This window comes from Engystomops pustulosus, chromosome 5 (genome assembly GCF_040894005.1).
Source record: "Engystomops pustulosus chromosome 5, aEngPut4.maternal, whole genome shotgun sequence".
Lineage (NCBI taxonomy): Eukaryota > Metazoa > Chordata > Amphibia > Anura > Leptodactylidae > Engystomops > Engystomops pustulosus.
This window is the reverse complement of record NC_092415.1, coordinates 211,666,973-211,955,330: the sequence shown is the minus strand read 5'-3', so window position 1 is coordinate 211,955,330 and position 288,358 is coordinate 211,666,973. Positions and strand designations below refer to the sequence as shown.

Sequence of the window (288,358 nt, the reverse complement as noted above, 5' to 3'; positions counted from 1 at the left end):
GCTGTGTAGTATATAGAGGCAGTGCACTGTGCAGCAGATAATACAGGGTGTTTAGTATATAGAGGCAGTGCACTGTACAGCAGATAATACAGGGTGTGTAGTATATAGAGGCAGTGCGCTGTACAGCAGATAATACAGGGCTGTGTAGTATATAGAGGCAGTGCACTGTACAGCAGATAATACAGGGTGTGTAGTATATAGAGGCAGTGCGCTGTACAGCAGATAATACAGGGCTGTGTAGTATATAGAGGCAGTGCACTGTGCAGCAGATAATACAGGGTGTTTAGTATATAGAGGCAGTGCACTGCACAGCAGATAATACAGGGCTGTGTAGTATATAAAGGCAGTGCACTGTGCAGCAGATAATACAGGGCTGTGTAGTATATAGAGGCAGTGCACTGTACAGCAGATAATACAGGGCTGTGTAGTATATAGAGGCAGTGCACTGTACAGCAGATAATACAGGGTGTGTAGTATATAGAGGCAGTGCGCTGTACAGCAGATAATACAGGGCTGTGTAGTATATAGAGGCAGTGCACTGTACAGCAGATAATACAGGGTGTGTAGTATATAGAGGCAGTGCACTGTACAGCAGATATTACAGGGTGTGTAGTATATAGAGGCAGTGCACTGTACAGCAGATAATACAGGGCTGTGTAGTATATAGAGGCAGTGCACTGTACAGCAGATAATACAGGGTGTGTAGTATATAGAGGCAGTGCACTGTGCAGCAGATAATACAGGGCTGTGTAGTATATAGAGGCAGTACACTGTACAGCAGATAATACAGGGTGTGTAGTATATAGAGGCAGTGCACTGTACAGCAGATAATACAGGGTGTGTAGTATATAGAGGCAGTGCACTGTACAGCAGATAATACAGGGTGTGTAGTATATAGAGGCAGTGCACTGTACAGCAGATAATACAGGGTGTGTAGTATATAGAGGCAGTGCACTGTACAGCAGATAATACAGGGCTGTGTAGTATATAGAGGCAGTGCACTGTACAGCAGATAATACAGGGCTGTGTAGTATATAGAGGCAGTGCACTGTACAGCAGATAATACAGGGTGTGTAGTATATAGAGGCAGTGCACTGTACAGCAGATAATACAGGGTGTGTAGTATATAGAGGCAGTGCACTGTACAGCAGATAATACAGGGCTGTGTAGTATATAGAGGCAGTGCACTGTACAGCAGATAATACAGGGTGTGTAGTATATAGAGGCAGTGCACTGTACAGCAGATAATACAGGGTGTGCAGTATATAGAGGCAGTGCACTGTACAGCAGATAATACAGGGTGTGTAGTATATAGAGGCAGTGCACTGTACAGCAGATATTACAGGGTGTGTAGTATATAGAGGCAGTGCACTGTACAGCAGATAATACAGGGTGTGTAGTATATAGAGGCAGTGCACTGTACAGCAGATATTACAGGGTGTGTAGTATATAGGGGCAGTGCACTGTACAGCAGATAATACAGGGTGTGTAGTATATAGAGGCAGTGCACTGTACTGTGCAGGTCAGAATACACAGCAGCCCTGGCAGGGAGAGGGTTAATAATTATACATGTCCTGGTGAGACATCGGCCATGTCCTGTATGGAGGAAGAGGAAGAACATTGATGTAATGAGCCGCACGATGTGGATGAGTCTCGTGTTCCAGTAAATCACAAGTTTATGAGCCACTGGAGATTCCGAACATCTATAGACCGAGATCATCATCACCGCATAAAGGAACCGCCCTTAATGTACAGAACAAGTGGTAACTGCCCCTAATATCTCCCCCCTCCATATAGATTGTATACTCACCTCGTGTCTCCATCTACCCTCCATATAGATTGTGTCCTCACCTCGTGTCTCCATCTACCCTCCATATACATTGTGTCCTCACCTGGTGTCTCCATCTCCCCTCCATATAGATTGTGTCCTCACCTCGTGTCTCCATCTCCCCTCCATATAGATTGTGTCCTCACCTCGTGTCTCCATCTACCCTCCATATAGATTGTATCCTCACCTCGTGTCTCCATCTCCCCTCCATATAGATTGTGTCCTCACCTCGTGTCTCCATCTCCCCTCCATATAGATTGTGTCCTCACCTCGTGTCTCCATCTACCCTCCATATAGATTGTGTCCTCACCTCGTGTCTCCATCTCCCCTCCATATAGATTGTGTCCTCACCTCGTGTCTCCATCTACCCCCCATATAGATTGGGTCCTCACCTCGTGTCTCCATCTACCCTCCATATAGATTGTGTCCTCACCTCCTGTCTCCATCTACCCTCCATATAGATTGTGTCCTCACCTCGTGTCTCCATCTACCCTCCATATAGATTGTGTCCTCACCTAGTGTATCCATCTACCCTTCATATAGATTGTGTCCTAACCTCGTGTCTCCATCTCCCCTCCACATAGATTGTGTCCTCACCTCGTGTCTCCATCTCCCCTCCATATAGATTGTGTCCTCACCTTGTGTCTCCATCTCCCCTCCACATAGATTGTGTCCTCACCTCGTGTCTCCTTCTACCCTTCATATAGATTGTGACCTCACCTCGTGTCTCCATCTACCCTCCATATAGATTGTGTCCTCACCTCGTGTCTCCATCTCCCCTCCATATAGATTGTGTCCTCACCTCGTGTCTCCATCTCCCCTCCATATAGATTGTGTCCTCACCTCGTGTCTCCATCTCCCCTCCATATAGATTGTGTCCTCACCTCGTGTCTCCATCTATCCTCCATATAGATTGTGTCCTCACCTCGTGTCTCCATCTACCCTCCATATAGATTGTGTCCTCAGCTCGTGTCTCCATCTACACTCCATATAGATTGTGTCCTCACCTCGTGTCTCCATCTCCCCTCCGTATAGTTTGTGTCCTCACCTCGTGTCTCCATCTACCCTCCGTATAGTTTGTGTCCTCACCTCGTGTCTCCATCTACCCTCCATATAGATTGTGTCCTCACCTCGTGTCTCCATCTACCCTCCATATAGATTGTGTCCTCACCTCGTGTCTCCATCTACACTCCATATAGATGGTGTCCTCACCTCGTGTCTCCATCTACCCCCCATATAGACTGTGTCCTCACCTCGTGTCTCCATCTCCCCTCCATATAGATTGTGTCCTCACCTCGTGTCTCCATCTCCCCTCCATATAGATTGTGTCCTCAGCTCGTGTCTCCATCTACCCTCCATATAGATTGTGTCCTCACCTCGTGTCTCCATCTACCCTCCATATAGATGATGTCCTCACCTCGTGTCTCCATCTACCCTCCATATAGATTATGTCCTCACCTCGTGTCTCCATCTACCCTCCATATAGATTGGGGCACATTTACTTACCCGGCCCATTCGCGATCCAGCGGCGCGTTCTCTGCACAGGATTCGGGTCCGGCTGGGATTTAAGATGGTAGTTCCTCCGCCGTCCACCAGGTGGCGCTGCAGCGCCGAAAATAATCTTAACGCCCCGGAATGCACCATCCCATAGAAGGTGAAGGTGAGCGCTCCCCAAGCGACACATTTTCGGTTTTTAAATGCGGCGGTTTTTCCGAATACGTCAGGTTTTCGTTCGGCCACGCCCCCCCCGATTTCTGTCGCGCGCATGCCGGCCCCGATGCGCCACAATCCGATCGCGTGCGCCAAAAACCCGGGGCAATTCATGTACAAGCGGCGCAAATCGGAAATATTCGGGTAACACGTCGGGAAAACGCGAATCGGGCCCTTAGTAAATGACCCCCACTGTGTCCTCACATCGTGTCTCCATCTACCCTCCATATAGATTGTGTCCTCACCTCCTGTCTCCATCTACCCTCCATATAGATTGTGTCCTCACCTCCTGTCTCCATCTACCCTCCATATAGATTGTGTCCTCACCTCGTGTCTCCATCTACCCTCCATATAGATGATGTCCTCACCTCCTGTCTCCATCTACCCTCCATATACATTGTTTCCTAACCTCATGTCTCCATCACCCCTCCATATACATTGTCTCTTCACCTCGTGTCTCCATCTACCCTCCATATACTTTGTGTCCTCACCTCATGTCCCCATCTCCTCTCCATATAGATTGTCTCTTCACCTCATGTCTCCATCTCCCCTCCATATAGATTGTGTCCTCACCTCGTGTCTCCATCTACCCTCCATATAGATTGTGTCCTCACCTAGTGTCTCCATCTACCCTCCATATAGATTGTGTCCTCACCTCGTGTCTCCATCTACCCTCCATATAGATTGTGTCCTCACCTCGTGTCTCCATCTACCCTCCATATAGATTGTGCCCTCACCTCGTGTCTCCATCTCCCCTCCATATAGATTGTGTCCTCATCTCGTATCTCCTTCTATCCTCCATATAGATTGTGACCTCTCCTCGTGTCCCCATCTCCCCTCCATATAGATTGTGTCCTCACCTCGTGTCTCCATCTACCCTCCATATAGATTGTGTCCTCACCTCGTGTCCCCATCTCCCCTCCATATAGATTGTGTCCTCACCTCGTGTCTCCATCTATCCTCCATATAGATTGTGTCCTCACCTCGTGTCTCCATCTACTCTCCATATAGATTGTGTCCTCACCTAGTGTCTCCATCTACCCTCCATATAGATTGTATCCTCACCTCGTGTCTCCATCTACCCTCCATATAGATTGTGTCCTCACCTCGTGTCTCCATCTACCCTCCATATAGATTGTGTCCTCACCTCGTGTCTCCATCTACCCTCCATATAGATTGTGTCCTCACCTCGTGTCTCCATCTACCCTCCATATAGATTGTGTCCTCACCTCGTGTCTCCATTTACCCCCCTCCATATAGATTGCGTCCTCACCTCGTGTCTCCATCTCCCCTCCATATAGATTGTCTCTTCACCTCGTGTCTCCATCTACCCTCCATATAGATTGTGTCCTCACCTCGTGTCTCCATCTCCCCTCCATATAGATTGTGTCCTCACCTCATGTTTCCATCTACCCTCCATATAGATTGTGTCCTCACCGCGTGTCTCCATCTACCCTCCATATAGATTGTGTCCTCACCTCCTGTCTCCATCTACCCTCCATATAGATTGTGTCCTCACCTCCTGTCTCCATCTACCCTCCATATAGATTGTGTCCTCACCTCGTGTCTCCATATACCCTCCATATAGATTGTGTCCTCATCTCCCCTCCACATAGATTGTGTCCTCACCTCGTGTCCCCATCTCCCCTCCATATAGATTGTGTCCTCACCTCGTGTCTCCATCTACCCTCCATATAGATTGTGTCCTCACCTAGTGTCTCCATCTACCCTCCATATAGATTGTGTCCTCACCTAGTGTCTCAATCTACCCTCCATATAGATTGTATCCTCACCTCGTGTCTCCATCTATCCTCCATATAGATTGTGTCCTCACCTCCTGTCTCCATCTACTCTCCATATAGATTGTGTCCTCACCTCGTGTCTCCATCTACCCTCCATATAGATTGTGTCCTCACCTCGTGTCTCCATCTATCCTCCATATAGATTGTGTCCTCACCTCGTGTCTCCATCTACTCTCCATATAGATTGTGTCCTCACCTAGTGTCTCCATCTACCCTCCATATAGATTGTGTCCTCACCTCGTGTCTCCATCTACCCCCATATAGATTGTGTACTCACCTCGTGTCTCCATCTACCCTCCATATAGATTGTGTCCTCACCTCGTGTCTCCATCTACCCTCCATATAGATTGTGTCCTCACCTCGTGTCTCCATCTACCCCCATATAGATTGTGTACTCACCTCGTGTCTCCATCTACCCTCCATATAGATTGTATCCTCACCTTGTGTCTCCATCTACCCTCCATATAGATTGTGTCCTCACCTAGTGTCTCCATCTACCCTCCATATAGATTGTGTCCTCACCTCGTGTCTCCATCTCCCCTCCATATAGATTGTGTCCTAACCTCGTGTCTCCATCTACCCTCCATATAGATTGTGTCCTCACCTCGTGTCTCCATCTACCCTCCATATAGATGATGTCCTCACCTCGTGTCTCCATCTACCCTCCATATAGATTATGTCCTCACCTCGTGTCTCCATCTACCCTCCATATAGATTGTGTCCTCACATCGTGTCTCCATCTACCCTCCATATAGATTGTGTCCTCACCTCCTGTCTCCATCTACCCTCCATATAGATTGTGTCCTCACCTCCTGTCTCCATCTACCCTCCATATAGATTGTGTCCTCACCTCCTGTCTCCATCTACCCTCCATATAGATTGTGTCCTCACCTCGTGTCTCCATCTACCCTCCATATAGATGATGTCCTCACCTCCTGTCTCCATCTACCCTCCATATACATTGTGTCCTAACCTCATGTCTCCATCTACCCTACATATAGATTGTCTCTTCACCTCGTGTCTCCATCTACCCTCCATATACTTTGTGTCCTCACCTCATGTCCCCATCTCCTCTCCATATAGATTGTCTCTTCACCTTGTGTCTCCATCTCCCCTTCATATAGATTGTGTCCTCACCTCGTGTCTCATTATACCCTCCATATAGATTGTGTCCTCACCTAGTGTCTCCATCTACCCTCCATATAGATTGTGTCCTCACCTCGTGTCTCCATCTCCCCTCCATATAGATTGTGTCCTTACCTCGTGTCTCCATCTACCCTCCATATAGATTGTGCCCTCACCTCGTGTCTCCATCTCCCCTCCATATAGATTGTGTCCTCATCTCGTATCTCCTTCTATCCTCCATATAGATTGTGACCTCTCCTCGTGTCCCCATCTCCCCTCCATATAGATTGTGTCCTCACCTCGTGTCTCCATCTACCCTCCATATAGATTGTGTCCTCACCTCGTGTCCCCATCTCCCCTCCATATAGATTGTGTCCTCACCTCGTGTCCCCATCTCCCCTCCATATAGATTGTATCCTCACCTCGTGTCTCCATCTCCCCTCCATATAGATTGTGTCCTCACCTCGTGTCTCCATCTACCCTCCATATAGATTGTGTCCTCACCTAGTGTCTCCATCTACCCTCCATATAGATTGTGTCCTCACCTAGTGTCTCAATCTACCCTCCATATAGATTGTATCCTCACCTCGTGTCTCCATCTACCCTCCATATAGATTGTGTCCTCACCTCGTGTCTCCATCTACCCTCCATATAGATTGTGTCCTCACCTAGTGTCTCCATCTACCCTCCATATAGATTGTGTCCTCACCTAGTGTCTCCATCTACCCTCCATATAGATTGTGTCCTCACCTAGTGTCTCAATCTACCCTCCATATAGATTGTATCCTCACCTCGTGTCTCCATCTATCCTCCATATAGATTGTGTCCTCACCTCCTGTCTCCATCTATCCTCCATATGGATTGTGTCCTCACCTCTTGTCTCCATCTATCCTCCATATAGATTGTGTCCTCACCTCGTGTCTCCATCTACTCTCCATATAGATTGTGTCCTCACCTAGTGTCTCCATCTACCCTCCATATAGATTGTATCCTCACCTCGTGTCTCCATCTACCCTCCATATAGATTGTGTCCTCACCTAGTGTCTCCATCTACCCTCCATATAGATTGTGTCCTCACCTCGTGGTTCCATCTCCCCTCCATATAGATTATGTCCTCACCTCGTGTCTCCATCTACCCTGCATATAGATTGTGTCCTCACATCGTGTCTCCATCTACCCTCCATATAGATTGTGTCCTCACCTCCTGTCTCCATCTACCCTCCATATAGATTGTGTCTTCACCTCCTGTCTCCATCTACCCTCCATATAGATTGTGTCCTCACCTCGTGTCTCCATCTACCCTCCATATAGATGATGTCCTCACCTCCTGTCTCCATCTACCCTCCATATACATTGTGTCCTAACCTCATGTCTCCATCTCCCCTCCATATAGATTGTCTCTTCACCTCGTGTCTCCATCTACCCTCCATATACTTTGTGTCCTCACCTCATGTCCCCATCTCCTCTCCATATAGATTGTCTCTTCACCTCGTGTCTCCATCTCCCCTCCATATAGATTGTGTCCTCACCTCGTGTCTCCATCTACCCTCCATATAGATTGTGTCCTCACCTAGTGTCTCCATCTACCCTCCATATAGGTTGTGTCCTCACCTCGTGTCTCCATCTCCCCTCCATATAGATTGTGTCCTCACCTCGTGTCTCCATCTACCCTCCATATAGATTGTGCCCTCACCTCGTGTCTCCATCTCCCCTCCATATAGATTGTGTCCTCATCTCGTATCTCCTTCTATCCTCCATATAGATTGTGACCTCTCCTCGTGTCCCCATCTCCCCTCCATATAGATTGTGTCCTCACCTCGTGTCTCCATCTACCCTCCATATAGATTGTGTCCTCACCTCGTGTCCCCATCTCCCCTCCATATAGATTGTGTCCTCACCTCGTGTCCCCATCTCCCCTCCATATAGATTGTATCCTCACCTCGTGTCTCCATCTCCCCTCCATATAGATTGTGTCCTCACCTCGTGTCTCCATCTCCCCTCCATATAGATTGTGTCCTCACCTCGTGTCTCCATCTACCCTCCATATAGATTGTGTCCTCACCTAGTGTCTCCATCTACCCTCCATATAGATTGTGTCCTCACCTAGTGTCTCAATCTACCCTCCATATAGATTGTATCCTCACCTCGTGTCTCCATCTACCCTCCATATAGATTGTGTCCTCACCTCCTGTCTCCATCTACCCTCCATATAGATTGTATCCTCACCTCGTGTCTCCATCTATCCTCCATATAGATTGTGTCCTTACCTCGTGTCTCCATCTACTCTCCATATAGATTGTGTCCTCACCTCGTGTCTCCATCTATCCTCCATATAGATTGTGTCCTCACCTCGTGTCTCCATCTACTCTCCATATAGATTGTGTCCTCACCTAGTGTCTCCATCTACCCTCCATATAGATTGTATCCTCACCTCGTGTCTCCATCTACCCTCCATATAGATTGTGTCCTCACCTAGTGTCTCCATCTACCCTCCATATAGATTGTGTCCTCACCTCGTGGTTCCATCTCCCCTCCATATAGATTGTGTCCTAACCTCGTGTCTCCATCTACCCCCCTCCATATAGATTGCGTCCTCACCTCGTGTCTCCATCTCCCCTCCATATAGATTGTCTCTTCACCTCGTGTCTCCATCTACCCTCCATATAGATTGTGTCCTCACCTCGTGTCTCCATCTACCCTCCATATAGATTGTGTCCTCACCTCATGTTTCCATCTACCCTCCATATAGATTGCGTCCTCACCTCGTGTCTCCATCTCCCCTCCATATAGATTGTCTCTTCACCTCGTGTCTCCATCTACCCTCCATATAGATTGTATCCTCACCTCGTGTCTCCATCTATCCTCCATATAGATTGTGTCTTCACCTCATGTTTCCATCTACCCTCCATATAGATTGCGTCCTCACCTCGTGTCTCCATCTACCCTCCATATAGATTGTGTCCTCACCTCGTGTCTCCATCTATCCTCCATATAGATTGTGTCCTCACCTCGTGTCTCCATCTACCCTCCATATAGATTGTGTCCTCACCTCGTGTCTCCATCTACCCTCCATATAGATTGTGTCCTCACCTCGTGTCTCCATCTACCCTCCATATAGATTGTGTCCTCACCTCGTGTCTCCATCTACCCTCCATACGGATTGTGTCCTCACCCTGAGTCTCCATCTACCCTCCATATAGATTGTGTCCTCACCTCGTGTCTCCATCTCCCCTCCATATAGATTGTGTCCTCACCTCGTGTCTCCATCTCCCCTCCGTATAGATTGTGTCCTCACCTCGTGTCTCCATCTACCCCCCTCCATATAGATTGTGTCCTCACCTCGTGTCTCCATCTACCCTCCATATAGATTGTCTCTTCACCTTGTGTCTCCATCTCCCCTCCATATAGATTGTGTCCTCACCGCGTGTCTCCATCTACCCTCCATATAGATTGTGTCCTCACCTCCTGTCTCCATCTACCCTCCATATAGATTGTGTCCTCACCTCCTGTCTCCATCTACCCTCCATATAGATTGTGTCCTCACCTCGTGTCTCCATCTACCCTCCATATAGATTGTGTCCTCACCTGTCGGCCAGGGCCCTGATCACTGTATTTGTTCTTTTCTTAATGTAATGTGCTGTATATGAATTACCGTTGATCTATAAATAATTAATAAGAATATAAGGTTTCTTGTTCTACCTCCTTTTCTCCCTCAACAACTGGCTGAGGCTGCCCCCTAATGGCCAGTTCAGAATAAACTGTCTCCCGGCCACTTATAAAGTCAGTCTTCTCAACTTTACACGTCACGGTCCTCCGTGGGCGCTACAGTGCTTCTTGGGGCATCAGGGGCATCCAACCTCTCCGTTCTGGCTAGCAGTGTGTCCCATTAGGTCCCATCCCCGGGATATCCTCCAGAACTCTCGGGCTAGGAGGTTGTCACTGCTCTTCAGGACTTGCAGTCATCATGGATCTGTAGGGTTGGTGATACTTTTCTATAGTGGAATGTAGGTAAATGGGAATTAAATTAAATTCCCCAGGTTTTTGGCGCACGCGATTGTATTGTGGCGCATCGGCGTCGGCTTGCATACAACAGAAATCAGGGGGCGTGGCCGACGGACAACCCGACGGATTCGGACAAACCGCAGAATTTTTTTTAAAAAATTGTGTCGCAAAATAAGCACTTGCATGCACTGGGAAGAAGAAGGTCAACCCCGGCGGACCTCGGCGCAGCAGCGACACATGCAAGAACTCGAATGCACGACCTTAGTGAACCCGAATCCTCATCGGACAACGCACCGCTGGATCGCAACGGGACCGGGTAAGTAAATCTGCCCCGATGTGTAATTAGGGAATAACACAATGTAATATCTCTTGATACTTTCTATGGTAATGATGAGATGAAATTAGTAGAATTATCTATTGTGGAGACATCTCCTGTCCTCCATGACCAAACCTAGAAATCTGTGACACAGCATCGTCTGCTCCAGCCAAGGCAAAGGCTAGAGACGTGACACAGCCCTGAGATGGGGAGGACATACAGTAAGTACATGGGGGAGGACATACAGTATGTATACGGGGGAGGACATATAGGTGAAATCCCGCCCCTTTTCCCAGCAGCAGAATAGTGAGTGCAGCTCTGGTGTGTCTCGTCAGCTCGTTAGCGGTCTGTTGCTGTGTGAGGCTGTGTGCTGCTGCTGCTGCTCCTGAGCTCCAGGGAAAACCACCTCCACCTGGGGCCTGCTCTCTCCTCTCCCAGGGAGGAAGTGGGTTTCCAGGCATGAGCCAGGGCAGCAAGTCCCAGGCTCCTGCTTCCCGGTCTGGGCTGGCGGGAGGCAGGGGTAGCCAGATACCAGCCAGCGCTGCGGAAGCCTTGGGGGTAAGAAGATCTGCAAGGAACAGCAGCAATGCTGCTCCAACTCCCCCCAGGCCAGCTAAGGCTTCAAAAAGCACCAAAACCCCAGGAAAACTGGATACCTCGGGAAAGCTGGGTACCTCGGAAAAGCTGGATACCGCGGGAAAGCTGAGTGCTCAGAGAGGTGAGGCTGACCTCAGTGAAGAGGGCTGGAGAATGCTGAGGACCCGGGAGTCTATTTCCACCTATGCCTCCCGGGCTCTGGGCCACCTCTCTGAGTACGAAAAAGTCAGTAAGACAGTGAGGAGGCTGCGGGAGGAGCTGAGGTGCGCCCATGCCAGGGCAAGCTCTGTCCCAAAGAGAAAGAAGGAACGGATTCTGGCAGAGATATCCAGGATAAAGACTGACATCCAGGCCTTTAAGGAGAGGAAAGCTGGAGAGGAGCGGTCCATTCAAGGAAAAGATCCTTAATGATGATAGATTCCGGGAGATTGAGGAGGAGAAGCAGAGGCGGCTGATGGGGCTTCAGCCAGAGAGTCAGACGGAGGAGGAAAGCCCGGTGCCGTGCAGTGGGCCCCCTGCAGGACAAGCGGCCATGTCATCTAGCTGCGGTTCTGCCGGCCCAGGTGAGGATAGTGACAGCGACCAGGGAGGGGCGCTGATGGAGGAGATCCGACGGCTCGAGTCCCCTGTGCACCTCCAGGATTTTACTTTTGGAGATGATCTGCCGGAGGATGCACTGGGGGGCAGCAAACCATGAAGGAAAAAGACCAAATCCGTGAAAGTGGTGAGTCTAGTTTACAGCCCCCTCCCCGTAAAACCACGGGGTCAGCACACTGTGCGAGCCCCGTTACCCAGCCCAGTGCGGGTCCTGCAGTGGACTCAGTGCCAGGGAGCGGGGAGATTACAGGTGTGACATCTGATGTAGCGGTGGGCTCCGTCTCTGTTTGTGGTAACAGTGGGGGAGCAGGGGAGGCATCGGCCGCAAGGCCGGACAGTAAGGGCGGCTCGGCTGTTGCGATACCATCCAAATCCAGTGCTGTGGTGTGTCCCCCAGTGGGAGGGGGGACAGCCCGGCACTGGTGGCAGCTACCGGTGCCCCGGCGCCTCTTCATGCTGTTGCCGCTGATCACTTGGTGGTGGGGCGGCGGCAGCGTGGAGGGGTCGCTGAGACTGAGGGCTCTGGACCTCCCAAGCCTAAAGTAATGTTTTGTGTTGGCGTTGGAGATAGTCTGCAGAGGAGTGCTGAGGAAGGTGGGGATCAGCGGCGCTACATACCAGCCAAAGATCAGCGGCGACTCTTACCTTCCCCTAAGAAAAGTAAAATAACATCTGCTACCGATGATGCGGAGGGCACAAGTGTGACACAAGTTGGGGTCCCCTCTGGGCGCTGCGCTGCGGGGGGACCCCCGTCCCTTGTGCCTGAAGATGCGGAGGTGGTCTTGTCTGCTAATATTGCTGCTGGTCCAGCCAGTGTGAGTGGAGTCAGTAATGTTGTGGTGGATAATGTGAGTGGTGCAGAATCTTTGCCAGCTTTGGGGGTGGGTGATGGGGTGACTGGTGGTGTGAGTGGCGCGGCTGAGTGTAACATGCAGGTGGGTAGTGTTAATGTGGTGGGTGCAGGGGTTGGTCCGGTTGCTCCCCCAGTGGCGGCCCCTGTTAAGAGCTATGCCAGTGTCGCTGCTGGGGGAAGTAGGGTTCCATCATCGTCGTCTCTGGGCTCTGGGGACGGCTTTTTGCAACGGCGCCTCCTGCAGTCCTTACAGAAGGGAGAAAGGACGATCAATGTAGCGGGGCAGGAGGTTGATTTGTCGTTTTGGATAGAGAGGCACGGCCTGTCTGCCTTCCGAGAGCAAAGAGGCAGGGAGACATCATGGTCGCTCCCGACAACCGGGCCGGGTGCTAACCGTAGGAATGTGGTCCGTCTTCAGTGGCGTGGCAGTGATGTGTGTCCCCCTCGGGCACGGGTAGTTGAGCTGCTGCTGAAAATGGACTTCAAGGCGGCTGACATCTTTGCCTTGATCCAACCCTATGGTACATCTGACTTTGATATCAGCTTTGTTCGGCCGGAGGGGCTTGAGCTCTTCTGGTCCAACTATGAGCTCTGATACAACGAGCCCGAGTGGCGGGACTTTGCTGTGCAAGCAGTGTCCCGCCAGAGCGAACTCAAGAAAGTGACCGTTCTTACCCGTAACGAATCACTATCTTGCTTTGACATCATGACCTGGATGAATCGTTATGGAGAGGTAATGGGAGTACCCGAGAAAAATCGTGATGAGTATGGTATCTGGTCAGGGGCCTGGACCTTCATGGTGAAGTTGAGGCGTTCAGGTAACTCAGTCGCCCACATCCCTTCATCAGCCTTCCTGGGGAGGGATCGGATCCTGATCTTCTACCGGGGGCAGCCTAAGCTGTGTCACAGGTGCGGTGACCCCACACATTTCAGCGTTGTGTGGGGGTGTCGGCCATCTCGCTGCATCCTGTACAGGGCAGATTAGGTGTAACCTGTGTGGTGATCTCGGTCACCCGTACAGTCGTTGTCCTCTTTCCTTCGCTAATGCAGGCTCAACCTCAGCGGATGAAAGCCATGAGGCTGAATCTACTGGGGAGGAGACTAGCAAAGGCGGAGGAATGGAGGGGCCAGGGAAGAAAGACAGGAAAAAGACGCCTGCCCAGCTAAGGCGTCTAGAGAAGCGTCAACAGGAGAGAGAGCGGGGGGAGTCTTGGGCTGCTGGGACAACCTCTGGCGCTATCCTGGAGACCACACCTGTCGCTGAGGCCCCAGGGGATAATGTACTGGATGAGGAGGTCGGGAGGATCGAGAGAGAGGAAGGTGCCACGTCCTCAGACTCCTCCCATTATGAGAGTATGGACGAGGATAATAGGGTGTGGCTAGAGGAAAAGCGTAAGCGTGGCGCCAAAAAGAAGAAAAAGGGTAAAAAGAAGGGAGGTGTAAGATCTTCTCCCTCCCTGACTAAGGTACCCAAGGAAGGTGCAACTGACCCCCCGCTGGTCGAACTTTCAAATCGATTCCTGGCCCTGGATGGAGCATCTCCTGCCGATGGAGGGGCTGAGGGTGAAGGGCCAGAGGTGGCGGAGCCTGCAGGAGGTGCCGAGTCTCCCCCTGGGGAGTCAGGTTCCTCAGGAGGGGAGACTGGCCCAGAGTCTGGAGACGAGGATGAGGGGGAAGGTCCTGGATCTGCCCCTGAAGCATCAGAGGTGCGGGAGATGGACACCACAATATGTCTAAAAAGGGGGTGTTCATTTCCCGAGGGTGGTGGTAAGATGGGTAAAAAGAAAGCCGTCTAACTCAATCACTCATGATGGCGGCACCCACTCCGTTGACGCTGGCGTCCATTAATGTCGCCAGCATTAAGTCTGATGCGGCTAGATTTGCGGCCTTTGATTTTCTCGGCCGTGTTGAAGCCGACATTTTATTTTTGCAGGAGACCAGGCTGCCAGATATGGCGGCCGTGTTTAAAGCTAAGAGGGAATGGAGACACGGGCCTTCCTACTGGTCTCTTGCGGCCGAGCCGTATAGCGGAGTGGCGGTCCTTTTTACCGCACCGGTAGAATGCCGACGAGTTATTGAGCTAGAAATGGGGAGGTGCCTGATCCTGGATGTCCTCATGAAGGGACAAGAACTTCGCCTAATTAACATCTATGGTCCCCAGTCCAAGTGGGACAGGAAGTGTCTCTTTATGAGGATCAAGCCCTACCTTTTTACAAGTCGGCAGGTGGTCTTTGGAGGGGACTTCAATGCTGTCACGAGGTCCCAGGATAGGGGAGGTTCCAGAGACAAGCTGACTTATGATAGCGTCGCTCTTAATAGCATAGCTAGTGAGGCTCGCCTGGTGGATGTCCACATCCGGCACACCCCAGGCCATGCGGGGTTCACCTATTATAGGGGTAGCTGCAGGTCTAGAATAGACAGGTTTTATTTAAAGGAGGAAGCCATTTCTTCGCCAGTTTCTGTTGTTGAGGTGGAATTCTCCGATCACTGTTTAATTTTGTTTTCTCTGAATGTTATAGAGACCCCCCGGACGGGAAGAGGCTATTGGAAGCTCAATTCGTCTCTCCTGGAAGAAGCGGAGATCAGACAATCCTTTGAGGACTTTTTTCAGAGCCAGGTACCTTTGCTGGGCCTTTGTAGGAGTAAGTCAGAGTGGTGGGAGATGCTCAAGAAAAGGGTGGCGAGATTCTTCGGCCAGCTCTCGAGCCTCTGGAGCCTGGACAGGTACCGCCTGTATCAGGGCCTGAGGAGGAAACTCGAGCATCTCGTCTCCACTGGAGGTAGTCGTGAGGACATCTCCAAAGTGAAATCCTTGCTGAAGAGGTGTCAGTACGATAGACACGCATCTTTGGTTTTTGAGAGGGATTACGGGAAATACCGCTCGCCCGACCCTTACAGAAACTGCAAGATGTCAGTGAATGGTAAAGTTGTCACAGGACTGGTTGACAGTACGGGGTCCCTGAAAAGGTCCAGATCAGGGATCCTGGAGGTCGTCAGATCCTTCTACTCACACCTCTTGGGCAGGAGGGATCTAGATCGGGATGTGATGTCGGCTTTCCTGGCTGAAACTGTCCCTGAGCCAGGAGTAGACCCCTCTCTCGAAGTTTTGACAGAGATGATCAGTGAAGAGGAAGTCAGCCTGGCGATTGAAGGGCTCGCCCTCAAGAAATCGCCAGGTCCGGATGGCTTAACATCCGAGTTTTATAAGACCTTTAAGGACGCCTTGGTTCCCCTCTTGACTGAGGTATTCAATGAGTGTCTTTCCTCGGGCGCTCTGCCGAAGTCAATGAGGAGGTCAGCCCTGATCATCCTGTCAAAGGGTAAGGACCGATCTTGTGTTGAGAACTGGCGTCCCATAGCGCTTCTCAATACGGACAGAAAGGTTTTGGCAAAGGTGCTGTTTAATCGGCTGGTGCAGTTTGCACCCCGGCTCCTTTCAGGGACCCAGCACTGCTCTGTTCCAGGCCGCAGTACATTTAGTGCTGTGCTTTGTGTCCGGGAGGCAGTGGAGCAGGGCACGGCTGGTAACTGGAAGGGGTACTTGCTGTCCTTGGATCAGGCAAAAGCGTTTGATCGGGTTAACCACGAGTACCTCTGGTCTGTCCTTCTGAGGTATGGCCTGCCGGGTGGGTTTGTCAATTGGCTAAAAGTTTTGTACGCAGGGGCAGAGAGTTTCCCGCTTGTGAACGGTTGGATTGGCCGCTCTTTTGAGGTCGGGTCTGGTGTTCGCCAGGGTTGTCCTCTGAGCCCACTACTGTACGTGTTCGCGATTGACCCATTCCTTAGGAGGGTTGATCGTGGCCCGTTGGTGGGAGTCGGGATGGATCGGGCAGCACCGGAAGCCACTCTTAGGGTGGTAGCGTATGCCGATGATGTCACCGTTTTCGTATCCTCGGGAGGGGAAGTGCAATGGGTGATGTCAGAGGTTGACCGCTACTCAGAGGCTTCTGGGTCCAAGATCAACCGGGATAAGTGTGAGAGTCGCTGGCTGGGAGAGGGGGATCCAGGCTTTGATCTCCCGGACACTCTTCCAGGGCCCCAGGACTCTGCCAAAGTTCTCGGCATCGAATTTGGCCAGGGGGATTACCCCATGCAAAACTGGGACGGCAGGCTTAAGATCGCCGCTCAGAAGGTGGACCAGTGGAAGGGTTGGTCTTTGACCCTCAGAGAAAGGGTTAGCCTGATTAAAACTTACCTGCTCCCGTTGCTGATTTACCTGGGCAGTGTGTGCATGTTGCCAGAACCCCTCTGGACTCGGGTGTACAGTCTGTTCTTCCAGCTGTTATGGGGGAATAGGCTGAACCTAATCAAGAGGGAGGTTACTTACCGCACGAGGAGACAAGGAGGGTTGTGTATGGTCAACCCTGTGGTGTTCCTAGTGAATACCTTTCTTAAGATCAATGTAGCAAACCTCTGGAAAGAGAGGGCTCCTCCGTGGGTATACTCCTGCAGGGGATGGTTTCGCCCTTTCTTCCAGGAATGGGAGACAGGAGGGCAAGTGAAGGATCTTTGTACACCGCATAGGCATCTTCCGGCTTACGCTACCCCGGTTCTGAAGGTGATTCGCCGGTGGGGTCTGGGAATGTGGGAGATCAGGACCATGTCGAGGAAACTCCTTGACAAGAGGGTTCTGTTTGCCCATTTCCAGAAGCCTCTGGCCCTCAGGGATTGCGCAAGTTGGTATCTGGGGGTGGGTTTGAGTTTATTGAATTCCATCAGGATCCCCTTGAAGTTTTGGGATGTGACTTGGCGCTGCTTCCATGGAGAGCTGTGTGTGAGGGACAATCTGAAGTGTAGGAGCGCTGAGGAAAGGGGTTGTCCCCGCGAGGAGTGCGGTGGCCTGCTGGAGAGCATGGACCACTTCCTGCTTCAGTGCCCCTTTAACACAGAGGTGTACAACCGGGTGGGCGCTTCCATCCATTGGCCCGGGTTGGCTGGTCTCTCCTATGCAGAGTGGGCCTATGGAGCATTCAGAGGCCTGGGTGGCCGGGACCGCTGCACGTTATTCCTAGTCAGTCTAGTGGTCAGGTACCACACGTGGAACGCACAGTGCTTAGTTTCGACGCAGCGTAAAATCCTCCCGGTGGATGAGGTGGTTAGGAACATTGTGGGTGACCTGGTGAAGGTGCGCTCTCTGGAGTATGAGAGGCTGGGCACGGGGAGGGCCTCTCTCCTTTGGAGGGGGTTCTCCTTTAGTGTCCCTTAGTCTGTCATCTCCTCTCCTGGTGTTGGGCTGAAGCTGCACAGTAGATTTTTGTTTTGTGTTCTGGGCATGTAGTGATGTTGGGCTTGCAGTCGCCGAACCTGGGCTTTATGTGGTTTTGATTGATGCTGTTCAGATTTTATTTGTATTCTGTTTTTCTTTATGTTATGTTGTTAATACTGTATATATTGTATATATTGCATATAGTGGGGTATGGGACATAGTGTTAGGTTGGGAGGGGGGTGATGGTGGTGGGATTTACGAACTGACCTTGGACTCTATGACCCTGGGCACTGGTCTGGACTACTTAACGCAAACTTTGGACGTTAGACCAGTGTCTGGGGGGAAGGGGAGGGTACGGGCGAGGGATTTAGTTTAGTTTAGTGTAGTGTTGTGTGTATTTGTTATTCTATAAAAAAAAAAAAAAAGGGTGTGGGGTGGTTTGTTATTAGAGGGTGTGGGGTGGGTTTATGTATATTTATGATCATTTATGTTTATTTGTGGGTGTGGCTTGTCTTTGTTTTTTGGTTTGGTTTAGGTTGTGATAATCGGTTGGGTGGGGGTTGTGGTAATTGGTGTTCATTTCGGTGTATTTTAAGTTATTATTTTTACTAGGTGTGAATGTGGCTGGACCAGCAGGTAAGATATTGTATATTGTATATTATGTTTTGTTTGTATTGTTATGTTTTTTTTACTTTTATATAAAATAAAAGATCTACAGGTGTGACATCTGATGTGGCGTTGGGCTCCGTCTCTGTGTGTGGTAACAGTGGGGGAGCAGGGGAGGCATCGGCCGGACAGTGAGGACGGTTCGGCGGTGGCGATACCATCGAAATCCAATGCTCTGGTGCGTCCCCCAGTGGGAGGGTGGGATAGCCTGGCACTGGTGGCAGATTCCGGTGCCTCGGCGCCTCTTCACGCTCTTGCCGCTGATCACTAGCTTGTGGGGGCGGCGGCATCGTGGAGGGGTCGCTGAGGCAGAGGGCTCCAAACCTCCCAAGCCTAAAGTCCGTTTTGTGTCGGTTTCGGAGACAGTTTGCAGAGGAGTGCTGAGGAAGGTGGGGATCAGCAGCGCCACATACCAGCCAAAGATCAGCGGCTACTCCCATAAGAAAAGTAAAATAACATATGCTACTGATGATGCGGAGGGCACAAGTGTGACATAAGTTGGGGTCCCCTCTGGGCGATGCTCTGCGGGGGGACCCCCGTTCCCTGTGCCTGAAGATGCGGAGGTGGTCATGTCTGCTAATGTTGTTGCTGGTTCAGCCAGTGTGAGTGGTGTCAGTAATGTTGTGGTGGCTAATGTGAGCGGTGCAGAATCTTTTCCAGCTTTGGGGGTGAGTGATGGGGTGACTGGTGGTGCGGGTGGTGCGGCTGAATGTAACATGCAGGTGGGTAGTGTTAATATGGTGGGTGCAGGGGTTGGTCTGGTTGCTCCCCCAGTGGCGGCCCCTGTTAAGAGCTATGCCAGTGTCGCTGCTGGGGGAAGTAGGGTTCCATCATCCTCATCTCTGGGCTCTGGGGAAGGCTTTTTTGCAATGGCGCCTCCTGCAGGCCTTACAGAAGGGAGAAAGGACGATCAATGTAGCGGGGCAGGAGGTTGATTTGTCGTTTTGGATAGAGAAGCACGGCCTGTCTGCCTTCCGAGAGCAAAGAGGTAGGGAGACACCATGGTCGCTCCCAACAACCGGGCCAGGTGCTAACCGTAGGAATGTGGTCCGTCTTAGGTGGCGTGGCAGTGATGTGTGTCCCCCTTGGGCACGGGTAGTTGAGCTGCTGCTGAATATGGACTTCAAGGCGGCTGACATCTTTGCCTTGATCCAACCCTATGGTACATCTGACTTTGATATCAGCTTTGTTCGGCCGGAGGGGCTTGAGCTCTTCTGGCCCAACTATGAGCTGAGATACAACGAGACCGAGTGGCGGGACTTTGCTTTGCAAGCAGTGTCCCGCCAGAGCGAACGCAAGAAAGTGACCGTTCTTACCCATAACTAATCTTGCTTTGACATCATGACCTGGATGAATCGTCATGGAGAGGTACTGGGAGTACCAGAAAAAAATCGTGACGAGTATGGTATCTGGTCAGGGGCCTGGACCTTCATGGTGAAGTTGAGGCGTTCAGGTAACTCAGTCGCCCACATCCCTTCATCAGCCTTCCTGGGGAGGGATCGGATCCTGATCTTCTACCAGGGGCCGCCTAAGCTGTGTCACAGGTGCGGTGACCCCACACATTTCAGCGCAAACTGCACCGTGCAGAAGTGTGCGTTGTGTGGGGGTGTCGGCCATCTTGCTGCATCTGGTACAGGGCAGATTAGGTGTCAGGACTTGAACCGGTGGACTCCGCTGTCCCAGGCTGCAGCTCTACCAACTGAGCTAAGCAACAAGCTGGACAGCTCCAGTGCTGATCCTTGGCCTAGTTTGTGACTTCCAGTTCCTAGTTCCTGTGTCCCTGGCCTTGCTCCACCCCTTCCTAGATTGGACTTCCTATTTAAACCCAGCCTTGCCTATACATCCTTGCAAGATTATTGTGCTTCCAGCCTGTAGTCTAGCTTGTCTCCTACTCTCCTGCAATTGACTCCTCTATTGTGCAACGACCACTGGCTTCCACCTGACTACGATACCTGCTTGCTCCCTCAATACTGACGCTCATCTCCTGTGCTCCGACCTCCGGCTTCCACCTGACTACGATACCTGCCTGCTCCTCTGTACTGCTAAGCCTCTCCTGTGTTCCGACCTCTGGCCTTACTGACTACGATTCCTGCCTGCAATAATTCAAGTAAGTCACAACACTTAGACTCCAAAACCAGACCCAGATCGTTACAGAATAATCTTGCCTACCATGGAGTGTGTTGTGACCACTCTGAGACAACAGGTGGCTGAGTTACAAGATTTTGGTGCTACTTATCAGGAAAAATTCTCTAAGTTGCAAACTGTGGTAATGGATCAACAAAAAGAAATAATTGAATTACAAAGGCAAATTCTGGCTATGCACAACCAAGGCGCAGATTCATGCCACATGCCCCTGCCATCAAAGTTTAATGGAGAACGTCGCCATTACAGAGGTTTCTTAAATCAATGCCGCATATTTTTTCAAATGCAACCTGCACCTTTCATCACAGATAAGAAAAAAGTATTGTTTATAATCAATCTCCTGACAGATGAAGCTCTTGCATGGGCCTCGCCTTATGTGGAAAAGAACAGTGACCTCCTCAATGACTTGGAAACTTTTACCAAAGCTATGGATCAAGTTTTTGATGACCCTAATCGTTGTGCCACGGCTGAAAACAAATTACATAATCTGCGTCAAGGACGACGTTCTGTTGCTGAATATATGGCAGAATTTCGTCGCTGGGTAGCTGACACCAAATGGGATTTACCAGCCCAGAAGAGTCAATTTCGACGAGGTTTATCAGAACAAGTGAAAGATGAGCTTGCCAGAGTGGAGGCCCCTGATAGTTTTGAGGACTTTGTTAAACTGTGTATCCGAATTGATCAGAGACTTGCAGAACGTAGGAATGAAAAGTTGAGAATCTTTGGAAACAATCCGACCTACTCTTTCAGCCAATCTACACAACAAAAGACTGAAACAACACCTGAACCTATGCAGATTGATGTCATCCGCAAACCTCTTACTGCGGTTGAGAAAGAAAGGCGCCGTACTGAAAATCTTTGTCTTTATTGTGGAGAATCGGGACATTATGCCATCCACTGTCCAAATAAGTTCCAAAGGACTGTAGTCTGCATAAGTGGGAAGTCAGTAAACAATGTTGAACTTTCTACACTACCAGATTCTGCTTCTCAGTCCATCTCCTCTGTAACTCAAGACATAGTTAATTCATCTCATTTTGTCATTCCTATACAAATCACCATTGGGAGCCGTACGTTACAATGTTCTGCTATGTTGGATTCTGGTGCAGGGGGTAATTTTATGGACTTACAGTTTGCACTTGACCATAACATTGCACATAGGCCGAAATCCATTCCAATCGAAATGGAAACAGTTGATGGATCACCTTTATCATCTGGGCCTGTTACTGAGGAGACAATTGATCTTGGAATTTGTATTGAACCTGATCATCATGAAACTATGACTTTTCATCTGATTTCTTCTCCCAAGTTTCCAGTCATTCTAGGAATTCCATGGTTTGCTATACATAATCCTTTTATCAACTGGGAATCAAGGTCGGTTACCTTTCCATCTAAATACTGCAAGGACAATTGTCATATGAATCTAATTATCCAAAAGCAAATGCAAGTCTCTGAGATTTCTCTTCAAAAGGACATGTTGCCACCTCAGTACCAACAATTCAATGATGTCTGCAGCAAGAAAAAAGCTGATCAGCTACCTCCTCATCGCCCATATGATTGTCCTATTGAGTTGCTTCCTGGAGCGGCTATTCCTTTTGGGCGAATTTACAGTCTCTCTGAACCAGAATTAAAAGTACTCAGATAATACATTGATGAAAATGTAAAGAAAGGCTTTATTCGTCCATCTTCCTCCCCAGCTGGTGCACCCTTGTTCTTTGTAGAAAAGAAAGACTCATCCTTGCGGCCATGTATCGACTACAGAGAACTAAATAAGATTACTATTAAAAATCGTTACCCTCTCCCCCTGAGTCCTGAGTTACTGGAAAGACTGCGCTGTGCCAAGATATTTACCAAACTTGATTTAAGAGGGGCATACAATCTCATACGTGTTCGTCCAGGGGATGAGTGGAAGACGACCTGCAGAACAAGATATGGACATTTTGAATACCTGGTTATGCCATTTGGCTTATGCAATGCCCCAGCACCTCCCAGCATTTTATAAATGATGTGTATCGAGACTTCTTGGATCAATTTGTAGTGATATATCTTGATGACATTCTAATATTTTCAGACACCTTGCTGGAACACCGCAGACATGTTATGTTAGTCTTGGAACGTTTACGGGAGAATCATCTTTATATTAAATTAGAGAAGTGTGAATTTGAACAAACCAGAATCCAATTTCTGGGACATATCATATCTCCAGGAGGCCTATGTATGGATCCTGGTAAAATCAAAGCCGTTGTGGATTGGCCTGTCCCCAAAAATGTTAAAGATATTCAGAGGTTTGTTGGCTTTGCAAATTTTTACAGGAGATTCATTAAGGACTTTTCTAAGGTAATTTTTCCAATCACTTCCCTCACAAAGAGAACCCAAGCATTTTTGTGGTCCCCAGAGGCACAGGAGGCTTTTGATAAATTAAAAACTCTTTTTACTTCTGCACCCATACTGGTTCATCCAAATCCTGAATTGCCATTTGTTGTGGAGGTAGATGCCTCAGACGCTGCTGTGGGAGCTGTTCTGTCTCAACGAGTTGGTGACAAGATGCAACTTCATCCATGTGCCTTTCTTTCCCATACCATGTCAGCTGCAGAAAGGAATTATGACATCGGAAATAAAGAACTGTTGGCCATTAAAATTGCCTTCTCTGAATGGAGACATCTTTTGGAAGGCGCAAATCATCCTGTAACTGTCCTAACAGATCACAGGAATTTAGAATTTATCCGTACTGCCAGGAGATTATCTGTAAGACAAGCACGGTGGGCCTTATTTTTCTCTAGATTTAATTTCATTATTTCTTATCGACCAGGCTCAAGGAATGGCTGATGCCTTATCCAGGATTCTTGATGAACCTAAGGAGGGGTCTAAGACAGAGTCAACCATCTTACCTTCCAAAAATTTTGTAGGAATACTTGATTCCAAAGAACTTTTAACCATGATCAAAAATGGATATCAGAATGACTCATTTCTCAATCACCCTTCTCAGGATGTAAATCTTTCCTTAAAAGAGGGGTTCTGGAAGCAGGACAACAGACTATATATCCCTGAATCTGCTCGCCTTGAAGTCTTAAAGCTGATCCATGATTCAAAACTTGCAGGGCATCTAGGAGTTATGAAAACTTATGAACTGTTGCTTCGCTCATTTTGGTGGCCCAATTGTAAAAATGACGTTAAGAAGTATGTTTCATCTTGTTTAACCCCTTAACGCCGAAGCCACTTTTCGCCTTCCTGACACGGCCCATTTTTTCAAATCTGCCCTCTGACACTATAAATGGTTATAACTTTGGAACGCTTTAACATATCCAAGTGATTTTGAAATTGTTTTCTCGTGACACTTTGTACTTCATGTTAGTTAAAAAATTTTGGTGGTATGTTTTGCATTTATTTATGAGAAAATCAGATATTTGGTGAAAATTTGGAAAAATTAGCAATTTTCGAAATTCAAAATTCATAACACCAAAAAACGTAATAACTAACATTCACCGAATGTCTACTTTATACCTCCGTGGTTTTTTATGCATACTCTTATTTTTGTAAGATGTTATGGGGCAATTTTTCACATTTTCATAAAAAAAAGCTAAATCCTGCTATTGAGGGACCTGCTCAGGTTTCAAGTCACTTTGAGAGGCCTAAATAAAGTAAAACCCCATAAATTACCCCATTATAGAAACTATACCCCTCAACGTACGTAAAACAACTTTTATGAAGTTTGTTAACCCTTTAATTGGTTTACAGGGGTTAAAACAAAATCGGATGCAATTTCGAAATTACATTTTATTTGACTAAATTAATGTGTTTTTTCCTAAAATGTACAAATTCTCAGTGGATAAAATTCCAAAACGCTCCTCAAAATTTGATCCCCCATCTCTCCCGCATATAACAATACCCCATATGTGGTGGTGACTGCTGTATGGGCACACGCCAGGGCATGGAGGGGGAGCTGCGCCATTCAGAGCAGATTATGCATTGTCACTTTTTATTGGCTATACAATCTTAATTTTTTTGGCAATTTGGACATATAAGGGCTTATTTTTTGCGACATGAGATGCACTTTACAAATACTTCATTTAAGTGGGTCTATAGCTTTTCGATGAGATTTTATTAACTCTTTAATGTATGGAGGAAAAGAAAATTGTCAATTTGGGGTTTCTTTTTTTTTGTATATTTTGGGGGTCGTACACCATACACTAAAAATACTATAATATTTTCATTCTATAGATCACTACGATTACGGTGATACCTCATTTATATAGTTTTTCATTTATTTTTACAATTTTACTGGAGAAAAACTAATACAGAGGAAATCTTATTTGTTTCTGCATCGCCATCTTTTCGGGAACTTAACCTTAATATTTTTTGGTTGACAGAGCTAATTTAGGGCTTATTTTTTACGTGTTGAGTTGTTCTTTCAATTGGTACCATTTTGGGGCACATAACTTTTTTTGATCACTTTTTAGAACATTTTTGTGAAGGGATTTTATGAAAATTTATATTTTTGGCGTGTTTTTCGGGTTTTGTTTTTACGGCGTTCACCGTACGGGTCCAATAATGTTTCTGACTTATTGTACATATTGTTACGGACGCGGTGATACCAAATATGTGGGGGGTTTTGGTGATTTTCAGGTATTTTTACTTTATTAGATGTGTATAGGGAATGTTTGTGTTTAGGGGACTTTAACTCTATTTAATTATTTTTATTAAAAATTGTGTTTATTCAGTGTTTTTAACTTTTTTTTTTAACTTTTAACTTTTACAGGTTAGCTTGAACAAGTGATCCACTGATCACTTGTTCAAGCTATTCTTCACCTAATACAGTGTAATACAGATGTATTACACTGTATTATGTGAAACACTGAGCATGCTGCGCATGCTCAGTGTGTCACAGCCGGGTCCTGCCAGGAGGCACGGACCCGGCACCCGGAAGAAGATCGCGCAGCCCCGGGCACCGGCAGTCCCGGCGCTGCGATCAGAGCAGCGGGACCCCCCCGGTAAGCGCCGCGGGGGGGTCCGAATCCAGTTAAATGCCCCTAGCACGCCGCGGTCAGCGCGACCGCGGCGTGTTAGGGGTTAACACCCGCGATTGGATAATATAATATATAATATATAATATATAGCCGACACCCGCAGCTTCAGGCCCCGGCTCCATTCAGGAGCCGGGGCCAGAAGTTTGACGTACTATTACCGCATATTGCGGGAACGCACCTCCCGCCATGCAGTAATAGTACGTCAAATGTCGGGAAGGGGTTAACATGTGCACGAAACAAGACTCCACATTCTCCCCCTCTAGGTCTTCTTCAAACACTGCAAGTTCCATCCAGGCCTTGGGGATCAATTTCCATGGATTTTATTGTGGATCTTCCTCCTTCTAAAGAAATGACCCCCATCCTTGTTGTTGTGGACCGACTCACAAAAATGGCCCATTTTATACCAACCAAACGAATCCCTACTGCTGAACAAACTGCAGAATTAATGATAAAGGAGATTTTTAGGCTGCACGGTGCACCAGACAATGTCATCTCAGATAGAGGTGCGCAATTCACATCAAGATTTTGGAAGAATTTTTGTACAGCCTTGGGAATCAAAGTTAATTTATCTTCTGCTTTTCATCCTCAGTCAAACGGCCAGACTGAAAGGACTAACCAAACTCTGGAGAATATCTCGGCTGCTTTATTTCTTATCTTCAAGATGATTGGGTGGACTATTTACCAACAGCAGAATTTGCTTACAACAATTCCAAACATAGTTCTACATCTGAAAGCCCATTTTATACAAACTTTGGCTTCCATCCTGTGTTTATGCCTAACCTTCCATCTTCTACACCTTCTCCTGCAGTTACTGACAGACTAACAGCATTACATGAAACTCAGAAAAAACTAATTGAAATGTTACAAGAAGCCCAAGAAAACTACAAAAAGGCGGCAGATGAACATCGCAAGACTCCTCCTACCCTAAATGTTGGTGATAAGGTTTGGTTATCTACTAAAAATCTGAAAACACATGTTCCTTCTCCCAAATTGGGCCAAAAATTCATTGGACCTTTCCAGGTTTCTGCTCAAATTAACCAAGTTGCCTTCCGTTTGAAACTTCCCAACAGTTTGAAAATATATCCTGTGTTCCATGTATCATTGCTTAAACCATTCATTGAAAACCCATTTCCAGGACGAAATCAACCACCTCCTGCACCAGTAAAGATCCAAGGGGAAGAGGAATATGTTGTGGATAAAATCCTGGACTCTAAAATTTCAAGAGGTCTTTAGTGCAATGGAAGGGGTACGGACCAGAAGAAAATTCTTGGGAGCCATAAAATAATGTTCATGCCCCTAGACTAACAAAAGCTTTTCATCAGAGACATCCAGAAAAACCAGCCCCTAGGATGTCCAGAGGCCATCCTGAAAGGAAGGGAATACTGTCAGGACTTGAACCGGCGGACTCCGCTGTCCCAGGCTGCAGCTCTACCAACTGAGCTAAGCAACAAGCTGGACAGCTCCAGTGCTGATCCTTGGCCTAGTTTGTGACTTCCAGTTCCTAGTTCCTGTGTCCCTGGCCTTGCTCCACCCCTTCCTAGATTGGACTTCCTATTTAAACCCAGCCTTGCCTATACATCCTTGCAAGATTATTGTGCTTCCAGCCTGTAGTCTAGCTTGTCTCCTACTCTCCTGCAATTGACTCCTCTATTGTGCAACGACCACTGGCTTCCACCTGACTACGATACCTGCTTGCTCCCTCAATACTGACGCTCATCTCCTGTGCTCCGACCTCCGGCTTCCATCTGACTACGATACCTGCCTGCTCCTCTGTACTGCTAAGCCTCTCCTGTGTTCCGACCTCTGGCCTTACTGACTACGATTCCTGCCTGCAATAACTCAAGTAAGTCACAACACTTAGACTCCAAAACCAGACCCAGATCGTTACATTAGGTGTAACCTGTGTGGTGATCTCGGTCACCCGTACAGTCGTTGTCCTCTTTCCTTCGCTAATGCGGGCTCAGCCTCGGCAGATGAAAGCCATGAGGCTGAATCTGCTGGGGAGGGGACTAGCAGAGGCATGGAGGGGCCAGGGAAGAAAGGCAGGAAAAAGACGCCTGCCCACCTAAGGCGTCTAGAGAAATGTCAACAGGAGAAAGAGCGAGGGGAGTCTCGGGCTGCTGGGACAACCTCTGGCACTATCCTGGAGACCACACCTGTCGCTGAGGCCCCAGGGGATGATGTACTGGGTGAGGAGGTCAGGAAGATCGAGAGAGAGGAAGGTGCCACGTCCTCAGACTCCTCCCATTATGAGAGTATGGACGAGGATAATAGGGCGTGGCTACCCCAGGAAGGTACCAATCCCCCGCTGGTCAAACTTTCAAATCGATTCCTGGCCCTGGATGGAGCCTCACCTGCCGATGGAGGGGCTGAGGGTGAAGGGCCAGAGGTGGTGGAGGGGCCTGCAGGGGGTGCCGAGTCTCCCCCTGGGGAGTCAGGGTCCTCAGAAAGGGAGACTGGCCCAGAGTCTGGAGGCAAAGATGAGGAGGCAGGTCCTGGATCTGCCCCTGAAGCATCAGAGGTGAGGGAGATGAACACTACAATATGTCTAAAAAGGGGGTGTTCATTTCCCGAGGGTGGTGGTAAGATGGGTAAAAAGAAAGCCGTCTAACTCAATCACTCATGATGGCGGCACCCACTCCGTTGACGCTGGCGTCCATTAATGTCGCCAGCATTAAGTCTGATGCGGCTAATTGTGCGGCCTTATTTTCTCAGCCGCGTTGAAGCCGACATTTTATTTTTGCAGGAGACCAGGCTGCCAGATTTGGCGGCCTGTTTAAAGCTAAGAGGGAATGGAGACACGGGCCTTCCTACTGGTCTCCTGCGGCTGAGCTGTATAGCGGTACAGCGGTATTTTTTTTACCGCACCGATAGAATGCTGACGAGTTATTGAGTTAGAAATGAGGAGGTGCCTGATCCTGGATGTCCTCATGAAGGGACAAGAACTTCATCTTATTAACATCTATGGTCCCCAGTCCAAGTGGGACAGGAAGTGTCTCTTTATGAGGATCAAACCCTACCTTTTTACAAGTCGGCAGATGGTCTTTGGAGGGGACTTCAATGATGTCACGAGGTCCCAAGATAGAGGAGGTTCCAGAGACAAGCTGACTTATGACAGCGTCGCTCTTAATAGCATAGCTAGTGAGGCTCGCCTGGTGGATGTCCACATCCGGCACACCCCAGGCCACGCGGGGTTCACCTATTAAAGTGGCTGCAGGTCTAGAATAGACAGGTTTTATTTAAAGGAGGAAGCCATTTCTTCAGCAGTGTCCGTTGTTGAGGTGGAGTTCTCCGACCACTGTTTAATTTTGTTTTCTCTGAATGTTACAGAGACCCCCCGGATGGGAAGAGGCTACTGGAAGCTCAATTTGTCTCTCCTGGAAGAAGCGGAGATCAGACAATCCTTTGAGGACTTTCTTCAGAGCCAGGTACCATTGCTGGGCCTTTGTAGCAGTAAGTCAGAGTGGTGGGAGATGCTCAAGAAAAGGGTGGCGAACCTCAGGAGCCTGGACAGGTACCGCCTGTATCAGGGCCTGAGGAGGAAACTTGAGCATCTCGTCTCGACTGGAGGTAGTCGTGAGGACATCTCCAGAGTGAAATCCTTGCTGAAGAGGTGTCAGTACGATAGACACACATCTTTGGTTTTTGAGAGGGATTGCGGGAAATACCGCTCACCCGACCCTTACAGAAACTGCAAGATGTCAGTGAGTAGTAAAGTTGTCACAGGACTGGTTGACAGTACGGGATCCCTGAAAAGGTCCAGATCAGGGATTCTGGAGGTTGTCAGATCCTTCTACTCACACCTCTTGGGCAGGAAGGATCTAGATCGGGATGTGATGTCGGCTTTCCTGGCTGAAACTGTCCCTGAGCCAGGAGTAGACCCCTCTCTTGATGTTTTGACAGAGATGATTAGGGAAGAGGAAGTCAGCCTGGCGATTGAAGGGCTCGCCCTCAAGAAATCGCCGGGTCTGGATGGCTTAACATCCGAGTTTTATAAGACCTTTAAGGACGCCTTGGTTCCCCTCTTGACTGAGGTATTCAAAGAGTATCTTTCCTCGGCGCTCTGCCGAAGTCAATGAGGAGGTCTGCCCTGATCATCCTGTCAAAGGGTAAGGGCCGACGTCCCATAGAGCTTCTCAATACAGACAGAAAGGTTTTGGCAAAGGTGCTGTTTAATCGGCAGGTGCAGTTTGCGCCCCGGGTCCTTTCGGGGACCCAGCACTGCTCTGTTCCAGGCCGCAGCACATTTACTACTGCTCATCTTTCCCTTCTTTGCACTGAACTATCGCTAGCGCACCAGTGTTTCCCTCCGGAAGGATATCATTTCTATTCCGAAACCGCAGCATAATTTGTCCGAGACCCTTACCGTGCAGCTGCTCACGGCTTAAGGGCTGACCTTCAAGCTCCCCGATCACCAGTTATACAGACTGAGCTCACTGCGTGTCAGTTAGAGGTTTATCAGAAGGTCTGACCTTCAAGCTCACCGATCACGAGAAACAGAGACTTAGCTCACCGCGTGTCAGTTACAGAGGTTTATCAGAAGGTCCCCGCTTAACGATCTCCCTTTTTCTCCTAAATCCTGACAAAATACCCAGACACCCGTTCTTTACCCGTTCTCCTATTCTGGTGGCCTATGTTTGGCGGGCAAACATCCGTCCTCGTTCTCCTTATTCTGGCGGCCTATGTCTGATGTGCAGACATCCGTCCTTTTTCTCCTAATTCTAATGGCCCATATGTCTGATCTTTACTGCGGCTTCGCTATACTCCTCTCTATATGAACTTCGAACGTCCTCCCCCATCCCTTTCTGTTCTGGCTCAGCAAAGCGCGTACACACAGCAGCCAAGGCACTTCTCATACAGAGCTATATAACAATTCAGACCCCGATGCAGGACACCAGGTTGCTATACATATTTACCCTCCACAGGTATACCTGTCTACAGCCACAGGTATCACCATTCCCCGAGTCTCAGGCAAGTAGCAGAATATATGTAATCTGAAACTTACCATGATCGTGGGGTGACCAGACCCAGTCGAAAAACGGTGACCCCAAAACTGCAAACGTTGCTGGAACGAGGGGGCGTCCTGGTCATCCTGATTGCGAAATCTCAGCAGTGCCTCCAATGTTAGGGTAGGAATTAAGACATCCTCTTTTAGTGTGCGTTGGCTGAGTGTTTCTAATTAATTAGCATGCATGCACATTGTAAGAAATTAATTCAGACACATTTGCTGATTTAAATCTCACTCATGCGATCATGGCCATGGCAAATCTGCACTGCGAGAACTTTATTTGGTTTCACAAAACTATATAGAAATTATGAAGGAAGCAGAAGGGGCGGAGAATTCCCAGCTCATGTGGTCTCTTGATTGGAGAACTCCCTTTGACGTCAGGATTGAAGTCCTTTAGCTTCAATTGTTTTCGTTAGGATCACGATGCCGGCGCCAACTTATAATGAAATCTCTGTTACAATGCTTTTAGGAAAATAGATCAAATCCTGTCATTTCTACTTGTTCTATCAGCTAGGTTTACATCAACACTTTGTGTCCGGGAGGCAGTGGAGCAGGGCTGGTAACTGGAAGGGGTACTTGCTGTCCTTGGATCAGGCAAAAGCGTTTGATCGGGTTAACCACGAGTACCTCTGGTCTGTCTTTCTGAGGAATGGCCTGCCAGGTGGGTTTGTCAATTGGCTGAAAGTTTTGTATGCAGGGGCAGAGAGTTTCCCGCTTGTGAACGGTTGGATTGGCCGCTCTTTTGAGGTCGGGTCTGGTGTTCGCCAGGGTTGTTCTCTGAGCCCACTACTGCACGTGTTCTCAATCGACCCATTCCTTAGGAGGGTTGATCGTGGGCCGTTGGTGGGAGTCGGGATGGACCAGGAGGCACCAGAAGCCACTCTAAGGGTGGTAGCGTATGCCAATGATTGTCACAGTTTTCGTGCCCTCGGGAGGGGAGGCGCAATGGGTGATGTCAGAGGTTGACCGCTACTCAGAGGCTTCTGGATCCAAGATCAACCGAGATAAGTGTGAGAGTCTCTGGCAGGGAGAGGGGGATCCAGGCTTTGATCTCCCGGACACTCTTCCAGGGCCCCAGGAACCTGCCAAAGTTCTCGGCATCGAATTTGGCCAGGGGGATTACCCCATGCAAAACTGGGACAGCAGGCTTAAGATCGCCGCTCAGAAGGTGGACCAGTGGAAGGGTTGGTCTTTGACCCTCAGGGAAAGGGTGAACCTGGTGAAAACCTTCCTGCTCTAGTTGCTGATTTATCTGGGCAGTGTGTGCATGTTGCCAGAGCCCCTCTGGACTCGGGTCTACAGTCTGTTCTTCCAGCTGTTATGGGGGAATAGGCTGAACTTAATCAAGAGGGAGGTTACTTACCGCACGAGGAGACAAGGAGGGTTGTGTATGGTCAACCCTGTGGTGTTCTTAGTGAATACCTTTCTTAAGATCAATATCCCAAACCTCGGCCTTTCTTCCAGGAATGGGAGACAGGAGGACAAGTGAAGGATCTTCGCACACCGCATGGGCATCTTCCGGCTTACGCTACCCCGGTTCTGAAGGTGATTCGCCGGTGGGGTCTGGGAATGTGGGAGATCAGGACCATGTCGAGGAAGTCCTTGACAAAAGGGTTCTGTTGACCCATTTCCAGAAGCCTCTGGCCCTCAGGAATTGCCCAAGTCAGGATCTGAGGGTGGGTTTGAGTTTGTTGAATTCCGTCAGGATCCCCTTGAAGTTTTGGTACGTGACTTGGCGCTGCTTCCATGGAAAGCTGTGTGTGAGAGACAATCTGAAGTGTAGGAGCTCTGAGGAAAGAGGTTGTCCCCGGGAGGAGTGCGGTGGTCTGCTGGAGAGCATGGACCACTTCCTGCTTCAGTGCCCCTTTAACACAGAGGTGTACAACCGGGTGGGCGCTTCCATCCATTGGCCCAGGTTGGCCGGTCTCTCCTATGCGGAGTGGGCCTATGGAGCATTCAGAGGCCTGGATGGCCGGGACCGCTGCACGTTATTCCTAGTTGGTCTAGTGGTCAGGTACCACACGTGGAACGCACAGTGCTTAGTATCGACGAAGCGTAAAATCCTCCCGGTAGATGAGGTGGTTAGGAAAATTCTGGGTGACCTGGTGAAGGTGCGCTCTCTGGAGTATGAGAGGCTGGGCACGGGGAGGGCCTCTCTCCTTAGTGTCCCTTAGTCTGTCCTCTCCCCTCCTGGTGAAGGTGCGCTCTCTGGAGTATGAGAGGCTGGGCACGGGGAGGACCTCTCTCCTTAGTGCTACTTAGTCTGTCCTCTCCCCTCCTGGTGAAGGTGCGCTCTCTGGAGTATGAGAGGCTGGGCACGGGGAGGACCTCTCTCCTTAGTGCTACTTAGTCTGTCCTCTCCCCTCCTGGTGAAGGTGCGCTCTCTGGAGTATGAGAGGCTGGGCACGGGGAGGGCCTCTCTCCTTAGTGTCCCTTAGTCTGTCCTCTCCCCTCCTGGTGAAGGTGCGCTCTCTGGAGTATGAGAGGCTGGGCACGGGGAGGGCCTCTCTCCTTAGTGTCCCTTAGTCCGTCCTCTCCCCCCTGGTGAAGGTGCGCTCTCTGGAGTATGAGAGGCTGGGCACTGGGGGGGGGGGCCTCTCTCCTTAGTGTCCCATAGTCTGTCCTCTCCCACCTGGTGAAGGTGCGCTCTCTGGAGTATGAGAGGCTGGGCACGGGGAGGGCCTCTCTCCTTAGTGTCCCTTAGTCTGTCCTCTCCCCTCCTGGTGAAGGTGCGCTCTCTGGAGTATGAGAAGCTGGGCACGGGGAGGACCTCTCTCCTTAGTGTCCCTTAGTCTGTCCTCTCCCCTCCTGGTGAAGGAGCGCTCTCTGGAGTATGAGAGGCTGGGCACGGGGAGGGCCTCTCTCCTTAGTGTCCCTTAGTCTGTCCTCTCCTCTCCTGGTGAAGGTGCGCTCTCTGGAGTATGAGAGGCTGGGCACGGGGAGGGCCTCTCTCCTTAGTGTCCCTTAGTCTGTCCTCTCCCCTCCTGGTGAAGGTGCGCTCTCTGGAGTATGAGAGGCTGGGCACGGGGAGGGCCTCTCTCCTTTGGAGGGGGTTCTCCTTTAGTGTCCCTTAGTCTGTCATCTCCTCTCCTGGTGTTGGGCTGAAGCTGACACAGTAGATTTTTGTTTTGTGGTCTGGGCATGTAGTGATGTTGGGCTTGCAGGTGCCGAACCTGGGCTTTATGTGGTTTGTATTGATGTTGTTCAGATTTTATTTGTATTCTGTTTTCTTTATTATGTTGTAAATACTGTATATACTGTATATATTGTATATAGTGGGGTTTGGGTTCTAGTGTTCTAGGTTGGGAGGGGGGTGATGGTGGTGGGATTTTGGGATTTATGAACTGACCTTGGACACTGGTCTGGACTTAACGCAAACTTTGGACGTTAGACCAGTGTCTGGGGGGAAGGGGAGGGTGCGGGCGAGGGATCTAGTGCAGTGTAGTGTTATGTGTTTGTTACTATATACCGTATATGCCGGCGTATAAGACGACCCCCAACTTCTGCCCTAAAAATATAGAATTTGGTATATACTCACTGTATAAGACTACCCCTCTCCCAAATGAAAAAAAGTCTGCTTAAAACTTTGCAAAACAAACAAGAGAGCAAGTGCCTGGTGATCATAACTGTAAGCTGCGATATTAATGAAGATCCGACATGCTTCTGTAAGTGCCGCCTGTGACCCCCAGCTCTGTCACAGGCGCGTACTAAGCCTCTTCTAATGACTGTGAGAGGCGGACATGCGTGGCGGTCCCAGGAAGCGGCTCTCTGCGCGCTGACAGGGAAAAAAAACACCTCACACAGTGCGGCCCCCGTATATCCGGCGTATAAGACGACCCCCCACTGTAGCCATTATTTTAAGGGGTTAAAAAGTAGTCTTATACGCCAGTATATACGGGGTGGTTTGTTATTAGAGGGTGTGGGGTGGGTTTATGTATATTTATGGTCATTTATGTTTATTTGTGGGTGTGGCTTGTCTTATTGTTTATTGGTTTGGTTTAGGTTGTGATAATCGGTTGGGTGGGGGTTGTGGTATTTGGTGTTTATTCATTTCGGTGTATTTTAAGCTATTGGTTTTGTTATGTGTGAATGTGGCTGGACCAGCAGGTAAGATATTGTATATATTTTGTATATATTGTATATTATGTTTGGTTTGTGTTATGTATTGTTATGTTTTTTACTTTTATATAAAATAAAAGATCTACAGCAAGTACACGGGGGAGGGCACACAGCAAGTACACGGGGGAGTGCACACAGCAAGTACACGGGGGAGTGCACACAGCAAGTACACGGGGGAGGGCACACAGCAAGTACACGGGGGAGTGCACACAGCAAGTACACGGGGGAGGGCACACAGCAAGTACACGGGGGAGGGCACACAGCAAGTACACGGGGGAGGGCACACAGCAAGTACACGGGGGAGGGCACACAGCAAGTACACGGGGGAGGGCACACAGCAAGTACACGGGGGAGTGCACACAGCAAGTACACGGGGGAGTGCACACAGCAAGTACACGGGGGAGGGCACACAGCAAGTACACGGGGGAGGGCACACAGCAAGTACACGGGGGAGGGCCCACAGCAAGTACACGGGGGAGGGCCCACAGCAAGTACACGGGGGAGGGCCCACAGCAAGTACACGGGGGAGGGCCCACAGCAAGTACACGGGGGAGGGCCCACAGCAAGTACACGGGGGAGGGCCCACAGCAAGTACACGGGGGAGGGCCCACAGCAAGTACACGGGGGAGGGCCCACAGCAAGTACACGGGGGAGGGCCCACAGCAAGTACACGGGGGAGGGCCCACAGCAAGTACACGGGGGAGGGCCCACAGCAAGTACACGGGGGAGGGCCCACAGCAAGTACACGGGGGAGGGCCCACAGCAAGTACACGGGGGAGGGCCCACAGCAAGTACACGGGGGAGGGCCCACATCAAGTACACGGGGGAGGGCCCACATCAAGTACACGGGGGAGGGCCCACATCAAGTACACGGGGGAGGGCCCACATCAAGTACACGGGGGAGGGCCCACATCAAGTACACGGGGGAGGGCCCACAGCAAGTACACGGGGGAGGGCCCACAGCAAGTACACGGGGGAGGGCCCACAGCAAGTACACGGGGGAGGGCCCACAGCAAGTACACGGGGGAGGGCCCACAGCAAGTACACGGGGGTGGGCATACAGGTGAAATCCCGCCCCTTTTCCCAGGATCACATATAAACAGTAAGAATCAGAGACCTGTTCGTTATCATCGCGTCCAATCAGAATATAATAAGAAATATTCCGATGTTTAACCCCGTAACGGAAAATGGCGCCCGAAGTCAAAGTGACACTTTTTAGTCATTTTGAAAAATATATAAAATTCTATAAAAAGTGATCAGAAGGTCGCACAGTCCTCAACATGAGAGCATTAAAAACGTCCCAAAAATGACTCCGCCCCCGGGCAACAAAGTATGAAAACGTTACTGGCGCCAGAACGCGGCAAAATGAAGAAGTTTTTTTTTGTATAGAAGGTTTAAATTTTTGGAAATGTATGAAACCCTTATAAAACCTTTATAAAGTGTTACCCCCGCGATCGCACCGCCCCAAAGAATAAAGCAGAGGCATCACATGGGGGGCGCGGTGACAGCCGTAACATCCAGACCCCAAGAATACAATGAAAATGCGTTTTTTCATCATTTTCAATGCATTCAGAATTTTTTTCTCACTTCCGAGTACACAGCAGGAATATTACATACCGTCACTATGAAGTGCAATGTGTTACACAAAAAACAAGCCCCCGCGCAGCTCTGTACACGGAAAACAAGCCCCCGCGCAGCTCTGTACACGGAAAACAAGCCCCCGCGCAGCTCTGTACACGGAAAACAAGCCCCCGCGCAGCTCTGTACACGGAAAACAAGCCCCCGCGCAGCTCTGTACACGGAAAACAAGCCCCCGCGCAGCTCTGTACACGGAAAACAAGCCCCCGCGCAGCTCTGTACACGGAAAACAAGCCCCCGCGCAGCTCTGTACACGGAAAACAAGCCCCCGCGCAGCTCTGTACACGGAAAACAAGCCCCCGCGCAGCTCTGTACACGGAAAACAAGCCCCCGCGCAGCTCTGTACACGGAAAACAAGCCCCCGCGCAGCTCTGTACACGGAAAACAAGCCCCCGCGCAGCTCTGTACACGGAAAACAAGCCCCCGCGCAGCTCTGTACACGGAAAACAAGCCCCCGCGCAGCTCTGTACACGGAAAACAAGCCCCCGCACAGCTCTGTACACAGAAAACAAGCCCCCGCGCAGCTCTGTACACGGAAAACAAGCCCCCGCGCAGCTCTGTACACGGAAAACAAGCCCCCGCGCAGCTCTGTACACGGAAAACAAGCCCCCGCGCAGCTCTGTACACGGAAAACAAGCCCCCGCGCAGCTCTGTACACGGAAAACAAGCCCCCGCGCAGCTCTGTACACGGAAAACAAGCCCCCGCGCAGCTCTGTACACGGAAAACAAGCCCCCGCGCAGCTCTGTACACGGAAAACAAGCCCCCGCGCAGCTCTGTACACGGAAAACAAGCCCCCGCGCAGCTCTGTACACGGAAAACAAGCCCCCGCGCAGCTCTGTACACGGAAAACAAGCCCCCGCGCAGCTCTGTACACGGAAAACAAGCCCCCGCGCAGCTCTGTACACGGAAAACAAGCCCTCTTTTGCCCGTGTCATGTGGTTGTCAGCATTGAGCGACTCCTGGGATTATGTCCTAGGCCGCAATCTCCTTCTTATCCTTTTCCTGGTTCTTAAAATCTTTAATAAACTTTAATGTGAAGAAAGAAGAATCTCGTCCTCGGGGACGTCCGGATACAACGTCACATGACAGCTCCGACTCAGAGAGGCTGAATCTCCGGGAGGGGAGATCCTGGCCCAAAAGCAGAAGGACCTGCAAAGGTAAATGCACCCTCGGCCTCTGGGCTGACTCATATTTATTACATATTCTGAGATTTTTACTTATATGAAAAAGCAGTTTTTCATATTTTTAGTTATTTTTATGTTTATTCTATTAATGTAAAGGAAACCTGTTGTCACCTAAGTTCTGCCGCTGAGGCCCGGTACCTTACTACAGCCATTTTTATGATATGCAAATGAGAATAGATGAGTCAACCTCTGAATAGAAGAGTCCCGTTTGCTCCTGGCCGCCTCCTTCTTTTGACAGACAGATGGGTGTGTCTTTATATCAGACAGGAAGTCCTCTCCATGTCCATTTCCTGTCCCTCTCACTGTATGGTGGATATAGCAGCGAGCACTTTGGGATCATTTCATACAACTGTGAAGGGCGGGGCCAAACAGTGATGGGCAGAGCCACGTACCAGTGGGTGGAGCCAGCATAGACAAAGGCAGAAAAAGTTTTGGGAACAATTTTAATGGGGGGGGGGGGGGGTTCTGACTCAGGCCCCGGGGGAGGAGTACTTGTTTTTGATGACAGGTTCCCATAAAACAAATGATAAATTAGACTGACCTGGACACAGACAGCACTGACCCCGCGTCACCGTGTAGACATGACGTCCTCGGAGGAAGGTCCCGGACCCCACACAGATGCCCCGGGGACGCCCCCGCCTGGTGACAACCTGAAGAGAGAATGGATAAGACGGAGGGATCAATGTCCGGTAATAGACGCCAATGTCCGGTAATAGACGCCATCGCCCTCCATAGGAAATCGTGTCTCCTCCTGGAGCGTCTGATGAGGAGTCGGAGAGAAATCTTTATTTAGCGCCATTTCCCGTGCCTTCTGTTTAACCCCTTCCCGCCAATGCCCTTTATAATGTTTCCTTGTTTTCTGTGAAACACATTGGGGCGGAATTATTTACCCGGTCCAGTCGCGATCCCGCAGTGCGTTGTCCGACGAGAATTCGGGTCCGGAGCAATTCGAGTGGCTCGTGCGTCCCATATCCAGCAGGTGTCGCTGCTGCGCCGAGGTCCTCCGGAGTTCACCTGCTTCTTCCTGGTGCGCGATCTTGCGACACAAAACCTTTTTTAAGTTATGCGGGTTATCGTGTGTGCCAAAATCATAGGGCAATTCGGCACAAAACGAATATATTTGGGGAAACCCGTAGAAAGTGCGGCGTTCGGACCCTTCGTGAATGAGCCCCATAGTGTCAGTATTATATTTTCTAGGCCGGAAGCAGGAAAAAAATTCAAAAATGCATTTGCGCCATTTTGGTTTGGGCTCGGTTCTGTGCGTGCGGGACAAGTTTATCATTTTATATGTTTTTTTTACTTCTATATCACTTCCAGGTAAAGGGGAAATGGGAACCTGTCAGCAGCGAGCTGCTTTTCCCTAATGACGGGGTAGATAAGCCCATTACAGCTGCAGTGCATCTACCTCTGATTTCTCTAACAATATTACAATATAATTGTGTGTTATAACTTACCTTGCACCCTTACAGAATCCTCTGTGTAGTCCCAGGGGTTGGGCTTTGGTTTGGGTGCATTTCAAAAAACAACATGTGACTTGTCTGTGGTGCAGACTCCACAGCTCTCAGCCCCCACCTTTGCGCTCCTGTACAGCTCCTCCCTCTTGCTCCTTCCCAGAGCTCAAAGCCGCAGGGGCACAAAGGTGGGGGCTGAGAGCTAAAGAGTCTGCAGCACAGACAAGTCACATGTTGTTTATTGAAATGCACCCAAACCAATGCCCAACCCCTGGGACTCTACAGAGGATTCTGTCAGGATGGAAGGTAAATAAACTTTACAGCTATGGATTTGTCACAGTGTATTGCCAGCACACTGCAACAGATCTGCAGCAATGACTCTGGGCTGTCATAGTAACGGTTCATCTCTCCTGAATGACCTCACAGTGCGTGGAGATCCTTGCCATGATAGCAGCCAGCACTACACCCTACAGAGATTGGCAGCAAAGGGTTAAACACATGACTGATGCATTGATTTCAATGGAATTGTTATGGAGTCCGAGAGCGTCCGTGTTTACACCTGCCGTTAGGTGAGACGACATCCGGACAAACTGCTGCGTAAATGTTTCATCAGAACGGAAAGTGATAATATTAGTGTCAGGAATCTGAGTGTTTTATCTGTTAGTTCCATCAGTTTTCCATCGATATTATATTCCAGAGATATAACGCGACCGACGAGCGTCCAACGCGACTAAAGCGACTAATGCGACCTCTAGTGGCCGAAACTGAGAAATAAAAGAACTAAAACTAACAACAACAGAAAGGAAAGAATCGGATATAAACCCAAACCCCTCTGTATAATAATGTTCTCTCCTCTCCTGTGTATAATACAGGGTGTTCTCTCCTCTCCTGTGTATAATACAGGGTGATCTCTCCTCTCCCGTGTATAATACAGGGTGTTCTCTCCTCTCCCGTGTATAATACAGGGTGTTCTCTCCTCTCCCGTGTATAATACAGGGTGTTCTCTCCTCTCCTGTGTATAATACAGGGTGTTCTCTCCTCTCCTGTGTATAATACAGGGTGTCCTCTCCTCTCCTGTGTATAATACAGGGTGTCCTCTCCTCTCCCGTGTATAATACAGGGTGTTCTATCCTCTCCTGTGTATAATACAGGGTGTCCTCTCCTCTCCCGTGTATAATACAGGGTGTTCTCTCCTCTCCTGTGTATAATACAGGGTGTTCTCTCCTCTCCTGTGTATAATACAGGGTGTTTTCTCCTCTCCTGTGTATAATACAGGGTGTTCTCTCCTCTCCCGTGTATAATACAGGGTGTTCTCTCCTCTCCTGTGTATAATACAGGGTGTCCTCTCCTCTCCCGTGTATAATACAGGGTGTTCTCTCCTCTCCTGTGTATAATACAGGGTGTTCTCTCCTCTCCTGTGTATAATACAGGGTGTTCTCTCCTCTCCTGTGTATAATACAGGGTGTTCTCTCCTCTCCCGTGTATAATACAGGGTGTTCTCTCCTCTCCTGTGTATAATACAGGGTGTTCTCTCCTCTCCTGTGTATAATACAGGGTGCTCTCTCCTCTCCTGTGTATAATACAGGGTGTTCTCTCCTCTCCTGTGTATAATACAGGGTGTTCTCTCCTCTCCTGTGTATAATACAGGGTGTTCTCTCCTCTCCTGTATATAATACAGGGTGTTCTCTCCTCTCTGTGTATAATACAGGGTGTTCTCTCCTCTCCTGTGTATAATACAGGGTGTTCTCTCCTCTCCTGTGTATAATACAGGGTGTTCTCTCCTCTCCTGTGTATAATACAGGGTGTTCTCTCCTCTCCTGTGTATAATACAGGGTGTTCTCTCCTCTCCTGTGTATAATACAGGGTGTTCTCTCCTCTCCTGTGTATAATACAGGGTGTCCTCTCCTCTCCTGTGTATAATACAGGGTGTTCTCTCCTCTCCTGTGTATAATACAGGGTGTTCTCTCCTCTCCTGTGTATAATACAGGGTGTTCTCTCCTCTCCTCTCCTGTGTATAATACAGGGTGTTCTCTCCTCTCCTGTGTATAATACAGGGTGTTCTCTCCTCTCCTCTCCTGTGTATAATACAGGGGGTTCTATCCTCTCCTGTGTATAATACAGGGTGTTCTCTCCTCTCCTGTGTATAATACAGGGTGTCCTCTCCTCTCCTGTGTATAATACAGGGTGTTCTCTCCTCTCCTGTGTATAATACAGGGTGTTCTCTCCTCTCCTGTGTATAATACAGGGTGTTCTCTCCTCTCCTCTCCTGTGTATAATACAGGGTGTTCTCTCCTCTCCTGTGTATAATACAGGGTGTTCTCTCCTCTCCTGTGTATAATACAGGGTGTTCTCTCCTCTCCTGTGTATAATACAGGGTTTTCTCTCCTCTCCTGTGTATAATACAGGGTGTTCTCTCCTCTCCTGTGTATAATACAGGGGGTTCTCTCCTCTCCTGTGTATAATACAGGGGGTTCTCTCCTCTCCTGTGTATAATACAGGGGGTTCTCTCCTCTCCTGTGTATAATACAGGGTGTTCTCTCCTCTCCTGTGTATAATACAGGGTGTTCTCTCCTCTCCTGTGTATAATACAGGGTGTTCTCTCCTCTCCTGTGTATAATACAGGGGGTTCTATCCTCTCCTGTGTATAATACAGGGTGTTCTCTCCTCTCTGTGTATAATACAGGGTGTTCTCTCCTCTCTGTGTATAATACAGGGTGTTCTCTCCTCTCCTGTGTATAATACAGGGTGTTCTCTCCTCTCCTCTCCTCTCCTCTCCTGTGTATAATACAGGGTGTTCTCTCCTCTCCTGTGTATAATACAGGGTGTTCTCTCCTCTCCTGTGTATAATACAGGGTGTTCTCTCCTCTCCTGTGTATAATACAGGGTGTTATCTCCTCTCCTGTGTATAATACAGGGTGTTCTCTCCTCTCCTGTGTATAATACAGGGTGTTCTCTCCTCTCCTGTGTATAATACAGGGTGTTCTCTCCTCTCCTGTGTATAATACAGGGTGTTCTCTCCTCTCCTGTGTATAATACAGGGTGTTCTCTCCTCTCCTGTGTATAATACAGGGTGTTCTCTCCTCTCCTGTGTATAATACAGGGTGTTCTCTCCTGTGTATAATACAGGGTGTTCTCTCCTCTCCCGTGTATAATACAGGGTGTTCTCTCCTCTCCTGTGTATAATACAGGGTGTTCTCTCCTGTGTATAATACAGGGTGTTCTCTCCTCTCCTGTGTATAATACAGGGTGTTCTCTCCTCTCCTGTGTATAATACAGGGTGTTCTCTCCTCTCCTGTGTATAATACAGGGTGTTCTCTCCTCTCCTGTGTATAATACAGGGTGTCCTCTCCTCTCCCGTGTATAATACAGGGTGTTCTCTCCTCTCCTGTGTATAATACAGGGTGTTCTCTCCTCTCCTGTGTATAATACAGGGTGTCCTCTCCTCTCCCGTGTATAATACAGGGTGTTCTCTCCTCTCCTGTGTATAATACAGGGTGTTCTCTCCTCTCCTGTGTATAATACAGGGGGTTCTCTCCTCTCCCGTGTATAATACAGGGTGTTCTCTCCTCTCCTGTGTATAATACAGGGTGTTCTCTCCTCTCCTGTGTATAATACAGGGTGTTCTCTCCTCTCCTGTGTATAATACAGGGTGTTCTCTCCTCTCTGTGTATAATACAGGGTGTTCTCTCCTCTCCCGTGTATAATACAGGGTGTTCTCTCCTCTCCTGTGTATAATACAGGGTGTTCTCTCCTCTCCTGTGTATAATACAGGGTGTTCTCTCCTCTCCTGTGTATAATACAGGGTGTTCTCTCCTCTCTGTGTATAATACAGGGTGTTCTCTCCTCTCCCGTGTATAATACAGGGGGTTCTCTCCTCTCCTGTGTATAATACAGGGTGTTCTCTCCTCTCCTGTGTATAATACAGGGTGTTCTCTCCTCTCCTGTGTATAATACAGGGTGTTCTCTCCTCTCCCGTGTATAATACAGGGGGTTCTCTCCTCTCCCGTGTATAATACAGGGTGTTCTCTCCTCTCCCGTGTATAATACAGGGTGTTCTCTCCTCTCCCGTGTATAATACAGGGGGTTCTCTCCTCTCCTGTGTATAATACAGGGGGTTCTCTCCTCTCCTGTGTATAATACAGGGTGTTCTCTCCTCTCCTGTGTATAATACAGGGTGTCCTCTCCTCTCCCGTGTATAATACAGGGTGTTCTCTCCTCTCCTGTGTATTACCAGGCGTCTTCTCCGCTACACGACGCGACATTGTGCGCATGCGCAGGTTTCCCGACCTCCAGGTGCAGTCACGTTGACGTAGCGCCGCTCGTCACATGACGCTCTCAGTCATGTGATCAATCACATGGCAGCGCCTCTGAGAATTCGATTGGTTGCTCACACTGTCAGTCATTTTCAGTCCGCGCCTCTGTCACTCCCCCTCTGACGTCATCGTCTCAGCCGCCCCGCACCCCCTGACGACGCCGCTCACAGGTCGGATGGATCAGAGTATAGGAGGAAAGACGTCATCACGTCACGGAGCCGCGGCTTATAGTGTGAATAACCTGATCCGTATGGAGCCATTATCACCCACTATGTGCTATACAAGCGTCATCTGTAGTCAGAGGCCCCAGCAGAGGTCTCAGGTCCAGGGAGGAGAGGGCTCTGTGGTCCTGGGAGGAGAGGACTCTGTGGTCCTGGGAGGAGAGGGCTCTGTGGTCCTGGGAGGAGAGGACTCTGTGGTCCTGGGAGGAGAGGACTCTGTGGTCCTGGGAGGAGAGGACTCTGTGGTCCTGGGAGGAGAGGACTCTGTGGTCCTGGGAGGAGAGGACTCTGTGGTCCTGGGAGGAGAGGACTCTGTGGTCCTGGGAGGAGAGGACTCTGTGGTCCTGGGAGGAGAGGACTCTGTGGTCCTGGGAGGAGAGGACTCTGTGGTCCTGGGAGGAGAGGACTCTGTGGTCCTGGGAGGAGAGAACTCTGTGGTCCTGGGAGGAGGGGACTCTGTGGTCCTGGGAGGAGGGGACTCTGTGGTCGTGGCTGGAGAGGACTCTGTGTTCCTGGCTGGAGAGGACTCTGTGGTCCTGGCTGGAGAGGACTCTGTGGTCCTGGCTGGAGAGGACTCTGTGGTCCTGGCTGGAGAGGACTCTGTGGTCCTGGCTGGAGAGGACTCTGTGGTCCTGGCTGGAGAGGACTCTGTGGTCCTGGCTGGAGAGGACTCTGTGGTCCTGGCTGGAGAGGACTCTGTGGTCCTGGGAGGAGAGGACTCTGTGGTCCTGGGAGGAGAGGGCTCTGTGGTCCTGGGAGGAGGGGACTCTGTGGTCCTGGGAGGAGGGGACTCTGTGGTCCTGGGAGGAGGGGACTCTGTGGTCCTGGGAGGAGGGGACTCTGTGGTCCTGGGAGGAGGGGACTCTGTGGTCCTGGGAGGAGGGGACTCTGTGGTCCTGGGAGGAGGGGACTCTGTGGTCCTGGGAGGAGAGGACTCTGTGGTCCTGGGAGGAGAGGACTCTGTGGTCCTGGGAGGAGAGGACTCTGTGGTCCTGGGAGGAGGGGACTCTGTGGTCCTGGGAGGAGGGGACTCTGTGGTCCTGGGAGGAGGGGACTCTGTGGTCCTGGGAGGAGGGGACTCTGTGGTCCTGGGAGGAGGGGACCTTGTGGTCCTGGGAGGAGGGGACCTTGTGGTCCTGGGAGGAGGGGACCCTGTGGTCCTGGGAGGAGGGGACCTTGTGGTCCTGGCTGGAGGGGACTCTGTGGTCCTGGGAGGAGAGGACTCTGTGGTCCTGGGAGGAGAGGACTCTGTGGTCCTGGGAGGAGAGCACTCTTTGGTCCTGAGAGGAGAGCACTCTTTGGTCCTGAGAGGAGAGGACTCTTTGGTCCTGGGAGGAGAGGACTCTTTGGTCCTGGGAGGAGAGGACTCTGTTGTCCTGGGAGGAGAGGACTCTGTGAGAGGACTCTGTGGTCCTGGGAGGAGAGGACTCTTTTGTCCTGGGAGGAGAGGACTCTGTGAGAGGACTCTGTGGTCCTGGGAGGAGGGGACTCTGTGGTCCTGGGAGGAGGGGACTCTGTGGTCCTGGGAGGAGGGGACTCTGTGGTCCTGGGAGGAGGGGACCTTGTGGTCCTGGGAGGAGGGGACCTTGTGGTCCTGGGAGGAGGGGACCCTGTGGTCCTGGGAGGAGAGGACTCTGTGGTCCTGGCTGGAGGGGACTCTGTGATTCTGGGAGGAGGGGACCCTGTGGTTGTGGCCAGAGGTGACTCTGTGTTCCTGGCTGGAGAGGACTCTGTGGTCCTGGCTGGAGAGGACTCTGTGGTCCTGGCTGGAGAGGACTCTGTGGTCCTGGCTGGAGAGGACTCTGTGGTCCTGGCTGGAGAGGACTCTGTGGTCCTGGCTGGAGAGGACTCTGTGGTCCTGGGAGGAGAGGACTCTGTGGTCCTGGGAGGAGAGGGCTCTGTGGTCCTGGGAGGAGGGGACTCTGTGGTCCTGGGAGGAGGGGACTCTGTGGTCCTGGGAGGAGGGGACTCTGTGGTCCTGGGAGGAGAGGACTCTGTTGTCCTGGGAGGAGAGGACTCTGTGAGAGGACTCTGTGGTCCTGGGAGGAGAGGACTCTTTTGTCCTGGGAGGAGAGGACTCTGTGAGAGGACTCTGTGGTCCTGGGAGGAGGGGACTCTGTGGTCCTGGGAGGAGGGGACTCTGTGGTCCTGGGAGGAGGGGACTCTGTGGTCCTGGGAGGAGGGGACCTTGTGGTCCTGGGAGGAGGGGACCTTGTGGTCCTTGGAGGAGGGGACCTTGTGGTCCTGGGAGGAGGGGACCCTGTGGTCCTGGGAGGAGAGGACTCTGTGGTCCTGGCTGGAGGGGACTCTGTGATTCTGGGAGGAGGGGACCCTGTGGTTGTGGCCAGAGGTGACCCTGTGGTCCTGGGAGGAGAGGACTCTGTGGTCCTGGGAGGAGAGGACTCTGTGGTCCTGGGAGGAGAGCACTCTATGGTCCTGGGAGGAGAGGACTCTGTGGTCCTGGGAGGAGAGCACTCTATGGTCCTGGGAGGAGAGGACTCTGTGGTCCTGGGAGGAGAGCACTCTTTGGTCCTGAGAGAAGAGGACTCTTTGGTCCTGGGAGGAGAGGACTCTTTGGTCCTGGGAGGAGAGGACTCTGTTGTCCTGGGAGGAGAGGACTCTGTGAGAGGACTCTGTGGTCCTGGGAGGAGAGGACTCTGTGGTCCTGGGAGGAGAGGACTCTGTGGTCCTGGGAGGAGAGGACTCTGTGGTCCTGGGAGGAGAGAACTCTGTGGTCCTGGGAGGAGGGGACTCTGTGGTCGTGGCTGGAGAGGACTCTGTGGTCGTGGCTGGAGAGGACTCTGTGGTCCTGGGAGGAGAGGACTCTGTGGTCCTGGGAGGAGAGGACTCTGTGGTCCTGGGAGGAGAGGACTCTGTGGTCCTGGGAGGAGAGGACTCTGTGGTCCTGGGAGGAGAGGACTCTGTGGTCCTGGGAGGAGAGAACTCTGTGGTCCTGGGAGGAGAGGACTCTGTGGTCCTGGGAGGAGAGGACTCTGTGGTCCTGGGAGGAGAGGACTCTGTGGTCCTGGGAGGAGAGGACTCTGTGGTCCTGGGAGGAGAGAACTCTGTGGTCCTGGGAGGAGGGGACTCTGTGGTCGTGGCTGGAGAGGACTCTGTGGTCGTGGCTGGAGAGGACTCTGTGGTCGTGGCTGGAGAGGACTCTGTGGTCCTGGCTGGAGAGGACTCTGTGGTCCTGGCTGGAGAGGACTCTGTGGTCCTGGCTGGAGAGGACTCTGTGGTCCTGGCTGGAGAGGACTCTGTGGTCCTGGGAGGAGAGGGCTCTGTGGTCCTGGGAGGAGAGGGCTCTGTGGTCCTGGGAGGAGGGGACTCTGTGGTCCTGGGAGGAGAGGACTCTGTGGTCCTGGGAGGAGGGGACTCTGTGGTCCTGGGAGGAGGGGACTCTGTGGTCCTGGGAGGAGGGGACTCTGTGGTCCTGGGAGGAGGGGACTCTGTGGTCCTGGGAGGAGGGGACTCTGTGGTCCTGGGAGGAGGGGACTCTGTGGTCCTGGGAGGAGGGGACCTTGTGGTCCTGGGAGGAGAGGACTCTGTGGTCCTGGCTGGAGGGGACTCTGTGATTCTGGGAGGAGGGGACCCTGTGGTTGTGGCCAGAGGTGACCCTGTGGTCCTGGGAGGAGAGGACTCTGTGGTCCTGGGAGGAGAGGACTCTGTGGTCCTGGGAGGAGAGCACTCTATGGTCCTGGGAGGAGAGGACTCTGTGGTCCTGGGAGGAGAGCACTCTTTGGTCCTGAGAGGAGAGCACTCTTTGGTCCTGAGAGGAGAGGACTCTTTGGTCCTGGGAGGAGAGGACTCTTTGGTCCTGGGAGGAGAGGACTCTTTGGTCCTGGGAGGAGAGGACTCTTTGGTCCTGGGAGGAGAGGACTCTGTTGTCCTGGGAGGAGAGGACTCTGTGAGAGGACTCTGTGGTCCTGGGAGGAGAGGACTCTGTGGTCCTGGGAGGAGGGGACCTGGTGGTCCTGGGAGGAGGGGACCCTGTGATTCTGGGAGGAGGGGACCCTGTGGTCGTGGGAGGAGGGGACCCTGTGGTCGCGGCCGGAGGGGACCCTGTGGTCGTGGCCGGAGGGGACCCTGTGGTCCTGGGAGGAGGGGACCCTGTGGTCATGGCAGGAGAGGACTCTGTGGTCTTGGCTGGAGAGGACTCTGTGGTCTTGGCTGGAGAGGACTCTGTGGTCTTGGCTGGAGAGGACTCTGTGTTCGTGGCAGGAGAGGACTCTGTGTTCGTGGCAGGAGAGGACTCTGTGGTCTTGGCTGGAGAGGACTCTGTGGTCTTGGCTGGAGAGGACTCTGTGGTCTTGGCTGGAGAGGACTCAGTGGTCTTGGCTGGAGAGGACTCTGTGGTCTTGGCTGGAGAGGACTCTGTGGTCGTGGCTGGAGAGGACTCTGTGGTCGTGGCTGGAGAGGACTCTGTGGTCGTGGCTGGAGAGGACTCTGTGGTCGTGGCTGGAGAGGACTCTGTGGTCGTGGCTGGAGAGGACTCTGTGGTCGTGGCTGGAGAGGACTCTGTGGTCCTGGGAGGAGAGGACTCTGTGGTCCTGGGAGGAGCGGACCCTGTGGTCCTGGCCGGAGGAGACCCTGTGGTCCTGGGAGGAGAGGACTCTGTGGTCCTGGCTGGAGATGTCTCTATCTTGTGGAGATGTGGGGGAGGGGATCACAGTCTGGTCACGTGTGTTTCCTGTTTGTGACAATGATTCTTCCCGTGTTTCCCTGTCCAGTGGTCTCTGATGTTTGATGACGTGGCCATATACTTCACTCAGGAGGAATGGTGGAGCCTAGAAGAATGGCAGAAAGATCTGTACAAGGAAGTGATGGTGGACAATTACAACATGATACAGTCCCTGGGTGAGTCCCTGTGTCCCCGGGGTGAGCAGCTGCCATAGAGACGGGCCCAGACATCAGACTTCACGTCTACAAATGGCAACCAAGGGTCTAAATTCTCCTGAACCCTCTCCCCTCTCAGTAGTCACAGCTGTAGTCTCCCCAGCCCTCTCCCCTCTCAGTAGTCACAGCTGCAGTGTCCCCCCTCTCCCCTCTCAGTAGTCACAGCTGCAGTCTCCCCTCCCTCTCCTCTCTAAGTAGTCACAGCTGCAGTCTCCCCTCCCTCTCCCCTCTCAGAAGTCACAGCTGCAGTCTCCCCTCCCTCTCCCCTCTCAGTAGTCACAGCTGCAGTCTCCCCTCCCTCTCCCCTCTCAGTAGTCACAGCTGCAGTCTCCCCTCCCTCTCCCCTCTCAGTAGTCACAGCTGTAGTCTCCCCAGCCCTCTCCCCTCTCAGTAGTCACAGCTGCAGTCTCCCCTCCCTCTCCCCTCTCAGTAGTCACAGCTGCAGTCTCCCCTCCCTCTCCCCTCTCAGTAGTCACAGCTGTAGTCTCCCCAGCCATCCCCCCTCTCAGTAGTCACAGCTGTAGTCTTCCCAGCCCTCTCCCCTCTCAGTAGTCACAGCTGTAGTCTCCCCTCCCTCTCCCCTCTCAGTAGTCACAGCTGCAGTCTCCCCTCCCTCTCCCCTCTCAGTAGTCACAGCTGCAGTCTCCCCTCCCTCTCCCCTCTCAGTAGTCACAGCTGCAGTCTCCCCTCTCAGTAGTCACAGCTGCAGTCTCCCCTCTCAGTAGTCACAGCTGCAGTCTCCCCAGCCCTCTCCCCTCTCAGTAGTCACAACTGCAGTCTCCCCTCCCTCTCCCCTCTCAGTAGTCACAGCTGTAGTCTCCCCTCCCTCTCCCCTCTCAGTAGTCACAGCTGCAGTCTCCCCTCCCTCTCCCCTCTCAGTAGTCACAGTCGCAGTCTCCCCTCCCTCTCCCCTCTCAGTAGTCACAGCTGCAGTCTCCCCAGCCCTCTCCCCTCTCAGTAGTCACAGCTGCAGTCTCCCCTCCCTCTCCCCTCTCAGTAGTCACAGCTGTAGTCTCCCCTCCCTCTCCCCTCTCAGTAGTCACAGCTGCAGTCTCCCCTCTCAGTAGTCACAGCTGCAGTCTCCCCTTTCTCTCCCCTCTCAGTAGTCACAGCTGTAGTCTCCCTTCTCAGTAGTCACAGCTGCAGTCTCCCCTCCCTCTCCCCTCTCAGTAGTCACAGCTGCAGTCTCCCCTCCCTCTCCCCCTCCCCTCTCAGTAGTCACAGCTGTAGTCTCCCCTCCCTCTCCTCTCTCAGTAGTCACAGCTGCAGTCTCCCCTCCCTCTCCCTTCTCAGTAGTCACAGCTGTAGTATCCCCTCCCTCTCCCTTCTCAGTAGTCACAGCTGTAGTCTCCCCTCCCTCTCCCTTCTCAGTAGTCACAGCTGTAGTCTCCCCTCCCTCTCCCCTCTCAGTAGTCACCGCTGCAGTCTCCCCTCCCTCTCCCCTCTCAGTAGTCACAGCTGCAGTCTCCCCTCCCTCTCCCCTCTAAAAGGTCACAGCTGTAGTCTCCCCAGCCCTCTCCCCTCTCAGTAGTCACAGCTGCAGTCTCCCCAGCCCTCTCCCCTCTCAGTAGTCACAGCTGCAGTCTCCCCTCCCTCTCCCCTCTCAGTAGTCACAGCTGTAGTCTCCCCAGCCATCCCCCCTCTCAGTAGTCACAGCTGTAGTCTTCCCAGCCCTCTCCCCTCTCAGTAGTCACAGCTGTAGTCTCCCCTCCCTCTCCCCTCTCAGTAGTCACAGCTGCAGTCTCCCCTACCTCTCCCCTCTCAGTAGTCACAGCTGCAGTCTCCCCTTTCTCTCCCCTCTCAGTAGTCACAGCTGTAGTCTCCCTTCTCAGTAGTCACAGCTGCAGTCTCCCCTCCCTCTCCCCTCTCAGTAGTCACAGCTGCAGTCTCCCCTCCCTCTCCCCCTCCCCTCTCAGTAGTCACAGCTGTAGTCTCCCCTCCCTCTCCTCTCTCAGTAGTCACAGCTGCAGTCTCCCCTCCCTCTCCCTTCTCAGTAGTCACAGCTGTAGTCTCCCCTCCCTCTCCCTTCTCAGTAGTCACAGCTGTAGTCTCCCCTCCCTCTCCCTTCTCAGTAGTCACAGCTGTAGTCTCCCCTCCCTCTCCCCTCTCAGTAGTCACCGCTGCAGTCTCCCCTCCCTCTCCCCTCTCAGTAGTCACAGCTGCAGTCTCCCCTCCCTCTCCCCTCTAAAAGGTCACAGCTGTAGTCTCCCCAGCCCTCTCCCCTCTCAGTAGTCACAGCTGCAGTCTCCCCAGCCCTCTCCCCTCTCAGTAGTCACAGCTGCAGTCTCCCCTCTCAGTAGTCACAGCTGCAGTCTCCCCTCCCTCTCCCCTCTCAGTAGTCACAGCTGTAGTCTCCCCAGCCATCCCCCCTCTCAGTAGTCACAGCTGTAGTCTTCCCAGCCCTCTCCCCTCTCAGTAGTCACAGCTGTAGTCTCCCCTCCCTCTCCCCTCTCAGTAGTCACAGCTGCAGTCTCCCCTCCCTCTCCCCTCTCAGTAGTCACAGCTGCAGTCTCCCCTCCCTCTCCCCTCTCAGTAGTCACAGTTGCAGTCTCCCCAGCCCTCTCCCCTCTCAGTAGTCACAGCTGCAGTCTCCCCAGCCCTCTCCCCTCTCAGTAGTCACAGCTGCAGTCTCCCCTCCCTCTCCCCTCTCAGTAGTCACAGCTGTAGTCTCCCCTCCCTCTCCCCTCTCAGTAGTCACAGCTGCAGTCTCCCCTCTCAGTAGTCACAGCTGCAGTCTCCCCTTTCTCTCCCCTCTCAGTAGTCACAGCTGTAGTCTCCCTTCTCAGTAGTCACAGCTGCAGTCTCCCCTCCCTCTCCCCTCTCAGTAGTCACAGCTGCAGTCTCCCCTCCCTCTCCCCCTCCCCTCTCAGTAGTCACAGCTGTAGTCTCCCCTCCCTCTCCCCTCTCAGTAGTCACAGCTGCAGTCTCCCCTCCCTCTCCCTTCTCAGTAGTCACAGCTGTAGTCTCCCCTCCCTCTCCCCTCTCAGTAGTCACAGCTGCAGTCTCCCCTCCCTCTCCCCTCTCAGTAGTCACAGCTGCAGTCTCCCCTCCCTCTCCCCTCTCAGTAGTCACAGCTGCAGTCTCCCCTCCCTCTCCCCTCTCAGTAGTCACAGCTGCAGTCTCCCCTCCCTCTCCCCTCTCAGTAGTCACAGCTGCAGTCTCCCCTCCCTCTCCCCTCTCAGTAGTCACAGCTGTAGTCTCCCTTCTCAGTAGTCACAGCTGCAGTCTCCCCTCCCTCTCCCCTCTCAGTAGTCACAGCTGCAGTCTCCCCTCCCTCTCCCTTCTCAGTAGTCACAGCTGTAGTCTCCCCTCCCTCTCCCCTCTCAGTAGTCACAGCTGCAGTCTCCCCTTCCTCTCCCCTCTAAGAGGTCACAGCTGCAGTCTCCCCTCCCTCTCCCCTCTCAGTAGTCACAGCTGCAGTCTCCCCTCCCTCTCCCCTCTCAGTAGTCACAGCTGCAGTCTCCCCTCCCTCTCCCTTCTCAGTAGTCACAGCTGTAGTCTCCCCTCCCTCTCCCCTCTCAGTAGTCACAGCTGCAGTCTCCCCTCCCTCTCCCTTCTCAGTAGTCACAGCTGTAGTCTCCCCTCCCTCTCCTCTCTCAGTAGTCACAGCTGCAGTCTCCCCTCCCTCTCCCCTCTCAGTAGTCACAGCTGCAGTCTCCCCTCCCTCTCCCCTCTCAGTAGTCACAGCTGCAGTCTCCCCTCCCTCTCCCCTCTCAGTAGTCACAGCTGTAGTCTCCCTTCTCAGTAGTCACAGCTGCAGTCTCCCCTCCCTCTCCCCTCTCAGTAGTCACAGCTGCAGTCTCCCCTCCCTCTCCCCTCTAAGAGGTCACAGCTGCAGTCTCCCCAGCCCTCTCCCCTCTCAGTAGTCAAAGCTGCAGTCTCCCCTCCCTCTCCCCTCTCAGTGGTCACAGCTGCAGTATCCACTCCCTCTCCCCTCTCAGTAGTCACAGCTGCAGTCTCCCCTCCCTCTCCCTTCTCAGTAGTCACAGCTGCAGTCTCCCCTCCCTCTCCCTTCTCAGTAGTCACAGCTGTAGTCTCCCCTCCCTCTCCCCTCTCAGTAGTCACAGCTGCAGTCTCCCCTCCCTCTCCCCTCTAAGAGGTCACAGCTGCAGTCTCCCCTCCCTCTCCCCTCTCAGTAGTCACAGCTGCAGTCTCCCCTCCCTCTCCCCTCTCAGTAGTCACAGCTGCAGTCTCCCCTCCCTCTCCCCTCTCAGTAGTCACAGCTGTAGTCTCCCCTCCCTCTCCCCTCTCAGTAGTCACAGCTGCAGTCTCCCCTCCCTCTCCCTTCTCAGTAGTCACAGCTGTAGTCTCCCCTCCCTCTCCTCTCTCAGTAGTCACAGCTGCAGTCTCCCCTCCCTCTCCCCTCTCAGTAGTCACAGCTGCAGTCTCCCCTCCCTCTCCCCTCTCAGTAGTCACAGCTGCAGTCTCCCCTCCCTATCCCTTCTCAGTAGTCACAGCTGTAGTCTCCCCTCCCTCTCCTCTCTCAGTAGTCACAGCTGCAGTCTCCCCTCCCTCTCCCCTCTCAGTAGTCACAGCTGCAGTCTCCCCTCCCTCTCCCCTCTCAGTAGTCACAGCTGCAGTCTCCCCTCCCTCTCCCTTCTCAGTAGTCACAGCTGTAGTCTCCCCTCCCTCTCCCCTCTCAGTAGTCACAGCTGCAGTCTCCCCTCCCTCTCCCTTCTCAGTAGTCACAGCTGCAGTCTCCCCTCCCTCTCCCCTCTCAGTAGTCACAGCTGCAGTCTCCCCTCCCTCTCCCCTCTCAGTAGTCACAGCTGCAGTCTCCCCTCTCAGTAGTCACAGCTGCAGTCTCCCCTCCCTCTCCCCTCTCAGTAGTCACAGCTGCAGTCTCCCCTCCCTCTCCCCTCTCAGTAGACACAGCTGTAGTCTCCCCAGCCCTCTCCCCTCTCAGTAGTCACAGCTGCAGTCTCCCCTCCCTCTCCCCTCTCAGTAGTCACAGCTGTAGTCTCCCCTCCCTCTCCCCTCTCAGTAGTCACAGCTGCAGTCTCCCCTCTCAGTAGTCACAGCTGCAGTCTCCCCTCCCTCTCCCCTCTCAGTAGTCACAGCTGCAGTCTCCCCTCCCTCTCCCCTCTCAGTAGACACAGCTGTAGTCTCTCCAGCCCTCTCCCCTCTCAGTAGTCACAGCTGCAGTCTCCCCTCCCTCTCCCCTCTCAGTAGTCACAGCTGTAGTCTCCCCTCCCTCTCCTCTCTCAGTAGTCACAGCTGCAGTCTCCCCTCCCTCTCCCCTCTCAGTAGTCACAGCTGCAGTCTCCCCTCCCTCTCCCCTCTCAGTAGTCACAGCTGCAGTCTCCCCTCCCTCTCCCTTCTCAGTAGTCACAGCTGTAGTCTCCCCTCCCTCTCCCCTCTCAGTAGTCACAGCTGCAGTCTCCCCTCCCTCTCCCCTCTCAGTAGTCACAGCTGCAGTCTCCCCTCCCTCTCCCCTCTCAGTAGTCACAGCTGCAGTCTCCCCTCCCTCTCCCTTCTCAGTAGTCACAGCTGTAGTCTCCCCTCCCTCTCCCCTCTCAGTAGTCACAGCTGCAGTCTCCCCTCCCTCTCCCTTCTCAGTAGTCACAGCTGCAGTCTCCCCTCCCTCTCCCCTCTCAGTAGTCACAGCTGCAGTCTCCCCTCCCTCTCCCCTCTCAGTAGTCACAGCTGCAGTCTCCCCTCTCAGTAGTCACAGCTGCAGTCTCCCCTCCCTCTCCCCTCTCAGTAATCACAGCTGCAGTCTCCCCTCCCTCTCCCCTCTCAGTAGACACAGCTGTAGTCTCCCCAGCCCTCTCCCCTCTCAGTAGTCACAGCTGCAGTCTCCCCTCCCTCTCCCCTCTCAGTAGTCACAGCTGCAGTCTCCCCTCTCAGTAGTCACAGCTGCAGTCTCCCCTCCCTCTCCCCTCTCAGTAATCACAGCTGCAGTCTCCCCTCCCTCTCCCCTCTCAGTAGACACAGCTGTAGTCTCCCCAGCCCTCTCCCCTCTCAGTAGTCACAGCTGCAGTCTCCCCTCCCTCTCCCCTCTCAGTAGTCACAGCTGTAGTCTCCCCTCCCTCTCCCCTCTCAGTAGTCACAGCTGCAGTCTCCCCAGCCCTCTCCCCTCTCAGTAGTCACAGCTGTAGTCTTCCCAGCCCTCTCTCCTCTCAGTAGTCACAGCTGCAGTCTACCCTCCCTCTCCCCTCTCAGTAGTCACAGCTGCAGTCTACCCTCCCTCTCCCCTCTCAGTAGTCACAGCTGTAGTCTTCCCTCCCTCTCCCCTCTCAGTAGTCACAGCTGCAGTCTCCTCTCCCTCTCCCATCTCAGTAGTCACAGCTGCAGTCTCCACTCCCTCTCCCCTCTCAGTAGTCACAGCTGCAGTCTCCCCAGCCCTCTCCCCTCTCAGTAGTCACAGCTGCAGTCTCCCCTCCCTCTCCCCTCTCAGTAGTCACAGCTGCAGTCTCCCCTCCCTCTCCCCTCTCAGTAGTCACAGCTGCAGTCTCCCCTCCCTCTCCCCTCTCAGTAGTCACAGCTGCAGTCTTCCCTCCCTCTCCCCTCTCAGTAGTCACAGCTGCAGTCTCCCCTCTCAGTAGTCACAGCTGCAGTCTCCCCTCCCTCACCCTTCTCAGTAGTCACAGCTGTAGTCTCCCCAGCCCTCTCCCCTCTCAGTAGTCACAGCTGCAGTCTCCCCTCCCTCTCCCCTCTCAGTAGTAACAGCTGGAGTCTCCCCTGCCCTCTCCCCTTTCAGTAGTCACAGCTGCAGTCTCCCCTCCCTCTCCCCTCTCAGTAGTCACAGCTGTAGTCTCCCCTCCCTCTCCCCTCTCAGTAGTCACAGCTGCAGTCTCCCCTCCCTCTCCCCTCTCAGTAGTCACAGCTGCAGTCTCCCCTCCCTCTCCCCTCTCAGTAGACACAGCTGTAGTCTCCCCAGCCCTCTCCCCTCTCAGTAGTCACAGCTGCAGTCTCCCCTCCCTCTCCCCTCTCAGTAGTCACAGCTGTAGTCTCCCCTCCCTCTCCTCTCTCAGTAGTCACAGCTGCAGTCTCCCCTCCCTCTCCCCTCTCAGTAGTCACAGCTGCAGTCTCCCCTCCCTCTCCCCTCTCAGTAGTCACAGCTGCAGTCTCCCCTCCCTCTCCCTTCTCAGTAGTCACAGCTGTAGTCTCCCCTCCCTCTCCCCTCTCAGTAGTCACAGCTGCAGTCTCCCCTCCCTCTCCCCTCTCAGTAGTCACAGCTGCAGTCTCCCCTCCCTCTCCCCTCTCAGTAGTCACAGCTGCAGTCTCCCCTCCCTCTCCCTTCTCAGTAGTCACAGCTGTAGTCTCCCCTCCCTCTCCCCTCTCAGTAGTCACAGCTGCAGTCTCCCCTCCCTCTCCCTTCTCAGTAGTCACAGCTGCAGTCTCCCCTCCCTCTCCCCTCTCAGTAGTCACAGCTGCAGTCTCCCCTCCCTCTCCCCTCTCAGTAGTCACAGCTGCAGTCTCCCCTCTCAGTAGTCACAGCTGCAGTCTCCCCTCCCTCTCCCCTCTCAGTAATCACAGCTGCAGTCTCCCCTCCCTCTCCCCTCTCAGTAGACACAGCTGTAGTCTCCCCAGCCCTCTCCCCTCTCAGTAGTCACAGCTGCAGTCTCCCCTCCCTCTCCCCTCTCAGTAGTCACAGCTGCAGTCTCCCCTCTCAGTAGTCACAGCTGCAGTCTCCCCTCCCTCTCCCCTCTCAGTAATCACAGCTGCAGTCTCCCCTCCCTCTCCCCTCTCAGTAGACACAGCTGTAGTCTCCCCAGCCCTCTCCCCTCTCAGTAGTCACAGCTGCAGTCTCCCCTCCCTCTCCCCTCTCAGTAGTCACAGCTGTAGTCTCCCCTCCCTCTCCCCTCTCAGTAGTCACAGCTGCAGTCTCCCCAGCCCTCTCCCCTCTCAGTAGTCACAGCTGTAGTCTTCCCAGCCCTCTCTCCTCTCAGTAGTCACAGCTGCAGTCTACCCTCCCTCTCCCCTCTCAGTAGTCACAGCTGCAGTCTACCCTCCCTCTCCCCTCTCAGTAGTCACAGCTGTAGTCTTCCCTCCCTCTCCCCTCTCAGTAGTCACAGCTGCAGTCTCCTCTCCCTCTCCCATCTCAGTAGTCACAGCTGCAGTCTCCACTCCCTCTCCCCTCTCAGTAGTCACAGCTGCAGTCTCCCCAGCCCTCTCCCCTCTCAGTAGTCACAGCTGCAGTCTCCCCTCCCTCTCCCCTCTCAGTAGTCACAGCTGCAGTCTCCCCTCCCTCTCCCCTCTCAGTAGTCACAGCTGCAGTCTCCCCTCCCTCTCCCCTCTCAGTAGTCACAGCTGCAGTCTTCCCTCCCTCTCCCCTCTCAGTAGTCACAGCTGCAGTCTCCCCTCTCAGTAGTCACAGCTGCAGTCTCCCCTCCCTCACCCTTCTCAGTAGTCACAGCTGTAGTCTCCCCAGCCCTCTCCCCTCTCAGTAGTCACAGCTGCAGTCTCCCCTCCCTCTCCCCTCTCAGTAGTAACAGCTGGAGTCTCCCCTGCCCTCTCCCCTTTCAGTAGTCACAGCTGCAGTCTCCCCTCCCTCTCCCCTCTCAGTAGTCACAGCTGTAGTCTCCCCTCCCTCTCCCCTCTCAGTAGTCACAGCTGCAGTCTCCCCTCCCTCTCCCCTCTCAGTAGTCACAGGTGCATTCTCCCCTCCCTCTCCCCTCTCAGTAGTCACAGCTGCAGTCTCCCCTCTCAGTCGTCACAGCTGTAGTCTCCCCTCCCTCTCCCCTCTCAGTAGTCACAGCTGCAGTCTTCCCTCCCTCTCCCCTCTCAGTAGTCACAGCTGCAGTCTCCCCTCTCAGTAGTCACAGCTGCAGTCTCCCCTTCCTCTCCCCTCTCAGTAGTCACAGCTGCAGTCTCCCCTCTCAGAAGTCACAGCTGCAGTCTCCCCTCCCTCTCCCCTCTCAGTAGTCACAGCTGCAGTCTCCCCTCCCTCTCCCCTCTCAGTAGTCACAGCTGCAGTCTCCCCTCCCTCTCCCCTCTCAGTAGTCACAGCTGCAGTCTCCCCTCTCAGTAGTCACAGCTGCAGTCTCCCCTCCCTCTCCCCTCTCAGTAGTCACAGCTGCAGTCTCCCCTCCCTCTCCCCTCTCAGTAGTGACAGCTGCAGTCTCCCCTCCCTCTCCCCTCTCAGAAGTCACAGCTGCAGTCTCCCCAGCCCTCTCCCCTCTCAGTAGTCACAGCTGCAGTCTCCCCTCCCTCTCCCCTCTCAGTAGTCACAGCTGGAGTCTCCCCTCCCTCTCCCCTCTCAGTAGTCACAGCTGTAGTCTCCCCAGCCATCCCCCCTCTCAGTAGTCACAGCTGTAGTCTTCCCAGCCCTCTCCCCTCTCAGTAGTCACAGCTGTAGTCTCCCCTCCCTCTCCCCTCTCAGTAGTCACAGCTGTAGTCTCCCCTCCCTCTCCCCTCTCAGTAGTCACAGCTGCAGTCTCCCCTCCCTCTCCCCCTCAGTAGTCACAGCTGCAGTCTCCCCTCCCTCTCCCCTCTCAGTAGTCACAGCTGCAGTCTCCCCAGCCCTCTCCCCTCTCAGTAGTCACAGCTGCAGTCTCCCCAGCCCTCTCCCCTCTCAGTAGTCACAGCTGCAGTCTCCCCTCCCTCTCCCCCTCAGTAGTCACAGCTGCAGTCTCCCCTCCCTCTCCCCTCTCAGTAGTCACAGCTGCAGTCTCCCCTCCCTCTCCCCTCTCAGTAGTCACAGCTGCAGTCTCCCCTTTCTCTCCCCTCTCAGTAGTCACAGCTGTAGTCTCCCTTCTCAGTAGTCACAGCTGCAGTCTCCCCTCCCTCTCCCCTCTCAGTAGTCACAGCTGTATTCTCACCTCCCTCTCCCCTCTCAGTAGTCACAGCTGCAGTCTCCCCTCCCTCTCCCTTCTCAGTAGTCACAGCTGTAGTCTCCCCTCCCTCTCCCTTCTCAGTAGTCACAGCTGTAGTTTTCCCTCCCTCTCCCCTCTCAGTAGTCACAGCTGCAGTCTCCCCTCCCTCTCCCCTCTCAGTAGTCACAGCTGCAGTCTCCCCTCCCTCTCCCCTCTCAGTAGTCACAGCTGCAGTCTCCCCTCCCTCTCCCCTCTCAGTAGTCACAGCTGCAGTCTCCCCTGCCCTCTCCCCTCTCAGTAGTCACAGCTGCAGTCTCCCCTCCCTCTCCCCTCTCAGTAGTCACAGCTGCAGTCTCCCCTCCCTCTTCCCTCTCAGTAGTCACAGCTGTAGTCTCCCCTCCCTCTCCCCTCTCAGTAGTCACAGCTGCAGTCTCCCCTCCCTCTCCCCTCTCAGTAGTCACAGCTGCAGTCTCCCTCCCCTTTCTCTCCCCTCTCAGTAGTCACAGCTGTAGTCTCCCTTCTCAGTAGTCACAGCTGCAGTCTCCCCTCCCTCTCCCCTCTCAGTAGTCACAGCTGCAGTCTCCCCTCCCTCTCCCCTCTCAGTAGTCACAGCTGTAGTCTCACCTCCCTCTCCCCTCTCAGTAGTCACAGCTGTAGTCTCACCTCCCTCTCCCCTCTCAGTAGTCACAGCTGTAGTCTCACCTCCCTCTCCCCTCTCAGTAGACACAGCTGTAGTCTCCCCAGCCCTCTCCCCTCTCAGTAGTCACAGCTGCAGTCTCCCCTCCCTCTCCCCTCTCAGTAGTCAAAGCTGCAGACTCCCCTCCCTCTCCCCTCTCAGTGGTCACAGCTGCAGTATCTACTCCCTCTCCCCTCTCAGTAGTCACAGCTGTAGTCTCCCCAGCCCTCTCCCCTCTCAGTAGTCACAGCTGTAGTCTCCCGAGCCCTCTCCCCTCTCAGTAGTCACAGCTGCAGTCTCCCCAGCCCTCTCCCCTCTCTGTAGTCACAGCTGCAGTCTCCCCTCCCTCTCCCCTCTCAGTAGTCACAGCTGCAGTCTCCCCAGCCCTCTCCCCTCTCAGTAGTCACAGCTGCAGTCTCCCTTCCCTCTCCCCTCTCAGTAGTCACAGCTGCAGTCTCCCCTCCCTCTCCCCTCTCAGTAGTCACAGCTGCAGTCTCCCCTCCCTCTCCCTTCTCAGTAGTCACAGCTGTAGTCTCCCCTCCCTCTCCTCTCTCAGTAGTCACAGCTGCAGTCTCCCCTCCCTCTCCCCTCTCAGTAGTCACAGCTGCAGTCTCCCCAGCCCTCTCCCCTCTCAGTAGTCACAGCTGCAGTCTCCCTTCCCTCTCCCCTCTCAGTAGTCACAGCTGCAGTCTCCCCTCCCTCTCCCCTCTCAGTAGTCACAGCTGCAGTCTCCCCTCCCTCTCCCTTCTCAGTAGTCACAGCTGTAGTCTCCCCTCCCTCTCCCCTCTCAGTAGTCACAGCTGCAGTCTCCCCTCCCTCTCCCCTCTCAGTAGTCACAGCTGCAGTCTCCCCAGCCCTCTCCCCTCTCAGTAGTCACAGCTGCAGTCTCCCTTCCCTCTCCCCTCTCAGTAGTCACAGCTGCAGTCTCCCCTCCCTCTCCCCTCTCAGTAGTCACAGCTGCAGTCGCCCCTCCCTCTCCCTTCTCAGTAGTCACAGTTGTAGTCTCCCCTCCCTCTCCCCTCTCAGTAGTCACAGCTGCAGTCTCCGCTCCCTCTCCCTTCTCAGTAGTCACAGCTGTAGTCTCCCCTCCCTCTCCTCTCTCAGTAGTCACAGCTGCAGTCTCCCCTCCCTCTCCCCTCTCAGTAGTCACAGCTGCAGTCTCCCCTCCCTCTCCCCTCTCAGTAGTCACAGCTGCAGTCTTCCCTCCCTCTCCCCTCTCAGTAGTCACAGCTGTAGTCTCCCTTCTCAGTAGTCACAGCTGCAGTCTCCCCTCCCTCTCCCCTCTCAGTAGTCACAGCTGCAGTCTCCCCTCCCTCTCCCCTCTCAGTAGTCACAGCTGCAGTCTCCCCTTCCTCTCAGTAGTCACAGCTGCAGTCTCCCCAGCCCTCTCTCCTCTCAGTAGTCAAAGCTGCAGTCTCCCCTCCCTCTCCCCTCTCAGTGGTCACAGCTGCAGTATCCACTCCCTCTCCCCTCTCAGTAGTCACAGCTGTAGTCTCCCCAGCCCTCTCCCCTCTCAGTAGTCACAGCTGTAGTCTCCCCAGCCCTCTCCCCTCTCAGTAGTCACAGCTGCAGTCTCCCCAGCCCTCTCCCCTCTCAGTAGTCACAGCTGTAGTCTCCCCTCCCTCTCAGTAGTCACAGCTGCAGTCTCCCCTCCCTCTCCCCTCTCAGTAGTCACAGCTGCAGTCTCCCCTCCCTCTCCCCTCTCAGTAGTCATAGCTGCAGTCTCCCCTCTCAGTAGTCACAGCTGCAGTCTCCCCTCCCTCTCCCCTCTCAGTAGTCACAGCTGTAGTCTCCCCAGCCCTCTCCCCTCTCAGTAGTCACAGCTGCAGTCTCCCCTCCCTCTCCCCTCTCAGTAGTCACAGCTGCAGTCTCCCCTCCCTCTACCCTCTCAGTAGTAACAGCTGCAGTCTCCCCAGCCCTCTCCCCTCTCAGTAGTCACAGCTGCAGTCTCCCCTCCCTCTCCCCTCTCAGTGGTCACAGCTGTAGTCTCCCCTCCCTCTCCCCTCTCAGTAGTCACAGCTGCAGTCTCCCCTCCCTCTCCCCTCTCAGTAGTCACAGCTGCAGTCTCCCCTCCCTCTCCCCTCTCAGTAGTCACAGCTGCAGTCTCCCCTCTCAGTAGTCACAGCTGTAGTCTCCCCTCCCTCTCCCCTCTCAGTAGTCACAGCTGCAGTCTTCCCTCCCTCTCCCCTCTCAGTAGTCACAGCTGCAGTCTCCCCTTCCTCTCCCCTCTCAGTAGTCACAGCTGCAGTCTCCCCTCTCAGTAGTCACAGCTGCAGTCTCCCCGCCCTCTCCCCTCTCAGTAGTCACAGCTGCAGTCTCCCCTCCCTCTCCCCTCTCAGTAGTCACAGCTGCAGTCTCCCCTCCCTCTCCCCTCTCAGTAGTCACAGCTGCAGTCTCCCCTCCCTCTCCCCTCTCAGTAGTCACAGCTGCAGTCTCCCCTCCCTCTCCCCTCTCAGTAGTCACAGCTGCAGTCTCCCCTCTCAGTAGTCACAGCTGCAGTCTCCCCTCCCTCTCCCCTCTCAGTAGTCACAGCTGCAGTCTCCCCTCCCTCTCCCCTCTCAGTAGTGACAGCTGCAGTCTCCCCAGCCCTCTCCCCTCTCAGTACTCACAGCTGTAGTCTCCCCTCCCTCTCCCCTCTCAGTAGTCACAGCTGCAGTCTCCCCTCCCTCTCCCCTCTCAGTAGTCACAGCTGTAGTCTCCCCTCCCTCTCCCCTCTCAGTAGTCACAGCTGTAGTCTCCCCTCCCTCTCCCCTCTCAGTAGTCACAGCTGTAGTCTCCCCTCCCTCTCCCCTCTCAGTAGTCACAGCTGCAGTCTCCCCAGCCCTCTCCCCTCTCAGTAGTCACAGCTGTATTCTCCCCTCCCTCTCCCCTCTCAGTAGTCACAGCTGTAGTCTCCCCTCCCTCTCCCCTCTCAGTAGTCACAGCTGCAGTCTCCCCTCCCTCTCCCCTCTCAGTAGTCACAGCTGCAGTCTCCCCTCCTTCTCCCCTCTCAGTAGTCACAGCTGTAGTCTCCCCTCCCTCTCTCCTCTCAGTAGTCACAGCTGCAGTCTCCCCAGCCCTCTCCCCTCTCAGTAGTCACAGCTGCAGTGTCCCCTCCCTCTCCCCTCTCAGTAGTCACAGCTGTAGTCTCCCCTCCCTCTCCCCTCTCAGTAGTCACAGCTGTAGTCTCCCCTCCCTCTCCCCTCTAAGTAGTCATAGCTGTAGTCTCCCCTCCCTCTCCCCTCTCAGTAGTCACAGCTGCAGTTTCCCCTCCCTCTCCCCTCTCAGTAGTCACAGCTGTAGTCTCCCCTCCCTCTCCCCTCTCAGTAGTCACAGCTGCAGTCTCCCCTCCCTCTCCCCTCTCAGTAGACAGTGTCACTGCCTTTTGCATATAGTTGGGTGATACGTCTTCTTTTATCCTTGTACAGGGATCCCCATGGTGAAGTCAGAGATCCTGCTGCGTATTGAAGGTGGAGAGGAGCCATGTCTTCAGGGTCATCCAAGATGGGAAGAGCTTGGCTGTGAGGAGCACACCAGCCCAGGTACCTGCCCGCCAGAGACCCCAAATGGGAGGAGCATGAGATGGGACAGTGGGTGGGGCAGAGGATGATGCAGGGCAGGGGGTGAGAGGAAGGATGACGCAGGGCAGGGGGTGGGGCGGAGGATGACAGAGGGGGCAGAGGATGATGCAGGGCAGGGGGTGGGACGGAGGATGACGCGGGGGGAGGGGCGGAGGATGATGCAGGGCAGTGGGTGGGACTGAGGATGACGCAGGGCAGGGGGTGGGACTGAGGATGACGCAGGGCAGGGGGTGGGACTGAGGATGACGCAGGGCAGGGGGTGGGACTGAGGATGACGCAGGGCAGGGGGTGGGACTGAGGATGATGCAGGGCAGGGGGTGGGACTGAGGATGACGCAGGGGGAGGGGCGGAGGATGACGCAGGGGGTGGGACTGAGGATGACGCCGGGCAAGTGGTGGGACGGAGGATGACGCAGGGGCAGGGGCGGAGGATGACGCAGGGAAGGGGGTGGGGTGGAGGATGACGCAGGGAAGGGGGTGGGGGGGGGCGTGGCGGAGGACGAGGCAGGGGGCTGGGCGGAGGATGAGGCAGCGCAGGGGACGTCCCTCTGATGACATCATTATCCTTGTAGGTGGTCGGAGCAGGACAGGAGCTGTGGTGACAGCGTGTGACCTGCGCTGGAGAGGAGGACAGCCGCTCACATACAGCAGACGTGAGTTGATGGAGCAGCTTCATGTTATTACTGCGTTGCCCCAGGTGCTCTAGCGCCCCCTGTTTACATTTCAGGGGTGGTGAGGAAGCGCTGCGGACGCAGGTCCCCAAACTTCTCCCGCTTAGAGTTGGAGCGCTTTGTCTCGTTGATGGATCGGTATCTGCCGGATGAGCTGCAGCGAGCAGGTGCCATCTCCTTGCGTCAGCGGAGGGCCATCCTCCAGGAGATCGCCCGCCGCCTGGCACCCATGTCCGGCTGCCTCCGCACACCGCGCCAGCTGCTCCACCGATGGGCGGATTTCAACAACCGTGACCCCGAGCGTCTGATGCAGATACGCATGCAGGTCCACTGCGGTGAGTCTGGGGGAGGGGATGCATGTTGCCAGTGACTGCTACATACCTATGCCGGCCAGTGGGTAAGTCATCATGTGACCCGGCATGGACATGTAGAGGAAGGATGATAAAGCTGCTGCCAACTTGTGGGGTGCACATAATAGCCTATAAACATGGAGGTGTCCCTGATGTTTGGTGTTGTCTCTTGTTGCAGCCGGCAGTCCTCATCAGAGCTGGGAGTTGTCGAATCAGCAATTGGCGCCCTCACTAGGTAGGTATCGCATCCTGTGACTTGTGTGGCACCGCACGTGAAGGAGGGGAGACGGGCACGGCACGTGAAGGAGGGGAGACGGGCACGGCACGTGAAGGAGGGGAGACTGGCACGGCACGTGAAGGAGGGGAGACTGGCACGGCACGTGAAGGAGAGGAGACTGGCACGGCACGTGAAGGAGAGGAGACGGGCACGGCACGTGAAGGAGGGGAGACGGGCACGGCACGTGAAGGAGGGGAGACGGGCACGGCACGTGAAGGAGGGGAGACGGGCACGGCACGTGAAGGAGGGGAGACGGGCACGGCACGTGAAGGAGGGGAGACGGGCACGGCACGTGAAGGAGGGGAGACGGGCACGGCACGTGAAGGAGGGGAGACTGGCACGGCACGTGAAGGAGAGGAGACGGGCACGGCACGTGAAGGAGAGGAGACGGGCACGGCACGTGAAGGAGGGGAGACTGGCACGGCACGTGAAGGAGGGGAGACTGGCACGGCACGTGAAGGAGGGGAGACTGGCACGGCACGTGAAGGAGGGGAGACTGGCACGGCACGTGAAGGAGGGGAGACTGGCACGGCACGTGAAGGAGGGGAGACGGGCACGGCACGTGAAGGAGGGGAGACTGGCACGGCACGTGAAGGATGGGAGACGGGCACGGCACGTGAAGGAGGGGAGACTGGCACGGCACGTGAAGGAGGGGAGACTGGCACGGCACGTGAAGGAGAGGAGACGGGCACGGCACGTGAAGGAGGGGAGACGGGCACGGCACGTGAAGGAGGGGAGACGGGCACGGCACGTGAAGGAGGGGAGACGGGCACGGCACGTGAAGGAGGGGAGACGGGCACGGCACGTGAAGGAGGGGAACCGGGCACGGCGCGTGAAGGAGGGGAGACGGGCACTGCGCGTGAAGGGTTGTAGATAAGTGAAGAGGTTTTGGGGTTCACATGTGGAGGAGCGGAGAAATTGGGGCAGATTTACTTAACCGGTCCCGTCGCGAACACTTGGTGCAATGTTCGATGAGGATTTGGGTCGGTGCGATTCTCTAAGATCGCCCGAGTTCTTGCATCCGCCGGAGTTCACCTGCTTCTTCCCGGTGCATGTAATCGCTGATCTTGCGACACAAATCCTTTTTAAGATGATGGCGGCACGCGTGGATAAGAGGTGCCACGGAGCAGGGTCAGGACAGGGCTCGTGTAGACGAGTGGTGACGGGTTTGGCCACGGGTGGATGAGCAGTGACCGGGAAGATACCACGGGGTGGTTGGGCGGAGCAGTGATGGGGCCCCACGGGGTGGTTGGGCGGAGCAGTGATGGGGCCGCACGGGGTGGTTGGGCGGAGCAGTGATGGGGCCGCACGGGGTGGTTGGGCGGAGCAGTGATGGGGCCGCACGGGGTGGTTGGGCGGAGCAGTGATGGGGCCGCACGGGGTGGTTGGGCGGAGCAGTGATGGGGCCGCACGGGGTGGTTTGGCGGAGCAGTGATGGGGCCGCACGGGGTGGTTGGGCGGAGCAGTGATGGGGCCGCACGGGGTGGTTGGGCGGAGCAGTGATGGGGCCGCACGGGGTGGTTGGGCGGAGCAGTGATGGGGCCGCACGGGGTGGTTGGGCGGAGCAGTGATGAGGCCGCACGGGGTGGTTGGGCGGAGCAGTGATGAGGCCGCACGGGGTGGTTGGGCGGAGCAGTGATGAGGCCGCACGGGGTGGTTGGGCGGAGCAGTGATGGGGCCGCACGGGGTGGTTGGGCAGAGCAGTGATGGGGCCGCACGGGGTGGTTGGGCGGAGCAGTGATGGGGCCGCACGGGGTGGTTGGGCGGAGCAGTGATGGGGCCGCACGGGGTGGTTGGGCGGAGCAGTGATGAGGCCGCACGGGGTGGTTTGGCGGAGCAGTGATGGGGCCGCACGGGGTGGTTTGGCGGAGCAGTGATGGGGCCGCACGGGGTGGTTGGGCAGAGCAGTGATGGGGCCGCACGGGGTGGTTGGGCGGAGCAGTGATGGGGCCGCACGGGGTGGTTGGGCAGAGCAGTGATGGGGCCGCACGGGGTGGTTGGGCGGGGCAGTGATGGGGCCGCACGGGGTGGTTGGGCGGGGCAGTGATGGGGCCGCATTGTGCAGGCATAGTCAGTCCTGGTCTCTTCCTCGCTGCTCACGTTCTGTACATTAATAATATATTATTTTTTGATGTCAGCAGGAAGAAAACGTAGAACCCCCCACCCTCCCTCATCTTCATCTTACTCCTCGGGGGAGGAGGAGGAGGGAGAGGACCATTTCTGTGATATGTGGGGTATGGGGCCCCAGCAGTCCTCTCCGCAGGCCTCGTCACCAGCCCACATCGATGCCCGGGGCCGTTACACTGTGCCACCGCTGCTCCCTAAATCCGGTGGGTTCTGCCACTTTGTGTGTAATAAAGTCATCAGCAGTTTTATGAGTCCCTCCAGGGGTCTCCTCCCACAAAGACGAGATTCTTCTATGTCCTCAGGATAATATATCACGTTCTCTAAATGCAGCAGGTCACAGGTATAATCCCACCTCTATCAGTCCTGCTGGACACAAGTTTCCCCTAAACACGACCCTGTAACTGCTCTAACGGTCGGGCAGTCGCCATCTTGGATGAGAAGGTGGAGCTGAGTTTCTGTCTCTCTGCTGTGTGTCTGTAGCCCCGCCCCCTGCACGGAGCTCAGAGACATCACTGATCACTGCCTGCCAGCATATGGTGAGCAGAGAGAGGCTGCGAGCTACAGGGAGATAAGTCATCCGGGGGAAGGGGGAGGCAGGCACAGATCTGTGAGATATCAGAGATGTAGCAGAGCTCTCAGTGTAACAGTGTAATGATCAGCCTCTGTGTAATCCTCCCCTACATCTCTGATCTGTCTCATCTCTATGTGTCAGTACATTGTCAGAAGCCTAGCGAGCCCACCCTCACAGCTCAAGAGAGGCCTGACCATAAACATGAGTGTAAGGGGCTGGAGGGATAGCCTCAGCAGAGGATCATATGTCTATACCTAGCAGTGTCCTGACCATAGACATGAGTGTAAGGGGCTGGAGGGATAGCCTCAGCAGATGATCATATGTCTATACCTAGCAGTGTCTTGACCATAGACATGAGTGTAAGGGGCTGGAGGGATAGCCTCAGCAGGTGATCATATGTCTATACCTAGCGGTGTCCTGACCATAGACATGAGTGTAAGGGGCTGGAGGGATAGCCTCAGCAGATGATCATATGTCTATACCTAGCAGTTTCCTGACCATAGACATGAGTGTAAGGGGCTGGAGGGATAGCCTCAGCAGATGATCATATGTCTATACCTAGCAGTGTCCTGACCATAGACATGAGTGTAAGGGCTGGAGGGATAGCCTCAGCAGATGATCATATGTCTATACCTAGGGGTGTCCTGACCATAGACATGAGTGTAAGGGGCTGGAGGGATAGCCTCAGCAGATGATCATATGTCTATACCTAGCAGTGTCCTGACCATAGACATGAGTGTAAGGGCTGGAGGGATAGCCTCAGCAGATGATCATATGTCTATACCTAGCAGTGTCCTGACCATAGACATGAGTGTAAGGGGCTGGAGGGATAGCCTCAGCAGATGATCATATGTCTATACCTAGGGGTGTCCTGACCATAGACATGAGTGTAAGGGGCTGGAGGGATAGCCTCAGCAGGTGATCATATGTCTATACCTAGCAGTGTCCTGACCATAGACATGAGTGTAAGGGGCTGGAGGGATAGCCTCAGCAGATGATCATATGTCTATACCTAGCAGTGTCCTGACCATAGACATGAGTGTAAGGGCTGGAGGGATAGCCTCAGCAGATGATCATATGTCTATACCTAGCAGTGTCCTGACCATAGACATGAGTGTAAGGGGCTGGAGGGATAGCCTCAGCAGATGATCATATGTCTATACCTAGGGGTGTCCTGACCATAGACATGAGTGTAAGGGGCTGGAGGGATAGCCTCAGCAGGTGATCATATGTCTATACCTAGCAGTGTCCTGACCATAGACATGAGTGTAAGGGGCTGGAGGGATAGCCTCAGCAGATGATCATATGTCTATACCTAGCAGTGTCCTGACCATAGACATGAGTGTAAGGGCTGGAGGGATAGCCTCAGCAGATGATCATATGTCTATACCTAGCAGTGTCCTGACCATAGACATGAGTGTAAGGGCTGGAGGGATAGCCTCAGAAGAGGATCATATGTCTATACCTAGCAGTGTCCTGACCATAGACATGAGTGTAAGGGGTGGAGGGATAGCCTCAGCAGATGATCATATGTCTATACCTAGCAGTGTCCTGACCATAGACATGAGTGTAAGGGCTGGAGGGATAGCCTCAGCAGGTGATCATATGTCTATACCTAGCGGTGTCCTGACCATAGACATGAGTGTAAGGGCTGGAGGGATAGCCTCAGCAGGTGATCATATGTCTATACCTAGCAGTGTCTTGACCATAGACATGAGTGTAAGGGCTGGAGGGATAGCCTCAGCAGGTGATCATATGTCTATACCTAGCGGTGTCCTGACCATAGACATGAGTGTAAGGGCTGGAGGGATAGCCTCAGCAGGTGATCATATGTCTATACCTAGCAGTGTCCTGACCATAGACATGAGTGTAAGGGGTGGAGGGATAGCCTCAGCAGATGATCATATGTCTATACCTAGGGGTGTCCTGACCATAGACATGAGTGTAAGGGCTGGAGGGGTAGCCTCAGCAGATGATCATATGTCTATACCTAGCAGTGTCCTGACCATAGACATGAGTGTAAGGGCTGGAGGGATAGCCTCAGCAGGTGATCATATGTCTATACCTAGCAGTGTCCTGACCATAGACATGAGTGTAAGGGCTGGAGGGATAGCCTCAGCAGGTGATCATATGTCTATACCTAGCAGTGTCCTGACCATAGACATGAGTGTAAGGGCTGGAGGGATAGCCTCAGCAGATGATCATATGTCTATACCTAGCAATGTCCTGACCATAGACATGAGTGTAAGGGGTGGAGGGATAGCCTCAGCAGATGATCATATGTCTATACCTAGCAGTGTCCTGACCATAGACATGAGTGTAAGGGGCTGGTGGGATAGCCTCAGCAGGTGATCATATGTCTATACCTAGCAGTGTCCTGACCATAGACATGAGTGTAAGGGCTGGAGGGGTAGCCTCAGCAGAGGATCATATGTCTATACCTAGCAGTGTCCTGACCATAGACATGAGTGTAAGGGCTGGAGGGATAGCCTCAGTAGATGATCATATGTCTATACCTAGCAGTGTCCTGACCATAGACATGAGTGTAAGGGCTGGAGGGATAGCCTCAGCAGGTGATCATATGTCTATACCTAGCAGTGTCCTGACCATAGACATGAGTGTAAGGGGCTGGAGGGATAGCCTCAGCAGGTGATCATATGTCTATACCTAGCAGTGTCCTGACCATAGACATGAGTGTAAGGGCTGGAGGGATAGCCTCAGCAGATGATCATATGTCTATACCTAGCAGTGTCCTGACCATAGACATGAGTGTAAGGGGCTGGAGGGATAGCCTCAGCAGGTGATCATATGTCTATACCTAGCGGTGTCCTGACCATAGACATGAGTGTAAGGGCTGGAGGGATAGCCTCAGCAGGTGATCATATGTCTATACCTAGCGGTGTCCTGACCATAGACATGAGTGTAAGGGCTGGAGGGATAGCCTCAGCAGATGATCATATGTCTATACCTAGCAGTGTCCTGACCATAGACATGAGTGTAAGGGCTGGAGGGATAGCCTCAGCAGATGATTATATGTCTATACCTAGCAGTGTCCTGACCATAGACATGAGTGTAAGGGCTGGAGGGATAGCCTCAGCAGATGATCATATGTCTATACCTAGGGGTGTCCTGACCATAGACATGAGTGTAAGGGCTGGAGGGATAGCCTCAGCAGATGATCATATGTCTATACCTAGGGGTGTCCTGACCATAGACATGAGTGTAAGGGGCTGGAGGGATAGCCTCAGCAGGTGATCATATGTCTATACCTAGCAGTGTCCTGACCATAGACATGAGTGTAAGGGGTGGAGGGATAGCCTCAGCAGGTGATCATATGTCTATACCTAGCAGTGTCCTGACCATAGACATGAGTGTAAGGGGCTGGAGGGATAGCCTCAGCAGGTGATCATATGTCTATACCTAGCAGTGTCCTGACCATAGACATGAGTGTAAGGGCTGGAGGGATAGCCTCAGCAGATGATCATATGTCTATACCTAGCAGTGTCCTGACCATAGACATGAGTGTAAGGGCTGGAGGGATAGCCTCAGCAGAGGATCATATGTCTATACCTAGCAGTTTCCTGACCATAGACATGAGTGTAAGGGCTGGAGGGATAGCCTCAGCAGATGATCATATGTCTATACCTAGCAGTGTCCTGACCATAGACATGAGTGTAAGGGGCTGGAGGGATAACCTCAGCAGATGATCATATGTCTATACCTAGCAGTGTCCTGACCATAGACATGAGTGTAAGGGCTGGAGGGATAGCCTCAGCAGGTGATCATATGTCTATACCTAGCAGTGTCCTGACCATAGACATGAGTGTAAGGGGCTGGAGGGATAGCCTCAGCAGAGGATCATATGTCTATACCTAGCAGTGTCCTGACCATAGACATGAGTGTAAGGGGCTGGAGGGATAGCCTCAGCAGATGATCATATGTCTATACCTAGCAGTGTCCTGACCATAGACATGAGTGTAAGGGGCTGGAGGGATAGCCTCAGCAGATGATCATATGTCTATACCTAGCAGTGTCCTGACCATAGACATGAGTGTAAGGGGCTGGAGGGATAGCCTCAGCAGAGGATCATATGTCTATACCTAGCAGTTTCCTGACCATAGACATGAGTGTAAGGGCTGGAGGGATAGCCTCAGCAGAGGATCATATGTCTATACCTAGCAGTGTCCTGACCATAGACATGAGTGTAAGGGGCTGGAGGGATAGCCTCAGCAGATGATTATATGTCTATACCTAGCAGTGTCCTGACCATAGACATGAGTGTAAGGGCTGGAGGGATAGCCTCAGCAGATGATCATATGTCTATACCTAGGGGTGTCCTGACCATAGACATGAGTAAGGGCTGGAGGGATAGCCTCAGCAGATGATCATATGTCTATACCTAGCAGTGTCCTGACCATAGACATGAGTGTAAGGGCTGGAGGGATAGCCTCAGCAGATGATCATATGTCTATACCTAGCAGTGTCCTGACCATAGACATGAGTGTAAGGGGCTGGAGGGATAGCCTCAGCAGATGATCATATGTCTATACCTAGGGGTGTCCTGACCATAGACATGAGTGTAAGGGCTGGAGGGATAGCCTCAGCAGATGATCATATGTCTATACCTAGCAGTGTCCTGACCATAGACATGAGTGTAAGGGCTGGAGGGATAGCCTCAGCAGGTGATCATATGTCTATACCTAGCAGTGTCCTGACCATAGACATGAGTGTAAGGGCTGGAGGGATAGCCTCAGCAGAGGATCATATGTCTATACCTAGCAGTTTCCTGACCATAGACATGAGTGTAAGGGCTGGAGGGATAGCCTCAGTAGATGATCATATGTCTATACCTAGCAGTGTCCTGACCATAGACATGAGTGTAAGGGCTGGAGGGATAGCCTCAGCAGAGGATCATATGTCTATACCTAGCAGTGTCCTGACCATAGACATGAGTGTAAGGGGCTGGAGGGATAACCTCAGCAGATGATCATATGTCTATACCTAGCAGTGTCCTGACCATAGACATGAGTGTAAGGGCTGGAGGGATAGCCTCAGCAGATGATCATATGTCTATACCTAGCAGTGTCCTGACCATAGACATGAGTGTAAGGGGCTGGAGGGATAGCCTCAGCAGATGATCATATGTCTATACCTAGCAGTGTCCTGACCATAGACATGAGTGTAAGGGGCTGGAGGGATAGCCTCAGCAGATGATCATATGTCTATACCTAGCGGTGTCCTGACCATAGACATGAGTGTAAGGGCTGGAGGGATAGCCTCAGCAGATGATCATATGTCTATACCTAGCAGTGTCCTGACCATAGACATGAGTGTAAGGGCTGGAGGGATAGCCTCAGCAGATGATCATATGTCTATACCTAGCAGTGTCCTGACCATAGACATGAGTGTAAGGGCTGGAGGGATAGCCTCAGCAGATGATCATATGTCTATACCTAGCAGTGTCCTGACCATAGACATGAGTATAAGGGGCTGGAGGGATAGCCTCAGCAGATGATCATATGTCTATACCTAGCAGTGTCCTGACCATAGACATGAGTGTAAGGGCTGGAGGGATAGCCTCAGCAGATGATCATATGTCTATACATAGGGGTGTCCTGACCATAGACATGAGTGTAAGGGCTGGAGGGATAGCCTCAGCAGATGATCATATGTCTATACATAGGGGTGTCCTGACCATAGACATGAGTGTAAGGGCTGGAGGGATAGCCTCAGCAGATGATCATATGTCTATACCTAGCAGTGTCCTGACCATAGACATGAGTGTAAGGGCTGGAGGGATAGCCTCAGCAGGTGATCATATGTCTATACCTAGCAGTGTCCTGACCATAGACATGAGTGTAAGGGCTGGAGGGATAGCCTCAGCAGAGGATCATATGTCTATACCTAGCAGTTTCCTGACCATAGACATGAGTGTAAGGGCTGGAGGGATAGCCTCAGCAGAGGATCATATGTCTATACCTAGCAGTGTCCTGACCATAGACATGAGTGTAAGGGGCTGGAGGGATAGCCTCAGCAGATGATCATATGTCTATACCTAGGGGTGTCCTGACCATAGACATGAGTGTAAGGGCTGGAGGGATAGCCTCAGCAGATGATCATATGTCTATACCTAGCAGTGTCCTGACCATAGACATGAGTGTAAGGGCTGGAGGGATAGCCTCAGCAGAGGATCATATGTCTATACCTAGCAGTTTCCTGACCATAGACATGAGTGTAAGGGCTGGAGGGATAGCCTCAGCAGAGGATCATATGTCTATACCTAGCAGTGTCCTGACCATAGACATGAGTGTAAGGGGCTGGAGGGATAGCCTCAGCAGATGATCATATGTCTATACCTAGCAGTGTCCTGACCATAGACATGAGTGTAAGGGGCTGGAGGGATAGCCTCAGCAGGTGATCATATGTCTATACCTAGCGGTGTCCTGACCATAGACATGAGTGTAAGGGGCTGGAGGGATAGCCTCAGCAGGTGATCATATGTCTATACCTAGCAGTGTCCTGACCATAGACATGAGTGTAAGGGGCTGGAGGGATAGCCTCAGCAGATGATCATATGTCTATACCTAGCAGTGTCCTGACCATAGACATGAGTGTAAGGGGCTGGAGGGATAGCCTCAGCAGAGGATCATATGTCTATACCTAGCAGTTTCCTGACCATAGACATGAGTGTAAGGGCTGGAGGGATAGCCTCAGCAGAGGATCATATGTCTATACCTAGCAGTGTCCTGACCATAGACATGAGTGTAAGGGGCTGGAGGGATAGCCTCAGCAGATGATCATATGTCTATACCTAGGGGTGTCCTGACCATAGACACGAGTGTAAGGGCTGGAGGGATAGCCTCAGCAGATGATCATATGTCTATACCTAGCAGTGTCCTGACCATAGACATGAGTGTAAGGGCTGGAGGGATAGCCTCAGCAGATGATCATATGTCTATACCTAGCAGTGTCCTGACCATAGACATGAGTGTAAGGGGCTGGAGGGATAGCCTCAGCAGATGATCATATGTCTATACCTAGGGGTGTCCTGACCATAGACATGAGTGTAAGGGCTGGAGGGATAGCCTCAGCAGATGATCATATGTCTATACCTAGCAGTGTCCTGACCATAGACATGAGTGTAAGGGCTGGAGGGATAGCCTCAGCAGGTGATCATATGTCTATACCTAGCAGTGTCCTGACCATAGACATGAGTGTAAGGGCTGGAGGGATAGCCTCAGCAGAGGATCATATGTCTATACCTAGCAGTTTCCTGACCATAGACATGAGTGTAAGGGCTGGAGGGATAGCCTCAGCAGAGGATCATATGTCTATACCTAGCAGTGTCCTGACCATAGACATGAGTGTAAGGGGCTGGAGGGATAGCCTCAGCAGATGATCATATGTCTATACCTAGGGGTGTCCTGACCATAGACATGAGTGTAAGGGGCTGGAGGGATAGCCTCAGCAGATGATCATATGTCTATACCTAGCAGTGTCCTGACCATAGACATGAGTGTAAGGGTTGGAGGGATAGCCTCAGCAGGTGACCATATGTCTATACCTAGCAGTGTCCTGACCATAGACATGAGTGTAAGGGCTGGAGGGATAGCCTCAGCAGATGATCATATGTCTATACCTAGCGGTGTCCTGACCATAGACATGAGTGTAAGGGGCTGGTGGGATAGCCTCAGCAGATGATCATATGTCTATACCTAGGGGTGTCCTGACCATAGACATGAGTATAAGGGCTGGTGGGATAGCCTCAGCAGATGATCATATGTCTATACCTAGCGGTGTCCTGACCATAGACATGAGTGTAAGGGGCTGGAGGGATAGCCTCAGCAGATGATCATATGTCTATACCTAGGGGTGTCCTGACCATAGACATGAGTGTAAGGGGCTGGAGGGATAGCCTCAGCAGATGATCATATGTCTATACCTAGGGGTGTCCTGACCATAGACATGAGTGTAAGGGGTGGAGGGATAGCCTCAGCAGGTGATCATATGTCTATACCTAGCAGTGTCCTGACCATAGACATGAGTGTAAGGGCTGGAGGGATAGCCTCAGCAGATGATCATATGTCTATACCTAGCAGTGTCCTGACCATAGACATGAGTGTAAGGGGCTGGAGGGATAGCCTCAGCAGATGATCATATGTCTATACCTAGGGGTGTCCTGACCATAGACATGAGTGTAAGGGGCTGGAGGGATAGCCTCAGCAGGTGATCATATGTCTATACCTAGCAGTGTCCTGACCATAGACATGAGTGTAAGGGGCTGGAGGGATAGCCTCAGCAGATGATCATATGTCTATACCTAGCAGTGTCCTGACCATAGACATGAGTGTAAGGGCTGGAGGGATAGCCTCAGCAGATGATCATATGTCTATACCTAGCAGTGTCCTGACCATAGACATGAGTGTAAGGGCTGGAGGGATAGCCTCAGAAGAGGATCATATGTCTATACCTAGCAGTGTCCTGACCATAGACATGAGTGTAAGGGGTGGAGGGATAGCCTCAGCAGATGATCATATGTCTATACCTAGCAGTGTCCTGACCATAGACATGAGTGTAAGGGCTGGAGGGATAGCCTCAGCAGGTGATCATATGTCTATACCTAGCGGTGTCCTGACCATAGACATGAGTGTAAGGGCTGGAGGGATAGCCTCAGCAGGTGATCATATGTCTATACCTAGCAGTGTCTTGACCATAGACATGAGTGTAAGGGCTGGAGGGATAGCCTCAGCAGGTGATCATATGTCTATACCTAGCGGTGTCCTGACCATAGACATGAGTGTAAGGGCTGGAGGGATAGCCTCAGCAGGTGATCATATGTCTATACCTAGCAGTGTCCTGACCATAGACATGAGTGTAAGGGGTGGAGGGATAGCCTCAGCAGATGATCATATGTCTATACCTAGGGGTGTCCTGACCATAGACATGAGTGTAAGGGCTGGAGGGGTAGCCTCAGCAGATGATCATATGTCTATACCTAGCAGTGTCCTGACCATAGACATGAGTGTAAGGGCTGGAGGGATAGCCTCAGCAGGTGATCATATGTCTATACCTAGCAGTGTCCTGACCATAGACATGAGTGTAAGGGCTGGAGGGATAGCCTCAGCAGGTGATCATATGTCTATACCTAGCAGTGTCCTGACCATAGACATGAGTGTAAGGGCTGGAGGGATAGCCTCAGCAGATGATCATATGTCTATACCTAGCAATGTCCTGACCATAGACATGAGTGTAAGGGGTGGAGGGATAGCCTCAGCAGATGATCATATGTCTATACCTAGCAGTGTCCTGACCATAGACATGAGTGTAAGGGGCTGGTGGGATAGCCTCAGCAGGTGATCATATGTCTATACCTAGCAGTGTCCTGACCATAGACATGAGTGTAAGGGCTGGAGGGGTAGCCTCAGCAGAGGATCATATGTCTATACCTAGCAGTGTCCTGACCATAGACATGAGTGTAAGGGCTGGAGGGATAGCCTCAGTAGATGATCATATGTCTATACCTAGCAGTGTCCTGACCATAGACATGAGTGTAAGGGCTGGAGGGATAGCCTCAGCAGGTGATCATATGTCTATACCTAGCAGTGTCCTGACCATAGACATGAGTGTAAGGGGCTGGAGGGATAGCCTCAGCAGGTGATCATATGTCTATACCTAGCAGTGTCCTGACCATAGACATGAGTGTAAGGGCTGGAGGGATAGCCTCAGCAGATGATCATATGTCTATACCTAGCAGTGTCCTGACCATAGACATGAGTGTAAGGGGCTGGAGGGATAGCCTCAGCAGGTGATCATATGTCTATACCTAGCGGTGTCCTGACCATAGACATGAGTGTAAGGGCTGGAGGGATAGCCTCAGCAGGTGATCATATGTCTATACCTAGCGGTGTCCTGACCATAGACATGAGTGTAAGGGCTGGAGGGATAGCCTCAGCAGATGATCATATGTCTATACCTAGCAGTGTCCTGACCATAGACATGAGTGTAAGGGCTGGAGGGATAGCCTCAGCAGATGATTATATGTCTATACCTAGCAGTGTCCTGACCATAGACATGAGTGTAAGGGCTGGAGGGATAGCCTCAGCAGATGATCATATGTCTATACCTAGGGGTGTCCTGACCATAGACATGAGTGTAAGGGCTGGAGGGATAGCCTCAGCAGATGATCATATGTCTATACCTAGGGGTGTCCTGACCATAGACATGAGTGTAAGGGGCTGGAGGGATAGCCTCAGCAGGTGATCATATGTCTATACCTAGCAGTGTCCTGACCATAGACATGAGTGTAAGGGGTGGAGGGATAGCCTCAGCAGGTGATCATATGTCTATACCTAGCAGTGTCCTGACCATAGACATGAGTGTAAGGGGCTGGAGGGATAGCCTCAGCAGGTGATCATATGTCTATACCTAGCAGTGTCCTGACCATAGACATGAGTGTAAGGGCTGGAGGGATAGCCTCAGCAGATGATCATATGTCTATACCTAGCAGTGTCCTGACCATAGACATGAGTGTAAGGGCTGGAGGGATAGCCTCAGCAGAGGATCATATGTCTATACCTAGCAGTTTCCTGACCATAGACATGAGTGTAAGGGCTGGAGGGATAGCCTCAGCAGATGATCATATGTCTATACCTAGCAGTGTCCTGACCATAGACATGAGTGTAAGGGCTGGAGGGATAGCCTCAGCAGATGATCATATGTCTATACCTAGCAGTGTCCTGACCATAGACATGAGTGTAAGGGCTGGAGGGATAGCCTCAGCAGATGATCATATGTCTATACCTAGCAGTGTCCTGACCATAGACATGAGTGTAAGGGGCTGGAGGGATAGCCTCAGCAGATGATCATATGTCTATACCTAGCGGTGTCCTGACCATAGACATGAGTGTAAGGGGCTGGAGGGATAACCTCAGCAGATGATCATATGTCTATACCTAGCAGTGTCCTGACCATAGACATGAGTGTAAGGGCTGGAGGGATAGCCTCAGCAGGTGATCATATGTCTATACCTAGCAGTGTCCTGACCATAGACATGAGTGTAAGGGGCTGGAGGGATAGCCTCAGCAGAGGATCATATGTCTATACCTAGCAGTGTCCTGACCATAGACATGAGTGTAAGGGGCTGGAGGGATAGCCTCAGCAGATGATCATATGTCTATACCTAGCAGTGTCCTGACCATAGACATGAGTGTAAGGGGCTGGAGGGATAGCCTCAGCAGATGATCATATGTCTATACCTAGCAGTGTCCTGACCATAGACATGAGTGTAAGGGGCTGGAGGGATAGCCTCAGCAGAGGATCATATGTCTATACCTAGCAGTTTCCTGACCATAGACATGAGTGTAAGGGCTGGAGGGATAGCCTCAGCAGAGGATCATATGTCTATACCTAGCAGTGTCCTGACCATAGACATGAGTGTAAGGGGCTGGAGGGATAGCCTCAGCAGATGATTATATGTCTATACCTAGCAGTGTCCTGACCATAGACATGAGTGTAAGGGCTGGAGGGATAGCCTCAGCAGATGATCATATGTCTATACCTAGGGGTGTCCTGACCATAGACATGAGTAAGGGCTGGAGGGATAGCCTCAGCAGATGATCATATGTCTATACCTAGCAGTGTCCTGACCATAGACATGAGTGTAAGGGCTGGAGGGATAGCCTCAGCAGATGATCATATGTCTATACCTAGCAGTGTCCTGACCATAGACATGAGTGTAAGGGGCTGGAGGGATAGCCTCAGCAGATGATCATATGTCTATACCTAGGGGTGTCCTGACCATAGACATGAGTGTAAGGGCTGGAGGGATAGCCTCAGCAGATGATCATATGTCTATACCTAGCAGTGTCCTGACCATAGACATGAGTGTAAGGGCTGGAGGGATAGCCTCAGCAGGTGATCATATGTCTATACCTAGCAGTGTCCTGACCATAGACATGAGTGTAAGGGCTGGAGGGATAGCCTCAGCAGAGGATCATATGTCTATACCTAGCAGTTTCCTGACCATAGACATGAGTGTAAGGGCTGGAGGGATAGCCTCAGCAGAGGATCATATGTCTATACCTAGCAGTGTCCTGACCATAGACATGAGTGTAAGGGGCTGGAGGGATAACCTCAGCAGATGATCATATGTCTATACCTAGCAGTGTCCTGACCATAGACATGAGTGTAAGGGCTGGAGGGATAGCCTCAGCAGATGATCATATGTCTATACCTAGCAGTGTCCTGACCATAGACATGAGTGTAAGGGGCTGGAGGGATAGCCTCAGCAGGTGATCATATGTCTATACCTAGCGGTGTCCTGACCATAGACATGAGTGTAAGGGCTGGAGGGATAGCCTCAGCAGATGATCATATGTCTATACCTAGCAGTGTCCTGACCATAGACATGAGTGTAAGGGCTGGAGGGATAGCCTCAGCAGATGATCATATGTCTATACCTAGCAGTGTCCTGACCATAGACATGAGTGTAAGGGCTGGAGGGATAGCCTCAGCAGATGATCATATGTCTATACCTAGCAGTGTCCTGACCATAGACATGAGTATAAGGGGCTGGAGGGATAGCCTCAGCAGATGATCATATGTCTATACCTAGCAGTGTCCTGACCATAGACATGAGTGTAAGGGCTGGAGGGATAGCCTCAGCAGATGATCATATGTCTATACATAGGGGTGTCCTGACCATAGACATGAGTGTAAGGGCTGGAGGGATAGCCTCAGCAGATGATCATATGTCTATACATAGGGGTGTCCTGACCATAGACATGAGTGTAAGGGCTGGAGGGATAGCCTCAGCAGATGATCATATGTCTATACCTAGCAGTGTCCTGACCATAGACATGAGTGTAAGGGCTGGAGGGATAGCCTCAGCAGGTGATCATATGTCTATACCTAGCAGTGTCCTGACCATAGACATGAGTGTAAGGGCTGGAGGGATAGCCTCAGCAGAGGATCATATGTCTATACCTAGCAGTTTCCTGACCATAGACATGAGTGTAAGGGCTGGAGGGATAGCCTCAGCAGAGGATCATATGTCTATACCTAGCAGTGTCCTGACCATAGACATGAGTGTAAGGGGCTGGAGGGATAGCCTCAGCAGATGATCATATGTCTATACCTAGGGGTGTCCTGACCATAGACATGAGTGTAAGGGCTGGAGGGATAGCCTCAGCAGATGATCATATGTCTATACCTAGCAGTGTCCTGACCATAGACATGAGTGTAAGGGCTGGAGGGATAGCCTCAGCAGAGGATCATATGTCTATACCTAGCAGTTTCCTGACCATAGACATGAGTGTAAGGGCTGGAGGGATAGCCTCAGCAGAGGATCATATGTCTATACCTAGCAGTGTCCTGACCATAGACATGAGTGTAAGGGGCTGGAGGGATAGCCTCAGCAGATGATCATATGTCTATACCTAGCAGTGTCCTGACCATAGACATGAGTGTAAGGGGCTGGAGGGATAGCCTCAGCAGGTGATCATATGTCTATACCTAGCGGTGTCCTGACCATAGACATGAGTGTAAGGGGCTGGAGGGATAGCCTCAGCAGGTGATCATATGTCTATACCTAGCAGTGTCCTGACCATAGACATGAGTGTAAGGGGCTGGAGGGATAGCCTCAGCAGATGATCATATGTCTATACCTAGCAGTGTCCTGACCATAGACATGAGTGTAAGGGGCTGGAGGGATAGCCTCAGCAGAGGATCATATGTCTATACCTAGCAGTTTCCTGACCATAGACATGAGTGTAAGGGCTGGAGGGATAGCCTCAGCAGAGGATCATATGTCTATACCTAGCAGTGTCCTGACCATAGACATGAGTGTAAGGGGCTGGAGGGATAGCCTCAGCAGATGATCATATGTCTATACCTAGGGGTGTCCTGACCATAGACACGAGTGTAAGGGCTGGAGGGATAGCCTCAGCAGATGATCATATGTCTATACCTAGCAGTGTCCTGACCATAGACATGAGTGTAAGGGCTGGAGGGATAGCCTCAGCAGATGATCATATGTCTATACCTAGCAGTGTCCTGACCATAGACATGAGTGTAAGGGGCTGGAGGGATAGCCTCAGCAGATGATCATATGTCTATACCTAGGGGTGTCCTGACCATAGACATGAGTGTAAGGGCTGGAGGGATAGCCTCAGCAGATGATCATATGTCTATACCTAGCAGTGTCCTGACCATAGACATGAGTGTAAGGGCTGGAGGGATAGCCTCAGCAGGTGATCATATGTCTATACCTAGCAGTGTCCTGACCATAGACATGAGTGTAAGGGCTGGAGGGATAGCCTCAGCAGAGGATCATATGTCTATACCTAGCAGTTTCCTGACCATAGACATGAGTGTAAGGGCTGGAGGGATAGCCTCAGCAGAGGATCATATGTCTATACCTAGCAGTGTCCTGACCATAGACATGAGTGTAAGGGGCTGGAGGGATAGCCTCAGCAGATGATCATATGTCTATACCTAGGGGTGTCCTGACCATAGACATGAGTGTAAGGGGCTGGAGGGATAGCCTCAGCAGATGATCATATGTCTATACCTAGCAGTGTCCTGACCATAGACATGAGTGTAAGGGTTGGAGGGATAGCCTCAGCAGGTGACCATATGTCTATACCTAGCAGTGTCCTGACCATAGACATGAGTGTAAGGGCTGGAGGGATAGCCTCAGCAGATGATCATATGTCTATACCTAGCGGTGTCCTGACCATAGACATGAGTGTAAGGGGCTGGTGGGATAGCCTCAGCAGATGATCATATGTCTATACCTAGGGGTGTCCTGACCATAGACATGAGTATAAGGGCTGGTGGGATAGCCTCAGCAGATGATCATATGTCTATACCTAGCGGTGTCCTGACCATAGACATGAGTGTAAGGGGCTGGAGGGATAGCCTCAGCAGATGATCATATGTCTATACCTAGGGGTGTCCTGACCATAGACATGAGTGTAAGGGGCTGGAGGGATAGCCTCAGCAGGTGATCATATGTCTATACCTAGCAGTGTCCTGACCATAGACATGAGTGTAAGGGGCTGGAGGGATAGCCTCAGCAGATGATCATATGTCTATACCTAGGGGTGTCCTGACCATAGACATGAGTGTAAGGGGTGGAGGGATAGCCTCAGCAGGTGATCATATGTCTATACCTAGCAGTGTCCTGACCATAGACATGAGTGTAAGGGCTGGAGGGATAGCCTCAGCAGATGATCATATGTCTATACCTAGCAGTGTCCTGACCATAGACATGAGTGTAAGGGCTGGAGGGATAGCCTCAGCAGATGATCATATGTCTATACCTAGCAGTGTCCTGACCATAGACATGAGTGTAAGGGCTGGAGGGATAGCCTCAGCAGATGATCATATGTCTATACCTAGCAGTGTCCTGACCATAGACATGAGTGTAAGGGGCTGGAGGGATAGCCTCAGCAGGTGATCATATGTCTATTCCTAGCAGTGTCCTGACCATAGACATGAGTGTAAGGGGTGGAGGGATAGCCTCAGCAGATGATCATATGTCTATACCTAGCAGTGTCCTGACCATAGACATGAGTGTAAGGGGCTGGAGGGATAGCCTCAGCAGATGATCATATGTCTATACCTAGGGGTGTCCTGACCATAGACATGAGTGTAAGGGGCTGGAGGGATAGCCTCAGCAGATGATCATATGTCTATACCTAGCAGTGTCCTGACCATAGACATGAGTGTAAGGGCTGGAGGGATAGCCTCAGCAGATGATCATATGTCTATACCTAGCAGTGTCCTGACCATAGACATGAGTGTAAGGGGCTGGAGGGATAGCCTCAGCAGATGATCATATGTCTATACCTAGGGGTGTCCTGACCATAGACATGAGTGTAAGGGGCTGGAGGGATAGCCTCAGCAGATGATCATATGTCTATACCTAGCAGTGTCCTGACCATAGACATGAGTGTAAGGGCTGGAGGGATAGCCTCAGCAGATGATCATATGTCTATACCTAGCAGTGTCCTGACCATAGACATGAGTGTAAGGGCTGGAGGGATAGCCTCAGCAGGTGATCATATGTCTATACCTAGCAGTGTCCTGACCATAGACATGAGTGTAAGGGGCTGGAGGGATAGCCTCAGCAGGTGATCATATGTCTATACCTAGCAGTGTCCTGACCATAGACATGAGTGTAAGGGGCTGGAGGGATAGCCTCAGCAGATGATCATATGTCTATACCTAGCAGTGTCCTGACCATAGACATGAGTGTAAGGGCTGGAGGGATAGCCTCAGCAGATGATCATATGTCTATACATAGGGGTGTCCTGACCATAGACATGAGTGTAAGGGGCTGGAGGGATAGCCTCAGCAGGTGATCATATGTCTATACCTAGCAGTGTCCTGACCATAGACATGAGTGTAAGGGGCTGGAGGGATAGCCTCAGCAGATGATCATATGTCTATACCTAGCAGTGTCCTGACCATAGACATGAGTGTAAGGGCTGGAGGGATAGCCTCAGCAGATGATCATATGTCTATACCTAGCAGTGTCCTGACCATAGACATGAGTGTAAGGGGCTGGAGGGATAGCCTCAGCAGATGATCATATGTCTATACCTAGCAGTGTCCTGACCATAGACATGAGTGTAAGGGCTGGAGGGATAGCCTCAGCAGATGATCATATGTCTATACCTAGGGGTGTCCTGACCATAGACATGAGTGTAAGGGGCTGGTGGGATAGCCTCAGCAGATGATCATATGTCTATACCTAGCAGTGTCCTGACCATAGACATGAGTGTAAGGGCTGGAGGGATAGCCTCAGCAGATGATCATATGTCTATACCTAGCAATGTCCTGACCATAGACATGAGTGTAAGGGGCTGGTGGGATAGCCTCAGCAGATGATCATATGTCTATACCTAGGGGTGTCCTGACCATAGACATGAGTGTAAGGGCTGGAGGGATAGCCTCAGCAGAGGATCATATGTCTATACCTAGCGGTGTCCTGACCATAGACATGAGTGTAAGGGCTGGAGGGATAGCCTCAGCAGATGATCATATGTCTATACCTAGGGGTGTCCTGACCATAGACATGAGTGTAAGGGGCTGGAGGGATAGCCTCAGCAGGTGATCATATGTCTATACCTAGCGGTGTCCTGACCATAGACATGAGTGTAAGGGCTGGAGGGATAGCCTCAGCAGATGATCATATGTCTATACCTAGCAGTGTCCTGACCATAGACATGAGTGTAAGGGGTGGAGGGATAGCCTCAGCAGATGATTATATGTCTATACCTAGCAGTGTCCTGACCATAGACATGAGTGTAAGGGCTGGAGGGATAGCCTCAGCAGATGATCATATGTCTATACCTAGCAGTGTCCTGACCATAGACATGAGTGTAAGGGGTGGAGGGATAGCCTCAGCAGGTGATCATATGTCTATACCTAGGGGTGTCCTGACCATAGACATGAGTGTAAGGGGCTGGAGGGATAGCCTCAGCAGATGATCATATGTCTATACCTAGGGGTGTCCTGACCATAGACATGAGTGTAAGGGGCTGGAGGGATAGCCTCAGCAGATGATCATATGTCTATACCTAGCAGTGTCCTGACCATAGATATGAGTGTAAGGGGCTGGAGGGATAGCCTCAGCAGATGATCATATGTCTATACCTAGCAGTGTCCTGACCATAGACATGAGTGTAAGGGGTGGAGGGATAGCCTCAGCAGATGATCATATGTCTATACCTAGGGGTGTCCTGACCATAGACATGAGTGTAAGGGGCTGGAGGGATAGCCTCAGCAGATGATTATATGTCTATACCTAGCAGTGTCCTGACCATAGACATGAGTGTAAGGGGCTGGAGGGATAGCCTCAGCAGATGATCATATGTCTATACCTAGCAGTGTCCTGACCATAGACATGAGTGTAAGGGCTGGAGGGATAGCCTCAGCAGAGGATCATATGTCTATACCTAGCGGTGTCCTGACCATAGACATGAGTGTAAGGGCTGGAGGGATAGCCTCAGCAGATGATCATATGTCTATACCTAGCAGTGTCCTGACCATAGACATGAGTGTAAGGGCTGGAGGGATAGCCTCAGCAGATGATCATATGTCTATACCTAGGGGTGTCCTGACCATAGACATGAGTGTAAGGGCTGGAGGGATAGCCTCAGCAGATGATCATATGTCTATACCTAGGGGTGTCCTGACCATAGACATGAGTGTAAGGGGCTGGAGGGATAGCCTCAGCAGATGATCATATGTCTATACCTAGCAGTGTCCTGACCATAGACATGAGTGTAAGGGCTGGAGGGATAGCCTCAGCAGATGATCATATGTCTATACCTAGCAGTGTCCTGACCATAGACATGAGTGTAAGGGGCTGGAGGGATAGCCTCAGCAGATGATCATATGTCTATACCTAGGGGTGTCCTGACCATAGACATGAGTGTAAGGGCTGGAGGGATAGCCTCAGCAGATGATCATATGTCTATACCTAGCAGTGTCCTGACCATAGACATGAGTGTAAGGGCTGGAGGGATAACCTCAGCAGGTGATCATATGTCTATACCTAGCAGTGTCCTGACCATAGACATGAGTGTAAGGGCTGGAGGGATAGCCTCAGCAGAGGATCATATGTCTATACCTAGCAGTTTCCTGACCATAGACATGAGTGTAAGGGCTGGAGGGATAGCCTCAGCAGATGATCATATGTCTATACCTAGCAGTGTCCTGACCATAGACATGAGTGTAAGGGGCTGGTGGGATAGCCTCAGCAGATGATCATATGTCTATACCTAGGGGTGTCCTGACCATAGACATGAGTGTAAGGGGCTGGAGGGATAGCCTCAGCAGATGATCATATGTCTATACCTAGCAGTGTCCTGACCATAGACATGAGTGTAAGGGCTGGAGGGATAGCCTCAGCAGATGATCATATGTCTATACCTAGCAGTGTCCTGACCATAGACATGAGTGTAAGGGGCTGGAGGGGTAGCCTCAGCAGATGATCATATGTCTATAACTAGCAGTGTCCTGACCATAGACATGAGTGTAAGGGCTGGAGGGATAGCCTCAGCAGATGATCATATGTCTATACCTAGCAGTGTCCTGACCATAGACATGAGTGTAAGGGGCTGGTGGGATAGCCTCAGCAGATGATCATATGTCTATACCTAGCAGTGTCCTGACCATAGACATGAGTGTAAGGGCTGGAGGGATAGCCTCAGCAGATGATCATATGTCTATACCTAGCAGTGTCCTGACCATAGACATGAGTGTAAGGGGCTGGAGGGATAGCCTCAGCAGATGATCATATGTCTATACCTAGCAGTGTCCTGACCATAGACATGAGTGTAAGGGGCTGGTGGGATAGCCTCAGCAGATGATCATATGTCTATACCTAGCAGTGTCCTGACCATAGACATGAGTGTAAGGGGCTGGTGGGATAGCCTCAGCAGATGATCATATGTCTATACCTAGCAGTGTCCTGACCATAGACATGAGTGTAAGGGGCTGGAGGGATAGCCTCAGCAGGTGATCATATGTCTATACCTAGGGGTGTCCTGACCATAGACATGAGTGTAAGGGGCTGGAGGGATAGCCTCAGCAGATGATCATATGTCTATACCTAGCAGTGTCCTGACCATAGACATGAGTGTAAGGGCTGGAGGGATAGCCTCAGCAGATGATCATATGTCTATACCTAGGGGTGTCCTGACCATAGACATGAGTGTAAGGGGCTGGAGGGATAGCCTCAGCAGATGATCATATGTCTATACCTAGCAATGTCCTGACCATAGACATGAGTGTAAGGGGCTGGTGGGATAGCCTCAGCAGATGATCATATGTCTATACCTAGTGGTGTCCTGACCATAGACATGAGTGTAAGGGGCTGGAGGGATAGCCTCAGCAGATGATCATATGTCTATACCTAGCAGTGTCCTAACCATAGACATGAGTGTAAGGGCTGGAGGGATAGCCTCAGCAGATGATCATATGTCTATACCTAGGGGTGTCCTGACCATAGACATGAGTGTAAGGGGCTGGAGGGATAGCCTCAGCAGATGATCATATGTCTATACCAAGGGGTGTCCTGACCATAGACATGAGTGTAAGGGGCTGGAGGGATAGCCTCAGCAGAGGATCATATGTCTCTAACTAGCAGTGTCCTGACCATAGACATGAGTGTAAGGGGCTGGAGGGATAGCCTCAGCAGAGGATCATATGTCTATACCTAGCAGTGTCCTGACCATAGACATGAGTGTAAGAGGCTGGAGGGATAGCCTCAGCAGGTGATCATATGTCTATACCTAGCAGTGTCCTGACCATAGACATGAGTGTAAGGGCTGGAGGGATAGCCTCAGCAGATGATCATATGTCTATACCTAGCAGTGTCCTGACCATAGACATGAGTGTAAGGGCTGGTGGGATAGCCTCAGCAGATGATCATATGTCTATACCTAGCAGTGTCCTGACCATAGACATGAGTGTAAGGGCTGGAGGGATAGCCTCAGCAGAGGATCATATGTCTATACCTAGCAGTGTCCTGACCATAGACATGAGTGTAAGGGCTGGAGGGATAGCCTCAGCAGGTGATCATATGTCTATACCTAGCGGTGTCCTGACCATAGACATGAGTGTAAGGGGCTGGAGGGATAGCCTCAGCAGAGGATCATATGTCTATACCTAGCGGTGTCCTGACCATAGACATGAGTGTAAGGGGCTGGAGGGATAGCCTCAGCAGAGGATCATATGTCTATACCTAGCAGTGTCCTGACCATAGACATGAGTGTAAGGGGCTGGAGGGATAGCCTCAGCAGAGGATCATATGTCTATACCTAGCAGTGTCCTGACCATAGACATGAGTGTAAGGGGCTGGAGGGATAGCCTCAGCAGATGATCATATGTCTATACCTAGCAGTGTCCTGACCATAGACATGAGTGTAAGGGGCTGGAGGGATAGCCTCAGCAGATGATCATATGTCTATACCTAGCAGTGTCCTGACCATAGACATGAGTGTAAGGGGTGGAGGGATAGCCTCAGCAGATGATCATATGTCTATACCTAGCAGTGTCCTGACCATAGACATGAGTGTAAGGGCTGGAGGGATAGCCTCAGCAGATGATCATATGTCTATACCTAGCAGTGTCCTGACCATAGACATGAGTGTAAGGGCTGGAGGGATAGCCTCAGCAGGTGATCATATGTCTATACCTAGCAGTGTCCTGACCATAGACATGAGTGTAAGGGCTGGAGGGATAGCCTCAGCAGGTGATCATATGTCTATACCTAGCAGTGTCCTGACCATAGACATGAGTATAAGGGCTGGAGGGATAGCCTCAGCAGAGGATCATATGTCTATACCTAGCAGTGTCCTGACCATAGACATGAGTGTAAGGGCTGGAGGGATAGCCTCAGCAGATGATCATATGTCTATACCTAGGGGTGTCCTGACCATAGACATGAGTGTAAGGGCTGGAGGGATAGCCTCAGCAGAGGATCATATGTCTATACCTAGGGGTGTCCTGACCATAGACATGAGTGTAAGGGCTGGAGGGATAGCCTCAGCGGTGGTTGGTAGGTGTTCATTATTGGGTGAGCTCCTAGGACATATTACACAATGGTGACTCGGGGTCTGACCTCACATAGGATGCAGGTTCGATCATATATCAGAATGTAGGTGTGAATGGAGGTAAGTGTGCGGCCTGGTACATGGGGTCTGGGGGTGTATGAGATCACACATCTGCGGGATGTGGTTATAAGACTCTGACGTTTCTTCTCCTCAGAGATGTGGCTGGAGGAGCGAGATGATCTGCGGGGACCTCCATCATCGGTCAAGAGGTCTACTGACACAGCGACGGCTGCCACCATCTATTCATCTCTGCATGAACAAGGTAAATATGTCCTCCATCTGCTCCAGGAGTACTCTGAGCCGTACCCATGGAGAGGCCGGGGATGTTATGGGGAGGCCGGGGATGTGATGGGGAGGCCAGGGATGTGATGGGGAGGCCGGGGATGTGAAGGGGAGGCCGGGCATGTGACGGGGAGGCCGGGCATGTGACGGGGAGGCCGGGCATGTGACGGGGAGGCCGGGCATGTGACGGGGAGGCCGGGCATGTGACGGGGAGGCCGGGCATGTGACGGGGAGGCCGGGCATGTGACGGGGAGGCCGGGCATGTGACGGGGAGGCCGGGGATGTGACGGGGAGGCCGGGGATGTGACGGGGAGGCCGGGGATGTGACGGGGAGGCCGGGGATGTGACGGGGAGGCCGGGGATGTGACGGGGAGGCCGGGGATGTGACGGGGAGGCCGGGGATGTGACGGGGAGGCCGGGGATGTGACGGGACGGGGAGGCCGGGGATGTGACGGGACGGGGAGGCCGGGGATGTGACGGGGAGGCCGGGGATGTGACGGAGAGGCCGGGGATGTGACGGAGAGGCCGGGGATGTGACGGGGAGGCCGGGGATGTGACGGGGAGGCCGGGGATGTGACGGGGAGGCCGGGGATGTGACGGGGAGGCCGGGGATGTGACGGGGAGGCCGGGGATGTGACGGGGAGGCCGGGGATGTGACGGGGAGGCCGGGGATGTGACGGGGAGGCCGGGGATGTGACGGGGAGGCCGGGGATGTGACGGGGAGGCCGGGGATGTGACGGAGAGGCCGGGGATGTGACGGGGAGGCCGGGGATGGGACGGGGAGGCCGGGGTTGTGAAGGGGAGGCCGGGGATGTGACGGGGAGGCCGGGGATGTGACGGGGAGGCCGGGGATGTGACGGGGAGGCCGGGGATGTGACGGGACGGGGAGGCCGGGGATGTGACGGGGAGGCCGGGGATGGGACGGGGAGGCCGGGGTTGTGAAGGGGAGGCCGGGGATGTGACGGGGAGGCCGGGGATGTGACGGGGAGGCCGGGGTTGTGACGGGGAGGCCGGGGTTGTGACGGGGAGGCCGGGGATGTGACGGGGAGGCCGGGGATGTGACGGGGAGGCCGGGGATGTTACCTTCTAATCTGCTTTGTGACATTTTCCTCTTCTTATTGGTAACAGAACTGCGGACGATAAAATCGGAGCCGGACAGTGAAGAAGATGAGGGAGGTGAGCCGTGTCTACATGACCCTCCCTCCATTGTTATCGGTGTCATTGACCGATGTGAATCTGTTCTGTGGTCTGTTTGTAGTGGTATCTGGGGGCGCAGTGTAGCCCCCCGTGTGACTGGACACGTTGTTATACTCCATAGTTCTTACCAACACATTTGGCCGAGTTATGGCTGATAAGCAGCTGCACCTGTATGGCTGGAAGATTATATGAGCCTTTTACCTGTCGTGTCCTCCCTCATCCTCATAGACTGTAAGCTCTTGTGTCCTCCCCTCATCCTCTTAGACTGTAAGCTCTTGTGTCCTCCCTCATCCTCATAGACTGTAAGCTCTTGTGCCCCCCTCATCCTCATAGTCTGTAAGCTCTTGTGTCCCCCTCATCCTCATAGACTGTAAGCTCTTGTGTCACCCCCTCATCCTCATAGACTGTAAGCTCTTGTGTCACCCCCTCATCCTCATAGTCTGTAAGCTCTTGTGTCCTCCCCTCATCCTCATAGACTGTAAGCTCTTGTGTCACCCCCTCATCCCCATAGACTGTAAGCTCTTGTGTCCTCCCTCATCCTCATAGACTGTAAGCTCTTGTGTCACCTCCTCATCCTCATAGACTGTAAGCTCTTGTGCCCCCCCTCATCCTCATAGACTGTAAGCTCTTGTGTCCCCCTCATCCTCATAGACTGTAAGCTCTTGTGTCACCCCCTCATCCTCATAGACTGTAAGCTCTTGTGTCCTCACCTCATCCTCATAGACTGTAAGCTCTTGTGTCCTCCCCTCATCCTCATAGACTGTAAGCTCTTGTGTCACCCCCTCATCCTCATAGACTGTAAGCTCTTGTGTCCTCCCTCATCCTCATAGACTGTAAGCTCTTGTGTCCTCCCCTCATCCTCTTAGACTGTAAGCTCTTGTGTCCTCCCCTCATTCTCATAGACTGTAAGCTCTTGTGTCCTCCCCTCATTCTCATAGACTGTAAGCTCTTGTGTCCCCCCCTCATCCTCATAGACAGTAAGCTCTTGTGTCCCCCCTCATCCTCATAGACTGTAAGCTCTTGTGTCCCCCCTCATCCTCATAGACTGTAAGCTCTTGTGTCCCCCTCATCCTCATAGACTGTAAGCTCTTGTGTCACCCCCTCATCCTCATAGACTGTAAGCTCTTGTGTCACCCCCTCATCCTCATAGACTGTAAGCTCTTGTGTCCCCCCTCATCCTCATAGACTGTAAGCTCTTGTGTCCTCCCTCATCCTCATAGACTGTAAGCTCTTGTGTCCTCCCCTCATCCTCATAGACTGTAAGCTCTTGTGTCCCCCTCATCCTCATAGACTGTAAGCTCTTGTGTCCCCCCTCATCCTCATAGACTGTAAGCTCTTGTGTCCTCCCCTCATCCTCATAGACTGTAAGCTCTTGTGTCCCCCTCATCCTCATAGACTGTAAGCTCTTGTGTCCCCCCTCATACTCATAGACTGTAAGCTCTTGTGTCCTCCCCTCATCCTCATAGAGATGTCTCATTTGTTATCTTGGTCCCCCCTGTCCTGTAGAGGTGGGGGCACAGACCTGTCAGGGGGTCAGTAATCTCCTTAATTGTGTCTTCTAGGAGGAGGCTGGAGAAACGACATCCCGTCCCCGGGGTCGGGGAGTGATGGGGCAAGTGCTGGGTGGCCGTCCCCTGCCCTGGTGTCACCGGAGGAGTGTTACCCCATGGGGGAGCCCCCAGCGGGAGGTAAGACACGGATATAGCGGATGTATATCACAGTCTTCCCCACCCGAGTCTTCTTTGCCTCCTGCTGGTGTCTGCCTGCCCCCTACTGCCTCCTGCTGGTGACTGCCGTCCTCCTACTGCCTCCTGCTGGTGTCTGCCTGCCTCCTACTGCCTCCCGCTGCTGACTGCCTGCCTCCTGCTGGTGTCTGCCTGCCCCCTACTGCCTCCTGCTGGTGACTGCCTGCCTCCTGCGGGTGTCTGCCTATCCCCTGCTGCCTCCGGCTGGTGTCTGTCTGTCCTCTACTGCCTCCTGCTGGTGTCTGCCTATCCCCTGCTGCCTCCTGCTGGTGTCTGCCTTCTGCTGGTGTCTGCCTATCCCCTGCTGGTGTCTGCCTGTCCTCTACTGCCTCCTGCTGGTGTCTGCCTGCCCCCTACTGCCTCCTGCTGGTGTCTGCCTGCCCCCTACTGCCTCCTGCTGGTGTCTGCCTGCCCCCTACTGCCTCCTGCTGGTGTCTGCTTGTCCTCTGCTGCCTCCTATTGGTGTCTGCCTGCCCCCTACTGCCTCCTGCTGGTGTCTGCCTGGCCCCTACTGCCTCCTGCTGGTGTCTGCCTGCCCCCTACTGCCCTCCTGCTGGTGTCTGCCTGCCTCCTGCTGGTGAATGCCTGCCACCTGCTGGTGTCTGCCTGCCCCCTACTGCCTCCTGCTGGTGACTGCCTGCCTCCTGTTGGTGTCTGCCTGCCCCCTACTGCCTCCTGCTGGTGTCTGCCTGTCCTCTACTGCCTCCTGCTGGTGTCTGCCTGCCCCCTGCTGCCTCCTGCTGGTGTCTGCCTGCCCCCTGCTGCCTCCTGCTGGTGTCTGCCTGCCCCCTGCTGCCTCCTGCTGGTGTCTGCCTGCCCCCTGCTGCCTCCTGCTGGTGTCTGCCTGCCCCCTGCTGCCTCCTGCTGGTGTCTGCCTGCCCCCTGCTGCCTCCTGCTGGTGTCTGCCTGCCCCCTGCTGCCTCCTGCTGGTGTCTGCCTGTCCCCTGCTGCCTCCTGCTGGTGTCTGCCTGTCCCCTGCTGCCTCCTGCTGGTGTCTGCCTGCCCCCTGCTGCCTCCTGCTGGTGTCTGCCTGCCCCCTGCTGCCTCCTGCTGGTGTCTGCCTGCCCCCTGCTGCCTCCTGCTGGTGTCTGCCTGCCCCCTGCTGCCTCCTGCTGGTGTCTGCCTGCCCCCTGCTGCCTCCTGCTGGTGTCTGCCTGCCCCCTGCTGCCTCCTGCTGGTGTCTGCCTGCCCCCTGCTGCCTCCTGCTGGTGTCTGCCTGTCCCCTGCTGCCTCCTGCTGGTGTCTGCCTGTCCCCTGCTGCCTCCTGCTGGTGTCTGCCTGTCCCCTGCTGCCTCCTGCTGGTGTCTGCCTGTCCCCTGCTGCCTCCTGCTGGTGTCTGCCTGTCCCCTGCTGCCTCCTGCTGGTGTCTGCCTGCCCCCTACTGCCCTCCTGCTGGTGTCTGCCTGCCTCCTGCTGGTGAATGCCTGCCACCTGCTGGTGTCTGCCTGCCCCCTACTGCCTCCTGCTGGTGACTGCCTGCCTCCTGTTGGTGTCTGCCTGCCCCCTACTGCCTCCTGCTGGTGTCTGCCTGTCCTCTACTGCCTCCTGCTGGTGTCTGCCTGCCCCCTGCTGCCTCCTGCTGGTGTCTGCCTGCCCCCTGCTGCCTCCTGCTGGTGTCTGCCTGCCCCCTGCTGCCTCCTGCTGGTGTCTGCCTGCCCCCTGCTGCCTCCTGCTGGTGTCTGCCTGCCCCCTGCTGCCTCCTGCTGGTGTCTGCCTGCCCCCTGCTGCCTCCTGCTGGTGTCTGCCTGCCCCCTGCTGCCTCCTGCTGGTGTCTGCCTGCCCCCTGCTGCCTCCTGCTGGTGTCTGCCTGTCCCCTGCTGCCTCCTGCTGGTGTCTGCCTGTCCCCTGCTGCCTCCTGCTGGTGTCTGCCTGTCCCCTGCTGCCTCCTGCTGGTGTCTGCCTGTCCCCTGCTGCCTCCTGCTGGTGTCTGCCTGTCCCCTGCTGCCTCCTGCTGGTGTCTGCCTGTCCCCTGCTGCCTCCTGCTGGTGTCTGCCTGTCCCCTGCTGCCTCCTGCTGGTGTCTGCCTGTCCCCTGCTGCCTCCTGCTGGTGTCTGCCTGTCCCCTGCTGCCTCCTCCAACGAGGATTCGGCTCTGCTGGGATTTACTAAGATCGTGCGCCTGAGTTCTTGCATGTGTCACTGCTGCGCCGAGGTCCGCTGGAGTTCACCTTCTTCTTCCTGGTGCATGTGAGCGCTGATCTTGCGACACATTTCATTTGTCCCAATCCGTCGGTTTCTTTGGCGTGAAAGCCGGCAAAATCTGATAGCATGCGCCAGAATCCCGGGGCAATTCAGGGCAAATCGAAAAATATTCGGGAAACCTGACGAAAGTGTGCGATTCGGACCCTTAGTAAATGAGCCCCATTGTGTGGGCTCATGGGACTCGGGCATGCACTCAGTCCTACTAAGGGGCTCCGGCATGCACCCAGTCCCTCTTAGGGGCTCCAGGATGCACTCAGTCCCTCTAAGGGGCTCCAGCATGCACTCAGTCCCTCTAAGGGGCTCCAGCATGCACTCAGTCCCTCTAAGGGGCTCCAGGATGCACTCAGTCCCTCTAAGGGGCTCCAGGATGCACTCAGTCCCTCTAAGGGGCTCCAGGATGCACTCAGTCCCTCTCAGGGGTTCCAGCATGCACTCAGTCCCTCTAAGGGGCTCCAGGATGTACTCAGTCCTACTAAGGGGCTCCGGCATGCACTCAGTCCCTCTCAGGGGCTCCAGGATGCACTCAGTCCCTCTCAGGGGCTCCAGGATGCACTCAGTCCCTCTAAGGGGCTCCAGGATGCACTCAGTCCCTCTAAGGGGCTCCAGGATGCACTCAGTCCCTCTCAGGGGTTCCAGCATGCACTCAGTCCCTCTAAGGGGCTCCAGGATGTACTCAGTCCTACTAAGGGGCTCCGGCATGCACTCAGTCCCTCTCAGGGGCTCCAGGATGCACTCAGTCCCTCTCAGGGGCTCCAGGATGCACTCAGTCCCTCTAAGGGGCTCCAGGATGTACTCAGTCCTACTAAGGGGCTCCAGGATGCACTCAGTCCCTCTCAGGGGCTCCAGGATGCACTCAGTCCCTCTCAGGGGCTCCAGGATGCACTCAGTCCCTCTAAGGGGCTCCAGGATGCACTCAGTCCCTCTAAGGGGCTCCAGGATGCACTTCCAGCTCAGACAATCCTCACCCTCCTTTTTTAAGTGGTGCTTCTATATCTTGGGATATAGTTAATGCGTAAGATCTGCGATTCATGTAACAGAGATTTGGGAAAGCTTAAAGGAAACCGACCCCCGGGGATCCAGCTATTAAGGTAGGTCCGGAGGTAGGTGCATGTCACCTATGTAAGGGTGGCTCTTTTTAGGGCTAATCCTTTAGTCTTCTCTATCTTTTATCGGTGTAATATGCAACCCGGTAAAAAAACACCCCCAAAAAAAGCTCAGAAAAAAAGATCATTTTTTATTAATACTCTTTAAAACATCGCTCTAAAGAGTAAAACGTTCCGCAATCTCAAATAAGACCATTAAAAAGAACAGCGCTTCTCGCAACACACAAGCCCCTGACCAGCGTGCGTGAGGACCCGGAGGCTAAAAATAACATCATTTTTGCCTAATTACTTTTTACTCAGTAAAAATGGGGTAAAATAAAAAATATCTCTGTACAGGCCGTCCCCGGGTTACAAGATCGGGTCTGGAGGTTTGTTCTTAAGTTGAGTTTGTAGGTAAGTCGGAACTGTATATTTTATCATTGTAACCCCAGACAGAACTTTTTTGGGTCTCTGTGACAATTGGATTTTAAAAATGTTGGGTTGTCATAAGAACCAGGAATAACAGTAAAGCTTCATTACAGACGCCTGTGATATAGATGATTATTGTAGCCTGGGGCTGAAGTACAGGAAATTACCAACATCCAGAGGGCCATCTGTAACTAGGACTGGTCTGTAAGTCAGGGGTTCTTAAGTTGGGGACTGCCTGTAAATGAGGTATTTCTCTGATCATGGTGATCCATAGAATACAAATAATAAACTATTTTTATGGTTCACGGCCCAAACCCCCCCCCCCCAAAAAAATGATTTTTATTTCCCCCACCAACAAAGAGCTAATAAAATCTCCCTAATTCGCTACAGATGCCCCAAAATTATGTCCCAGAAAAGTGCATCTCATGTGGCAAAAAAAATATGCCCCTATAGGTCCACATTACAAAATGAGGAAAAAATGATATCCTGCTCCGAATGGCCCCTCCCATTCTATGCCCCTCCCATTCTATGCCCCTCCCCATTCTATGCCCCTCCCCATTCTATGCCCCTCCCCATTCTATGCCCCTCCCCATTCTATGCCCCTCCCCATTCTATGCCCCTCCCGTTCTATGCCCCTCCCGTTCTATGCCCCTCCCGTTCTATGCCCCTCCCGTTCTATGCCCCTCCCGTTCTATGCCCCTCCACGTTCTATGCCCCTCACGTTCTATGCCCCTCACGTTCTATGCCCCTCCACGTTCTATGCCCCTCACGTTCTATGCCCCTCACGTTCTATGCCCCTCACGTTCTATGCCCCTCCCGTTCTATGCCCCTCCCGTTCTATGCCCCTCCCGTTCTATGCCCCTCCACGTTCTATGCCCCTCACGTTCTATGCCCCTCACGTTCTATGCCCCTCACGTTCTATGCCCCTCACGTTCTATGCCCCTCACGTTCTATGCCCCTCACGTTCTATGCCCCTCACGTTCTATGCCCCTCACGTTCTATGCCCATTCCATTCCCAGCCGTGCGCCCGTACAGCAGTCACCAACACATGTAGAGGATCGGCACTCGGGAGAGATTGGGGATCACCATCTGTGGAGCCTTTTTTCATTTAATCCAAACTCTCGATCTCATTACGTGGCGCTCATACATCATGCACCGATCTGGATCCCACAGAGATATATCCATAGGATCCGTGGGCTGTTCAGGAGATGAGTCTGGATACTCTGCAGGAGGCGTGGCTGTACTTCATAGCGGCACAAGTGCAGCACTTCCAAGGCTGGGGGTGCAGATAGAAGGAGAATCGGGCGCTCCACAAGTCGTCTGATTAGTTATGGACACACGATACCACGGCGTGCTCTGGAGAGGGGATTTGGTGGCCGGGGAATAGGTGGTGGACCCACATTGTCCCTCATATCCAAGGTGTGGACTAGAGCCAAGGCTATAATAGGTATCCCTAAATATACAGGGGACCCTCCACTCTGGGGAAACCCCGCTCTGCCGGAAATGTTTCGATTGGAGGGTTTTTCCCCATGGGAAGCGAAAGGGGTTAAGACGCTGCAGCATATTTGTTCAGAAGGAAACTTTAGAACATTTGAGGAAATACAAGCTGAATTCCCACGGTGCTTCCACAGTAGCCAATATAATAACTGTGCTCCCACAGTAGCTAATATAATAACTGTACCCCACAGTAGCTAATATAATAACTGTGCTCCCACAGTAGCCAATATAATAACTGTGCTCCCACAGTAGCCAATATAATAACTGTACCCCACAGTAGCCAATATAATAACTGTGCTCCCACAGTAGCCAATATAATAACTGTACCCCACAGTAGCCAATATAATAACTGTACCCCACAGTAGCTAATATAATAACTGCGCCCCCACAGTAGCCAATATAATAACTGCGCCGACACAGTAGCCAATATAATAACTGTGCCCCCACAGTAGCTAATATAATAACTGTGCCCCCACAGTAGCTAATATAATAACTGTGCTCCCACAGTAGCTAATATAGTAACTGTGCTCCCACAGTAGCTAATATAATAACTGTGCTCCCACAGTAGCCAATATAATAACTGCGCCCCCACAGTAGTCAATATAATAACTGTACCCCACAGTAGCCAATATAATAACTGCGCCCCCACAGTAGCCAATATAATAACTGTGCTCCCACAGTAGCCAATATAATAACTGCGCCCCCACAGTAGCCAATATAACTGTGCCCCCACAGTAGCCAATATAATAACTGCGCCCCCACAGTAGTCAATATAATAACTGTACCCCACAGTAGCCAATATAATAACTGTACCCCACAGTAGCCAATATAATAACTGTGCTCCCACACTAGCCAATATAATAACTGCGCCCCCACAGTAGCCAATATAACTGTGCCCCCAGAGTAGCCAATATAATAACTGTGCTCCCACAGTAGCCAATATAATAACTGTGCTCCCACAGTAGCCAATATAGTAACTGTGCCCCCACAGTAGCCAATATAATAACTGTGCCCCCACAGTAGCCAATATAACTGTGCCCCCACAGTAGCCAATATAATAACTGTGCTCCCACAGTAGCCAATATAATAACTGTGCTCCCACAGTAGCCAATATAATAACTGTGCTCCCACAGTAGCCAATATAATAACTGTGCTCCCACAGTAGCCAATATAATAACTGTGCTCCCACAGTAGCCAATATAATAACTGTGCCCCCACAGTAGCCAATATAATAACTGTGCCCCCACAGTAGCCAATATAACTGTACCCCACAGTAGCCAATATAATAACTGTGCCCCCACAGTAACCAATATAGTAAATGTGCCTCCACAGTAGCCAATATAATAACTGTGCCCCCACAGTTGCCAGTATAGTAACTATGCACTGATATAGTGAGCGTACCCCCACAGTAACCAATAAAGTAACTGCGCCAGTAGCTAATATAATAACTGTACCCCCACAGTAGCCAATATAATAACTGTGCTCCCACAGTAGCCAATATAGTAACTGTGCTCCCACAGTAGCCAATATAGTAACTGTGCTCCCACAGTAGCCAATATAGTAACTGCACCCCCACAATAGCCAATATAGTAACTGTGCCCCCACAGTAGCCAATATAGTAACTGTGCTCCCACAGTAGCCAATATAATAACTGTGCCCCCACAGTAGCCAATATAGTAACTGTGCCCCCACAGTAGCCAATATAATAACTGTGCCCCCACAGTAGCCAATATAGTAACTGTGCCCCCACAGTAGCCAATATAGTAACTGTGCCCCCACAGTAGCCAATATAGTAACTGTGCCCCCACAGTAGCCAATATAGTAACTGTGCCCCCACAGTAGCCAATATAGTAACTGTGCCCCCACAGTAGCCAATATAAGAACTGTGCCCCCACAGTAGCCAATATAAGAACTGTGCCCCCACAGTAGCCAATATAAGAACTGTGCCCCCACAGTAGCCAATATAAGAACTGTGCCCCCACAGTAGCCAATATAAGAACTGTGCCCCCACAGTAGCCAATATAAGAACTGTGCCCCCACAGTAGCCAATATAAGAACTGTGCCCCCACAGTAGCCAATATAAGAACTGTGCCCCCACAGTAGCCAATATAAGAACTGTGCCCCCACAGTAGCCAATATAAGAACTGTGCCCCCACAGTAGCCAATATAAGAACTGTGCCCCCACAGTAGCCAATATAAGAACTGTGCCCCCACAGTAGCCAATATAAGAACTGTGCCCCCACAGTAGCCAATATAAGAACTGTGCCCCCACAGTAGCCAATATAAGAACTGTGCCCCCACAGTAGCCAATATAAGAACTGTGCCCCCACAGTAGCCAATATAAGAACTGTGCCCCCACAGTAGCCAATATAAGAACTGTGCCCCCACAGTAGCCAATATAAGAACTGTGCCCCCACAGTAGCCAATATAAGAACTGTGCCCCCACAGTAGCCAATATAAGAACTGTGCCCCCACAGTAGCCAATATAAGAACTGTGCCCGCACAGTAGCCAATATAAGAACTGTGCCCCCACAGTAGCCAATATAAGAACTGTGCCCCCACAGTAGCCAATATAAGAACTGTGCCCCCACAGTAGCCAATATAAGAACTGTGCCCCCACAGTAGCCAATATAAGAACTGTGCCCCCACAGTAGCCAATATAAGAACTGTGCCCCCACAGTAGCCAATATAAGAACTGTGCCCCCACAGTAGCCAATATAAGAACTGTGCCCCCACAGTAGCCAATATAAGAACTGTGCCCCCACAGTAGCCAATATAAGAACTGTGCCCCCACAGTAGCCAATATAAGAACTGTGCCCCCACAGTAGCCAATATAAGAACTGTGCCCCCACAGTAGCCAATATAAGAACTGTGCCCCCACAGTAGCCAATATAAGAACTGTGCCCCCACAGTAGCCAATATAAGAACTGTGCCCCCACAGTAGCCAATATAAGAACTGTGCCCCCACAGTAGCCAATATAAGAACTGTGCCCCCACAGTAGCCAATATAAGAACTGTGCCCCCACAGTAGCCAATATAAGAACTGTGCCCCCACAGTAGCCAATATAAGAACTGTGCCCCCACAGTAGCCAATATAAGAACTGTGCCCCCACAGTAGCCAATATAAGAACTGTGCCCCCACAGTAGCCAATATAAGAACTGTGCCCCCACAGTAGCCAATATAAGAACTGTGCCCCCACAGTAGCCAATATAAGAACTGTGCCCCCACAGTAGCCAATATAAGAACTGTGCCCCCACAGTAGCCAATATAAGAACTGTGCCCCCACAGTAGCCAATATAAGAACTGTGCCCCCACAGTAGCCAATATAAGAACTGTGCCCCCACAGTAGCCAATATAAGAACTGTGCCCCCACAGTAGCCAATATAAGAACTGTGCCCCCACAGTAGCCAATATAAGAACTGTGCCCCCACAGTAGCCAATATAAGAACTGTGCCCCCACAGTAGCCAATATAAGAACTGTGCCCCCACAGTAGCCAATATAAGAACTGTGCCCCCACAGTAGCCAATATAAGAACTGTGCCCCCACAGTAGCCAATATAAGAACTGTGCCCCCACAGTAGCCAATATAAGAACTGTGCCCCCACAGTAGCCAATATAAGAACTGTGCCCCCACAGTAGCCAATATAAGAACTGTGCCCCCACAGTAGCCAATATAAGAACTGTGCCCCCACAGTAGCCAATATAAGAACTGTGCCCCCACAGTAGCCAATATAAGAACTGTGCCCCCACAGTAGCCAATATAAGAACTGTGCCCCCACAGTAGCCAATATAAGAACTGTGCCCCCACAGTAGCCAATATAAGAACTGTGTCCCCACAGTAGCCAATATAAGAACTGTGCCCCCACAGTAGCCAATATAAGAACTGTGCCCCCACAGTAGCCAATATAAGAACTGTGCCCCCACAGTAGCCAATATAAGAACTGTGCCCCCACAGTAGCCAATATAAGAACTGTGCCCCCACAGTAGCCAATATAAGAACTGTGCCCCCACAGTAGCCAATATAAGAACTGTGCCCCCACAGTAGCCAATATAAGAACTGTGCCCCCACAGTAGCCAATATAAGAACTGTGCCCCCACAGTAGCCAATATAAGAACTGTGCCCCCACAGTAGCCAATATAAGAACTGTGCCCCCACAGTAGCCAATATAAGAACTGTGCCCCCACAGTAGCCAATATAAGAACTGTGCCCCCACAGTAGCCAATATAAGAACTGTGCCCCCACAGTAGCCAATATAAGAACTGTGCCCCCACAGTAGCCAATATAAGAACTGTGCCCCCACAGTAGCCAATATAAGAACTGTGCCCCCACAGTAGCCAATATAGTAACTGTGCTCCCACAGTAGCTAATATAGTAACGGTGCCCTTGTAAGCTTCCATGTTCCGCTCCAACTAATTGAGGGGGGAAATAGGGATGGACACTGCGGTCTTGGTCCAATTCTCTGGGGAATATAAAGTCTCAGAGGCTATTATTACCTGATAGAGGCCACGATCATGGGCTGTTATAAAGTTGTAAAAGTAAAATTTACCTTTGGGGCTTAAAGCCCATTTTATTAGCGAGGATCTTCCTTGGATGGAATATACAGAGAAAGATTCTCCAAGGATCTGGTAAAGGGTCCCTCCCGGATCTGGTAAAGGGTCCCTCCCGGATCTGGTAAAGGGTCCCTCCCGGATCTGGTAAAGGGTCCCTCCCGGATCTGGTAAAGGGTCCCTCCCGGATCTGGTAAATCTGCCAGTGGGATTGTCCTGGGGACGTGATGGAAATTCGTGTTGGTTTCAGTAATTCATGTTCTGCCCCGGTGTCTGTCAGGTGATGTGAGTGTCTTGGGTGAAGTTATTTGGTAGAAACTGGGCAAGAGGTCGCAGAGGAGAGGCTTGTAACTTTTTTCGCTAATGTCCTGTCCCTATAGGGGTCAAAGAGTAACCAGTGGGGCCAACATGGTGGAGTAATGGATACAGGATTACGTCTGTAGGGTGAGGACACTAATGCTGCTCCTGCTATTCAGCGAGTTCTCCTGATCATGCCTTACCTGCTTCACAGGTCGTGGTGGTGTAAAGCTGGAGCCTGGCTCGAGGGTGCATGGTCCTGATGGGACATCAGAGACATGGACAGAGCAGGAAGGTAAGTAGCTGCAGTCTACGGACTTGTTACTAACCCTATAAGTCTCACTCACCTGTGACTTCACTTCTGACAGATTCCCCTGTAGCAAGATCAATGAGGAGGTCCCCGAACTTCTCCCCCGCAGAGTTAGAGTGTTTTGTGGCGTTAATGGATCACTTCCTGCCAAATAATCTCATCCGTGCCGGAGCGCTCCCCATTAGACAGCGCAAAGCCATCCTCCAGGAGATAGCCCGGCGCCTACAGCCACTCTCTGGGTGTCTGCGCACCCCCCGCCAGCTCCGACACCGCTGGACGGACTTCAACAACCGAGACCCCGACCGGCTGGAAGAGATAAGAAGACGACTTAGAAGAGGTAGCTGCCTGGAGGGTCACAGGGACGGGATGAACACCTTTCACATCTGTGTCACTGGATTTATGCTTCTTCTTGATGTTTGTCATCAGTAAAAACAAAATCATAAACTAGGAGAAGTCCTCGGAGAAGCTAGAAGTCCTCCGAGGACTCATGGCAGTCACTGCAGGGGGCGTTCACATGAGGAGAATCTTTTATTTGTGTGGAGACCTGGTTACCAGGATATTGTTCTGTTGATTATCACCTGACAGCTTCTACCTTTACCTGCCATTAATGTGCGTTGGTGTCTTATACAATGATGGGGACAACCCTCCCCATGGTCACAATGCTAGAAGCATCTCTATAAGTGCACACCACTGGTAGTCCCAGCCTCCATCGTGCTCCAGGAGAGCCCCGCAGAGCAGGTTCTGACCCTCTAGATCCAGGCTCTAGACTGATTACGTGGCTCATGTGTTTCTGCTCTGGTTTACAGCTCCTCGTCAGGAATCCTCTATGAAGTTCAGTAAAGAGTCTTCTCCTGCAGCAGGTAATCGTTAAACCTTCTGCTGAAGCTTCTCATCATCTTTCTCCGGTGCCCCCCAACCCCACATAACACACATTGGTCCTCACTACTACTGACTGGCAAAGGTCAGACAAGCCTCGGTGTGACTGGATGGCTGGGGGGTAACGCGGGTGTGTAGTAAGATGGGTGGGTCCATTCATCTCATCGTACTCATCTTCTGCATCTGGATCAGGATCCTTCTTTTACATGACATGTTTATGTTCATTCACACAGGAAACAGCTGGAAACACAGAAGTTCCCCACATCAGCACAACATCAAGGAAAAGCCAACGACCCCCAAGCAGACAAGACCGGCCATGGCTGAGGAGCACACACCCAGGAAACCTTGGCACCACATGGGGCTTCCAAAAAACAGAAACTCCTTCTCTGTGGCACGATTAAAAAAAAGAGTCAGCAGACGCGTCACATTCTACACATGAATAATCGGGGAGAGGACCAGCGCCAGGGACCGCCATTGGACACCAGCGAGATGAAGACCTGGCTGCAGGGATTGTGGGTATTCCCAGAGGTCTCTGCTGTCATGGATCCAGAGGACGCGGCTATAAGATGCAGGATGGTTTGGATCGTCACAGCAGAAGGGACTGGAGGACCGAACCCTGCACAACATTATTATTATTCCAGCATATTCTTCTGTCCGGAGTCATGTACAGAGGTCTCAGTGATACAGGATGAGTGCGACACATGGAGAGTGCTGATCCCTGGGGTCAGACATGATGGGATCAGACATTATATATCAGAGTTGGTCATCCAGCCATCGCCCTGGTCTTCATCCTCCTGGATGGACCCATAAAATCCTCCTGTCTGAGAAGTGTCTCGTAGCTCCTTATGTATTTATCTTGCCTGCAGCTTTCGGCTATTGGTTCACATATATACGGCAGATCCAAATGAGAGAACAACTCACCGAATCCTGAATCCCCAGGTCATTCTGTCATCCTATGTGAATATATGAGTAATATATCAATATTATAAAGGAAATCTCCCATCAAAATACACCCAGGGGCACTTACTCATTGATCCAGGCCCCGGGACTGTGGGATCTTCTTACATGTGTTACCCATGGCCTCCTTCCTTCTAAAATCTACTTGTATAATTATGCTAATGAGGCAGAAGGGCTCTGGGGATGTTTCCAGAGCTCCTTACTGATGTGTTTCATTGGTTGTTACAATGAGGTCTCCCCTCCATGCTCTGCACTTCCTGCTACATTATAGGGGAAGGGGGAGACAGGTCCTGATCATTGTAACAGCCTGTGGCACTCTAGCCCTTTGGGGGCTCTGGAAACTCTGAACTCCCCCACCACCACCACCCCCAGCTCATTAGAATAATTGGAAAATTTCATTTTAGAAAGGAGGAGGCCATGGATAATAAGTATAATAAGATTATTATAGTCCCGGGGCCTTGATCTATGAGAAATTATTCTGGGGGGAGATTTCCTTCATACTGTCAGCACCTGTCCAGCAACCACAACCAGGCTTGGCGCTCGCTGTCAGACTAGGTAGGTGGTGGCGAACTCACTCTGTGGAGTCCCTGCGGGCTAAGGCCCTGCCTAAAGCAGGACTGACACAGGAAGGTGGGGTCACACGAGGAGATAAACGATACTGAGGGACAAACAACAGATACAGACAGACAAGCCGAGTCAAACAAACCGGGTCAAAACCAAGATGACGGCAAAGGTACAGAATCGTATAGCAAGTAGAATGATCAGAAGGCAAAGCAGAAGTCACTACACAGAATAGCAAGAAACGCAAGAGCACCAGATACACAGGAGACTGCAATAACCAGCACCAGATGCACAGGAGACTGCAATAACCAGCACCAGATGCACAGGAGACTGCAATAACCAGCACCAGATGCACAGGAGACTGAATAACCAGCACCAGATGCACAGGAGACTGCAATAACCAGCACCAGATGCACAGGAGACTGAATAACCAGCACCAGATGCACAGGAGACTGAATAACCAGCACCAGATGCACAGGAGACTGAATAACCAGCACCAGATACACAGGAGACTGAATAACCAGCACCGGATACACAGGAGACTGCAATAACCAGCACCAGATACACAGGACACTGAATAACCAGCACCAGATACACAGGACACTGAATAACCAGCACCAAATACACAGACTGAATAACCAACACTAGATACACAGGAGACTGAATAACCAGCACCAGATACACAGGAGACTGAATAACCAGCACCAGATACACAGGAGACTGAATAACCAGCACCAGATACGCAGGAGACTGAATAACCAGCACCAGATGCACAGGAGACTGAATAACCAGCACCAGATGCACAGGAGACTGAATAACCAGCACCAGATGCACAGGAGACTGAATAACCAGCACCAGATACACAGGAGACTGAATAACCAGCACCAGATACACAAGAGACTGCAATATCCAGCACCAGATGCACAGGAGACTGAATAACCAGCACTAGATACACAGGAGACTGAAAAACCAGCATTAGATACACAGGAGACTGAATAACCAGCACTAGATACACAGGAGACTGAATAACCAGCACCAGATACACAGGAGACTGAATAACCGGCACCAGATACACAGGAGACTGAATAACCGGCACTAGATACACAGGAGACTGAATAACCAGCACCGGATACACTGGAGACTGAATAACCAGCACCAGATATACAGGAGACTGAATAACCAGCACTAGATACACAGGAGACTGAATAACCAGCACCAGATACACAGGAGACTGAATAACCAGCACCAGATACACAGGAGACTTAATAACCAGCACCAGATACACAGGAGACTGAATAACCAGCACCAGATACACAGGAGACTGAATAACCAGCACCAGATACACAGAAGACTGAATAACCAGCACCAGGTACACAGGAGACTGAATAACCAGCACCGGATACACAGGAGACTGAATAACCAGCACCGGATACACAGGAGACTGAATAACCAGCACCAGATACACAGGAGACTGAATAACCAGCACCAGATACACAGGAGACTGAATAACCAGCACCGGATACACAGGAGACTGAATAACCAGCACCAGATACACAGGAGACTGAATAACCAGCACCGGATACACAGGAGACTGAATAACCAGCACCGGATACACAGGAGACTGAATAACCAGCACTAGATACACAGGAGACTGAATAACCAGCACTAGATACACAGGAGACTGAATAACCAGCACCGGATACACAGGAGACTGAATAACCAGCACCAGATACACAGGAGACTGAATAACCAGCACTAGATACACAGGAGACTGAATAACCAGCAAGGCATGATTGGAGCAGGCAGGTATATAAGGCATTTCCCGGATGCCTCCAGCAGCCACTGGGGAACTGTCAGGCTAGTAAGCCTTGCTGGACAGGGCTGAAGGGCAAGGAGCAGGGTGTGGCTCAGCCAATCCAAACACTAAGCCACAGTTCACACACAAATACACGCCATCTATTCTGCTAACTGCAGATGGAGCCCTAATTCCCTGATGTTCTCTGGAGACTATTTACTTCTTCTTTCCTCCAGCCATTTCCATGTATCTTGGGTGTATAAATTAAGGTCTAGCGGTCTCCTAGGCCTTCAGTGCAGTCTGAATTATTCCAGAATTAAACCAGGTTTGGATAAAACCTACTATAAGTACTAACCCATCACTAATCTCCCCATAAATAATGCTGTTTGTAGCAATAACTATCGTCTTCCCCTATTCTCACATCTCCATCCATATTTCACCACCTACTAACGAATTCTCTATCACCATCTCTTCTGCCCTCTCACTTAATGGTTTCTGTTGATGCTTCCTTACCTGAGTGCTACACTCCGGCTTTACAAACAGGAGCAGCCACCTCATTCTCTATCCTTCTCTCACCTACTATCTCTGATACTCCTTGCTGCTGGATGCATTTCCCCCAATCCATGGCCTTTCAAGCATATCCCCACCGTTCCTCCAGCCTTCCTCCATAGACTCTAATCTACAACCTACCCACCTGACCCGCTCCCCACCACCTCCTCTACCTTCTCTCTGGAGCATTATGGAACGCATGTTCCATATGCAACAAAGTCACTAATATTCATGACCTCTTCATTTATCTGCAACATGCTTTTCTGGGCTTTGTCAGGGTTCGTGGTCAGTGGATCCTCTGGACCACCGCGGGAGATGGTACTAGCCGACACCAGAGAACGCCGCAAAGGGGGATGGACTTACTGCAGCAGGTTGCCACCAGGTCGTTCCACAGGTACTTCAAGCCCCTGGTGGCTGCCAATGTCACGGTACCGAATCGGCGTTCAGGCTCACGTTCGGGTACAGGCAGGTAGTAAGGGCTGTCAGCAGAGGTCCGGGGTCGGCAACAGGAGATCAAGGCAGGTACAGGAACACAGGGAACAAACACAAGGAAGCTTTCTCTTAGGCTGTGAGCTCAAAGATATGGCGAGGAATGATGGGAGCCGCCGGTCTTTAAGGAAAGCCCGGAAGTGGCCAGCGCCAATCAGCGGTACGCTATCCCTTTAAATTTTTAAGCGCTGGCGCGCGCGCCCTAGTGGGCGAGGGCATGCGCAACCAAGCCTGGACGGGAACAGGAACTTAGACACAAACTGGACCCCTCGTTCGGACATGATGTGCAGCAGAAGTCCATGCAGCCGGAAGATATGCTGGAAAACAAACTGGCAAGACGTAGACGCAGATGGAAGACCTGGAAGGGGAACAACATGGGACATCTTGGAAAACCGGTCCATCACCACCCAGATGACTGTATTGCCAGAAGAGAGAGGAAGATCAGTGACAAAGTCCATAGCCACATAAGACCACGGACAACTGGGTATTGGCAACGGAAGTAGCAGGTCAGGCGGTTTGAGATGAGAGGCTTTGTAGCGGGTACAGGAGGAGCAGGATCCCACCCTTTCTGGGTGAGCACCGCTTCAGCTCCCACGAAGGATGCATCCACCTCAAGATCAAAGGGTTTCTCAGAGTCTGAGCTATTGAGAACAGGAGCCAAGGCTAAAGCAGACTTCTACCTGGAGAAGGCTTCTTCAGCCGCAGGGGGCTGGGCATGGGGATTAGCACCTTTCTTGGTAAGTGCCAGGATGGGAGACACCAGAGTGGAAAAATGCTGAATAAACTGCCGATATTAGTTTGCAAAACCCAGGAACCACTGTATGGTTCGTAGACCTTCTGGGCGTGGCCACTGAAGAACTGCAGACATTTAAGCAGGATCTACCTGGAGACCTCTGTCGAAGATAATATAGCCGAGGAATGGTAGGCTGCGTTGGTGAGATTGACATTTTTCAAGCTTGGCGTAGAGTTGGTTAGCCTGTAGCCGGCCAAGAACTTGACGTACGTGTGACTAATGGGTCTCCAGGTCTGGAAAATACACTAAGATGTCGTCCAGGTAGACCACGACACACGTATACAGAAGTCCATGAAAATGTCATTCACAAACATTGACCTTGTTCAGCCCGCGATAGTCTATGCCGGGGAGTAGAGAGCCGTCCTACTTGGTGACAAAAAGAATCCTGCACCAGCCGGAGATGAGGACTTGCATATGAAGCCTCTTTGCAGGTATTGCCAGAAGAGAGAGGAAGATCAGTGACAAAGTCCATAGCCACATAAGACCACGGACAACTGGGTATTGGCAACGGAAGTAGCAGGTCAGGCGGTTTGAGATGAGAGGCTTTGTAGCGGGTACAGGAGGAGCAGGATCCTACCCTTTCTGGGTGAGCACCGCTTCAGCTCCCACGAAGGATGCATCCACCTCAAGATCAAAGGGTTTCTCAGAGTCTGAGCTATTGAGAACAGGAGCCGAGGCTAAAGCAGACTTCTACCTGGAGAAGGCTTCTTCAGCCGCAGGGGGCTGGGCATGGGGATTAGCACCTTTCTTGGTAAGTGCCAGGATGGGAGACACCAGAGTGGAAAAATGCAGAATAAACTGCCGATATTAGTTTGCAAAACCCAGGAAGCACTGTATGGTTCGTAGACCTTCTGGGCGTGGCCACTGAAGAACTGCAGACATTTAAGCAGGATCTACCTGGAGACCTCTGTCGAAGATAATATAGCCGAGGAATGGTAGGCTGCGTTGGTGAGATTGACATTTTTCAAGCTTGGCGTAGAGTTGGTTAGCCTGTAGCCGGCCAAGAACTTGACGTACGTGTGACTAATGGGTCTCCAGGTCTGGAAAATACACTAAGATGTCGTCCAGGTAGACCACGACACACGTATACAGAAGTCCATGAAAATGTCATTCACAAACATTGACCTTGTTCAGCCCGCGATAGTCTATGCCGGGGAGTAGAGAGCCGTCCTACTTGGTGACAAAAAGAATCCTGCACCAGCCGGAGATGAGGACTTGCATATGAAGCCTCTTTGCAGGTTCTCTTTGATGTACTCAGACATGGCAGCCATCTCCGGAACAGAGAGAGGATACACACGGCGAGTTCCAGGCAGCATGTCCACTGGGCAATCATAGGGTGCGGTAGCAGTCGCTGCCAATGTTTTTGGAAACATTGGCAAAGTTACCAGGAGCATGCTAGCAGACCCTCCAGAGACTTGGGAGACACAGAAGAATTCAGGACGGGTAGAGTGGCATTCTGATCTCCAGCGCAGGACCTCCACAGTCTTCCAGTCGAGGACCAGGGCGTGACCTGGGAAGACAGTCCTTTTTTGAATGTTGCTGACAGGGCCGCGTCGTTCCAGGAGAGCTTGGAAGCCAGGGTGTAGAGGATTCCCCCTGTCTATGGTGATGGTAGAACTGCCTCTCCTCTAGGTGTAGAGGATGTCCCCTGTCTATGGTGATGGTAGAACCTCCTCTCCTCTAGGTGTAGAGGATGCCCCCAGTCTATGGTGATGGTAGAACCTCCTCTCCTCTAGGTGTAGAGGATGCCCCCTGTCTATGGTGATGGTAGAACCTCCTCTCCTCTAGGTGTAGAGGATGCCCCCTGTCTATGGTGATGGTAGTACCTCCTCTCCTCTAAGTGTAGAGGATGCCTCCTGTCTATGGTGATGGTAGATCCTCCTCTTCTCTAGGTGTATAGGATGCCCCCTGTCTATGGTTATGATAGAACCTCCTCTCCTCTAGGTGTAGAGGATGCCCCCTGTCTATGGTGATGGTAGAACCTCCTCTGTTCTAGGTGTAGAGGATGCCCCCTGTCTATGGTGATGGTAGAACCTCCTCTCCTCTAGGTGTAGAGGATGCCCCCTGTCTATAGTGATGGTAGAACCTGCTCTCCTCTAGGTGTATAGGATGCCCCCTGTCTATGGTGATGGTAGAACCTCCTCTCCTCTAGGTGTAGAGGATGCCCCCTGTCTATGATGATGGTAGGACCTCCTCTCCTCTAGGTGTAGAGGATGCCCCCTGTCTATGGTGATGGTACACCCTCCTCTGTTCTAGGTGTAGAGGATGTCCCCTGTCTATGCTGATGGTAGAACCTCCTCTCCTCTAGATGTAGAGGATGCCCCCTGTCTATAGTGATGGTAGAACCTCCTCTCCTCTAGGTGTAGAGGTCAATTTGTTGTTGTAGATGTCAAGTTGCACGACAGGGCCACGATGGTGGTGAGATCGGCCTCTTCTGGTAACAGAACCTTGGCGAGATCCATGGTCGGATCTTATTGTCAGGATCAGGGGTAGTGGACCCACTGAACCACCGCGGATGATGACGTAAGCCAACACCTGGGATCAGAGTCTAAGTGGTACCTGGTTTGTCACCAGAGCCCCCCGCAAAGCGGGTTGGACTTGCTACGGTGTGGTACCACCAGTTCGCTCCACAGGCATGACTTTGTCCACGGTGGTGGCCAAGGCGAGATGCAGAATAATGAGGCAGAGACGGAGTCAGGGACAGGCAGGAGGTCAGGACAGGCAGCACAGGATCAGAGTCAGGGACGGGCAGAAGGTCAGGACAGGCAGCACGGGAGCAAAGTCAGGAATGGAATCGAGGTCACAACGGGAAATCAGTCTAAACGCACAGGGCAAGGAACACCGCTTTCTCAATGGCATGGAAGCACAAAGATCCGGTGGGACATGAGGGAAGAGGTTGGCTATTTATTAGATGGCCAGGTGGCCAGTGACAATTAGCAGCACCCTGGCTGTTTAAATCTTGAGAAGCCGGCGCACGCTTGTCCTAAGAGGTGGGGACGCGCCCGCCGGATCGTAGACTAGTGAGAGAGCCTGCCAAGGCTCTGAGGGGCCACAGGGAGACACACAGGAGAGGAGGGTCGCAGGAGCACCCATGACAAGTACACTCTCACTACAATCTTCTGCTTTCCTCATGAGGGAGCCCGTAATACACATGTACGTTTTTCAATAGATACATTTGAGGTTGATATTAGCCCCCCCCCCTTCCTTCTGTGTTTCCATCTTGACTGCTTCTGTGTTTGTCACATATTTATTTCTGTTCATTGCCAGAATTTAGTTGTTTGAAATGTTATGATCTTGTTTAAAGCTGCGGGCGACACGCGGCATTTCATAGGAAGAAAAACAACGGGGCCGTGACCTGATACAGCCTAGAGATGCAGGTAATGGGCCATGAGCACAATGGGGCTCATTTACTTACCCGGTCCAGTTGCGATCCCGCGGCGTGTTGTCCGACGAGGATAAGGAGCTGCCGGGATTCACCTTGGTCGTGCGCCCGATATCAAGCAGGTGTCGCTGCCGCGCCGAGTTCCACCGGAGTTCACCTTCTTTTTCCTGGTGCATGTAAGTGCTGATCTTGCGACAAAAAAAGTTTTTTTAAATCTGCGGTTTCTCTGAATCCTTCGGGTTGTCCGGCGGCCACGATTTCTGTTGTGTGAAAGCCAACGCCGATGCGCCAAAATCCGATCGCGTGCGGCAAAATCCCAGGGCAATGCGGCGCAAAATGGAAATATTCGAGAAACCTGACGAAAGTGCAGCATTCGAACCCTTAGTAAATGAGCCCCAATGTATTTTCAAGGAAAGATATCATTGCACGATGTGAAAAAAAGAAAACCTTATGAATAAGCTAAAGACCCCCAAAATGAATTATCTATACATTGGGGTTCATTTACTAAGGGTCCGATTCGCGTTTTCCCAACGTGTTACCCGAATATTTCCGATTTGCCCCGATTTCGGGGGGCGTGGCCGAACAAAAACCCGACGGATTCGGAAAAAAACGCCACATTTAAAACAAAAAAAGTGTCTCGGAGCTTGCACTTACCTTCACTAGGAATAGGCCGGTGAACTTGAGCGCGTTCCGATGCTTTTCAGCGCAGAAGCGCCACCTGGTGGACGTCGGAGGAACTGCCTTAATGAATCCCGGCCGGACCTGAATCCACAGCAGAGAACGCGCCGCTGGATCGCGAATGGACCGGGTAAGTAAATCTGCCCCATTGTATCTCATCCCACAAACTATAGGCCTCATATCTTCGCATTACCAAAAAAATAAAACGTTATAGCCTGTACAGTGTGAAAATACAAATCTGCTCTAACTCGCGCTCCTTCCGCTCTATGCCCGGCCATGTGCCCATACAGCAGTTGGTACCACATATGGGGTATCACTACCTGTGCACGTGCCTCTATGACCTCCCTCCAACCCCCAACATGCTTGTGATGAGGCTCAGTATTTTGTGTGGCCTCTACGTGTCTGTATGACCCCTCTACAACACCTCGGCATGCTCCTGATGAGGCTCAGTATTGTGTGTGGCCTCCACGTGCCTGTAGGACCTCCCTGCAACACCTCGGCATCCTCCTGATAAGGGTCAGTATCGTGTGTGGCCTGCAAGTGTCTGTACGACTTCTATGCAACACCTCAGCATGCTCCTGATGAGGCTCAGTATTGTGTGTGGCCTCCACCTGCCTGTATGACCTCCCTACAACACCTCGGCATGCTCCTGATGAGGCTCAGTATTGTGTGTGGCCTCTACGTGTCTGTATGACCTCCCTACAACACCTCAGCATGCTCCTGATAAGGGTCAGTATTGTGTGTGGCCTGCAAGTGCCTGTATGACTTCAATGCAACGCCACGGCATGCTCCTAATGAAGTTCAGTATTGTGTATGGTTTCCACGTGACTGTATGAATTCTCTGCCATGACCCGGCATGCTCCTGATGAGGCTCAGTATTGTGTGTGGCCTCCACGTGCCTGTAGGACCTCCCTGCAACACCTCGGCATCCTTCTGATAAGGGTCACTATCGTGTGTGGCCTGCAAGTGTCTGTACGACTTCCCTGCAACACCTCGGCATGCTCCTGATGAGGCTCAGTATTGTGTGTGGCCTCCACGTGCCTGTAGGACCTCCCTGCAACGCTGTGGGATGCTCCTGCTGAGGCTCAGTATTGTGTGTGGCCTCCACGTGCCTGAAGGACCTCCCTGTAACGCTACGGCATGCTCCTGCTGAGGCTCAGTATTGTGTGTGGCCTCCACGTGCCTGTATGACTTCAATGCAACGCTGCAGCTGTCTCCTGATGAGGCTCAGTATTGTGTGTGGCCTCCACGTGCCTGTATGACTTCAATGCAACGCTGCAGCTGTCTCCTGATGAGGCTCAGTATTGTGTGTGGCCTCCACGTGCCTGTAGGACCTCCCTGCAATGCTGCGGGATGCTCCTGCTGAGGCTCAGTATTGTGTGTGGCCTCCACGTGCCTGAAGGACCTCCCTGCAACGCTACGGCATGCTCCTGCTGAGGCTCAGTATTGTGTGTGGCCTCCACGTGCCTGTATGACTTCAATGCAACGCTGCAGCTGTCTCCTGATGAGGCTCAGTATTGTGTGTGGCCTCCACATGCCTGTAAGACCCCCCTACAATGCCTTGGCATGCTCCTGATGAGACTCAGTATTGTGTGTGTCCTCCACGTGCCTGTATCACTTCCCTGCACCGCTGGGGCAGTCTCCTGATGAGACTCAGTTTTGTGTGTGGCCCCCATGTGCCTATATGACCTCCCTCCAACCCCCGGCATATTTCTGATGGTTTGTGGCCTCCACATGCCTCTATGACCTCGCTACAATGCCTCCGCATGCTCTTGATGAGGCTTAGTATTGTGTGTGGCCTCCACGTGCCTGTATGACCTCCCTACAATGCCTAAAGTGGAGCTCAGATAGGGCAGCTCATCCTTAACGGCACATTAATGCCAGCTGTTGCAAGAAGGTTTGTTGTATCTGTCACCGTAGTGTCCAGAGGTTGTAGGCACTACCAGGAGCCATGGAGGGGGCCGTAGGAAGACAATGATCCAGCAGCAGGAGCGCTACATTCGCCTTTGTGCAAGGAGGAATAGGAGGAGCACTGCCAGAGCCCTTCAAAATTACCTCCAGCAGCCACAAATGTACATATGTCTGCACAAACGGTTAGAAACCGACTCCGTGAGGATGGTATGAGGGCCCAACATCCACAGATGGGGGTTGTGCTCACAGCCCAACACTGTACAGGACGCTTGACATTTGCCACAGAACACCAGGATTGGCAAATGCTTTATTCAAGGTCTGGGAGGAGATCCCTCCCTTGTAAGGAGGGCATACAGGCACATGGAGGCCTCACACAATACTGAACCTCATCAGGAGCATGCCCACGGCCTTGTAGAAAGGTCATACAGGCACATGGAGGCCTCACACAATACTGAACCTCATCAGGAGCATGCCCACGGCCTTGTAGAAAGGTCATACAGGCACATGGAGGCCACACACAATAATGAGCCTCATAGGAAGCATACTGAGGTATTGTAGGGAGGTCATACAGGCACATGGAGGCCTCACACAATACTGAGCCTCATCAGGAGCATGCAGAGGCATTGTATAGAGGTTATACAGGCACGTGGAGGCCACACACAATACTGAGTGTCACGGGTGTCCATGCAATCCATGTCACGGATCACGAGCACACCCGCGCTCCTCTCTTTGGTGGCGTGTCTACCCTGGACCCAGAGTTAACTCTCTTGGCTCTACTCCATTTCGGTTAGGCCACATGCCTGCCTCTTGTCCCGGCCGCGCGCCGCCTCTGCAGGATTTAAAGGGCCAGCGTCCTCCCCATTGGCGCTGGTCACTTCCGGGTTTTCTATTTAACCCGGCGGCTCCCTTCTCTCCCCGCCGGATCTTCAAGTCTTCCCATTGAAGTGAAAGCCTCCTGTGTGTATCCCGAGGTCCCGTTTCTGTGTGTATTCCGAGGTCCCGTTCCTGTGGTCCGTATCCTGTGGTCTGTGTCTGGTGGTCTGTATCCTGTGGTCCGTTTCCTGTGGTCCATGTCCAGTGGTCCGTATCTTGTGGTCCGTGTCCTGTATCCTGTGGTCCGTTCCCGTACTACTGTGCTCCTGCGGTGCCGTCCAGGGTTCCAGCCCAGCAGTGTCTTCAGTCCATACCAGCGGTACCAGTGTTCCTCTGAGTTCCTGGTGTCATCTCAGGCTGTGATTGTTTCCTGCATTTGTTACCTTGGCTGCAACCGCGGGTCTCATACCGACCCCGCTGTGGTCCAGAGGGTCCACAGACTCTTCCCAAAGAGACTCTGGCAGTTCTACCTTCACAAACAGTGACAGTGAGCCTCATCAGGAGCATGCTGATGCGTTTCAGGGAGGTCATACAGTCACTTGGCGGCCACACACAATACTGAGCCTCATCAGGAGCGTGCCGACATGTAGGGAGGTCATACAGGCACATGGAGGTCACACACAATACTGACCTCATCAGGAGCATGCCGAGGTGTTGTAGGGAGATCATACAGGCACATGGAGGTCACACACAATACTGAGCCTCATCAGGAGCATGCCGAGGTGTTGTAGAGAGGTCATACAGGCATGTGGAGGCCACACACACTACTGAGCTTTATCAGGGGCATGCTGAAGTGTTGTAGGGAGGTCATACAGGCATGTGGAGGTCATACACACTACTGAGCCTCATCAGGAGCATGCCCAGGCGTTGTAGGGAGGTCATACAGGCATGTGGAGGCCACACACACTACTGAGCCTCATCAGGAGCATGCCGAGGCGTTGTAGGGAGGTCATACAGGCACAGGGAGGCCACACACAATACTGAGCCTCATCAGGAACATGCCCAGGTGTTGTAGGGAGGTCATACAGGCACGTGGGGGCCACACACTACTGAGCCTCATCAGGAGCATGTTGAGGTGTTGTAGGGAGGTCATACAAGCATGTGGAGGCCACAGACACTACTGACCTCATCAGGAGCATGTTGAGGTGTTGTAGGGAGGTCATACAAGCATGTGAAGGCCACACACAATGCTGAGCCTCATCAGGAGCATGCCGAGGTGTTGTAGGGAGGTCATACAGGCACGTGGAGGCCACACACAATACTGAGCCTCATCAGGAGCATGCCGAGGTGTTGTAGGGAGGTCATACAGGCATGTGGAGGCCACACACAATACTGAGCCTCATCACCTCATCAGGAGCATGCCGAGGTGTTGTAGGGAGGTCATACAGGCATGTGGAGGCCACATACAATACTGAGCCTTATCAGGAGCATGCCCAGGAGTTGTAGGGAGGACATACAGGCACATGGGTGCCACACACTACTAAGCCTCATCAGGAGCATGCTGAGGTATTGTAGGGAGGTCATACAAGCACGTGGAGGCCATGGACACTACTGACCTCATCGGGAGCATGCCGAGACGTTGTAGGGAGGTCATACAGGCACATGGAAACTACACACAATACTGAGCCTCATCAGGAGCATGCCATAGCGTTGCAGGGAGGTCCTTCAGGCACGTGGAGGCCACACACTACTGAGCCTCATCAGGAGCATGCTGAGGTGTTGTAGGGAGGTCATACAGGCACGTGCAGGCCACACACAATACTGAGCCTCATTTTGACTTTTGGACATTACATCAAAGTGGGATCAGCCTGTAGTGTGTTTTCCTCTTTAATTTTGTGGACGACTCCAAATCCAGGCCTCCATTGGTTAATAAATTTGATTTTCATTGATGATTTTTTTGTGATTTTGCTGTCAGCACATTCAATTTTGTACATAACAAAGTGTTCAGTGAGAATATTTCATTCATTCAGCTCTAGGAGCTGCATTTGCATTTTCCAAAAATAATCTAAAGTTTCTAAATCGAACTTCAATTCTGTTTTAACCCCTGTTTAACACTCCTAGGTCCGATGGCTGATAATGTATTCACGCCCTGAATATTTTTATTGTAGCTGGGCCCACCCCGATATCACTCACACTGCCGGTGAAATAAAATCCTGAAAAGAAGCGTTGGTGATATGGGGTTAAAATGCCTCAAAAAACAAACGTGCACCAGATTTATTGTGTTTTCGACATTTGGAATTCCCAAGAGCAGGATATGGAAAAACATTCGAAAAAGCGTCAAATTTAGGAAACTCAAATTGCTGATGAGAACCTGCGATGGGACGTGATATCCAACAAGTTGGGGGCATTGCACCACGTACTGTGACAATCAGGTTCACACCCCAATGACCCGATTCGTCTGAAAATACTGAGACCCTTGAGGACATCGGCCACGAATAAAGCTGACAGCACCAGAAGCCCCAGTGAACTGCTTGTGGCCATGGAAGACTCGGAGTGGATTCACACTCTATGACATGACAGGTGGGGACAATGAGCAGCAGATAATTAGGACATGGGCAGTTCATGGAGCCAAGACCTCAATATGAGAAGTAGTGGCATCACTCTGGTGGTTCAAGTGTAGTCCAAGAAGCATCGCTCCACTTACGGCACCGCAGGCGAGACATTCTGCTTCAGACACTTGTAGATAAACTCTCTGACCTGGGCTTGGACCTCTGTGCGTCGGTCTCTCCCCCGGAAATAGTTCTCTTACTGTGCGACTTTTGGTGCTTAACAAGTGTTGAGCTTCGACTAAATCTTTTTCCACACTCGAAACATGAGTAAGGCTTCTCCCCGCTGTGGATGCGCAGGTGGATTGAGAGGTGCGAGTGCTGGATGAAGCTCTTGCCGCACTCTGTGCAGCTGTAAGGCTTCTCTTTGGTGTGGGTTCTGCAATGCGTCACCAGGTAAGTGCTCCGGCTGAAGCTCTTCCCGCACTCGGCGCAGGTGTAGGGTTTCTCTCCCGTGTGGGATCGGACGTGGTTGTTATAATCAGACACCTGAATGAAGCTCTTTCCGCAGTCAGCGCAGGTGTAGGGCTTCTTCCCAGTGTGGATTCTCTCGTGTCGGATGAAGGCTGATTTGCAGGGGCAGCTCTTACCACAGTAACTGCAGATGAACAAGGATCCTTTATGTGGTTTCTCTAAGGCGTTGATAATGGACATGTTGTCGGAGGCAGTGAACACGTTGTTATATGTGGACTCCACAATGTCATCACTGGGATAGGAGAACTCAGAATCCATCTCTTCAAACTTAGCAACCTTCCCATTAACTGAAGAGTCATCCAATGGCGGGACCCTGGGGTGGTCCTCCTGTGGTGACAAGCAAGGGGCCTCAGGGTTCAGGTTCTCACTGTTCTCGCTCATCCCATTCACTCCCTCAGATGGGGAGTAGCTGTACTCAGTTTTAGGACTACACACTTTCGTAGTTTCAATGACACATTCTTGGCCGCCATCGGCTGGAGCGTCCACATTTCTTACATCTGTTTCCTCCTCAATGTCCTTCGAAGGGTTCTGTGACTTCTTCTTCCATATAAACTTTTTATGATGGGAAAACAAGAGGTGACGGTCATCTTCTGAGGCACCTTCAGAGATCAGGTACTTTTCCAAGGTGATGCGTATGGGTTTTTGGGACATTTTCTTGCTCTCTTTTGGCCGTTTTCTACAGTTTGCCGGTTGTTGATCCAATTCCATCACCTCGTCTGTTTCGGATTTGACGTGTGGGGCTTCAGCTCTATGAGGAGACCTGTCTGGAGGCTCCTGGTCTGTGACTCTCCCCCACGTGGGCGGGGTGTTCTGTGTGAAGTTATGAGGGACGTCCACCTCACTTTTTTTCTTACTAAAGTGTAAAGTCTTTCTCCTATGGGACTTCTTATGTTTCACGAGGGTGGAGCTGCGGCTGAAGCTGTTTCCGCACTCGATACAGATGTAGGGCTTCTCCCCGCTGTGGATGCGCAGGTGCAGCGAGAGGTGCGAGTGCTGGATGAAGCTTTTGTTGCACACATTGCAGGTGTAAGGCTTCTCTTTGGTGTGGGTTCTAGAGTGCGTCACCAGGTAAGTGCTCCGGCTGAAGCTCTTCCCGCACTCGGCGCAGGTGTAGGGTTTCTCTCCCGTGTGGGATCGGACGTGGTTGTTATAATCAGACACCTGAATGAAGCTCTTTCCGCACATTGCGCAGGCGTAGGGCTTCTCCCCGGTGTGGATTCTCTGGTGTCGGATGTACGCAGATTGACAGGGACAAGTCTTTCCACATTCGGAGCAGATGTAGATGTTGGCGTTTAGTTTCTTCTTGATGTTTGACCCCACATCCGCCTGGAGATGGATGGGGCCGCCGGCCTCGCTGGACTCCAGGGCGGGTTGGCTGCACACTCCGTTCACATGTTTGGGGCCTTCAGTCTCTGTTCTTGTCCCAGATTTCTCGGCTTCTACTTTTGAACAATTATTGGAGGTTTCTGTTGCCAGACTGCGGAGATGTGCGATGATGCTGGTGATATCACTAGGACCGCGCTCCTCCGGGGACACTCTGTCCACCAGGCTGCTCGAAGGAGCTTGGGGAAGATTATTGATGTTGCACACCCCCCAGGACGACTCTCGGGGAAAGCAGGCGGAGAGGACATTGTTCATTAGTGGAACTGCAGGAGATCCCAGACTATGCGAACCAGAAGTCATGGTACCACCTCCTGGAAGAGAAGACGAGGCACCTTAACAGTATCCAAAAGGTAACCGCACACTGCAACCCCATGGACCATGGTCACCTTACACCTGATGTACTGCTACACCCCATCCTTCCATGGTCACCTTACACCTGATGTACTGCTACACCCCATCCTTCCATGGTCACCTTACACCTGATGTACTGCTACACCCCATCCTTCCATGGTCACCTTACACCTGATGTACTGCTACACCCCATCCTTCCATGGTCACCTTACACCTGATGTACTGCTACACCCCATCCTTCCATGGTCACCTTACACCTGATGTACTGCTACACCCCATCCTTCCATGGTCACCTTACACCTGATGTACTGCTACACCCCATCCTTCCATGGTCACCTTACACCTGATGTACTGCTACACCCCATCCTTCCATGGTCACCTTACACCTGATGTACTGCTACACCCCATCCTTCCATGGTCACCTTACACCTGATGTACTGCTACACCCCATGCTTCCATGGTCACCTTACACCTGATGTACTGCTACACCCCATCCTTCCATGGTCACCTTACACCTGATGTACTGCTACACCCCATCCTTCCATGGTCACCTTACACCTGATGTACTGCTACACCCCACCCTTCCATGGTCACCTTACACCTGATGTACTGCTACACCCCATCCTTCCATGGTCACCTTACACCTGATGTACTGCTACACCCCATCCTCCCATAGTTACTAAACATTTAATGTACTGCTACACCCCATTCCTCCTATCCTCCCCTCACATTTGCTGTAGAGCTGCACCCCAATCCTCAGAATTTCTAGTGTCTTGGACAGTGATAGTCTCTGACCCCTCTGCTGCCTCTAGCGCTGGTGGCCTCCGCTCCGTCACTCTCTGTCCTACGGGACTACCTGTACTTACCATCTGCCCCGTGGCTCACGGCTCCATCACTTGTCTGCAGACTTCCCGCTCCACGAACTAACATGGATCCTGGAGTCATCTCCGGGTGCACGGCTGGAGCCTCGGTGCCTACAGGAACCAACAAGGATCAGAGACGGACAGGAAAAGGGGGAGACCAAAGTAACATCACAACGCACCAAAGAAGAACAAATCAAGGTCAAAGACTCCATCATCCCGTCCCTGCAGAACGCCCTCGGCCATCGTTCGAAGCTTCCATGCAAACTCTCCAGAGGGTCTCGTGCGGGTCCAGGGGTCCTGAAGGGACAATAAGAGGTGAAATGATCAACATGGCCCTCACAGAACCTCCTAATCCAGGGCACCAGCACGGGGGCTCACTGGGGGCGACGGCCTCTCCCCGGTCACTGGGGGCGACGGCCTCTCCCCGGTCACTGGGGGCGACGGCCTCTCCCCGGTCACTGGGGGCGACGGCCTCTCCCCGGTCACTGGGGGCGACGGCCTCTCCCCGGTCACTGGGGGCGACGGCCTCTCCCCGGTCACTGGGGGCGACGGCCTCTCCCCGGTCACTGGGGGCGACGGCCTCTCCCCGGTCACTGGGGGCGACGGCCTCTCCCCGGTCACTGGGGGCGACGGCCTCTCCCCGGTCACTGGGGGCCACGGCCTCTCCCCGGTCACTGGGGGCCACGGCCTCTCCCCGGTCACTGGGGGCCACGGCCTCTCCGGTCGCTGGGGGCCACGGCCTCCCCGGTCGCTGGGGACGACGGCCTCTCCTGTCGCTGGGGGCGACGGCTTCACCGGTCGCTGGGGGCGACGGCCTCTCCGGTCACTGGGGCGACGGCCTCTCCGGTCACTGGGGGCCACGGCCTCTCCGGTCACTGGGGGCCACGGCCTCTCCGGTCACTGGGGGCGACGGCCTCCCCGGTCACTGGGGGCCAAGGCCTCTCCGGTCACTGGGGGCGACGGCCTCTCCGGTCACTGGGGGCCACGGCCTCTCCAATCACTGGGGGCCATGGACTCCACACCCTGGCTCCTCCCACTGTTGCAGGGCCCCCCTCTGCTCCCGGGGCCCCTCTCACCTCTCTTGCAGCCCAGGATTACAGCTCAGCTGAGTCTCCGCACAGATCGCAGGGACTGCAGAGGCTTCCTGGGACTTGTAGTCAATCCTTCGCACCTCTCCAGACAGAACTCATTCTATAGGACTACAACTCCCAGGAGGCAGTGCGCGCAGGGTCCTGACAGGCTGGCCGAGGGCGCAAGGGCCGCTGGGAGTTGTAGTTTCTGGATTGAGAAGCAAAACGGAAGAGAGAACAAAAAAAGACTACAAATCCCAGAATGCAACAGAACCAGAGAAACCGGAAAAGAAAGGGCGGGGCCGCTACACCGGAAGAGGCGGGGCGAGGGCTGTTTCCGCTGGATGGAGCGTCCCTGTGTAAATCCCATCCAGGTAACGCTCAGGTAATGAGAAGAACCGCAGCCCCTGCCCGGCCCCGGGAGACCCCGCGTGTGCGGCGGCCGGGGGGTAACCCTGTGTGTGCCGGGGGGGGTAACCCTGTGTGTGCCGGGGGGGAGGAGGGGGTAACCCTGTGTGTGCCGGGGGGGAGGAGGGGGTAACCCTGTGTGTGCCGGGGGAGGAGGGGGTGACCCTGTGTGTGCCGGGGAGGAGGAGGGGGTAACCCTGTGTGTGCCGGGGGGGAGGAGGGGGTAACCCTGTGTGTGCCGGGGAGGAGGAGGGGGTAACCCTGTGTGTGCCGAGGGGGTGACCCTGTGTGTGCCGGGGGAGGAGGAGGGGGTAACCCTGTGTGTGCCGAGGGGGTGACCCTGTGTGTGCCGGGGGGGTGACCCTGTGTGTGCCGGGGGGGTGACCCTGTGTGTGCCGGGGGGGAGGAGGGGGTAACCCTGTGTGTGCCGGGGAGGAGGAGGGGCTAACCCTGTGTGTGCCGGGGGGGAGGAGGGGGTAACCCTGTGTGTGCCGGGGAGGAGGAGGGGGTAACCCTGTGTGTGCCGAGGGGGTGACCCTGTGTGTGCCGGGGGAGGAGGAGGGGGTAACCCTGTGTGTGCCGAGGGGGTGACCCTGTGTGTGCCGGGGGGGTGACCCTGTGTGTGCCGGGGGGGTGACCCTGTGTGTGCCGGGGAGGAGGAGGGGGTAACCCTGTGTGTGCCGGGGGGGTGACCCTGTGTGTGCCGGGGGGGTGACCCTGTGTGTGCCGGGGGGGTGACCCTGTGTGTGTGTGTGTGTGTGTGTGTGTGTGTGTGTGTGTGTGTGTGGGGGGGGGGGGGGGGGGGGGGGGTGTGACACAATTGCAGAATGTTGGGAGTAGTAGTCCTGGTTGTGCTCTGACCTCCCCGTCCTGTCAGCTCTCGTCCTAGGAGGAGGCCATGAGCGAGCGGCCGGGAGGAGAAGACGTGTGGGACCCCTGCAGCTCCGGTGACGACTCCCCCATACCTTACACAGGTAGAGAGATGACACATGAGTAAGTGAGAAGACCCCGGGGGAAGGGACGAGCGGGGGATCACATGGACGGGAGAGGAGACATCGGGGATGAGGGCGATGGACGGGAGAGGAGACATCGGGGATGAGGGCGATGGACGGGAGAGAGCAGGGAGGAGGGTGGGTGAGGAGAGAGGAGGGTGGGTGAGGAGAGAGGAGGGTGGGGGAGGAGAGAGGAGGGTGGGGGAGGAGAGAGGAGGGTGGGGGAGGAGAGAGCAGGGAGGAGGGCGGGGGAGGAGCGAGCAGGGAGGAGGGCGGGGGAGGAGCGAGCAGGGAGGAGGGCGGGGGAGGAGCGAGCAGGGAGGAGGGCGGGGGAGGAGCGAGCAGGGAGGAGGGCGGGGGAGGAGCGAGCAGGGAGGAGGGCGGGGGAGGAGCGAGCAGGGAGGAGGGCGGGGGAGGAGCGAGCAGGGAGGAGGGCGGGGGAGGAGCGAGCAGGGAGGAGGGCGGGGGAGGAGCGAGCAGGGAGGAGGGCGGGGGAGGAGCGAGCAGGGAGGAGGGCGGGGGAGGAGCGAGCAGGGAGGAGGGCGGGGGAGGAGCGAGCAGGGAGGAGGGCGGGGGAGGAGCGAGCAGGGAGGAGGGCGGGGGAGGAGCGAGCAGGGAGGAGGGCGGGGGAGGAGCGAGCAGGGAGGAGGGCGAGGGAGGAGGGCGGGGGAGGAGCGAGCAGGGAGGAGGGCGGGGGAGGAGCGAGCAGGGAGGAGGGCGGGGGAGGAGCGAGCAGGGAGGAGGGCGGGGGAGGAGCGAGCAGGGAGGAGGGCGGGGGAGGAGCGAGCGGGGAGGAGGGCGGGGGAGGAGCGAGCGGGGAGGAGGGCGGGGGAGGAGCGAGCGGGGAGGAGGGCGGGGGAGGAGGGCGGGGGAGGAGCGAGCGGGGAGGAGGGCGGGGGAGGAGCGAGCGGGGAGGAGGGCGGGGGAGGAGCGAGCGGGGAGGAGGGCGGGGGAGGAGCGAGCGGGGAGGAGGGCGGGGGAGGAGCGAGCGGGGAGGAGGGCGGGGGAGGAGCGAGCGGGGAGGAGGGCGGGGGAGGAGCGAGCGGGGAGGAGGGCGGGGGAGGAGCGAGCAGGGAGGAGGGCGGGGGAGGAGCGAGCAGGGAGGAGGGCGGGGGAGGAGCGAGCAGGGAGGAGGGCGGGGGAGGAGAGCGGGGAGGAGAGCGGGGGAGGAGGGCGGGGGAGGAGCGAGCAGGGAGGAGGGCGGGGGAGGAGCGAGCAGGGAGGAGGGCGGGGGAGGAGAGCGGGGAGGAGGGCGGGGGAGGAGCGAGCAGGGAGGAGGGCGGGGGAGGAGAGCGGGGAGGAGGGCGGGGGAGGAGCGAGCAGGGAGGAGGGCGGGGGAGGAGGGCGGGGGAGGAGCGAGCAGGGAGGAGGGCGGGGGAGGAGCGAGCAGGGAGGAGGGCGGGGGAGGAGCGAGCAGGGAGGAGGGCGGGGGAGGAGAGAGCAGGGAGGAGGGCGGGGGAGGAGAGCGGGGAGGAGAGCAGGGATGAGGGCGGGGGAGGAGGGCGGGGAGGAGAGCAGGGATGAGGGTGGGGGAGGAGCGAGCAGGGATGAGGGCGGAGGGTGGGGGAGGAGAGAGCAGGCAGGAGGGCGGGGGAGGAGAGAGCAGGGAGGAGGGCGGGGGAGGAGAGAGCAGGGAGGAGGGCGGGGGAGGAGAGAGCAGGGAGGAGGGCGGGGGTGGAGAGAGCAGGGATGAGGGTGGGGGAGGAGCGAGCGGGGAGGAGCGAGCAGGGAGGAGGGCGGGGGAGGAGAGAGCAGGGATGAGGGCGGGGGAGGAGAGAGCAGGGATGAGGGCGGGGGAGGAGAGAGCAGGGATGAGGGCGGGGGAGGAGAGAGCAGGGATGAGGGCGGGGGAGGAGAGAGCAGGGATGAGGGCGGGGGTGGAGAGAGCAGGGATGAGGGCGGGGGTGGAGAGAGCAGGGATGAGGGCGGGGGTGGAGAGAGCAGGGATGAGGGTGGGGGAGGAGGGCGGGGGAGGAGGGAGCAGGGCGGAGGGCGGGGTAGAGAGAGCAGGGATGAGGGCGGAGGGTGGGGGAGGAGTGAGCAGGGATGAGGGCGGGGGTGGAGTGAGCAGGGATGAGGGCGGGGGAGGAGAGAGCAGGGATGAGGGCGGGGGAGGAGAGAGCAGGGATGAGGGTGGGGGAGGAGGGCGGGGGAGGAGCGAGCAGGGAGGAGGGCGGGGGAGGAGCGAGCAGGGATGAGAGCGGGGGAGGAGCGAGCAGGGAGGAGAGAGCAGGGATTAGGGTGGGGGAGGAGCGAGCAGGGATGAGGGCGGGGGAGGAGCGAGCAGGGATGAGGGTGGGGGAGGAGCGAGCAGGGAGGAGAGAGCAGGGATGAGGGCGGGGGAGGAGCGAGCAGGGAGGAGGGCGGGGGAGGAGCGAGCAGGGAGGAGGGCGGGGGAGGAGGGCGGGGGAGGAGCGAGCAGGGAGGAGGGCGGGGGAGGAGCGAGCAGGGAGGAGGGCGGGGGAGGAGCGAGCAGGGAGGAGGGCGGGGGAGGAGCGAGCAGGGAGGAGGGCGGGGGAGGAGCGAGCAGGGAGGAGGGCGGGGGAGGAGCGAGCAGGGAGGAGGGCGGGGGAGGAGAGCGGGGAGGAGAGCAGGGAGGAGGGCGGGGGAGGAGCGAGCAGGGAGGAGGGCGGGGGAGGAGCGAGCAGGGAGGAGGGCGGGGGAGGAGAGCGGGGAGGAGGGCGGGGGAGGAGCGAGCAGGGAGGAGGGCGGGGGAGGAGAGCGGGGAGGAGGGCGGGGGAGGAGCGAGCAGGGAGGAGGGCGGGGGAGGAGGGCGGGGGAGGAGCGAGCAGGGAGGAGGGCGGGGGAGGAGCGAGCAGGGAGGAGGGCGGGGGAGGAGCGAGCAGGGAGGAGGGCGGGGGAGGAGAGAGCAGGGAGGAGGGCGGGGGAGGAGAGCGGGGAGGAGAGCAGGGATGAGGGCGGGGGAGGAGGGCGGGGAGGAGAGCAGGGATGAGGGTGGGGGAGGAGCGAGCAGGGATGAGGGCGGAGGGTGGGGGAGGAGAGAGCAGGCAGGAGGGCGGGGGAGGAGAGAGCAGGGAGGAGGGCGGGGGAGGAGAGAGCAGGGAGGAGGGCGGGGGAGGAGAGAGCAGGGAGGAGGGCGGGGGAGGAGAGAGCAGGGAGGAGGGCGGGGGTGGAGAGAGCAGGGATGAGGGTGGGGGAGGAGCGAGCGGGGAGGAGCGAGCAGGGAGGAGGGCGGGGGAGGAGAGAGCAGGGATGAGGGCGGGGGAGGAGAGAGCAGGGATGAGGGCGGGGGAGGAGAGAGCAGGGATGAGGGCGGGGGAGGAGAGAGCAGGGATGAGGGCGGGGGAGGAGAGAGCAGGGATGAGGGCGGGGGTGGAGAGAGCAGGGATGAGGGCGGGGGTGGAGAGAGCAGGGATGAGGGCGGGGGTGGAGAGAGCAGGGATGAGGGTGGGGGAGGAGGGCGGGGGAGGAGGGAGCAGGGCGGAGGGCGGGGTAGAGAGAGCAGGGATGAGGGCGGAGGGTGGGGGAGGAGTGAGCAGGGATGAGGGCGGGGGTGGAGTGAGCAGGGATGAGGGCGGGGGAGGAGAGAGCAGAGATGAGGGCGGGGGAGGAGAGAGCAGGGATGAGGGTGGGGGAGGAGGGCGGGGGAGGAGCGAGCAGGGAGGAGGGCGGGGGAGGAGCGAGCAGGGATGAGAGCGGGGGAGGAGCGAGCAGGGAGGAGAGAGCAGGGATTAGGGTGGGGGAGGAGCGAGCAGGGAGGAGCGAGCAGGGATGAGGGCGGGGGAGGAGCGAGCAGGGATGAGGGTGGGGGAGGAGCGAGCAGGGAGGAGAGAGCAGGGATGAGGGCGGGGGAGGAGCGAGCAGGGAGGAGGGCGGGGGAGGAGCGAGCAGGGAGGAGGGCGGGGGAGGAGCGAGCAGGGAGGAGGGCGGGGGAGGAGCGAGCAGGGAGGAGGGCGGGGGAGGAGCGAGCAGGGAGGAGGGCGGGGGAGGAGCGAGCAGGGAGGAGGGCGGGGGAGGAGCGAGCAGGGAGGAGGGCGGGGGAGGAGCGAGCAGGGAGGAGGGCGGGGGAGGAGCGAGCAGGGAGGAGGGCGGGGGAGGAGCGAGCAGGGAGGAGGGCGGGGGAGGAGCGAGCAGGGAGGAGGGCGGGGGAGGAGCGAGCAGGGAGGAGGGCGGAGGGCGGGGGAGGAGCGAGCAGGGAGGAGGGATGAGGGCGGGGGAGGAGCGAGCAGGGAGGAGGGCGGAGGGTGGGGGAGGAGCGAGCAGGGATGAGGGCGGAGGGTGGGGGAGGAGCGAGCAGGGATGAGGGCGGGGGAGGAGCGAGCAGGGATGAGGGCGGGGGAGGAGCGAGCAGGGAGGAGAGAGCAGGGATGAGGGTGGGGGAGGAGGGCGCGGGAGGAGCGAGCAGGGATGAGGGCGGGGGAGGAGCGAGCAGGGATGAGGGCGGGGGAGGAGCGAGCAGGGATGAGGGCGGGGGAGGAGCGAGCAGGGAGGAGAGAGCAGGGAGGAGGGCGGGGGAGGAGCGAGCAGGGAGGAGGGCGGGGGAGGAGCGAGCAGGGAGGAGGGCGGGGGAGGAGCGAGCAGGGAGGAGGGCGGGGGAGGAGCGAGCAGGGAGGAGGGCGGGGGAGGAGCGAGCAGGGAGGAGGGCGGGGGAGGAGCGAGCAGGGAGGAGGGCGGGGGAGGAGCGAGCAGGGAGGAGGGCGAGGGAGGAGGGCAGGGGAGGAGCGAGCAGGGAGGAGGGCGAGGGAGGAGGGCAGGGGAGGAGCGAGCAGGGAGGAGGGCGGGGGAGGAGCGAGCAGGGAGGAGGGCGGGGGAGGAGCGAGCAGGGATGAGGGCGGAGGGTGGGGGAGGAGCGAGCAGGGATGAGGGCGGGGGAGGAGCGAGCAGGGATGAGGGCGGAGGGCGGGGAGGAGCGAGCAGGGATGAGGGCGGAGGGTGGGGGAGGAGCGAGCAGGGATGAGGGCGGGGGAGGAGCGAGCAGGGATGAGGGCGGGGGAGGAGCGAGCAGGGATGAGGGCGGGGGAGGAGCGAGCAGGGAGGAGAGAGCAGGGATGAGGGTGGGGGAGGAGGGCGGGGGAGGAGCGAGCAGGGATGAGGGCGGGGGAGGAGCGAGCAGGGATGAGGGCGGGGGAGGAGCGAGCAGGGATGAGGGCGGGGGAGGAGCGAGCAGGGATGAGGGTGGGGGAGGAGCGAGCGGGAGGAGAGAGCAGGGATGAGGGCGGGGGAGGAGCGAGCAGGGAGGAGGGCGGGGGAGGAGAGAGCAGGGATGAGGGCGGGGGAGGAGCGAGCAGGGATGAGGGCGGGGGAGGAGCGAGCAGGGATGAGGGTGGGGGAGGAGCGAGCAGGGAGGAGAGAGCAGGGATGAGGGCGGGGGAGGAGCGAGCAGGGAGGAGGGCGGGGGAGGAGAGAGCAGGGAGGAGAGAGCAGGGATGAGGGTGGGGGAGGAGGGCGGGGAGGAGCGAGCAGGGATGAGGGCGGGGGAGGAGCGAGCAGGGATGAGGGCGGGGGAGGAGCGAGCAGGGATGAGGGCGGGGGAGGAGCGAGCAGGGATGAGGGTGGGGGAGGAGCGAGCAGGGAGGAGAGAGCAGGGATGAGGGCGGGGGAGGAGCGAGCAGGGATGAGGGCGGGGGAGGAGCGAGCAGGGATGAGGGTGGGGGAGGAGCGAGCAGGGAGGAGAGAGCAGGGATGAGGGCGGGGGAGGAGCGAGCAGGGATGAGGGCGGGGGGAGGAGCGAGCAGGGAGGAGAGAGCAGGGATGAGGGTGGGGGAGGAGGGCGGGGGAGGAGCGAGCAGGATGAGGGCGGGGGAGGAGCGAGCAGGGATGAGGGCGGGGGAGGAGCGAGCAGGGATGAGGGCGGGGGAGGAGCGAGCAGGGATGAGGGTGGGGGAGGAGCGAGCAGGGAGGAGAGAGCAGGGATGAGGGCGGGGGAGGAGCGAGCAGGGAGGAGGGCGGGGGAGGAGAGAGCAGGGATGAGGGTGGGGGAGGAGCGAGCAGGGAGGAGGGCGGGGGAGGAGCGAGCAGGGAGGAGGGCGGGGGAGGAGCGAGCAGGGAGGAGGGCGGGGGAGGAGCGAGCAGGGAGGAGGGCGGGGGAGGAGCGAGCAGGGAGGAGGGCGGGGGAGGAGCGAGCAGGGATGAGTCCTGACTTCTACTTTCCTTGTAGATGCATTTGGGCCGATGAATGGGACTGAGGAGGAGAGCGCCTTGTACATCCAGCAGTGTGGAGTTCTTCTAGATTGTCACGGCGACGACATTTCCCCGTCTGCTCCAGGAGAAGAAAGTGAGGAAAGTTTCTTTGAGTTGGATAAGAAAGACGACTCCCCGCGCAGTGTATCCGCCAAAGCGGGCCCCAGCAGTAGAGGGGCCAGCAAGCTGTCCACCATCATTGCCCATTTACAGAGCTTGGCCAGTGAGCGGGAGTCGTCCCGTAGAGAGTCAGGGGTGGAGGAGGACGTAGCCTTCGAGATGGGGGAGAGTTCTTTCACTTACGATACCCAGGGGATTTCCTTTGAAGACCATGGAGAGAACCTGGGGTCCCCTAGGGGGCGCTCACACGCCTCTGATCAACGCCTAAAAGCCTTCAAGGCAATTAAAATCTTGCAGGACACAGACTCAAAGGACAAAAAATATATCTGTGTAGAATGTGGGAAAACCAGCCGGTACAAGTCTGCGTATCTCCGACACAAGCGGACGCACACTGGCGAGAAGCCCTTCAGCTGTACCGACTGTGGAAAGTGTTTCCGGAGAAGCTCCCAACTGGTGACGCACCAGAGAATCCACACGGGTGAGAAGCCCTACAGCTGTTTGCGCTGCGGGAAGAGCTTCAGCTGTAACTCCACCCTGGTGACCCACCAGCGCACCCACACCGGGGAGAAGCCTTACATCTGCATTGAGTGCGGGAAGGGCTTCATTCACAGTTCTGACTACAACCGGCACCACCGGGTCCATCGCGGAGAGAAGCGCTACACCTGCAAGGAGTGTGGCAAGAGCTTCAGCCAGAGCTCCTACCTGGTCATCCACCAGCGCATCCACACCGGAGAGAAGCCCTTTGTGTGCAACGAGTGTGGAAAGTGTTTCAGCCGCAACTCGTCTCTGGTGACTCATCAGAGGGTCCACACGGGCGAGCGGCCGTACACCTGTGCCGAATGTGGGAAGAGCTTCCGCCAAAGTTCTCACCTCCTCATCCACCAGAGGACACATACTCCAGACAGCCACCTGGCGCTACGTGCCATGATGTAAGGTGTTTCCGCTAGTGGCAGAGAGGACTAATGGGGTCACCCCCTTCCAAAGATGATTACCGACCCCCCCCCCCCATCATGCCCCAATGTGTTAAGGGCATGAACCCCCCTCAGAGACAAGTTGAGGTGCTCCTTTACTTCACGGTGCTAATGAAGACCCCTCCGCTCCCCTGTGACGTCTCGTATTGCACTGACTTGAGGTCATTCTCTCCTGTGTGATGGAACAGACTCTCTGCCCCTCCCCCTCCCGACTATTTATACTTGATTGTTAGTGTGGAGGCCCCTCGTGGCTCGGTAGAGTCCTCAGCCTTGTCCTTGTTGCATGCCGCTACGTCAGCCTTTGTACCGTGGCTGATCCGTTCATTTCTGGCGTCTGTTGTGAGGCCGCGCTGCTTTATATGAAGGAGTCTTATGAGTCGGGACCAGAGGGACCATAGTCGTGTCTTGTATCTCCAGAAGAAGACGTCCACTCCTGTCTCCCCCTCATGGCTCGTACTCACTATGGCGCATCTGCCAAGGAACCATAGGTGGAGCAGATCGTTGGTTCCTCTCTGACCATCTCTGCACAGGGGATGTAGTCCTGCAGTCCTCGCCCACATTCATAGTGTTAATTCAGTGCTGTTCTGTTGCATTGTGGGTAGGTACGTGGGACGCAAGGAGTCGGCACCTTGTGAGGGTGTGAGCTGTGTATCTCCTGCATGACGGTCGGCTGGAGCCTCGGAGCTCGTTACCACAGACTATGACTGGAGCTCCGGTCATGTGACACTATTATTTATAGAGCGCGGTACAGCCCCCGGCCGGGTGCCCGCTACTCCCCGACACTACACCCGCCGCCGCCGCCCTCCATGGACAATGAATCCTCCAAAGCACTTTTTATACTGTGACCATTGTATCAATAAAAGACGTAAAACCATCGAGTCAGAATCGGTGTCTCCCCCAAGAGCCCAACGAGGCCGAAGACCAACGCAGTCCACAGGACCGGGGCCCTGGAACACCCGGCATTACACTCCTCCTCCTCCATCTGACACCCGGCATTACACTCCTCCTCCATCTCACACCCGGCATTACACTCCTCCTCCTCCATCTGACACCCGGCATTACACTCCTCCTCCTCCATCTGGCACCCGGCATTACACTCCTCCTCCTCCATCTCACACCCGGCATTACACTCCTCCTCCTCCATCTCACACCCGGCATTACACTCCTCCACCTCCATCTGACACCCGGCATTACACTACTCCTCCTCCATCTGACACCCGGCATCACACTCCTCCTCCATCTGACACCCGGCATCACACTCCTCCTCCATCTGACACCTGGCATTACACTCCTCCTCCATCTGACACCTGGCATTACACTCCTCCTCCTCCATCTGACACCTGGCATTACACTCCTCCTCCTCCATCTGACACCTGGCATTACACTCCTCCTCCTCCATCTGACACCCGGCATTACACTCCTCCTCCTCCATCTGACACCCGGCATTACACTCCTCCTCCATCTCACACCCGGCATTACACTCCTCCTCCTCCATCTGACACCCGGCATTACACTCCTCCTCCATCTCACACCCGGCATTACACTCCTCCTCCTCCATCTGACACCCGGCATTACACTCCTCCTCCTCCATCTGACACCCGGCATTACACTCCTCCTCCTCCATCTGGCACCCGGCATTACACTCCTCCTCCTCCATCTGACACCCGGCATTACACTCCTCCTCCACCTCCATCTGACACCCGGCATTACACCCCTCCATCTGACACCTGGCATTACACTCCTCCTCCATCTGGCACCCGGCATTACACTCCTCCTCCATCTGGCACCCGGCATTACACTCCTCCTCCTCCATCTGGCACCCGCCATTACACTCCTCCTCCATCTGGCACCCGGCATTACACTCCACCTCCATCTGACACCCGGCATTACACTCCTCCTCCTCCTCCATCTGGCACCCGGCATTACACTCCTCCTCCTCCATCTGGCACCCGCCATTACACTCCTCCTCCTCCTCCATCTGGCACCCGGCATTACACTCCTCCTCCTCCTCCATCTGGCACCCGGCATTACACTCCTCCTCCTCCATCTGACACCCGGCATTACACTCCTCCTCCTCCATCTGACACTCGGCATTACACTCCTCCTCCTCCATCTGGCACCCGGCATTACACTCCTCCTCCTCCATCTGGCACCCGGCATTACACTCCTCCTCCTCCATCTGGCACCCGGCATTACACTCCTCCTCCTCCATCTGACACCCGACATTACACTCCTCCTCCTCCATCTGGCACCCGGCATTACACTCCTCCTCCATCTGGCACCCGGCATTACACTCCTCCTCCTCCATCTGACACCCGACATTACACTCCTCCTCCTCCATCTGACACCCGGCATTACACTCCTCCTCCTCCATCTGACACCCGACATTACACTCCTCCTCCTCCATCTGACACCCGACATTACACTCCTCCATCTGACACCCGGCATTACACTCCTCCTCCTCCTCCATCTGACACCCGGCATTACACTCCTCCTCCTCCTCCATCTGACACCCGGCATTACACTCCTCCTCCTCCTCCATCTGACACCCGGCATTACACTCCTCCTCCTCCTCCATCTGACACCCGGCATCACACTCCTCCTCCTCCATCTGACACCCGGCATTACACTCCTCCTCCTCCATCTGACACCCGGCATTACACTCCTCCTCCATCTGACACCCGACATTACACTCCTCCTCCTCCATCTGACACCCGACATTACACTCCTCCTCCTCCATCTGACACCCGACATTACACTCCTCCTCCTCCATCTGACACCCGACATTACACTCCTCCTCCTCCATCTGACACCCGCCATTACACTCCTTCTCCTGCATCTGACACCCGCCATTACACTCCTTCTCTTCCATCTGACACCCGGCATTACACTCCTCCTCCTCCATCTGACACCTGGCATTACACTCCTCCTCCTCCATCTGACACCCGGCATTACACTCCTCCTCCTCCATCTGACACCCGGCATTACACTCCTCCATCTGACACCCGGCATTACACTCCTCCTCCTCCATCTGACACCCGGCATTACACTCCTCCTCCTCCATCTGACACCCGGCATTGTACATTACACTCCTCCTCCATCTGACACCCGGCATCACACTCCTCCTCCATCTGACACCCGGCATTACACTCCTCGGCCTCCATCTGACACCCGGCATTACACTCCTCCTCCTCCTCCATCTGACACCCGGCATTACACTCCTCCTCCTCCATCTGACACCCGGCATTACACTCCTCCTCCTCCTCCATCTGGCACCCGGCATTACACTCCTCCTCCTCCATCTGACACCCGGCATTACACTCCTCCTCCATCTCACACCCGGCATTACACTCCTCCTCCTCCATCTGACACCCGGCATTACACTCCTCCTCCTCCATCTGGCACCCGGCATTACACTCCTCCTCCTCCATCTCACACCCGGCATTACACTCCTCCTCCTCCATCTCACACCCGGCATTACACTCCTCCACCTCCATCTGACACCCGGCATTACACTACTCCTCCTCCATCTGACACCCGGCATCACACTCCTCCTCCATCTGACACCCGGCATCACACTCCTCCTCCATCTGACACCTGGCATTACACTCCTCCTCCATCTGACACCTGGCATTACACTCCTCCTCCTCCATCTGACACCTGGCATTACACTCCTCCTCCTCCATCTGACACCTGGCATTACACTCCTCCTCCTCCATCTGACACCCGGCATTACACTCCTCCTCCTCCATCTGACACCCGGCATTACACTCCTCCTCCATCTCACACCCGGCATTACACTCCTCCTCCTCCATCTGACACCCGGCATTACACTCCTCCTCCATCTCACACCCGGCATTACACTCCTCCTCCTCCATCTGACACCCGGCATTACACTCCTCCTCCTCCATCTGACACCCGGCATTACACTCCTCCTCCTCCATCTGGCACCCGGCATTACACTCCTCCTCCTCCATCTGACACCCGGCATTACACTCCTCCTCCACCTCCATCTGACACCCGGCATTACACCCCTCCATCTGACACCTGGCATTACACTCCTCCTCCATCTGGCACCCGGCATTACACTCCTCCTCCATCTGGCACCCGGCATTACACTCCTCCTCCTCCATCTGGCACCCGCCATTACACTCCTCCTCCATCTGGCACCCGGCATTACACTCCACCTCCATCTGACACCCGGCATTACACTCCTCCTCCTCCTCCATCTGGCACCCGGCATTACACTCCTCCTCCTCCATCTGGCACCCGCCATTACACTCCTCCTCCTCCTCCATCTGGCACCCGGCATTACACTCCTCCTCCTCCTCCATCTGGCACCCGGCATTACACTCCTCCTCCTCCATCTGACACCCGGCATTACACTCCTCCTCCTCCATCTGACACTCGGCATTACACTCCTCCTCCTCCATCTGGCACCCGGCATTACACTCCTCCTCCTCCATCTGGCACCCGGCATTACACTCCTCCTCCTCCATCTGGCACCCGGCATTACACTCCTCCTCCTCCATCTGACACCCGACATTACACTCCTCCTCCTCCATCTGGCACCCGGCATTACACTCCTCCTCCTCCATCTGGCACCCGGCATTACACTCCTCCTCCTCCATCTGACACCCGACATTACACTCCTCCTCCTCCATCTGACACCCGGCATTACACTCCTCCTCCTCCATCTGACACCCGACATTACACTCCTCCTCCTCCATCTGACACCCGACATTACACTCCTCCATCTGACACCCGGCATTACACTCCTCCTCCTCCTCCATCTGACACCCGGCATTACACTCCTCCTCCTCCTCCATCTGACACCCGGCATTACACTCCTCCTCCTCCTCCATCTGACACCCGGCATTACACTCCTCCTCCTCCTCCATCTGACACCCGGCATCACACTCCTCCTCCTCCATCTGACACCCGGCATTACACTCCTCCTCCTCCATCTGACACCCGGCATTACACTCCTCCTCCATCTGACACCCGACATTACACTCCTCCTCCTCCATCTGACACCCGACATTACACTCCTCCTCCTCCATCTGACACCCGACATTACACTCCTCCTCCTCCATCTGACACCCGACATTACACTCCTCCTCCTCCATCTGACACCCGCCATTACACTCCTTCTCCTGCATCTGACACCCGCCATTACACTCCTTCTCTTCCATCTGACACCCGGCATTACACTCCTCCTCCTCCATCTGACACCTGGCATTACACTCCTCCTCCTCCATCTGACACCCGGCATTACACTCCTCCTCCTCCATCTGACACCCGGCATTACACTCCTCCATCTGACACCCGGCATTACACTCCTCCTCCTCCATCTGACACCCGGCATTACACTCCTCCTCCTCCATCTGACACCCGGCATTGTACATTACACTCCTCCTCCATCTGACACCCGGCATCACACTCCTCCTCCATCTGACACCCGGCATTACACTCCTCGGCCTCCATCTGACACCCGGCATTACACTCCTCCTCCTCCTCCATCTGACACCCGGCATTACACTCCTCCTCCTCCATCTGACACCCGGCATTACACTCCTCCTCCTCCTCCATCTGACACCCGGCATTACACTCCTCCTCCTCCATCTGACACCCGCCATTACACTCCTCCTCCTCCATCTGACACCCGCCATTACACTCCTTCTCCTCCATCTGACACCCGGCATTACACTCCTTCTCCTCCATCTGACACCCGGCATTACACTCCTCCTCTTCCATCTGACACCCGGCATTACACTCCTCCTCCTCCATCTGACACCCGGCATTACACTCCTCCTCCTCCATCTGACACCCGGCATTACACTCCTCCTCCTCCATCTGACACCCGGCATTGTACATTACACTCCTCCTCCTCCTCCATCTGACACCCGGCATTACACTCCTCCATCTGACACCCGGCATTACACTCCTCGTCCTCCATCTGACACCCGGCATTGTACATTACACTCTTCCTCCATCTGACACCCGGCATCACACTCCTCCTCCATCTGACACCCGGCATCACACTCCTCCTCCATCTGACACCCGGCATCACACTCCTCCTCCATCTGACACCCGGCATTACACTCCTCCACCTCCATCTGACACCCGGCATTACACTACTCCTCCTCCATCTGACACCTGGCATTACACTCCTCCTCCATCTGACACCCGGCATCACACTCCTCCTCCATCTGACACCTGGCATTACACTCCTCCTCCATCTGACACCTGGCATTACACTCCTCCTCCTCCATCTGACACCTGGCATTACACTCCTCCTCCTCCATCTGACACCCGGCATTACACTCCTCCTCCTCCATCTGACACCCGGCATTACACTCCTCCTCCATCTGACACCCGGCATTACACTCCTCCTCCTCCATCTGACACCCGGCATTACACTTCTCCTCCTCCTCCATCTGGCACCCGGCATTACACTCCTCCTCCTCCTCCATCTGACACCCGGCATTACACTCCTCCTCCTCCATCTGACACCCGGCATTACACTCCTCCTCCTCCATCTGACACCCGGCATTACACTTCTCCTCCTCCTCCATCTGGCACCCGGCATTACACTCCTCCTCCTCCTCCATCTGACACCCGGCATTACACTCCTCCTCCTCCATCTGACACCCGGCATTACACTCCTCCTCCTCCATCTGACACCCGGCATTGTACATTACACTCCTACTCCATCTGACACCCGGCATTACACTCCTCCTCCTCCATCTGACACCCGGCATCACACTCCACCTCCATCTGACACCCGGCATTACACTCCTCCTCCTCCATCTGACACCCGGCATTACACTCCTCCTCCTCCATCTGACACCCGGCATTACACTCCTCCTCCTCCATCTGACACCCGGCATTGTACATTACACTCTTCCTCCATCTGACACCCGGCATCACACTCCTCCTCCATCTGACACCCGGCATCACACTCCTCCTCCATCTGACACCCGGCATTACACTCCTCCACCTCCATCTGACACCCGGCATTACACTCCTTCCCCTCCATCTGACACCCGGCATTACACTCCTTCTCCTCCATCTGACACCCGGCATTACACTCCTCCTCCTCCATCTGACACCTGGCATTACACTCCTCCTCCTCCATCTGACACCCGGCATTACACTCCTCCTCCTCCTCCATCTGACACCCGGCATTACACTCCTCCTCCTCCTCCATCTGACACCCGGCATTGTACATTACACTCCTCCTCCATCTGACACCCGGCATTACACTCCTCCTTCTCCATCTGACACCCGGCATTGTACATTACACTCCACCTCCATCTGACACCCTGCATTACACTCCTCCTCCTCCATCTGACACCCGGCATTACACTCCTCCTCCTCCATCTGACACCCGGCATTACACTCCTCCTCCTCCATCTGACACCCGGCATTACACTACTCCTCCTCCATCTGACACCCGGCATTACACTCCTCCTCCATCTGACACCCGGCATTACACTACTCCTCCTCCATCTGACACCCGGCATTACACTCCTCCTCCTCCATCTGACACCCGGCATTACACTCCTCCTCCTCCATCTGACACCCGGCATTACACTACTCCTCCTCCATCTGACACCTGGCATTCCACTCCTCCTCCATCTGACACCTGGCATTACACTCCTCCTCCATCTGACACCCGGCATTACACTCCTCCTCCATCTGATACCCGGCATTACTCTCCTCCTCCTCCATCTGACACCCGGCATTGTACATTACACTCCTCCTCCTTCTGACACCCGGCATTACACTCCTCCTCCTTCTGACACCCGGCATTACACTCCTCCTCCTTCTGACACCCGGCATCACACTCCTCCTCCATCTGACACCTGGCATTACACTCCTCCTCCTTCTGACACCCGGCATTACACTCCTCCTCCATCTGACACCCGGCATTACACTCCTCCTCCTTCTGACACCCGGCATTACACTCCTCCTCCTTCTGACACCCGGCATTACACTCCTCCTCCTCCATCTGACACCTGGCATTACACTCCTCCTCCATCTGACACCCGGCATTACACTCCTCCTCCATCTGATACCCGGCATTACTCTCCTCCTCCTCCATCTGACACCCGGCATTACACTCCTCCTCCTCCATCTGACACCCGGCATTACACTCCTCCTCCTTCTGACACCCGACATTACACTCCTCCTCCTCCATCTGACACCCGGCATTACACTCCTCCTCCTTCTGACACCAGGCATTACACTCCTCCTCCATCTGATTCCCTTCCTCTCTTCAGTATACACATTGTCCCCAGTATACACAGTTTCCCCCCTGTATACACAGCCTCCACCAGTGCATGCATCCTTCCCCCTGTATACACAGCCTCCCCATGTAAACAGCCTCCACCAGTAATACACAATCTTCCTGTATACACTGCATCTGCTGTATACACAGCCCCCCATATACACAGCCTTCCCCTGTATACATATTCTTCCCTGTATACACAGCATCTCCCCCAGTATATACTCACCCTCCCCTGTATACACAGCCACTCCCCCTGTATATACTCACCCTCCCCTGTATACACTGCCTCTCCCCTGTATCTGTGCCTCACCCCAATATACACAGCCCGCCTCCTGTATACACAGCTTCCTGTATACACAAATGTTCCCTGTATACATTTCTTCCTGCTATATACAGAACCTCCCCTTGTATACACAGCCTTCCCCAGTATATACTCACCCTACCCTGTATACACAGAATCTCCCCCTGTATACAGAGCCTCACCCCAGTATACACAACCTTTCCCTCCCCTGTATACACAGCCCCCCCACACAGTATACACAGCCTCCCCAGTATATACAGCCTCCCCTATATACACATCCAGCTCCCATATACACAGCCTCCCCTAGTATATACAGCCTTCCCCTGTATACTCAGCCTGTCCCCCAGTATACACAGCCTCCCCCAATATATACAGCCTTCCCCTGTATACTCAGCCTGTCCCCCAGTATATACAGCCTCCCCCAGTATATACAGCTTCCCCCAGTATGCACAGCCTCCCCTAGTATATACATCCTCCCCTAGTATATACAGCCTCCCCCAGTATACACAGCCTCCCCAGTATGCACAGCCTCCCCTAGTATATACAGCCTGTCCCCCTGTATACACAGCCTCCCCTGTATACTCAGCCTGTCCCCTTGTATACACAGCCTCCCCTGTATACACAGCCTCCCCTGTATACACAGCCTCCACCCAGTATATGTTTCTTCTGTAGGTTCTGACCTAGTGGCTTCTCCCAAGATCCTTCTAGATAGGTCCTCCACTCTGGCCCCTTCGGCCACCTCGGCGGTCACAGGTTCTGTTTTGGCTCCCGCGACGAGGGATCCATCCCCCTCAGGGTCCACCTTGGTAACTTAATGAGGGGAAAGATATGGGCCAATGGGCATTTGGGCATATGGTAGATAAAGAGCGGGTCATAGCTGGTGGTGGACGCTGGAGCGCTGTGTACAGTAACATGGGCCGCTAGTGGCACAAGGAGATGGGGATTTCGGTTGGCCGACTTGCCAGCTGGGAATCCAGCCGCCATACAGTGGCTGAACTGGTTATTTCTAATAAACTTATTCAAGTGCCTTATGTCATAATAATAATAATATGTTTCACATTTACAGGTTATTATCAGCTGTGACCAATTTACCAGCCAGCAAGGAGAATTGTGGGATTATTTACTATATTATAACGTTTTAATGATGTTCTGTTATCACAGGGCCCCATAATGGATGGTTAGTTTGTTAGTGAGTTTTAGCATCTGGTCTGAATAGCGGGCAGGGTCTCCCATCATCCGCCCAACTCACCCCCCCCCCCCCCCGCACTGCACCAGGAGGCATCACCTGTACTAGAAAGCGAGAGACACAGCAATATATATGTCCCAGCAACACACGATTTATGTGCAAAGTACCAGAAAACTGGTGCAGACAGTAAATTCTGCAGACTATTGCACCCCCAATTTCTCTACGCAGCTGCAGAATATCACTACCTTCTGACAGATAAATAGTGAGAGATCCTGCAGCTTATTACACCTCTGGCCTCACTAAAGATCTGCAGAGCATCGCTCCCTCTACCTCCTAGTGATATATCCTGCAGATGGTTGCACCCTGACCCCTCTCTGGTTCTCCCCTGTTCTCGGGGCTCTGCTCTGTACATCTTGTGGTTTCCTTTGGAGCCATCTCCCTGTCTGTCTCGGTCTCTTTCCCGGGTCTGGGTTGGTGCCTCCTCCCTTTGCTCGTCCCTCAGGACTTGCTGGTATTTGGTTTCGTTCTGATCCATTATTTTGCTTTCTATATTCCTCCCTCTAATGGCATCTCCTCCTCCTCCTCCTCCTCCTCCACAGCCTGAAAGCCACAAACTCTAAACTTCCAGATCATCCCATCATCCACCTGGGCGTGCTCCTCTCCATCACTCGGGAGCACCGCTCCTCCACCTTCTCCGCATCTTCTGTGGAAGGACCAAACGAGGTCTCATGGACATCCTGAAGTCTCCTCCCGACGAGGAAGAAGAGAACCATGAGAAGGCTTCAGATCTCACCGTGTTTGCCAGTAACTCAACCCTTCATGGCATCAGCCACGTCTTCCTGCCCGGTGGGGTGACCCCGAGACGGGTGTTCTGGGCGTGCGCTTTTCTCTCATCTCTCAGCTGCTTCCTCTTCCAAGTGGCTGATCGGATCATCTACTACTCGGAGTACCATCATGTCACCACGCTAGATGAGATGGAGAGCAACTTGATGACCTTCCCAGCCATCACCATCTGTAATTATAACAAGTTCCGTCTGTCACAGCTGACGAGCCAGGACCTGGACTACATGGGGGACATCCTGGGGCTCCAGAAACACACGGACGAGCTGAGGGGGTTCATACAAAACATCAGCGAGCCGGATAGACCTTTCTCCTTAAAAGAGTTCTACGAGCGAGCAGGGCACAGCATGGAGGACATGATGCTCGAGTGCCGTTACCGAAACCGAGAGTGTGGACCCAAGAACTTCTCCGTGGTGAGTGCCGCCATTTCTGTCTCATTGTCTCTAGTTATGAACAATGTCGTGTTGATATCATTTGTTTGTCTGAGAAAGTCTACGTGGATGACCCTCTTAGAGGATCTGCTTCTTAATGGGCTTAGAGACCATAATGGAGCATGAAGTCTCCTCATTGCTAGGACTTAGTGGTTTCACTGGATCAATTTGTGGTTATGATGACCTCATGACCTCTTTACTGGACCAAGTAGATGTTGCTCATCAGGTCAATAAGAAATGGAGGAAGTGGTGGAGACTGTAAGAACCACAATGTGGTCATGGGTACCAGCAATGCAGTGGACCCGAGGCTGCTAACTAATGGAAGCCAAGGATGAGGAGATGTCATGCGCCATCAGGTTCTTCATCTGGGTGCTATGGACTCACCTGAAGAGGATATTGCTGAGGTCACAGATGATAAAGGGGTTTGGCTGCTCTCCAAGGTCTGTCTGCTTCATCATGTGGAATCTATGGCCATAGTCACATGGAACAGAGTCTTTAGAAGAAATTTCTATAAGAAAGCTTAAGATGGATGTGACAGAGATTTCAGTACCAAATCAGAGAGAGAGAGAGGGAGCTGAAGGAGGCCCCCATATTATGGGGTAACAAAAGCAGATCTTACCCCAGACATGAGATGGGCGATATGTGACCCGACTGTATAAGAGGCAGGGTCGCCAGGCGCCATCATTGACAGGAGACAAAGCTAGGGAGAGGTTACTGCTCTCCATAGGGTCAGTCAGACATGCAGGGACTTACCAAAAACATCTGCCTGTAGCTTGTAGCTCTCCTCTCGCTGCTGCTGGCAGGAAGTGTCTGTGTGTCAGTGTGAGCTCCCAGGGGGGAGAGGCCGCAGCAGGGAGCAGAGAACAGAGAAGATCTGGGCTCCACAGCCTCAGGTTATGTGGCTGCCAACCCTAAAGTCAGAGGATCCAGGGCAGGAAACCAGGGACAACCGAAGTCTATCCACCAGGACTGATGGAGACAGGTGGGATAATATCTGTGAGATGCTGGATGTTTGGTAGTAACAGAGAATTATTGGATATGATATTTTGTAATCCTGAGGACATATAAGAATCTTGTCTTTGTGGAACCATCCCTTTAATGTAGTGGCGGCTGTTCCTGAGGCAGGAGGCTCCGGCTCACATTATGTCCCCACCCTGGATACCGGACGTCAGTCCTTGCTTTGGGCGGGACCTAGGAGCTGGGACTGGTGGGCTGGAACCTAGGAGCAGACAGATGAGTGGTTGCTGTTGCCGAACCTCAGACTCTGCGGGATGTGACCACAGGATGTGACCACGGGCGAGCCAAGATGACGCACGTCCCATGTACTGTGCATGTGCTCACGCTGGTTGTGCAAAGGTTCCCACACAGAATGAATAAAGTAGGTGCCATGTTTTTGAATTTCTCTCGTTCACACCTGCTGCTCCTCTATCTCCACTGCAGAGGAACTTACCACCCAAAGCCTCATATGTGATGCACCAACTAGGAGAAATTCCAATTTATATACGATGGAAATGGTGTGTGAGCAGCAGCAGGTAATTGAGGATTTCCAGAATGTCCAGGTGAGGGGACCAGCAGAACTTCTCCACCAATGACTGGGCCTCCCCGAGGGACACTTACTCGGTGCTGCGCTGCTTCCAAAAAGCCACCATCATAGTCACCTCCATCTTCAGCTCTTCAGACCATGATGGAGGATGTCATAGTGGATCAGGATGAAGAAAAGGAGGGACAAGATTCCGGCTAGTCCTCACATGCTGCCGCGGTCCCCACTCCCCCAGGTCCATACTCACTTCACCTGGCTCCGGACTCCATGACAATCCTGTACTGGTCCCACGCCGGCTTCCTCCGAGGACGCGCTCCTGCTTCCTGCCGGGGCCGCGTGCTCACAGTGCTAGGGTGTGCACCCCCGACTCTTCAGAAATTTAAAGGGCCAGCATCTTCCTTATAGGCGCTGGTATCCTGGCTCTGCTATATAGCCTGGCGACTACCAGCATTCCCTGCCGGATCTTCAGGTCAGTCGACTTACGGGAAAGCCTCCCTGAGCGTTTCCAGACGCCTCCGTATTCCTGTGGCGGTCTCATAGTCCTGTGACGGTCCCGTAATCCTGTGGTGGTCCCCTAATCCTGTGATGATCCCGTAATCCTGTGGTGGTCCTGAAATCCTGTGGAGGTCCGGTTATTCCTGTGGTGGTCCGGTATCCTAGTGGTCTTCCGAGGTCCTGCCAGCCATCCTGCCGAGATCCTGCCAGTCGTCCTGCCGAGGTCCTGCCTTCCTGTGGTCCTGCCTGCCCTGTGTCCCTACCTTGTTTGCCACCGCAGGCCTAGTCGCACCCGCGGAGCGACCTGGTGGCTCCCCGCCGCAGCAAGACCATCCCGCTTTGCGGCGGGCTCTGGCGAAGACCAGGAGTCCACTTGCCCCCGCTCCCGGGTTGGGGCTGGCATTGTTATTTCCCGCGGTGGTCCAGGGAGTCCACAGACTTTAGTCCCAAGGGACTATTCCCAGAGACTGGGACAGTAAAATCCAGCCATGGACTCCGCCAAGGTCATGATCTCTGCAAAAGCCATGGACAGTGTCAAGGATCCGTACTTGCTACTGGGTGACCTCCCCAGCACTATCGCCCAGCAGTCCCAAGAGATTGCTGCGCAAAAAGAACTCCTGGACAAACTCGCAGCCACTCTTTGGATGATTGCCTCCCAGCAGCAGGCTCCTGCGACTCCTCCTGTTGCTTCTGTTTCCCAGCCATGTTTTCCGGCAGTAGAGACTGGACCCGAAAATTTTTTGCCTGACAAACTTGATGGCAATCCCAAATTTTGCAGGAGATTTCTTTCCCAGTGTTTGCAGCACCTTAAACTGATGTCCACCCAGTCCACCCCCGAACAAACTAAGTTGACATTTGTTTTTTCTTTGCTTACTGGAGAGGCGCTGGACTGGGCTACTAGTCTATGGGATAGTGGTGACCCAGACATGGTTACCTATACCAAGCTCCTGGCAAAAATCCAGTCCAGGTTTGAACCACCTCAAGTTCGGCTACCTCGCCTGTCCTGCTTGGTCCCGGTGTCCCTAGTGCCTCCGCACCTTCCCAGAGCTGCTCCAGCGGTGCCCAAGTCTCCGCACCTTCCCAGAGCTGCTCCAGCGGCGGCTCAGCCTCTGCAGCTTCCCAGAGCTGCTCCAGCAGCGCCTCAGCCTTCGCAGCTTCCCAGAGCTGCTCCAGCGGCGCCTCAGCCTCTGCAGCTTCCCAGAGCTGCTCCAGCGGCGCCTCAGCCTCCGCAGCTTCCCAGAGCTGCTCCAGCGGCGCCTCAGCCTCTGCAGCTTCCCAGAGCTGCTCCAGCGACTCCGCAGCTTCCCAGAGCTGCTCCAGCGACTCCGCAGCTTCCCAGAGCTGCTCCAGCGGCGCCTCAGCCTCCACAGCATCCCAGAGCCGCTCCAGCGACTCCGCAGCTTCCCAGAGCCGCTCAATCGACTCCGCAGCTTCCCAGAGCCGCTCCATCGACTCCGCAGCTTCCCAGTGCTGTTCCAGAGACAACGCAGCTTCCCAGTGCTGTTCCAGAGACAACGCAGCTTCCCAGTGCTGTTCCAGAGACAACGCAGCTTCCCAGTGCTGTTCCAGAGACAACGCAGCTTCCCAGTGCTGCTCCAGAGACAACGCAGCTTCCCAGTGCTGCCCCAGAGACTCTGCAGCTTCCCAGTGCTGCCCCAGAGACTCTGCAGCTTCCCAGTGCTGCTCCAGCCTCAGGAGCTTGCCCTTGCTGCTCCAGCGGCTCTCCAGAAGTCGCCCCAGCCTCCGCAGCTTGCTAGAGCTGCTCTGGCCTTCCCTGAGGCCGCTACAGAGTCTCCATCAACCTCCCCTGAGGCCGCTCCAGAGTCTCCACCGGCCTCCCCTTTACTGTTCCTGCTCTCTTCTTTGGGTGTTCCGTCACCGAGAAAAATTGGAGGAGGCGAAGGTTGTGCTTGGGAAGCTCCACTACCCATCACCTCCAGACTGGCACTACACCACTACCCATCACCTCCAGACTGGTACTACACCACTGCCCATCACCTCCAGACTGGCACTACACCACTGCCCATCACCTCCAGACTGGCACTACACCACTACCCATCACCTCCAGACTGGCACTACACCACTGCCCATCACCTCCAGACTGGCAATACACCACTACCCATCACCTCCAGACTGGCACTACACCACTGCCCATCACCTCCAGACTGGCACTACACCACTACCCATCACCTCCAGACTGGTACTACACCACTAACCATCACCTCCAGACTGGCACTACACAACTACCCATCACCTCTAGACTGGTACTACACCACTACCCATCACCTCCAGACTGGTACTACACCACTGCCCATCACCTCCAGGCTGGCACTACACCACTACCCATCACCTCCAGACTGGTACTACACCACCATCCATCACCTCCAGACTGGTACTACACCACCATCCATCACCTCCAGACTGGTACTACACCACTACCCATCACCTCCAGACTGGCACTACACCACTAACCATCACCTCCAGACTGGAACTACACCACTACCCATCACCCCCAGACTGGTACTACACCACTGCCCATCACCTCCAGACTGGTGCTACACCACCATCCATCACCTCCAGACTGGCACTACACCACCATCCATCACCTCCAGGCTGGTACTACACCACTACCCATCACCTCCAGACTGGCACTACACCACTACCCATCACCTCCAGACTGGCACTACACCACTGCCCATCACCTCCAGACTGGTACTACACCACCACCCATCACCTCCAGACTGGCACTACACCACTGCCCGTCACCTCCAGACTGGTGCTACACCAATATCCATCACCTCCAGACTGGTGCTACACCACTACCCATCACCTCCAGACTGGTACTACACCACTGCCCATCACCACCTGACTGGCACTACACCACTGCCCATCACGTCCAGACTGGTGCTACACCACTGCGCATCACCTCCAGACTGGTACTACACCACTATCCATCACCTCCAGACTGGTACTACACCACTACCCATCACCTCCAGACTGGCACTACACCACTACCCATCACCTCCAGACTGGTGCTACACCACTACCCATCACCTCCAGACTGGTATTACACCACTACCCATCACCCTCAGACTGGTACTACACCACTACCCATCACCCCCAGCCTGGTACTACACCACTACCCATCACCTCCAGACTGGCACTACACCACTATCCATCACCTCCAGACTGGTACTACACCACTAACCATCACCCCCAGACTGGTACTACACCACTGCTCATCACCTCCAGACTGGTGCTACACCACTACCCATCACCTCCAGACTGGTACTACACCACTACCCATCACCTCCAGACTGGTACTACACCACTGCCCATCACCTCCTGACTGGTACTACACCACTACCCATCACCTCCAGACTGACACTACACCACTACCCATCACCTCCAGACTGGTACTACACCACCATCCATCACCTCCAGACTGGTACTACACCACCATCCATCACCTCCAGACTGGTACTACACCACTGCCCATCACCTCCCGACTGGTACTACACCACTGCCCATCACCTCCAGGCTGGCACTACACCACTACCCATCACCTCCAGACTGGTACTACACCACTACCCATCACCTCCAGACTGGAACTACACCACTACCCATCACCTCCAGGCTGGCACTACACCACTACCCATCACCTCCAGACTGGCACTACACCACTACCCATCACCTCCAGACTGGCACTACAACACTACCCATCACCTCCAGACTGGAACTACACCACTACCCATCACCTCCAGACTGGCACTACACCACTACCCATCACCTCTAGACTGGCACTACAACACTACCCATCACCTCCAGACTGGAACTACACCACTACCCATCACCTCCAGACTGGCACTACACCACCGCCCATCACCTCCAGACTGGTACTACACCACTACCCATCACCTCCAGACTGGCACTACACCACTACCCATCACCTCCAGACTGGCACTACACCACTGCTCATCACCTCCAGACTGGCACTACACCACTGCTCATCACCTCCAGACTGGTACTACACCACTACCCATCACCTCCAGACTGGTACTACACCACTACCCATCACCTCCAGACTGGCACTACACCACTACCCATCACCTCCAGACTGGTACTACACCACCACCCATCACCTCCAGACTGGTACTACACCACTACCCATCACCTCCAGACTGGTACTACACCACTACCCATCACCTCCAGACTGGCACTACACCACTACCCATCACCTCCAGACTGGCACTACACCACCACCCATCACCTCCAGACTGGCACTACACCACTACCCATCACCTCCAGACTGGTACTACACCACCACCCATCACCTCCAGACTGGCACTACACCACTACCCATCACCTCCAGACTGGTACTACACCACCACCCATCACCCCCAGACTAGCACTACACCACTACCCTTCACCTCCAGACTGGTACTACACCACCACCCATCACCTCCAGACTGGTACTACACCATTACCCATCACCTCCAGACTGGTACTACACAACTACCTATCACCTCCAGACTGGTACTACACCACTACCCATCAACTCTAGACTGGCACTACAACACTACCCATCACCTCCAGACTGGTACTACACCACTACCCATCACCTCCAGACTGGTACTACACCACTACCCATCACCTCCAGACTGGCACTACACCACTACCCATCACCTCCAGACTGGTACTACACCACTACCCATCACCTCCAGACTGGTGCTACACCACCATCCATCACCTCCAGACTGGAACTACACCACCATCCATCACCTCCAGGCTGGTACTACACCACTACCCATCACCTCCAGACTGGCACTACACCACTGCCCGTCACCTCCAGACTGGTGCTACACCAATATCCATCACCTCCAGACTGGCACTACACCACTACCCATCACCTCCAGACTGGTGCTACACCACTACCCATCACCTCCTGACTGGCACTACACCACTGCCCATCACGTCCAGACTGGTGCTACACCACTGCCCATCACCTCCAGACTGGTGCCACACCACTACCCATCACCTCCAGACTGGTACTACACCACTACCCATCACCTCCAGACTGGTGCTACACCACTACCCATCACCTCCAGACTGGTACTACACCACTACCCATCACCCTCAGACTGGTACTACACCACTACCCATCACACCCAGCCTGGTACTACACCACTACCCATCACCTCCAGACTGATACTACACCACTACCCATCACCCCCAGCCTGGTACTACACCACTAACCATCACCCCCAGACTGGTACTACACCACTACCCATCACCTCCAGACTGGCACTACACCACTATCCATCACCTCCAGACTGGTACTACACCACTAACCATCACCCCCAGACTGGTACTACACCACTGCTCATCACCTCCCAGACTGGTACTACACCACTACCCATCACCTCCCAGACTGGTACTACACCACTACCCATCACCTCCCAGACTGGTACTACACCACTACCCATCACCTCCAGACTGGTACTACACCACTACCCATCACCTCCAGACTGACACTACACCACTACCCATCACCTCCAGACTGGTACTACACCACCATCCATCACCCCCAGACTGGTGCTACACCACTGCCCATCACCTCCAGACTGATACTACACCACTAACCATCACCTCCAGGCTGGTGCTACACCACTACCCATCACCTCCAGACTGGTACTACACCACAACCCATCACCTCCAGGCTGGTACTACACCACTGCTCATCACCTCCAGACTGGTAATACACCACTGCCCATCACCTCCAGACTGGTACTACACCACTACCCATCACCTCCAGACTGGTACTACACCACTACCCATCACCTCCAGACTGGTGCTACACCACTACCCATCACCTCCAGACTGGTACTACACCACTACCCATCACCCTCAGACTGGTACTACACCACTACCCATCACCCCCAGCCTAGTACTACACCACTACCCATCACCTCCAGACTGGCACTACACCACTATCCATCACCTCCAGACTGGTACTACACCACTAACCATCACCCCCAGACTGGTACTACACCACTGCTCATCACCTCCAGACTGGTACTACACAACTGCTCATCACCCCCAGCCTAGTACTACACCACTACCCATCACCTCCAGACTGGCACTACACCACTACCCATCACCTCCAGACTGGTGCTACACCTCTACCCATCACCACCAGACTGGTGCTACACCACTACCCATCACCTCCAGACTGGTACTACACCACTACCCATCACCTCCAGACTGGTGCTACACCACTACCCATCACCTCCAGACTGGCACTACACCACTACCCATCACCTGCAGACTGGCACTACACCACTACCCATCACCTCCAGACTGGTACTACACCACCACCCATCACCTCCAGACTGGCACTACACCACTGCCCATCACCTCCAGACTGGTACTACACCACTACCCATCACCTCCAGACTGGTACTACACCACTACCCATCACCTCCAGACTGCTACTACACCACCACCCATCACCTCCAGACTGGTACTACACCAATACCCATCACCTCCAGACTGGTACTACACAACTACCTATCACCTCCAGACTGGTACTACACCACTACCCATCACCTCCAGACGTGCACTACACCACTACCCATCACCTCCAGACTGGCACTACAACACTACCCATCACCTCCAGACTGGCACTACACCACTACCCATCACCTCCAGACTGGTACTACACCACTACCCATCACCTCCAGACTGGTACTACACCACTACTCATCACCTCTAGACTGGCACTACAACACTACCCATCACCTCCAGACTGGTACTACACCACTACCCATCACCTCCAGACTGGCACTACACCACTACCCATCACCTCCAGACTGGTACTACACCACTACCCATCACCTCCAGACTGGTGCTACACCACTACCCATCACCTCCAGACTGGTACTACACCACTACCCATCAGCTCCAGACTGGCACTACACCACTGCCCATCACCTCCAGACTGGCACTACACCACTGCCCATCACCTCCAGACTGGCACTACACCACTACCCATCACCTCCAGACTGGTACTACACCACTACCCATCACCTCCAGACTGGTGCTACACCACTACCCATCACCTCCAGACTGGCACTACACCACTACCCATCACCTCCAGACTGGCACTACACCACTAACCATCACCTCCAGACTGGTATTACACCACAACCCATCACCTCCAGACTGGTGCTACACCACTGCCCATCACCTCCAGACTGGTACTACACCACCACCCATCACCTCCAGACTGGTACTACACCAATACCCATCACCTCCAGACTGGTACTACACAACTACCTATCACCTCCAGACTGGTACTACACCACTAACCATCACCTCCAGACTGGTGCTACACCACTGACCATCACCTCCAGACTGGCACTACAACACTACCCATCACCTCCAGACTGGCACTACACCACTACCCATCACCTCCAGACTGGTACTACACCACCACCCATCACCTTCAGACTGGTACTACACCACTACCCATCACCTCTAGACTGGCACTACAACACTACCCATCACCTCCAGACTGGTACTACACCACCATCCATCACCTCCAGACTGGTACTACACCACTACCCATCACCTCCAGACTGACTCTACACCACTACCCATCACCTCCAGACTAATACTACACCACTGCGCATCACCTCCAGACTGGCACTACACCACTACCCATCACCTCCAGACTGGCACTACACCACTACCCATCACCTCCAGACTGGTACTACACCACTACCCATCACCTCCAGACTGGCACTACACCACCATCCATCACCTCCAGACTGGCACTACACCACCATCCATCACCTCCAGGCTGGTACTACACCACTACCCATCACCTCCAGACTGGCACTACACCACTATCCATCACCTCCAGACTGGCACTACACCACTACCCATCACCTCCAGACTGGTGCTACACCACTACCCATCACCTCCAGACTGGTGCTACACCAATATCCATCACCTCCAGACTGGTGCTACACCACTACCCATCACCTCCAGACTGGTGCTACACCACTGCCCATCACCTCCTGACTGGCACTACACCACTGCCCATCACCTCCAGACTGGTACTACACCACCACCCATCACCTCCAGACTGGCACTACACCACTACCCATCACCTCCAGACTGGTACTACACCACTACCCATCACCTCCAGACTGGTACTACACCACTACCCATCACCTCCAGACTGGTACTACACCACTACCCATCACCTCCAGACTGGCAATACACCACTACCCATCACCTCCAGACTGGCACTACACCACTGCCCATCACCTCCAGACTGGTACTACACCACTACCCATCACCTCCAGACTGGTACTACACCACTACCCATCACCCTCAGACTGGTACTACACCACTACCCATCACCCCCAGCCTGGTACTACACCACTACCCATCACCTCCAGACTGGCACTACACCACTATCCATCACCTCCAGACTGGCACTACACCACTAACCATCACCCCCAGACTGGTACTACACCACTGCTCATCACCTCCAGACTGGTGCTACACCACTACCCATCACCTCCAGACTGGTACTACACCACTACCCATCACCTCCAGACTGACACTACACCACTACCCATCACCTCCAGACTGGTACTACACCACCATCCATCACCTCCAGACTGGTACTACACCACCATCCATCACCTCCAGACTGGTACTACACCACTGCCCATCACCTCCCGACTGGTACTACACCACTGCCCATCACCTCCAGGCTGGCACTACACCACTACCCATCACCTCCAGACTGGTACTACACCACTACCCATCACCTCCAGACTGGAACTACACCACTACCCATCACCTCCAGGCTGGCACTACACCACTACCCATCACCTCCAGACTGGCACTACACCACTACCCATCACCTCCAGACTGGCACTACACCACTACCCATCACCTCCAGACTGGCACTACAACACTACCCATCACCTCCAGACTGGAACTACACCACTACCCATCACCTCCAGACTGGCACTACACCACTACCCATCACCTCTAGACTGGCACTACAACACTACCCATCACCTCCAGACTGGAACTACACCACTACCCATCACCTCCAGACTGGCACTACACCACCGCCCATCACCTCCAGACTGGTACTACACCACTACCCATCACCTCCAGACTGGCACTACACCACTACCCATCACCTCCAGACTGGCACTACACCACTGCTCATCACCTCCAGACTGGCACTACACCACTGCTCATCACCTCCAGACTGGTACTACACCACTACCCATCACCTCCAGACTGGTACTACACCACTACCCATCACCTCCAGACTGGCACTACACCACTACCCATCACCTCCAGACTGGTACTACACCACCACCCATCACCTCCAGACTGGTACTACACCACTACCCATCACCTCCAGACTGGTACTACACCACTACCCATCACCTCCAGACTGGCACTACACCACTACCCATCACCTCCAGACTGGTACTACACCACCACCCATCACCTCCAGACTGGCACTACACCACTACCCATCACCTCCAGACTGGTACTACACCACCACCCATCACCTCCAGACTGGCACTACACCACTACCCATCACCTCCAGACTGGTACTACACCACCACCCATCACCCCCAGACTAGCACTACACCACTACCCTTCACCTCCAGACTGGTACTACACCACCACCCATCACCTCCAGACTGGTACTACACCATTACCCATCACCTCCAGACTGGTACTACACAACTACCTATCACCTCCAGACTGGTACTACACCACTACCCATCACCTCTAGACTGGCACTACAACACTACCCATCACCTCCAGACTGGTACTACACCACTACCCATCACCTCCAGACTGGTACTACACCACTACCCATCACCTCCAGACTGGCACTACACCACTACCCATCACCTCCAGACTGGTACTACACCACTACCCATCACCTCCAGACTGGTGCTACACCACCATCCATCACCTCCAGACTGGAACTACACCACCATCCATCACCTCCAGACTGGCACTACACCACTGCCCGTCACCTCCAGACTGGTGCTACACCAATATCCATCACCTCCAGACTGGCACTACACCACTACCCATCACCTCCAGACTGGTGCTACACCACTACCCATCACCTCCTGACTGGCACTACACCACTGCCCATCACGTCCAGACTGGTGCTACACCACTGCCCATCACCTCCAGACTGGTGCCACACCACTACCCATCACCTCCAGACTGGTACTACACCACTACCCATCACCTCCAGACTGGTGCTACACCACTACCCATCACCTCCAGACTGGTACTACACCACTACCCATCACCCTCAGACTGGTACTACACCACTACCCATCACACCCAGCCTGGTACTACACCACTACCCATCACCTCCAGACTGATACTACACCACTACCCATCACCCCCAGCCTGGTACTACACCACTACCCATCACCTCCAGACTGGCACTACACCACTATCCATCACCTCCAGACTGGTACTACACCACTAACCATCACCCCCAGACTGGTACTACACCACTGCTCATCACCTCCCAGACTGGTACTACACCACTACCCATCACCTCCCAGACTGGTACTACACCACTACCCATCACCTCCCAGACTGGTACTACACCACTACCCATCACCTCCAGACTGGTACTACACCACTACCCATCACCTCCAGACTGACACTACACCACTACCCATCACCTCCAGACTGACACTACACCACTACCCATCACCTCCAGACTGGTACTACACCACCATCCATCACCCCCAGACTGGTGCTACACCACTGCCCATCACCTCCAGACTGATACTACACCACTAACCATCACCTCCAGGCTGGTGCTACACCACTACCCATCACCTCCAGACTGGTACTACACCACTACCCATCACCTCCAGACTGGTACTACACCACTGCTCATCACCTCCAGACTGGTAATACACCACTGCCCATCACCTCCAGACTGGTACTACACCACTACCCATCACCTCCAGACTGGTACTACACCACTACCCATCACCTCCAGACTGGTGCTACACCACTACCCATCACCTCCAGACTGGTACTACACCACTACCCATCACCCTCAGACTGGTACTACACCACTACCCATCACCCCCAGCCTAGTACTACACCACTACCCATCACCTCCAGACTGGCACTACACCACTATCCATCACCTCCAGACTGGTACTACACCACTAACCATCACCCCCAGACTGGTACTACACCACTGCTCATCACCTCCAGACTGGTACTACACAACTGCTCATCACCCCCAGCCTAGTACTACACCACTACCCATCACCTCCAGACTGGCACTACACCACTACCCATCACCTCCAGACTGGTGCTACACCTCTACCCATCACCACCAGACTGGTGCTACACCACTACCCATCACCTCCAGACTGGTACTACACCACTACCCATCACCTCCAGACTGGTACTACACCACCACCCATCACCTCCAGACTGGTACTACACCAATACCCATCACCTCCAGACTGGTACTACACAACTACCTATCACCTCCAGACTGGTACTACACCACTACCCATCACCTCCAGACGTGCACTACACCACTACCCATCACCTCCAGACTGGCACTACAACACTACCCATCACCTCCAGACTGGCACTACACCACTACCCATCACCTCCAGACTGGTACTACACCACTACCCATCACCTCCAGACTGGTACTACACCACTACTCATCACTTCTAGACTGGCACTACAACACTACCCATCACCTCCAGACTGGTACTACACCACTACCCATCACCTCCAGACTGGCACTACACCACTACCCATCACCTCCAGACTGGTACTACACCACTACCCATCACCTCCAGACTGGTGCTACACCACTACCCATCACCTCCAGACTGGTACTACACCACTACCCATCACCTCCAGACTGGCACTACACCACTGCCCATCACCTCCAGACTGGCACTACACCACTGCCCATCACCTCCAGACTGGCACTACACCACTACCCATCACCTCCAGACTGGTACTACACCACTACCCATCACCTCCAGACTGGTGCTACACCACTACCCATCACCTCCAGACTGGCACTACACCACTACCCATCACCTCCAGACTGGCACTACACCACTACCCATCACCTCCAGACTGGTATTACACCACCACCCATCACCTCCAGACTGGTGCTACACCACTGCCCATCACCTCCAGACTGGTACTACACCACCACCCATCACCTCCAGACTGGTACTACACCAATACCCATCACCTCCAGACTGGTACTACACAACTACCTATCACCTCCAGACTGTTACTACACCACTAACCATCACCTCCAGACTGGTGCTACACCACTGACCATCACCTCCAGACTGGCACTACAACACTACCCATCACCTCCAGACTGGCACTACACCACTACCCATCACCTCCAGACTGGTACTACACCACCACCCATCACCTTCAGACTGGTACTACACCACTACCCATCACCTCTAGACTGGCACTACAACACTACCCATCACCTCCAGACTGGTACTACACAACTGCCCATCACCTCCAGACTGGTACTACACCACTACCCATCACCTCCAGACTGACTCTACACCACTACCCATCACCTCCAGACTAATACTACATCACTGCGCATCACCTCCAGACTGGCACTACACCACTACCCATCACCTCCAGACTGGCACTACACCACTACCCATCACCTCCAGACTGGTACTACACCACTACCCATCACCTCCAGACTGGTGCTACACCACCATCCATCACCTCCAGACTGGCACTACACCACCATCCATCACCTCCAGGCTGGTACTACACCACTACCCATCACCTCCAGACTGGCACTACACCACTATCCATCACCTCCAGACTGGCACTACACCACTACCCATCACCTCCAGACTGGTGCTACACCACTACCCATCACCTCCAGACTGGTGCTACACCAATATCCATCACCTCCAGACTGGTGCTACACCACTACCCATCACCTCCAGACTGGTGCTACACCACTGCCCATCACCTCCTGACTGGCACTACACCACTGCCCATCACCTCCAGACTGGTACTACACCACCACCCATCACCTCCAGACTGGCACTACACCACTACCCATCACCTCCAGACTGGTACTACACCACTACCCATCACCTCCAGACTGGTACTACACCACTACCCATCACCTCCAGACTGGTACTACACCACTACCCATCACCTCCAGACTGGTACTACACCACTACCCATCACCTCCAGACTGGCAATACACCACTACCCATCACCTCCAGACTGGCACTACACCACTGCCCATCACCTCCAGACTGGTACTACACCACTACCCATCACCTCCAGACTGGTACTACACCACTACCCATCACCCTCAGACTGGTACTACACCACTACCCATCACCCCCAGCCTGGTACTACACCACTACCCAACACCTCCAGACTGGCACTACACCACTATCCATCACCTCCAGACTGGTACTACACCACTAACCATCACCCCCAGACTGGTACTACACCACTGCTCATCACCTCCAGACTGGTGCTACACCACTACCCATCACCTCCAGACTGGTACTACACCACTACCCATCACCTCCAGACTGGTGCTACACCACTACCCATCACCTCCAGACTGGTACTACACCACTACCCATCACCTCCAGACTGGCACTACACCACTACCCATCACCTCCAGACTGGTACTACACCACTACCCATCACCTCCAGACTGGTGCTACACCACTACCCATCACCTCCAGACTGGTACTACACCACTACCCATCACCTCCAGACTGGTACTACACCACTACCCATCACCTCCAGACTGGTACTACACCACTACCCATCACCCTCAGACTGGTACTACACCACTACCCATCACCCCCAGCCTGGTACTACACCACTACCCATCACCTCCAGACTGGCACTACACCACTATCCATCACCTCCAGACTGGTACAACACCACTAACCATCACCCCCAGACTGGTACTACACCACTGCTCATCACCTCCAGACTGGTACTACACCACTAACCATCACCTCCAGGCTGGTACTACACCACTACCCATCACCTCCAGACTGGTGTTACACCACTGCCCATCACCTCCAGACTGGTACTACACCACTACCCATCACCTCCAGACTGGTACTACACCACTACCCATCACCTCCAGACTGGTGCTACACCACTACCCATCACCTCCAGACTGGTAGTACACCACTACCCATCACCTCCAGACTGGTACTACACCACTACCCATCACCTCCAGACTGGTACTACACCACTACCCATCACCTCCAGACTGGTAGTACACCACTACCCATCACCTCCAGACTGGTACTACACCACTACCCATCACCCTCAGACTGGTACTACACCACTACCCATCACCCTCAGACTGGTACTACACCACTACCCAACACCTCCAGACTGGCACTACACCACTATCCATCACCTCCAGACTGGTACTACACCACTAACCATCACCCCCAGACTGGTACTACACCACTGCTCATCACCTCCAGACTGGTGCTACACCACTACCCATCACCTCCACACTGGTACTACACCACTACCCATCACCTCCAGACTGGTACTACACCACTACCCATCACCTCCAGACTGGTACTACACCACCATCTATCACCTCCAGACTGGTACTACACCACCATCCATCACCTCCAGACTGGAACTACACCACTACCCATCACCTCCAGGCTGGTACTACACCACTACCCATCACCTCCAGACTGGTACTACACCACTACCCATCACCTCCAGACTGGTGCTACACCACTACTCATCACCTCCAGACTGGTACTACACCACTACCCATCACCTCCAGACTGGTACTACACCACTACCCATCACCTCCAGACTGGCACTACACCACTACCCATCACCTCCAGACTGGTACTACACCACTACCCATCACCTCCAGACTGGTGCTACACCACTACTCATCACCTCCAGACTGGTACTACACCACTACCCATCACCCTCAGACTGGTACTACACCACTACCCATCACCCTCAGACTGGTACTACACCACTACCCATCACCCCCAGCCTGGTACTACACCACTACCCATCACCTCCAGACTGGCACTACACCACTATCCATCACCTCCAGACTGGTACTACACCACTAACCATCACCCCCAGACTGGTACTACACCACTGCTCATCACCTCCAGACTGGTGCTACACCACTACCCATCACCTCCAGACTGGTACTACACCACTACCCATCACCTCCAGGCTGGTACTACACCACTACCCATCACCTCCAGACTGACACTACACCACTACCCATCACCTCCAGACTGGTACTACACCACCATCCATCACCTCCAGACTGGTACTACACCACCATCCATCACCTCCAGACTGGAACTACACCACTACCCATCACCTCCAGGCTGGCACTACACCACTACCCATCACCTCCAGACTGGCACTACACCACTACCCATCACCTCCAGACTGGCACTACACCACTACCCATCACCTCTAGACTGGCACTACAACACTACCCATCACCTCCAGACTGGAACTACACCACTACCCATCACCTCCAGACTGGCACTACAATACCGCCCATCACCTCCAGACTGGTACTACACCACTACCCATCACCTCCAGACTGGTACTACACCACTACCCATCACCTCCAGACTGGCACTACACCACTACCCATCACCTCCAGACTGGTACTACACCACCACCCATCACCTCCAGACTGGCACTACACCACTACCCATCACCTCCAGACTGGTACTACACCACCACCCATCACCCCCAGACTGGCACTACACCACTACCCATCACCTCCAGACTGGTACTACACCACCACCCATCACCCCCAGACTGGTACTACACCACTACCCATCACCTCCAGACTGGTACTACACAACTACCTATCACCTCCAGACTGGTACTACACCACTACCCATCACCTCCAGACTGGTGCTACACCACCATCCATCACCTCCAGACTGGTGCTACACCACTACCCATCACCTCCAGACTGGTACTACACAACTACCTATCACCTCCAGACTGGTACTACACCACTACCCATCACCTCCAGACTGGTGCTACACCACCATCCATCACCTCCAGACTGGTGCTACACCACTACCCATCACCTCCAGACTGGTACTACACAACTACCTATCACCTCCAGACTGGTGCTACACCACTACCCATCACCTCCAGACTGGTGCTACACAACCATCCATCACCTCCAGACTGGCACTACACCACCATCCATCACCTCCAGGCTGGTACTACACCACTACCCATCACCTCCAGACTGGCACTACACCACTGCCCGTCACCTCCAGACTGGTACTACACCACTACCCATCACCTCCAGACTGGCACTACACCACTACCCATCACCTCCAGACTGGTACTACACCACCACCCATCACCTCCAGACTGGCACTACACCACTACCCATCACCTCCAGACTGGTACTACACCACCACCCATCACCCCCAGACTGGCACTACACCACTACCCATCACCTCCAGACTGGTACTACACCACCACCCATCACCCCCAGACTGGTACTACACCACTACCCATCACCTCCAGACTGGTACTACACAACTACCTATCACCTCCAGACTGGTACTACACCACTACCCATCACCTCCAGACTGGTGCTACACCACCATCCATCACCTCCAGACTGGTGCTACACCACTACCCATCACCTCCAGACTGGTACTACACAACTACCTATCACCTCCAGACTGGTACTACACCACTACCCATCACCTCCAGACTGGTGCTACACCACCATCCATCACCTCCAGACTGGTGCTACACCACTACCCATCACCTCCAGACTGGTACTACACAACTACCTATCACCTCCAGACTGGTGCTACACCACTACCCATCACCTCCAGACTGGTGCTACACAACCATCCATCACCTCCAGACTGGCACTACACCACCATCCATCACCTCCAGGCTGGTACTACACCACTACCCATCACCTCCAGACTGGCACTACACCACTGCCCGTCACCTCCAGACTGGTGCTACACCAATATCCATCACCTCCAGACTGGTGCTACACCACTACCCATCACCTCCAGACTGGTGCTACACCACTGCCCATCACCTCCTGACTGGCACTACACCACTGCCCATCACGTCCAGACTGGTACTACACCACTACTTATCACCTTCTGACTGGTACTACACCACTACCCATCACCTCCAGACTGGTGCTACACCACTACCCATCACCTCCAGACTGGTACTACACCACTACCCATCACCCTCAGACTGGTACTACACCACTACCCATCACCCCCAGCCTGGTACTACACCACTATCCATCACCCCCAGCCTGGCACTACACCACTACCCATCACCTCCAGACTGGCACTACACCACTATCCATCACCTCCAGACTGGTACTACACCACTGCTCATCACCTCCAGACTGGTGCAACACCACTACCCATCACCTCCAGACTGGTACTACACCACTATCCATCACCCCCAGCCTGGCACTACACCACTACCCATCACCTCCAGACTGGCACTACACCACTATCCATCACCTCCAGACTGGTACTACACCACTGCTCATCACCTCCAGACTGGTGCAACACCACTAACCATCACCCCCAGACTGGTACTACACCACTGCTCATCACCTCCAGACTGGTGCAACACCACTACCCATCACCTCCAGACTGGTACTACACCACTACCCATCACCTCCCAGACTGGTACTACACCACTACCCATCACCTCCAGACTGGCACTACACCACTGCCCGTCACCTCCAGACTGGTGCTACACCAATATCCATCACCTCCAGACTGGTGCTACACCACTACCCATCACCTCCAGACTGGTGCTACACCACTGCCCATCACCTCCTGACTGGCACTACACCACTGCCCATCACGTCCAGACTGGTACTACACCACTACTTATCACCTTCTGACTGGTACTACACCACTACCCATCACCTCCAGACTGGTGCTACACCACTACCCATCACCTCCAGACTGGTACTACACCACTACCCATCACCCTCAGACTGGTACTACACCACTACCCATCACCCCCAGCCTGGTACTACACCACTATCCATCACCCCCAGCCTGGCACTACACCACTACCCATCACCTCCAGACTGGCACTACACCACTATCCATCACCTCCAGACTGGTACTACACCACTGCTCATCACCTCCAGACTGGTGCAACACCACTACCCATCACCTCCAGACTGGTACTACACCACTATCCATCACCCCCAGCCTGGCACTACACCACTACCCATCACCTCCAGACTGGCACTACACCACTATCCATCACCTCCAGACTGGTACTACACCACTGCTCATCACCTCCAGACTGGTGCAACACCACTAACCATCACCCCCAGACTGGTACTACACCACTGCTCATCACCTCCAGACTGGTGCAACACCACTACCCATCACCTCCAGACTGGTACTACACCACTACCCATCACCTCCCAGACTGGTACTACACCACTACCCATCACCTCCAGACTGGTACTACACCACTACCCATCACCTCCAGACTGACACTACACCACTACCCATCACCTCCAGACTGACACTACACCACTACCCATCACCTCCAGACTGGCACTACACCACTACCCATCACCTACAGACTGGCACTACACCACTACCCATCACCTACAGACTGGTACTACACCACCATCCATCACCCCCAGACTGGTGCTACACCACTGCCCATCACCTCCAGACTGGTGCTACACCACTACCCATCACCTCCAGACTGGCACTACACCACTACCCATCACCTCCAGACTGGTACTACACCACTACCCATCACCTCCAGACTGGCACTACACCACTACCCATCACCTCCAGACTGGCACTACACCACTACCCATCACCTCCAGACTGGCACTACACCACTACCCATCACCTCCAGACTGGCACTACACCACTGCCCATCACCTCCAGACTGGTACTACACCACTACCCATCACCTCCAGACTGGCACTACACCACTACCCATCACCTCCAGACTGGCACTACACCACTACCCATCACCTCCAGACTGGTACTACACCACTACCCATCACCTCCAGACTGGCACTACACCACTACCCATCACCTTCAGACTGGTAGTACACCACTGCCCATCACCTCCAGACTGGCACTACACCACTGCCCATCACCTCCAGACTGGCACTACACCACTACCCATCACATCCAGACTGGCACTACACCACTGCCCATCACCTCCAGACTGGCACTACACCACTGCTCATCACCTCCAGACTGGCACTACACCACTACCCATCACCTCCAGACTGGCACTACACCACTGCTCATCACCTCCAGACTGGCACTACACCTCTACCCATCACCTCCAGACTCCATGTGATTGTATTACGGTTTGCATGTTTCTCGGATAATTTGAATGCTGATTTCCCTGAGTCCTGGGACAAGGCATCGCGGGTCACTGATCCTTCCTGATGTGATAATCTGCAGGATGATCTGTAATGTCTGTGGCCGGGGGAGGGGGGGGGGGGCGGCCGTTCTCCTCGATGACCTCCCTTCACCTCGGACGTCCCCGGCCTGGACTGAGGCTGCAGATGCCCCCAGGGGTCACAGATCTGTTATATATGTCATAATCTTCATTGCTTCTTCTCTTCGCATGTAAATCTCGGCCATAAAGGAAAGTTTATAATATTGTAGGGGTTCAGCTCAAGCTTGGGGGGTCGGCAGTGACAAAGCTCTCATGGACGGCCGGATTCAGGATGAAACGGGGCATTTATTCCAGAAACCAGCAGTATCACATAAAACATTCAACACAATCCTCGCCTGTCCGGCTCTGGCTATACACTGGAGGCTCTGGCTATACACTGGAGGCTCTGGCTATACACTGGAGGCTCTGGCCATACACTGGAGGCTCTGGCCATACACTGGAGGCTCTGGCCATACACTGGAGGCTCTGGCCATACACTGGAGGCTATGGCGATACACTGGAGGCTCTGAATATACACTGGAGGCTCTGGCTATACACTGGAGGCTCTGGCCATACACTGGAGGCTCTGGCCATACACTGGAGGCTCTGGCCATACACTGGAGGCTATGGCGATACACTGGAGGCTCTGAATATACACTGGAGGCTCTGGCTATACACTGGAGGCTCTGGCCATACACTGGAGGCTCTGGCTATACACTGGAGGCTCTGGCCATACACTGGAGGCTCTGGCCGTACACTGGAGGCTGTGACTGTACACTGGAGGCTCTGGCCATACACTGGAGGCTCTGACTATACACTGGAGGCTCTGACTATACACTGGAGGCTCTGGCCATACACCGGAGGCTCTGGCTATACACTGGAGGCTCTGGCCATACACTGGAGGCTCTGGCCATACACTGGAGGCTCTGGCCATACACTGGAGGCTCTGGCCATACATTGGAAGGTCTGGCTAAACACTGGAGGCTCTGTCCATACATTGGAGGCTCTGGCTATACACTGGAGGCTCTGGCCATACATTAAAGGCTCTGGCTATACACTGGGGGCTCTGGCTATACACTGGAGGCTCTGGCCATACATTGGAGGCTCTGGCTATACACTGGAGGTTCTGGCCATACACTGGAGGTTCCGGCCATACACTGGAGGTTCTGGCCATACATTGGAGGCTCTAGCCATACACTGGAAGCTCTGGCCATACATTTGAGGCACTGGCTATACACTGGAGGCTCTGGCCATACATTGAAGGCTCTGACCATACATTGGAGGCTCTGGCTATACACTGGAGGCTCTGGCTATACACTGGAGGCTCTGGCCATACACTGGAGGCTCTGGCCATACACTGGAGGCTATGGCGATACACTGGAGGCTCTGAATATACACTGGAGGCTCTGGCTATACACTGGAGGCTCTGGCCATACACTGGAGGCTCTGGCCATACACTGGAGGCTCTGGCTATACACTGGAGGCTCTGGCCATACACTGAAGGCTCTGGCCATACACTGGAGGCTCTGGCCTTACACTGGAGGCTGTGACTGTACACTGGAGGCTCTGGCCATACACTGGAGGCTCTGACTATACACTGGAGGCTCTGACTATACACTGGAGGCTCTGGCCATACACCGGAGGCTCTGGCCATACACTGGAGGCTCTGACTATACACTGGAGGCTCTGACTATACACTGGAGGCTCTGGCCACACACTGGAGGCTCTGGCCATACATTGGAAGGTCTGGCTAAACACTGGAGGCTCTGTCCATACATTGGAGGCTCTGGCTATACACCGGAGGCTCTGGCCATACATTGGAGGCTCTGGCTATACACTGGGGGCTCTGGCTATACACTGGAGGTTCTGGCCATACATTGGAGGCTCTGGCTATACACTGGAGGTTCTGGCCATACACTGGAGGTTCTGGCCATACACTGGAGGTTCTGGCCATACATTGGAGGCTCTAGCCATACACTGGAAGCTCTGGCCATACATTTGAGGCACTGGCTATACACTGGAGGCTCTGGCCATACATTGAAGGCTCTGACCATACATTGGAGGCTCTGGCCATACATTGGAGGCTCTGGCTATACACTGGAGGCTCTGGCTATACAATGGAGGCTCTGGCTATACACTGGAGGCTCTGGCCATACATTGAAGGCTCTGAATATACATTGGAGGCTCTGGCTATACACTGGAGGCTCTGGCTATACACTGGAGGCTCTGGCCATACACTGGAGGCTCTGGCCATGCACTGGAGGCTATGGCGATACACTGGAGGCTCTGAATATACACTGGAGGCTCTGGCTATACACTGGAGGCTCTGGCCATACACTGGAGGCTCTGGCTATACACTGGAGGCTCTGGCCATACACTGGAGGCTCTGGCCATACACTGGAGGCTGTGACTGTACACTGGAGGCTCTGGCCATACACTGGAGGCTCTGACTATACACTGGAGGCTCTGACTATACACTGGAGGCTCTGGCCATACACCGGAGGCTCTGGCTATACACTGGAGGCTCTAGCTATACACCAGAGGATCTGGCCATACACTGGAGGCTCTGGCCATACACTGGAGGCTCTGGCCATACATTGGAGGCTCTGGCCATACACTGGAGGCTCTGGCCATACATTGGAGGCTCTGGCCACACACTGGAGGCTCTGGCCATACATTGGAAGGTCTGGCTAAACACTGGAGGCTCTGTCCATACATTGGAGGCTCTGGCTATACACCGGAGGCTCTGGCCATACATTGGAGGCTCTGGCTATACACTGGGGGCTCTGGCTATACACTGGAGGCTCTGGCCATACATTGGAGGCTCTGGCTATACACTGGAGGTTCTGGCCATACACTGGAGGTTCTGGCCATACACTGGAGGTTCTGGCCATACATTGGAGGCTCTAGCCATACACTGGAAGCTCTGGCCATACATTTGAGGCACTGGCTATACACTGGAGGCTCTGGCCATACATTGAAGGCTCTGACCATACATTGGAGGCTCTGGCCATACATTGGAGGCTCTGGCTATACACTGGAGGCTCTGGCTATACAATGGAGGCTCTGGCTTTACACCGGAGGCTTCTCCCTGCCAGCATGGAAGATACATCCAGTAACCCCGTGTCACTCACGTGCGGCCCTCATGCCCTCCAGCCTTGGTGCCTCCAGGTAGAGAGCCACTGGAGGCTCTGGCCATACACTGGAGGCTCTGGCCATACATTGGAGGCTCTGGCTATACACTGGAGGCTCTGGCCATACATTGGAGGCTCTGGCCATACATTGGAGGCTCTGGCTATACACTGGAGGCTCTGGCCATACACTGGAGGCTCTGGCCATACATTGGAGGCTCTGGCCACACACTGGAGGCTCTGGCCATACATTGGAAGGTCTGGCTAAACACTGGAGGCTCTGTCCATACATTGGAGGCTCTGGCTATACACCGGAGGCTCTGGCTATACACTGGGGGCTCTGGCTATACACTGGAGGCTCTGGCAATACATTGGAGGCTCTGGCTATACACTGGAGGTTCTGGCCATACACTGGAGGTTCTGGCCATACACTGGAGGTTCTGGCCATACATTGGAGGCTCTAGCCATACACTGGAAGCTCTGGCCATACATTTGAGGCACTGGCTATACACTGGAGGCTCTGGCCATACATTGAAGGCTCTGACCATACATTGGAGGCTCTGGCCATACATTGGAGGCTCTGGCTATACAGTTATTAGTCTAGTATAATAACTGACACCAGTCAGTACTCAGTCTAGTATAATCACTACCACCAGTCAGTCCTCAGTCTAGTATAATAACCGACACCAGTCAGTCCTCAGTCTAGTGTAATCACTGCCACCAGTCAGTCCTCAGTCTAGTATAATCACTGCCACCAGTCAGTCCTCAGTCTAGTATAATCACTGCCACCAGTCAGTCCTCAGTCTAGTTTAATCACTGCCACCAGTCAGTCCTCAGTCTAATATAATCACTGCCACCAGTCAGTCCTCAGTCTAGCATAATCCCTACCACCAGTCAGTACTCAGTCTAGTATAATCACTACCACCAGTCAGTCCTCAGTCTAGTATAATCACTGACACCAGTCAGTCCTCAGTCTAGTATAATCACTATCACCAGTCAGTCCTCAGTCTAGTATAATAAATGACACCAGTCAGTCCTCAGTCTAGTATAATCACTACCACCAGTCAGTCCTCAGTCTAGTATAATCACTGCCACCAGTCACTCCTCAATCTAGTATAATAACTGACACCAGTCAGTACTCAGTCTAGTATAATCACTACCACCAGTCAGTCCTCAGTCTAGTATAATCACTACCACCAGTCAGTCCTCAGTCTAGTATAATAACTGCCACCAGTCAGTCCTCAGTCTAGTATAATCACTGCCACCAGTCAGTCCTTAGTCTATTATAATCACTCCCACCAGTCAGTACTCAGTCTAGTATAATCACTGCCACCAGTCAGTCCTCAGTCTAGTATAATAACTGTTACCAGTCAGTCCTAAGTCTAGTATAATCACTGCCACCAGTCAGTCCTCAGTCTAGTATAATCACCACCACCAGTCAGTCCTCAGTCTAGTATAATCACGTCCACCAGTCAGTCCTCAGTCTAGTATAATAACTGACACCAGTCAGTCCTCAGTCTAGTATAATCACTGCCACCAGTCAGTCCTCAGTCTAGTATAATAACCAACACCAGTCAGTCCTCAGTCTAGTATAATCACTGCCACCAGTCAGTCCTCAGTCTAGTGTAATCACTGCCACCTGTCAGTCCTCAGTCTAGTATAATCACTGCCACCAGTCAGTCATCAGTCTAGTATAATCACTGCCACCAGTCAGTCCTCAGTCTAGTATAATCACTGATACCAGTCAGTCCTCAGTCTAGTATAATCACTGATACCAGTCAGTCCTCAGTCTAGTATAATCACTGCCACCAGTCAGTCCTTAGTCTAGTATAATCACTGCCACCAGTCAGTCCTCAGTCTAGTATAATCATTGCCACCAGTCAGTCCTCGGTCTAGTATAATCACTGCCACCAGTCAGTCCTCAGTCTAGTATAATCTCTACCACCAGTCAGTACTCAGTCTAGTATAATCACTACCACCAGTCAGTCCTCAGTCTAGCATAATCACTACCACCAGTCAGTCCTCAGTCTAGTATAATAACTGACACCAGTCAGTACTCAGTCTAGTATAATCAGTACCACCAGTCAGTCCTCAGTCTAGTATAATCACTGCCACCAGTCAGTCCTCAGTCTAGTATAATCACTACCACCAGTCAGTCCTCAGTATAGTATAATAACTGACACCAGTCAGTACTCAGTCTAGTATAATCATTGCCACCAGTCAGTCCTCAGTCTAATATAATCACTGCCACCAGTCAGTCCTCAGTCTAGAATAATCCCTACCACCAGTCAGTACTCAGTCTAGTATAATCACTACCACCAGTCAGTCCTCAGTCTAGTATAATCACTACCACCAGTCAGTCCTCAGTCTAGTATAATAACTGCCACCAGTCAGTCCTCAGTCTAGTATAATCACTGCCACCAGTCAGTCCTTAGTCTATTATAATCACTCCCACCAGTCAGTACTCAGTCTAGTATAATCACTGCCACCAGTCAGTCCTCAGTCTAGTATAATAACTGTTACCAGTCAGTCCTAAGTCTAGTATAATCACTGCCACCAGTCAGTCCTCAGTCTAGTATAATCACCACCACCAGTCAGTCCTCAGTCTAGTATAATCACGTCCACCAGTTAGTCCTCAGTCTAGTATAATAACTGACACCAGTCAGTCCTCAGTCTAGTATAATCACTGCCACCAGTCAGTCCTCAGTCTAGTATAATAACCAACACCAGTCAGTCCTCAGTCTAGTATAATCACTGCCACCAGTCAGTCCTCAGTCTAGTGTAATCACTGCCACCTGTCAGTCCTCAGTCTAGTATAATCACTGCCACCAGTCAGTCATCAGTCTAGTATAATCACTGCCACCAGTCAGTCCTCAGTCTAGTATAATCACTGATACCAGTCAGTCCTCAGTCTAGTATAATCACTGATACCAGTCAGTCCTCAGTCTAGTATAATCACTGCCACCAGTCAGTCCTTAGTCTAGTATAATCACTGCCACCAGTCAGTCCTCAGTCTAGTATAATCATTGCCACCAGTCAGTCCTCGGTCTAGTATAATCACTGCCACCAGTCAGTCCTCAGTCTAGTATAATCTCTACCACCAGTCAGTACTCAGTCTAGTATAATCACTACCACCAGTCAGTCCTCAGTCTAGCATAATCACTACCACCAGTCAGTCCTCAGTCTAGTATAATAACTGACACCAGTCAGTACTCAGTCTAGTATAATCAGTACCACCAGTCAGTCCTCAGTCTAGTATAATCACTGCCACCAGTCAGTCCTCAGTCTAGTATAATCACTACCACCAGTCAGTCCTCAGTATAGTATAATAACTGACACCAGTCAGTACTCAGTCTAGTATAATCATTGCCACCAGTCAGTCCTCAGTCTAATATAATCACTGCCACCAGTCAGTCCTCAGTCTAGAATAATCCCTACCACCAGTCAGTACTCAGTCTAGTATAATCACTACCACCAGTCAGTCCTCAGTCTAGTATAATAACTGACACCAGTCAGTCCTCAGTCTAGTATAGTCACTACCACCAGTCAGTCCTCAGTCTAGTATAATAAATGACACCAGTCAGTACTCAGTCTAGTATAATCACTACCACCAGTCAGTCCTCAGTCTAGTATAATCACTGCCACCAGTCACTCCTCAGTCTAGTGTAATCACTGCCACCAATCAGTCCTCAGTCTAGTATAATCACTGCCACCAGTCAGTCCTCAGTCTAGTATAATCAGTACCACCAGTCAGTCCTCAGTCTAGTATAATCACTACCACCATTCAGTCCTCAGTCTAGTATAATAACTGCCACCAGTCAGTCCTCAGTCTAGTATAATCACTGCCACCAGTCAGTCCTTAGTCTATTATAATCACTCCCACCAGTCAGTACTCAGTCTAGTATAATCACTACCACCAGTCAGTCCTCAGTCTAGTGTAATCACTATAACCAGTCAGTCCTCAGTCTAGTATAATCACTGCCACCAGTCAGTACTCAGTCTAGTATAATCACTGCCACCAGTCATTCCTCAGTCTAGTGTAATCACTGCCACCAGTCAGTCCTCAGTCTAGTATAATCACTACCACCAGTCAGTCCTCAGTCTAGTATAATTACTGCCACCAGTCATTCCTCAGTCTAGTGTAATCACTGCCGCCAGTCAGTCCTCAGTCTAGTATAAATCACTGCCAACAGTCAGTCTTCAGTCTAGTATAATCACTGCCACCAGTCAGTACTCAGTCTAGTATAATCACTGCCACCAGTCAGTCCTCAGTCTAGTATAATCACTGCCACCAGTCAGTACTCAGTCTAGTATAATCACTGCCACCAGTCAGTCCTCAGTCTAGTATAATCACTGCCACCAGTCAGTCCTCAGTCTAGTATAATCACTGCCACCAGTCAGTCCTCAGTCTAGTATAATCACTGCCACCAGTCAGTCCTCAGTCTAGTATAAGCACTGCCACCAGTCAGTCCTCAGTCTAGTATAATCACTGCCACCAGTCAGTCCTCAGTCTAGTATAATCACTGCCACCAGTCAGTCCTCAGTCTAGTATAAGCACTGCTATCATACAATATAAAGCGATAGAAAGCATCAGTAAGTTTCGCATAATCTTCTATCTCTCAAGGAAAGGGTCCAAGTAACTAGTAGCTTCTGGCTGCAGGGATCCCCAAAATGTAACTCCAAACACAAAGGTAGCAGGACCCCCACGAGTAGTGAAGAATGTTGGTTTATTTAATCACCTGGCACACGGCAGCGTCTCCACATCTCTGTCTGACAAGCGCTGCCTCCTTTGTAGATGTAGAAGATCCAAGATCTCCAATCAGTCCGGGCAAAGTAGAAGAGCAAAGAATGCTCAGGCCGGCTCCATGGACAGGGCGGGTCCACCACAGGCGCTGCCCCTCCAGCAGCATGTACTGAGACCCTCAGACACAGAGCCCCCAGCTCAGGGAGGACACAGCAGCCGTCACCTCCAGGGTTGGGGAGTATTTCATGGCAGATTTTGATGGGGAATTTTGTAACCACTCTGCACGGCTGCTGCGGCACCTCTTTGGTAAATCAAGTATGTGAGATGTTAACTGTAGATGGTCCTCAGACTAGCATATAATGAGATGCAGGAGCGGCAGAGACCCGGTCACATCAGAGTGGGAGGTTTCCTTCTTCTTAGGCTCCTCCTCCCCCGTTCTTCTCTTTTTTCCTTCTTATCTGACTTTTGCTCCATGTGGCTTGAAAAATTGTAACTTCTATGTAACTGTATAGAGAAGAGAGGGAGAGACAGATGGAGGTAATAGGAAGCTTCTATCTCACCCCAAGTGCTTTATCCCCACCAGTACTGATAAGTAATTCTATGTTATGTCCTATATGATCCTGCTGATGACTGTGAGTGATAGAGACACAGGCACAGGAGAGAGACTGGTGGGGATAATAGGAAGCTTCTATCTCACCCCTAGTGCTTTATTCCCATCAGTACAGGTCAGTACTTCTCTATAATGTCCTATATGATCCTGCTGATGACTGTGAGTGATAGAGACACAGGCACAGGAGAGAGACTGGTGGAGATAATAGGAAGCTTCTATCTCACCCCTAGTGCTTTATTCCTACCAGTATAGGTCAGTACTTCTCTATAATGTGCTATATGATCCGGCTGATGACTGTGAGTGATAGAGTAGAGACACAGGCAGAGGAGAGAGACTGGTGGAGATAATAGGAAGCTTCTATCTCACCCCTAGTGCTTTATTCCCACCAGTACTGATAAGTAATTCTCTATAAAGTCCTAAATGTTCCTGCTGTTCCTTATATGTGTAGGGGAGGAGAGACACAAGTCCATACAGAGGCTGTTGGAGATAATGGAAAGTTACTATCGTTCCCAACGTGTTTTATTCCTACCAGTATAGGTCTTTTCTATAATGTCCTATATGTTCCTGCTGATGCTTCTGAGTGATAGATGAGATACATGGGTACAGACAGAGGCTGCTGGAGATAATAGGACGTTTCTATCTCACCCCTAGTGCTTTATTCCCATCAGTACATATCAGTACTTCTCTATAATGTCCTATATGATCCTGCTGATGCTTCTGAGTGATAGATGAGATACATGGGTACAGACAGAGGCTGCTGGAGATAAGAGGAAGTTTCTATCTCACCCCTAGTGCTTTATTCCCATTAGTACATATCAGTACTTCTCTATAATGTCCTATATGATCCCTCTGATGACTATGAGTGATAGAGTAGAGACACAGGCACAGACAGAGGCTGCTGGAGATAATAGGAAGGCTCTATCTCACCCCAAGTGCTTTATTACCATCAGTACAGGTCAGTACTTCTCTATAATGTCCTATATGATCCTGCTGATGACTGTGAGTGATAGAGGAAAGACACAGGCAGAGGAGAGAGACTGGTGGAGATAATAGGAAGCTTCTATCTCACCCCTAGTGCTTTATTCCCATCAGTACAGGTCAGGACTTCTCTATAATGTCCTATATGATCCTGCTGATGACTGTGAGTGATAGAGGAGAGACACAGGCACAGGAGAGAGACTGGTGGGGATAATAGGAAGCTTCTATCTCACCCCTAGTGCTTTATTCCCACCAGTACTGATAAGTAATTCTCTGTAAAGTCCTAAATATTCCTGCTGTTCCTTATATGTGTAGGGGAGGAGAGACACAAGTCCATACAGAGGCTGTTGGAGATTATGGAAAGTTACTATCGTTCCCAACGTGTTTTATTCCTACCAGTATAGGTCTTTTCTATAATGTCCTATATGTTCCTGCTGATGCTTCTGAGTGATAGATGAGATACATGGGTACAGACAGAGGCTGCTGGAGATAATAGGACGTTTCTATCTCACCCCAAGTGCTTTATTCCCATCAGTACATATCAGTACTTCTCTATAAGGTCCTATATGTTCCTGCTGATGCTTCTGAGTGATAGATGAGATACATGGGTACAGACAGAGGCTGCTGGAGATAAGAGGAAGTTTCTATCTCACCCATAGTGCTTTATTCCCATCAGTACATATCGGTACTTCTCTATAATGTCCTATATGATCCGGCTGATGCTTCTGGGTGATAGAGGAGAGACACAGGCACAGAGGCTGCTGGAGATAATAAGAAGCTTCTATCTCACCCCTAGTGCTTTATTCCCATCAGTACATATCAGTACTTCTCTATAAGGTCCTATATGTTCCTGCTGATGCTTCTGAGTGATAGATGAGATACATGGGTACAGACAGAGGCTGCTGGAGATAAGAGGAAGTTTCTATCTCACCCATAGTGCTTTATTCCCATCAGTACATATCAGTACTTCTCTATAATGTCCTATATGATCCGGCTGATGCTTCTGGGTGATAGAGGAGAGACACAGGCACAGAGGCTGCTGGAGATAATAAGAAGCTTCTATCTCACCCCTAGTGCTTTATTCCCATTAGTACATATCAGTACTTCTCTATAATGTCCTATATGATCCGGCTGATGCTTCTGGGTGATAGAGGAGAGACACAGGCACAGAGGCTGCTGGAGATAATAAGAAGCTTCTATCTCACCCCTAGTGCTTTATTCCCATCAGTATATATCAGTACTTCTCTATAATGTCCTATATGTTCCTGCTGATGCTTCTGAGTGATAGAGGAAAGACACAGTCACAGACACAGAGGCTGCTGGAGATAATAGGAAGTTTCTATCTCACCCCTAGTGCTTTATTCCCATCAGTACATATCAGTACTTCTCTATAATGTCCTATATGATCCGGCTGATGACTGTGAGTGATAGAGGAGAGACACAGGCACAGACACAGAGGCTGCTGGAGATAATAAGAAGCTTCTATCTCACCCCTAGTGCTTTATTCCCATCAGTACATATCAGTACTTCTCTATAATGTCCTATATGTTCCTGTTGATGCTTCTGAGTGATAGAGGAGAGACACAGGCACAGAGGCTGCTGGAGATAATAAGAAGCTTCTATCTCACCCCTAGTGCTTTATTCCCATCAGTATAGGTCAGTACTTCTCTATAATGTCCTATATGTTCCTGCTGATGCTTCTGAGTGATAGAGGAGAGACACAGGCACAGACACAGAGGCTGCTGGAGATAATAAGAAGCTTCTATCTCACCCCTAGTGCTTTATTCCCATCAGTATATATCAGTACTTCTCTATAATGTCCTATATGATCCGGCTGATGACTGTGAGTGATAGAGGAGAGACACAGGCACAGACACAGAGGCTGCTGGAGATAATAAGAAGCTTCTATCTCACCCCTAGTGCTTTATTCCCATCAGTATATATCAGTACTTCTCTATAATGTCCTATATGATCCGGCTGATGACTGTGAGTGATAGAGGAGAGACACAGGCACAGACACAGAGGCTGCTGGAGATAATAAGAAGCTTCTATCTCACCCCTAGTGCTTTATTCCCATCAGTACATATCAGTACTTCTCTATAATGTCCTATATGTTCCTGCTGATGCTTCTGAGTGATAGAGGAGAGACACAGGCACAGAGGCTGCTGGAGATAATAAGAAGCTTCTATCTCACCCCTAGTGCTTTATTCCCATCAGTACATATCAGTACTTCTCTATAATGTCCTATATGTTCCTGCTGATGCTTCTGAGTGATAGAGGAGAGACACAGGCACAGACACAGAGGCTGCTGGAGATAATAGGAAGCTTCTATCTCACCCCTAGTGCTTTATTCCCATCAGTATATATCAGTACTTCTCTATAATGTCCTATATGTTCCTGCTGATGCTTCTGAGTGATAGAGGAGAGACACAGGCACAGAGGCTGCTGGAGATAATAAGAAGCTTCTATCTCACCCCTAGTGCTTTATTCCCATCAGTACATATCAGTACTTCTCTATAATGTCCTATATGTTCCTGCTGATGCTTCTGAGTGATAGAGGAGAGACACAGGCACAGACACAGAGGCTGCTGGAGATAATAGGAAGCTTCTATCTCACCCCTAGTGCTTTATTCCCATCAGTATATATCAGTACTTCTCTATAATGTCCTATATGTTCCTGCTGATGCTTCTGAGTGATAGAGGAGAGACACAGGCACAGAGGCTGCTGGAGATAATAAGAAGCTTCTATCTCACCCCTAGTGCTTTATTCCCATCAGTACAGGTCAGTACTTCTCTATAATGTCCTATATGTTCCTGCTGATGCTTCTGAGTGATAGAGGAGAGACACAGGCACAGACACAGAGGCTGCTGGAGATAATAAGATGTTGCCATATTGTGCAGAAATAGTCGCAGCAGTTATGACGACAGAAAATAAAAACTACAAACAGGAGATTTGCTTGTAATTGCAGGATCGGGACGCGTGGCTCTTGTAAGGACTGTAATAAGGAATATATAGGATACTGCAATTTTTGGTGACACCTGAGGGGAAATGGCGGATGTGCCCCTGGTGGTCCTCTCCATCCTCTTTAGGTATCAGATATTTTGGGTCTAAATGTTGTTATTTCATCACTTTCTCACGTGACATTGTCTGTTGTATCTTGATATCTATTAAAGTCCTATGTATCTAATCCTATCAGGTGTGATACAGTCTTGGTGCAGATGTCGTGTATCCGCAGTCCTCTCATCCTCTTCTCGTCTTATATTTCACTAATGTCCTGCAGTGAATGTGACACCTCCGGTCCCCCGCACCCGATCCCCCCCAGGGGCCCCCATTCTCTGCTCACATCAATAATGATGCTTCAGGAAAAGCAATTATCATGAGATAATTATCCCAGAGGCTTAACCCCTTCCTAGCCATGGCAGACATCTGCCCCACCAGTCCCCGTCCCCTCAATGTCATTGACCCTTGTCTTGTGTGTTGCAGGAGTACACGAGTAACGGGAAGTGCTACACATTCAACTCCGGGAAGGAGGGATATGAACTGCTCTACACACTAAAGGGGGGGACAGGGAACGGACTGGAGCTGATGCTGGACATACAGCAGGATGAGTACATCCCTGTATTTGAGGATACAGGTAGGTCACATCCAGTGCAGTGATAAAAGACCATTATGTGTGGTGGAAGGTAAGTACATGACAATGACAGCGACCGTGCACCCGTGGTGGGTCCTAGTGGTATCTGTAGGTGACCAGAAGAGGTCATGACATTGACATTGTGTCCTTAGGGCACCAAGAGAACAGATGACGATGACCTTGGATCTTTAGGGCACCAAAAGTATAAGAAAAGGGTAAAGCAGCACAGTGTGGGTTCCGGCTTCAAGGGTTCCGACTCCCGGGGATCCAATATTCAAAACAAGGAAGCAGCACGAAAACAGGGATTTATTTCACCAGTGGAAAATACAAGGTTTCAGCGACTCAATGTAGCCATTCTCAAGTACCATAAGAGGTCACCAAAGGAACAGATGACGATGACTACGGATCTGAAGGGTCCCGTAACATCACAGGACAATTACTTTGGATTTGTTGCAGAATATGAGACGATTTGTTGATCATTTTGAAACTGTGAGCGATATCAGAAAACCCAAAGGAAACCAAGCGCCTCACATGACCTTGTACTAGACCATGGTAGGACTCCATTATAGGGGCCAAGCAGAAGACAAGACGAGAACCTTGTATCTGTAGGAAGATACGATGAGGAACCAATAGATGACATAAAGCCTTGTATCCGGCAGGAGAGGCCAATCTCACAGCCAATGAGGGACCATGACGGACACTGACTGTGCCCAGGATTCAGTTGTAGACCTTCTGATAATGTAACCGTAACATCAGGAGGACGTGAGAGGATCTGATAATATAACCGTAACATCAGGAGGACGTGAGAGGATCTGATAATATAACCGTAACATCAGGAGGACGTGAGAGGATCTGATAATATAACCGTAACATCAGGAGGACGTGAGAGGATCTGATAATATAACCGTAACATCAGGAGGATCTGATAATATAACCGTTACATCAGGAGGACGTGAGAGGATCTGATTATATAACCGTTACATCAGGAGGATCTGATAATATAACCGTAACATCAGGAGGACGTGAGAGGATCTGATAATATAACCGTAACATCAGGAGGACGTGAGAGGATCTGATAATATAACCGTAACATCAGGAGGACGTGAGAGGATCTGATAATATAACCGTTACATCAGGAGGACGTGAGAGGATCTGATAATATAACCGTAACATCAGGAGGACGTGAGAGGATCTGATAATATAACCGTAACATCAGGAGGACGTGAGAGGATCTGATAATATAACCGTTACATCAGGAGGACGTGAGAGGATCTGATAATATAACCGTAACATCAGGAGGACGTGAGAGGATCTGATAATATAACCGTAACATCAGGAGGACGTGAGAGGATCTGATTATATAACCGTAACATCAGGAGGACGTGAGAGGATCTGATAATATAACCGTAACATCAGGAGGATCTGATAATATAACCGTAACATCAGGAGGACGTGAGAGGATCTGATAATATAACCGTTACATCAGGAGGACGTGAGAGGATCTGATAATATAACCGTTACATCAGGAGGACGTGAGAGGATCTGATAATATAACCGTTACATCAGGAGGACATGAGAGGATCTGATAATATAACCGTAACATCAGGAGGACGTGAGAGGATCTGATAATATAACCGTAACATCAGGAGGACGTGAGAGGATCTGATTATATAACCGTAACATCAGGAGGACGTGAGAGGATCTGATAATATAACCGTAACATCAGGAGGATCTGATAATATAACCGTAACATCAGGAGGATCTGATAATATAACCGTAACATCAGGAGGATCTGATAATATAACCGTTACATCAGGAGGACGTGAGAGGATCTGATTATATAACCGTAACATCAGGAGGACGTGAGAGGATCTGATAATATAACCGTAACATCAGGAGGATCTGATAATATAACCGTAACATCAGGAGGATCTGATAATATAACCGTAACATCAGGAGGATCTGATAATATAACCGTAACATCAGGAGGACGTGAGAGGATCTGATTATATAACCGTAACATCAGGAGGACGTGAGAGGATCTGATAATATAACCGTAACATCAGGAGGACGTGAGAGGATCTGATAATATAACCGTAACATCAGGAGGACGTGAGAGGATCTGATAATATAACCGTAACATCAGGAGGACATGAGAGGATCTGATAATATAACCGTAACATCAGGAGGATCTGATAATATAACCGTAACATCAGGAGGACGTGAGAGGATCTGATAATATAACCGTAACATCAGGAGGACGTGAGAGGATCTGATAATGTAACCGTAACATCAGGAGGATCTGATAATATAACCGTAACATCAGGAGGACGTGAGAGGATCTGATAATATAACTGTAACATCAGGAGGACATGAGAGGATCTGATAATATAACCGTAACATCAGGAGGATCTGATTATTGACTCATTCATAAATCTTTGTTGAAAATTTCTTTTCCTTCTGTCCAGATGAAACTCTGCTAGAAGCCGGAGTGAAGGTTCAAATCCACAGTCAGGATGAGCCCCCCTACATCGGTCAGCTGGGGTTTGGTGTTGCTCCAGGGTTTCAGACCTTCGTGTCGTGTCAGCAGCAGCGAGTATCCTTTTCCATCAGTGTAACAACCACCTTGTGCTAGACAAGGATTATACCCAATCTGAAGAGCTCCTCTAGTCCAGAGCCACCAAGGACATCGCGATTTCTTCTCTGTTCTTCTCAGGTTCCAACATTGCGAGGTCCTGATGACCGTGTGTCTCTGAGGAGACCCAAAGAATCAAATTTCCTTACAAGTAATCTCCCATCACATAAAATATAATATTCAATTTCTACAGAAAGAAAAAATCCCATCCTACCAAGTATGGCCTGTCCATAAGGACCATATCCAGGACATCTCCGGACTAGAGGACCTGGTTGTTAGTAGATCCCGTAGTCTGGTGGTTTTCCTGTAATGTGGGTTCTGTCTGGATGAGTTTGGTCCCGTCTACATCTTCTAAACCTATTAGCCCCTAACATGAGCCCCCTCAGCTGAAGTACCTGCCCCCCCCATGGGGTGACTGCAAGGATACGCCCTTCACATCTCCCTACTTTAAGAACTACAGCATCTCTGCCTGTCGCATCGACTGTGAGACGCTCCTTATCCTGAAAGAGTGCAAGTGCCGCTTAGTCTACATGCCAGGTGAGGACAACGTGGTCATGGTGAAGTCTGGAGATATCACTCGTCTCTAGGAGCAAAATTACAATAGTATAAAATAGTCAAACCCTTCGGCCTTCACAGTGCGGCACAGTTACTCACCCGGTCCTGTCGCGTTCCAGTGGCGCGTTCTCCGATGCTGATTCGGGTCCGGGATTCACTAAGGTCGTGTGCCGATGTCCACCAGGTGTCGCTGCTGCGCCGAGCTCCGCCGGAGTTCACCTTCTTCTCCTCGGTGCATGTAAGTGCTGATCTTGTGACACTTTTTTTTTTTTTAAATACCGCGGTTTTTCTGAATCCGTCGGGTTTTCCGACGACCACGGCCCCTGATTTCTGTTGCATGCAAGCTGGCGGCGATGCGTCACAATCCGATTGCATGCACCAAAAACCCGGGGCAATTCAAGGACAAACGGCACAAAACGGTAATATTTGGGAAACCCAGCGATTCAGCCCCTTAGTAAATGAGCCCCAGTGTGTCCTGTCCATGCTCCCAACTAGTTCTGGAATTTGTGGTGGTCGGAGATCGCAGACATTTTGCCAGTGATGTTGCTCTGAGTATCAGCCATAACCAGTGGATGTAGTCCAGTGTCACCAGGTAGTGGCTTCATGTATGTGCACCCCCACATACGTGACACTAATGATCAGATATGGGATCCTGTAGAAGGGGTCATGTGGTGTCCCATGGCGGTCCCACTATCACTCTGGCTGCACATGGACGTAGCAGATGGTTCCAGATACTATTATCCCTCTGAAAGACATTTTCTACTCAGTCACATCTCAAGTCATTGGGGGAAGAATCCAGAACTTCTGTACATTCTGACGACTACTCTTTTCCTCATTCTTCCTGATCTGCACCAGGTTTTTCATCTCGCTCAGATGATGGTCATTAATAATAATCATTTGTATTTCTATATCGACATCATATTCTGTAGCCTCACAAATCATTACAAAGTACAAACAAAAGGAGTGAGGGCCGTGATCACAGAATATCACACTGCAATGTATAACTGCTGCAGCATACTTGTCAGAATATTACACTGCAATGTATAACTGCAGCAGCATACTTGTCAGAATATCACACTGCAATGTATAACTGCAGCAGCATACTTGTCAGAATATTACACTGCAATGTATAACTGCAGCAGCATACTTGTCAGAATATTACACTGCAATGTATAACTGCAGCAGCATACTTGTCAGAATATTATACTACAATAAATAACTGCAGCAGCACACTTGTCAGAATATTATACTGCAATGTATAACTGCTGCAGCATACTTGTCAGAATATTACACTGCAATGTATAACTGCAGCAGCATACTTGTCAGAATATTATACTGCAATGTATAACTGCAGCAGCATACTTGTCAGAATATTATACTGCAATGTATAACTGCAGCAACATACTTGTCAGAATATTATACTGCAATGTATAACTGCAGCAGCATACTTGTTAGAATATTATACTGCAATGTATAACTGCAGCAGCATACTTGTCAGAATATTATACTGCAATGTATAACTGCAGCAGCATACTTGTCAGAATATTATACTGCAATGTATAACTGCAGCAGCATACTTGTTAGAATATTATACTGCAATGTATAACTGCAGCAGCATACTTGTCAGAATATTACACTGCAATGTATAACTGCAGCAGCACTTGTCAGAATATTATACTGCAACGTATAACAGCAGCAGCATACTTATCAGAATATTATACTGCAATGTATAACAGCAGCAGCATACTTATCAGAATATTAAACTGCAATGTATAACTGCAGCAGCATACTTGTTAGAATATTATACTGCAATGTATAACTGCAGCAGCATACTTGTCAAAATATTATACTGCAATGTATAACTGCAGCGGCATACTTGTCAGAATATTATACTGCAATGTATAACTGCAGCAGCATACTTGTCAGAATATTATACTGCAATGTATAACTGCAGCAGCATACTTGTCAGAATATTATACTGCAATGTATAACTGCAGCAGTATACTTGTCAGAATATTACAATGTAATGTATAACTGCAGCAGCATACTTGTCAGAATATTATACTGCAATGTATACCTGCAGCAGCATACTTGTCAGAATATCATACTGCAATGTATAACTGCAGCAGCATACTTGTCAGAATATTACACTTCAATGTATAACTGCAGCATAGTTGTCAGAATATTACACTTCAATGTATAACTGCAGCAGCATACTTGTCAGAATATTATACTGCAATGTATAACTGCAGCAGCATACTTGTCAGAATATTATACTGCAATGTTTTACTGCAGCAGCATACTTGTCAGAATATTATACTGCAATGTATAACTGCAGCAGCACACTTGTCAGAATATTATACTGCAATGTATAACTGCAGCAGCATACTTGTCAGAATATTATACTACAATGTATAACTGCAACAGCATACTTGTCAGAATATTATACTGCAATGTATAACTGCAGCAGCACTTGTCAGAATATTATACTGCAATGTTTTACTGCAGCAGCATACTTGTCAGAATATCATACTGCAATGTATAACTGCAGTAGCATACTTGTCAGAATATTATACTGCAATGTATAACTGCAGTCTCATACTTGTCAGAATATTACACTGCAATGTATAACTGCATCATACTTGTCAGAATATTATACTGCAATGTATAACTGCAGTCTTATACTTGTCAGAATATTATACTGCAATGTATAACTGCAGCGGCATACTTGTCAGAATATTATACTGCAATGTTTTACTGCAGCAGCATACTTGTCAGAATATTATACTGCAATGTATAACTGCAGCAGCATACTTGTCAGAATATTACACTGCAATGTTTTACTGCAGCAGCATACTTGTCAGAATATTATACTGCAATGTATAACTGCAGCAGCATACTTGTCAGAATATCATACTGCAATGTATAGCTGCAGTAGCATGCTTGTCAGAATATCATACTGCAATGTATAACTGCAGCAGCATACTTGTCAGAATATTATACTGCAATGTTTTACTGCAGCAGCATACTTGTCAGAATATTATACTGCAATGTATAACTGCAGCAGCACACTTGTCAGAATATTATACTGCAATGTATAACTGCAGCAGCATACTTGTCAGAATATTATACTACAATGTATAACTGCAACAGCATACTTGTCAGAATATTATACTGCAATGTATAACTGCAGCAGCACTTGTCAGAATATTATACTGCAATGTTTTACTGCAGCAGCATACTTGTCAGAATATCATACTGCAATGTATAACTGCAGTAGCATACTTGTCAGAATATTATACTGCAATGTATAACTGCAGTCTCATACTTGTCAGAATATTACACTGCAATGTATAACTGCATCATACTTGTCAGAATATTATACTGCAATGTATAACTGCAGTCTCATACTTGTCAGAATATTATACTGCAATGTTAAACTGCAGCGGCATACTTGTCAGAATATTATACTGCAATGTTTTACTGCAGCAGCATACTTGTCAGAATATTATACTGCAATGTATAACTGCAGCAGCATACTTGTCAGAATATTACACTGCAATGTTTTACTGCAGCAGCATACTTGTCAGAATATTATACTGCAATGTATAACTGCAGCAGCATACTTGTCAGAATATCATACTGCAATGTATAGCTGCAGTAGCATGCTTGTCAGAATATCATACTGCAATGTATAACTGCAGCAGCATACTTGTCAGAATATTATACTGCAATGTATAACTGCAGCAGAATACTTGTCAGAATATTATACTGCAATGTATAACTGCAGTAGCATACTTGTCAGAATATTATACTGCAATGAATAACTGCATCATACTTGTCAGAATATTATACTGCAATGAATAACTGCATCATACTTGTCAGAATATTATACTGCAATGTATAACTGCAGTCTCATACTTGTCAGAATATTATACTGCAATGTATAACTGCAGCATACTTGTCAGAATATTATACTTCAATGTATAACTGCAGCAGCATACTTGTCAGAATATTACACTGCAATGTGTTAACTGCAGCATACTTGTCAAAATATCATACTGCAATGTATAACTGTAGTCTCATACTTGTCAGATTATACTGCAATGTATAACTGCAGCAGCATACTTGTCAGAATATTACACTGCAATGTATAACTGCAGCAACATACTTGTCAGAATATTATACTGCAATGTATAACTGCAGCAGCATACTTGTCAGAATATTATACTACAATAAATAACTGCAGCATACTTGTCAGAATATCATACTGCAATGTATAACTGCAGCAGCATACTTGTCAGAATATTATACTACAATGTATAACTGCAGCAGCATACTTGTCAGAATATTATACTGCAATGTATAACTGCAGCAGCATACTTGTCAGAATATTATACTACAATAAATAACTGCAGCATACTTGTCAGAATATCATACTGCAATGTATAACTGCAGCAGCATACTTGTCAGAATATTATACTGCAATGTATAACTGCAGCAGCATACTTGTCAGAATATTATACTACAATAAATAACTGCAGCATACTTGTCAGAATATCATACTGCAATGTATAACTGCAGCAGCATACTTGTCAGAATATTATACTACAATGTATAACTGCAGCAGCATACTTGTCAGAATATTATACTGCAATGTATAACTGCAGCAGCACTTGTCAGAATATTATACTGCAATGTTTTACTGCAGCAGCATACTTGTCAGAATATCATACTGCAATGTATAACTGCAGTAGCATACTTGTCAGAATATTATACTGCAATGTATAACTGCAGTCTCATACTTGTCAGAATATTATACTGCAATGTATAACTGCATCATACTTGTCAGAATATTATACTGCAATGTATAACTGCAGTCTCATACTTGTCAGAATATTATACTGCAATGTTTTACTGCAGCAGCATACTTGTCAGAATATTATACTGCAATGTATAACTGCAGCAGCATACTTGTCAGAATATTACACTGCAATGTTTTACTGCAGCAGCATACTTGTCAGAATATTATACTGCAATGTATAACTGCAGCAGCATACTTGTCAGAATATCATACTGCAATGTATAGCTGCAGTAGCATGCTTGTCAGAATATCATACTGCAATGTATAACTGCAGCAGCATACTTGTCAGAATATTATACTGCAATGTATAACTGCAGTAGCATACTTGTCAGAATATTATACTGCAATGTATAACTGCTGTCTCATACTTGTCAGAATATTACACTGCAATGTATAACTGCAGCATACTTGTCAGAAAATTATACTGCAATGTATAACTGCAGTCTCATACTTGTCAGAATATTATACTGCAATGTATAACTGCAGCATACTTGTCAGAATATTATACTTCAATGTATAACTGCAGCAGCATACTTGTCAGAATATTACACTGCAATGTGTTAACTGCAGCATACTTGTCAAAATATCATACTGCAATGTATAACTGTAGTCTCATACTTGTCAGATTATACTGCAATGTATAACTGCAGCAGCATACTTGTCAGAATATTACACTGCAATGTATAACTGCAGCAAGCTTGTCAAAATATCATACTGCAATGTATAACTGCAGCAGTACACTTGTCAGAATATTACACTGCAATGTATAACTGCAGCAACATACTTGTCAGAATATTATACTGCAATGTATAACTGCAGCAGCATACTTGTCAGAATATTATACTACAATAAATAACTGCAGCATACTTGTCAGAATATCATACTGCAATGTATAACTGCAGCAGCATACTTGTCAGAATATTATACTGCAATGTATAACTGCTGCATACTTGTCAGAATATTATACTGCAATGTATATCTGCTGCAGCATACTTGTCAGAATATCATACTGCAATGTATAACTGCAGCAGCATACTTGTCAGAATATTAAACTGCAATGTATAACTGCTGCAGCATACTTGTCAGAATATCATACTGCAATGTATAACTGCAGCAGCATACTTGTTAGAATATTATACTGCAATGTATAACTGCTGCAGCATACTTGTCAGAATATCATACTGCAATGTATAACTGCAGCAGCATACTTGTTAGAATATTATACTGCAATGTATAACTGCAGCCTCATACTTGTCAGAATATTATACTACAATGTATAACTGCAGCATACTTGTCACAATATCATACTGAAATGTATAACTGCAGCAGCATACTTGTCAGAATATCATACCGCAATGTATAACTGCAGCAGCATACTTGTCAGAATATTATGCTGGAATGTATAACTGCAGCATACTTCTCAGAATATTATACTGCAATGTATAACTGCAGCAGCATACTTCTCAGAATATTATACCGCAATGTATAACTGCAGCAACATACTTGTCAGAATATTATACTGCAATGTATAACTGCTGCATACTTGTCAGAATATTATACTGCAATGTATATCTGCTGCAGCATACTTGTCAGAATATCATACTGCAATGTATAACTGCAGCAGCATACTTGTCAGAATATTAAACTGCAATGTATAACTGCAGCATACTTGTCAGAATATTATACTGCAATGTATAACTGCTGCAGCATACTTGTCAGAATATCATACTGCAATGTATAACTGCAGCAGCATACTTGTTAGAATATTATACTGCAGTGTATAACTGCAGCCTCATACTTGTCAGAATATTATACTACAATGTATAACTGCAGCATACTTGTCAGAATATCATACTGAAATGTATAACTGCAGCAGCATACTTGTCAGAATATCATACTGCAATGTATAACTGCAGCAGCATACTTGTCAGAATATTACACTGCAATGTATAACTGCAGCAACATACTTGTCAGAATATTATACTGCAATGTATAACTGCAGCAGCATACTTGTCAGAATATTATACTACAATAAATAACTGCAGCATACTTGTCAGAATATCATACTGCAATGTATAACTGCAGCAGCATACTTGTCAGAATATTATACTACAATGTATAACTGCAGCAGCATACTTGTCAGAATATTATACTGCAATGTATAACTGCAGCAGCATACTTGTCAGAATATTATACTACAATAAATAACTGCAGCATACTTGTCAGAATATCATACTGCAATGTATAACTGCAGCAGCATACTTGTCAGAATATTATACTGCAATGTATAACTGCAGCAGCATACTTGTCAGAATATTATACTACAATAAATAACTGCAGCATACTTGTCAGAATATCATACTGCAATGTATAACTGCAGCAGCATACTTGTCAGAATATTATACTACAATGTATAACTGCAGCAGCATACTTGTCAGAATATTATACTGCAATGTATAACTGCAGCAGCACTTGTCAGAATATTATACTGCAATGTTTTACTGCAGCAGCATACTTGTCAGAATATCATACTGCAATGTATAACTGCAGTAGCATACTTGTCAGAATATTATACTGCAATGTATAACTGCAGTCTCATACTTGTCAGAATATTACACTGCAATGTATAACTGCATCATACTTGTCAGAATATTATACTGCAATGTATAACTGCAGTCTTATACTTGTCAGAATATTATACTGCAATGTATAACTGCAGCGGCATACTTGTCAGAATATTATACTGCAATGTTTTACTGCAGCAGCATACTTGTCAGAATATTATACTGCAATGTATAACTGCAGCAGCATACTTGTCAGAATATTACACTGCAATGTTTTACTGCAGCAGCATACTTGTCAGAATATTATACTGCAATGTATAACTGCAGCAGCATACTTGTCAGAATATCATACTGCAATGTATAGCTGCAGTAGCATGCTTGTCAGAATATCATACTGCAATGTATAACTGCAGCAGCATACTTGTCAGAATATTATACTGCAATGTTTTACTGCAGCAGCATACTGGTCAGAATATTATACTGCAATGTATAACTGCAGCAGCACACTTGTCAGAATATTATACTGCAATGTATAACTGCAGCAGCATACTTGTCAGAATATTATACTACAATGTATAACTGCAACAGCATACTTGTCAGAATATTATACTGCAATGTATAACTGCAGCAGCACTTGTCAGAATATTATACTGCAATGTTTTACTGCAGCAGCATACTTGTCAGAATATCATACTGCAATGTATAACTGCAGTAGCATACTTGTCAGAATATTATACTGCAATGTATAACTGCAGTCTCATACTTGTCAGAATATTACACTGCAATGTATAACTGCATCATACTTGTCAGAATATTATACTGCAATGTATAACTGCAGTCTCATACTTGTCAGAATATTATACTGCAATGTATAACTGCAGCGGCATACTTGTCAGAATATTATACTGCAATGTTTTACTGCAGCAGCATACTTGTCAGAATATTATACTGCAATGTATAACTGCAGCAGCATACTTGTCAGAATATTACACTGCAATGTTTTACTGCAGCAGCATACTTGTCAGAATATTATACTGCAATGTATAACTGCAGCAGCATACTTGTCAGAATATCATACTGCAATGTATAGCTGCAGTAGCATGCTTGTCAGAATATCATACTGCAATGTATAACTGCAGCAGCATACTTGTCAGAATATTATACTGCAATGTATAACTGCAGCAGAATACTTGTCAGAATATTATACTGCAATGTATAACTGCAGTAGCATACTTGTCAGAATATTATACTGCAATGAATAACTGCATCATACTTGTCAGAATATTATACTGCAATGAATAACTGTCTCATACTTGTCAGAATATTACACTGCAATGAATAACTGCATCATACTTGTCAGAATATTATACTGCAATGTATAACTGCAGTCTCATACTTGTCAGAATATTATACTGCAATGTATAACTGCAGCATACTTGTCAGAATATTATACTTCAATGTATAACTGCAGCAGCATACTTGTCAGAATATTACACTGCAATGTGTTAACTGCAGCATACTTGTCAAAATATCATACTGCAATGTATAACTGTAGTCTCATACTTGTCAGATTATACTGCAATGTATAACTGCAGCAGCATACTTGTCAGAATATTACACTGCAATGTATAACTGCAGCAACATACTTGTCAGAATATTATACTGCAATGTATAACTGCAGCAGCATACTTGTCAGAATATTATACTACAATAAATAACTGCAGCATACTTGTCAGAATATCATACTGCAATGTATAACTGCAGCAGCATACTTGTCAGAATATTATACTACAATGTATAACTGCAGCAGCATACTTGTCAGAATATTATACTGCAATGTATAACTGCAGCAGCATACTTGTCAGAATATTATACTACAATAAATAACTGCAGCATACTTGTCAGAATATCATACTGCAATGTATAACTGCAGCAGCATACTTGTCAGAATATTATACTGCAATGTATAACTGCAGCAGCATACTTGTCAGAATATTATACTACAATAAATAACTGCAGCATACTTGTCAGAATATTATACTGCAATGTATAACTGCAGCAGCACTTGTCAGAATATTATACTGCAATGTTTTACTGCAGCAGCATACTTGTCAGAATATCATACTGCAATGTATAACTGCAGTAGCATACTTGTCAGAATATTATACTGCAATGTATAACTGCATCATACTTGTCAGAATATTATACTGCAATGTATAACTGCATCATACTTGTCAGAATATTATACTGCAATGTATAACTGCAGTCTCATACTTGTCAGAATATTATACTGCAATGTATAACTGCAGCGGCATACTTGTCAGAATATTATACTGCAATGTTTTACTGCAGCAGCATACTTGTCAGAATATTATACTGCAATGTATAACTGCAGCAGCATACTTGTCAGAATATTACACTGCAATGTTTTACTGCAGCAGCATACTTGTCAGAATATTATACTGCAATGTATAACTGCAGCAGCATACTTGTCAGAATATCATACTGCAATGTATAGCTGCAGTAGCATGCTTGTCAGAATATCATACTGCAATGTATAACTGCAGCAGCATACTTGTCAGAATATTATACTGCAATGTATAACTGCAGTAGCATACTTGTCAGAATATTATACTGCAATGTATAACTGCTGTCTCATACTTGTCAGAATATTACACTGCAATGTATAACTGCAGCATACTTGTCAGAAAATTATACTGCAATGTATAACTGCAGTCTCATACTTGTCAGAATATTATACTGCAATGTATAACTGCAGCATACTTGTCAGAATATTATACTTCAATGTATAACTGCAGCAGCATACTTGTCAGAATATTACACTGCAATGTGTTAACTGCAGCATACTTGTCAAAATATCATACTGCAATGTATAACTGTAGTCTCATACTTGTCAGATTATACTGCAATGTATAACTGCAGCAGCATACTTGTCAGAATATTACACTGCAATGTATAACTGCAGCAAGCTTGTCAAAATATCATACTGCAATGTATAACTGCAGCAGTACACTTGTCAGAATATTACACTGCAATGTATAACTGCAGCAACATACTTGTCAGAATATTATACTGCAATGTATAACTGCAGCAGCATACTTGTCAGAATATTATACTACAATAAATAACTGCAGCATACTTGTCAGAATATCATACTGCAATGTATAACTGCAGCAGCATACTTGTCAGAATATTATACTGCAATGTATAACTGCTGCATACTTGTCAGAATATTATACTGCAATGTATATCTGCTGCAGCATACTTGTCAGAATATCATACTGCAATGTATAACTGCAGCAGCATACTTGTCAGAATATTAAACTGCAATGTATAACTGCTGCAGCATACTTGTCAGAATATCATACTGCAATGTATAACTGCAGCAGCATACTTGTTAGAATATTATACTGCAATGTATAACTGCTGCAGCATACTTGTCAGAATATCATACTGCAATGTATAACTGCAGCAGCATACTTGTTAGAATATTATACTGCAATGTATAACTGCAGCCTCATACTTGTCAGAATATTATACTACAATGTATAACTGCAGCATACTTGTCACAATATCATACTGAAATGTATAACTGCAGCAGCATACTTGTCAGAATATCATACCGCAATGTATAACTGCAGCAGCATACTTGTCAGAATATTATGCTGGAATGTATAACTGCAGCATACTTCTCAGAATATTATACTGCAATGTATAACTGCAGCAGCATACTTCTCAGAATATTATACCGCAATGTATAACTGCAGCAACATACTTGTCAGAATATTATACTGCAATGTATAACTGCTGCATACTTGTCAGAATATTATACTGCAATGTATATCTGCTGCAGCATACTTGTCAGAATATCATACTGCAATGTATAACTGCAGCAGAATACTTGTCAGAATATTAAACTGCAATGTATAACTGCAGCATACTTGTCAGAATATTATACTGCAATGTATAACTGCTGCAGCATACTTGTCAGAATATCATACTGCAATGTATAACTGCAGCAGCATACTTGTTAGAATATTATACTGCAGTGTATAACTGCAGCCTCATACTTGTCAGAATATTATACTACAATGTATAACTGCAGCATACTTGTCAGAATATCATACTGAAATGTATAACTGCAGCAGCATACTTGTCAGAATATCATACTGCAATGTATAACTGCAGCAGCATACTTGTCAGAATATTACACTGCAATGTATAACTGCAGCAACATACTTGTCAGAATATTATACTGCAATGTATAACTGCAGCAGCATACTTGTCAGAATATTATACTACAATAAATAACTGCAGCATACTTGTCAGAATATCATACTGCAATGTATAACTGCAGCAGCATACTTGTCAGAATATTATACTACAATGTATAACTGCAGCAGCATACTTGTCAGAATATTATACTGCAATGTATAACTGCAGCAGCATACTTGTCAGAATATTATACTACAATAAATAACTGCAGCATACTTGTCAGAATATCATACTGCAATGTATAACTGCAGCAGCATACTTGTCAGAATATTATACTGCAATGTATAACTGCAGCAGCATACTTGTCAGAATATTATACTACAATAAATAACTGCAGCATACTTGTCAGAATATCATACTGCAATGTATAACTGCAGCAGCATACTTGTCAGAATATTATACTACAATGTATAACTGCAGCAGCATACTTGTCAGAATATTATACTGCAATGTATAACTGCAGCAGCACTTGTCAGAATATTATACTGCAATGTTTTACTGCAGCAGCATACTTGTCAGAATATCATACTGCAATGTATAACTGCAGTAGCATACTTGTCAGAATATTATACTGCAATGTATAACTGCAGTCTCATACTTGTCAGAATATTATACTGCAATGTATAACTGCATCATACTTGTCAGAATATTATACTGCAATGTATAACTGCAGTCTCATACTTGTCAGAATATTATACTGCAATGTATAACTGCAGCGGCATACTTGTCAGAATATTATACTGCAATGTTTTACTGCAGCAGCATACTTGTCAGAATATTATACTGCAATGTATAACTGCAGCAGCATACTTGTCAGAATATTACACTGCAATGTTTTACTGCAGCAGCATACTTGTCAGAATATTATACTGCAATGTATAACTGCAGCAGCATACTTGTCAGAATATCATACTGCAATGTATAGCTGCAGTAGCATGCTTGTCAGAATATCATACTGCAATGTATAACTGCAGCAGCATACTTGTCAGAATATTATACTGCAATGTATAACTGCAGTAGCATACTTGTCAGAATATTATACTGCAATGTATAACTGCTGTCTCATACTTGTCAGAATATTACACTGCAATGTATAACTGCAGCATACTTGTCAGAAAATTATACTGCAATGTATAACTGCAGTCTCATACTTGTCAGAATATTATACTGCAATGTATAACTGCAGCATACTTGTCAGAATATTATACTTCAATGTATAACTGCAGCAGCATACTTGTCAGAATATTACACTGCAATGTGTTAACTGCAGCATACTTGTCAAAATATCATACTGCAATGTATAACTGTAGTCTCATACTTGTCAGATTATACTGCAATGTATAACTGCAGCAGCATACTTGTCAGAATATTACACTGCAATGTATAACTGCAGCAAGCTTGTCAAAATATCATACTGCAATGTATAACTGCAGCAGTACACTTGTCAGAATATTACACTGCAATGTATAACTGCAGCAACATACTTGTCAGAATATTATACTGCAATGTATAACTGCAGCAGCATACTTGTCAGAATATTATACTACAATAAATAACTGCAGCATACTTGTCAGAATATCATACTGCAATGTATAACTGCAGCAGCATACTTGTCAGAATATTATACTGCAATGTATAACTGCTGCATACTTGTCAGAATATTATACTGCAATGTATATCTGCTGCAGCATACTTGTCAGAATATCATACTGCAATGTATAACTGCAGCAGCATACTTGTCAGAATATTAAACTGCAATGTATAACTGCTGCAGCATACTTGTCAGAATATCATACTGCAATGTATAACTGCAGCAGCATACTTGTTAGAATATTATACTGCAATGTATAACTGCTGCAGCATACTTGTCAGAATATCATACTGCAATGTATAACTGCAGCAGCATACTTGTTAGAATATTATACTGCAATGTATAACTGCAGCCTCATACTTGTCAGAATATTATACTACAATGTATAACTGCAGCATACTTGTCACAATATCATACTGAAATGTATAACTGCAGCAGCATACTTGTCAGAATATCATACCGCAATGTATAACTGCAGCAGCATACTTGTCAGAATATTATGCTGGAATGTATAACTGCAGCATACTTCTCAGAATATTATACTGCAATGTATAACTGCAGCAGCATACTTCTCAGAATATTATACCGCAATGTATAACTGCAGCAACATACTTGTCAGAATATTATACTGCAATGTATAACTGCTGCATACTTGTCAGAATATTATACTGCAATGTATATCTGCTGCAGCATACTTGTCAGAATATCATACTGCAATGTATAACTGCAGCAGCATACTTGTCAGAATATTAAACTGCAATGTATAACTGCAGCATACTTGTCAGAATATTATACTGCAATGTATAACTGCTGCAGCATACTTGTCAGAATATCATACTGCAATGTATAACTGCAGCAGCATACTTGTTAGAATATTATACTGCAGTGTATAACTGCAGCCTCATACTTGTCAGAATATTATACTACAATGTATAACTGCAGCATACTTGTCAGAATATCATACTGAAATGTATAACTGCAGCAGCATACTTGTCAGAATATCATACTGCAATGTATAACTGCAGCAGCATACTTGTCAGAATATTATGCTGGAATGTATAACTGCAGCATACTTCTCAGAATATTATACTGCAATGTATAACTGCAGCAGCATACTTGTCAGAATATTATACTGCAATGTATAACTGCAGCAGCATACTTGTCAGAATATTACACTGCAATGTATAACTGCAGCAGCACACTTGTCAGAATATTATACTGCAATGTATAACTGCAGCCTCATACTTGTCAGAATATTATACTACAATGTATAACTGCAGCATACTTGTCACAATATCATACTGAAATGTATAACTGCAGCAGCATACTTGTCAGAATATCATACCGCAATGTATAACTGCAGCAGCATACTTGTCAGAATATTATGCTGGAATGTATAACTGCAGCATACTTCTCAGAATATTATACTGCAATGTATAACTGCAGCAGCATACTTCTCAGAATATTATACCGCAATGTATAACTGCAGCAACATACTTGTCAGAATATTATACTGCAATGTATAACTGCTGCATACTTGTCAGAATATTATACTGCAATGTATATCTGCTGCAGCATACTTGTCAGAATATCATACTGCAATGTATAACTGCAGCAGAATACTTGTCAGAATATTAAACTGCAATGTATAACTGCAGCATACTTGTCAGAATATTATACTGCAATGTATAACTGCTGCAGCATACTTGTCAGAATATCATACTGCAATGTATAACTGCAGCAGCATACTTGTTAGAATATTATACTGCAGTGTATAACTGCAGCCTCATACTTGTCAGAATATTATACTACAATGTATAACTGCAGCATACTTGTCAGAATATCATACTGAAATGTATAACTGCAGCAGCATACTTGTCAGAATATCATACTGCAATGTATAACTGCAGCAGCATACTTGTCAGAATATTACACTGCAATGTATAACTGCAGCAACATACTTGTCAGAATATTATACTGCAATGTATAACTGCAGCAGCATACTTGTCAGAATATTATACTACAATAAATAACTGCAGCATACTTGTCAGAATATCATACTGCAATGTATAACTGCAGCAGCATACTTGTCAGAATATTATACTACAATGTATAACTGCAGCAGCATACTTGTCAGAATATTATACTGCAATGTATAACTGCAGCAGCATACTTGTCAGAATATTATACTACAATAAATAACTGCAGCATACTTGTCAGAATATCATACTGCAATGTATAACTGCAGCAGCATACTTGTCAGAATATTATACTGCAATGTATAACTGCAGCAGCATACTTGTCAGAATATTATACTACAATAAATAACTGCAGCATACTTGTCAGAATATCATACTGCAATGTATAACTGCAGCAGCATACTTGTCAGAATATTATACTACAATGTATAACTGCAGCAGCATACTTGTCAGAATATTATACTGCAATGTATAACTGCAGCAGCACTTGTCAGAATATTATACTGCAATGTTTTACTGCAGCAGCATACTTGTCAGAATATCATACTGCAATGTATAACTGCAGTAGCATACTTGTCAGAATATTATACTGCAATGTATAACTGCAGTCTCATACTTGTCAGAATATTATACTGCAATGTATAACTGCATCATACTTGTCAGAATATTATACTGCAATGTATAACTGCAGTCTCATACTTGTCAGAATATTATACTGCAATGTATAACTGCAGCGGCATACTTGTCAGAATATTATACTGCAATGTTTTACTGCAGCAGCATACTTGTCAGAATATTATACTGCAATGTATAACTGCAGCAGCATACTTGTCAGAATATTACACTGCAATGTTTTACTGCAGCAGCATACTTGTCAGAATATTATACTGCAATGTATAACTGCAGCAGCATACTTGTCAGAATATCATACTGCAATGTATAGCTGCAGTAGCATGCTTGTCAGAATATCATACTGCAATGTATAACTGCAGCAGCATACTTGTCAGAATATTATACTGCAATGTATAACTGCAGTAGCATACTTGTCAGAATATTATACTGCAATGTATAACTGCTGTCTCATACTTGTCAGAATATTACACTGCAATGTATAACTGCAGCATACTTGTCAGAAAATTATACTGCAATGTATAACTGCAGTCTCATACTTGTCAGAATATTATACTGCAATGTATAACTGCAGCATACTTGTCAGAATATTATACTTCAATGTATAACTGCAGCAGCATACTTGTCAGAATATTACACTGCAATGTGTTAACTGCAGCATACTTGTCAAAATATCATACTGCAATGTATAACTGTAGTCTCATACTTGTCAGATTATACTGCAATGTATAACTGCAGCAGCATACTTGTCAGAATATTACACTGCAATGTATAACTGCAGCAAGCTTGTCAAAATATCATACTGCAATGTATAACTGCAGCAGTACACTTGTCAGAATATTACACTGCAATGTATAACTGCAGCAACATACTTGTCAGAATATTATACTGCAATGTATAACTGCAGCAGCATACTTGTCAGAATATTATACTACAATAAATAACTGCAGCATACTTGTCAGAATATCATACTGCAATGTATAACTGCAGCAGCATACTTGTCAGAATATTATACTGCAATGTATAACTGCTGCATACTTGTCAGAATATTATACTGCAATGTATATCTGCTGCAGCATACTTGTCAGAATATCATACTGCAATGTATAACTGCAGCAGCATACTTGTCAGAATATTAAACTGCAATGTATAACTGCTGCAGCATACTTGTCAGAATATCATACTGCAATGTATAACTGCAGCAGCATACTTGTTAGAATATTATACTGCAATGTATAACTGCTGCAGCATACTTGTCAGAATATCATACTGCAATGTATAACTGCAGCAGCATACTTGTTAGAATATTATACTGCAATGTATAACTGCAGCCTCATACTTGTCAGAATATTATACTACAATGTATAACTGCAGCATACTTGTCACAATATCATACTGAAATGTATAACTGCAGCAGCATACTTGTCAGAATATCATACCGCAATGTATAACTGCAGCAGCATACTTGTCAGAATATTATGCTGGAATGTATAACTGCAGCATACTTCTCAGAATATTATACTGCAATGTATAACTGCAGCAGCATACTTCTCAGAATATTATACCGCAATGTATAACTGCAGCAACATACTTGTCAGAATATTATACTGCAATGTATAACTGCTGCATACTTGTCAGAATATTATACTGCAATGTATATCTGCTGCAGCATACTTGTCAGAATATCATACTGCAATGTATAACTGCAGCAGCATACTTGTCAGAATATTAAACTGCAATGTATAACTGCAGCATACTTGTCAGAATATTATACTGCAATGTATAACTGCTGCAGCATACTTGTCAGAATATCATACTGCAATGTATAACTGCAGCAGCATACTTGTTAGAATATTATACTGCAGTGTATAACTGCAGCCTCATACTTGTCAGAATATTATACTACAATGTATAACTGCAGCATACTTGTCAGAATATCATACTGAAATGTATAACTGCAGCAGCATACTTGTCAGAATATCATACTGCAATGTATAACTGCAGCAGCATACTTGTCAGAATATTATGCTGGAATGTATAACTGCAGCATACTTCTCAGAATATTATACTGCAATGTATAACTGCAGCAGCATACTTGTCAGAATATTATACTGCAATGTATAACTGCAGCAGCATACTTGTCAGAATATTACACTGCAATGTATAACTGCAGCAGCACACTTGTCAGAATATTATACTGCAATGTATAACTGCAGCGTACTTGTCAGAATATTATACTGCAATGTATACCTGCAGCAGAATACTTGTCAGAATATTTCCCTGCAATGAATAACTGTGGCATACTTGTTAGAAAATTATATTGCAATGTATAACTGCAGCATACCTGTCAGAATATTATACTGCAATGTGTAACTGCAGCAGCATGCTTGTCAGAATATTATACTGCAATACTGCAATGTATAACTGCAGCAGCATACTTGTCAAAATATTATACTGATATGTATAACTGCAACATACTTGTCAGAATATTATACTGCAATGTATAACTGCAGCAGCATACTTGTCAGAATATTATACTGCAATGTATAACTGGAGTCTCATACTTGTCAGAATATTATACTGCAATGTATAACTGCAGCAGCATACTTGTCAGAATATTATACTGCAATGTATAACTGCTGCAGCATACTTGTCAGAATATTATACTGCAATGTATAACTGCAGCATACTTGTCAGAATATCATAATGCAATGTATAACTGCAGAATACTTGTCAGAATATTATACTGCAATGTATAACTGCAGCAGCATACTTGTCAGAATATTATACTGCAATGTATAACTGCAGCATACTTGTCAGAATATCATAATGCAATGTATAACTGCAGCATACTTGTCAGAATATCATAATGCAATGTATAACTGCAGAATACTTGTCAGAATATTATACTGTAATGTATAACTGCAGCATACTTGTCAGAATATCATACTGAAATGTTTAACTACAGCAGCATACTTGTCAGAATATTATACTGCAATGTATAACTGCAGCAGCATACTTGTCAGAATATTACACTGCAATGTATAACTGCAGCAGCATACTTGTCAGAATATTACACTGCAATGTATAACTGCAGCATACTTGTCAAAATATTATACTGCAATGTATAACTGCAGCATACTTGTCAGAATATTATACTGCAATGTATAACTGCAGCAGCATACTTGTCAGAATATTATACTGCAATGTATAACTGCAGTAGCATACTTGTCAGAATATTATACTGCAATGTATAACTGCAGCATACTTGTCAGAATATCATAATGCAATGTATAACTGCAGCATACTTGTCAGAATATTATACTGCAATGTATAACTGCAGAATACTTGTCAGAATATTATACTGCAATGTATAACTGCAGCAGCATGCTTGTCAGAATATTATACTGTAATGTATAACTGCAGCATACTTGTCAGAATATCATACTGAAATGTTTAACTACAGCAGCATACTTGTCAGAATATTACACTGCAATGTATAACTGCAGCATACTTGTCAAAATATTATACTGCAATGTATAACTGCAGCATACTTGTCAGAATATTATACTGCAATGTATAACTGCAGCAGCATACTTGTCAGAATATTATACTGCAATGTATAACTGCAGTCTCATACTTGTCAGAATATTATACTGCAATGTATAACTGCAGCAGCATACTTGTCAGAATATTATACTGCAATGTATAACTGCAGCAGCATGCTTGTCAGAATATTATACTGCAATGTATAGCTGCAGTAGCATACTTGTCAGAATATTATACTGCAATGTATAATTGCAGCTGTATACTTGTCAGAATATCATACTGCAATGTATAAATGCAGCAGCATACTTGTCAGAATATCACACTGTAATGTATAACTGCAGCAGCATAATTGTTAGAATATTATTCTGCAATGTATAACTGCAGCAGCATACTTGTCAGAATATTATACTGCAATGTATAACTGCAGCAGCATCCTTGTAAGAATATCACACTGCAATGTATAACTGCAGCAGCATACTTGTCAGAATATCACACTGCAATGTATAACTGCAGCAGCATAATTGTCAGAATATTATACTGCAATGTATAAATGCAGCAGCATACTTGTCAGAATATCACACTGTAATGTATAACTGCAGCAGCATACTTGTCAGAATATTACACTGCAATGTATAACTGCAGCAGCATCCTTGTCAGAATATTATTCTGCAATGTATAACTGCAGCAGCATACTTGTCAGAATATTATACTGCAATGTATAACTGCAGCAGCATACTTGTCAGAAATATACACTGCAATGTATAACTGTGGCATACTTGTCAGAATATCATACTGCAATGTATAACTGCAGTCTCATACTTGTCAGAATATTACACTGCAATGTATAACTGCAGCAGCCTACTTTTCAGAATATTAAACTACAATGTATACCTGCAGCAGCATACTTGTCAGAATATTATACTGCAATGTATAACTGCAACATACATATCAAAATATTATATTGCAATGTATAACTGCAGCAGCATACTTGTCAGAATATTATACTGCAATGTATACCTGCAGTAGCATACTAGTCAGAATATTATACTGCAATGTATAACTGCAGCATACTTGTCAGAATATTAAACTGCAATGTATAACTGCAGCAGCCTACTTGTCAGAAATATACACTGCAATGTATAACTGCAGCAGCATACTTGTCAGAATATTATACTGCAATGTATAACTGCAGTCTCATACTTGTCAGAATATTATACTGCAATGTATAACTGCAGTAGCATACTTGTCAGAATATTATACTGCAATGTATAACTGCAGTCTCATACTTGTCAGAATATTATACTGCAATGTATAACTGCAGCATATTTGTCAGAATATTATACTTCAATGTATAACTGCAGCAGCATACTTGTCAGAATATTATACTGCAATGTATAACTGCAGCATACTTGTCAGAATATCATAATGCAATGTATAACTGCAGCATACTTGTCAGAATATCATAATGCAATGTATAACTGCAGAATACTTGTCAGAATATTATACTGTAATGTATAACTGCAGCATACTTGTCAGAATATCATACTGAAATGTTTAACTACAGCAGCATACTTGTCAGAATATTATACTGCAATGTATAACTGCAGCAGCATACTTGTCAGAATATTACACTGCAATGTATAACTGCAGCAGCATACTTGTCAGAATATTACACTGCAATGTATAACTGCAGCATACTTGTCAAAATATTATACTGCAATGTATAACTGCAGCATACTTGTCAGAATATTATACTGCAATGTATAACTGCAGCAGCATACTTGTCAGAATATTATACTGCAATGTATAACTGCAGTAGCATACTTGTCAGAATATTATACTGCAATGTATAACTGCAGCATACTTGTCAGAATATCATAATGCAATGTATAACTGCAGCATACTTGTCAGAATATTATACTGCAATGTATAACTGCAGAATACTTGTCAGAATATTATACTGCAATGTATAACTGCAGCAGCATGCTTGTCAGAATATTATACTGTAATGTATAACTGCAGCATACTTGTCAGAATATCATACTGAAATGTTTAACTACAGCAGCATACTTGTCAGAATATTACACTGCAATGTATAACTGCAGCATACTTGTCAAAATATTATACTGCAATGTATAACTGCAGCATACTTGTCAGAATATTATACTGCAATGTATAACTGCAGCAGCATACTTGTCAGAATATTATACTGCAATGTATAACTGCAGTCTCATACTTGTCAGAATATTATACTGCAATGTATAACTGCAGCAGCATACTTGTCAGAATATTATACTGCAATGTATAACTGCAGCAGCATGCTTGTCAGAATATTATACTGCAATGTATAGCTGCAGTAGCATACTTGTCAGAATATTATACTGCAATGTATAATTGCAGCTGTATACTTGTCAGAATATCATACTGCAATGTATAAATGCAGCAGCATACTTGTCAGAATATCACACTGTAATGTATAACTGCAGCAGCATAATTGTTAGAATATTATTCTGCAATGTATAACTGCAGCAGCATACTTGTCAGAATATTATACTGCAATGTATAACTGCAGCAGCATACTTGTCAGAATATCACACTGCAATGTATAACTGCAGCAGCATAATTGTCAGAATATTATACTGCAATGTATAAATGCAGCAGCATACTTGTCAGAATATCACACTGTAATGTATAACTGCAGCAGCATACTTGTCAGAATATTACACTGCAATGTATAACTGCAGCAGCATCCTTGTCAGAATATTATTCTGCAATGTATAACTGCAGCAGCATACTTGTCAGAATATTATACTGCAATGTATAACTGCAGCAGCATACTTGTCAGAAATATACACTGCAATGTATAACTGTGGCATACTTGTCAGAATATCATACTGCAATGTATAACTGCAGTCTCATACTTGTCAGAATATTACACTGCAATGTATAACTGCAGCAGCCTACTTTTCAGAATATTAAACTACAATGTATACCTGCAGCAGCATACTTGTCAGAATATTATACTGCAATGTATAACTGCAACATACATATCAAAATATTATATTGCAATGTATAACTGCAGCAGCATACTTGTCAGAATATTATACTGCAATGTATACCTGCAGTAGCATACTAGTCAGAATATTATACTGCAATGTATAACTGCAGCATACTTGTCAGAATATTAAACTGCAATGTATAACTGCAGCAGCCTACTTGTCAGAAATATACACTGCAATGTATAACTGCAGCAGCATACTTGTCAGAATATTATACTGCAATGTATAACTGCAGTCTCATACTTGTCAGAATATTATACTGCAATGTATAACTGCAGTAGCATACTTGTCAGAATATTATACTGCAATGTATAACTGCAGTCTCATACTTGTCAGAATATTATACTGCAATGTATAACTGCAGCATATTTGTCAGAATATTATACTTCAATGTATAACTGCAGCAGCATACTTGTCAGAATATTATACTGCAATGTATACCTGCAGCAGCATACTTGTCAGAATATTATACTGCAATGTATACCTGCAGCAGCATACTTGTCAGAATATTATACTGCAATATATAACTGCAGTCTCATACTTGTCAAAATATTATACTGCAATGTATAACTGCTGTCTCATACTTGTCAGAATATCATACTGCAATGTATAACTGCAGCATACTTGTCAGAATATTATACTGCAATGTATAACTGCAGCAGCATACCTGTCAGAATATTATAATGCAATATATAACTGCAGTCTCATACTTGTCAGAATATCATACTACAATGTATAACTGCAGCATACTTGTCAGAATATCATACTGAAATGTATAACTGCAGCAACATACTTGTCAGAATATTATACTGCACTGTATAACTGCAGCAGCATACTTGTCAGAATATTATACTGCAATGTATAACTGCAGCAGCATACTTGTCAGAATATTATACTGCAATGTATAACTGCAGCATACTTGTCAGAATATTATACTGCAATAAATATCTGCAGCAGCATACTTGTCAGAATATTATACTGCAATGTATAACTGCAGCAGCATACTTGTCAGAAAATTACACTGCAATGTATAACTGTGGCATATTTGTCAGAATATCATACTGCAATGTATAACTGCAGCAGCATACTTGTCAGAATATTATACTGCAATGTATAACTGCAGCAGCATACTTGTCAGAATATTACACTGCAATGTATAACTGCAGCAGCATACTTGTCAGAATATTACACTGCAATGTATAACTGCAGCAACATACTTGTCAGAATATTATACTGCACTGTATAACTGCAGCAGCATACTTGTCAGAATATTATACTGCAATGTATATCTGCAGCATACTTGTCAGAATATTATACTGCAATAAAAAAATGCAGCAGCATACTTGTCAGAATATTATACTGCAATGTATAACTGCAGCAGCATACTTGTCAGAAAATTACACTGCAATGTATAACTGTGGCATATTTGTCAGAATATCATACTGCAATGTATAACTGCAGCAGCATACTTGTCAGAATATTACACTGCAATGTATAACTGCAGTAGCATACTTGTCAGAATATTATACTGCAATGTATAACTGCAGCGTACTTGTGAGAATATTATACTGCAATGTATAACTGCAGCAGCATACTTGTCAGAATATTATACTGCAATGTATAACTGCAGCAACATACTTGTTAGAATATTATACTATACTGCAATGTATAACTGCAGCAGCATACTTGTGAGAATATCATACTGCAATGTATAACTGCAGCAGCATACTTGTCAGAATATTACACTGCAATGTATAACTGCAGTAGCATACTTGTCAGAATATTATACTGCAATGTATAACTGCAGCGTACTTGTGAGAATAATATACTGCAATGTATAACTGCAGCAGCATACTTGTCAGAATATCATACTGCAATGTATAACTGCAGCAGCATACTTTTTAGAATATTATACTATACTGCAATGTATAACAGCAGCAGCATACTTGTCAGAATATCATACTGCAATGTATAACTGCAGCAGCATACTTGTTAGAATATTATACTGCAATGTATAACTGCAGCAACATACTTGTTAGAATATTATACTATACTGCAATGTATAACAGCAGCAGCATACTTGTCAGAATATCATACTGCAATGTATAACTGCAGCAGCATACTTGTTAGAATATTATACTATACTGCAATGTATAACTGCAGCAGCATACTTGTCAGAATATTATACTGCAATGTATAACTGCAGCAGCATACTTGTCAGAATATTATACTGCAATGTATAACTGTAGCAGCATACTTGTCAGAATATTATACTGCAATGTATAACTGTAGCAGCATACTTGTCAGAATATTATACTGCAATGTATAACTGCAGCGTTCTTGTCAGAATATTATACTGCAATGTATAACTGCAGCGGCATACTTGTCAGAATATTATACTGCAATGTATAACTGCAGCAGCATACTTGTCAGAATATTATACTGCAATGTATAACTGCAACATACTTTTCAGAATATTACACTGCAATGTATAACTGCAGCATACTTGTCAGAATATTATACTGCAATGTATATCTGCTGCAGCATACTTGTCAGAATATCATACTGCAATGTATAACTGCCGCAACATACTTGTCAGAATATTATACTGCAATGTATAACTGCAGCAGCATAATTGTCAGAATATCATACTGCAATGTATAACTGCAGCAGCATACTTGTCAGAATATTACACTGCAATGTATAACTGCAGCAGCACACTTGTCAGAATATTATACTGCAATGTATAACTGCAGCGTACTTGTCAGAATATTATACTGCATTGTATACCTGCAGCAGAATACTTGTCAGAATATTATACTGCAATGTATAACTACAGCAGCATACTTGTCAGAATATCATACTGCAATGTATAACTGCAGTAACATACTTGTCAGAAAATTATACTGCAATGTATAACTGCAGTCTCATACTTGTCAGAATATTACACTGCAATGTATAACTGCAGCAGCCTACTTTTCAGAATATTAAACTACAATGTATACCTGCAGCAGCATACTTGTCAGAATATTATACTGCAATGTATAACTGCAACATACATATCAAAATATTATATTGCAATGTATAACTGCAGCAGCATACTTGTCAGAATATTATACTGCAATGTATACCTGCAGTAGCATACTAGTCAGAATATTATACTGCAATGTATAACTGCAGCATACTTGTCAGAATATTAAACTGCAATGTATAACTGCAGCAGCATACTTGTCAGAAATATACACTGCAATGTATAACTGCAGCAGCATACTTGTCAGAAAATTATACTGCAATGTATAACTGCAGTCTCATACTTGTCAGAATATTACACTGCAATGTATAACTGCAGCAGCCTACTTTTCAGAATATTAAACTACAATGTATACCTGCAGCAGCATACTTGTCAGAATATTATACTGCAATGTATAACTGCAACATACATGTCAAAATATTATATTGCAATGTATAACTGCAGCAGCATACTTGTCAGAATATTATACTGCAATGTATAGCTGCAGCATATTTGTCAGAATATTATACTTCAATGTATAACTGCAGCAGCATACTTGTCAGAATAGTATACTGCAATGTATACCTGCAGCAGCATACTTGTCAGAATATTATACTGCAATGTATACCTGCAGCAGCATACTTGTCAGAATATTATACTGCAATATATAACTGCAGTCTCATACTTGTCAAAATATTATACTGCAATGTATAACTGCAGTCTCATACTTGTCAGAATATCATACTGCAATGTATAACTGCAGCATACTTGTCAGAATATTATACTGCAATGTATAACTGCAGCAGCATACCTGTCAGAATATTATACTGCAATATATAACTGCAGTCTCATACTTGTCAGAATATCATACTACAATGTATAACTGCAGCATACTTGTCAGAATATCATACTGAAATGTATAACTGCAGTCTCATACTTGTCAGAATATTATACTACAATGAATAACTGCAGCATACTTGTCAGTTTATTATACTACAATGTATAACTGCAGCATACTTGTCAGAATATCATAATACAATGTATAACTGCAGCAGCATACTTGTCAGAATATTATACTGCAATGTATAACTGCAGCAGCATACTTGTCAGAATATTATACTGCAATGTATTACTACAGCAGCATACTTGTCAGAATATTACACTGCAATGTATAACTGCAACAGCATACTTGTCAGAATATTACACTGCAATGTATAACTTCAGCAGCATACTTGTCAGAATATTACACTGCAATGTATAACTGCAGCAACATACTTGTCAGAATATAATACTGCACTGTATAACTGCAGCAGCATACTTGTCAGAATATTATACTGCAATGTATAACTGCAGCAGCATACTTGTCAGAATATTATACTGCAATGTATAACTGCAGCATACTTGTCAGAACATTATACTGCAATAAATATCTGCAGCAGCATACTTGTCAGAATATTATACTGCAATGTATAACTGCAGCAGCATACTTGTCAGAAAATTACACTGCAATGTATAACTGTGGCATATTTGTCAGAATATCATACTGCAATGTTTAACTGCAGCAGCATACTTGTCAGAATATTATACTGCAATGTATAACTGCAGCAGCATACTTGTCAGAATATTACACTGCAATGTATAACTGCAGCAGCATACTTGTCAGAATATTACACTGCAATGTATAACTGCAGCAACATACTTGTCAGAATATTATACTGCACTGTATAACTGCAGCAGCATACTTGTCAGAATATTATACTGCAATGTATATCTGCAGCATACTTGTCAGAATATTATACTGCAATAAAAAAATGCAGCAGCATACTTGTCAGAATATTATACTGCAATGTATAACTGCAGCAGCATACTTGTCAGAAAATTACACTGCAATGTATAACTGCAGCAGCATACTTGTCAGAATATTATACTGCAATGTATAACTGCTGTCTCATACTTGTCAGAATATTATACTGCAATGTATAACTGTGGCATATTTGTCAGAATATCATACTGCAATGTATAACTGCAGCAGCATACTTGTCAGAATATTACACTGTAATGTATAACTGCAGTAGCATACTTGTCAGAATATTATACTGCAATGTATAACTGCAGCAGCATACTTGTCAGAATATTATACTGCAATGTATAACTGCAGCAACATACTTGTTAGAATATTATACTATACTGCAATGTATAACTGCAGCAGCATACTTGTGAGAATATCATACTGCAATGTATAACTGCAGCAGCATACTTGTCAGAATATTACACTGCAATGTATAACTGCAGTAGCATACTTGTCAGAATATTATACTGCAATGTATAACTGCAGCGTACTTGTGAGAATATTATACTGCAATGTATAACTGCAGCAGCATACTTGTCAGAATATTATACTGCAATGTATAACTGCAGCAACATACTTGTTAGAATATTATACTATACTGCAATGTATAACTGCAGCATACTTGTCAGAATATTATACTGTAATGTATAACTGCAGCAGCATACTTGTCAGAATATCATACTGCAATGTATAACTGCAGCAGCATACTTGTTAGAATATTATACTATACTGCAATGTATAACTGCAGCAGCATACTTGTCAGAATATTATATTGCAATGTATAACTGCAGCAGCATACTTGTCAGAATATTATACTGCAATGTATAACTGTAGCAGCATACTTGTCAGAATATTATACTGCAATGTATAACTGTAGCAGCATACTTGTCAGAATATTATACTGCAATGTATAACTGCAGCGTTCTTGTCAGAATATTATACTGCAATGTATAACTGCAGCGGCATACTTGTCAGAATATTATACTGCAATGTATAACTGCAGCAGCATACTTGACAGAATATTATACTGCAATGTATAACTGCAACATACTTTTCAGAATATTACACTGCAATGTATAACTGCAGCATACTTGTCAGAATATTATACTGCAATGTATATCTGCTGCAGCATACTTGTCAGAATATCATACTGCAATGTATAACTGCAGCAACATACTTGTCAGAATATTATACTGCAATGTATAACTGCAGCAGCATAATTGTCAGAATATCATACTGCAATGTATAACTGCAGCGTACTTGTCAGAATCTTATACTGCATTGTATACCTGCAGCAGAATACTTGTCAGAATATTATACTGCAATGTATAACTACAGTAGCATACTTGTCAGAATATTTTCCTGCAATGAATAACTGTGGCATACTTGTTAGAAAATTATATTGCAATGTATAACTGCAGCCTCATACTTGTCAGAATATTATACTGCAATGTGTAACTGCAGCAGCATGCTTGTCAGAATATTATACTGCAATACAGCAATGTATAACTGCAGTCTCATACTTGTCAGAATATTATACTGCAATGTATAACTGCAGCAGCATACTTGTCAGAATAATATACTGCAATGTATAACTGCAGCATAATTGTAAGAATATTATACTGCAATGTATAACTGCAGCAGCATACTTGTCAGAATATTATACTGCAATGTATAACTGCAGCAGCATACTTGTCAGAATATCATACTGCAATATATAACTGCAGCAGCATACTTGTCAGAATATTATACTGCAATGTATAACTGCAGCGTTCTTGTCAGAAAATTATACTGCAATGTATAACTGCAGCGGCATATTTTTCAGAATATTATACTGCAATGTATAACTGCAGCAGCATACTTGTCACAATATTATACTGCAATGTATAACTGCAGCAGCATACTTGTCAGAATATTATACTGCAATGTATAACTGCAACATACTTTTCAGAATATTATACTGCAATGTATAACTGCAGCATACTTGTCAGAATATTATACTGCAATGTATAACTGCAGCATACTTGTCAGAATATTATACTGCAATGTATATCTGCTGCAGCATACTTGTCAGAATATCATACTGCAATGTATAACTGCAGCAACATACTTGTCAGAATATTATACTGCAATGTGTAACTGCAGCAGCATGCTTGTCAGAATATTATACTGCAATACAGCAATGTATAACTGCAGTCTCATACTTGTCAGAATATTATACTGCAATGTATAACTGCAGCAGCATACTTGTCAGAATATTATACTGCAATGTATAACTGCAGCATACTTGTCAGAATATTACACTGCAATGTATAACTGCAGCATAATTGTAAGAATATTATACTGCAATGTATAACTGCAGCAGCATACTTGTCAGAATATTATACTGCAATGTATAACTGCAGAATACTTGTCAGAATATTATACTGCAATGTATAACTGCAGCAGCATACTTGTCAGAATATCATACTGAAATGTATAACTACAGCAGCATACTTGTCAGAATATTATACTGCAATGTATAACTGCAGAATACTTGTCAGAATATCATACTGCAATGTATAACTGCAGCATAATTGTTAGAATATTATTCTGCAATGTATAACTGCAGCAGCATACTTGTCAGAATATCACACTGCAATGTATAACTGCAGCAGCATACTTGTCAGAATATTATACTGCAATGTATAACTGCAGCAGCATACTTGTCAGAATATTATACTGCAATGTATAACTGCAGAATACTTGTCAGAATATCATACTGAAATGTATAACTACAGCAGCATACTTGTCAGAATATTATACTGCAATGTATAACTGCAGCAGCATACTTGTCAGAATATTATACTGCAATGTATAACTGCAGCAGCATGCTTGTCAGAATATTACACTGCAATGTATAACTGCAGCATACTTGTCAAAATATTATACTGCAATGTATAACTGCAGCATACTTGTCAGAATATTATACTGCAATGTATAACTGCAGCAGCATACTTGTCAGCATATTATACTGCAATGTATAACTGCAGCAGCATACTTGTCAGAATATTATACTGCAATGTATAACTGCAGCAGCATACTTGTCAGAATATTATACTGCAATGTATAACTGCAGCATACTTGTCAGAATATTATACTGCAATGTATAACTGCAGAATACTTGTCAGAATATCATACTGCAATGTATAACTGCAGTAGCATACTTGTCAGAATATTATACTGCAATGTATAACTGCAGCAGCATAATTGTTAGAATATTATACTGCAATGTATATCTGCAGCAGCATACTTGTCAGAATATTATACTGCAATGTATAACTGCAGCAGCATACTTGTCAGAATATTATACTGCAATGTATAACTGCAACATACTTTTCAGAATATTATACTGCAATGTATAACTGCAGCATACTTGTCAGAATATTATACTGCAATGTATATCTGCTGCAGCATACTTGTCAGAATATCATACTGCAATGTATAACTGCAGCAACATACTTGTCAGAATATTATACTGCAATGTATAACTGCAGCAGCATACTTGTCAGAATATTATACTGCAATGTATAACTGCAGCAGCATAATTGTCAGAATATCATACTGCAATGTATAACTGCAGCAGCATACTTGTCAGAATATTATACTGCAATGTATAACTGCAGCAGCACACTTGTCAGAATATTATACTGCAATGTATAACTGCAGCGTACTTGTCAGAATATTTCCCTGCAATGAATAACTGTGGCATACCTGTCAGAATATTATACTGCAATACAGCAATGTATAACTGCAGCATACTTGTCAGAATATTATACTGCAATGTATAACTGCAGCATACTTGTCAGAATATTATACTGCAATGTATAACTGCAGCATAATTGTAAGAATATTATACTGCAATGTATAACTGCAGCATACTTGTCAGAATATTATACTGCAATGTATAACTGCAGCAGCATACTTGTCAGAATATTATACTGCAATGTATAACTGCAGCAGCATACTTGTCAGAATATCATAATGCAATGTATAACTGCAGCAGCATACTTGTCAGAATATTATACTGCAATGTATAACTGCAGAATACTTGTCAGAATATTATACTGCAATGTATAACTGCAGCAGCATACTTGTCAGAATATCATACTGAAATGTATAACTACAGCAGCATACTTGTCAGAATATTACACTGCAATGTATAACTGCAGCAGCATACTTGTCAGAATATCATACTGCAATGTATAACTGCAGCAGCATACTTGTCAGAATATTATACTGCAATGTATAACTGCAGCAGCATACTTGTCAGAATATCATACTGAAATGTATAACTACAGCAGCATACTTGTCAGAATATTACACTGCAATGTATAACTGCAGCAGCATACTTGTCAGAATATCATACTGCAATGTATAACTGCAGCAGCATACTTGTCAGAATATCACACTGCAATGTATAACTGCAGCAGCATAATTGTTAGAATATTATACTGCAATGTATAACTGCAGCAGCATACTTGTCAGAATATTATACTGCAATGTATAACAGCAGCAGCATACTTGTCAGAATATTATACTACAATGTATAACTGCAGAATACTTGTCAGAATATCATACTGCAATGTATAACTGCAGCAGCATAATTGTTAGAATATTATACTGCAATGTATAACTGCAGCAGCATACTTGTCAGAATATTATACTGCAATGTATAACTGCAGCAGCATAATTGTCAGAATATTATACTGCAATGTATAACTGCAGCATACTTGTCAGAATATTAAACTGCAATGTATAACTGCAGCAGCATACTTGTCAGAATATTATACTGCAATGTATAACTGCAGAATACTTGTCAGAATATCATACTGCAATGTATAACTGCAGCAGCATAATTGTTAGAATATTATACTGCAATGTATAACTGCAGCAGCATACTTGTCAGAATATTATACTGCAATGTATAACTGCAGCAGCATACCTGTCAGAATATTATACTGCAATGTATAACTGCAGCAGCATACTTGTCAGAATATTATACTGCAATGTATAACTGCAGCATACTTGTCAGAATATTATACTGCAATGTATAACTGCAGCAGCATACTTGTCAGAATATTATACTGCAATGTATAACTGCAGCAGCATACTTGTCAGAATATTATACTGCAATGTATAACTGCAGCAGCATACTTGTCAGAATATTACACTGCAATGTATAACTGCAGCATACTTAGCAAAATATTATACTGCAATGTATAACTGCAGCATACTTGTCAGAATATTATACTGCAATGTATAACTGCAGCGGCATACTTGTCAGAATATCATACTGCAATGTATAACTGCAGCATACTTGTCAGAATATCATACTGAAATGTATAACTGCAGCAGCATACTTGTCAGAATATTATACTGCAATGTATAACTGCAGCAGCATACTTGTCAGAATATTACACTGCAATGTATAACTGCAGCATACTTAGCAAAATATTATACTGCAATGTGTAACTGCAGCATAATTGTTAGAATATTATTCTGCAATGTACAACTGCAGCAGCATACTTGTCAGAATATCATACTGCAATGTATAACTGCAGCAGCATACTTGTCAGAATATCATACTGCAATGTGTAACTGCAGCATAATTGTTAGAATATTATTCTGCAATGTACAACTGCAGCAGCATACTTGTCAGAATATCATACTGCAATGTATAACTGCAGCAGCATACTTGTCAGAATATTATACTGCAATGTATAACTGCAGCAGCATACTTGTCAGAATATTATACTGCAATGTATAACTGCAGCAGCATACTTGTCAGAATATTATACTGCAATGTATAACTGCAGCATACTTGTCAGAATATTATACTGCAATGTATAACTGCAGCAGCATACTTGTCAGAATATTATACTGCAATGTATAACTGCAGCAGCATACTTGTCAGAATATTATACTGCAATGTATAACTGCAGCAGCATACTTGTCAGAAATATACACTGCAATGTATAACTGCAGCATACTTGTCAGAATATCATACTGAAATGTATAACTACAGCAGCATACTTGTCAGAATATTATACAGCAATGTATAACTGCAGCAGCATACTTGTCAGAATATTACACTGCAATGTATAACTGCAGCATACTTGTCAAAATATTATACTGCAATGTATAACTGCAGCATACTTGTCAGAATATTATACTGCAATGTATAACTGCAGCATACTTGTCAGAATATTATACTGCAATGTATAACTGCAGCAGCATACTTGTCAGAAATATACACTGCAATGTATAACTGTGGCATACTTGTCAGAATATTATACTGCAATGTATAACTGCAGTCTCATACTTGTCAGAATATTATACTGCAATGTATAACTGCAGTCTCATACTTGTTTGAATAGTATACTGCAATGTATAACTGCAGCAGCATACTTGTCAGAATATTATACTGCAATGTATAACTGCAACATACATGTCAAAATATTATATTGCAATGTATAACTGCAGCATCATACTTGTCAGAATATTATACTGCAATGTATAACTGCAGCAGCATACTTGTCAGAATATTATACTGCAATGTATAACTGCAACATACATGTCAAAATATTATATTGCAATGTATAACTGCAGCAGCATACTTGTCAGAATATTATACTGCAATGTATACCTGCAGTAGCATACTAGTCAGAATATTATACTGCAATGTATAACTGCAGCATATTTGTCAGAATATTATACTTCAATGTATAACTGCAGCAGCATACTTGTCAGAATAGTATACTGCAAGGTATACCTGAAGCAGCATACTTGTCAGAATATTATACTGCAATATATAACTGCAGTCTCATACTTGTCAAAATATTATACTGCAATGTATAACTACAGTCTCATACTTGTCAGAATATCATACTGCAATGTATAACTGCCGCATACTTGTCAGAATATCATAATGAAATGTATAACTGCAGCAGCATACTTGTCAGAATATTATACTGCAATATTTAACTGCAGCATACTTGTCAGAATATCATACTGCAATGTATAACTGCAGTCTCATACTTGTCAGAATATCATACTGCAATGTATAACTGCAGCAGCATACTTGTCAGAATATTACACTGCAATGTATAACTGCAACAGCATACTTGTCAGAATATTACACTGCAATGTATAACTGCAGTCTCATACTTGTCAGAATATTATACTGCAATGTATAACTGCAGCAGCATACTTGTCAGAATATTACAAGGCAATGTATAACTGCAACAGCATACTTGTCAGAATATTATACTGCAATCTATAACTGCAGCAGCATACTTGTCAGAATATTATACTGCAATGTATACCTGCAGTAGCATACTTGTCAGAATATTATACTGCAATTTATAACTGCAGCATATTTGTCAGAATATTATACTTCAATGTATAACTGCAGCAGCATACTTGTCAGAATAGTATACTGCAATGTATATTTGCAGCAGCATACTTGTCAGAATATTATACTGCAATATATAACTGCAGTCTCATTCTTGTCAAAATATTATACTGCAATGTATAACTGCAGTCTCATACTTGTCATAATATCATACTGCAATGTATAACTGCAGCATACTTGTCAGAATATCATACTGCAATGTATAACTGCAGCAGCATACTTGTCAGAATATTACACTGCAATGTATAACTGCAGTCTCATACTTGTCAGAATATTATACTGCAATGTATAACTGTAGCAGCATACTTGTCAGAATATTATACTGCAATGTATAACTGCAGCAGCATACTTGTCAGAATATCATACTGCAATGAATAACTGCAGCAACATACTTGTCAGAATATTATACTACAATGTATAACTGCAGTCTCATACTTGTCAGAATATTATACTGCAATGTATGACTGCAGCATACATGTCAGAATATTATACTGCAATGTAAAACTGCAGCAGCATACTTGTCAGAATATTATACTGCAATGTATAACTGCAGCAGCATACTTGTCAGAATATTATACTGCAATGTATAACTGCAGCAGCATACTTGTCAGAATATTATACTGCAATGTATAACTGCAGCAGCATACTTGTCAGAATATTATACTGCAATGTATAACTGCAGCATATTTGTCAGAATATCATACTGAAATGTATGACTGCAGCAGCATACTTGTCAGAATATTATACTACAATGTATAACTGCAGCACCATACTTGTCAGAATATCATACTGCAATGTATAACTGCAGCAGCATACTTGTCAGAATATCATACTGCAAATCTATCACTGCAGCAGCATACTTGTCAGAATATTACACTGCAATGTATAACTGCAGCAACATACTTGTCAGAATATTATACTGCAATGTATAACTGCAGCAGCATACTTGTCAGAATATTATACTGTAATGTATAACTGCAGCAGCATACTTGTCAGAATATCATACTGCAATGTATAACTGCAGCAGCATACTTGTCAGAATATTATACTGCAATGTATAACTGCAGCATACTTGTCAGAATATTATACTGCAATGTATAACTGCAGCAGCATACTTGTCAGAATATCACACTGCAATGTATAACTGCAGCAGCATACTTGTCAGAATATCACACTGCAATGTATAACTGCGGCAGCATACTTGTCAGAATATCATACTGCAAATCTATCACTGCAGCAGCATACTTGTCAGAATATTACACTGCAATGTATAACTGCAGCAACATACTTGTCAGAATATTATACTGCAATGTATAACTGCAGCAGCATACTTGTCAGAATATTATACTGTAATGTATAACTGCAGCAGCATACTTGTCAGAATATCATACTGCAATGTATAACTGCAGCAGCATACTTGTCAGAATATTATACTGCAATGTATAACTGCAGCATACTTGTCAGAATATTATACTGCAATGTATAACTGCAGCAGCATACTTGTCAGAATATCACACTGCAATGTATAACTGCAGCAGCATACTTGTCAGAATATCACACTGCAATGTATAACTGCGGCAGCATACTTGTCAGAATATTATACTGCAATGTATAACTGCAGCAGCATACTTGTCAGAATATTATACTGCAATGTATAACTGCAGCAGCATACTTGTCAGAATATTATACTGTAATGTATAACTGCAGCAGCATACTTGTCAGAATATCATACTGCAATGTGTAACTGCAGCAGCATACTTGTCAGAATATTATACTGCAATGTATAACTGCAGCAGCATACTTGTCAGAATATTACACTGCAATGTATAACTGCAGCAGCATACTTGTCAGAATATTATACTGCAATGTATAACTGCAGCATACTTGTCAGAATATTATACTGCAATGTATAACTGCAGCAGCATACATGTCAGAATATCATACTGCAATGTTTAACTGCAGTAGCATACTTGTCAGAATATTACACTGTAATGTATAACTGCAGCAGCATACTTGTCAGAATATTATACTGCAATGTATAACTGCAGCATACTTGTCAGAATATTATACTGCAATGTATAACTGCAGCAGCATACTTGTCAGAATATCATACTGCAATGTATAACTGCAGCAGCATACTTGTCAGAATATTATACTGCAATGTATAACTGCAGCAGCATACTTGTCAGAATATTATACTGCAATGTATAACTGCAGCAGCATACTTGTCAGAATATTATACTGCAATGTATAACTGCAGCAGTACACTTGTCAGAATATTATACTGCAATGTATAACTGCAGCATCATACTTGTCAGAATATTGTATTGCAATGTATAACTGCAGCATCATACTTGTCAGAATATTATACGGCAATGTATAACTGCAGCCTCATACTTGTCAGAATATTATACTGCAATACTGCAATGTATAACTGCAGCAGCATACTTTTCAGAATATTATACAGCAATATATAACTGCAGCAGCATACCTGTCAGAATATTATACTGCAATGTATAACTGCAGCAGCATACTTGTCAAAATATTATACTGCAATATATAACTGCAGTCTCATACTTGTCAGAATATTATACAGCAATGTATAACTGCAGCAGCATACTTGTCAGAATATTATACTGATATGTATAACTGCAACATACTTGTCAGAATATTATACTGCAATGTATAACTGCAGTCTCATACTTGTCAGATTATTATACTGCAATGTATAACTGCAGCAGCATACTTGTCAGAATATTATACTGCAATGTATAACTGCAGTCTCATACTTGTCAGAATATAATACTACAACGAGTAACTGCAGCAGCATACTTGTTAGAATATTATACTGCAATGTATAACTGCTGTCTCATACTTGTCAGAATATAATACTACAACGAATAACTGCAGCAGCATACTTGTCAGAATATTATACTGCAATGTATAACTGCAGCAGCATACTTGTCAGAATATTATACAGCAATATATAACTGCAGCAGCATACTTGTCAGAATATTATACTGCAATGTATAACTGCAGTCTCATACTTGTCAGAATATTATACTGCAATGTATAACTGCAGCAGCATACTTGTCAGAATATCATACTGCAATGTATAACTGCAGTCTCATACTTGTCAGAATATTATACTGCAATGTATAACTGCAGCAGCATACTTGTCAGAATATTACACTGCAATGTATAATTGCAGCATACTTGTCAGAATATAATACTACAACGAATAACTGCAGCAGCATACTTGTCAGAATATTATACTGAAATGTATGACTGCAGCAGCATGCTTGTCAGAATATTATACTGAAATGTATAACTGCAGCAGCATACTTGTCAGAATATTATACTGCAATGTATAACTGCAGCAGCATACTTGTCAGAATATTATACTGTAATGTATAACTGCTGTCTCATACCTGTCAGAATATTATACTGCAATGTATAACTGCAGCAGCATACTTGTCAGAATATTATACTGCAATGTATAACTGCAGCAGCATACTTGTCAGAATATTATACTGTAATGTATAACTGCAGTATACTTGTCAGAATATTATACTGCAATGTATAACTGCAGCAGCATACTTGTCAGAATATTATACTGCAATGTATAACTGCAGCAGCATACTTGTCAGAATATTATACAGCAATATATAACTGCAGCAGCATACCTGTCAGAATATTATACTGTAATGTATAACTGCAGCATCATACTTGTCAGAATATTGTATTGCAATGTATAACTGCAGCAGCATACTTTTCAGAATATTATACTGCAATGTGTAACTGCAGCAGCATACTTGTCAGAATATTGTATTGCAATGTATAACTGCAGCAGCATACTTTTCAGAATATTATACTGCAATGTATAACTGCAGCAGTACACTTGTCAGAATATTACACTGCAATGTATAACTGCAGCATCATACTTGTCAGAATATTGTATTGCAATGTATAACTGCAGCAGCATACTTGTCAGAATATTATACTGCAATGTATAACTGCAGCAGCATACTTGTCAGAATATTATACAGCAATATATAACTGCAGCAGCATACCTGTCAGAATATTATACTGTAATGTATAACTGCAGCAGCATACTTGTCAAAATATTATACTGCAATGTATAACTGCAGCAGCATACCTGTCAGAATATTATACTGCAATGTATAACTGCAGCAGCATACTTGTCAGAATATTATACTGCAATACTGAAATGTATAACAGCAGCAGCATACTTGTCAAAATATTATACTGCAATGTATAACTGCAGCAGCATACTTGTCAGAATATTATACTGCAATACTGAAATGTATAACTGCAGCAGCATACTTGTCAGAATATTATACTGCAATGTATAACTGCAGTGGCATACTTGTCAGAATATTATACTGCAATGTATAACTGCAGCATACTTGTCAGAATATTATACTGCAATGTATAACTGCAGTCTCATACTTGTCAGAATATTATACTGCAATGTATAACTGCAGCAGCATACTTGTCAGAATATTATACTGCAATGTATAACTGCAGCAGCATACTTGTCAGAATATTATACTGCAATGTATAACTGCAGCAGCATACTTGTCAGAATATTATACTGCAATGTATAACTGCAGTCTCATACTTGTCAGAATATTATACTGCAATGTATAACTGCAGCATACTTGTCAGAATATTATACTGCAATGTATAACTGCAGTCTCATACTTGTCAGAATATTATACTGCAATGTATAACTGCAGTCTCATACTTGTCAGAATATTATACTGCAATGTATAACTGCAGCAGCATACTTGTCAGAATATTATACTGCAATGTATAACTGCAGCAGCATACTTGTCAGAATATTATACTGCAATGTATAACTGCAGTCTCATACTTGTCAGAATATTATACTGCAATGTATAACTGCAGCAGAATACTTGTCAGAATATTATACTGCAATGTATAACTGCAGCAGCATACTTGTCAGAATATTATACGGCAATGTATAACTGCAGCAGCATACTTGTTAGAATATTATACTGCAATGTATAACTGCAGCAGCATACTTGTCAGAATATTTTACTGCAATGTATAACTGCAGCAGCATATTTGTCAGAATATTATACTGCAATGTATAACTGCAGCAGCATACTTGTCAGAATATTATACGGCAATGTATAACTGCAGCAGCATACTTGTCAGAATATTATACTGCAATGTATAACTGCAGAATACTTGTCATAATATCATACTGCAATGTGTAACTGCAGCAGCATACTTGTCAGAATATTACACTGCAATGTATAACTGCAGCAGCATACTTGTCAGAATATTATACGGCAATGTATAACTGCAGCAGCATACTTGTCAGAATATTATACTGCAATGTATAACTGCAGAATACTTGTCATAATATCATACTGCAATGTGTAACTGCAGTAGCATACTTGTCAGAATATTACACTGCAATGTATAACTGCAGCAGCACTTGTCAGAATATTATACTGCAATTTATAACTGCAGCAGCATACTTGTCAGAATATTATACTGCAATGTATAACTGCAGCAGCATACTTGTCAGAATATTATACTGCAATGTATAACTGCAGCAGCATACTTGTCAGAATATTATACTGCAATGTATAACTGCAGCAGCATACCTGTCAGAATATTATACGGCAATGTATAACTGCAGCAGCATACTTGTCAGAATATTATACTGCAATGTATAACTGCAGCAGCATACTTGTCAGAATATTGTATTGCAATGTATAACTGCAGCAGCATACTTGTCAGAATATTATACTGCAATGTATAACTGCAGCAGCATACCTGTCAGAATATTATACGGCAATGTATAACTGCAGCAGCATACTTGTCAGAATATTATACGGCAATGTATAACTGCAGCAGCATACTTGTCAGAATATTACACTGCAATGTATAACTGCAGCAGTATACTTGTCAGAATATTATACGGCAATGTATAACTGCAGCAGCATACTTGTCAGAATATTATACTGCAATTTTTAACTGCAGCAGCATACCTGTCAGAATATTATACGGCAATGTATAACTGCAGCAGCATACTTGTCAGAATATTACACTGCAATGTATAACTGCAGCAGCATACTTGTCAGAATATTATACTGCAATGTATAACTGCAGCATACTTGTCAGAATATTATACTGCAATGTATAACTGCAGCAACATACTTGTCAGAATATTATACTGCAAGGTATAACTGCAGCATACTTGTCAGAATATTATACTGCAATGTATAACTGTGGCATACTTGTCAGAATATTATACTGCAATGTATAACTGTGGCATACTTGTCAGAATATTATACTGCAAGGCATAACTGCAGCAGCATGCTTGTCAGAATATTATACTGCAATGTATAACCGCAGCAGCATACTTGTCAGAATATTGTACTGTAATGTATAACTGCAGCCTCATACTTGTCAGAATTTTATACTGCAATGTATAACTGCAGCATACTTGTCAGAATATCATACTGCAATGTATAACTGCAGCAGCATACTTGTCAGAATATTATACTGCAATGTATAACTGCAGCATAATTGTCAGAATATTATACTGCAATGTATAACTGCAGCAGCATACTTGTCAGAATATCATACTGCAATGAATAACTGCAGCAGCATACTTGTTAGAATATTATACTGCAATGTATAACTGCAGCAGCATACTTGTTAGAATATTATACTGCAATGTATAACTGAAGCAGCATACTTGTCAGAATATCATACTGCAATGAATAACTGCAGCAGCATACTTGTCAGAATATTATACTGCAATGTATAACTGCAGCAGCATACTTGTTAGAATATTATACTGCAATGTATAACTGCAGCAGCATACTTGTCAGAATATTATACTGCAATGTATAACTGCAGCAGCACACTTGTTAGAATATTATACTGCAATGTATAACTGCAGCAACATACTTGTCAGAATATCATACTGCAATGTATAACTGCTGCAGCATACTTGTCAGAATATCATACTGCAATGTATAACTGCAGCTGCATACTTGTCAGAATATTATACTGCAATGTATAACTGCAGCATACTTGTCAGAATATCATACTGAAATGTATAACTGCAGCAGCATACTTGTCAGAATATCATACTGCAAGGTATAACTGCAGCAGCATACTTGTCAGAATATCATACTGCAATGTATAACTGCAACATACTTGTCAGAATATTATACTGTAATGTATAACTGAAGCAGCATGCTTGTCAGAATATTATACTGCAATGTATAACTGCAGCATAATTGTCAGAATATTATACTGCAATGTATAACTGCAGCATACTTGTCAGAATATTATACTGCAATGTATAACTGCAGCAGCATACTTGTCAGAATATTATACTGCAATGTATAACTGCAGCATACTTGTCAGAATATTATACTGCAATGTATAACTGCAGCAGCATACTTGTCAGAATATTATACTGCAATGTATAACTGCAGCAGAATACTTGTCAGAATATTATACTGCAATGTATAACTGCAGCAGCATACTTGTCAGAATATCATACTGCAATGTATAACTGCAGCAGCATACTTGTCAGAATATCATACTGCAATGAATAACTGCAGCAACATACTTGTCAGAATATTATACTGCAATGTATAACTGCAGCAGCATACTTGTTAGAATATTATACTGCAATGTATAACTGCAGCAGCATACTTGTCAGAATATCATACTGCAATGTATAACTGCAGCAGCATACTTGTCAGAATATCATACTGCAATGTATAACTGCAGCAGCATACTTGTCAGAATATCATACTGCAATGTATAACTGCAGCAGCATACTTGTCAGAATATCATACTGCAATGTATAACTGCAGCAGCATACTTGTCAGAATATTATACTGCAATGTATAACTGCAGCAGCATACTTGTCAGAATATTATACTGCAATATATAACTGCAGCAGCATACTTGTCAGAATATCATACTGCAATGTATAACTGCAGCAGCATACTTGTCAGAATATCATAATGCAATGTATAACTGCAGAATACTTGTCAGAATATCATACTGAAATGTATAACTGCAGCAGCATACTTGTCAGAATATTATACTGCAATGTATAACTGCAACATACTTGTCAGAATATTATACTGCAATGTATAACTGCAGCAGCATACTTGTCAGAATATCATACTGAAATGTATAACTGCAGCAGCATACTTGTCAGAATATTATACTGCAATGTATAACTGCAACATACTTGTCAGAATATTATACTGCAATGTATAACTGCAGCAGCATACTTGTCAGAATATTATACTGCAATGTATAACTGCAGCAGCATACTTTTTAGAATATTATACTGCAATGTATAACTGCAGCCTCATACTTGTCAGAATATTATACTGCAATGTATAACTGCAGCAGCATACTTGTCGGAATATTATACTGCAATGTATAACTGCAGCCTCATACTTGTCAGAATATTATACTGCAATGTATAAATGCAGCAGCATACTTGTCAGAATATTATACTGCAATGTATAACTGCAGCAGCATACTTGTCAGAATATTACACTGCAATGTATAACTGCAGTATACTTGTCAGAATATCATACTGAAATGTATAACTGCAGCAGCATACTTGTCAGAATATTATACTGCAATGTATAACTGCAGCAGCATACTTGTCAGAATATTATACTGCAATGTATAACTGCAGCCTCATACTTGTCAGAATATTATACTGCAATGTATAACTGCAGCCTCATACTTGTCAGAATATTATACTGCAATGTATAACTGCAGCAGCATACTTGTCAGAATATTATACTGCAATGTATAACTGCAGCAGCATACTTGTCAGAATATTATACTGCAATGTATAACTGCAGTCTCATACTTGTCAGAATATTACACTGCAATGTATAACTGCAGCAGCATACTTGTCAGAATATTATACTGCAATGTATAACTGCAGCAGCATACTTGTCAGAATATTATACTGCAATGTATAACTGCAGCCTCATACTTGTCAGAATATTATACTGCAATGTATAACTGCAGCCTCATACTTGTCAGAATATTATACTGCAATGTATAACTGCAGCAGCATACTTGTCAGAATATTATACTGCAATGTATAACTGCAGCAGCATACTTGTCAGAATATTATACTGCAATGTATAACTGCAGCAGCATACTTGTCAGAATATTATACTGCAATGTATAACTGCAGCCTCATACTTGTCAGAATATTATACTGCAATGTATAACTGCAGCAGCATACTTGTCAGAATATTATACTGCAATGTATAACTGCAGCCTCATACTTGTCAGAATATTATACTGCAATGTATAACTGCAGCCTCATACTTGTCAGAATATTATACTGCAATGTATAACTGCAGCCTCATACTTGTCAGAATATTATACTGCAATGTATAACTGCAGCCGCATACTTGTCAGAATATTATACTGCAATGTGTATCTGCAGCAGCATACTTGTCAGGATATTATACTGCAATGTGTATCTGCAGCAGCATACTTGTCAGGATATTATACTGCAATGTGTATCTGCAGCAGCATACTTGTCAGAATATCATACTGCAATGTATAACTGCAGCAGCATACTTGTCAGAATATTATACTGCAATGTATAACTGCAGCATACTTGTCAGAATATTATACTGCAATGTATAACTGCAGCAGCATACTTGTCAGAATATTATACTGCAATGTATAACTGCAGCAGCATACTTGTCAGAATATTATACTGCAATGAATAACTGCAACATACTTGTCAGAATATTATACTGCAATGAATAACTGCAACATACTTGTCAGAATATTATACTGCAATGTATAACTGCAACATACTTGTCAGAATATTATACTGCAATGAATAACTGCAGCAGCATACTTGTCAGAATATCATACTGCAATGTATAACTGCAGCAGCAAACTTGTCAGAATATCATACTGCAATGTATAACTGCAGCAGCATACTTGTCAGAATATTATACTGCAATGAATAACTGCAGCAGCATACTTGTCAGATTATTATACTGCAATGAATAACTGCAGCAGCATACTTGTCAGAATATTATACTGCAATGAATAACTGCAGCAGCATACTTGTCAGAATATTATACTGCAATGAATAACTGCAGCAACATACTTGTCAGAATATTATACTGCAATGTATAACTGCAGCAGCATACTTGTTAGAATATTATACTGCAATGTATAACTGCAGCAGCATACTTGTCAGAATATCATACTGCAATGTATAACTGCAGCAGCATACTTGTCAGAATATCATACTGCAATGTATAACTGCAGCAGCATACTTGTCAGAATATTATACTGCAATGTATAACTGCAGCAGCATACTTGTCAGAATATTATACTGCAATATATAACTGCAGCAGCATACTTGTCAGAATATCATACTGCAATGTATAACTGCAGCAGCATACTTGTCAGAATATCATAATGCAATGTATAACTGCAGCAGCATACTTGTCAGAATATTATACTGCAATGTATAACTGCAGAATACTTGTCAGAATATCATACTGAAATGTATAACTGCAGCAGCATACTTGTCAGAATATTATACTGCAATGTATAACAGCAACATACTTGTCAGAATATTATACTGCAATGTATAACTGCAGCAGCATACTTGTCAGAATATTATACTGCAATGTATAACTGCAGCAGCATACTTTTTAGAATATTATACTGCAATGTATAACTGCAGCCTCATACTTGTCAGAATATTATACTGCAATGTATAACTGCAGCAGCATACTTGTCAGAATATTATACTGCAATGTATAACTGCAGCCTCATACTTGTCAGAATATTATACTGCAATGTATAAATGCAGCAGCATACTTGTCAGAATATTATACTGAAATGTATAACTGCAGCCTCATACTTGTCAGAATATTATACTGCAATGTATAACTGCAGCAGCATACTTGTCAGAATATTATACTGCAATGTATAACTGCAGCCTCATACTTGTCAGAATATTATACTGCAATGTATAAATGCAGAATACTTGTCATAATATCATACTGCAATGTGTAACTGCAGCAGCATACTTGTCAGAATATCATACTGCAATGTATAACTGCAGCAGCATACTTGTCAGAATATTACACTGCAATGTATAACTGCAGCATACTTGTCAGAATATTATTCGGCAATGTATAACTGCAGCAGCATACTTGTCAGAATATTATACTGCAATGTATAACTGCAGCAGCATACCTGTCAGAATATTATACTGCAATGTGTAACTGCAGCAGCATACTTGTCAGAATATTATACTGCAATACTGCAATGTATAACTGCAGCAGCATACTTGTCAAAATATTATACTGCAATGTATAACTGCAGTCTCATACTTGTCAGAATATTATACGGCAATATACAACTGCAGCAGCATACTTGTCAGAATATTATACTGATATGTATAACTGCAACATACTTGTCAGAATATTATACTGCAATGTATAACTGCAGCAACATACTTGTCAGAATATTATACTGCAAGGTATAACTGCAGCATACTTGTCAGAATATTATACTGCAAGGTATAACTGCAGCATACTTGTCAGAATATTATACTGCAATGTATAACTGTGGCATACTTGTCAGAATATTATACTGCAATGTATAACTGTGGCATACTTGTCAGAATATTATACTGCAAGGTATAACTGCAGCAGCATGCTTGTCAGAATATTATACTGCAATGTATAACTGCAGCAGCACTCTTGTCAGAATATTATAGTGTAATGTATAACTGCAGCATACTTGCCAGAATATTATACTGCAATGTATAACTGCAGCATAATTGTCAGAATATTATACTGCAATGTATAACTGCAGCAGCATACTTGTCAGAATATTATACTGCAATGTATAACTGCAGCAGCATACTTGTCAAAATATTATACTGCAATGTATAACTGCAGCCTCATACTTGTCAGAATATTATACTGCAATGTATAACTGCAGCAGCATACTTGTCAGAATATTATACTGCAATGTGTAACTGCAGCAGCATGCTTGTCAGAATATTATACTGCAATGTATAACTGCAGCAGCATACTTGTCAGAATATTATACTGCAATGTATAACTGCAGCAGCATACTTGTCAGAATATTATACTGCAATGTATAACTGCAGTCTCATACTTGTCAGAATATTATACTGCAATGTATAACTGCAGCATACTTGTCAGAATATAATACTACAACGAATAACTGCAGCAGCATACTTGTTAGAATATTATACTGCAATGTATAACTGCAGCAGCATACTTGTCAGAATATTATACTGCAATGTATAACTGCAGCATATTTGTCAGAATATCATACTGAAATGTATGACTGCAGCAGCATGCTTGTCAGAATATTATACTGAAATGTATAACTGCAGCAGCATACTTGTCAGAATATTATACTGCAATGTATAACTGCAGCAGCATACTTGTCAGAATATTATACTGCAATGTATAACTGCAGCAGCATACTTGTCAGAATATTATACTGCAATGTATAACTGCAGAATACTTGTCATAATATCATACTGCAATGTGTAACTGCAGCAGCATACTTGTCAGAATATCATACTGCAATGTATAACTGCAGCAGCATACTTGTCAGAATATTACACTGCAATGTATAACTGCAGCATACTTGTCAGAATATTTTTCGGCAATGTATAACTGCAGCAGCATACTTGTCAGAATATTATACTGCAATGTATAACTGCAGCAGCATACCTGTCAGAATATTATACTGCAATGTGTAACTGCAGCAGCATACTTGTCAGAATATTATACTGCAATACTGCAATGTGTAACTGCAGCAGCATACTTGTCAAAATATTATACTGCAATGTATAACTGCAGTCTCATACTTGTCAGAATATTATACGGCAATATACAACTGCAGCAGCATACTTGTCAGAATATTATACTGATATGTATAACTGCAACATACTTGTCAGAATATTATACTGCAATGTATAACTGCAGCAACATACTTGTCAGAATATTATACTGCAATGTATAACTGCAGCAGCATACTTGTCAGAATATTACACTGCAATGTATAACTGCAGCATACTTGTCAGAATATTATACTGCAATGTATAACTGCAGCAGCATACATGTCAGAATATTATACTGCAATGTATAACTGCAGCAGCATACTTGTCAGAATATTATACTGCAATGTATAACTGTGGCATACTTGTCAGAATATTATACTGCAATGTATAACTGTGGCATACTTGTCAGAATATTATACTGCAAGGTATAACTGCAGCAGCATGCTTGTCAGAATATTATACTGCAATGTATAACTGCAGCAGCACTCTTGTCAGAATATTATAGTGTAATGTATAACTGCAGCATACTTGTCAGAATATTATACTGCAATGTATAACTGCAGCATAATTGTCAGAATATTATACTGCAATGTATAACTGCAGCAGCATACTTGTCAGAATATTATACTGCAATGTATAACTGCAGCATACTTGTCAGAATATTATACTGCAATGTATAACTGCAGCAGCATACTTGTCAGAATATTATACTGCAATGTATAACTGCAGCATAATTGTCAGAATATTATACTGCAATGTATAACTGCAGCATACTTGTCAGAATATCATACTGCAATGAATAACTGCAGCAACATACTTGTCAGAATATTATACTGCAATGTATAACTGCAGCAGCATACTTGTCAGAATATCATACTGCAATGTATAACTGCAGCAGCATACTTGTCAGAATATTACACTGCAATGTATAACTGCAGCATACTTGTCAGAATATCATACTGAAATGTATAACTGCAGCAGCATACTTGTCAGAATATCATACTGCAAGGTATAACTGCAGCATACTTGTCAGAATATCATACTGAAATGTATAACTGCAGCAGCATACTTGTCAGAATATCATACTGCAATGTATAACTGCAGCAGCATACTTGTCAGAATATTATACTGCAATGTATAACTGCAGCAGCATACCTGTCAGAATATTATACTGCAATGTGTAACTGCAGCAGCATACTAGTCAGAATATTATACTGCAATGTATAACTGCAGCAGCATACTTGTCAGAATATTATACTGCAATGTATAACTGCAACATACTTGTCAGAATATTATACTGCAATGTATAACTGCAGCAGCATACTTGTCAGAATATTATATTGCAATGTATAACTGCAGCAGCATACTTGTCAGAATATTATACTGCAATGTATAACTGCAGCAACATACTTCTCAGAATATTATACTGCAAGGTATAACTGCAACATACTTGTCAGAATATTATACTGCAATGTATAACTGCAACATACTTGTCAGAATATTATACTGCAATGTATTACTGCAGCAGCATGCTTGTCAGAATATTATACTGCAATGTATAACTGCAGCAGCATACTTGTCAGAATATTATACTGCAATGTATAACTGCAGCAGCATACTTGTCAGAATATTATACTGCAATGTATAACTGCAGCAGCATACTTGTCAGAATATTATACTGCAATGTATAACTGCAGCAGCATACTTGTCAGAATATTATACTGCAATGTATAACTGCAGCCGCATACTTGTCAGAATATTATAGTGTAATGTATAACTGCAGCATACTTGTCAGAATATTATACTGCAATACTGCAATGTGTAACTGCAGCAGCATACTTGTCAAAATATTATACTGCAATGTATAACTGCAGTCTCATACTTGTCAGAATATTATACGGCAATAAATAACTGCAGCAGCATACTTGTCAGAATATTATACTGCAATGTATAACTGCAGCAGCATACTTGTCAGAATATTATATTGCAATGTATAACTGCAGCAGCATACTTGTCAGAATATTATACTGCAATGTATAACTGCAGCAACATACTTGTCAGAATATTATACTGCAATGTATAACTGCAGCGGCATACTTGTCAGAATATTACACTGCAATGTATAACTGCAGCATACTTGTCAGAATATTATACTGCAATGTATAACTGCAGCAGCATACTTGTCAGAATATCATACTGCAATGAATAACTGCAGCAACATACTTGTCAGAATATTATACTGCAATGTATAACTGCAGCAGCATACTTGTTAGAATATTATACTGCAATGTATAACTGCAGCATACTTGTCAGAATATTATACGGCAATGTATAACTGCAGCAGCATACTTGTCAGAATATTATACGGCAATGTATAACTGCAGCAGCATACTTGTCAGAATATTATACTGCAATGTATAACTGCAGCAGCATACTTGTTAGAATATTATACTGCAATGTATAACTGCAGCATACTTGTCAGAATATTATACTGCAGTGTATAACTGCAGCAGCATACTTGTTAGAATATTACACTGCAATGTATAACTGCAGCAGCATACTTGTCAGAATATTATACTGCAATGTATAACTGCAGCAGCATACTTGTCAGAATATTATACTGCAATGTATAACTGCAGCATACTTGTCAGAATATTATACTGCAATGTATAACTGCAGCAGCATACTTGTCAGAATATTATACTGCAATGTATAACTGCAGCATACTTGTCAGAATATCATACTGCAATGAATAACTGCAGCAACATACTTGTCAGAATATTATACTGCAATGTATAACTGCAGCAGCATACTTGTTAGAATATTATACTGCAATGTATAACTGCAGCAGCATACTTGTCAGAATATCATACTGCAAAGTATAACTGCAGCAGCATACTTGTCAGAATATTACACTGCAATGTATAACTGCAGCATACTTGTCAGAATATTATACTGAAATGTATAACTGCAGCAGCATGCTTGTCAGAATATCATACTGCAAGGTATAACTGCAGCATACTAGTCAGAATATTATACTGCAATGTATAACTGCAACATACTTGTCAGAATATTATACTGCAAGGTATAACTGCAGCAGCATGCTTGTCAGAATATTATACTGCAATGTATAACTGCAGCATAATTGTCAGAATATTATACTGCAATGTATAACTGCAGCATACTTGTCAGAATATTATACTGCAATGTATAACTGCAGCAGCATACTTGTCAGAATATTATACTGCAATGTATAACTGCAGCATAATTGTCAGAATATTATACTGCAATGTATAACTGCAGCCTCATACTTGTCAGAATATTATACTGCAATGTATAACTGCAGCAGAATACTTGTCAGAATATTATACTGCAATGTATAACTGCTGTCTCATACTTGTCAGAATATTATACTGCAATGTATACCTGCAGCAGCATACTTGTCAGAATATTACACTGCAATGTATAACTGCAGCAGCATACTTGTCAGAATATCATACTGCAATGAATAACTGCAGCAACATACTTGTATAACTGCAGCAGCATACTTGTCAGAATATTATACTGCAATGTATAACTGCAGCAGCATACTTGTCAGAATATTATACTGCAATGTATAACTGCAGCATAATTGTCAGAATATTATACTGCAATGTATAACTGCAGCAGCATACTTGTTAGAATATTATACTGCAATGTATAACTGCAGCAGCATACTTGTCAGAATATTATACTGCAATGTATAACTGCAGCAGCATACTTGTCAGAATATCATACTGCAATGTATAACTGCAGCAGCATACTTGTCAGAATATCATACTGCAATGTATAACTGCAGCAGCATACTTGTCAGAATATCATACTGCAATGTATAACTGCAGCAGCATACTTGTCAGAATATCATAATGCAATGTATAACTGCAGCAGCATACTTGTCAGAATATTATACTGCAATGTATAACTGCAACATACTTGTCAGAATATTATACTGCAATGTATAACTGCAGCAGCATACTTGTCAGAATATTATACTGCAATGTATAACTGCAGCAGCACACTTGTCAGAATATTATACTGCAATGTATAACTGCAGCCTCATACTTGTCAGAATATTATACTGCAATGTATAACTGCAGCAGCACACTTGTCAGAATATTATACTGCAATGTATAACTGCAGCCTCATACTTGTCAGAATATTATACTGCAATGTATAACTGCAGCATAATTGTCAGAATATTATACTGCAATGTATAACTGCAGCAGCATACTTGTCAGAATATCATACTGCAATGAATAACTGCAGCAACATACTTGTCAGAATATCATACTGCAATGAATAACTGCAGCATACTTGTCAGAATATTATACTGAAATGTATAACTGCAGCAGCATACTTGTCAGAATATCATACTGCAAGGTATAACTGCAGCATACTAGTCAGAATATTATACTGCAATGTATAACTGCAACATACTTGTCAGAATATTATACTGCAAGGTATAACTGCAGCAGCATGCTTGTCAGAATATTATACTGCAATGTATAACTGCAGCATAATTGTCAGAATATTATACTGCAATGTATAACTGCAGCATACTTGTCAGAATATTATACTGCAATGTATAACTGCAGCATAATTGTCAGAATATTATACTGCAATGTATAACTGCAGCCTCATACTTGTCAGAATATTATACTGCAATGTATAACTGCAGCAGAATACTTGTCAGAATATTATACTGCAATGTATAACTGCTGTCTCATACTTGTCAGAATATTATACTGCAATGTATAACTGCTGTCTCATACTTGTCAGAATATTATACTGCAATGTATAACTGCAGCAGTATACTTGTCAGAATATTATACTGTAATGTATAACTGCTGTCTCATACTTGTCAGAATATTATACTGCAATGTATAACTGCAGCAGCATACTTGTCAGAATATTACACTGCAATGTATAACTGCAGCAGCATACTTGTCAGAATATTATACTGCAATGAATAACTGCAGCAACATACTTGTCAGAATATTATACTGCAATGTATAACTGCAGCAGCATACTTGTTAGAATATTATACTGCAATGTATAACTGCAGCAGCATACTTGTCAGAATATTATACTGCAATGTATAACTGCAGCAGCATACTTGTCAGAATATCATACTGCAATGTATAACTGCAGCAGCATACTTGTCAGAATATCATACTGCAATGTATAACTGCAGCAGCATACTTGTCAGAATATCATACTGCAATGTATAACTGCAGCAGCATACTTGTCAGAATATCATAATGCAATGTATAACTGCAGCAGCATACTTGTCAGAATATTATACTGCAATGTATAACTGCAACATACTTGTCAGAATATTATACTGCAATGTATAACTGCAACATACTTGTCAGAATATTATACTGCAATGTATAACTGCAACATACTTGTCAGAATATTATACTACAATGTATAACAGCAGCAGCATACTTGTCAGAATATTATACTGCAATGTATAACTGCAGCAGCACACTTGTCAGAATATAATACTGCAATGTATAACTGCAGCCTCATACTTGTCAGAATATTATACTGCAATGTATAACTGCAGCAGCATACTTGTCAGAATATTATACTGCAATGTATAACTGCAGCCTCATACTTGTCAGAATATTATACTGCAATGTATAACTGCAGCAGCATACTTGTCAGAATATTATACTGCAATGTATAACTGCAGCCTCATACTTGTCAGAATATTATACTGCAATGTATAACTGCAGCAGCATACTTGTCAGAATATTATACTGCAATGTATAACTGCAGCCTCATACTTGTCAGAATATTATACTGCAATGTATAACTGCAGCAGCATACTTGTCAGAATATTATACTGCAATGTATAACTGCAGCCTCATACTTGTCAGAATATTATACTGCAATGTATAACTGCAGCAGCATACTTGTCAGAATATTATACTGCAATGTATAACTGCAGCCTCATACTTGTCAGAATATTATACTGCAATGTATAACTGCAGCAGCATACTTGTCAGAATATTATACTGCAATGTATAACTGCAGCAGCATACTTGTCAGAATATTATACTGCAATGTATAACTGCAGCCTCATACTTGTCAGAATATTATACTGCAATGTATAACTGCAGCAGCATACTTGTCAGAATATTATACTGCAATGTATAACTGCAGCCTCATACTTGTCAGAATATTATACTGCAATGTATAACTGCAGCAGCATACTTGTCAGAATATTATACTGCAATGTATAACTGCAGCAGCATACTTGTCAGAATATTATACTGCAATGTATAACTGCAGCAGCATACTTGTCAGAATATTATACTGCAATGTATAACTGCAGCATACTTGTCAGAATATCATACTGAAATGTATAACTGCAGCAGCATACTTGTCAGAATATCATACTGCAATGTATAACTGCAGTCTCATACTTGTCAGAATATTATACTGCAATGTATAACTGCAGCAGCATACTTGTCAGAATATTATACTGCAATGTATAACTGCAGTCTCATACTTGTCAGAATATTATACTGCAATGTATAACTGCAGCAGCATACTTGTCAGAATATTATACTGCAATGTATAACTGCAGCAGCATACTTGTCAGAATATTATACTGCAATGTATAACTGCAGCAGCATACTTGTCAGAATATTATACTGCAATGAATAACTGCAACATACTTGTCAGAATATTATACTGCAATGAATAACTGCAACATACTTGTCAGAATATTATACTGCAATGAATAACTGCAACATACTTGTCAGAATATTATACTGCAATGTATAACTGCAGCATACTTGTCAGAATATTATACTGCAATGTATAACTGCAGCAGCATACTTGCCAGAATATTATACTGCAATGTATAACTGCAGCAGCATACTTGTCAGAATATTATACTGCAATGAATAACTGCAACATACTTGTCAGAATATTATACTGCAATGAATAACTGCAACATACTTGTCAGAATATTATACTGCAATGTGTAACTGCAGCATACTTGTCAGAATATTATACTGCAATGTATAACTGCAGCATAATTGTCAGAATATTATACTGCAATGTATAACTGCAGCATACTTGTCAGAATATTATACTGCAATGTATAACTGCAGCAGCATACTTGTCAGAATATCATACTGCAATGAATAACTGCAGCAACATACTTGTCAGAATATTATACTACAATGTATAACTGCAGCAGCATACTTGTCAGAATATTATACTGCAATGTATAACTGCAGCAGCATACTTGTCAGAATATTATACTGCAATGTATAACTGCAGCAGCATACTTGTCAGAATATTATACTGCAATGTATAACTGCAGCAGCATACTTGTCAGAATATTATACTTCAATGTATAACTGCAGCAGCATACTTGTCAGAAAAGTATGCTGCAATGTATACCTGCAGCAGCATACTTGTCAGAATATTATACTGCAATGTATACCTGCAGCAGCATACTTGTCAGAATATTATACTGCAATATATAACTGCAGTCTCATACTTGTCAAAATATTATACTGCAATGTATAACTGCAGTGTCATACTTGTCAGAATATCATACTACAATGAATAACTGCAGCAGCATACTTGTCAGAATATTATACTGCAATGTATAACTGCAGCAGTACACTTGTCAGAATATTATACTGCAATGTATAACTGCAGTCTCATACTTGTCAGAATATTATACTACAATGAATAACTGCAGCAGCATACTTGTCAGAATATTATACTGCAATGTATAACTGCAGCAGCATACTTGTCAGAATATTATACTGCAATGTATAACTGCAGCAGCATACTTGTCAGAATATTATACTGCAATGTATAACTGCAGAATACTTGTCAGAATATCATACTGCAATGTATAACTGCAGCAGTACACTTGTCAGAATATTATACTACAATGAATAACTGCAGCAGCATACTTGTCAGAATATTATACTACAATGTATAACTGCAGCAGAATACTTGTCAGAATATCACACTGCAATGTATAACTGCAGCAGCATAATTGTTAGAATATTATGCTTCAATGTATAACTGCAGCAGCATACTTGTCAGAATATTATACTGCAATATGTAACTGCAGTCTCATACTTGTCAAAATATTATACTGCAATGTATAACTGCAGTTTCATACTTGTCAGAATATCATACTGCAATGTATAACTGCAGCAGCATACTTGTCAGAATATCATACTGCAATGTATAACTGCAGCAGTACACTTGTCAGAATATTATATTGTAATTAGAGATGAGCGAACATACTCGTCCTAGCTTGCTGCTCGTTCGAGCATTAGCGTACTCGAAACTGCTCGTTGCTCGGACGAATACTTCGCCCGCTCGAGAAAATGGCAGCTCCCGCCGTTTTGCTTTTTGGCGGCCAGAAACAGAGCCAATCACAAGCCAGGAGACTCTGCACTCCACCCAGCATGACGTGGTACCCTTACACGTGGATAGCAGTGGTTGGCTGGCCAGATCAGGTGACCCTGGAATAGACTAGCCCGCGCTGCTCGGATCATTCTGTGTCTGGATGCCGCTAGGGAGAGAGCTGCTGCTGGTCAGGGAAAGCGTTAGGCTGTTCTATTAGAATAGTGTTAGGCAGGAGTGATTCTACAAGAACCCAACAGCCCTTCTTAGGGCTACAATAACGTTATTTTTTTTTTTTGTTTGCTTGTGGCTGGGCTTGCTGGCACTAGTAGTGCAGCTAGTACCATATTGTGAGGAATTTGCAGGGGGACTTGCGACCGTTGTGTTTAGCTCTTAGTGACGCACATATCCACCTCAAACACCAAAGTGGGAAAATTTATTAGGGGTTGGATTTCAATTAGGCACAGTCTGCCATTTCCTTTTTTATTTTACGTTTATTTTTTCATAACTCAGCGTCATCTCATCTGGCATAGCAGTGTGCTTTCATACTTGGCTAGAAAATAGCCATAGCAATAGGATAGCATCGTTTGGTTTTAAAAACTAAAAAACACAAAAAAAAAAAAAAAAACACAAAAAAACACAAAAAAAAGTTAAAAAAAAATTAAAGTTATAACTTTCATTTTCAAAATGTTTAACCCGAGGGCTAGGGGTAGAGGACGAGGGCGGGGACGTGGGCGTCCAACTACTGCAGGGGTCAGAGGCCGTGGTCCTGGGCGGGGTGAGACACCACCTGCTGATGAGGGAGCAGGGGAACGCCGCAGAGCTACACTCCCTAGGTTCATGTCTGAAGTTACTGGGACTCGTGGTAGAGCACTGTTGAGGCCAGAACAGTGCGAACAGGTGATGTCGTGGATTGCCGATAATGCTTCGAGCAATTTGTCCACCAGTCAGTCTTCCACGCAGTCCACCCATGTCACCGAAATCGGCACTCCTCCAGCTCCTGCACCTCAGCCTCCTCCCCCCCAGTCTGCCCCCTCCCAGGAAAATTTGGCATTTGAACCGGCATGCTCTGAGGAACTGTTTTCTGGACCCTTCCCACAGTCACAAACCACTTGTCCGGTTGCTGCTGAGCAATTTTCCGATGCCCAGGTTTTCCACCAGTCGCAGTCTGTGGGTGATGATGACCTTCTTGACGTAGTGGAAGAAGTGTGTAAAGAGGTGTCCGACGATGAGGAGACACGGTTGTCAGACGGTGGTGAAGTTGTTGTCAGGGCAGGAAGTCCGAGGGGGGAGCAGACTGAGGGATCGGAGGATGATGAGGTGACAGACCCAAGCTGGGTTGATAGGCCGGGTGAACACAGTGCTTCTGAGACGGAGGAGAGTCCTCGACCAGAACAGGTTGGAAGAGGCAGTGGTGGGGCCAGACGGAGAGGCAGGGCCAGAGCAGGTGCATCAGCGCCAAATGTTGCCCGTAGTCAAGCTCCCGTGGCGAGGGCTAGATTTTCAGAAGTCTGGAGGTTCTTTAAAGAAACACCGGATGACCGACGGACTGTGGTGTGCAACCTTTGCCAAACCAGGATCAGCAGGGGTTCCACTACTAGCTTAACTACCACCAGTATGCGCAGGCATATGAATGCTAAACACCCCACTCAGTGGCACCAAGCCCGTTCACCTCCGGCCGTGCACACCACTGCTCCTTCCCCTGTTTCAGCTGATAGTCAGCCCCCTGCCCAGGACCCTGGCACAAAAACCCCATCGTCGCCTCCACAGCATCCACCACAGCATCCACCAGCGTTCAGCTCTCCATACCCCAGACGCTGGAGCGGAAACGGAAATATAGTGCAACCCACCCGCACGCCCAAGCCCTTAATATGCACATCTCCAGATTGCTTAGCCTGGAGATGCTGCCCTATAGGCTAGTAGAGACCGAGGCCTTTCGCAACCTCATGGCGGCGGCCGCCCCTCGGTATTCGGTCCCCAGCCGCCACTACTTTTCCCGATGTGCCGTCCCAGCCCTGCACCAGCACGTGTCAGACAACATCATCCGTGCACTGACCAACGCCGTTTCTGACAAGGTCCACCTGACCACGGACACGTGGACGAGTGCTGCCGGGCAGGGCCACTATATATCGCTGACGGCGCATTGGGTTAACTTGGTGGAGGCTGGGACCGAGTCTGACCCTGCGGCTGGTCATATACTGCCAACGCCGAGGATTGCGGGGCCTACCTCGGTCCAGGTCTTTCAGGCCTACTATGCCTCCTCCTCCTCCCACCCCTCCTCCACCTCCTCCTCCGAACTACCATCCGTGGGCATGGCGCCATCAGTCGCTAGCTCTAGGCACAGCAGCAGTGCCGTCGCTAAGCGACAGCAGGCGGTGCTCAAACTGCTGAGCCTAGGCGATAAAAGGCACACCGCCCAAGAACTATTACAGGGCATCACGGCGCAGACTGATCTGTGGCTGGCACCGCTGAACCTGAAGCCAGGCATGGTTGTGTGTGACAACGGCCGTAACCTGGTGGCAGCTCTGCAACTCGGCAGACTGACACATGTGCCATGCCTGGCCCATGTGTTAAATCTGATAGTTCAGCGTTTCCTCAAGACATACCCCAATCTGTCTGATTTGCTCACGAAGGTGCGCCGCATCTGTGCGCATTTCAGGAAGTCCAGCACAGATGCTGCCACTCTCAGGGCAGCGCAGCGCCGCCTCCAACTGCCCGCTCACCGACTGTTGTGCGACGTGCCCACGAGGTGGAATTCAACATTAACCATGTTATCCAGAGTTTACCAGCAGCGCCGAGCGATTGTAGACTGCCAGATGTCAACTTCCACCAGAACTGGTAGTCAGGTCAGTCAGCTTCCTCAAGTCTACAATGAGGAGTGGACGTGGATGTCTGATATCTGTCAGGTGCTGAGTAACTTCGACGAGTCAACACAGATGGTCAGTGGTGATGCCGCCATCATCAGCCTGACCATCCCGCTGCTTGGCCTGTTGAAAAACTCTCTGGTCAGCATGAAGTCAGAAGCTTTGCGCTCGTCACAAGAGACGGGGGAAGAAGATTCCCTTGTTGATAGCCAAAGCACCCTTAGGTCTGTTTCTCAGCGCATATCGGAGGAGGTGGAGGTGGAGGAGGATGAGGAGGAAGAGGAGGAGAATGTTGGCGAGACACAAGAGGGGACCATTGTTCAGTCCTTCACTGTTCAGCGTGTATGGGCAGAAGAAGAGGAGTTGGAGGAGTTGGAGGAGGAGGAAATGGACAGTCAGGCCAGTGAGGGGAGCGAATTCTTACGCGTTGGTACTCTGGCGCATATGGCAGATTTCATGCTAGGCTGCCTATCCCGTGACCCTCGCGTTCAAAGAATTTATTCCAGCACCGATTACTGGGTATTCACTCTCCTGGACCCACGGTACAAGCAAAATCTTTCCACTCTCATCCCTGGAGAGGAAAGGAGTGTGAGAATGCATGAATACCAGCAGGCCCTGGTGCACAAGCTGAAACACTATTTCCCTTCTGACAGCGCTAGTGGCAGAGGGCGTAGTTCTGCGGGACAAGTAGCGAGGGAGAGTAGGCGAGCAGGCAGCTTGTCCAGCACTGGCAAGGGTACGCTTTACAAGGCTTTTGCCAGCTTTATGTCACCCCAGCAAGACACTGTCACCTGTCCCCAGTCTCGGCAGAGTAGGGCTGATCTTTACAGAAAGATGGTGAGGGAGTACGTAGCTGACCATACCATCGTCCTAAATGATCACACAGCTCCCTACAACTACTGGGTTTCAAAGCTGGACATGTGGCACGAACTGGCGCTGTACGCCTTGGAGGTTCTTGCCTGCCCTGCCGCTAGCGTGTTGTCCGAGCGGGTTTTCAGTGCAGCTGGTGGCATCATCACCGATAAGCGTACACGCCTGTCGACTGACAGCGCTGACAGGCTGATGCTTATTAAGATGAATAAAGCCTGGATTTCTCAGGATTTCCATTCTCCACCAGGTGAAGGAAGCTCAACCTGAATAATGTATGCACTCCTCCTCCTCATTGTCCTCCTCCTCCTCCTCCTCATTTTCCTCCTTCTCCTCCTCTTTATACACTAAAGCAGAGGAAACTGGCTATTTTTGGAAAGGGCCCACTGGCTCTAGCTATAGTACTTTATGCATTTAATTTTTCTGGAGGGCCACCGACCTGGTCCTCTGGTTTGAAAACTTTTTTGGACTGCCACATACAGGCACTCAATCTATTTCATTTTTCTGGAGGGCCACCTACCTGCTCCTCTGGTTTGAAAACTTTTTTGGACTGCCACATACAGGCACTCAATCTATTTCATTTTTCTGGAGGGCCACCTACCTGCTCCTCTGGTTTGAAAACTTTTTTGGACTGCCACATACAGGCACTATCCAAATTAAATTGTCTCCATAGCAGCCTCCACACGTTGTCTCCATTGCTACCTCCAAAAGTCGTCCATATAGCTACCTCCATACATCGTCCCCTTAGCAAACGAGCTGTGTCAGGCAGAAATTTGGGTTGTTTTGATGGATTCCACATCAAAGTTGTTAACTTTGTCGCCACCCTGCTGTGTAATCCACAAAATATACTGGCAAACTTTTACCATTTACGGATATTATTTCAGCGCTTCTTGCGCATCTGTTTACATTCCCCTCACCCGCCATATCCCAAACTTATAAGAACGCTACTACACTTAACTTGGTGGAGGCTGGGACCGAGTCTGACCCTGCGGCTGGTCATACACTGCCGACGCAGAGGATTGCGGGGCCTACCTCGGTCCAGGTCTCAAAGGCCTACTATACCTCCTCCTCCTCCCACCCCTCCTCCACCTCCTCCGAATTACCATCCGTGGGCATGGCGCCATCAGTCGGTAGCTCTAGGCACAGCAGCAGTGCCGTCGCTAAGCGACAGCAGGCGGTGCTCAAACTGCTGAGCCTAGGCGATAAAAGGCACACCGCCCAAGAGCTATTACAGGGCATTCCACATCAAACTTGTTAACTTTGTCGCCACCCTGCTGTGTAATCCACAAAATATACTGGCAAACTTTTATCATTTACCGATATTATTTCAGCGCTTCTTGCGCATCTGTTTACATTCCCCTCACCCGCCATATCCCAAACTTATAAGAACGCTACTACACTTGATCTTATACAAAAGGTTCTTAGAAGTGCTGTTTGGGGAGTAGCCTAGAGACAGGGGCTTGGATTGGCGAAAGCTCGCCTGGCAGCGGAGCGCCAGCTCCATGCCAAGAACCAACTAACATAGTTTTAACTGCAGCACCTTTAATCTACTACTAGTTCACTGCCTCCATACATGGTCCCCTTATCAAACGAGCTGTGTCAGGCAGAATTTTGGGTTGTTTTCATGGCTTCCATGTTAACTTTGTCGCCACCCTGCTGTGTAATCCACAAAATATACTGGCAAACTTTTATCATGTACCGATATTATTTGAGCGCTTCTTGCTCACCTCCTTTGGTTCCTCTCTGCCACCCATTGGTTTGAAGCCTGAGTCCATTTAGGGTATGTCGCCATGCCACTCTCTAGCCTGCCGCTGCTGCCGCTGCCTCTGCATGCCGTCCCCTATAGTGTCAGGGTCAATTATTGGATGTTTTAGATGCTATCTAGCCTCATTCGGTCACTCTGTCATGGCCATGCTGTTGCCCATAATTTTGGCATAATGGTGCGATTAAGCAGCCTCAGAGGCATCCATGCATGCTGCCCCTGCTGTTTCCTGTCCATTTCCGTGGTGTTTCCATCCTTTTCTGAGGTTCCCAGGTGTTTGGCCAAGCTTCCCTGTGCAGAGCCTTGGTCCCCTTGAAAAATGCTCGAGTCTCCCATTGACTTCAATGGGGCTCGTTATTCGAAACGAGCACTCGAGCATTGGGAAAAGTTCGTCTCGAATAACGAGTACCCGAGTATTTTAGTGCTCGCTCATCTCTAATTGTAATGTATAACTGCAGCAGCATACTTGTCAGAATATTATACTGCAATGTATAACTGCAGCAGCATACTTGTCAGAATATTATACTGAAATGTATAACTGCAGTCTCATACTTGTCAGCATATTATACGGCAATGTATAACTGCAGTCTCATACTTGTCAGAATATTATACGGCAATGTATAACTGCAGCAGCATACTTGTCAGAATATTATACTGCAATGTATAACTGCAGCAGCATACTTGTCAGAATATTATACTGCAATATATAACTGCAGCAACATACTTGTCAGAATATTATACTGTAATGTGTAACTGCTGTCTCATACTTGTCAGAATATTATACGGCAATGTATAACTGCAGCAGAATACTTGTCAGAATATCATACTGCAATGTATAACTGCAGCAGAATACTTGTCAGAATATTATACTGCAATGTATAATTGCAGCATACTTGTCAGAATATTATACTGCAATGTATAATTGCAGCATACTTGTCAGAATATTATACTGCAATGTATAACTGCAGCAGCATACTTGTCAGAATATTACACTGCAATGTATAACTGCAGCAGCATACTTGTCAGAATATTATAGTGCAATGTATAACTGCAGCAGCATACTTGTCAGAATATTATACTGCAATGTATAACTGCAGCAGCATACTTGTCAGAATATTATACTGTAATGTATAACTGCTGTCTCATACTTGTCAGAATATTATACTGCAATGTATAACTGCAGTAGCATACTTGTCAGAATATCATACTGCAATGTATAACTGCAGCATACTTGTCAGGATATTATACTGCAATGTATAACTGCAGCAACATACTTGTCAGAATATTATACGGCAATGTATAACTGCAGCAACATACTTGTCAGAATATTATACTGCAATGTATAACTGCAGCAGCATACTTGTCAGAATATTACACTGCAATGTATAACTGCAGCAGCATACTTGTCAGAATATTATAGTGCAATGTATAACTGCAGCAGCATACTTGTCAGAATATTATAGTGCAATGTATAACTGCAGCAGCATACTTGTCAGAATATTATACTGCAATGTATAACTGCAGCAGCATACTTGTCAGAATATTATACTGCAATGTATAACTGCAGTAGCATACTTGTCAGAATATTATACTGCAATGTATAACTGCAGCAACATACTTGTCAGAATATTATACGGCAATGTATAACTGCAGCATACTTGTCAGAATATTATACTGCAATGTATAACTGCAGCAGCATACTTGTCAGAATATTATACTGCAATGTATAACTGCAGCAGCATACTTGTCAGAATATTATACTGCAATGTATAACTGCAGCAGCATACTTGTCAGAATATTATACTGCAATGTATAACTGCAGCAGCATACTTGTCAGAATATTATACTGCAATGTATAACTGCAGTAGCATACTTGTCAGAATATTATACTGCAATGTATAACTGCAGCAGCATACTTGTCAGAATATTATACTGCAATGTATAACTGCAGCAGCATACTTGTTAGAATATTATACTGCAATGTATAACTGCAGTCTCATACTTGTCAGAATATTATACTGCAATGTATAACTGCAGCAACATACTTGTCCGCATATTACACTGCAATGTATAACTGCTGCATACTTGTCAGAATATCATACTGCAATGTATAACTGCAGTATACAAATCAAAGAATTCAGGAATCCTATACTACCACCAAATTTATTTTAGCCAGAGAGGACAAGAGACCAGCCCCTCATTAAGAACACATGTGGAGAATAGAGAAAAACAAACTCCTTTGAAGGACAAAGATGGATCAGTTAGTACAGAAAATGGTCAAATGTAAGAGAAAGAAATAGACTCCTGCAATACAAAGATAATGACCAGATATATAACATTGCAGAGGCTGAGACTGACCTGAGAGGCAGAGAACATAGATGGAAGATGTGATGGAGATGTGGCAGATGTACAACATTCACCTTCTTCTTGGGTTGCTTTGTTCTGGTACCTGGAATCACTGTCCTGCTAGATGTTGGACTTTGCCGCATCTTTTCCGCTTTTGTCATGTTCACACAGAGAGCATGTGGTCGCAATTAGAGCCCGGATCCGAGCAATGACCTCTGAGCTCCGAGCAATGACCTCCAAGCTCCAAGCAATGACCTCCAAGCTCCAAGCAATGACCTCCAAGCTCCAAGCAATGACCTTCGAGCTCCGAGCAATGACTTTTGAGCTCCGAGCAATCACCTCTTAGCTCCGAGCAGTGACCTCCAAGCTCCGAGCAGTGACCTCCGAGCTTCAAGCAATGACCTCTGAGCTCCGAGCACTGACCTCCGAGCTCCGATCACTGACCTCCGAGCTCCGATCACTGACCTCCGAGCTCTGAGCAATGACCTCCGAGGTCTGAGCAATGGCCTTCAAGCTCCGAGCAATCACCTCTGAGCTCAGAGCAGTGACCTCCGAGCTCCAAGCAGTGACCTCTGAGCTCTGACCTCCGAGCTCCGAGCAATGACCTCCGAGCTCCGAGCAGTGACCTCTGAGCTCAGAGCAGTGACCTCCGAGCTCCGAGCAGTGACCTCCGAGCTCCAAGCAATGACCTCTGAGCTCCGAGCAATGACCTCTGAGCTCCGAGCAATGACCTCTGAGCTCCGAGCAATGACCTCTGAGCTCAGAGCAGTGACCTCCGAGCTCCAAGCAGTGACCTCGAGCTCCAAGCAATGACCTCTGAGCTCCGAGCAATGACCTCTGAGCTCCGAGCAATGACCTCTGAGCTCCGTGCAATGACCTCTGAGCTACGAGCAATGACCTGCTTGTGAGCCTGGTGCTGTACACACTGGAGCTGCATCATAATTGTTGTTGACCCATCATATAGCGCGAGTTTCATATGAATTTGACCACAGATTGAGTGAGAGATGAGTAATCCTCTGCAGATCCACAGTAGACATTTTAGATGCTACTGTTTGTAGAATCCATATATAATGTCATATCTACAGCGCGGTGGGGGAAGACCCCCAGAGAACAAGTGTCTCCTAAAAGAAGAGCGACACTGGAAATATCAACAAGAGGAATAAAGTTCTGACATCTCCCCCTCTGCCTCTTCTCTCTCCAGGTAATGAGAGCATATGTGAGATGGAAGACGAGGTCATCTGTGCTGAAGAACATCTAAAGAAAATAGGTCAGTAATACTGGGCGCAGTAGGCGTGGGGTGGTGGGTGTGGGGTGCTAGCTGGTGGGTGAACGTCTTGGGGTCAGTCATACAGAAAATATAAGTGAAGAAGTGGCTGCACATCTCCCTGCAGCCTGGTGCCCACTGGGGTCTATCACAATGATCAATCATATTAGGAAGATCTATATCAGTCTTTTGGCCATCACATGTCTGGTGAAGACATGAATCCTTCATTATATAACCAGCAGTTCTGTCCCTCCTCCCATGAAGCGGGGAGACACATTCCCAATAAGTTAGAGAGAAAGTGAGGGAGTTGTGGGGTCAGTGAGGGGCGGTAGGTAGGGTGCTTACCCCTGGGAGATTCCCAGCCTTCTTCTCTCTTGTTCTATATATCTATCGCTCACCATTGCAGCTGTCAGAATGATGGAAGTCTCGCCAAGGGTCTACTATGGAATGGAGCTCTTACCATGTCTTGATCTCTGCTTTTCCTAGAGACATCATCAAATGAAAAGGAGCCTCTGTGTGAATGTCAGACACCGTGCGAGATGGTTCGATACGGGAAAGAGCTGTCCATGGTGAAGATCCCGAGCAAGTCCGCATCTAAGTACATGGCCAAGAAGTATAACCGGACTGAAGAGTACATCAGGTGAGACGATACTGGCCTCCTCTTCTCACATCTTCTACATGTTCTTCTTCTCATCTCTTTTCCTGTATTTTTTTCATCTACTTTTTTTCTCCTTAATCTTCTCTTCCATGACTTCTCCTTTCTCTTCTCTTCCATCACTTCTCCTTCCTCTTCTCTTCCATGACTTCTCCTTCCTCTTCTCTTCCATGACTTCTCCTTCCTCTTCTCTTCCATGACTTCTCCTTCCTCTTCTCTTCCATGACTTCTCCTTCCTCTTCTCTTCCATGACTTCTCCTTCCTCTTCTCTTCCATGACTTCTCCTTCCTCTTCTCTTCCATGACTTCTCCTTCCTCTTCTCTTCCATGACTTCTCCTTCCTCTTCTCTTCCATGACTTCTCCTTCCTCTTCTCTTCCATGACTTCTCCTTCCTCTTCTCTTCCATGACTTCTCCTTCCTCTTCTCTTCCATGACTTCTCCTTCCTCTTCTCTTCTATGACTTCTCCTTCCTCTTCTCTTCTATGACTTCTCCTTCCTCTTCTCTTCTATGACTTCTCCTTCCTCTTCTCTTCCATGACTTCTCCTTCCTCTTCTCTTCCATGACTTCTCCTTCCTCTTCTCTTCCATGGCTTCTCCTTCCTCTTCTCTTCTATGACTTCTCCTTCCTCTTCTCTTCCATGACTTCTCCTTCCTCTTCTCTACCATCACTTCTCCTTCCTCTTCTCTACCATGACTTCTCTTTCCTCTTTTCTTCCATGAATTCTCCTTCCTCTTCTCTACCATGACTTCTCTTTCCTCTTCTCTTCCATGGCTTCTCCTTCCTCTTCTCTTCCAAGACTTCTCCTTCCTCTTCTCTTCCATGACTTCTCCTTCCTCTTCTCTTCCATGACTTCTCCTTCCTCTTCTCTTCCATGACTTCTCCTTCCTCTTCTCTTCCATGACTTCTCCTTCCTCTTCTCTTCCATGACTTCTCCTTCCTCTTCTCTTCCATGACTTCTCCTTCCTCTTCTCTTCCATGACTTCTCCTTCCTCTTCTCTTCTATGACTTCTCCTTCCTCTTCTCTTCTATGACTTCTCCTTCCTCTTCTCTTCTATGACTTCTCCTTCCTCTTCTCTTCCATGACTTCTCCTTCCTCTTCTCTTCCATGACTTCTCCTTCCTCTTCTCTTCCATGGCTTCTCCTTCCTCTTCTCTTCTATGACTTCTCCTTCCTCTTCTCTTCCATGACTTCTCCTTCCTCTTCTCTACCATCACTTCTCCTTCCTCTTCTCTACCATGACTTCTCTTTCCTCTTTTCTTCCATGAATTCTCCTTCCTCTTCTCTACCATGACTTCTCTTTCCTCTTCTCTTCCATGGCTTCTCCTTCCTCTTCTCTTCCAAGACTTCTCCTTCCTCTTCTCTTCCAAGACTTCTCCTTCCTCTTCTCTTCCATGGCTTCTCTTTCCTCTTCTCTTCCATGGCTTCTCCTTCCTCTTCTCGTCCAAGACTTCTCCTTCCTCTTCTCTTCCATGACTTCTCTTTCCTCTTCTCTTCCATGGCTTCTCCTTCCTCTTCTCGTCCAAGACTTCTCCTTCCTCTTCTCTTCCATGACTTCTCTTTTCTCTTCTTTTCCATGGCTTCTCCTTCCTCTTCTCTTCCATGACTTCTCCTTCCTCTTCTCTTCCATGACTTCTCCTTCCTCTTCTCTTCTATGACTTCTCCTTCCTCTTCTCTTCTATGACTTCTCCTTCCTCTTCTCTTCCATGACTTCTCCTTCCTCTTCTCTTCCATGACTTCTCCTTCCTCTTCTCTTCCATGGCTTCTCCTTCCTCTTCTCTTCTATGACTTCTCCTTCCTCTTCTCTTCCATGACTTCTCCTTCCTCTTCTCTACCATCACTTCTCCTTCCTCTTCTCTACCATGACTTCTCTTTCCTCTTTTCTTCCATGAATTCTCCTTCCTCTTCTCTACCATGACTTCTCTTTCCTCTTCTCTTCCATGGCTTCTCCTTCCTCTTCTCTTCCAAGACTTCTCTTTCCTCTTCTCTTCCATGGCTTCTCCTTCCTCTTCTCTTCCATGACTTCTCCTTCCTCTTCTCTTCCATGACTTCTCCTTCCTCTTCTCTTCTATGACTTCTCATCCCTCTTCTCTTCTATGACTTCTTCTTCCTCTTCTCTTCTATGACTTCTCATCCCTCTTCTCTTCTATGACTTCTTCTTCCTCTTCGCTTAAATGGCTTCTCCTTCCTCTTCTCTTCCATGACTTCTCCTTCCTCTTCTCTTCTATGACTTCTCCTTCCTCTTCTCTTCTATGACTTCTCCTTCCTCTTCTCTTCTATGACTTCTCCTTCCTCTTCTCTTCCATGACTTCTTCTTCCTCTTCTCTTCCATCACTTCTCTTTCCTCTTCTCTTCCATGACTTCTCCTTCCTCTTCTCTTCCATGACTTCTCCTTCCTCTTCTCTTCCATGACTTCTCCTTCCTCTTCTATTCCATGATTTCTCCTTCCTCTTCTATTCCATGATTTCTCCTTCCTCTTCTCGTCCAAGACTTCTCCTCCCTCTTCTTTTCCATGACTTCTCCTTCCTCTTCTCGTCCATGACTTCTCCTTCTTCTTCTCTTCCATGACTTCTCCTTCTTCTTCTCTTCCATGACTTCTCCTTCCTCTTCTCTTCCATCACTTCTCCTTCCTCTTCTCTTCCATCACTTCTCCTTCCTCTTCTCTTCCATCACTTCTCCTTCCTCTTCTCTTCCATCACTTCTCCTTCCTCTTCTCTTCCATCACTTTTCCTTCCTCTTCTCTTCCATGACTTCTCTTTCCTCTTCTCTTCCATGACTTCTCTTTCCTCTTCTCTTCCATCACTTTTCTTTCCTCTTCTCTTCTAAGACTTCTCCTTCCTCTTCTCTTCCATGACTTCTCCTTCCTCTTCTCTACCATCACTTCTCCTTCCTCTTCTCTACCATGACTTCTCTTTACTCTTCTATGACTTCTCTTTCCTCTTCTTTTCCATGGCTTCTCCTCCCTCTTCTCTACCATGACTTCTCATCCCTCTTCTCTTCCATGACTTCTCTTTCCTCTTCTCTTCCATGACTTCTCTTTCCTCTTCTCTTCCATGACTTCTCCTTTCTCTTTTCTTCCAAGACTTCTCCTTCCTCTTTTCTTCCAAGACTTCTCCTCCCTCTTCTCTTCCATGACTTCTCCTTCCTCTTCTCTTCTATGACTTCTCCTTCCTCTTCTCTTCCATGACTTCTCCTTCCTCTTCTCTTCCATGACTTCTCCTTCCTCTTTTCTTCCAAGACTTCTCCTCCCTCTTTTCTTCCAAGACTTCTCCTCCCTCTTCTCTTCCATGACTTCTTCTTCCTCTTATCTTCCATGACTTCTTCTTCCTCTTCTCTTCCATGACATCTTCTTCCTCTTCTCTTCCATGACTTCTTCTTCCTCTTCTCTTCCATGACTTCTTCTTCCTCTTCTCTTCCATGACTTCTTCTTCCTCTTCTCTTCCATGACTTCTTCTTCCTCTTCTCTTCCATGACTTCTTCTTCCTCTTCTCTTCCATGACTTCTCTTTCCTCTTCTTTTCCATGGCTTCTCCTTCCTCTTCTCTACCATGACTTCTCCTCCCTCTTCTCTTCTATGACTTCTCCTTTCTCTTCTCTTCCATGACTTCTCTTTCCTCTTCTCTTCCATGACTTCTCTTTCCTCTTCTCTTCCATGACTTCTCTTTCCTCTTCCATGACTTCTCCTTCCTCTTCTCTTCCATGACTTCTCTTTCCTCTTCCATGACTTCTCCTCCCTCTTCTCTTCCATGACTTCTCCTTTCTCTTCTCTTCCATGACTTCTCTTTCCTCTTCTCTTCCATGACTTCTCTTTCCTCATCTCTTCCATGACTTCTCCTTCCTCTTCTCTTCCATGACTTCTCTTTCCTCTTCTCTTCCATGACTTCTCTTTCCTCTTCTCTTCCATGACTTCTCCTTCCTCTTCTCTTCCATGACTTCTCTTTCCTCTTCTCTTCCATGGCTTCTCTTTCCTCTTCTCTTCCATGACTTCTCTTTCCTCTTCTCTTCCATGACTTCTCCTTCCTCTTCTCTTCCATGACTTCTCTTTCCTCTTCTCTTCCATGACTTCTCCTTCCTCTTCTCTTCCATGACTTCTCTTTCCTCTTCTCTTCCATGACTTCTCCTTCCTCTTCTCTTCTATGACTTCTCTTTCCTCTTCTCTTCCATGACTTCTCCTTCCTCTTCTCTTCCATGACTTCTCCTTCCTCTTCTCTTCTATGACTTCTCTTTCCTCTTCTTTTCCATGGCTTCTCTTTCCTCTTCTCTTCCATGACTTCTCCTTCCTCTTCTCTTCCTTTATTTCCAGCTTTTTCTTCTAAGTTCACTCTCTCTTCTGTTCTTTCACTTTTTCTTTTTTCGATTTTAATTATTTTCCTTCTTGTCTTCCGTTTACTTTTCTACCTCAATGTTGTCCTCCTCACCCCCATCCCTCGTGTCCCCCATCCTTTGTGCTATTATTTTTCTTCTATCTGATGGTTTCACTCCTTCCGCTTCTTTTGTAGCTTCACTTCATCCCTTCTTCTCTTTTTCTGCTTTTTATTTTTACTGTTCATTCTTACTTTTATGTTGTTTCCTGCTTTTCCTCGCTCCTCATCTTCCTTTTTGTCATTTCCCCCTTTGGGGCAAATTTACTGACCCGGTCCTGTCGCGATCCATGATTTGGTCCGCCGAAGATGAATTCCGGCGCGATTCATGAAGCTCGTGCGCCCGAGTTCCTGCATCCGTCGCTTCCCCGCTCAGGTCCCCGAACTTCACCTTCTTCTTTCCGGTGCATGTGAGTGGGTGTCTTGCGACACAATTCGAAATGTTAAATCCCGCGGGTTGTCTGAATCCGTCAGGTTGTCCAAAGGCCCGCCCCCCGGTTCGTTGTGTCGCGTGCAAGCCGGCACCGATGCGCAAAATCTGATCGCGTGCGCCAAAATCCCCTGTTAAATGTGGCGCAAAAAGGAAACCTGACGAAAATGTGCTCCGGGGACCCTTAGTGACTGAGCCCCATTGTCTTTCTTTTTTCTTTTCCTTTCTTCCATCTTTTCCCGGTGGATTGTCTCTTATGTTTCCTGTGGATGAGTGAAGTCTGTCTCGGATACCGGTGTCTGTCTCGGATGCCGGTGTCTGTCTCGGATGCCGGTGTCTGTCTCGGATGCCGGTGTCTGTCTCGGATGCCGGTGTCTGTCTCGGATGCCGGTGTCTGTCTCGGATGCCGGTGTCTGTCTCGGATGCCGGAGTCTGTCTCTGGATGCCGGAGTCTGTCTCTGGATGCCGGCGTCTGTCTCTGGATGCCGGCGTCTGTCTCTGGATGCCGACGTCTGTCTCTGGATGCCGGCGTCTGTCTCTGGATGCCGGCGTCTGTCTCGGATGCCGGCGTCTGTCTCTGGATGCCGGCGTCTGTCTCTGGATACCGGCGTCTGTCTCTGGATGCCGGCGTCTGTCTCGGATGCAGCTGTCTGTCTCGGATGCCGGCGTCTGTCTCGGATGCCGGCGTCTGTCTCGGATGCCGGCGTCTGTCTCGGATGCCGGCGTCTGTCTCTGGATGTCTCTCTTTTCTCTCAGGGACAACATTCTGGTCTTGGACATCTTCTTTGAAGCCCTGAACTATGAGACCATTGAGCAGAAGAAGGCGTATGAAGTGGCCGGTCTGCTGGGTGAGACTCCATAGAGCGTAGAGGTGTGGGCCGGCTGTAGACTATTAGTGGCTACTGGATGCCCATGGTCCGTGGACTGTTGTGTCCACCTACAGCTGGGGATGACTGTAGCCGGCGTGGCTGCCTGTGTCCGTGGCTCACAGTGGTCGCACTCCGGCCAGGACACTTCTTCTGACTGATGACTTGCATCTGCAGGTGACATTGGAGGGCAGATGGGATTGTTCATTGGGGCGAGTATCCTCACCATCCTGGAGATCATCGACTACCTGTACGAGGTGAGACCTTCTATATCCCCATCATACACCAGAGCGCTGTACACATCATATACCAGAGCGCTGAACACATCATATACCGGAGCGCTGTACACATCATATACCGGAGCGCTGTACACATCATATACCAGAGCGCTGTACACATCATATACCGGAGCGCTGTACACATCATATACCAGAGCGCTGTACACATCATATACCAGAGCGCTGTACACATCATACACCAGAGCGCTGTACACATCATATACCAGAGCGCTGTACACATCATATACCAGAGCGCTGTACACATCATATACCAGAGCGCTGTACACATCATACACCAGAGCGCTGTACACATCATACACCAGAGCGCTGTACACATCATATACCAGAGCGCTGTACACATCATACACCAGAGCGCTGTACACATCATATACCAGAGCGCTGTACACATCATACACCAGAGCGCTGTACACATCATATACCAGAGCGATGTACACATCATATACCAGAGCGTTGTACACATCATATACCAGAGCGCTGTACACATCATATACCGGAGCGCTGTACACATCATACACCAGAGCGCTGTACACATCATACACCAGAGCGATGTACACATCATACACCAGAGCGCTGTACACATCATACAACAGAGCGCTGTACACATCATACACCAGAGCGCTGTACACATCATACACAAGAGCGCTGTACACATCATATACCAGAGCGCTGTACACATCATATACCAGAGCGCTGTACACATCATACACCAGAGCGCTGTACACATCATACACCAGAGCGTTGTACACATCATACACAAGAGCGCTGTACACATCATACACCGGAGCGCTGTACACATCATATACCAGAGCGCTGTACACATCATATACCAGAGCGCTGTACACATCATATACCGGAGCGCTGTACACATCATACACCAGAGCGCTGTACACATCATACACCAGAGCGCTGTACACATCATACACCAGAGCGCTGTACACATCGTATACCAGAGCGCTGTACACATCATATACCAGAGCGCTGTACACATCATATACCAGAGCGCTGTACACATCATATACCAGAGCGCTGTACACATCACATACCAGAGCGCTGTACACATCATATACCAGAGCGCTGTACACATCATATACCAGAGCGCTGTACACATCATATACCAGAGCGCTGTACACATCATATACCAGAGCGCTGTACACATCATACACCAGAGCGCTGTACACATCATATACCAGAGCGCTGTACACATCATACACCAGAGCGCTGTACACATCATATACCAGAGCGCTGTACACATCATATACCAGAGCGCTGTACACATCATATACCAGAGCGCTGTACACATCATATACCAGAGTGCTGTACACATCATACACCAGAGCGCTGTACACATCATACACCAGAGCGCTGTACACATCATATACCAGAGCGCTGTACACATCATATACCAGAGCGCTGTACACATCATATACCAGAGCGCTGTACACATCATACACCAGAGCGCTGTACACATCATATACCAGAGCGCTGTACACATCATATACCAGAGCGCTGTACACATCATATACCAGAGCGCTGTACACATCATACACCAGAGCGCTGTACACATCATACACCAGAGCGCTGTACACATCATACACCAGAGCGCTGTACACATCATATACCAGAGCGCTGTACACATCATATACCAGAGCGCTGTACACATCATATACCAGAGCGCTGTACACATCATATACCAGAGCGCTGTACACATCATACACCAGAGCGCTGTACACATCATATACCAGAGCGCTGTACACATCATATACCGAAGTGCTGTACACATCATATACCAGAGCGCTGTACACATCATATACCAGAGCGCTGTACACATCATACACCAGAGCGCTGTACACATCATACACCAGAGCGCTGTACACATCATACACCAGAGCGCTGTACACATCATACACCAGAGCGCTGTACACATCATATACCAGAGCGCTGTACACATCATATACCAGAGCGCTGTACACATCATATACCAGAGCGCTGTACACATCATATACCAGAGCGCTGTACACATCATATACCGGAGCGCTGTACACATCATATACCAGAGCGCTGTACACATCATATACCAGAGCGCTGTACACATCATACACCAGAGCGCTGTACACATCATATACCAGAGCGCTGTACACATCACATACCAGAGCGCTGTACACATCACATACCAGAGCGCTGTACACATCATACACCAGAGCGCTGTACACATCATACACCAGAGCGATGTACACATCATATACCAGAGCGCTGTACACATCATATACCAGAGCGCTGTACACATCATATACCGGAGCGCTGTACACATCATACACCAGAGCGCTGTACACATCATACACCAGAGCGCTGTACACATCATATACCAGAGCGCTGTACACATCGTACACCAGAGCGCTGTACACATCATACACCAGAGCGCTGTACACATCATATACCAGAGCGCTGTACACATCATATACCAGAGCGCTGTACACATCATACACCAGAGCGCTGTACACATCATACAACAGAGCGCTGTACACATCATACACCAGAGCGCTGTACACATCATACACCAGAGCGCTGTACACATCATATACCAGAGCGCTGTACACATCATACACCAGAGCGCTGTACACATCGTATACCAGAGCGCTGTACACATCATATACCAGAGCGCTGTACACATCATATACCAGAGCGCTGTACACATCATATACCAGAGCGCTGTACACATCATATACCAGAGCGCTGTACACATCATATACCAGAGCGCTGTACACATCACATACCAGAGCGCTGTACACATCACATACCAGAGCGCTGTACACATCACATACCAGAGCGCTGTACACATCATATACCAGAGCGCTGTACACATCATATACCAGAGCGCTGTACACATCATATACCAGAGCGCTGTACACATCATATACCAGAGCGCTGTACACATCATATACCAGAGCGCTGTACACATCATACACCAGAGCGCTGTACACATCATACACCAGAGCGCTGTACACATCATATACCAGAGCGCTGTACACATCATATACCAGAGCGCTGTACACATCACATACCAGAGCGCTGTACACATCATATACCAGAGCGCTGTACACATCATATACCAGAGCACTGTACACATCATATACCAGAGCGCTGTACACATCATATACCAGAGCGCTGTACACATCATACACCAGAGCGCTGTACACATCATACACCAGAGCGCTGTACACATCATACACCAGAGCGCTGTACACATCATACACCAGAGCGCTGTACACATCATATACCAGAGCGCTGTACACATCATATACCAGAGCGCTGTACACATCATATACCGGAGCGCTGTACACATCATACACCAGAGCGCTGTACACATCATACACCAGAGCGTTGTACACATCATACACCAGAGCGCTGTACACATCATATACCAGAGCGCTGTACACATCATACACCAGAGCGCTGTACACATCATACACCAGAGCGCTGTACACATCATATACCAGAGCGCTGTACACATCATATACCAGAGCGCTGTACACATCATATACCAGAGCGCTGTACACATCATATACCAGAGCGCTGTACACATCATATACCAGAGCGCTGTACACATCATACACCAGAGCGCTGTACACATCATACAACAGAGCGCTGTACACATCATACACCAGAGCGCTGTACACATCATACACCAGAGCGCTGTACACATCATACACCAGAGCGCTGTACACATCATATACCAGAGCGCTGTACACATCATACACCAGAGCGCTGTACACATCATACACCAGAGCGCTGTACACATCATACACCAGAGCGCTGTACACATCATACACCAGAGCGCTGTACACATCATATACCAGAGCGCTGTACACATCATATACCAGAGCGCTGTACACATCATACACCAGAGCGCTGTACACATCGTATACCAGAGCGCTGTACACATCATATACCAGAGCGCTGTACACATCATATACCAGAGCGCTGTACACATCATATACCAGAGCGCTGTACACATCATATACCAGAGCGCTGTACACATCATATACCAGAGCGCTGTACACATCATATACCAGAGCGCTGTACACATCATATACCAGAGCGCTGTACACATCACATACCAGAGCGCTGTACACATCACATACCAGAGCGCTGTACACATCACATACCAGAGCGCTGTACACATCATATACCAGAGCGCTGTACACATCATATACCAGAGCGCTGTACACATCATATACCAGAGCGCTATACACATCATATACCAGAGCGCTGTACACATCATATACCAGAGCGCTGTACACATCATACACCAGAGCGCTGTACACATCATACACCAGAGCGCTGTACACATCATATACCAGAGCGCTGTACACATCATATACCAGAGCGCTGTACACATCACATACCAGAGCGCTGTACACATCATATACCAGAGCGCTGTACACATCATATACCAGAGCGCTGTACACATCATACACCAGAGCGCTGTACACATCATATACCAGAGCACTGTACACATCATATACCAGAGCGCTGTACACATCATATACCAGAGCGCTGTACACATCATACACCAGAGCGCTGTACACATCATACACCAGAGCGCTGTACACATCATACACCAGAGCGCTGTACACATCATACACCAGAGCGCTGTACACATCATATACCAGAGCGCTGTACACATCATATACCAGAGCGCTGTACACATCATATACCGGAGCGCTGTACACATCATACACCAGAGCGCTGTACACATCATACACCAGAGCGTTGTACACATCATACACCAGAGCGCTGTACACATCATATACCAGAGCGCTGTACACATCATACACCAGAGCGCTGTACACATCATACACCAGAGCGCTGTACACATCATACACCAGAGCGCTGTACACATCATATACCAGAGCGCTGTACACATCATATACCAGAGCGTTGTACACATCATACACCAGAGCGCTGTACACATCATACACCAGAGCGCTGTACACATCATACACCAGAGCGCTGTACACATCATACACCAGAGCGCTGTACACATCATACACCAGAGCGCTGTACACATCATACACCAGAGCGCTGTACACATCATATACCGGAGCGCTGTACACATCATACACCAGAGCGCTGTACACATCATACACCAGAGCGCTGTACACATCATATACCAGAGCGCTGTACACATCATACACCAGAGCGCTGTACACATCATATACCAGAGCGCTGTACACATCATATACCAGAGCGCTGTACACATCATACACCAGAGCGCTGTACACATCATATACCAGAGCGCTGTACACATCATACACCAGAGCGCTGTACACATCATACACCAGAGCGCTGTACACATCGTATACCAGAGCGCTGTACACATCATACACCAGAGCGCTGTACACATCGTATACCAGAGCGCTGTACACATCATATACCAGAGCGCTGTACACATCATACACCAGAGCGCTGTACACATCATATACCAGAGCGCTGTACACATCATATACCAGAGCGCTGTACACATCATATACCAGAGCGCTGTACACATCATATACCAGAGCGCTGTACACATCATACACCAGAGCGCTGTACACATCATACACCAGAGCGCTGTACACATCATACACCAGAGCGTTGTACACATCATATACCAGAGCGCTGTACACATCATATACCAGAGCGCTGTACACATCACATACCAGAGCGCTGTACACATCACATACCAGAGCGCTGTACACATCACATACCAGAGCGCTGTACACATCATACACCAGAGCGCTGTACACATCATATACCAGAGCGCTGTACACATCATATACCAGAGCGCTGTACACATCATACACCAGAGCGCTGTACACATCATATACCAGAGCGCTGTACACATCATATACCAGAGCGCTGTACACATCATATACCAGAGCGCTGTACACATCATATACCAGAGCGCTGTACACATCATACACCAGAGCGCTGTACACATCATACACCAGAGCGCTGTACACATCATACACCAGAGCGCTGTACACATCATATACCAGAGCGCTGTACACATCATATACCAGAGCGCTGTACACATCATATACCAGAGCGCTGTACACATCATACACCAGAGCGCTGTACACATCATATACCAGAGCGCTGTACACATCATACACCAGAGCGCTGTACACATCATATACCAGAGCGCTGTACACATCATATACCAGAGCGCTGTACACATCATACACCAGAGCGCTGTACACATCATATACCAGAGCGCTGTACACATCATATACCAGAGCGCTGTACACATCATACACCAGAGCGCTGTACACATCATATACCAGAGCGCTGTACACATCATATACCAGAGCGCTGTACACATCATACACCAGAGCGCTGTACACATCATATACCAGAGCGCTGTACACATCATATACCAGAGCGCTGTACACATCATATACCAGAGCGCTGTACACATCATATACCAGAGCGCTGTACACATCATACACCAGAGCGCTGTACACATCATATACCAGAGCGCTGTACACATCATACACCAGAGCGCTGTACACATCATACACCAGAGCGCTGTACACATCATATACCAGAGCGCTGTACACATCATATACCAGAGCGTTGTACACATCATACACCAGAGCGCTGTACACATCATATACCAGAGCGCTGTACACATCATATACCAGAGCGCTGTACACATCATATACCAGAGCGCTGTACACATCATACACCAGAGCGCTGTACACATCATATACCAGAGCGCTGTACACATCATATACCAGAGCGCTGTACACATCATATACCAGAGCGCTGTACACATCATACACCAGAGCGCTGTACACATCATATACCAGAGCGCTGTACACATCATACACCAGAGCGCTGTACACATCATACACCAGAGCGCTGTACACATCATATACCAGAGCGCTGTACACATCATATACCAGAGCGCTGTACACATCATACACCAGAGCGCTGTACACATCATATACCAGAGCGCTGTACACATCATATACCAGAGCGCTGTACACATCATATACCAGAGTGCTGTACACATCATATACCAGAGCGCTGTACACATCATACACCAGAGCGCTGTACACATCATATACCAGAGCGCTGTACACATCATACACCAGAGCGCTGTACACATCATATACCAGAGCGCTGTACACATCATACACCAGAGCGCTGTACACATCATATACCAGAGCGCTGTACACATCATATACCAGAGCGCTGTACACATCATATACCAGAGTGCTGTACACATCATATACCAGAGCGCTGTACACATCATATACCAGAGCGCTGTACACATCATATACCAGAGCGCTGTACACATCATATACCAGAGCGCTGTACACATCATATACCAGAGCGCTGTACACATCATATACCAGAGCGCTGTACACATCATACACCAGAGCGCTGTACACATCATACACCAGAGCGCTGTACACATCATACACCAGAGCGCTGTACACATCATATACCAGAGCGCTGTACACATCATATACCAGAGCGCTGTACTGAACCATCATAACCACCAATGTCACATCCTGGCTCTATGTCTTACAGGTTTTCCGGGACAAAATTTTCATCTATTTACAGAAGAGAAAGAAATCACAGAACAAAGAAAGTGACCTGGTAAATACTCAGAACTGGAGCAGAAAGGAGAAAAATCACCACATCTCATGTAGAGATAATATACTTACATCCTATGCAGAACTCGCAGCCTCGAGCTACAGTGCGGTGGCCTCACCTCTCCTGGTAGTTGTACTGCCCCATGTGGTGGCCTCACCTCTCCTGGTAGTTGTACTGCCCCATGTGATGGCCTCACCTCTCCTGGTAGTTGTACTGCCCCATGTGATGGCCTCACCTCTCCTGGTAGTTGTACTGCCCCATGTGGTGGCCTCACCTCTCCTGGTAGTTGTACTGCCCCATGTGATGGCCTCACCTCTCCTGGTAGTTGTACTGCCCCATGTGGTGGCCTCACCTCTCCTGGTAGTTGTACTGCCCCATGTGGTGGCCTCATCTCTCCTGGTAGTTGTACTGCCCCATGTGGTGGCCTCATCTCTCCTGGTAGTTGTACTGCCCAATGTGGTGGCCTCACCTCTCCTGGTAGTTGTACTGCCCCATGTGGTGGCCTCACCTCTCCTGGTAGTTGTACTGCCCCATGTGGTAGCCTCATCTCTCCTGGTAGTTGTACTGCCCCATGTGATGGCCTCACCTCTCCTGGTAGTCGTACTGCCCCATGTGGTGGCCTCACCTCTCCTGGTAGTTGTACTGCCCCATGTGGTAGCCTCATCTCTCCTGGTAGTTGTACTGCCCCATGTGATGGCCTCACCTCTCCTGGTAGTCGTACTGCCCCATGTGGTGGCCTCATCTCTCCTGGTAGTTGTACTGCCCCATGCGGTGGCCTCACCTCTCCTGGTAGTTGTACTGCCCCATGTGGTGGCCTCATCTCTCCTGGTAGTTGTACTGCCCCATGTGGTGGCCTCATCTCTCCTGGTAGTTGTACTGCCCCATGTGGTGGCCACATCTCTCCTGGTAGTTGTACTGCCCCATGCGGTGGCCTCATCTCTCCTGGTAGTTGTACTGCCCCATGTGGTGGCCTCACCTCTCCTGGTAGTTGTACTGCCCCATGTGGTGGCCTCATCTCTCCTGGTAGTTGTACTGCCCCATGTGGTGGCCTCATCTCTCCTGGTAGTTGTACTGCCCCATGTGGTGGCCTCATCTCTCCTGGTAGTTGTACTGCCCCATGTGATGGCTTCACCTCTCCTGGTAGTTGTACTGCCCCATGCGGTGGCCTCACCTCTCCTGGTAGTTGTACTGCCCCATGTGATGGCCTCACCTCTCCTGGTAGTTGTACTGCCCCATGCGGTGGCCTCACCTCTCCTGGTAGTCGTACTGCCCCATGTGGTGGCCTCACCTCTCCTGGTAGTTGTACTGCCCCATGTGATGGCCTCACCTCTCCTGGTAGTTGTACTGCCCCATGTGATGGCCTCACCTCTCCTGGTAGTTGTACTGCCCCATATGGTGGCCTCACCTCTCCTGGTAGTTGTACTGCCCCATGTGGTGGCTTCACCTCTCCTGGTAGTTGTACTGCCCCATGTGGTGGCCTCATCTCTCCTGGTAGTCGTACTGCCCCATGCGGTGGCCTCACCTCTCCTAGTAGTTGTACTGCCCCATGTGGTGGCCTCACCTCTCCTGGTAGTTGTACTGCCCCATGTGGTGGCCTCATCTCTCCTGGTAGTCGTACTGCCCCATGTGGTGGCCTCATCTCTCCTGGTAGTTGTACTGCCCCATGTGGTGGCCTCATCTCTCCTGGTAGTCGTACTGCCCCATGCGGTGGCCTCACCTCTCCTGGTAGTTGTACTGCCCCATGTGGTGGCCTCACCTCTCCTGGTAGTTGTACTGCCCCATGTGGTGGCCTCATCTCTCCTGGTAGTTGTACTGCCCCATGCGGTGGCCTCACCTCTCCTGGTAGTTGTACTGCCCCATGCGGTGGCCTCACCTCTCCTGGTAGTCGTACTGCCCCATGCGGTGGCCTCACCTCTCCTGGTAGTTGTACTGCCCCATGCGGTGGCCTCACCTCTCCTGGTAGTTGTACTGCCCCATGTGGTGGCCTCACCTCTCCTGGTAGTTGTACTGCCCCATGTGGTGGCCTCATCTCTCCTGGTAGTTGTACTGCCCCATGTGGTGGCCTCATCTCTCCTGGTAGTTGTACTGCCCCATGTGGTGGCCTCATCTCTCCTGGTAGTTGTACTGCCCCATGTGATGGCTTCACCTCTCCTGGTAGTTGTACTGCCCCATGCGGTGGCCTCACCTCTCCTGGTAGTTGTACTGCCCCATGTGATGGCCTCACCTCTCCTGGTAGTTGTACTGCCCCATGCGGTGGCCTCAACTCTCCTGATAGTCGTACTGCCCCATGTGGTGGCCTCACCTCTCCTGGTAGTTGTACTGCCCCATGTGATGGCCTCACCTCTCCTGGTAGTTGTACTGCCCCATGTGATGGCCTCACCTCTCCTGGTAGTTGTACTGCCCCATGTGGTGGCCTCACCTCTCCTGGTAGTTGTACTGCCCCATGTGGTGGCTTCACCTCTCCTGGTAGTTGTACTGCCCCATGTGGTGGCCTCATCTCTCCTGGTAGTTGTACTGCCCCATGTGGTGGCCTCATCTCTCCTGGTAGTCGTACTGCCCCATGCGGTGGCCTCACCTCTCCTGGTAGTTGTACTGCCCCATGCGGTGGCCTCACCTCTCCTGGTAGTTGTACTGCCCCATGTGGTGGCCTCACCTCTCCTGGTAGTTGTACTGCCCCATGTGGTGGCTTCATCTCTCCTGGTAGTCGTACTGCCCCATGTGGTGGCCTCACCTCTCCTGGTAGTTGTACTGCCCCATGTGGTGGCTTCACCTCTCCTGGTAGTTGTACTGCCCCATGTGGTGGCCTAATCTCTCCTGGTAGTCGTACTGCCCCAAGCGGTGGCCTCACCTCTCCTGGTAGTTGTATTGCCCCATGTGGTGGCCTCACCTCTCCTGGTAGTCGTCATGCCCCATGTGGTGGCCTCATCTCTCCTGGTAGTTGTACTGCCCCATGTGGTGGCCTCATCTCTCCTGGTAGTTGTACTGCCCCATGTGGTGGCCTCACCTCTCCTTGTAGTCGTACTGCCCCATGTTATGGCCTCATCTCTCCTGGTAGTTGTACTGCCCCATGTGATAACCTCACCTCTCCTGGTAGTTGTACTGCCCCATGTGGTGGCCTCACCTCTCCTTGTAGTCGTACTGCCCCATGTGGTGGCCTCATCGCTCCTGGTAGTCGTACTGCCCCATGTGGTGGCCTCACCTCTCCTGGTAGTTGTACTGCCCCATGTGGTGGCCTCATCTCTCCTGGTAGTTGTACTGCCCCATGTGGTGGCCTCATCTCTCCTGGTAGTTGTACTGCCCAATGTGGTGGCCTCACCTCTCCTGGTAGTTGTACTGCCCCATGTGGTGGCCTCACCTCTCCTGGTAGTTGTACTGCCCCATGTGGTGGCCTCATCTCTCCTGGTAGTTGTACTGCCCCATGTGGTGGCCTCATCTCTCCTGGTAGTCGTACTGCCCCATGTGGTGGCCTCACCTCTCCTGGTAGTCGTACTGCCCCATGTGGTGGCTTCATCTCTCCTGGTAGTCGTACTGCCCCATGTGGTGGCCTCATCTCTCCTGGTAGTTGTACTGCCCCATGTGGTGGCCTCACCTCTCCTGGTAGTTGTACTGCCCCATGTGGTGGCCTCATCTTTCCTGGTAGTTGTACTGCCCCATGTGGTGGCTTCACCTCTCCTGGTAGTTGTACTGCCCCATGCGGTAGCCTCACCTCTCCTGGTAGTTGTACTGCCCCATGTGGTGGCCTCATCTCTCCTGGTAGTCGTACTGCCCCATATGGTGGCCTCACCTCTCCTGGTAGTTGTACTGCCCCATGTGGTGGCTTCATCTCTCCTGGTAGTTGTACTGCCCCATGTGGTGGCCTCATCTCTCCTGGTAGTTGTACTGCCCCATGTGATGGCCTCACCTCTCCTGGTAGTTGTACTGCCCAATGTGGTGGCCTCACCTCTCCTGGTAGTTGTACTGCCCCATGTGGTGGCCTCACCTCTCCTGGTAGTTGTACTGCCCCATGTGGTGGCCTCATCTCTCCTGGTAGTTGTACTGCCCCATGTGGTGGCCTCATCTCTCCTGGTAGTTGTACTGCCCCATGTGGTGGCCTCACCTCTCCTGGTAGTCGTACTGCCCCATGTGGTGGCCTCATCTCTCCTGGTAGTTGTACTGCCCCATGTGGTGGCCTCATCTCTCCTGGTAGTTGTACTGCCCCATGTGGTGGCCTCACCTCTCCTGGTAGTTGTACTGCCCCATGTGGTGGCCTCATCTCTCCTGGTAGTTGTACTGCCCCATGTGGTGGCCTCATCTCTCCTGGTAGTTGTACTGCCTCATGTGGTGGCCTCACCTCTCCTGGTAGTTGTACTGCCCCATGTGGTGGCCTCACCTCTCCTGGTAGTTGTACTGCCCCATGTGATGGCCTCACCTCTCCTGGTAGTTGTACTGCCCCATGTGGTGGCCTCACCTCTCCTGGTAGTCGTACTGCCCCATGTGGTGGCTTCACCTCTCCTGGTAGTTGTACTGCCCCATGTGGTGGCCTCACCTCTCCTGGGAGTTGTACTGCCCCATGTGGTGGCCTCACCTCTCCTGGTAGTCGTACTGCCCCATGTGGTGGCTTCACCTCTCCTGGTAGTTGTACTGCCCCAGGTGGTGGCCTCATCTCTCCTGGTAGTTGTACTGCCCCATGTGGTGGCCTCACCTCTCCTGGTAGTCGTACTGCCCCATGTGGTGGCCTCATCTCTCCTGGTAGTTGTACTGCCCCATGTGGTGGCCTCATCTCTCCTGGTAGTTGTACTGCCCCATGTGGTGGCCTCACCTCTCCTGGTAGTTGTACTGCCCCATGTGGTGGCCTCATCTCTCCTGGTAGTTGTACTGCCCCATGTGGTGGCCTCATCTCTCCTGGTAGTTGTACTGCCTCATGTGGTGGCCTCACCTCTCCTGGTAGTTGTACTGCCCCATGTGGTGGCCTCACCTCTCCTGGTAGTTGTACTGCCCCATGTGATGGCCTCACCTCTCCTGGTAGTTGTACTGCCCCATGTGGTGGCCTCACCTCTCCTGGTAGTCGTACTGCCCCATGTGGTGGCTTCACCTCTCCTGGTAGTTGTACTGCCCCATGTGGTGGCCTCACCTCTCCTGGGAGTTGTACTGCCCCATGTGGTGGCCTCACCTCTCCTGGTAGTCGTACTGCCCCATGTGGTGGCTTCACCTCTCCTGGTAGTTGTACTGCCCCAGGTGGTGGCCTCATCTCTCCTGGTAGTTGTACTGCCCCATGTGGTGGCCTCACCTCTCCTGGTAGTTGTACTGCCCCATGCGGTGGCCTCACCTCTCCTGGTAGTTGTACTGCCCCATGTGGTGGCCTCATCTTTCCTGCAGACCTCCTACCCCTGGGTGGTTGTATCTTCTGATAACATCTACTGTTACTGCCCTGTGTCCGTCTAGTCACCTGCCCCCGCCCCGGGATGACAGCATGACCCATCAGACATAAAGACCCTTCCGCTTCTCACAATATTTCTGCCTCCAGTCACTGAATAGAGGCGGCACGGTCTCTTCCTGCCCCAGTGAGGGGCAAGTAGGTTTCCTGGTGAATACAAGGAGGGATCCTATAAAGATGATTTTGTGCTTTTCAGAATGATAAATCTGCTGATGCTACTACCCCACCTCTCACATGTGCCCCCGTCATGTGCCCCGACAACCTCCACCACTGACAACCCTCCTGGCAGGACCACATCTTCCCGGCTCACATCTCTCATCTCTTTGTCTTTCAGGGGAGCCCAGATGTCCTGTCCAGCCCGGCACTGGGCCCCATTCCTACCCCCAGGTAGTTATATACAAAGTGCGGGGTAACTAGACTGAGAGACCAAGGGAAGAGAAATGGAAAGAGATCTCTCCAGACTCCTCTGTCCTCCTCCTCCTCCAGACTCCTCTGTCCTCCTCCTCCTCCAGACTCCTCTGTCCTCCTCCTACTCCAGACTCCTCTGTCCTCCTCCTCCTCCAGACTCCTCTGTCCTCCTCCAGACTCCTCTGTCCTCCTCCAGACTCCTCTGTCCTCCTCCTCCTCCAGACTCCTCTGTCCTCCTCCTCCTCCTCCAGACTCCTCTGTCCTCCTCCTCCAGAATCCTCTGTCCTCCTCCTCCAGACTCCTCTGTCCTTCTTCTCCTCCAGACTCATCTGCCCTCCTCCTCCCCCAGACTCCTCTGTCCTCCTCCTCCAGAAGCCTCTGTCCTCCTCCTCCAGACTCCTCTGTCCTCCTCCTCCAGAATCCTCTGTCCTCCTCCTCCAGACTCCTCTGTCCTCCTCCTCCAGAATCCTCTGTCCTCCTCCTCCAGACTCCTCTGTCCTTCTTCTCCTCCAGACTCATCTGCCCTCTCTGCCTGCAGACTCCTCTGTCCTCCTCCTCCTCCAGACTCCTCTGTCCTCCTCCTGTCCCAGACTCCTCTGTCCTCCTCCTCCCCCAGGCCCCTCTGTCCTCCTCCTCCAGACTCCTCTGTCCTCCTCCAGACTCCTCTGTCCTCCTCCTCCCCCAGACTCCTCTGTCCTTCTCCTCCCCCAGACTCCTCTGTCCTTCTCCTCCCCCAGACTCCTCTGTCCTCCTCCTCCCCCAGACTCCTCTGTCCTCCTCCTCCCTCAGACTCCTCTGTCCTCCTCCTCCCCCAGACTCCTCTGTCCTCCAGAATCCTCAGTCCCCCACCTCCTCCAGACTCCTTTGTCCTCATTTTCCTCCAGACTCCTCTGCCCTCCACCTGCAGACTCCTCAGCCCTCCTCCTGCAGACTCCTCAGCCCTCCTCTCCTCCAGACTCCTCTGCCCTCCTCTCCTCTAGAATCCTCTGCCCTCCTCCTCCTCCTCCAGACTCCTCTGTCCTCCTCCAGACTCCTCTGTCCTCCTCCTCCTCCAGACTCCTCTGTCCTCCTCCTCCTCCAGACTCCTCTGTCCTCCTCCTCCTCCAGACTCCTCTGTCCTCCTCCAGACTCCTCTGTCCTCCTCCAGACTCCTCTGTCCTCCTCCTCCAGACTCCTCTGTCCTCCTCCAGACTCCTCTGTCCTCCTCCTCCTCCAGACTCCTCTGTCCTCCTCCTCCTCCAGACTCCTCTGTCCTCCTCCTCCCCCAGACTCCTCTGTCCTCCTCCTCCCCCAGACTCCTCTCTCCTCCAGAATCCTCAGTCCTCCACCTCCTCCAGACTCCTTTGTCCTCCTCCTCCAGACTCCTCTGTTCTCCTCCTCCTCCAGACTCCTCTGTCCTCCTACAGACTCCTCTGTCCTCCTCTCCTCCAGACTCCTCCAGACTCCTCTGTCCTCCTCCTCCCCCAGACTCCTCTGTCCTCCAGAATCCTCAGTCCTCCACCTCCTCCAGACTCCTTTGTCCTCCTCCTCCTCCAGACTCCTTTGTCCTCCTCCTCCTCCAGACTCCTCTGTCCTCCTCCAGACTCCTCTGTCCTCCTCTCCTCCAGACTCCTCTGTCCTCCTCCTCCCCCAGACTCCTCTCTCCTCCAGAATCCTCAGTCCTCAACCTCCTCCAGACTCCTCTGTCCTCCTCCTCCTCCAGACTCCTCTGTCCTCCTCCTCCTCCAGACTCCTCTGTCCTCCTCCTCCTCCAGACTCCTTTGTCCTCCTCCTCCTCCAGACTCCTCTGTCCTCCTCCTCCCCCAGACTCCTCTGTCCTCCTCCCCCAGACTCCTCTCTCCTCCAGAATCCTCAGTCCTCCACCTCCTTTAGACTCCTCTGTCCTCCTCCTCCTCCTCCAGTATCCTCTGTCCTCCTCCTCCTCCAGACTCCTCTGTCCTCCTCTCCTCCAGACTCCTCTGTCCTACTCCTCCCCCAGACTCCTCTGTCCTCCTCCTCCCCCAGACTCCTCTCTCCTCCAGAATCCTCAGTCCTCCACCTCCTCCAGACTCCTTTGTCCTCCTCCTCCTCCAGACTCCTCTGTCCTCCTCCAGACTCCTCTGTCCTCCTCCTCCTCCAGACTCCTCTGTCCTCCTCCTCCTCCTCCAGACTCTTCTGTCCTCCTCCCCCAGACTCTTCTGTCCTCCTCCTCCTCCTCCTCCCCCAGACTCTTCTGTCCTCCTCCTCCTCCTCCTCCCTCAGACTCTTCTGTCCTCCTCCTCCTCCTCCTCCCCCAGACTCTTCTGTCCTCCTCCTCCTCCTCCTCCCCCAGACTCTTCTGTCCTCCTCCTCCTCCTCCCCCAGACTCTTCTGTCCTCCTCCTCCCCCAGACTCTTCTGTCCTCCTCCTCCTCCTCCCCCAGACTCTTCTGTCCTCCTCCTCCTCCTCCCCCAGACTCTTCTGTCCTCCTCCTCCTCCTCCCCCAGACTCTTCTGTCCTCCTCCTCCTCCTCCCCCAGACTCTTCTGTCCTCCTCCTCCCCCAGACTCTTCTGTCCTCCTCCTCCCCCAGACTCTTCTGTCCTCCTCCTCCTCCTCCCCCAGACTCTTCTGTCCTCCTCCTCCTCCTCCCCCAGACTCTTCTGTCCTCCTCCTCCTCCTCCCCCAGACTCTTCTGTCCTCCTCCTCCTCCTCCCCCAGACTCTTCTGTCCTCCTCCTCCTCCTCCCCCAGACTCTTCTGTCCTCCTCCTCCTCCTCCCCCAGACTCTTCTGTCCTCCTCCTCCTCCTCCCCCAGACTCTTCTGTCCTCCTCCTCCTCCTCCCCCAGACTCTTCTGTCCTCCTCCTCCTCCTCCCCCAGACTCTTCTGTCCTCCTCCTCCTCCTCCCCCAGACTCTTCTGTCCTCCTCCTCCTCCTCCCCCAGACTCTTCTGTCCTCCTCCTCCTCCTCCCCCAGACTCTTCTGTCCTCCTCCTCCTCCTCCCCCAGACTCTTCTGTCCTCCTCCTCCTCCTCCCCCAGACTCTTCTGTCCTCCTCCTCCTCCTCCCCCAGACTCTTCTGTCCTCCTCCTCCTCCTCCCCCAGACTCCTCTGTCCTCCTCCAGACTCCTCTGTCCTCCTCCAGACTCCTCTGTCCTCCTCCTCCTCCAGACTCTTCTGTCCTCCTCCTCCACCAGACTCTTCTGTCCTCCTCCTCCACCAGACTCTTCTGTCCTCCTCCTCCACCAGACTCTTCTGTCATCCTCCTCCACCAGACTCTTCTGTCCTCCTCCTCCACCAGACTCTTCTGTCCTCCTCCTCCACCAGACTCTTCTGTCCTCCTCCTCCTCCACCAGACTCTTCTGTCCTCCTCCTCCACCAGACTCTTCTGTCCTCCTCCTCCACCAGACTCTTCTGTCCTCCTCCTCCACCAGACTCTTCTGTCCTCCTCCTCCTCCAGACTCTTCTGTCCTCCTCCTCCTCCACCAGACTCTTCTGTCCTCCTCCCCCAGACTCTTCTGTCCTCCTCCTCCTCCTCCTCCCCCAGACTCTTCTGTCCTCCTCCTCCTCCTCCTCCCTCAGACTCTTCTGTCCTCCTCCTCCTCCTCCTCCCCCAGACTCTTCTGTCCTCCTCCTCCTCCTCCTCCCCCAGACTCTTCTGTCCTCCTCCTCCTCCTCCTCCCCCAGACTCTTCTGTCCTCCTCCTCCTCCTCCCCCAGACTCTTCTGTCCTCCTCCTCCCCCAGACTCTTCTGTCCTCCTCCTCCTCCTCCCCCAGACTCTTCTGTCCTCCTCCTCCTCCTCCCCCAGACTTTTCTGTCCTCCTCCTCCTCCTCCCCCAGACTCTTCTGTCCTCCTCCTCCCCCAGACTCTTCTGTCCTCCTCCTCCTCCTCCCCCAGACTCTTCTGTCCTCCTCCTCCTCCTCCCCCAGACTCTTCTGTCCTCCTCCTCCTCCTCCCCCAGACTCTTCTGTCCTCCTCCTCCTCCTCCCCCAGACTCTTCTGTCCTCCTCCTCCTCCTCCCCCAGACTCTTCTGTCCTCCTCCTCCTCCTCCCCCAGACTCTTCTGTCCTCCTCCTCCTCCTCCCCCAGACTCTTCTGTCCTCCTCCTCCTCCTCCCCCAGACTCTTCTGTCCTCCTCCTCCTCCTCCCCCAGACTCTTCTGTCCTCCTCCTCCTCCTCCCCCAGACTCTTCTGTCCTCCTCCTCCTCCTCCTCCAGACTCTTCTGTCCTCCTCCTCCTCCTCCCCCAGACTCTTCTGTCCTCCTCCTCCTCCTCCCCCAGACTCTTCTGTCCTCCTCCTCCTCCTCCCCCAGACTCTTCTGTCCTCCTCCTCCTCCTCCCCTCGACTCTTCTGTCCTCCTCCTCCTCCTCCCCCAGACTCTTCTGTCCTCCTCCTCCCCCAGACTCCTCTGTCCTCCTCCAGACTCCTCTGTCCTCCTCCAGACTCCTCTGTCCTCCTCCTCCTCCAGACTCTTCTGTCCTCCTCCTCCACCAGACTCTTCTGTCCTCCTCCTCCACCAGACTCTTCTGTCCTCCTCCTCCACCAGACTCTTCTGTCATCCTCCTCCACCAGACTCTTCTGTCATCCTCCTCCACCAGACTCTTCTGTCCTCCTCCTCCACCAGACTCTTCTGTCCTCCTCCTCCTCCACCAGACTCTTCTGTCCTCCTCCTCCACCAGACTCTTCTGTCCTCCTCCTCCACCAGACTCTTCTGTCCTCCTCCTCCACCAGACTCTTCTGTCCTCCTCCTCCTCCAGACTCTTCTGTCCTCCTCCTCCTCCAGACTCTTCTGTCCTCCTCCTCCTCCACCAGACTCTTCTGTCCTCCTCCTCCTCCAGACCCTCTGTCCTCCTCCTCCACCAGACTCTTCTGTCCTCCTCCTCCACCAGACTCTTCTGTCCTCCTCCTCCACCAGACTCTTCTGTCCTCCTCCTCCTCCAGACTCTTCTGTCCTCCTCCTCCAGACTCTTCTGTCCTCCTCCTCCTCCAGACCCTCTGTCCTCCTCCTCCACCAGACTCTTCTGTCCTCCTCTCCTCCAGACTCCTCTGTCCTCCTCTCCTCCAGACTCCTGTGTATCTCAGGGACCCCTCCGGGAAAGAGGAGCTTGTCAGCTTGTGGTCTGGAACCATTGCATTCTCTTTCATGAGTGATGAAGTGGACATGGAGTCCCTCATACACAATAATGGGGGCAGTAGTTATACAATGATACCCCTGAGCTCCTTCTGTCAGTCCTTTAGGCACCTCAGGTCCATGGGCAGGAGACACCTCCATAATTTACCTGCTCCCATAAGTTCTCCATCCACAATGGGCGGAATGTGATGTGATATCTCTCTTCTCCACAGGATCCCTGGCACTCAGTACGGAGCGCCCCCTACTGCCCTCAGTGCTCACCGCACGTGTTACCTCGTCACCAGGCTCTAGGATCCATCAGAGAATTCGCTTGCTGACAGCTCCAACATCTGCACATGGACCCTCCACAAGCCACGAGACCACCACACTGCCAGACCTCATACTGGAATAAAGCCTGGGGCAGTGTATCTAATCCTCTCCTGTGTGATACTGTCTGCTGAGCTGTGTATCTAATCCTATCCTGTGTGATACTGTCTGCTGAGCTGTGTATCTAATCCTGTCCTGTGTGATACTGTCTGCTGAGCTGTGTATCTAATCCCATCCTGTGTGATACTGTCTGCTGAGCTGTGTATCTAATCCTATCCTGTGTGATACTGACTGCTGAGCTGTGTATCTAATCCTATCCTGTGTGATACTGTCTGCTGAGCTGTGTATCTAATCCTCTCCTGTGTGATACTGTCTGCTGAGCTGTGTATCTAATCCTCTCCTGTGTGATACTGTCTGCTGAGCTGTGTATCTAATCCTCTCCTGTGTGATACTGTCTGCTGAGCTGTGTATCTAATCCTCTCCTGTGTGATACTGTCTGCTGAGCTGTGTATCTAATACTCTCTTGTGTGATACTGTCTGCTGAGCTGTGTATCTAATCCTATCCTGTGTGATACTGTCTGCTGAGCTGTGTATCTAATCCTGTCCTGTGTGATACTGTCTGCTGAGCTGTGTATCTAATCCTTTCCTGTGTGATACTGACTGCTGAGCTGTGTATCCAATCCTATCCTGTGTGATACTGTCTGCTGAGCTGTGTATCCAATCCTCTCCTGTGTGATACAGTCTGCTGAGCTGTGTATCTAATCCTCTCCTGTGTGATACTGCCTGCTGAGCTGTGTATCTAATCCTCTCCTGTGTGATACTGCCTGCTGAGCTGTGTATCTAATCCTCTCCTGTGTGATACTGCCTGCTGAGCTGTGTATCTAATCCTCTCCTGTGATACTGCCTGCTGAGCTGTGTATCTAATCCTCTCCTGTGTGATACTGCCTGCTGAGCTGTGTATCTAATCCTCTCCTGTGTGATACTGCCTGCTGAGCTGTGTATCTAATCCTCTCCTGTGTGATACTGCCTGCTGAACTGTGTATCTAATCCTGCCATGTGTGATACTGTCTGCTGAGCTGTGTATCTAATCCTATCCTGTGTGGTACTGACTGCTGAGCTGTGTATCTAATCCTATCCTGTGTGATACTGTCTGCTGAGCTGTGTATCTAATCCTGTCCTGTGTGATACTGTCTGCTGAGCTGTGTATCTAATCCTATCCTGTGTGGTACAGTCTGCTGAGCTGTGTATCTAATCCTATCCTGTGTGATACAGTCTGCTGAGCTGTGTATCTAATCCCATCCTGTGTGATACTGACGGCTGAGCTGTGTATCTAATCCTATCCTGTGTGATACTGACTGCTGACCTGTGTATCTAATCCTATCCTGTGTGGTACAGTCTGTTGAGCTGTGTATCTAATCCTATCCTGTGTGATACTGACTGAACCCGCTGGTGAACTCCTGGGACCTGAGCGGGGAAGAGACACATGCAGGATATCAGGCACACGATCTTAGTGACTCCCCGCACAGCGCATTATACACGGACAATGCACTTACATGCACCAGGAAGAAGAAGGTGAACTCCGGGGACCTGAGCGGGGAAGTGACACATGCAGGATATCGGGCGCAGGATCTTAGTGACTCCCCGCACAGCGCATTATACACGGACAATGCACTTACATGCACCAGGAAGAAGAAGGTGAACTCTGGGGACCTGAGCGGGGAAGTGACACATGCAGGATATCAGGCACACGATCTTAGTGACTCCCTGCACAGCGCATTATACACGGACAATGCACTTACATGCACCAGGAAGAAGAAGGTGAACTCCGGGGACCTGAGCGGGGAAGTGACACATGCAGGATATCGGGCGCAGGATCTTAGTGACTCCCCGCACAGCACATTATACACGGACAATCCACTTACATACACCAGGAAGAAGATGGTGAACTCCGGGGACCTGAGCGGGGAAGCGACACATGCAGGATATCGGGGGCAGGATCTTAGTGACTCCCCACACAGCGCATTATACACGGACAATGCACTTACATGCACCAGGAAGAAGAAGGTGAACTCTGGGGACCTGAGCGGGGAAGTGACACATGCAGGATATCGGGGGCAGGATCTTAGTGACTCCCCGCACAGCACATTATACACGGACAATGTACTTACATGCACCAGGAAGAAGAAGGTGAACTCCAGGGACCTGAGCGGGGAAGCGACACATGCAGGATATCGGACGCACGATCTTAGTGACTCCCCGCACAGCGCATTATACACGGACAATGCACTTACATGCACCAGGAGGAAGAAGGTGAACTCCGGGGACCTGAGCGGGGAAGCGACACATGCAGGATATCAGGCGCACGATCTTAGTGACTCCCCGCACAGCGCATTATACACGGACAATGCACTTACATGCACCAGGAAGAAGAAGGTGAACTCCAGGGACCTGAGCGGGGAAGCGACACATGCAGGATATCGGGCGCAGGATCTTAGTGACTCCCCGCACAGCGCATTATACACAGACAATGCACTTACATGCACCAGGAAGAAGAAGGTGAACTCCGGGGACCTGAGCGGGGAAGCGACACATGCAGGATATCGGGTGCAGGATCTTAGTGACTCCCCGCACAGCACATTATACACGGACAATGCACTTACATGCACCAGGAAGAAGAAGGTGAACTCCTGGGACCTGATCGGGGAAGGGACACATGCAGGATATCAGGTGCAGGATCTTAGTGACTCCCCGCACACCGCATTATACACGGACAATGCAATTACATGCACCAGGAAGAAGAAGGTGAACTCCTGGGACCTGAGCGGGGAAGCGACACATGCAGGATATCGGGCGCAGGATCTTAGTGACTCCCTGCACAGCGTATTATACATGAACAATGCACTTACATGCACCAGGAAGAAGAAGGTGAACTCCTGGGACCTGAGCGGGGAAGTGACACATGCAGGATATCGGGTGCAGGATCTTAGTGACTCCCCGCACAGCGGATTATACACGGACAATGCACTTACATGCACCAGGAAGAAGAAGGTGAACTCCTGGGACCTGAGCGGGGAAGTGACACATGCAGGATATCGGGGCAGGATCTTAGTGACTCCCCGCACAGCGGATTATACACGGACAATGCACTTACATGCACCAGGAAGAAGACGGTGAACTCCAGGGACCTGAGCGGGGAAGCGACACATGCAGGATATCGGGCACACGATCTTAGTGACTCCCCGCACAGCGCATTATACACGGACAATGCACTTACATGCACCAGGAAGAAGAAGGTGAACTCCAGGGACCTGAGCGGGGAAGTGACACATGCAGGATATCGGGTGCAGGATCTTAGTGACTCCCCGCACAGCACATTATACACGGACAATGCACTTACATGCACCAGGAAGAAGAAGGTGAACTCCATGGACCTGAGCGGGGAAGCGACACATGCAGGATATCGGGGCAGGATCTTAGTGACTCCCAGCACAGCGCATTATACACGGACAATGCACTTACATGCACCAGGAAGAAGAAGGTGAACACCAGGTACCTGAGCGGGGAAGTGACACATGCAGGATATCGGGTGCAGGATCTTAGTGACTCCCCGCACAGCGCATTATACACAGACAATGCATTTACATGCACCAGGAAGAAGGTGAACTCCGGGGACCTGAGCGGGGAAGCGACACATGCAGGATATCGGGGGCAGGATCTTAGTGACTCCCCGCACAGCGCATTATACACGGACAATGCACTTACATGCACCAGGAAGAAGAAGGTGAACTCCGGGGACCTGAGCGGGGAAGCGACACATGCAGGATATCGGGTGCACGATCTTAGTGACTCCCCGCACAGCGCATTATACACGGACAATGCACTTACATGCACCAGGAAGAAGAAGGTGAACTCCGGGGACATGAGCAGGGAAGCGACACATGCAGGATATCGGGCGCAGGATCTTAGTGACTCCCCACACAGCGCATTATACACAGACAATGCACTTCCATGCACCAGGAGGAGGAAGGTGAACTCCAGGGACCTTAGCGGGGAAGCGACACATGCAGGATATCGGGTGCACAATCTTAGTGACTCCCCGCACAGCACATTATACACGGACAATGCACTTACATGCACCAGGAAGAAGAAGGTGAACTCCGGGGACCTGAGCGGGGAAGCGACACATGCAGGATATCGGGTGCACAATCTTAGTGACTCCCCGCACAGCGTATTATACACGGACAATGCACTTACATGCACCAGGAAGAAGAAGGTGAACTCCAGGGACCTCAGCGGGGAAGTGACACATGCAGGATGTCGGTTGCACAATCTTAGTGACTCCCCGCACAGCACATTATACACGGACAATGCACTTACATGCACCAGGAAGAAGAAGGTGAACTCCAGGGACCTGAGCGGGGAAGTGACACATGCAGGATATCGGGTGTAGGATCTTAGTGACTCCCTGCACAGCGCATTATACACGGACAATGCACTTACATGCACCAGGAAGAAGAAGGTGAACACCTGGGACCTGAGCGGGGAAGTGACACATGCAGGATATCGGGTGCAGGATCTTAGTGACTCCGCGCACAGCGCATTATACACGGACAATGCACTTACATGCACCAGGAAGAAGAAGGTGAACTCCGGGGACCTGAGCGGGGAAGTGACACATGCAGGATATCAGGGGCACGATCTCATAGACTCATAGACAAAACGGCTGCACAGATATAAGAAGTGTTGTGGTAATCGTTGTAAGCAGAATTATTGACGGACAATCCACTTTCTGTGACCTACAATGACCTTGTAAGTAAATGAGCCCCAATATGTGGGACGGTATTAGGTGAATAGGACAATGATACATTGAGGGGACAGGTTATCCTTTCCAAATCAGCCACTATCCCCCGGTATATATAGAGCGCGGCCTCTCTCTCTCTCCCGGTATATATAGAGCGTGGCCTCTCTCTCTCTCCCGGTATATATAGAGCGCGGCCTCTCTCCCTCTCCCGGTATATATAGAGCGCGGCCTCTCTCTCTCTCCCGGTATATATAGAGCGCGGCCTCTCTCTCCCGGTATATATAGAGCGCGGCCTCTCTCTCTCTCCCGGTATATATAGAGCGCGGCCTCTCTCTCTCTCTCCCGGTATATATAGAGCGCGGCCTCTCTCTCTCTCCCGGTATATATAGAGCGCGGCCTCTCGCTCTCTCCCGGTATATATAGAGCGCGGCCTCTCTCTCTCTCCCGGTATATATAGAGCGCGGCCTCTCGCTCTCTCCCGGTATATATAGAGCGCGGCCTCTCTCTCTCTCCCGGTATATATAGAGCGCGGCCTCTCTCTCTCTCCCGGTATATATAGAGCGCGGCCTCTCTCTCTCTCTCTCCCGGTATATATAGAGCGCGGCCTCTCTCTCTCTCTCCCGGTATATATAGAGCGCGGCCTCTCTCTCTCTCTCCCGGTATATATAGAGTGCGGCCTCTCTCTCTCTCCCGGTATATATAGAGCGCGGCCTCTCTCTCTCTCCCGGTATATATAGAGCGCGGCCTCTCTCTCTCTCCCGGTATATATAGAGCGCGGCCTCTCTCTCCCGGTATATATAGAGCGCGGCCTCTCTCTCTCTCCCGGGATATATAGAGCGCGGCCTCTCTCTCTCTCCCGGTATATATAGAGCGCGGCCTCTCTCTCTCTCCCGGTATATATAGAGCGCGGGCTCTCTCTCTCTCCCGGTATATATAGAGCGCGGCCTCTCTCTCTCTCCCGGTATATATAGAGCGCGGCCTCTCTCTCTCTCCCGGTATATATAGAGCGCGGCCTCTCTCTCTCTCCCGGTGTATATATAGAGCGCGGCCTCTCTCTCTCCCGGTATATATAGAGCGCGACCTCTCTCCCGGTATATATAGAGCGCGGCCTCTGTCTCTCTCTCCGTATATATAGAGCGCGGCCTCTATCTCCCGGTATATATAGAGCGCGGCCTTTCTCTCCCGGTATATATAGAGCGCGGCCTCTCTCTCCCGGTATATATAGAGTGCGGCCTCTCTCTCTCTCCCGGTATATATAGAGCGCGGCCTCTCTCTCTCCCGGTATATATAGAGCGCGGCCTCTCTCCCTCCCGGTATATATAGAGCCCGGCCTCTCTCTCTCCCGGTATATATAGAGCGCGGCCTCTCTCTCTCCCGGTATATATAGAGCGCGACCTCTCTCTCTCCCGGTATATATAGAGCGCGGCCTCTCTCTCTCCCGGTATATATAGAGCGCGGCCTCTCTCTCTCTCCCGGTATATATAGAGCGCGGCCTCTCTCTCTCCCGGTATATATAGAGCGCGACCTCTCTCTCCCGGTATATATAGAGCGCGACCTCTCTCTCTCTCCCGGTATATATAGAGCGCGGCCTCTCTCTCTCCCGGTATATATAGAGCGCGGCCTCTCTCTCCCTCTCTCCCGGTATATATAGAGCGCGGCCTCTCTCTCTCTCTCTCTCCCGGTATATATAGAGCGCGGCCTCTCTCTCTCCCGGTATATATAGAGCGCGGCCTCTCTCTCCCGGTATATATAGAGCGCGGCCTCTCTCTCTCTCTCTCCCGGTATATATAGAGCGCGGCCTCTCTCTCTCTCCCGGTATATATAGAGCGCGGCCTCTCTCTCTCTCCCGGTATATATAGAGCACGGCCTCTCTCTCTCTCTCTCCCGGTATATATAGAGCGCGGCCTCTCTCTCTCTCTCTCCCGGTATATATAGAGCGCGGCCTCTCTCTCTCTCTCCCGGTATATATAGAGCGCGGCCTCTCTCTCTCTCCCGGTATATATAGAACGCGGCCTCTCTCTCTCCCGGTATATATAGAGCGCGGCCTCTCTCTCTCCCGGTATATATAGAGCGCGACCTCTCTCTCTCCCGGTATATATAGAGCGCGGCCTCTCTCTCTCTCCCGGTATATATAGAGCGCGGCCTCTCTCTCTCCCGGTATATATAGAGCGCGACCTCTCTCTCCCGGTATATATAGAGCGCGACCTCTCTCTCTCTCCCGGTATATATAGAGCGCGGCCTCTCTCTCTCCCGGTATATATAGAGCGCGGCCTCTCTCTCCCTCTCTCCCGGTATATATAGAGCGCGGCCTCTCTCTCTCTCTCCCGGTATATATAGAGCGCGGCCTCTCTCTCTCTCTCTCCCGGTATATATAGAGCGCGGCCTCTCTCTCTCCCGGTATATATAGAGCGCGGCCTCTCTCTCTCTCTCTCCCGGTATATATAGAGCGCGGCCTCTCTCTCTCTCTCTCCCGGTATATATAGAGCGCGGCCTCTCTCTCTCTCTCCCGGTATATATAGAGCGCGGCCTCTCTCTCTCTCCCGGTATATATAGAGCGCGGCCTCTCTCTCTCCCGGTATATATAGAGCGCGACCTCTCTCTCTCCCGGTATATATAGAGCGCGGCCTCTCTCTCTCTCCCGGTATATATAGAGCGCGGCCTCTCTCTCTCCCGGTATATATAGAGCGCGACCTCTCTCTCCCGGTATATATAGAGCGCGACCTCTCTCTCTCTCCCGGTATATATAGAGCGCGCCCTCTCTCTCTCCCGGTATATATAGAGCGCGGCCTCTCTCTCCCTCTCTCCCGGTATATATAGAGCGCGGCCTCTCTCTCTCTCTCCCGGTATATATAGAGCGCGGCCTCTCTCTCTCTCTCTCCCGGTATATATAGAGCGCGGCCTCTCTCTCTCTCTCTCCCGGTATATATAGAGCGCGGCCTCTCTCTCTCCCGGTATATATAGAGCGCGGCCTCTCTCTCTCTCTCTCTCCCGGTATATATAGAGCGCGGCCTCTCTCTCTCTCCCGGTATATATAGAGCGCGGCCTCTCTCTCTCTCTCCCGGTATATATAGAGCGCGGCCTCTCTCTCTCTCCCGGTATATATAGAGCGCGGCCTCTTTCTCTCTCCCGGTATATATAGAGCGCGGCCTCTCTCTCTCCCGGTATATATAGAGCGCGATCTCTCTCCCGGTATATATAGAGCGCGGCCTCTGTCTCTCTCTCCGTATATATAGAGCGCGGCCTCTCTCTCCCGGTATATATAGAGCGCGGCCTTTCTCTCCCGGTATATATAGTGCGCGGCCTCTCTCTCCCGGTATATATAGAGTGCGGCCTTTCTCTCCCGGTATATATAGAGCGCGGCCTCTCTCTCTCTCCCGGTATATATAGAGCGCGGCCTCTCTCTCTCCCGGTATATATAGAGCCCAGCCTCTCTCTCTCCCGGTATATATAGAGCGCGGCCTCTCTCTCTCCCGGTATATATAGAGCGCGGCCTCTCTCTCTCCCGGTATATATAGAGCGCGGCCTCTCTCTCTCCCGGTATATATAGAGCGCGGCCTCTCTCTCTCCCGGTATATATAGAGCGCGGCCTCTCTCTCTCTCCTGGTATATATAGAGCGCGGCCTCTCTCTCTCCCGGTATATATAGAGCGCGGCCTCTCTCTCTCCCGGTATATATAGAGCGCGACCTCTCTCTCCCGGTATATATAGAGCGCGACCTCTCTCTCCCGGTATATATAGAGCGCGGCCTCTCTCTCTCCCGGTATATATAGAGCGCGGCCTCTCTCTCTCCCGGTATATATAGAGCGCGGCCTCTCTCTCCCTCTCTCCCGGTATATATAGAGCGCGGCCTCTCTCTCTCCCGGTATATATAGAGCGCGGCCTCTCTCTCTCCCGGTATATATAGAGCGCGGCCTCTCTCTCTCCCGGTATATATAGAGCGCGGCCTCTCTCTCTCCCGGTATATATAGAGCGCGGCCTCTCTCTCTCCCGGTATATATAGAGCGCGGCCTCTCTCTCTCCCGGTATATATAGATCGCGGCCTCTCTCTCTCTCCTGGTATATATAGAGCGCGGCCTCTCTCTCTCCCGGTATATATAGAGCGCGACCTCTCTCTCCCGGTATATATAGAGCGCGACCTCTCTCTCCCGGTATATATAGAGCGCGGCCTCTCTCTCTCCCGGTATATATAGAGCGCGGCCTCTCTCTCCCTCTCTCCCGGTATATATAGAGCGTGGCCTCTCTCTCTCTCCCGGTATATATAGAGCGCGGCCTCTCTCTCTCTCTCTCCCGGTATATATAGAGCGCGGCCTCTCTCTCTCTCCCGGTATATATAGAGCACGGCCTCTCTCTCTCTCCCGGTATATATAGAGCGCGGCCTCTCTCTCTCTCCCGGTATATAGAGCGCGGCCTCTCTCTCTCTCTCTCCCTGTATATATAGAGCGCGGCCTCTCTCTCTCTCCCGGTATATATAGAGCGCGGCCTCTCTCTCTCTCTCCCGGTATATATAGAGCGCGGCCTCTCTCTCTCTCCCGGTATATATAGAGCGCGGCCTCTCTCTCTCTCCCGGTATATATAGAGCGCGACCTCTCTCTCTCTCCCGGTATATATAGAGTGCGGCCTCTCTCTCTCCCGGTATATATAGAGCGCGGCCTCTCTCTCCCGGTATATATAGAGCGCGGCCTCTCTCTCTCCCGGTATATATAGAGCGCGGCCTCTCTCTCCCTCTCTCCCGGTATATATAGAGCGCGGCCTCTCTCTCTCCCGGTATATATAGAGCGCGGCCTCTCTCTCTCCCGGTATATATAGAGCGCGGCCTCTCTCTCTCCCGGTATATATAGAGCGCGGCCTCTCTCTCTCCCGGTATATATAGAGCGCGGCCTCTCTCTCTCCCGGTATATATAGAGCGCGGCCTCTCTCTCTCCCGGTATATATAGAGCGCGGCCTCTCTCTCTCTCCTGGTATATATAGAGCGCGGCCTCTCTCTCTCCCGGTATATATAGAGCGCGACCTCTCTCTCCCGGTATATATAGAGCGCGACCTCTCTCTCCCGGTATATATAGAGCGCGGCCGCTCTCTCTCCCGGTATATATAGAGCGCGGCCTCTCTCTCCCTCTCTCCCGGTATATATAGAGCGCGGCCTCTCTCTCTCTCTCCCGGTATATATAGAGCGCGGCCTCTCTCTCTCTCTCTCCCGGTATATATAGAGCGCGGCCTCTCTCTCTCTCCCGGTATATATAGAGCACGGCCTCTCTCTCTCTCCCGGTATATATAGAGCGCGGCCTCTCTCTCTCTCCCGGTATATAGAGCGCGGCCTCTCTCTCTCTCCCGGTATATATAGAGCGCGGCCTCTCTCTCTCTCTCTCCCGGTATATATAGAGCGCGGCCTCTCTCTCTCTCTCCCGGTATATATAGAGCGCGGCCTCTCTCTCTCTCCCGGTATATATAGAGCGCGGCCTCTCTCTCTCTCCCGGTATATATAGAGCGCGACCTCTCTCTCTCTCCCGGTATATATAGAGTGCGGCCTCTCTCTCTCCCGGTATATATAGAGCGCGGCCTCTCTCTCTCTCCCGGTATATATAGAGCGCGGCCTCTCTCTCTCTCCCGGTATATATAGAGCGCGGCCTCTCTCTCTCTCCCGGTATATATAGAGCGCGGCCTCTCTCTCTCTCCCGGTATATATAGAGCGCGGCCTCTCTCTCTCTCCCGGTATATATAGAGCGCGGCCTCTCTCTCTCTCCCGGTATATATAGAGCGCGGCCTCTCTCTCTCCCGGTATATATAGAGCGCGGCCTCTCTCTCTCTCCCGGTGTATATATAGAGCGCGGCCTCTCTCTCTCCCGGTATATATAGAGCGCGACCTCTCTCCCGGTATATATAGAGCGCGGCCTCTGTCTCTCTCTCCGTATATATAGAGCGCGGCCTCTCTCTCCAGGTATATATAGAGCGCGGCCTTTCTCTCCCGGTATATATAGAGCGCGGCCTCTCTCTCCCGGTATATATAGAGTGCGGCCTTTCTCTCCCGGTATATATAGAGCGCGGCCTCTCTCTCTCTCCCGGTATATATAGAGCGCGGCCTCTCTCTCTCTCCCGGTACATATAGAGCGCGGCCTCTCTCTCTCCCGGTACATATAGAGCGCGGCCTCTCTCTCTCTCCCAGTATATATAGAGCGCGGCCTCTCTCTCTCTCCCGGTATATAAAGAGCGCGACCTCTCTCCCGGTATATATAGAGCGCGGCCTCTCTCTCTCTCCCAGTATATATAGAGCGCGGCCTCTCTCTCCCGGTATATATAGAGCACGGCCTTTCTCTCCCGGTATATATAGAGCGCGGCCTTTCTCTCCCGGTATATATAGAGCGCGGCCTCTCTCTCCCGGTATATATAGAGCGCGGCCTCTCTCTCCCGGGATATATATACAGCGCGGCCTCTCTCTCTCTCTTCCGGTATATATAGAGCGCGGCCTCTCTCTCTCCCAGGATATATATACAGCGCGGCCTCTCTCTCTCTCTCTTCCGGTATATATAGAGCGCGGCCTCTCTCTCCCGGTATATATAGAGCGCGGCCTCTCTCTCCCGGGATATATATACAGCGCGGCCTCTCTCTCTCTCTCTTCCGGTATATATAGAGCGCGGCCTCTCTCTCTCCCGGTATATATAGAGCGCGGCCTCTCTCTCTCTCCCGGTACATATAGAGCGCGGCCTCTCTCTCCCGGTATATATAGAGCGCGGCCTCTCTCTCTCCCGGTATATATAGAGCGCGGCCTCTCTCTCTCTCCCGGTATATATAGAGCGCGGCCTCTCTCTCTCCCGGTATATATAGAGCGCGGCCTCTCTCTCCCGGTATATATAGAGCACGGCCTCTCTCTCTCCCGGTACATATAGAGCGCGGCCTCTCTCTCTCCCGGTACATATAGAGTGCGGCCTCTCTCTCTCCCGGTACATATAGAGCGCAGCCTCTCTCTCTCTCTCTCCCAGTATATATAGAGCGCGGCCTCTCTCTCCCGTTATATATAGAGCGCGGCCTCTCTCTCCCGGTATATATAGAGCGCGGCCTCTCTCTCCCGGTATATATAGAGCGCGGCCTCTCTCACTCCCGGTATATATAGAGCGCGGCCTCTCTCTCTCTCTCCCGGTATATATAGAGCGCGGCCTCTCTCTCTCTCCCGGTATATATAGAGTGCGGCCTCTCTCTCTCTCCCGGTATATATAGAGCGCGGCCTCTCTCTCTCTCCCGGTATATATAGAGCGCAGCCTCTCTCTCCCGGTATATATAGAGCGCGGCCTCTCTCTCTCCCGGTATATATAGAGCGCGGCCTCTCTCTCCCTCTCTCCCGGTATATATAGAGCGCGGCCTCTCTCTCTCTCTCTCCCGGTATATATAGAGCGCGGCCTCTCTCTCTCTCCCGGTATATATAGAGCGCGGCCTCTCTCTCTCTCCCGGTATATATAGAGCGCGGCCTCTCTCTCTCTCTCTCCCGGTATATATAGAGCGCGGCCTCTCTCTCTCCCCCGGTATATATAGAGCGCGGCCTCTCTCTCCCGGTATATATAGAGCGCGGCCTCTCTCTCTCTCTCCCGGTATATATAGAGCGCAGCCTCTCTCTCTCTCCCGGTATATATAGAGCGCGGCCTCTCTCTCTCTCCCGGTATATATAGAGCGCGGCCTCTCTCTCTCTCCCGGTATATATAGAGCGCGGCCTCTCTCTCCCGGTATATATAGAGCGCGGCCTCTCTCTCTCTCCCGGTATATATAGAGCGCGGCCTCTCTCTCCCGGTATATATAGAGCGCGGCCTCTCTCTCTCTCCCGGTATATATAGAGCGCGGCCTCTCTCTCTCTCCCGGTATATATAGAGCGCGGCCTCTCTCTCTCTCCCGGTATATATAGAGCGCGGCCTCTCTCTCTCTCCCGGTATATATAGAGCGCGGCCTCTCTCTTTCTCCCGGTATATATAGAGCGCGGCCTCTCTCTCTCCCGGTATATATAGAGCGCGGCCTCTCTCTCTCTCCCGGTATATATAGAGCGCGGCCTCTCTCTCTCTCCCGGTATATATAGAGTGCGGCCTTTCTCTCCCGGTATATATAGAGCGCGGCCTCTCTCTCTCTCCCGGTATATATAGAGCGCGGCCTCTCTCTCTCTCCCGGTACATATAGAGCGCGGCCTCTCTCTCTCCCTGTACATATAGAGCGCGGCCTCTCTCTCTCTCCCGGTATATATAGAGCGCGGCCTCTCTCTCTCTCCCGGTATATATAGAGCGCGACCTCTCTCCCGGTATATATAGAGCGCGGCCTCTCTCTCTCTCCCAGTATATATAGAGCGCGGCCTCTCTCTCCCGGTATATATAGAGCGCGGCCTTTCTCTCCCGGTATATATAGAGCGCGGCCTCTCTCTCCCGTTATATATAGAGCGCGGCCTCTCTCCCGGTATATATAGAGCGCGGCCTCTCTCTCCCGGTATATATAGAGCGCGGCCTCTCTCTCTCTCTCTCCCGGTATATATAGAGCGCGGCCTCTCTCTCTCTCCCGGTATATATAGAGCGCGGCCTCTCTCTCTCTCCCGGTATATATAGAGCGCGGCCTCTCTCTCTCTCTCTCCCGGTATATATAGAGCGCGGCCTCTCTCTCTCTCCCGGTATATATAGAGCGCGGCCTCTCTCTCCCAGTATATATAGAGCGCGGCCTCTCTCTCTCTCCCGGTATATATAGAGCGCGGCCTCTCTCTCTCTCCCGGTATATATAGAGCGCGGCCTCTCTCTCCCGGTATATATAGAGCGCGGCCTCTCTCTCTCTTCCGGTATATATAGAGCGCGGCCTCTCTCTCTCTCTCCCGGTATATATAGAGCGCGGCCTCTCTCTCCCGGTATATATAGAGCGCGGCCTCTCTCTCTCTCCCGGTATATATAGAGCGCGGCCTCTCTCTCTCTCCCGGTATATATAGAGCGCGGCCTCTCTCTCTCTCCCGGTATATATAGAGCGCGGCCTCTCTCTCCCGGTATATATAGAGCGCGGCCTCTCTCTTTCTCCCAGTATATATAGAGCGCGGCCTCTCTCTCTCCCGGTATATATAGAGCGCGGCCTCTCTCTCTCTCCCGGTGTATATATAGAGCGCGGCCTCTCTCTCTCCCGGTATATATAGAGTGCGGCCTTTCTCTCCCGGTATATATAGAGCGCGGCCTCTCTCTCTCCCGGTATATATAGAGCGCGGCCTCTCTCTCTCTCCCGGTACATATAGAGCGCGGCCTCTCTCTCTCCCTGTACATATAGAGCGCGGCCTCTCTCTCTCTCCCGGTATATATAGAGCGCGGCCTCTCTCTCTCTCCCGGTATATATAGAGCGCGACCTCTCTCCCGGTATATATAGAGCGCGGCCTCTCTCTCTCTCCCAGTATATATAGAGCGCGGCCTCTCTCTCCCGGTATATATAGAGCGCGGCCTTTCTCTCCCGGTATATATAGAGCGCGGCCTTTCTCTCCCGGTATATATAGAGCGCGGCCTCTCTATCCCGGTATATATAGAGCGCGGCCTCTCTCTCCCGGGATATATATACAGCGCGGCCTCTCTCTCTCTCTTCCGGTATATATAGAGCGCGGCCTCTCTCTCTCCCGGGATATATATACAGCGCGGCCTCTCTCTCTCTCTCTTCCGGTATATATAGAGCGCGGCCTCTCTCTCCCGGTATATATAGAGCGCGGCCTCTCTCTCCCGGGATATATATACAGCGCGGCCTCTCTCTCTCTCTTCCGGTATATATAGAGCGCGGCCTCTCTCTCTCCCGGTATATATAGAGTGCGGCCTTTCTCTCCCGGTATATATAGAGCGCGGCCTCTCTCTCCCGGTATATATAGAGCGCGGCCTCTCTCTCCCGGGATATATATACAGCGCGGCCTCTCTCTCCCGGGATATATATACAGCGCGGCCTCTCTCTCTCTCTTCCGGTATATATAGAGCGCGGCCTCTCTCTCTCCCGGTATATATAGAGCGCGGCCTCTCTCTCTCTCCCGGTATATATAGAGCGCGGCCTCTCTCTCCCGGTATATATAGAGCGCGGCCTCTCTCTCTCTCCCGGTATATATAGAGCGCGGCCTCTCTCTCTCCCGGTATATATAGAGCGCGGCCTCTCTCTCCCGGTATATATAGAGCACGGCCTCTCTCTCTCCCGGTACATATAGAGCGCGGCCTCTCTCTCTCCCGGTACATATAGAGTGCGGCCTCTCTCTCTCCCGGTACATATAGAGCGCAGCCTCTCTCTCTCTCTCTCCCAGTATATATAGAGCGCGGCCTCTCTCTCCCGTTATATATAGAGCGCGGCCTCTCTCTCCCGGTATATATAGAGCGCGGCCTCTCTCTCCCGGTATATATAGAGCGCGGCCTCTCTCACTCCCGGTATATATAGAGCGCGGCCTCTCTCTCTCTCTCCCGGTATATATAGAGCGCGGCCTCTCTCTCTCTCCCGGTATATATAGAGTGCGGCCTCTCTCTCTCTCCCGGTATATATAGAGCGCGGCCTCTCTCTCTCTCTCCCGGTATATATAGAGCGCGGCCTCTCTCTCTCTCCCGGTATATATAGAGTGCGGCCTCTCTCTCTCTCCCGGTATATATAGAGCGCGGCCTCTCTCTCTCTCCCGGTATATATAGAGCGCAGCCTCTCTCTCCCGGTATATATAGAGCGCGGCCTCTCTCTCTCCCGGTATATATAGAGCGCGGCCTCTCTCCCGGTATATATAGAGCGCGGCCTCTCTCTCCCTCTCTCCCGGTATATATAGAGCGCGGCCTCTCTCTCTCTCTCTCCCGGTATATATAGAGCGCGGCCTCTCTCTCTCTCCCGGTATATATAGAGCGCGGCCTCTCTCTCTCTCCCGGTATATATAGAGCGCGGCCTCTCTCTCTCTCTCTCCCGGTATATATAGAGCGCGGCCTCTCTCTCTCTGTCTCTCCCGGTATATATAGAGCGCGGCCTCTCTCTCCCGGTATATATAGAGCGCGGCCTCTCTCTCTCTCTCCCGGTATATATAGAGCGCGGCCTCTCTCTCTCTCCCGGTATATATAGAGCGCGGCCTCTCTCTCTCTCCCGGTATATATAGAGCGCGGCCTCTCTCTCTCTCCCGGTATATATAGAGCGCGGCCTCTCTCTCTCTCCCGGTATATATAGAGCGCGGCCTCTCTCTCTCTCCGGGTATATATAGAGCGCGGCCTCTCTCTCTCTCCGGGTATATATAGAGCGCGGCCTCTCTCTCTCTCCCGGTATATATAGAGCGCGGCCTCTCTCTCTCTCCCGGTATATATAGAGCGCGGCCTCTCTCTCTCTCCCGGTATATATAGAGCGCGGCCTCTCTCTCCCGGTATATATAGAGCGCGGCCTCTCTCTCTCTCCCGGTATATATAGAGCGCGGCCTCTCTCTATCCCGGTATATATAGAGCGCGGCCTCTCTCTCTCTCCCGGTGTATATATAGAGCGCGGCCTCTCTCTCTCCCGGTATATATAGAGTGCGGCCTTTCTCTCCCGGTATATATAGAGCGCGGCCTCTCTCTCTCTCCCGGTATATATAGAGCGCGGCCTCTCTCTCTCTCCCGGTACATATAGAGCGCGGCCTCTCTCTCTCCCGGTACATATAGAGCGCGGCCTCTCTCTCTCTCCCGGTATATATAGAGCGCGGCCTCTCTCTCTCTCCCGGTATATATAGAGCGCGACCTCTCTCCCGGTATATATAGAGCGCGGCCTCTCTCTCTCTCCCAGTATATATAGAGCGCGGCCTCTCTCTCCCGATATATATAGAGCGCGGCCTTTCTCTCCCGGTATATATAGAGCGCGGCCTTTCTCTCCCGGTATATATAGAGCGCGGCCTCTCTCTCCCGGTATATATAGAGCGCGGCCTCTCTCTCCCGGGATATATATACAGCGCGGCCTCTCTCTCTCTCTTCCGGTATATATAGAGCGCGGCCTCTCTCCCGGGATATATATACAGCGCGGCCTCTCTCTCTCTCTTCCGGTATATATAGAGCGCGGCCTCTCTCTCCCGGTATATATAGAGCGCGGCCTCTCTCTCCCGGGATATATATACAGCGCGGCCTCTCTCTCTCTCTTCCGGTATATATAGAGCGCGGCCTCTCTCTCTCCCGGTATATATAGAGCGCGGCCTCTCTCTCCCGGGATATATATACAGCGCGGCCTCTCTCTCTCTCTTCCGGTATATATAGAGCGCGGCCTCTCTCTCTCCCGGTATATATAGAGCGCGGCCTCTCTCTCTCTCCCGGTATATATAGAGCGCGGCCCCTCTCTCTCTCCCGGTATATATAGAGCGCGGCCCCTCTCTCTCCCGGTATATATAGAGCGCGGCCTCTCTCTCTTTCCCGGTATATATAGAGCGCGGCCTCTCTCTCTCCCGGTATATATAGAGTGCGGCCTCTCTCTCCCGGTATATATAGAGCACGGCCTCTCTCTCTCCCGATACATATAGAGCGCGGCCTCTCTCTCTCCCGGTACATATAGAGTGCGGCCTCTCTCTCTCCCGGTACATATAGAGCGCAGCCTCTCTCTCTCTCTCTCCCAGTATATATAGAGCGCGGCCTCTCTCTCCCGTTATATATAGAGCGCGGCCTCTCTCTCCCGGTACATATAGAGCGCGGCCTCTCTCACTCCCGGTATATATAGAGCGCGGCCTCTCTCTCTCTCCCGGTATATATAGAGCGCGGCCTCTCTCTCTCTCCCGGTATATATAGAGTGCGGCCTCTCTCTCTCTCCCGGTATATATAGAGCGCGGCCTCTCTCTCTCTCCCGGTATATATAGAGCGCAGCCTCTCTCTCCCGGTATATATAGAGCGCGGCCTCTCTCTCTCCCGGTATATATAGAGCGCGGCCTCTCTCTCTCCCGGTATATATAGAGCGCAGCCTCTCTCTCCCGGTATATATAGAGCGCGGCCTCTCTCTCTCCCGGTATATATAGAGCGCGGCCTCTCTCTCTCCCGGTATATATAGAGCGCGGCCTCTCTCTCCCTCTATATATAGAGCGCGGCCTCTCTCTCTCTCTCTCCCGGTATATATAGAGCGCGGCCTCTCTCTCTCTCCCGGTATATATAGAGCGCGGCCTCTCTCTCTCTCCCGGTATATATAGAGCGCGGCCTCTCTCTCTCTCTCTCTCCCGGTATATATAGAGCGCGGCCTCTCTCTCTCTCCCGGTATATATAGAGCGCGGCCTCTCTCTCTCTCCCGGTATATATAGAGCGCGGCCTCTCTCTCTCTCTCCCGGTATATATAGAGCGCGGCCTCTCTCTCTCTCCCGGTATATATAGAGCGCGGCCTCTCTCTCCCGGTATATATAGAGCGCGGCCTCTCTCTCCCGGTATATATAGAGCGCGGCCTCTCTCTCTCTCCCGGTATATATAGAGCGCGGCCTCTCTCTCTCTCCCGGTATATATAGAGCGCGGCCTCTCTCTCTCTCCCGGTGTATATATAGAGCGCGGCCTCTCTCTCTCCCGGTATATATAGAGCGCGACCTCTCTCCCGGTATATATAGAGCGCGGCCTCTGTCTCTCTCTCCGTATATATAGAGCGCGGCCTCTCTCTCCCGGTATATATAGAGCGCGGCCTTTCTCTCCCGGTATATATAGAGCGCGGCCTCTCTCTCCCGGTATATATAGAGTGCGGCCTTTCTCTCCCGGTATATATAGAGCGCGGCCT

At 49.4% G+C, this 288,358-nt stretch overlaps 4 protein-coding genes and 1 long non-coding RNA gene across 14 annotated transcripts; 3 read left to right on the top strand and 2 right to left on the bottom strand.

The window, feature by feature from the left end:
• Nucleotides 1-22,518: 22,518 nt before the first annotated feature.
• On the bottom strand, nucleotides 22,519-43,576 carry LOC140133888 (uncharacterized). 3 transcript variants are annotated; one of them, XR_011855958.1, is made up of 4 exons: nucleotides 43,498-43,576; nucleotides 38,357-38,465; nucleotides 22,693-22,758; nucleotides 22,519-22,606 (listed from the first exon to the last, which is right to left on the bottom strand). It is a non-coding gene; the product is annotated as an uncharacterized lncRNA (long non-coding RNA). The 3 variants fall into 3 exon arrangements; XR_011855959.1 differs by having other exon boundaries at nucleotides 22,528-22,619; XR_011855957.1 differs by having other exon boundaries at nucleotides 22,528-22,758.
• Nucleotides 43,577-43,657: 81 nt separating this feature from the next.
• On the top strand, nucleotides 43,658-103,613 carry LOC140133879 (uncharacterized). Its single transcript, XM_072154547.1, has 14 exons — nucleotides 43,658-43,811; nucleotides 48,531-48,657; nucleotides 62,541-62,654; nucleotides 63,265-63,345; nucleotides 63,420-63,698; nucleotides 63,892-63,948; nucleotides 66,132-66,320; nucleotides 88,475-88,582; nucleotides 89,731-89,778; nucleotides 91,362-91,487; nucleotides 101,814-101,894; nucleotides 101,968-102,246; nucleotides 102,716-102,769; nucleotides 103,019-103,613. The coding sequence occupies exons 1-14, from the start codon at nucleotides 43,755-43,757 to the stop codon at nucleotides 103,222-103,224; spliced, it is 1,806 nt and encodes a 601-aa protein (XP_072010648.1). The 5' UTR covers nucleotides 43,658-43,754; the 3' UTR covers nucleotides 103,225-103,613.
• A 13,340-nt stretch (nucleotides 103,614-116,953) lies between these two features.
• LOC140133878 (uncharacterized) lies at nucleotides 116,954-121,672 on the bottom strand. The gene is made up of 4 exons (XM_072154546.1): nucleotides 121,467-121,672; nucleotides 120,570-120,687; nucleotides 120,394-120,501; nucleotides 116,954-119,487 (listed from the first exon to the last, which is right to left on the bottom strand). Exons 2-4 carry the CDS (start codon nucleotides 120,631-120,633, stop codon nucleotides 117,443-117,445), a joined length of 2,217 nt encoding a protein of 738 aa, XP_072010647.1. The 5' UTR covers nucleotides 120,634-120,687; nucleotides 121,467-121,672; the 3' UTR covers nucleotides 116,954-117,442.
• Nucleotides 121,673-121,705: 33 nt separating this feature from the next.
• Nucleotides 121,706-130,966, top strand: LOC140133884 (uncharacterized). Of its 7 annotated transcripts, none has more exons than XM_072154557.1 (3): nucleotides 121,706-121,834; nucleotides 122,746-122,842; nucleotides 128,979-130,966. In XM_072154557.1, the coding sequence occupies exons 2-3, from the start codon at nucleotides 122,767-122,769 to the stop codon at nucleotides 130,052-130,054; spliced, it is 1,152 nt and encodes a 383-aa protein (XP_072010658.1). In that variant the 5' UTR covers nucleotides 121,706-121,834; nucleotides 122,746-122,766; the 3' UTR covers nucleotides 130,055-130,966. The 7 variants fall into 7 exon arrangements, with proteins under 7 accessions (XP_072010658.1, XP_072010660.1, XP_072010656.1 ...); XM_072154559.1 differs by having other exon boundaries at nucleotides 121,707-121,845; nucleotides 122,746-122,861; XM_072154555.1 differs by having other exon boundaries at nucleotides 121,711-121,845.
• A 9,064-nt stretch (nucleotides 130,967-140,030) lies between these two features.
• LOC140133881 (acid-sensing ion channel 1C-like) lies at nucleotides 140,031-269,996 on the top strand. 2 transcript variants are annotated; one of them, XM_072154548.1, is made up of 11 exons: nucleotides 140,031-141,128; nucleotides 175,740-175,890; nucleotides 178,356-178,483; nucleotides 178,909-179,059; nucleotides 244,353-244,418; nucleotides 244,902-245,055; nucleotides 250,615-250,706; nucleotides 250,902-250,981; nucleotides 258,608-258,676; nucleotides 264,421-264,473; nucleotides 269,797-269,996. In XM_072154548.1, the coding sequence occupies exons 1-11, from the start codon at nucleotides 140,604-140,606 to the stop codon at nucleotides 269,873-269,875; spliced, it is 1,548 nt and encodes a 515-aa protein (XP_072010649.1). In that variant the 5' UTR covers nucleotides 140,031-140,603; the 3' UTR covers nucleotides 269,876-269,996. The 2 variants fall into 2 exon arrangements, with proteins under 2 accessions (XP_072010649.1, XP_072010650.1); XM_072154549.1 differs by lacking the exon at nucleotides 264,421-264,473.
• Nucleotides 269,997-288,358: the final 18,362 nt, after the last annotated feature.

Coding starts and splice junctions, on each gene's coding strand:
- LOC140133878 (XM_072154546.1), bottom strand. CDS start 120,633: ATGGCCGAGGGCGTTCTGCAGGGACGGGATGATGGAGTCTTTGACCTT. Junction 120,502..120,569: donor CCTTGATTTGTTCTTCTTTG/GTGCGTTGTGAT, acceptor TGGTTCCTGTAG/GCACCGAGGCTCCAGCCGTG. Junction 119,488..120,393: donor CGTGAGCCACGGGGCAGATG/GTAAGTACAGGT, acceptor CTTCTCTTCCAG/GAGGTGGTACCATGACTTCT.
- LOC140133884 (XM_072154557.1), top strand. CDS start 122,767: ATGAGCGAGCGGCCGGGAGGAGAAGACGTGTGGGACCCCTGCAGCTCC. Junction 122,843..128,978: donor CTCCCCCATACCTTACACAG/GTAGAGAGATGA, acceptor CTTTCCTTGTAG/ATGCATTTGGGCCGATGAAT.
- LOC140133879 (XM_072154547.1), top strand. CDS start 43,755: ATGGATCAGAGTATAGGAGGAAAGACGTCATCACGTCACGGAGCCGCG. Junction 63,699..63,891: donor ACGCATGCAGGTCCACTGCG/GTGAGTCTGGGG, acceptor CTCTTGTTGCAG/CCGGCAGTCCTCATCAGAGC. Junction 63,949..66,131: donor GCAATTGGCGCCCTCACTAG/GTAGGTATCGCA, acceptor TGATGTCAGCAG/GAAGAAAACGTAGAACCCCC.
- LOC140133881 (XM_072154548.1), top strand. CDS start 140,604: ATGGACATCCTGAAGTCTCCTCCCGACGAGGAAGAAGAGAACCATGAG. Junction 178,484..178,908: donor TGTCGTGTCAGCAGCAGCGA/GTATCCTTTTCC, acceptor GAGCCCCCTCAG/CTGAAGTACCTGCCCCCCCC. Junction 258,677..264,420: donor AGAACAAAGAAAGTGACCTG/GTAAATACTCAG, acceptor TTTGTCTTTCAG/GGGAGCCCAGATGTCCTGTC.